This window comes from Ovis aries, chromosome 3 (genome assembly GCF_016772045.2).
Source record: "Ovis aries strain OAR_USU_Benz2616 breed Rambouillet chromosome 3, ARS-UI_Ramb_v3.0, whole genome shotgun sequence".
NCBI classification, from domain to species: domain Eukaryota; kingdom Metazoa; phylum Chordata; class Mammalia; order Artiodactyla; family Bovidae; genus Ovis; species Ovis aries.
The window spans coordinates 399125-672863 of record NC_056056.1 but is presented as its reverse complement, the minus strand read 5'-3'; the positions used below and the strand labels follow the sequence as shown (position 1 = coordinate 672863).

The following is a 273739-nucleotide window of genomic DNA, read 5'->3' as shown; positions in this document are numbered from 1 at the left end:
AACGTGTGTGAAGCGAAGTGTGTGCCGACTGGGCAGCCCAGTGCCCAGGACCCAGTGCCCAGGACCCAGTGCACAGGACCCAGTGCTCCGCCGGCCATGGCTCAGGCTCAGTCATTGGTGGGGAAGCTAAGATCCCACAAAACCATACAGTGTGGCCAAAAATGGAATAAAATAAAGCTTTGATGTAAAGCAAACTCTCGTGTGCTCACCACCCAGGTCAGGAAATAGGACAGAGGCTCCTGGACCTGCTGGCCTCCCCTCTACTCACTGACACGCCCCACACCCTCTCCCACCCTGCTCTGTAACGCCCACCTCTCAGGATGATCACCACCTCATTTCTGCGTGCTTCAGCCCCTAAGTTCACAGCCTCAATCAGTCCGGTTGAGCTTCTATTTTATGCTGTAGTTTTCTTGTCTGTTTATTAAAAAATAAAAAATAAAAACAGTTTGAATGCGGTATCATTTCCATACCACAAAATTTACCCATTTTAAGTGGAAAATTAATTGATTTTTAACAATAAAATGGGCAAGACTAGAGATCTCTTCAAGAAAATTAGAGATACCAAGGAATAGTTCATGCCACGATGGCTACAATAAAGGACAGAAATGGTCTGGACCTAACAGAAGCAGAAGATGCTAAAGAAGAGGGGGCAAGAATACACAGAAAAACTGTACAAAAAAGATCTTCACGACCCTGATAACCACAGTGGTGTGATCACTCCCCTAGAGCCAGACACCCTGGAGTGTGAAGTCAAGTGGGCCTTAGGAAGCATCACTGCAAAGTTAGGGGAGGAGATGGGATTCCAGTTGAGCTGTTTTAAATCATAAAAGACGATACTGTTAAAGTGCTGCACTCAGTATGCCAGCAAATTTGGAAAACTCAGCAGTGGCCACAGGACTGGAAAAGGTCAGTTTTCATTCCAATCCCAAAGAAAGCCAATGCCAAAGAATGCTCAAACTACCGCACAATTGCACTCATCTCACACGCTAGTAAAGTAATGCTCAAAATTCTCCAAGCCAGGCTTCAAAAGTACATGAACTAAGAACTTTCAGGTATTCAAGCTGGATTTAGAAAAGGCAGAGGAACCAGAGATCTAATTGCCAACATCTGCTGGATCATGGAAAAAGCAAGAGACTTCCAGAAACACATCTATTTCTGCTTTATTGACTATGCTGAAACCTTTGACTGTGTGGATCACAATAAACTGGAAAATTCTTAAAGACATGGGAATATCAGACCACCTTCCCTGCCTCCTGAGAAACCTGCATGCAGGTCAAGAAGCAACAGTTAGAACTGGACATGGAACAACAGACTGGTTCCAAATAGGAAAAGGAGTACGTCAAGGCTGTATGTTGTCACCCTGCTCATTTAACTTAGATGCAGAGTACATCATGAGAAACGCTGGGCTGGATGAAGCACAAGCTGGAATCAAGATTGCTGGGAGAAATATCAATAACCTCAGATATGCAGATGACACCACACTTATGGCAGAAAGTGAAGAACTAAAGAGCCTCTTGATGAAGGTGAAACAGGACAGTGAAAAAGCTGGCTTAAACTCAATATTCAGAAAACTAAGATCATGGCATCCAGGCCTGTTTTCACGGCAAATAGATGGGGAAACAGTGGAAACAGTGAGATATTTTATTATCTTGGGCTCCAAAATCACTGCAGATGGTGACTGCAGCCATGAAATGAAAAGACGCTTACTCCTTGGAAGGAAAGTTATGACCAACCTAGACAGCATATTAAAAAGCAGAGACATTCCTTTGCCAACAAAGGTCCATCTAGTCAAAGCTATGGTTTTTCCAGTAGTCATGTATGGATGTGAGAGTTGGACCATAAAGAAAGCTGAGCACCAAGGAATTGATGCTTTCAAACTGTGGTGCTGGAAAAGACTCTTGAGAGTCCCTTGGACTGCAAGGAGATCCAACCAGTCCATCCTAAAGGAAATCAGTCCTGAATATTCATTGGAAGGACTGATGCTGAAGCTGAAGCTGCAATACTCTGGCCACCTGATGCGAAGAACTGACTCATAGAAAAGATCCTGATGCTGGGAGAGATTGAAGGCAGGAGGAGAAGGGGATGACAGAGGATGAGATAATCTTGGTTGGCAGCACCAGCTAGACGGACATGAGTTTGAGCAAGCTCCGGGAGATGGTGGACCCCAAGGAAGCCTGGCGAGCCGCAGTCTTGGCGTCAGAGTCGGACACGACTAGCGCCTGAACAGAAGGAACTGGCTCTTGGTGAGTGTGCAGAATTGTGCAAATATCACTGCGATTCAGGCGTAGAACGTTTCCGTCATCCAGAAAGAGCTGTCCTGCTCATTTCCCACGAGTCCCTGTCTCCACCTGTTTCTCTGAAAACCACTCATCCTCGTCTGTCTCTATAGGCTGCCCTTTTGAAAACGCATTTCATGCAAATGGAATCTTCTGTGGTTTTTTGTCTGATTTCTTTCACTTAGCACGTTTTTGAGGTTCCACCTAGCCCTAGGACATATTGGCAGATGGTGTCTTTCTTTCTGTTGCTAAATAGGATTCCATTAAATGGATCAAAGGCACTTCCTTTACTCACTCACCATTTAATGGACATTGGCACTGTTTCCATTCTTTGGCTTTTATGCATAAATGGTGCAACGAACAGTAGCCAAAAATTCCTTTGTGCGGACATGTGTTTTCATTTATCTTGAACCAATATCAAGGAGTGGAATTGCTGAGTCATATAAATTTTTGTGGGTGTAATTTTTGAAGAAACTTCCTAACTGCTTTCCAGAGTGACTGCCGTTTCCCATTCCACCAGCAGTGTGTGAGGGTGACGGTTTCTCTGAATCCTTGCCAAAGCTTGCTACTGCCAGTCTTTTTTATTACAGTGATACTAGTGTGTGGTTTCAATTTGCATCCCTAATAACCAGCGGTGCTGAGCATCTTTCCATGTCCTTATCAGCCGTTTCTATTATTTGAGTTGTTTGCCTCACTATTGAGTTGCAAGAGGTCTTTATATAGTTTAGCTGTCTCTTTACCAGCTACATAATTTGTAAATATTTTCTCTCAGTTTTTTAAATAATTTAAGTGTTTTGTTTTTTAGGTTTTTATTGAAATATAGTTGATTTACAATGTTGTGTTAGTTCCAGATGGAAAGCAAAGTGATTCAATATATGTATATTCTTTTTTAAAATTCTCTCCCATTAAAGGTTATTACAAGATACTGGGTAGTGCCCTTAAAAATGTCTTTTGGAGTACAGAAGTTTTTAATTTTTATAAAGTGATATTTATTAATTTGTTTCTATGTTGGATCATGCCTTTGTTGTTGTAGCTAAGTCTTTGCTTAATCCAGGATCATAAAGATTTGCCATGTTTTATTCCATGCGGCTTTATGGTTTTAGCTCTTACATTTAGGTCTGTGAATCAATTCTGTACTAATTTTTGTATAAACTGTGAGGTGAGTAATCCAAGTCTATGCCCCGACCTCTAATGGTGAAGAAGGTGAAGTTGAACGGTTATATGAAGACCTACAAGACCTTCTGGAACTAACACTCCAGAAAGATGTCCTTTTCATTAAAGGGGCCTGGAGTGCAAAAGCAGGAAGTCAAGAGATACTGAGAGTAACAGGCAAACTTGACCTTGGAATACAGAATGAAGCAGGGCAAAGGCTAACAGAGTTTTGCCAAGAGAACACACTGGTCACAGCAAACACCCTCTTTGAACAGCACAAGAGATGAGTCTACGCATGGACATCACCAGATGGCCAACACCAAAATCAGACTGATTATGTTCTTTGCAGCCAAAGACGGAGAAGCTCTGTACAGTCAGCAAAAACAAGACCAGGAGCTGACTTTGGCTCAGATCATGAACTCCTTATTGCCAAATTCAGACTTAAACTGAAGAAAGCAGGGAAAACCACTAGACCATTCAGGTATGACCTAAATCAAATCCATTATGATTATACAGTGGAAGTAAGAAATAGATTCAAGGGATTAGATCTGATAGACAGAGTGCCCGATGAACTGTGCAGGAGTTTAGTGATGTACAGGAGGCAGGGATCAAGACCATCCTCACGAAAGAAATGCAGAAGGGCAAAATGGTTGAGGAGGCCTTTACAAACAGCTGAGAAAAGAAGAGAAGTGAAAGCCAAAGGAGAAAAGGAAAGATAAGCGTCTGAACGCAGAGTTCCAAAGAATAGCAAGGAGCGATAAGAAAGCCTTCCTCAGTGATCAATGCAAAGAAATAGAGGAAAACAATAGAATGGGAAAGACTAGAGATCTCTTCAAGAAAATTAGAGATACCAAGGGAACATTTCATGCAAAGATGGGCACAATAAAGGACAGAAATGGTATGGACCTAACAGAAGCAAAAGATATTACGAAGTGGTGGCAAGAATACACAGAAGAACTGTACAAAAAAGATCTTCATGACGCAGATAACCACAATGGTGTGATCACTCACCTAGAGCCAGACATCTTGGAATGTGAAGTCAAGTGGGCCTTAGAAAGCATCACTACGAACAAAGCTAGTGGAGGTGATGGAATTCCAGTTGAGCTGTTTCAAATCCTAAAAGATGATGCTGTGAAAGTGCTGCACTCAATATGCCAGCAAATTTGGAAAACTCAGCAGTGGCCACAGGACTGGAAAGGGTCAGTTTTCATTCCAATCCCAAAGAAAGGCAATGCCAAAGAATGCTCAAACTACCACACAATTGCACTCATCTCACACACTAGCAAAGTCATGCTCAAAATTCTCCAAGCCAGGCTTCAAGAGTACGTGAACCATGAACTTCCAAATGTTCAAGCTGGATTTAGAAAAGGCAGAAGAACCAGAGATCAAATTGCCAACATCCACTGGATCATGGAAAAAGCAAGAGAGTTCCAGAAAAACATCTATTTCTGCTTTATTGACTACACCAAGGCCTTTGACTGTGTGGATCACAACAAACTGTGGAAAATTCTTCAAGAGATGGGAATACCAGACCACCTGACCTGCCTTTTGAGAAATCTGTATGCAGGTCAGGAAGCAACAGTTAGAACTGGACATGGAACAACAGACTGCTTCCAAATAGGGAAAGGAGTACATCAAGGCTGTATATTGTCACCCTGCTTATTTAACTTATATGCAGATTATGTCACGAGAAATGCTAGGCTGGATGAAGCACAAGCTGGAATTAAGATTGCTGGGAGAAATATCAATAACCTCAGATATGCAGATGACACCACCCTCACGGCAGAAAGCAGAGAAGAACTAAAGAGCCTCTTGATGAAAGTGAAAGAAGAGAGTGAAAAAGTTGGCTTAAACCTCAACGTTCAGAAAACTAAGGTCATGGCATCTGGTCCCATCACTTCATGGCAAACAGATGGGGAAACAGTGGAAACAGTGGCTGACTTTATTTTTGGGGGCTCCAAAATCACTGCAGATGGTGATTGCAGCCATGAAATTAAAAGACACTTACTCCTTGGAAGAAAAGCTATGACCAACCTAGATAGTATATTCAAAAGCAGAGACATTACTTTGCCGACTAAGGTCTGTCTAGTCAAACCTATGGTTTTTCCAGTAGTCATGTATAGATGTGAGAGTTGGACTGTGAAGAAAGCCGAGCACTGGAGAATTGATGCTTTTGAACTGTGGTGCTGGAGAAGACTCTTGAGAGTCCCTTGGACTGCAAGGAGATCCAACCAGTCCATTCTAAAGGAAAACAGTCCTGAATATTCATTGGAAGGACTGATGCTGAAGCTGAAACTCCAATACTTTAATCACCTGATGCGAAGAACTGACTCATTTGTAAAGGCCCTGATGCTGGGAAAGATTGAAGGCAGGAGGAGAAGGGGACAACAGAGGATGAAATGGTTGGATGCCATCACTGATTCGATGGACATGAGTTTGAGCAAGCTCCAGGAGTTGGTGATGGACTGGGAGGCCTGGCACACTGCAGTCCATGGGGTTGCAAAGAGTCGGACACGACTGAGCGACTGAACTGAACTGAACTGTGAGGTGAGTCTAAATTAATCTTTTTCCCTGTTGATATCCAATTCTCCCAGCACCATTCTTTGAAAAGAGTATGCTTTCCTCATCGAGTTCTCTTGACACCTGTGTCACTTACGGTTCAACCAGAGAAAGAGAGACAGGGGGGATATGTGTTAAGGAATTAGTTTCTAGGAATCGGCAAGATGGCCATCTAGGCAAGTTAAAAAGACTTAGAGCAGGTGCTGGAAATGGCAGGCTGAACCTCTGGCATGAGTTATCCATGGAGAGAATTTCTTATTCTTCAGGGAAGCCTCAGCTGTTCTCTTAGGGGCTTTTAAAGAACTGAGTTGGACCCATTCCAACCCACTCCAGTATTCTTGCCTGGGAAATCCTACGGACCAAGAAGCCTGGTGGGTACAGTCCATGGAGGTCGCAGGTGAGTCAGACACGACTGGGTGACTAAACAGTAACAGGTCATGTAGGACCCTTTGCTTTACCTGGAATCAACGGATTATGGACTTTATAGCAACACCTATGGTATATTTTGACTGAATAACTGGAGGTTGTAGCCCAAGCAAGCTGACAAAACTGTGCCTCCTGGGACACCTGGTGGTCTAGTGGTTACGGCTGCACACGCCCCTTGCAGGGGGCGTGGGCTGGACCCCTGCTCTGGGAAGAAGGGTCGGCACACCAAACGGTGTGGGGCCCCCACCAGAAAAATAAACAGAAATGGAAACCAGACTGTCAGGATACGTTCGTAAAAAGTTAATTGGCCGTTAACGTACAGATTTGGTTTTGGAATTTCAGTTCTTTTCCATTGATCTGTATGTCTGACCTTATGCCAGAAGACACTTGTTTGATTCTTTAAGTTTGTGGTCAGTTTTCCAGTTGGGAGATGTGAGTCCTCCCACTGTGCTCTTCCTTTTCAAGATTTTTGTTGTTGTTGCTGTTGTTCTGGGTCCTTTGCCTTTCTCTGTAATTTTAAGGTTGTGTGCGCTAAGTCACTTCTGTCGTGTCTGACTCTGCAACTCTATGGAGTATAACCTGCCAGGCTCCTCTGTCCACGGGATTCTCCAGGCAAAAATACTGGAGTGGGTTGCCGTGCTCTCCTCCAGGGGATCTTCCCCACCCAGGGATCAAGCCCAGGCCTCTCATGTCTCTTGCATTGGCAGGCGGGTTCTTTATCACTAGCGCCACCGGAGAAGCCCAGTTTTAAGGTCAGCTTGTCAATTTCTGGGCATCCCTAGTGGCTTAGCTGGTAAAGAATCTGTCTGCAGTGCAGGAGACCTGGGTTCGATCCCTGGGTTGGGAAGATCCCCTGGCCAAGGGAACGGCTATCTGCTCCAGTGTTCTGGCCTGGAGAACTATAGTCCATGGGGTCGCAAAGAATCGGACACGTTGAGTGACTTTCACTTCGCTTGTCAATTTCTGGGGAAATGAAAAAAAGCTTCCAGGTCTTGATGGAAATCACAGTGAGGCTAGAGATCAGGTTGGGGATAACGGCCCTCTCTTGTCTTTTCTTTTCTGGGGCCGCTTTGGGTCTTAGTCGTGGCAGGCGAGACCTGCGTTGTGTTATGTAGGGCCTTCCATCCTGGCTCACGGGTTCTCCAGCTGAAGCACGCGGGCTTAGCTGCCCCAGAGCATGTGGACTCCTCCCCAGCCAGGAACTGAACTTGTGTCCCTGCATCGGCAGGCGGGTTCTTAGCCACTGGACCACGAAGGATGTCCCTCTCGGTATGTTTTGGATAGCAGGGTTTTTCTAATAACAGTTCTTTATCTGTTGATGTCTCTGCTGATATTCTCTGTCTGTGGCTCGTCTTTTTATTATCTGCAGTGTTTTTCCCAGAACAGAAGGTGTTAATTTTAATGAAGTAATGAGTTTATCAATTCTTTCTTTCATGGATTGTGCCTTTGGTTTTGTATATCAAAAGTCATCGCCCAACTAAAGGTCATCTAGATTTCCTCCTGTGTTACCTGGAAGAAGTTTCGTAGTTTCGCGTTTTACCTTGGGGTCTGATCCACCATCAGTTACTTTTCATGAAGGGTGTGTTTTAGGTCTAGATTACCTCTTTTTTCATGGGGATGTCCAGTCGTTCTTGACAGAATCTTGTGGATTTTTCATTTCAATTTGTCTTTTATCTCCAGATTCCCATTTACTTTCTTTTGTCTTTGAATCACTTATTACAAAGAAATATTATTTTCAGTCTTGAAAGTTTTAGAACCAAAGCATCTTCTCTTACTGAAGAAATGTTTGCAAACAGTGAAAAATGATGGAAGTCCACAAAAGCATTTTGAAGATCCAGGGGCGAAGCCTCAGACTTGCTCCGGAAGCGTCAGTGGCTGAGATGAAGGGTCGCACAGGGACGTTTTCTTTAGAATGCCGAGCTGGGAGTCAGTTCTTGCTGCACAAGGATCAATCAAAGCCAAAACGATGGAGCCCGCAGTGGAAGCTGCGGACACACCTGGGTCTTTCCGGTGTGAAGCTCTGCACACAAACCCTGACTGCCGGCGAAGCCGCAGGGAGGGCTTGGGTCCCCTGGAGCCTCGACGGACGAACTGCAGCCATCGGCGCAGCTGCAGTACTCAGAGCCTCCAGAAGGGGTCAGTACAGCTCGGGAGAGCAGCGCCCGCAGCCAGATTCCTCCGCGCTCAAAGCTGCGCCGCTTCAGCTGTACGTGAACACGCGCCCCCCGCGTGCTGCTCTGGGGCTCGTCCGTGACCTTCGGCAGCGTTTCTGCTACACGATGTGCCAGAGGAGCGGGAGGGAGACTAGCCCAGCGCCTGGTGACTGTCCGGGGGTGTGAACTGGTGGTCTCCACCCTCTCGCCTTTGGAGGCTACTGGGTGGCTATAGGGTTCCTCAGTTTTTTTTCTAGAAGTGATGGGATTATGCACCCACAGGAGCATTGTGGGGATACGTTTTCCGGAATGTGCAAAATGCATAGAGTTTTTCTCGAAATGAGCGTCTCCTTTTGCAGGTCTTGAAATAGCCCACAGTCACTGAGGGCAAGTCTGGCGACCCATTTGGAATTCAAGTTGTCCAGTTATGGGGCTGACGTCCAGGTGGGTCTTGAAGTGGTTCCAGGTCTGGGGCTTCGGCCTCACTGGGGTCTGCCCAAGGTGTCAGAAGCGGGAGCGCCGTCTGCTCCGCGTCCCGGCCTCCACTGTGCGCTGCAGCCTTTCAGAAATTACTCATTTTACTTTTGGCTTGCATGGCACGTGGGATCTTAGGTCCCTGACCAGGGGTTAAACCTGCAACCCCTGCGTTGGAATCACAGTGTCTTAACCACTGGGCCACAGGGAAGTCACTTTTGTGCTGTAGCTTTTAACCCCACGTTGACATTCTGAGTCTCAGACAGGCGGCCGGAAGAGACCAGGTGCCCTTTTCAGCTTCTTTGCGCTTGTGAATAATCTGCAGTCCATATTGTTGTTGTTGCTTTAGCTGCTAAGTTGTGTCTGCCTCTGCTGTAACCTGTCAGGCGCCCCTGTCCACGGATTCTGCGGCCAGGAATACTGGAGTGGGTTTCCATTTCCTCCTCCAAGAGATCTTCCTGACCCAGGAGTCAAACCTGAATCTCCCGAGTCTCCTGCACTGCAGGCAGGTTCTTTACTTGCTGAGCCACAGGGAGGCGCCCCCCCCCCCCAACACACACACACTCAGAAATGTAAATATAATTCCTCTTTCATCATTTCTGTTTTTGAAAATACTTAAAATACCTGCTTTGAAGTCCCTTTGTGCTGAGTCCAACATCCACCCTCCCTCAGAAACAGGTTTGGGTTTGTTTTTAAACATAGTTTTCTTTGTTTGGCCGAGTCACATGGCTTGGATCTTAGACCTCTGCCTAGGGATTGAACCTGGGCCGTGACGGTGGGAGCCTGGAACCCTTAACCAGTAGGCCGCAGGGGGCTCCCTCGAAGACAGCTTTTAGTGGCTGTTCCCCCTTGTGTGTGTGTTACGCTTTCCCGTTTCCGTGTCTCCTGGCTTTAGTCTTGCCGCGGCCAACCTGGCTGGTAACAGATCTTCTCGGGTCACTCCCTGGCAGGTCAGCCCCAGCAGTGGGGCAGCTGCGCCTGTGGCCTGTCCAGCTGCCTCTCCCGTGTGAGGACAGTTGGGGGGAGGTGTGGCAGGACGACCCCAGCAAAGTTGCTGTAGGTTCCCATGGGTGCTCTCTGAGCCCCCACCGTATTTCTTGAATAAGCATTCCCGATGCCTTTGATCAGTTCCCAAGGTCCTGAAGTTTCTCCTTGTGTGCTAGGTTCCTCGGGAAAGGCTTTCTGAGCTCCTTAGTCCTCCACTCTGGATGCCTCTCCACCTCTGCTCCGCTCTGCCTGTGGGCAGAACTCCGCACCCATGGGGCCACGCGGTGTGTTTACTGTGTCTGGGCCCGGATCAGCACAGTGCTTGGGAGACGCACCCCTGTTGCGACGTGCAGCCGAGTTTCCATTTCCGTCACTGCAAGCATCTCATTTTAGGCATCTTCTCCATCCGCCACGCTGCCGGTACTTGACGTTTGCAGTATTTTTGCTATTGTAACGCCACCGTAAGTATTTCTGCACACATCTCTGCACACGGGCATGCACAGCAGTTTGGGTACTCTTATGCCTTGAACTGTGTCCCCCCAAAATTAATATGTTGGTATAAATCCCAGCACCTCAGAATATGACCTTATTTGGAGAAAAGGTCTTTCCAGAGGTAATCGAATTAAGTTGAGGACTTTGAGGTGGGCCCTCATCCAGCGTGACTGGCGTCCTTATAAAAATGGGAAGTTTAGACCCAGGCAGACATGCACAGAGGGGAGCGCTCAGAGTGTCCTGCTCTCTGTGACCCCACGGACTGTAGCCCGCCAGGCTCCTCTGTCCATGGGATTCTCCAGGCAAGAACACTGGAGTGGGTGGCCATTTCCTCCTTCAGGGGATCTTCCTGACCCAGGGATTGAACCCGTGTCTCTTGTGTCTCCTGCGCTGGCAAGTGGGCTCTTCACCACCGTGCCACCTGCGAAGCTCGTGTGCAGCAGGGAGGCGGGGGGGAAGCCGGCCATCCGCAGCGGCGTCGGGACGCCGGGCCCCCAGGGCCGAGAGGTAACATGTCTATGCTGTGTAAGTCACGCAGCTTGGGGCGCTGTCAGGGCAGCCCTAGGGAGGAGGACTGTGTGTATACCTGGGAGTGGATTTGGGGTCTCAGTCACTAAGCTGCACTGTCCCAGGAGACGTGGCGTCACCGCAGCACCTGGGAGAGTCCCTCTCAAGCCACAGCCGCACCGACCGTCGACAGTCGGTGTTGTAGAGGCGTCGCCTGGAGGTTTTACTTGCATTTCCTGGATGACTTTTATCAAGTGCCTGTTCAAGTTTCTTAAACATTTTGAAGTCGGTTGTCTTCTTCTTCTTTCTTAAAACGTTTTTCTTGTTAAAGCCTTGTTGATTTGCAAAGCCGTGTCGGCGTCCGGCGGGCAGCAGCCTGTGTGTGGGCACGCGCCCTCTCCCACGGCGGGCTGCCGCCAGGTGCTGAGCGCTGACAGCGCTGTACAGTAGGCTGCCTTTTTTCTCCTGTTTTCTAAATGCCTCACGGGTTCTGGGGGGCCTCCCTGGTGGCCTGGACAGTAAAGAATCTGCCTGCAATGCAGGAGACCCAGGCTCGATCCCTGGGTCAGGAAGATCCCCTGGAGAAGGAAATGGCAACCCACTCCAGTGTTCTTGCCTGGAGAGTCCCACGGACAGAGGAGCTTGGCGGCTACAGTCCACGGGGTCGCAGAGTCAGACACGAATGAACAGTGAACCCTTCCGCTTTTCACACGTTCGTGGGTTCTGGAGACGAGCCTGTTGCTGCTGGTGTGTTCCTCCTCCTTGTCTTTCCTCTCCTGTAGCTGATGAACAGATGTTCCCGGATTTTAATGTTTTCATGTATATTACTTTTTTCATGTATATTACTATTATATTTTCTTTTTTCTGGCTTTTTGTGTCCTTTTTAAGAAATCCTTTTTTACCCCTGAAGGCAGGAAGGCAGGCACCCATATTATGCTCAAGAATGAGAGCTGCTTGGCCTGCGAACCTCCCTGACCAATTGAGTTTTGTGTGTCATGCGACGTGGGGTTGAATTTTGTTGTAATTTCGATGTGTTCTTCAGTGTGCCCTGAGCCAGGCGGCTTCTGGCATCAGCCGGGTCTCGCCGACCCTGGGCCACCTCTCGGGCCCACTGTGTGGGCAGCGCTGAGTCTGGGGTCTCGGGCAGCACCTACTCCCACCAAGTCCCCACCTGTTCTCGGGCCTTTGTATTTTTCACAACAATTTTAGAATCAGCCTGTCAAGCTCTTCCTGAACCCTGAGGATTCTGATTAGGGTTTCATGGAACCTGTGAATAACTGTAATAGCGAATCTTCTCTCCTCTGAGCTCGGCTTAGCGTCTATGAGTCTGCGTCTTTAAAAAACTCCTCTGCAGTGATTTCTTGTTTCATATGTAGAGAGTTCACACATTTTTTAAAAAATATTTATTTCTAAATCATTTATGTGATAGTCTTTTTTGCGTCTTGGTGTGTATTTTCCAGGGTAAAAGCAAACGAAAGTCTGCCCGTATGACACAGTGTGGCTGCTGCTGTTGCTTAAACACCTGATAATCACTGTTTCCTCATATGTTTAATATTTCAAGACTATTATGGACTATAGTAACAGAAAAGTGAACATCAACATCTTAGGAATCAGTGAACTAAGATGGACTGGAGGCAAACGGCCATTATATCTACTGCTGTGGAGAAGGAAACGGCAACCCACTCCAGCGTTCTTGCCTGGAGAATCCCAGGCGCGGGGGAGCCTGGTGGGCTGCTGTCTCTGGGGTCGCACAGAGTCGGACACGACTGAAGCGACTTAGCAGCAGCAGTGGGCAAGAATCCCTTAGAGGAAATGGAGTAGCCATCACAGTCAACAATAGAGTCTGAAATGCAGTACTTGGGTGCAATCTCAAAAACCACAGAATGATCTCTGTTCGTTTCCAAGGCAAACCATTCAATATCACAGTAATCCAAGTCTATGCTCCAACCAGTAATGCTGCAGAAGCTGAAGCTGAACGGTTCTGTGAAGACCTACCAGACCTTCTAGAACTAACACCCAAAAAAGATGTCTTTTTCATCATAGGGGACTGGAATGCAAAAGTAGGAAGTCAAGAGATACCTGGAGTAACAGGCAAGTTTGGCCTCGGAGTACAGAATGAAGCAGGGCAAAGGCTAACAGAGTTTTGCCAAGAGAACGCACTGTGAAAGTGAAGTGAGGTCGCTCAGTCGTGTCCGACTCTGTGACCCCACGGACTGTAGCCTATCGGGCTCCTCCGTCCATGGGATTTTCCAGGCAAGAGTGCTGGAGTGGATTGCCATTTCCTTCTCCAGGGGATCTTCCTGACCCAGGAATCGAACCTGGGTCTCCCGCACTGCAGGCAGACGCTTTACCGTCTGAGCCACCAAACAACACAAGAGAAGACTACACGTAGACATCACCCGATGGTCAACACCAAAATCAGACTGATTGTACTCTTTGCAGCCAAAGATGGAGACGCTCCATACAGTCAGCAAAAGCAGACCAGGCTGTGCAAGATGGCGGAGGAGCAGCTGGATGTGGAGCACGTCTCTCTGCGTGGACACATCAGGGACGCGGCTTCAGACCCAGAAGTGCGAGTGGGACACCAGCCGAGAGCCGACCGAGGGCCTGACCAGCAGGAGAGAGTGCACAGAACCTCGCAAAACTCGGTGGGGTGGAGGAGCTGGCGGGGAGAACAGGAGTGTTGCTAGGACCGGACCTGCCCTCGGCGGGTGGGGGGACTGAAGCGGGGGTCCGATCCCCACATCAGGGCAGTTGTCTGAGTCGGAGGAGAAACACTGAAGGCTGAGAGTGAAGCCGCTGATCTGTGGCAGCCGAAGCGGAATGAGAATCGACAGTCCTTGCTGCAGCCACACACCCTGGACCGCTTTGCAGGCCCCTTGGGAGGTGCGGCGGCTGGGAGCTGGAGCTTAGGGATCGTGGAGCAACCCCAGGGCGAGGGCTGCTGCTGACTGCGGAGAGATGGGTCGAGGGGATGTGAGGGAGGAGATCGTGGTGGGAAACACCTGTGGAGGAGAGCCAGGCAGCCGTGGAGCCAGGCGACGCTGCTGAGTCAGGGGCAGGGGGTGCAGCCAGCACCAGAGCCTCTCCCCACAGCCAGCACCTGCAGCTGAGCAGCAGAGAGGCTGGCCCGCCAAACCCCTGACACGCTGAACTGCGGAGCAGGACCCCACCCGGGGGGCCCTCTATGTGCCTGACATGCCAAACAACAGAGAAGGACCCCAGGTGAGGGAGCCCCCCACGTGCCTGAACAGGCAGAGCTGTGGAGAAAGACTGGCCAAAGAGACCTTCTGATCGCCAGCTACAAGAGGCTCGAAGAAAGATCGGCCCGTAGCTCCTGCAGTGGAGGCAGCCCGTGCCGCTGCTCTCTGGGCACCACCAGGGGCCCTGCGACCCAAGCAGCCGTGCCACCTTCACGCTCAGCCCTCATTGGGGCAGGGTGCCACAGGCAAAAACCGTCTTGTATGTGTTCACACGGGGTCACTTCAGTTGTGTCCAACTCTTTGCTGCCCTGTGGATTGTGGCCTGCCAGGCACCTGTCAGGGAGAAGGGGGTTCTCCAGGCAAGAATACTGGAGCGTGTTGGCCGATACTGGTTGCCACGCCCGTCTAGAGCTCTGTATTTCCTGCTGCCCTTGCTGCCAACTCCCCTGAGTCCCTGGTGCTGCCAGAGCCCCTGAGACCCAGGCAGCCGCGCCACCTCTGCACCCGGGCCTCACAGGGGCAGACCCAAGCCCTCCAGGGCGGCCGCAGGAGCGAAGCCCAGAGGACGACCCACGTGCAGAGGGGGAAATGAAACCGCAGGTGAAACCCGGGGCCAGTGTGGCTAAGGACAAAGATCCCAAACCTTCCCGCCAGCTGCACAAGCTGCAGATTTAATCCACACCATCAACTAGGCAGACTCTGTGTCTACGGAACATATAAAAGGCCACTAGGAGCTCCCACAAAAGAAAACGCACTAGTTCTGATGGCTGCGGACATTGGAGGCAAGAACGCACAGGAGCAGGACCAGATTAGAATCTGAGCTGCCCCCACAGCAGGTCCAGAGACCAGCACAGCGCTGGAGGGCATCCTGGGGAGCTGGGGTGGACTGTGACTGCCAGCGAGGGAAAGGACGCTGACAGCAGTGACTCGAGAGAAACATTTATTATTCTTATGTCTTGACTTGTTCTGTAGTTTCTTTTTGATTTTTTTTCTTTTTCCCTCCTTTTTTCTTTTTTCCCCCCTCTTGTAGTTGTCAGTTTTATTGGCACTATGAAACTTAAGTAAGCTTTAGAGTTTCTTTTTTCTTTTCAATCACACTTTTTATTGTCGTTATAAATCTCTGCCTGTACGTTAGGCTGTTGGAGCTCTGTGGAGTTTTCCTTTTTTTTTTCTTTCCTCTTCCTCTTTAAAAAATTTTTTTCAAACTTATTATTATTTTTTCTACGCTTATTCCCTTGTTTGCCTTTCCTACTGTTCTTTTCTCCTTGAAGCTAATCTTTAATGCCTATAAATCTTATCTACCTCTATGTAACTTTGCATATCTGTTCTTTCTTTCTTTTCTTTCTTTCCTTTCCTCTCAACATATTTTCCTCGCTGTAGGATATTTTCCAGTTTGTGCGTTGGTTGGTTTTGTTCTTAACTGGTAGATATAACTTTTGGTTCCCTTTGTTCACCAGGCCAATCTATTGTACTTTATTTTTGTTGGACTCTTTTGGTTTTGCTTATAGGTGTATATGCATACGTGTATATGTATATGTGTATATGCATATGCATACGTGTATATGCATACGTGTATATGTGTATATGTGTATATGTATATGTGTATATGCATACGTGTATATGTGTGTATGTATACGTGTGTATGTATACGTGTATGTGCATACGTGTATATTCCATCATTATTTGCCTGATTTTGTAGCTGCCATTTGTCTGGAGTTTATCTTTGGTTTCTTGGTTCTGAATATTCGCTTTACTCTCACTTAAAGCCATAACAAACCACTTGTGGAGTCTTTGTTTCTGACCCGAGATCGAGCCCTGAGCCTTTGGAGTGGAAACACTGACTCTAAGCCCCAGACTACTGGAGAGCTAACCCTGGGGGTATCAGCAGTGAGAACTCACACCAAGGAAGCCACCTGAACACAAGACCCAGCACCACCCAACCACCAGCAGCACCCTGCGCAGGACGCCTCATCCAAACAGCAAGCAAAGCAAAAATACAAACCCAGTCATCAGCAGACAGGATCACCCCCTCACTCAGCCCTGCCCATCGGAGGGGAAAAAAAACTCAGCTCAAATCTCACTCCATAAGGAGCCTACACAAACCACTGCACCAATCTTTCTTCAAAAGGAAGAAAGAATCCAGCCTTGAAGCCTGGGAAAAGGAGACCTCAAACACAATAATAGAAAGTGATGAAAAGGCAGAGAAAGACTGCACGGGGGAAGTAACAAACTAGAAACGCAGAAGTCCGGATAAATGAAGAGGAAGTGGGCAAACGATTTGAAAAATAATTCAGAATAATGATAAGAAAGATGATAAAAAAAAAAACCTCCAAAACAGAGTGGGTAAAATGCAAGAATCAATTAACAAAGACCTAGGAAAACTAAAGAATAAACTCACAGAGGCAAACAACGCAATCACTGAAATTAAAAACACTCTGTGCTCTGCTGAGTCGCTGCAGTCGTGTCCGACCCTGTGCGACCCCATAGACGGCAGCCCACCAGGCTCCCCCATCCCCGGGATTCTCCAGGCAGGAACGCTGGAGTGGGCTGCCATTTCCTTCGCCAATGCAGGAAAGTGAAAAGTGAAAGTGAAGTCGCTCAGTCGTGTCCGACTCCTAGCGACCCCATGGACTGCAGCCCACCAGGCTCCTCCGTCCATGGGATTCTCCAGGCAAGAGCACTGGAGTGGGTGCCATTCCAGAAGGAATCAATAGCAGACTATCTGAAGCAGGAGAACGGATGCGTGAGCTGGAATATAAAATGGTGGAAATAACTTCTGCAGATCAAAATAAAGTAAAAAGAGCGAAAAGAGCTGAGGAGTCTCAGAGACCTTCGGGACAATATCAAACGCACCAACATTTGTATTATAGGGGGTCTCAGAATAAGAAGAGGAAATGAAAGGGTATGAGAAAATATTTGAAGAGAGTCGAGTTGAAAACGTCCCCAACATGGAAAAGGAAATAGTCAATCAAGTCCCAAAGGCACAGAGTCCCATCCAGGATAAACCCAAGGAGAAGCACGCCAAGACACACACTGATCAAACTAACGAAGACTCAACACAAAGAATATTAGCAGCAGCAAGAATCAACAAGCCACATTCAAGGGAAACCCCACACACTTAGCAGCCGATCTTTCAGCAGAGACCCCGCAGGCCAGAGGGGAATGGCAGGATATATTTAAAGTACTGAAAGGGAAAATTCGGCAACCATGATTACTCTACCCGGCAAGGATCTCATTCAAAACTGATGGAGAAATCAAAAGCTTTTCAGACAAGCAAAAGTTAAGAGAATTCAGTGCCGCCAAACCAGTTTTACAACAAATGTTAGAGGGACTTAGAGTCAAGAAATACAAGAGAAGAAAAAGAGCTGCACAATCAAACCCCAAACAATTAAGACAATGATAGTAGGAACATGCACCTCAATAATAACTTCAAATGTGAACGGATTCAGTGCTCCAACCCAAAGACAGACTGGCTGAATGGAAACAAAAACAAGACCCACATATCCGCTGACTACAAGAAACCACTTCAGACCGAAAGACACATATAGACTGAAAGCAAGAGGATGGAAAAATATCTTCCATGCAAATGGGAAGCCAAAGAAAGCTGGAGTAGCAATCCTCATATCTGACAAAATAGACCTTAAAATAAAGAAGAGCCCAAGAGATAAGGAAGGTACATGGTGGTCAAGGGATCAGCCCAAGAGGAAAACAGAACAATCACAAATAGCCACGCACCCGACACGGGAGCAGCTCGGTGCATAAGACAAACACTGGCCGACGTCAAAGGGGAAACTGACAGGGACACAGGGACAGCAGGGGACCTTCACGCCCCACTCGCACCGACGGGCGGACCATCAGCAGAAAGTCAGCAAGGGAACACAGGCCTTAAATGACACATTAGGTGAGGTGGATCTCGTCGATATCTTCAGGGCATTCCGTCCAAATGCGGAACACACCTTCTCAAGGGCACGTGAAACATTCTCCAGGCTAGACCACATCTTGGGGCACAAACCAAACCTCAGTAAATTTAAGAAAATTGAAATCGGATCCAGCGTCTTCTCCAACCACAATGCTATGAGACTAGATATCAATACAAGAAACAGCTGTAAAAACACAAACACGTGAATATTAAACAATGCATTTCTAAATAAACAGCAGGCCACTGAAGAAATCAAAAGGGAAATAAATTTCTAGAATGACAGTGAAAACATGACAACTGAAAACTTACGGGTGCAGCAAAAGCAGCTCCAAGAGGGGACTCGACAGCAACGCGGCCCTACGCCGAGAAACGAGAAAGACGCTGAATAGACAGCCTGGCTTCACAGCTAAGACAACTGGAAGGAGAACAACCCCCCCTCCCGCCAGTAGCAGAAGGAAGGAAATCATAAAACCAGAAACGAATGGAAAAGGAAATGAAGGAAATAACAGCAAAGATGAATAAAACTAGAAGCGGGTTCTTTGAGAAGACAACCAAAATTGACAAACCTTTAGCCAGACTCATCAAGAAAAAAGGAGACAAGAATCAAATCAACAAAATCAGAAATGGAAAGGAGAGGCTGCAGCAGGCAGCGCAGAAGTGCCAAGGATTGTGAGAGGCTCTGAGTGGATGAGCTGGGAGAAATGGACAGACCCTTAGAAAAGGTCAGTCTTTCAAGAATGAACCAGGAGGAAATAGAAATTATGAGCAACCCAATTACAAGCACCGAAATTGAAGCTGTGATTAAAAAAGTCTCCCAAGAAACAAAAGGCCAGGACCTCATGGCTTCACAGGAGAATTCTATCAAACGTTTAGACAAGAGCTAATGGCTGTCCCTCTAAAACTCTTCACAAACACTGCAGAGGATGGAGCACCTCCAAACTCATTCTGCGAGGCCACCAGCACCCTGACACCAAAGCCAGGTGAAGACACACAGAGGAGAACTGCAGGCCAACGTCGCCGATGAACAGAGATGCAGAGCCCTCAGGGGAACGGTGGAAAGCAGGGAGCGACAGCCCAGCAGCAGCTCATACACCGTGGCCAGGGAGGGTATCCAGGGCTGCAGGGATTCTTCAGTATATGCAGCTCAATCAATGTGTACACCGTATTAGCAAACTGAAAGGTAAAAACCGTCTGATCATCTCAGCAGATGCAGAAGAAAGCCTTTGACGAAATTCAGCACCCATTTATGCTTAAAACTCTTCAAAAACTGGGCATAGAAGGAACCTACCTCAACATAATAAAAGCCATGTATGATAGGCCCACAGCAAACATTATTCTCAATGATGAAAAACCGAAAGCATTCCCTGTAAGATCAGGAGCAAGACAAGGGTGTCCCCCTTCACCACTATTCTCCAACATAGTTCTGGAAGTCCTAGCTACAGGAATCAGAGAATAAAAAGAAATGGAAGGAATCCATATTGGAAAAGAAGAAGTAAAGCTATCCCTGCTTGCAGATGACATGGTACTGTACATGGAAAATCCTAGATACGATCAGAAAATTACTAGCGCTAATCAGTGAATTCAGCAAAGTCACAGGATACAAAATCAATACACATAAATCACTTTCATTTCTATATACTAACAACAAAAAGTCAGAAGAGAAGGTAAGGAATAAGTCCTATTCATCACTGCAACAAAAAGAACGAAATATCTAGGAGTGAGCTTACCTGAGGGACAAAAGAGCTGCGCGGAAAATCATGAGACACTGATGAGAGAAACCAAAGATGGCAGACAGACGGAGAGATAGTCCACGTTCCTGGGGAAACGACTGTACCACCAGACGCCATCTACATTCAGTGTGATCCCTACCAAATTACCAACGGCATTTTCCGCAGAACTAGAACAAAAATTTCACAATTCATGTGGAAACACAAAAGACCCCAAACAGCCAAAGCAGTCTTGAGAGAGAGAAATGGAGCTGGAAGAATCGACCTTCCTGACTTCAGATTAGACACAAAGACACAGTCACCAAGACAGCACGGCACTGGCGCAAAGACAGAAATACAGACCAACGAGCAAGACAGGAAGCCCAGAAATAAGCCCAGGCCCCTGTGGGTGCCTTATTTTTAGCAAAGGAGGCAAGAAGATACAATGGGGCAAAGACAGCCTCTTCAGTAAATGGTGCTGGGAAAACTGGACAGCTACATGTAAAAGAATGAAATTAGAACACTTCCTAACACCAACACAAAGATAAACTCAAAATGGATTAAAGGCCTAAACGTAAGACCAGAAACCATAAAACTCTTGGAGGAAAACATAGGCAGAACACTCGATGACATAAAGCAAGATCCTCTATGACCCGGCTCCCAGAGTAATGGAAACAAAATAAAAATAAACAAGTGGGACCGGATTAAACTTAAGAGCTTCTGCACAGCAAAGGCAACTCTAAGCAAGGTGAAAAGACAGCCCTCAGAATGGGAGAAAATAGTAGCAAATGAAACAACTGACAAAGCATTAATTTCCAAAATATACAAGCAGCTCATACAACTCAATACCAGAGAAACAAACAACCCAATCAAAAAGCGGGCAAAAGACCTAAACAGACATTTATCCAGGAAGACATTCAGATGGCTAGCAAACACATGAAAAGAGGCTCAACATTGCTCATTATTAGAGAAATGCAAATCAAAACTACAATGAGATGTCACCTCACACCAGTCAGAATGGGCATCATCAAAAAGTCTACAAACAGTGAATGCTGGAGAGGGTGTGGAGAGAAGGGGACGCTCTTGCACTGTTGGTGGGAATGTAAACTGATGCATCTGTGGGAGACGGTATGGAGATTCCTCCAAAAACGAGGAATAAAACCACCGCATGACCCAGCAGTCCCACTCCTAGGCATACACCCCGAGGAAACCAAAGCTGAAAAAGACGCATGTATCCCGCTGTTCACTGCAGCGCGATTTACAACAGCCGGAGAACGGAAGCAACCTAGGCGTCCACCGAGAGACGTACGGATAAAGAGGCTGTGGTGCACAGACACAGTGGGCTATTACGCAGTCATAAAAAGGAAGGCGTCTGAGACAGTTCTGATGAGGTGGATGACCCTAGCGCCTGTTATATAGAATGAAGTGAGTCAGAAAGAGAAAGAGAAATATCATACACTATCGCAAATATAGGAATCTGGAAAAATGGTCCTGAAGAATTTATTTGCAGGGCAGCAATGGAGAAACAGACGTAGAGAATAGACTCATGGACACGGGGAGAGCGGAGGAGAGGGTGAGCTGTGTGGAGAGTAATACGGAAACTTACATGACCTTATGCGAAATGATAGCCGGCGGGAATTTGCTGTACGGCTCAGGAAGCTCAGAGAGGGGCTCTGTATCAGCCTAGAGGGGTGGGACTGGGTGGGGCATGGGAGAAGGTGCAAAAGGGAGGGGATATATGTACACCTGCGGCTGGCTCATGTTGAGGTTTGACAGAAAACAACAAAATTCTATAAAGCAATTATCCTGCATTAAAAATAAATTAATTAAAAAACAACAACAAGACTGGGAGCTGACTGTGGCTCAGATCATGAAATCCTTATTGTCAAATTCAGACTTAAATTGAAGAAAGTAGGGAAAACCACTAGCCCATTCAGGTAGACCTAAGTCAAATCCGTTATGATTATACACTGGAAGTGAGGAATAGATTTAAGGGACTAGATCTGATAGACAGAGTGCCTGAGAACTATGGATGGAGGTTTGTGACATTGCACAGGAGACAGGGATCAAGACCATCCCCAGGAAAAAGAAATGCAAAGAGGCAAAATGGCTGTCTGAGGAGAGCTTACAAATAGCTGAAAAAAGAAGAGAAGCTAAAGGCAAAGGAGAAAAGGAAAGAAATACCCATCCGAATGCAGAGTTCCAAAGAATAGAAGAGATAAGAAAGCCTTCCTCAGCGATCGATGCAAAGAAATCGAGGAAAAGAACAGAATGGGAAAGACTAGAGATCTCTTCAAGAAAATTAGAGATACCAAGGGAACATTTCATGCAAAGATGGGCTCGATAAAGGACAGCAGCAGTATGGATCTAACAGAAGCAGAAGATATTAAGAAGAGGTGGCAAAAATACAGAGAACTGTACAAAAAAGATCCTAATGACCCAGATAACCACGATGGTGTGATCACTCACCTACAGCCAGACATCCTGGAATGCGAAGTCAAGTGGGCTTTAGGAAGCATCACTATGAACAAAGCTAGTGGAGGTGATGGAATTCCAGTTGAGCTATTTCAAATCCTAAAAGATGATGCTGTGAAAGTGCTGCACTCAATATGCCAGCAAACTTGGAAAACTCAGCAGTGGCCAAAGAACCAGAAAATGTCAGTTTTCATTCCAATCCCCAAAAAAGGCAATGCCAAAGAATGTTCGAACTACTGAACAATTGCACTCATCTCACACACTAGCAAAGTAATGCTCAAAATTCTCCAAGCTAGGCTTCAACAGCATGTGAACTGAGAACTTCCAAATGTTCAAGCTGGATTTAGAAAAGACAGAGGAACCAGAGATCAAATTGCCAACATCTGTCGGATCACAGAAAAAGCAAGAGAGTCCCAGAAAAACATCTACTTCTGCTTTATTGACTATGCCAAAGCCTTTGACTGTGTGGATCGCAACAAACTGTGGATAATTCTTAAAAAGATGGAAATACCAGACCACCTTAACTGCCTTCTGAGAAATCTGTACGCAGGTCAAGAAGCAACAGTTAGAATCGGACATGGAACAACAGACTGGTTCCAAATTGGGACAGGAGGATGTCAAGGCTGTATATTGTCACCCTGCTTATTTGACTTATATGCAGAGTACATCATGCGAAATGCTGGGCTGGATGAAGCACAAGCTGGAATCAAGACTGCTGGAAGAAATATCAATAACCTCAGATATGCAGGTGGCGCCACCCTTATGGCAGAAAGTGAAGAGGAACTAAAAGCCTCTTGATGAAAGTGAAAGAGGAGAGCGAAAAAGTTGGCTTAAAGCTCAACATTCAGAAAACGAAGATCATGGCATCCGGTCTCATCACTTCACAGAAAATAGATGAGGAAGCAATGGAAATAGTGACAGACTATTTCTTGGCTCCAAAATCACTGCAGATGGTGACTGCAGCCATGAAATTAAAAGACGCTTGCTCCTTAAAAGAAAAGCTATGACCAACCTAGACAGTATCTTAAAGAACAGAGACATTACTTTGCCAACAAAGGTCCGTCTAGTGAAAGCTATGGTTTTTCCAGTGGTCATGTATGGATGTGAGAGTTGGACCATAAAGAAAGCTGAGCGCTGAGGAACTGATGCTTTCAAACTGTGGTGTCGGAGAAGACTCTTGAGGGTCCCTTGAACTGCATGGAGATCAGACCACTTAATTCTAAAGGAAATCAGTCCTGACATTCATTGGAAGGACTGATGCTGAAGCTGAAGCTCCAATATTTTGGCCACCTGATGGGAAGAGCTGACTCCTTGGTAAAGACCCTGATGCTGGGAAAGATTGAGGGCAGGAGGAAGCGGTGACAGAGGATGAGATGGTTGGATGGCATCACCGACTTGATGGATGTGAGTTTGAGCAGCTCCAGGAGTTGGTGATGGACAGGTAGGCCTGGTGTGCTGCAGTCCATGGGGTCCCAAAGAGTTGGACCCGACTGAGCGGCTGAACTGAACTGGAAGTGACAGGACTTTATTATGTGGGTTCACCACATTCTGGTGTTTTTATTTAAACTGAGGAGTGATCAACAGACAGTGAGATGCCAGTGTGTGCACACCAGTGACAAATCCGGGTATCTATGACCCACATCACTTATAATAGAGAACATTCTTGCCACCTTGGAAGGATCCTGAGCCTTCATCACCCGCCCCACGCCAGGGAAGCTACTTTCCACCAGAGGGTGGTTTTGTCTGTTATAAAACCTCTAGAGCTTAGTAGAAATGGAATTACATGAAGGCATCATCGATGCCCAGCTCCCCACTGCTAAGCTGTGGTCCTTTATAGGAATGTCTGAGCATTTTTAAAATGACAATTTGACAGATGTTTGGGGTGCTAAGGAATAGAGCTTCTACGAAGATTCTTGTATGTATTTTGTGTTCTTATGTTTTATTTCTTTGGAGTCAAAGGGTAGGTGGCTACTTGCCTCTGTGAGAACGGCTAGACGGCTTTCCACGGCGATGACTCCGTCTGACACAGCCTCCTGCGGTGGGTGTGCGCGGTGGGCTCAGCCCTCAGCGTGGCCGGGCGCTCTTGGGCCTTTCTGTTTCAGCCAGTCTAGCCTCAGGCAGCGTCTGGCTGCTGTTTCCATACGCCTCGCCCTGCTGACTGATCATGCGGAGTGCTTTTTCACGTGCTTGTTGAGCATTGGTGTTTGTGCGTGCTCACGAGGGCTTCCCGGGGGCTCAATGGTAAAGGATCGGCCTGCAATGCAGGAGCCACAGGTTCCATCCCTGGGTCGGGAAGATCCCCTGGAGGAGGGCAGGGCAACCCACCGCAGTGCTCTTGCCTGGAGAATCCCATGGACAGAGGAGCCTGGCGGGCTACGGTCCATAGGGTCACACAGAGTCGGACACGACTGAAGTGACTTAGCACGTATGCACGGGTGTGTATGAAGTCTCTGTTCCAGGTTTACCCATTTAAAACCGGGGGGGGGGTTGTCTTTTTTATTTGGTTCTATTTAAAAAAAATTTTACTGGAGTGCAGTCGATTCACAATGTAGTCCCAGGTGTATGGCAAGGTGAGTCAAGTCACACACACATCGATCGCCACTGTGGTGTTTTCTTAGATTCTTTCCCCAAATAGGCCATGACACGGTACTGGGGGGAATTCCCTGTCGTGTGTAGCAGGTTCTTATTAGTTATCCAACTCATGCACAGTGGTTTGTAGGGGTTTGTCTTTTTTAAAAAATAATTACTTTTTATTGAAGTGTGGTTGATCATCTTCTGTTTTCTTAAATTAAGTCATGATTTATTTGGCTGTGTCAGACCTTAGTTGCTGCATGGGAACTCTTATTGGTGGCATGTGGGATTTAGTTCCCTGACTCAGGGATCGAACCCCAGCCTCCGGAATTGGGAGCCCAAAGTCTTGGCCAGTGGACCACCAGGGAAGTCCCGAGTTCATTTCCTATGTCTGTGAGTCTCACTGAGGAACTATACAAAAAAAAATCTTAATGACTCAGATAATCACGATGGTGTGATCACTGCCCTAGAGCCGGACATCCTGGAGTGTGAAGTCAAGTGGGCCTTAGGAAGCATCACTGCAAACAAAGCTGGTGGAGGGGATGGAACTCCAGCTGAGCTGTTTCAAATCCTGAAAGATGATGCTGTGAAAGTGCTGCACTCAATATGCCAGCAATTTTGGAAAACTCAGCAGTGGCCGCAGGACTGGAAAAGGTCAGTTTTCATTCCAGTCCCAAGGGGCAATGCCAAAGAATGTTCAAACTACCTCACAATTGCACTCATCTCACACACTAGTAAAGTAATGCTCAAAATTCTCCAAGGCAGGCTTCAACAGTACCTGAACCGAGAACTTCCAGATGTTCAAGCTGGATTTAGAAAAGGCAGAGGAACCAGAGATCAAATTGCCAACATCTGTTGGATCACAGAAAAAGCAAGGGAGTTCCAGAAAATCATCTACTCCTGCTTTATTGACTATGCCAAAGCCGTTGACTGTGTGGATCACAACAAACTGGACAATTCTTCAAGAGATGGGAATACCAGACCACCTTCCCTGCCTCCTGAGAAACCTGTATGCAGGTCAGGAAGCAACAGTTAGAACTGGACATGGAACAACACACTGCTTCCAGACGGGGAAAGGAGTATGTCAAAGTTGTGTATTGTCACTCTGCTTATTCAACTTCTATGCAGAGTACATCATGAGAAATGCCGGCCTGAATGAAGCCCAAGCTGGAATCAAGATTGCCGGGAGAAATATCAATAACCTGAGATATGCAGATGATACCACCCTTATGGCAGAAAGTGAAGAGGAGCTGAAGAGCCTGTTAATGCTGGTGGAAGAGGAGAGTGAAAAAGCTACCTTAAAACTCAATATTCAAAAAACTAAAATCATCACATCCGGTCCCATCACTTCTGGCAAATAGACGGGGAAACAGTGGAAACAGACTGTATTATTGGGGGCTCCAAAATCACTGCAGATGGTGACTGCAGCCATGAAATTAAAAGACACTTGCTCCTTGGAAGAAAAACTATGACAACCTTAGACAGTGTATTAAAAAGCAGAGACATTACTTTGCTGACAAAAGTCTGTCTAGTCAAAGCTATGATTTTTCCAGTAGTCATGTATGGATGTGAGAGTCGGACCATAAAGAAAGCTGAGCGCCGAGGAATTGATGCTTTTGAACTGTGGTGCTGGAGAAGACTCTTGAGAGTCCCTTGGACTGCATGGAGATCAAACAGTCCATCCTAAAAGAAATCAGTCCTGAATATTCATTGGAAGGACTGATGCTGAAGCTGAAGCTCCAATACTTTGGCCACCTGCTGCAAAGAATTGACTCACTGGAAAAGACCCTGAAGATGGGAAAGGTTGGAGGAAAGGAGAGGGGGACGACAGAGGAGGAGCTTGGATGGCATCACCAACTCAATGGAGATGAGTCTGAGCAAGCTCCGGGAATCGGTGATGGACAGGGAGGCCTGGCATGCTGCAGTCCTCAGGGCTGCAAAGGGTCAGACACGACCTAGCGACTGAACCGAGGCTATTTCTGTTTTGTCAATGAGTTCAGCTGTGCCATATTTCAGATTCCCCATGTAAGTGATATCGTATGATATTTGTCTTTCCCTGTCTGACAGTATGATAATCTCTAGGTCCATTCACATTGCTGCAAATATTCCATCCTTCTTTAGGGCTGAGTAATCCTCCATCGTGTGTGTGTGTGCGTGTGTGTGCGTGCGTGTGTGTGTGTATCGCATCTTCTTTAACCATCCTTCTGTGAACGAGCATCGAGGTTGCTTCCGTGTTTTGGCTAGTGTAAATGATAGTGCTGCTGTGAACACTGGGTGCATGTATCTTTTTGAAGTAGAGTTTTCACCTTTTCTGGATAAATGCCCAGGGTAATGTTTTATTTTCTGAACGTTAACTTGATGAGATGATTGTCTAAAAGCACCCTGGGGTCAGAGTCCCAGTCCTCAGGGCTCAGTGCCCAAGAGACAGGAATGGCGGCTGCTGCTGTGACTTCAGTTGTGGCCGACTCGGTGCGACCCCAGAGACGGCAGCCCCCCGTCCCCGGGATTCTCCAGGCAAGACCACTGGAGTGGGTTGCCATTTCCTTCTCCAACGCATGATAGTGAAAAGTGAAAGTGAAGTCGCTCAGTCGTGTCCAACTCGTAGCGACCCCATGAAGTGCAGCCCACCAGGCTCCTCCGTCCATGGGATTTTCCAGGCAAGAGTGCTGGACAGGAATGGAGTGTTTTCTAAATGTAAGGGGAGGGGGGTCCTGTGCCCACCCTCCCCGGGCCCTCTGAGGGGCCCCTGTGCTGCCTGGACCTTTATTTAGGACAATTCTATTTCCAGAAATACTACCAATGAAAACTATCCTGTTTTGTGTGGTATCAGCCAGATTTTTCTAGTGGGAAAAGAAAAAGACCTACTCCCCTCTCCAAAGTCACTGCCACAAGCCAGTGAGCGTGGCAGAGGGAGTCAGAAACCCAGGGAGTGCCCACGGCAGTCCTGTGGTAGGTGACCCTGTAGCCCTCTGGGAGGGCTAAGGTGACCTGGGGCAGGGGGAGCCGGCGGGAGGAACACGGGGGCTGAGGGGAATGCCCTGTGTTTGGCTGTGTGGATTGTCTGGGTGCACACGTCTGTCCGTGCTCATCACGCTCTAAATGGCTGCGTTTCATTGTATGTAGATTACACCACAGTAAAGCTGATTTTTAGGGATGTGAATGATAAACTTAACGATTTTCTTTCAACCTTGATTAAAATGAAAAGAAGCCCCAAAAGACGTCTTGGGATACTTGAGAAGGAGACCTTTATTGACAAAATAACCTTGAGAACTCCAAGTCCTGGGTTACTCATTACTTTGCCCTGAGATAAGGGAGCAGGAGGCGGGCGAACCGGCAACAGGCAGCAGGGCGCAGAGGCTGGCCCTCGTCTGTGCCCGGGCCTGCCCTGGGCACTCGAGGAGCAGGGCGCGCCGAGCGTGGCCCGGCCTCCCGCCTCCCGACGGCCACGCAGCAGCACTGTTCACCGGACCTGCAGCCTCAGCTCTCCGCTGGAGGAGCGGACGGGCGCCCCCTGCTTCGGGGTTCTCAAGGGGCGGGGCAAGTGCGATCTGTCGGCCGGCGGTGTGGCTCCCAGTGCCCACGAGGCTGGCTTTCGCCCACAACCAGGAGCGCTTCCGCGTTTCATCTGTTAAGTCCATCGTCGGACAGTTTTAATTCTTAGAAAGTTCTTCAGCAGAAACCTCCCGTCGGGCAAGAAGAAGGCAGAGCACGGGACGCAGACGCGCCCGCCCGACGGCCGGGCCCGGACGCCGCTGCCACGGGCAGGGGCAGAGCACCCCACGGCCGCAACTCTTGCTCCTCCGGCCTGCTCTAGCCGGGCGTCACTGAATGAACACTACCTTCCCAGCCTCTCTTGCAGCGAGGCTGGTCATGTGACTGTGTGCTAGCCAATGGGATGTGAGGAGATTTAGCGAAAGAGGCTTCTAGGAAGTGCCCTGGAAGGAGCAGGCCCAGGCCTCTTCCGCTCCCCCTCCCCGCCCTTCCCCCACTGCTCACTGTTGGCTGGAATGCAGTCTTGATGGCTGGATAAGGGCTGCTGTTTTGAGCCATGGGAATGAAAGGCCTGCCCAGCAGAATGGCAGTCTGCACCCTAACGGCACACATACCAGCCCAGCTCCAGCTACTCTGACTTCAGGATGAGAAATACACTCTGTCTGGCTTACACATTATCGTATCCCTTCGGAAAGGTTGTAGGACAGCTTGGGCTTGGCTCCCTGGGGTGGTCTTGTTCACAGGGTACCAGTGAGGGGCCCCTAGACATGGAGAGGCAGAGTTCACCCACCAGGGGTAAACCTGGTCTCTAGGCCCCACCTCTGAGCCAGGCAAGAGTTTGGACAGAGAGAGGTCTTTTCCTCGGTCATGCCCAGCACAGACACTTTCTGTGGAATGGAGGAGGGGCAGGGAGATGGGCAGCAGATTGCAGTCCCAGGGCCAGCCTCCCCTGACCCCTGGAGCCGTGCCCACCACCCGCCCCTCTGCTGGGGCCCCAGGCTCTGCGGATGCTCCTCTGGCCCCCCACAGCTGGACCTGATGGTTCTGACGGATGCAGTCCATGTCTTGAAGTGAGTGGCCCTGTCCACGGGGCTTGGGCTCATCCTCTGTCCTGCTGACTGTCTGCTCTTTGTGGCCCGGGGCCCTGGAATGTCCTTCCTTCCCCTTTTGACCAAATAGGAGAGCAGCACACTATAGCCAGTCACTCCACCAGGGCCGTGATGGGCTCACTTCCCCGGGCCCTGGCCTGGGTCTCCTTCCGGGGCCTGTAGAAGCCATGATGGGTTGTACAAAGACCAGGTCATCAGCCACTGCAGTCACGGACCTACAGTGCACCCTGAAAGGAATTCAGGATGCAAGACAGGTTGAGGCACTTTGTGCTTTGGGAAAGCAGGCCCCTTAGAGAGTTAGGTATATTTCAGGAAAACTTGAGAGATTTTTGTCTTTCCATACATAGAAAAACGAGAAAATCATCAGTGCTCCCAGCTACCTTCTACTGAGATGTGTGCTTGGCTGCAGCACTACCGGTGTTCACCTCCCCCCCCCACCCCCCCACCGCGGCCCCGGGGGCTCCCCCGACCCCACCCCCCCACCCCCCCCCGGCCAGGTTACAAGGATGCTGGATGCTCCCGCACTGTTAGGGAGCAGCCCCTCACTCAGAACTATGGGAAACTGTCTCCGGGACTACAGTGTTCCCTAAGATCCCGAATAAAACTCAGCTCAGGACACTGAAAATTGTGCATTTTTCAATGTCCATCAATAGGGTCAGCACAGCTGCCCCTTCCTTGGACCGTCGACCTGCTCCAGCGCCCTAGCGCCAGGCAGCGGACCTCCGCGGCCGCCCCTCCACAAGGTGCCCCCTGGCCCGGCTGACCGGGGCCTGCAGGGCGCTGTCCCCCGCGGGCACCCGAGCCAGGCCTGCGCCCACCCCGACCGCCTTCGGCTCGAAACCTGACCGTCGAGTCCCGGCCAAGCAGGAGCTGCCCCGGGCCCCTCGGAGAAGACGAGGTCGCGGGTGCGCGGGGGACCCCCGGGCCGGGTCCGCGGCAGGCGGGGTTGCGCGGCCCGGGAGCCCCGGCCCCTGGCGCAGTGTCCGCGGCGGCCGCGAGGCGGCAGCACAGCCCGCGCCGCCGGCCTCCCCGCCCGGGTCCGAGCCGGGCCTTGGGTGCTGCTCGCCGGCCGCGCTCGTGGGCGCCCGGCCGGCGGCGGCTTCGCCCCGGCCCCGAGAGCCGGCTTCAGAGGCCACTCGCTTCCAGCCGTCGTCGCCCCTCGGACGCCGCGCGTCCCCTCCGGCCGTCTCGCCCCGTCCCCTCTCGCCGCGACCCGGGCCCCGGGGCACCGCCTCGGGAGGGCCCGCATCCAACCACCCGGGCCGGGGGGGCAGCGGGGCCGTCGGGCTCCGCGTCCGGCCCAGTCCCCCGCCTGCGAGGGGCGCACCGGTGGGCGCGGGGGCAGCGGGGCCGTCGGCCAGAAGCAGCCGGCCTCCCCAGGCCGCGACCCCAGAGCAAGACGACAGCTGCTCTCTACCGCGCGCACGCCTCGGCCCGCGAGTGGGTGCGCGGGGCGGGCGCCCCCGCGGGTTCTGAACGCAGAGACCGGGCGTCTGGGAGCGCCCGCCGCCGCCCCCCGGCCGCCCCCCGGCCGCCCCCCACTGCCTCGCCGCGCCGGCCCCCCGCGGGTGCCCCCGTCCCGCTCCCCGCCGCCCCGCCCCCTCCTCATTAGCATAGCAGCTGCTCGCCGAGCGGACCCGCGCGCAGGAAAGGGCAGAGGCCTCGCGAATGAATGGGGCCCGCGGCTTTGGAGGGGGCGCGAGAAGAAAGATCGACAGACGGACGCGAGCCGCGACGACCCGACGTACAGCCAAGCAGAAGAATGCGCCGGGCAGAGAGGAGGGGAGCCCGGGCCCGCCGCGGCGGGGCGGGGCGGGAGGGGCCTCCCCAAACCCAGGAGCCCCGGGAGGGGGTGCCCGGGAGTTCTCGGGCGGAGCCCGCGGCGGTTCCCAGACCTCCCGGGGCCGCGCCGGCAGACTCTGGCCCCGGGCTTTGTTTCTCAGTTGCCCCCAGAGCCTGGCAAGCCGGGTGTAGGCCGGCCTCCTCCGTCAGGCTCCATGCGGCCCGAGGAGGCACTTGCCTCCGGCAGGTCAGAGCTGAGCGCCCTGTGCTGACCGCAGGGCCTTTGCGGGGCAGAGCCGGAGGGCCGCCGGCCCCCTCGCCCTGCTCACCCGCTGCTTCGGCTCTCAGCTCTGGCCGGCTCTCTCCTGGCTCCCACGCCCACTGGCTTTGGACATCACTCTTTCTGGCTGACCATTTGCCTGCATTTCCTGGTCTCTCTGGCATCCCCTCCAACAGTAAACACTTCCTGAGTTCCGCCGGGCTTAGGTCAGAGAGCCTGACAGTCGCCAGGAGCTGCCAGCAGTCCTGGCCGGGAGAAGGGCTCCGGCCCTGCCCTTGGTCGCTGGTCTGCCTGCCTCCTCCACGGCAGCCACTCCGGGAGGCCTGGCCTGCTCGCACACACCTCGCACACACCGTGGGATCCTGGAGGCCGGGCGGGGGGGGGGGGGGGGCTCACTGCACCTCTTTGTCACCCGGGCCACCAAGAGGCTTAAAGAGCTGTTCCCGCATCTGAAGCCTGAGGCGGGGTGGTGGGGACCCCAGGTGAAGCGCTGGCCAACGCCCCGCAGTGAGCGCCCGGCCCTTGACCCCTCAGCTGGGGGCCCGCGTCAGGGGCCTGCGCCCTCTCTTCGATTGTTGATAGTTTTGACTCTCTCCTGTGGTGTCAGCGTGGGAAGTGGAGACGTGTTCCAGCCACTTGGGTGGCCAGGTAGTGCCCAGGCCGGACGCCCCAACAGTGTCCAAATTCTTGCAGCACCTTTTCCTTTGGGGCCAGGCACCCCTCCCCCCAGGACAGACCATCTCACTGGGCCTGAGCGGCTAGGTGGACACCACCTCCCCTGGGGGCTCATTTGCGTCAAATATTCCGTCGTCTCTGTGGTGTCTTAGGAGGGAGCCGGCCCATCGGCCCAACACCAGCCGGGGGTCCACGAATGTCTGTTTAACCAACTGAAAATTCCCTTGGGAAATCCTCAGGGCAGAACAGAGCTGGAGGTGCAAAGTAGGAACAGGGGAATGACAATGCGTCTTTGTGTCTTGGGAACAAAATGTGGCTGTAACCCTCCTGAGGGGAAGCTGTAACCCTCCTGAGGGGAAGCCAACGCCCTCAGGCTTCTAGAAGGGATGTCTGAAAGATTTACAAGAACAAGTCTCCTTGTGACTCCCGAGTGGCAGCCAAGTTAAAACTTCGAGGCCTGGCTCTCTCAATCCCCTCTGGGCAGGCTGCTCTTGCAGGGGGAGGAGGGCTGGGGGAGTAGGGGGTGGCTGTCCGTCCCTTGAAGCCCCTCCTATACCAGCCCCAGGGGTGGACCAGAGTTGCCTTCCGGGTCTGTGCCCTGGGGGAGTGGCTGCTTGGGGCATGCTGGCCTTAACTCTCAGGAGGCACTAGGGCCAGAGGGGAAGAAGGGGCCTTACAGTCATCAGAAGCTCCCCCACATTTAAAGGGTACCCTTTCTGTGCAGCAGGTGGTCCAGCAGAAACCCACAGTAGCTGGGGGCGAGGAGACAAGAGGCGCCTTGGCAGGCTGGCTTTGGGGGTGGGTGGGGGGGAGTTTCAAGCAGAACTCCCAAAGGGAGGCTTTGGCTGCTTTGCCAGGAGCAGAGGAAGCGGCTCTGGGCGCCCTGGGGTGCTCCTGCGGCTGGAAGAAGGTGGGCAGGCGGGGTCCTCACAAGCCCTGTGCGTGGCCACTGCGGTGCCTCAGGGCTGAGCCCAGAGCCAGCTTCCCAGGCTCCGTCCGGCGGTGGAGACAAGCCAAGCACCACGCGGTCGTCACTGCGAACAGCACGTCGCAGCCTGACTCTCACTCCGTGCCAAGCCCAAGAACCAACAGACTTCTTTTTAATATAAAAACGTCAATGAAAAATTTATTTATTTATAAATTTTTCATGCTGGGCTACAAGTCTATATCGTACACTCAGGAATGTGCTGCAGACTTCATCCAGTTAGAAGTGATCACACCGGGACCCATACACAGCTTCCACGTAAGCCTAGAAAGTCTTAACATTAATTAACATAATTAAGGTATTTGCATCTAGAAAAAAATATACAGAAAAACTCCTTTTGGAGTAATCTGTGCCTCAATTTCAATGTCTGCTTTTCACTGACATTATCAATATATTCTTCTCACACAAGGTTTTATAAAAAGCCACAGATGACTGCCCAAATCTGACCAGCCACGCACAAAGGGCCTCCACCCACCTGTGTCCTCAAGTGCTCCCCATTTTTGCACGAAGGGTCAGCAGCACTTCTACCCTGGGGAAGCCTCATTTAAATTTGAATAATTCAGCCTCCCTTTTATTTCTCAGGATCAAAACAACAAGGGGTGTGGGGTTGCATAGAAAATTGGAACCTCGGAGACCAGGAAGGGCGCCTTTCGGGACGAAGAGTGACGCAGAGGGACGGCCTCCGGCCTGGGTCCTCGCGCGGCCCCTCCCGCCTGGCAGGGCTTTCGGATTCGAATCGGGTCCTGGAAGCTCTGGGAGACTGAAGAGGGGGTAAAGCGGCCCTTCAGCTCACTCGGCAAGTAGCACAAGAGATTCACAGTCTTATAGGCATTTTATAAAAATATAAATATGGGTACAGTTGCCTTCACAACGCTGGATACAACGCCCTTTAAAATTGGGTCTATAACCAAGATTTAAAAAATACACCTAAAACTTGGCTTAAAATATGTTAATATTTTATATTGTCATAAATGTTATGACATTTAATTGTGGCAAATCCATTTACTTTTTTTAAAAAAGTGTGCAATCGACTGTTAACTATAATAGAACTAACTAGAAAGGCTTGATCCCCACCTCCGTCACCGCCACACCCGAGCACCCAGGCTCCCACGGGAGCTCTGAAAACCGGCGGGCTTGGCGGCTGGCGGCCTCTCACCGGAGAAGGCGGAGGGGGGCCCGGGGCTTCCAAAACTCACGCGGAATCGTGTGTGTGAGAGGGGAAGGCGGGGCGGGCGGAGGAGAGGAGCGGAGGGGGAGAAGCCGGAGGGGACGGAGCAGCGCGGGGGAACCATCAGGCTGGGCGGTATTTTCAGTGCAACCAAGAAATGACAAAACTCAAGTTTTTAGTTTTAAGACTAAAAAAAAAAAAGTACATCTCCCCGCCCACCCCCCCCTTAACCACATTGACCACGCACAATATTTTCCAAACACAAAATTCAGGCGCACAAACATCACCCACAAATATGCACACACGTGATAAATAGTTTGGAGCCCACGGGAACCGCAGAGCGTCTCCTCCGTCGCGCGTCGGCCACGGGTCCTTCCACCTTCAGGAGAAAACATTTCGAGCAGGAGGATCCGGTGTCTCGGGATTCCGAACTTGCTGGTGGCGAGACTCAAATTTCAAAGGGGCTGGGGCCCGCGCTCCTCCCCCACCCGCGCGGCGGCGGGCGGGGCCGTGGGAAGCGCCCCGGCCGGTCCCCGGTGCCCGCGGGGGGAGGCGGCCCTGGCCCCCGGCCGCGGGCGGGCGGGCGGGCGCGGCCCCCGTGGGCACGGACGTGCGCGCCGGACTCGTGGTGGCCGCGGGCGCCGAGGGCCGGGCGCACACCGAGGTAGTTGGCGGGAAGGTACAGCACGGAGGACGCGCGGGGCCCGCGTGCGGGCCGGGGTCTGGGCCGGCATCACCGGCCTCCGCCCGCGTACTTGGCCTTGGTGATGAGATAGAGCGCGATGTCCTGGCGGCCGCCGAACGCGGCGATGTGCAGCGCGCTCCAGCCGTCGCGGTTCGCCAGGCGGACGTCCGCGCCGAACTTGACCAGCAGCTTCACCAGCTCCAGGTTGCCGTCGATGACCGACTGGTGCAGCGCGGTCTGGCCCTCGGGCCCGAACGAGTTCACGTTGAACTCGCAGCTGGTCATGCTTTGCAGCAGCGACTGCAGCTCCTGCGTGTTGCCCTTGCGCACGGCCTCCTGGAAGATGCGCTGCGTCTGCGGCGCCGAGCAGGTGGACAGCTCGGCTTGGCTCATGCTGCCGCCGGGCGCGGGCCGCGGCTCAGCGCGGGCGGCGGCTTCGGCGCGGGCCCCCGGCTGCCTCGGGGCGCGCCTCGGCGCATGGAAGGCGCGGCGCCCCCGGGCCCCGCACGCCACCCCTGGGCGCTCCGGGCGCTGGGGGCCGGGGGCCGGCGCCTCGGGACCCCCGCCACATCCAGCCGCGCCCGGCGGACGGGCGACGGGGGCGGGCGCTGCGCTCGCGGGGCCGGCCGGGCCGGGGCAGCGGCGCCGCGTTCCCGGTCCCTGCGCTCTCGGGCTGCGGCTGCACGCGCCTCGCCAGGCGCCGCTGCACTCGCCCGCCCGCCGCGCCCGGGCGCCGTTCACCTTCCTTATACTCGCCTGACAATGGGCGCCCGTGACGCGCGCGCCCGCCGCCCGCCCATTGGGCAGCGCCCGCGCGGGGCGGGGCCGCGAGGGGCGTGTCCGGCGGGGCGGCCGCGCGGCAGGGGGCGCTGGCCGCCGGTGGCGCGGGGCTGGGAGCCAGGTGGCCGCGGGTGGGCGGGGGTCCGCGTCCCCGCCGCCGCCCCGCCCACGCCCCCTCCAGCCACCCGGGGAATTCCAAGGTCCGCGCGCGAACAGGCCAGGCCCAGCCCGGGGCCGGGCGCGACCCCGAGGGGCGCGAGGGCCGCCTCCTCTGGTTGGGTCTTTGCTGGCATCTCGGACGGGGGCGGGGGAGCGCAGGGCTCGGCTAGAGACCCCCAGTCTCGCTCCCCGCTCCTGGAGTGCTGGCCGCGGACCCTCCGCGCCCCCAGCACCCCAGGCGCTCGCAGGGATGAGACCTGCCCAGCTCGGCCCGTAGGACACATTTCCCCCAGGGAGACAACTCCAGGACACCTCGGGACTGTGACCTCAGCCACGCGGGGCCTTTCCGCTGGAGAACCGCTCCCCTGGGGGCCTCGGTCACCCCGTTAGCTCCCTAACTTGACTGGCAAGAGGAGCCAGGCCCTGAGGTTTTCTCAGCCCTGCCCCAGAAGAAACGGGTCTGTGGCCCCTGGGCTGGGGTCGGCCTGGCAGTCAGCTACACTGCCGTAGAGGGGCCTACCTCCTCTCGCGGGCCACCCCATCCGCAGGAACTGGGCCGGGTGAGGCCTGGCCAGGTGAGCAGTCCCAGGTAAGGTGCCAATGCTGCGCTGAAAGGGAACTCTGAAATGACTCACTTCCAAACAGTAAACCCGCTTTTTATTGACAGGCACTAACACTGCCGCCAAATTCCCTCATTAGAATTTCAGTTTATAGCTCTGCTGTGGTCGTTGGAAATTAAGGAGGGATGAGCCTCAGAGCAGTCGGCCTGGGGCAGTCAGAGGCCACTTGGGATTCCTGGGAGGCAGCTGGGGAGACCACCCTGTTAGGCCCTGTTTGGTGGTGAACTCGGTGGGTGTCTGTCCCATGTCCCCTAGGCCTGGAGACCCACGTGGGTGAGGCGGCTGCCCCTGCCTGGGGTCCTTCTGGTAGCCAGAGCCGCCCAGGCCCCGTGCCCTGCTCTTCCCGAGGCTGGTGGTCCAGCCCCTCTGCTCAGCTGTGCTCCCCACTACACAGGTGGTTATGCCTTGAGCTGAGCACAGACCCAGCCCAGGCCCTGTACTCAGCCTGGCCCTGGCATGACTGGGGTGCTGCTGCTTTGGGGGAGCCCCTCCTTTGCCCACTTATCCTGCAGAGACACGTCCCTGGGCCCACTAAGGGGGCCTGGGGTCAGTGGCTGCTGAGCTGACCACCTTGAGAGTGGGGGTCCCTGTCCACTTCCAGCTGCCCTCCCCGCCAGCCCCAGAGACAAGCTGTGGTTGGGAGGGAGGCGCTGGGCTCTGTGTACTCAGGCCCATATTCGCCTCCGGAGTGGGGAGGGGTAACCCTGCAGCACGGAGGGGCCGCCACTCTGCAGGCAGGACCTCCTGCTGGTTGCGTCTGTGTTTTTTGTGTATCTGCCTGCTCGGCTGTGCCCAGGCCCATCCCCAGAAGGTGGTGGGTTCACAGAGCGAGGCCCCACCCAGGTGGGGGGCTCAGGCCCCCCTGGCCTGGAGAAGAGCGTCTGGAGACCCCGCTGGGCCCGGGAGCAGAGCCTGGGAGAAAAGTCCCATTGACACCCGCAGCGGGCGGCAGACAAAGGGGCCCTGTGAGCTCAGTGTGGGAACGTGAGGCCACCACCTCGGGGCATGAAATTGTCAGCTCGGTGCCCCCGGGCAGGGACGGTGTGGCCAGAGAGGCCACGGGAGCCCAGCCTGGGGTCACTGCCAGACCCCCACCCCCACCCCGCCCCGGCCTCAGCGTGGGTCAGACAGGTGTAGCCCTACGATCACACGACCCCCAGCCCTCTGCTCGTTTGTGGGGCTGGGGTGATGGCCACCCTGTCCGCGGGGAGCCCATGGCCCCTGCTTCTCCGTGGCAGAGGGGAACTGTGCCCGGGGTGGCCGTGGTCCACACACCATGTGCCCAGAGCTGCCCGTCCGAGGACAGGACCTGAGAGGGGCGTGGGGGCGCTGGCCCCCGGAAGCACTTCCTGATGTTTGCTGAAGGACGGGTCCAAAAGGAGGACATTTGTTCCGAATGATGTGCTGGGCGGGGAGGCGGGGGTTGGGGACCCCGCCAGGCCCTGTCCTGGGGCTCAGAGAAGCCCCCAGTGTCCATGACATTCCTTGGAGATGTCGTCGCTTCCACAAATAGGCAAGAGGCTCACCGGCTGGGAAGAAGCCCTCAACCTCGGATCTGGGGCGACAGGCCCAACGCTGACCAGAAGGCTGGACCGACGTCCTCTTGGGAGCTGGCCCGGGGGTGTGACCCCAGGAGTCCAGGGTTGGAGAGGGTGGCCTCCTCCCCCAGGGACCCCTTTCCTTTAGAGGCTCAGAACAGTGGGTGCTGGGAAGCCCCTCGGCTGGGGAGGGCTGGGTGGGGCGGCGGGGAGGACCGTGCGGAAGGGGCGCTGGCCGGGAGGCCGCGGCCACCTTAATGCGCTCGGCAGGGGAGGGAGGCTGAGCGGGCCTCGGGCCGCGGGGCGGGGCCTCCAGCTAATTCATTAAAATGTGTCGGGGAGCGTGGGAAAGAGGAGAGCGTTTCTTCCCAGCAGCCCAGACACCTGGTAGAAGGGCGCGAGGATAGAGATCAAATAACAAACACCAGCCCCGGGCCAGCGGCCGCGGAGGAAGGAGCCCGGGGCAGGAACTGCGGCAGACAGTCCCCGCGGCCTGGCACCCGGGCACAGCCCACCCTGCCGGCCCGGCCTCTGACCCCTAGCCCAAAGTGGGCCCGGCCGGTCACAGGGCGTGGAGGATGCTTCCCGCAGGACGAGGACCGGGGAGGGGGCCGGGGCTTGGACGGGCTAGCAGTGAGCCTATGAGCCCCCAGACGGACGGCAGCCAGCCTGGCAGCGGGAGGCAGGCCTGGCGGGGCCGTGCGGCCTGAGGACCGGGTCGTGCTCAGCTGTCCTGTCCTCTTCGTGGAGTGCTGAGTGGGGCTGGGGCAGATGCGTCTGAGGGCCTGGAGGGACATGGCCCAGCCCTGAGCCTGTGGCCGTGGCCTCTGTCCGGGGCTGCGAGTCAGGGCAGAGTCCCCAGGACGCAGCTGGCTGGGACACCCCCTCCCCCCTGCCCTCCCCCCCCCCCCCCCCCCCCCGGCTTCCTCTTAATCCTGTGGGGGAGGAGTGGTCGAGGCCGCTGTCCCAGGACAGGACATGGGGCCGGAGGTTCTGCTCCTGGAAGCAGGACCCCAGCTGCAGAGGGTCTCTGCCCCCGTGGGGGCCCGTTCACCCTGGCACCCATGTCCAGCCCAGGCCCTGTGACCTCAGGGGAGACGAGAGCCAGGTGGGCAGAACGGCCCCGCACACCGCCCTCGCCCCTGGGTGGCCCGTCCCATCTGTGGAGTGTGCCCTGGCCCAGCGAGGCCCAGCGTTGCTGGGGGGCTGAGTGAGTCTGTGCCCGGCACATGGCGGGGGCTACACCCCAGGGGGCTCAGAGGCCACAGCCATCCCTGGCGTGGTCAGGAACACGGGGCGGGGCAGAGGGTGCAGACGCCCAGCCCTGCAGCCAAATCTGCGCTGGTTTCCGCTCTGGGCAGGAAGGACAGGAAAGGGATGTGGGCCAGGGTGGGTGCGCATTCCTGGGGCTGAGCCAGGGGGAGGCAGGCGAGGGCAGGCGGTGGTCTGGTCCCAGGCCTGCTGCTCGCAGGAGACCCCCCGGGTGCCCACCCCGGGCCCCCAGGGGATTAGCGCAGGGTCTGAGCCTGTGTCTCCCTGGGCGAGAGCGCAGATACTTCCTGCCTTGTGATGACGAGGCTCCGACGCACGCGTGTTCAGGGCCTTCTACATGGCAAAGACCCGAGCGGGGGCTGCCCAGCCCGACGGCTGAGGCCCCGCAGGGTCACGGCCTGGCTGGGCGGGGGCCTTTCTGTCCCCCAGGACCCCCTCCTGTGCTTGCAAGAGTCTGAAGTCCCAGGGGAGCTACGGCCAGCTTCGCTGGGGGAAACCAGGGAAGACCCTGTCCCAGGACCTGGGGGCCTGGCCCTCATCCTGGGGGATGCGTGGTGGAGGGGGCGACAGAAACGGTCACAGCGCAGTGGGGGAACCCCCACCTCCCACCCACTGAGCTCCAGCAGGTTTGGGGGGCCGCCTGGGTCCAGCGCTCAGGCTGCGAGGGGCTGGCGAGCGCGGGGCAGGGGTGAGCGGAGACCAGAGGAAGGAGCCCGCGGCCACCAGCTGTGCAGCGTCTGCCATGTTTACTCCAGGCGTCGGGCCCCGCTCTCAGGAGGGGCCGCTGGCTGGGCGGGGGGCGCCCTCCAGGACCTCTCGGAAGTTGCTGGTGACTCGGGCCAGGTGGGAACCTTCCCAGAAGACTTTGCCGCAGCCGGTGCAGCAGTAGAAATGCCGCAGCCCGGGCCGCCGAAGCACGCCTGCCGGGACGCCCGCCAGCTGCAGCTGGGTGCCATTGGCCAGCGTGGCTGGCACTCGGGTCTGCAGATCTGCGTCCTCCAGCCAGCGGCAAGGGGGGTCATAGGAGCAGCCCCCGGGGGCCTCCTCCGGGGCTGAGCCTGGACATGGAAGCGGCCACCCTGAGCCCTGCCCGCAGGCAGGCGGCCCCCATCCCACTCTGTTCGCCCGCCCCCTGCCTCTCCTACTAGGAACCCTCTGGGTCACGGGGGACTGGCCTCTTCCTTCCTGGCCCTCCCCGTGGGGCACAGGCCCATTCCCTCCCCCCATCCCGGGGCTCCAGATGCCGGGGACCCCTCGTGTCCCTGGTGGGTGGCTCAGGGCTCACCTGCCTCCTGCTCACCATCGCTGTGGGGGCCCTCAGTGCCTGTCAGTCAAGGAAATCAGGGTCAGTCCCAGGGAAGGGCGGGGGGCCCCAGCACCCAGAAGGCACCCCCGAGTGCTCAGCCCCCACCCTGCAGGGAGAGGGCAAAGGGCAGGGGGCCAAGATGCTCTGTGCCAGCCCAGTTCCCTCCCATGGGAACTCACACCTTGGGACATTCTTGGGGCTCAAAGGTCCTTGGGAAACAAGTTCTGGGCACAAGATCGGCTGATTAGGGCACTTGGGGGCCTGAGAGCCGCGGGCCGGGCGGCGCGGGGGCGGCCCATCTGTGGCGATGAGCAGATAAGCCCACTGCCAAGGAGCGCGTTTCGCAACCAACCAGCATGGGGCAGGGCGGGGTGGGCAGAGGCCCAGGGGACCGTGGGGGCTCCGGGTGCAGGAGAGACCCCGTGGGAGGCCCCACCCCCGCAGAGGGCACTGGCCAGCAGGTGGGAGAAGCCGCCCAGGCCCGCTGACCCTGGTAATTTGCTCGGCAAACGTCACCCTGCAGATGGCTCCAGATGAACTGCAGCCGGAGGCTGAATGGAGGTGGTCCCCCGCCCAGTCCTGCTGCCTCCATGGGGCCCAGCGAGGCCACGACCTCAGGCCTCAGCTGACAGCCGAGGGGTACTGCCCAGGGCCAGGGCGAACCTCCAGTTGGGGTGTTGGGGGCCCCTACGGGGGCCACTGCTCATGTCCTGCCCCTCCCCCCGCCTCAAGCAAGTTGCAGCCGCTCTGCAGAGAGCAGAGAGCTGCCCAGGGCTGGACACTGGCCATCACCATCGCTCATCCACTGTGTGGGCGGCCCTGAGACTTCGAGGGATGCGGGCAGGGCAGGAGCGGCCAGCAGAGAAGATGGCACCCAGGGGCACCAACTGTGCAGAGGGGCCCTGGGCTCAGGCTCCCTCCTCAGGCTGTCCCAAGAGGCCCTTCTTCCGTTCCCGCCTGCCCTCCACGCAGGGAAGCTGAGGCTGGGCCCCTGATCTGGACACCCGGGGCTCGCCCGCCTTCCCGGGGGCCCAGGTTCCCCAACGTTCAGCCTGCTGCCCAGCGAGGCCCGTGGTACAAGGGCAGGCAGGTGTGAGCGTGCACGTGGCCAAGCGTGCACAGGCAGGCATGAGTGTGCACAGGCAGGGATGAGCGTGCACGTGGCCGAGCGTGCACAGGCAGGGATGAGCGTGCACAGGCAGGGATGAGCGTGCACAGGCGGGCGTGTGAGCGTGCACGTGGCCGAGCATGCACAGGCAGGGATAAGCGTGCACGTGGCTGAGCGTGCACAGGCAGGCATGTGAGCGTGTGTGCTGCTGAGCGTGTCTCTGCCTGAAAGCGTGTCTTTGCATGTGTGCAGGTACACTCCATGAGTGTGTCGGGGTGACTGAGCAGGGCCCACTGGGGAAAAGGTAGGGGACACGACCCTAGAGGCCCTGGGGGCCTGCACTGCAGGTCCCGTGGGCCAGAAGCCCCAGTCCCCTTCCTGGCGCCCCCCCGCCTGTGGGCACCGCCCTGGTGGCCCAAGTGGGTCAGCCCCAGGAGCACCCAGCGGCAGGGCTGCCGCCCACAGACCCCAGAGCCCCACTCACTGGCACCACCAGGGCCTCCCGGGTGGACGCTGAGCCGCACCAGCTGCTTCATCACGTCCTTGGAGACCTTCAGGTACTGGTCACAGTTGCAGGCCTGGGGGGCAGAGGAGGCGCTGGGGCCGCGGGGCATTCTTGCAGCCCCTCCGCCCCTAGCCCTGTACTCCCTGTGGTTCTGGCCCAGCCCAGGGGGTTTCACAGACACAGGACATCTCCCTTCCTCTCGCCACAGGACGCGGGGCACACCACCTCCGGGGAGCCCTCCCCCACTGCATGGGCTCTGAGCTGGCCCGGAGTGGCCTCTTCCAACTCCTGAGCCCCTGCAGGGCTCTGCCACCAACCAGCGGTCCTCCCCAACCCCAGCGCCAAGCCCGGGCCCCGATGGCTCAATACTGGTGAGGGACGGAGGCCCCGCATTAGAAAGTTAAGGGGGGCGGCCCTATAGTTGCTCTGACTCCTCAGCCCACTTTGGAGCAAGCCAGGGCCATTCCGGCGTCCATGCTTCTGTGACACCTGGCCCTGCCTCCCCCCGGGGGCTGGCACCATCTGGAGCCTGCTGGGCACAGCGTACGTGCAGGGCAGGAGCCCAGCCACGCAGGGTCCTGGTCTAGGACGTGCAGTGAGCTCCCGTGAAGACCTTGGCTCAGCCCCCCCGACCTCACCATCCCAGGGGTGGGATGGGCTTCCCGATGCGGCTAGCCCATCACTTCATTACGGCCACTGCCTGGCAGGGATCTAGACACAGGGTCCCCAGGGGCAGGCAAGGTGGGCCAAGCGGGAGAGCGGGGGGCGGGGGGCAGGGGGCGGGGGACTGACCGGCTCCCGGACGGGCACACAAAGGCGCCCTGTCAGCCAGGGGCTGAGCCGGTCCACGGGAGGGCTCCTGTTTGGTGCTCCTGGCACCCCCCTCACCTGGTGAGCCCTGTCAGTGCCCTGGAGGTGGAGTGCCTGGGGCGGGCAGTGGTGGGGGCCCCTGGAGCCATGGTTGGGGGGCTCCTGCCCCGCCCACACATGCCCTCTTTTCCCCCAAGCCTTTCATCATGGAGCTGGGCCTCGAGCATCACAGCCAGGGGTGGGCAGGTGCCAGATGGGCAGGGTCTATTTCCCAGAGCCCCCCGGAGGGCCTCCCCTCCCCCGGCCAGACTCCGGCGCAGGAAGACACCTGGGTGCTGCTCCCTTTTGGTTGCAGGTACCAGGGGCGACTGGGCAGGAGCGTGGGCGGAGCCCCGGCTGCATGTCAGGCCCGTGGGCACTCCAGGCCCAGCCAGGAAGGAGCTGGAAAGAGGCGGGCCAGCTGGTCTCTGGGCTGGGCTGCTGCCTGGGGCCCCCAGAGGGTTAGCACCAGCAGGTACGGGAGCCCGGTGGGGTGGGGTCCTCTGATGGGGTCTGCGGTCTTCCCAGGACCCGGCAGTGCGCAGCCGGGGCGGGGCGCCAGCTCACGCTGAGTCACGCACAGACAAACGCCCGGTGCCCCGCAAGGCCTGCCCCACCCTCGGGAAGCGCCGGTGCCGGCTTTCCCACGGCCGCTGCCCACGGCCAGGCCTGGCGGTCACCCCTGCCCCCACCACCACGCCCAGCTGGAAGAGCCGGTTCCGAGCCGCCTGCCCGCCCTGTCTTGCGGTCCCCGTCTGCAGGAGGGCCGGTACTCAGGGCCTCCCTGTCCATCTCCTGTCCCCCGAAGAGTCCAGCCACCCTTGCTCGGCACCCAGAGCGGAGCCAGGGGCTGAGCACCCACCCAGTCAGGGGCTGACGGCCCGTCCCCCTGCCCCATGGGGGAGGATGGAGCCTCCAAACCCCTGTTCTTGAAGGAGCTTCCCAGGGGCTGAGAAACCTGCTCACGGTCACCCATCCGCTGGGCAGGCACCCCAACCTGGCAGGGGCCTCAGCCCGCTGTGCAGGCGTAGGCAAGTGGTGTCTGAGCTGGGCCCACTCCCTGCAGGGGCTGTGCAGACCCCAGACTTGGACATCAGCGGATCTGGTCAGACACCAGTGGGGACTGTGGGTGCCCCGGACAGTGTGGTCTCCTGGGTCCCTAGAGGTGTCTGAGACCCCATCCAGGCTGGAGGCCTGAGGGCAGGGCGGACCTCCACCCCTAGAGCCTGGTCAGGCGGGTGAGTGGGGGCAGGAGGGGTGGGCAGGCTCCTGACTCCCCTGTCCCGGGGTCCGCCTGGGCCTGGCTCCCACAGCGCTCAGGCTGTCTGGAGCTCATGCCCACTGAGCCGCCCGACTCCGGGTAGGACTAAGGCCCTCCTAGGCAGGGTCTGGAGCCCACCGTCAGGGAGGCTGCCTCCCCGGGGTGAGGCCGCCAGCAGGGACCGGCCCAGGGGGCTGGTGGTGGCCCAGGACCCAAAGCCAGGCAGGTGCGCTGGGCAGCCCGCCCTCCACAGCCCTAGGAGGGCGGTGAGGGGCTACTCCGGCCACTTCCTTGGGAGGCATCCCTGCCCGCGATGGCCTGGCATGTCTGTGAGCCTCTGAGACAGAGCTGGGGAGGGGCGGCTGGAGAGGTGCTGGGAGCCTGTCCACGAGCAGCCTGCTCTCAGCTCCGAGCCCAGGAGTCCTGGCCGCAGCGGCCGGGGTAGCAACTGCATCCAGCAGCGCCTGCCGAGAGGGAGGCCCCGGGTTTGCCCCGAGTCACGTGTCTCCAGGCATGCCTGCTCCCACCAGCCCAGGGCACACACACGCCAGGGCCCACGGTGTGTGCTGTGCCGCTGGGCGGGGACGGCTGGTGCGCTGGGGTCAGGACCGGGGGAGGGCTGCCACTGAGGGCCTGGCCGAGCCGAAGAGGCCAGCGGGAAGGCCAGGCGTGGGTGCCAGTGGCCTTCCCCTCACCCATGCTCTGCCACGGGCCGCACACAGCCTGGTGCAAACTGCCTGTGAACACCCTTAGGCCTCCACCAGTCCTGGGCCAAGTCGGGGGCTGGAGCGGGCCACACGGGGCCGCCAGGGCACAGGGCGTGAGACGGAACCAGTGCTTCTGAGGGGGCAGGACCACAGGCTGGGAGCCTAGTGGAGGGATCCACTTCTGAGAACCTTGGCAAGGCTCCCTGCCCTGCCAGCGGCAAGCTGGGACTGCGCTCCCGGTGGTCCAGTGCCCTGGCGAACCCCACAGGCCTCGCTGCCCACCCCCAGCGGGAGCCAGGCCCTCCAGGATGGGAGATGAGGTCAGTCTGGTACCCAGGCCCTGGAGGCCCCACAGGCAGGGAAGATGGGGGCCTGGGCTGAGAAGCTACGACATGCTCTAGAACAATACCTGTTCCGTACTCGTTTAGAGCAAATTTACAGCAAAGGGTAAAAAAGCAGAAAAAATAAACATCATCTTCGCACAACCACGCGGCAAGAAAAGCACCCGTGGGGCGGGGGGTTGCAGATGCCTTTCCGCGCACTTGGCAAGTGCCTCTCACTTGTGTCAGAGGCCTGGGGATGCAGCGGGCCTCAGCTGCAGGACACCAGTGTGTTCCCAGGCTCCGGGCCCCATTTGGTCCCTGTCAAGCTTCCCCCACCCCCCATCCTTGCCTGAGGTCCTGAGACCGCTGGGTCCAGAGGGCCCCCTGGGCCGGTTTGTGCACCATGACCCCCCAGAGCCGCCCCAACAAATGGTGCTGGGCGCAGGGACAAAGGGCTGGTATGAAAGACCCCTCGGCGGGGGGGGGGGGGGGGGGGGGGGGGGGGGGGGGGGGGGGTGGGCCCGACACCCTGTGGATGGACTGGCGGTGATGGAGGAAGCGATTAGGCGTTGCCTGGGTCTGCCCTCCACCTCGCTCTCCCACGCTGTCCGGCGGCTCTGGAGGGGCCCTGGGTCATCTGTCAGCTCCGAGTGCCCAGGCAGAGCTGCGCGCCTCCTTCCAGACCAGCCCTGGCCCCGGGCTGGGGGCTGGGAACCCTGCTGCCCCTCCACCACCCTGGCTGAGCCCTCAGGCACTGGGGGGGTGACCCCTTCCCCACCACAACACGTGGGGGCAGCAGGGCCCAGCCCAGGCCTCCCAGGAGGTGTGGGGTTGGGGTGGGGCCTGCTTGGGGAGGTCTGAAACCCCAGCCAGGGCTCTCCTGACCCGTGAAGCAGGCTCCAGTCCCCCGCCGGCGCCTCTGTCCCCGTTGCTGGAGACCCAGGCTGGCAGCCCCGCGGGGCCGCTCCATGCCTGCCCTGTCCCCCGGCCCAGGGAGGTCAGTTCCCACAGGCCCAGCCCCTCCCCCACCCGGCCATGGCCAAGCCCCTTTGGGGGCCGCAGGCAGGGTGGTGGGGGACCGGCCTCCAGCGCTGTCGGCACCCCAGGGGGCAGAGCCGGGTTGGGGCCCCGGAGACCACAATGGGGTCAGCTCTGGGCTGGCGTGGATCCCTCTCTGCATGAGGGTGCCTTGGAAGCACCCGGGTCCTTGGGGTGCAAGAGCACCCGCCTCAGTGTGGCTGTGTGTGTCTGTGTATGCACGTGTGTCCTTGTGTGTCCATATGTGTGTGTCCCTGTGTGCGTCTGTGCACGTGTCCTTGTGTGCACGTGTCTGTGCATGTCCATGTGCACGTGTGTCCCCGTGTGCATGTGTCCTTGTGTGTGTGTGTTCCTGTGTGCACGTGTCCCTGTGTGCATGTGTCTGTGTCCGTGTGCACGTGTCATTGTGTGTGCACGCATGTCTGTGTCCGTGTGCACGTGTGTCCCAGTATGCGTGTGTACGTGTCCTTGTGTGCACGTATGTCTACGTGTGTGCACACGTGTCCTTGTGTGCACGCATGTCTGTGTGTGTCCGTGTGCGCATGTATCCCCGTGTGCACGTGCATCTGCGTGCATGTGTCCTTGTGTGTGCATGTCTGTGCGATTCCATGTGCACGTGTTCCCATGTGCGTGTGCACGTGTCTGTGTGTGCATGTGTCTGTCCCTGTGTGCACGTATGTCCGTGTCCATGTGCACGTGTGTCCCCGCGTGCGTGTGTGTACGTGTCTGTGTCCGTTTGTGTCCTTGTGTGTGCATGTCTCTGTGTCCTTGTGTGTGCATGCATGTCTGAGTCCGTGTGTGCATGTGTGTCTGTGTGCATGTGTCCGTGTGCACGTGTCCTGATGTGTACACGTATGTCTGTGCGTGTCCATGTGCACACGTGTCCCCGTGTGCGTGTGTGCACGTGTCTGTGTCCCTGTGTGTCCTTGTGTGTGCATGTCTGTGTGTCCTTGTGTGTGCACGCATGTCTGTGTCCGTGTGTGCATGTATCCCTGTGTGCGTGTGCACGTGTTGTGTGTGCATGTCTGTGTCCATGTATGCACGTGTGTTCTTGTGTCCAAGTGTGTTCCTGTGTGTGTGCACGTGTCCTTGTGTGCACGCATGTCCGTGTGTGCATGTGTGTCCCCATGTGCGTATGCACGTGTGTCCTTGTGTGTGCACACGTCTCTGTGTGTCCCTGTGCGTGTGTGCACCTGTGTCTGTGTGTGCATATGTCCATGTGTCAGGTGAGGACACGAGTCTGCAGGAGTAGAGATGCCCTCCGGTGCATGCACACACACATTCACACTCGGGGTGCAGAGGTGTGTCCCGGGCCTCCACCGTGGGGTGGGAGGAGCTGTGACGGGAGTGCTGCCTCTGCAGGCGGATGGGGAGGGGACGGGCACTGGGGACAATGAGAGGAAAGCACGTCTGGTGCCGCGGAAGATAAGCACGGGTCCGAGAAGCAGCCTGCATGACAGGGGCCTGACTGAGGGGCAGCCTGGCCAGCGTCGCCCCACCCGCCCCCCGCCTGGGACCAGGGTGGGTCTGAGCCCCGCCCTCAGGCTCTGGGCTGTGGTTGGGGTCCCTCCTCGCCCCCCTGGTGCCTTGATCCTCTCAAGCTGTCCCCTCCTCTCCCAGCCGCAGTCCCAACCCAGGTCCACTGTGTGGGGACAGCGGGCTGACAGCTCAGGCCGCCAGGATAAGACCCCACGTCCATTCACCTGGAGGCAGGCACCCACCCAGGCAGGCAGAGGGCTGTGAGCATGGCCCAGGTGGGTGGTGAAGCCCCCCGGCCCCTCACAGTGGACGGTCGCAGCCCCTGCCCCACTGGGGCCAGCACGCAGGTCTCAGACCGCCGGTGGGAGTGTGCTGGCTGCTCCCGCCCACCGGCTCTGTCCTTGCCTTCGCCAAGTCCAGCGACCGGCCGCCTGGGCCCTTAGGAGGGACAGCGCCAGTGAGGGCTGCCCGGGACCTGCTCCCAAGCCCGGGGCCCCAACGCAGGGAAGGGGCATCGCAGAGCTCACTGTTCCCAGGGGACAGGCAGGCATGGCCAGGACCCCCAGTGTCTCTGAGGCCAGGGCGGGTGGGCAGCCACAGGCCCCAGGTTCACTCAAATACAATCTGGGTCAGAGAATGCGGCGGGACTCAGGTCCTGGGGCAGTTCCCCACCCCTGGGGCCCCCTCAGTCTACCCTGGGCGGCAGGTCCTTGGGACCCCACCCAAGCAACTCCCGAGGCGGCACACAGCCCCTCCCGCGGCTCCCGGTTACTCCACCAGGCACTATGTGCCCCTAGGCCCCCCAGGACCCCACTGGGAGCACAGGAGACCCTTCCCTGAGCAACCCCTCTAGGCGACCCCTCCCAGCGGTCCCCCGGGCGGCCGTGCCCCTTCGCCGTCCCCAGGAGCCCGGGTGGCACCCCTTTCTCGGGGCTCCCCGGCACCCCCGTCGCGGCAGGCGCGGGCAGTTCCCAGACGGGGGAGGGGCGCGGCCGTGAGAACCGCCGGCGGCGGGCGCGTGGGAAAGCGGGCGGAGGGGCGGCGCGGGGGGCGGGGCGCGCCTGGGAACGGCCCCCGCCCCCGCCGGCCTTTGAAAGGGCCACTCAGGGCGCCCGGCCCGGATTCAAAAGCAAACGGCCGCCCGCCCGCCCGCCCGCCCGCCCGCCTTCCCGCGCCGCCGGCGGGGCGAGGTGGGGCGGGGGACCACAGCCGCCCAGGGCCGTGTGGGAGGGGGTGGGCGCCAGCCGGCGGGAGAGGGGTGCGGGCTGGGGAAGTCCGGGAGGGGCCGCCCCCGTGTGCCCCCGCCACAGGCAAGTAGGGCTTGGCCCTCAGACAGTGGGGGGCGGCCTGTCACCCACAGACCAAGGAGGGGGCGCCCCAGAGTCTTCCTCCAAAGGATGGTGGTACTCCAGGAACTGTGCTGGGGACCTGGAAGACTTCCTGGAGGAGGTGGCATCTAAACTGAGGCTTGGCAGGCCTGGTGGACAGAGCACCTGCTCAGGTGCACCCATAGCTGGGGTGACATGTGGGATCCAGTGAGGTCAGCAAAGGCTGGCAGGAGCCAGGTAGCTGGGGGTCCCCGGTCCTTCCCTTCCTGCCCCTCCCAGGGCTACTGAGTCAGGCCAAGCCGGAGAGGACCGCTTTCCACCACCAACTGCTCTGCCCAGCCCAGCTCCTCCACTTCTCGGAGGGACCCCAACAGTGCACCTTCCCATGCCCACTGCCCACCTTCTCCTGAGGCTCCTCGTTCCGGGTTGGCTGTGGGCTCACCAAGACCCCTACCCACCCAGGTCAAGACCCCACCAGCCACCCTGGCTCCCTTGGAGACCTTCGGGGCCACCCTTGCCCCAGATGTGCCTCCAATGACTGGCCCTGCTCAGGGTGGTGGGTGGGCGGAGGGGCTGCCTGGGAGGGGGCAGGAAGGGGTCCCCTCCCCCCAACTACTCTGTGTGGCCAGGGAGGGAAAGGTGGCCAGGTAGGGTGGGGTGACGTGTGCCTTTCCTGGTGCCTGCCCACCCGCGGGTGCCCCCCGCACGGGCCATCTAGCCAAAGGCCACTGCCCTGTTAGCACATGGACGGGCTCGTGACTGCCCGGCAGGCCTCACTCTGTCACCGCGAGGACCCTCCCACACCCAACCAGGGCTGCACACTCCGAGGCCCCGAGCCTGTCCTGCCTGCTCCATCCAGGGCTGAGGGAACAGTGGCCAGGCCCCTGCGTCCATCCAGCCCTCTCTGGCACTAGCCCCAGCAGCAGAGGTGGGGGGGGTCCCCTGCAGGAGCAGCTGTGGGCAGCGAGTGGACACACAGGGTTGCTGGCGACGAGCCACCCCCTGCAGACCCCGAGGCCTGTGCTCACCGGCTCTGGCTCCTGAGCTGTGAAGTCTGGCCTCTGGGGGAGGGTGTCTCCCGCCCTCCCGCCAGCCTGGCCACAGGGGACCCTCACACTGAGACGGGCCCTCTTCCACCCTCCCTGCTGCTCCGGCTGGGCCCGTGTGCCCCTCACCCTGAGGAAGGCAGGCCCTCAGGGCCCTGCCCTCCCTGTTTGTTTCTCTCGAGCTCACTGAGCGGTGGGTTTAGAGCTGGCCTTTGACGTGTGTGGGGTTCCCTGGTGGCTCAGGTGGTAAAGAATCTGCCTGAAATGCAGGAGACCTGGGTTCAGTCCCTGGGTGGGGAGGACCCCCTGGGGAAAGGCATGGCAACCCGCTCCAGTGTTCTTGCCTGGAGATTTCCACGGACAGAGGAGCCTGGTGGGCTGCAGTCTGTGGATCACAGAGTCAGTCACGACTAAGGGCCTGACACTCTGACACACCCGGCCAGGGGCTCCTGCTGGCTCCGTGGCTGGCTCAGGCAGTGACGTGGGCTGGGGGAGGGTGCAGAGGAACAGGAGCCCCCAGACTCTCGGGTACCCTCTTGCTGACCAAGGTGCCTTACTGACCCCGGGCCTGAGGATGGAGCCAAGGGTACCAGGCGGCTCCCAGAGGCCTGCCTGTCCTCTCCCACCCACACCGGCTCCCCTCAGGCCCACGTCACGCTGGCCTGGCGGGGGCCAGTGGTCATGGCTGGGGACCGTGTCCACCTCACGGGTCTGTGTACCAGGACCCGGGCACCCCAGGCACTGGGCCCTTCTGGGCTACACAGCTGTCCTCTGTCGGGTGAGGCCGTGCCCTCGGAGTGCCCACTTTGAGCGGGTCAGCCCTTTTAAACAGTGACCCTCTGGGGCTTTCCTGGTGGTCCAGTGGTTAGGAATCTGCCTTGCAAAGCAAGGGGAGTGAAAGGGTTAGTTGCTCAGTTGTGTCCAATTCTTTGCGACCGGATGGACTGCAGACTGCCAGGTTCCACTGTCCATGGAGTTCTCAAGGCAAGACACTGGAGCGGGCAGCCACTCCCTTTTCTAGGGGATGAACTTCCTGACCCAGGGACTGAACCCAGGTCTCCTGCATTGCAGGCGGACTGTTTACCATCTGGGCCTCCAGGGAAGCCCCAGACGTTCACTTTCAAAAAGGGCCGACCTGCTCAAAGCCGGAACTCCGAGGGCACAGTCATACCAGTCCAGCCCCTGGTCTGGGAAGATGCTGCATGCCTCCGGACCGCGGAGCCCACGCAGCACAGCCACTGGAGCCTGCATCCCAGACACTGTGCTCCCCGAGTCAGACGTCTGAGGACCGTAGCTTAGGAGCAGGCCCTGCGCACGGCAGCGGGGACCCAGCGCGACGACAGCGAGACTCCCGTTTAGAGTGAGCACCTGTCAGCGTCCAGGAGGTGTATCCCGGGGGGACCCCAGACAGGGGGTAGGGGCCCCTCTCAGGAGCACATGGTCAGGACCGAAGTCCAGAGAGGAGCGGCCCCAGGACAAAGGGAGCCAGGAGGTGGGTGCTTGGAGGGCACCTCCAGTGAGCTGGGTCCTCCCGGGCACTGAGCCGGGCCCCCGCCCCGGCCACTCCAGGGGCCTCTTCGCATGTCTTGGACAACACGGGCCCCTGGGAGCCCTGCGGGAGGACGTGAGGTCCACGTGGAGCAGGTACGCTGACAGACAGCCGGCTGGCTGGCACCTGAGGCAGCCCACTTCAGTGCAGGGGTGTGGGCGTTGCTGTCATGCCAGCCATGGGGCCTTCATAAAGAAGTGGGCCACCCCGGGCCATGGGGGTCCAGGTCCTCAGGTCCCCCAAGAGCCAAGTGCTGGGACCCAGGCTGGGCTCCAGTGGACCCGGGGCATTCCCGGAAGGGGAGGAGTGCGTTGAGAAGGTGGCCCTGTAGGCTGTGGGGAGGCCTGGGGCGATCTGCGGGGCCCACCTGAGTGCCCCCTCGGGGGGCTGTGCTGAGCTTGCCAATGACCCTGCACCCTGGCTGGCATCCTGAGTCTGGGGGCACGCTGGGCCCGTCAGCCCCCCCGCCCTGGAGGCCTGTGACAGGCCCCTCCTGCGGCCTCGGGAGCCAGTGGCCCCAGGTCCCTGCCTGCACAGGGTGGGGCCCCTCCTCCTGCAGCCTTTGTGCCTGTGTGACCCCGGGGGCACGGAGTGTGGGAACGGGGCTGGGGGCCGAAGAGCACAAAGGCGGGGGGGGGGGGTGGGGGTGGGGGGTGGGGGTGGGGTCAGGGCTGCCGCCTCTTCCTGTCCGTCCCCACGTCTGTTGCTGCCCCTCAGGACACAGGGAGGGTCTCCATGCCTGGGGACGGCTGGGCACCGGTGACCTGCTGGCCCCTGTGTCCAGACTCCAGGCCCCCGTCACTGTGGGCCTCCCAGGTGTGGTGCGGACGCTGGAGGCCACTCAGGCCCTGAGAGCCCTCGCTCAGCCGGCTCCCCACCAGACATCAGCCCGGGCAGCACCCTCCTCCCTCCCACGGCCTCTGCCCAGCTCCGGGCTCCTGGGCCGTGAACCCACCCCGGAGGCCCCGCCCCGAGGCCCTGACCCTGGCTGCAGGCTCCTCCCCCAGCACCGCCCCCGAGGGGACCCTCTGCTGAGAGCACCCCCCTGAGGTGGGGTAACTGTCCTCCTAGAGGCCACTTCCGGGGCCAGCGTCACTGACCCCCAGGATACCCCTCATAGGGGCATAGCCCATTCCCCACCACAGAAGAGGGGGCTGCAGGGATGGTAAAACAGATGTTATGCCTGACCATGCCTGGGTTCCTGCTCTGGGACTTTTTTTAAGCTTAAATTTCTTTGATAAGATCCTTTCCCAGGGTAGACGGCACTGGGAACGTCCTCCTGGCGGACATTCCCGATGGACGGTCCCAGGCCCCAGTCACCAGCTCCGGGGGTCATGACCCTGCCCTGCTGGAGGGATCCAGCGCCCCTCGCCCTCTGGGACCTGGGGTGGGCGGGCTGCCCCCCCCACGGCCAGGGGCCACCCCCGTGCGGCCAGGCCCACTGACCCCTCCAGCCTCACTCGCTCCCGCCGCATACCCTGATGTGCAGCCCCAAGAGCGGCCAGCGGGCTCTGGGAACGGTTCGTGTGTCCAGTGGGTTTTCCCTCTGGGAACAGCACCAAAATAGCAGAAGGAAGGAAAAGAAAATGGAAACTCAGCCTGGCGGCGGGAGCTCTCCAGGGAGGCGGCCAAGCTCTGGCCTGGGCAGGGGCGGTGGTGGCTCTGAGCCAGCGTCCAGGGAGCTCGGGCCCCGGGGGCACAGGATGGGACCCTGCTGGCCGAGAACCACACGGAGGTGCCCCCTCGGTCAGTCCTATGCGTGCAGCTCTCTGCTGGCCAGTGGCCAGTGCCCTCGGATGTTCACCTGGGCTCAGGGGCCAGGCAGGCCGGGGCTGTGGCCTCAGGCAGGGCAGGGTCCGCAGTCGCATGGAGCCAGTGGTCACTGTGCCTCGGGCCATCAACTCGGGGCGTCCACGCAGCCTGGGCTTCCCTGTCCACTTGGGGGAGGCCCTGAGGCCAGCCGGCTCAGGCACCGGGAGCGAGCTCAGACAGGGAGTGGGGAGGCCACTGAGCTGGGCCGGGAAGGGAAGTCATTCCCAGCCACCGTGCTGGGCTGAGCTCCTGGGTGAGGCTGGGAGTCTCATGGCTAGGGGGCTCTTGGGGCGGGGGGAGGTGGGGTGTGTTACCTGAGGCGCCCTGCCCTGGGGCAGGCATTGCCCTTCAGCAGGGAGCATTCTCCACTCACGGGCACTGGGCGCTGCCGAGGACCGTGGTGGGAGCCGCTGGCGTGACCCCCGACGCCCGCGTGGCCCCCGACGCCTGCGTGCTGACAGGCTGCATGCGGATTCAAGCACCCTAGCTCTCAGGGGCCCTTCTTTGCGTGTGGCCGCGCCTGCCTCCTGGGGTCCCGGCACATGGCTGCGGCACCCCTGGACAGCGGTCTGCCACCGGGTGGGGGTCCTGCCCTGGGGTGCACTCAGCCCACCCTTCCTCAGCAGCTGAGCCCCACTGGAGGCTGCTGGACAGCCCTGGGCCTCAGAGGCTCCACAGGGGACCCCTCCCGACGAAGCCCCACCGGGTGCCGATACCCCGCCTCCCTCCTAGGCTGCAGCCAACAACGGGCACACGGTCTCTGCCTGGTGCCCGCCCCCTGCCAGCAGCCCTGTGGCTGCCCTCCTCTGTCCTCACTGCCCGCTGACCACATGTGGGACGCACACCTACCACACAGGGACGCTGCTGGCAGGACCCCAGCCAGGCAGGAAGCCCCTTTCCCCAGCGCCTACCCGGAGAGCCTGGTGCACCTGGCCCGCCCTCTAGACCAGCCTCCTGAGAGCCCAGACCCAAGAACTGCCCTGCCGACGGCCTGGGCCTCAGCCGCAAACCTGGGATCCGGGCCCCACCCTGCGGCGTGTCCTGGACCCTCTGCACCCACTTTCGCCCCCCCGGCTGCCGCCTCCGCTCACCTGGGCAGATGCTCCACTGACTGCAGGTCCCTCACCTCCCCACTCAGGGTGAGGACGCCCCGACTCTGTCCATCCACGGCAGCCGGGTCAGAGCCCGCGCCTCCCTGGGCCCTGCTGCCCCCAGGACTGTCTCCTGTCCCGGGGGCACTGGCTGCTCCCCCCACCAGGGTGCAGCTCTGCCCCCTTCCTTTGAACTGGCCCCACGCCACCCCTGGGGTGTCCTGCAGCCTGGCCCCTCCACGGGGCCCCCACTGGGGCAGGGAAGCGGTGCCGGGATGTGGCCCGGACTCTTCCTGCGAAGGGTAGCGACCACCCTCACAGATCTGAAGGCTCCACGGCTCCCTGGGGTGCCAGTGGGGTGTCCTCTCAGTGCCCCAACTCCATTTTCTCAAGACGACGCACCAGCACAGGTTGTGAAAAGCTGGTAAAAGTGCCTGCAGGCTCCCCCGACGCCCTGGGGTCTTTACCACACATGCACCTTCCCTCCTCCAGAGGAAGGGGTTGGGAGGAAATGCACAGATCGGGGTACTGCTCCGCCGAGCAGAAAACCAAGGCCCGGCCACACACAGGGTCTCACCAGTCACAGAGCCTGGGCCACACACACTGGCCCCTCGCCCAGCCTGGGGCCCGCGGCACCCACCTGGCAGCGGCTGAAGATGTCTGCGGGGGTGACACGCACGTTGAAATGCCTGAGGATGGCCTTCGCCTGCTGCTGGGCCTTGAGGGAGCAGTCCACTGCCAGGCAGCGCCCAGCCCCGACCTGGGCCCGGAGCTGCGGGCAGAAGCAGCCTTCGCGCGGGGTGGAAGCTAGGCCCCACCCCCCAGCTGAGGTGAGCCTGGAGCATCCAGTCTGCCCTGGGCAGGGGCAGGGGTGGGCAGCCTGGGCCAGCGGGTCCTCACCTTGTGGTATGGCAGCCCCGAGGTCAGGATGACCCTCCCCTCCTGCCTGGCAACCTGTGCAGGAGGAAAAGTCAGCAGGTGAGGCTGCAGGCCCACTCCCAGGGCCAGGCCCCTCTGCCCCAACCTTCGCCACCGTCCCCCCTGCCCCCACCCCCCCCTTCACTGCCTCTCCTGCATCTGAAAGTAACAGAAAGCGGGAGTATCGGTGACACAGTGGTGATCGACCCTTTGTGACCCCATGGGCTGCAGCCCACCGGGCTCCTCTGTCCCTGGAGTTCTGGTCCAGGCAAGAACACTGGAGTGGGCAGCCACTTCCTTCTCCAGGGGATCTTCCCCGCCTGGGGATCGGGTCCAGGCCTCCTGTGCTGCTGGCAGGCTCTTCACCGTCAGAGCCATCGGGCTCCTGCACCGAGCCTGGGCACCGCGCGCCGTGATAGATTTGGCCTTGAGACATGCGAACCGAACCGCCAACGAGGTTAAATTTAAAAAGCCATTTCTATAAACCCCAAAGAGATGAGACACACGAACCACAAATAGAGAAATACTCCAAATGCCACGAAGCCACAGTGAACTGACCCGGCGACTCTGGGGCTACAGACCGAACTGGAAGACACCCTGCAGTGACACCCGTTGGTGATAGGCACACCACCACGGCTGTTCTGAGACGTTTGTGGATTGTGACGTAAGCCAGACGGGTAATGCTGTGTGGTGGTAGGATTTTCCAGCTCAGAGAAAGGAGATCCGGGAGAAAGCTAAGCAGATCACACAAGAAACCCTAGATCTGAATGGAAAACTTCGGATGGGAGTTATATATATTTGATGGATGTTTCATTAGTCGCTCAGTCATGTCCAACTCTTTGCAACCCCATGGATTGCAGCCCGCCAGGGTCCTCTGTCCGGGGATTCTCCAGGCAAGAACACTGGGTGGGCGGCCATTCCCTTCTCCAGGGGATCTTCTCGGCTCCCTTAATAGGTGCTACATACACTTAGAGGCACTTCATCCCCAGCCCGCCGCAAAGGCCTGGAAACGAGAGCCAGCCCTGCAGCTCTGAGCACCCTCATGCAGGCTGACTCCTAGACAGGGCTCGTGCTAAAAGGAACCGGGGAGCTTCGGAGGAGTAGCTGATTCTAGATCTGAGGAGCTGGAGCATCTCTTTAGATGAGACAGCAAAGAAGTTATCAGAGTCTACAAGGATCACGCCAAAGGGGCTCAGGATCCACCCTGCAAGCCACGAGGGGCGCAGTGCGCGTCAACGACGTGACAGCTGTGACGTGTCCAGCTTGCTTCCTTTTCGTGTGTTATCTTTGGAGAGTGTGAGGGGCCAGCTCACTAGCGTGAGAGCTGAACACTGCAGCTCTGGGAAGGAAGCACCAGGGAGAGTCATGACGTTGTATTTGGCAACAATTTCTTGGCTGTGGCACTGAAAGCAAAGACAACACAATTGAAAATAAACTGGACTTTGTGAAAGTTAGAAGCCTTGTGCATCACAGGACACTGCCAAGAAAGCGGAAAGCCACCCACAGAACGGGGAAGATATCTGCAGATATATATCTGCTCAGGGCTTAACATCTAGAATATATAAAGAACTCCCACAACTCAACGGCAGGAAAAGCAGATAAACCAGTTAATATGTGGGCAAGGGACCTTGCCCTTCTTCTTCTCTGGAGAAAATACACTTCTCCAGAGAAGGCACACAAATGACCAGTATGCACACGTAAGGATGCTCAACATGAGTCATCAGGGAAATGTGATACACTGGGGATCACATCCGTTAGGGTGGTTTTTATTTTTAAAAAGGAAAATAAGTGTTGAGAATGTACAGAAGTCTGGAGCCTTACGCGTTGCTGGTGGGGATGTAAAGCGGTGCGGCTGCCACGGGACAGCGCTGCAGTGCCCCAAAAGATCAGACACAGCATCACCGTGCGGCCTAGCGATCTCCCGGCCAGGTACAGACCCACAGGAGCTGAGAGCAGAAGCGTGAACAGATGCTTGCTCATCACAGTGAACAGCAGGAGCATATTCACAATAGCCAGATGGAAGCAACCCAAGTGTCCATCAGCAGATCTCACACACACACACACACACACACACACACACGCACAATGGAACTTATTCAGATTTAAAAAGGAAGTGAGACCTGATACAGGCTACAGCATGGATGGCCTCCGAAGACATTCCGCTCAGTGAAACTAGCCAGACACAAGGGGGTAAATGCTGTATGATTCTCCTTAAGCGAGGTCCCTAGAGGGGCTAGATTCATAGAGGAAGAAGGTAAACAGCAGTTACCAGGGGCTGGGGGAGGGGTGAATGGAGAGCGACTATTTAATGCTGCAGAAGTTCGGTCTGAGCTGAAAGTTCTGGAAATAGATGGTGGCAATGCCACACACACTGCACACACTTAATGTCGCTGAGCTGTACACTTAGATATGGTTACGATGATCAATCTTCCGCTATATATATTTTACCACAATAAGAGAGAAAAAGCAATGAAGCAAGTGGTTACTTTGTAGTGGAAACAAAGACACATCTGTGTGATGAATAAAAACAGGATTGAAAACAAACACACATAACTGAGGTGAATATGAAGAAAGATCCAGACAAGAGGGCCGTCAAGAACAGAACCAAGAGCGACAGGACAGAGGCAGCTGTCCAACAGCAACGGCAAGAGCAGAGGGCTCTTCTCAGAGTCCTGTCAGGCCACAGTCACAGAGCCAGCAACACGCCCTTTCAGGAGAGAGAGTCACAGAGCCAGCAACACGCCCTTTCAGGAGAGAGAGGAAACCGAATTTTCAAGGAAAAGCGGCCCCAGTGAAAGGTCATAGCAAAGGAAATCCCTTCATAAAGAGCTCGCCTTTTCTCGGAGTGCCTGCGCATGTCCATACACCATGAATTCTAAGAGTCACTGAATACATAAAAGAAATGTAACGTCTAATTTGCAAAACTAAGAAAAACCACCATGTGTTAAAAATATTGGAAAATAACAGTAAGATGGAAAGCAGGTGAGAAAGCTAAAATGATCTGAAATCTTTGGATTAATTTTAACTTTACACGTTGTTAACTCAAATATACATGCTGAAATTTCCAGGCTAACCCCTAAAAGAACAGAAATAGGATTTGTGACTTTCAAATTAACAGAGGGAAAAATAGAAACAAGGGCGAAAAAGAGAAAAGAACAGAAGAACCAAAGGAGGAAAAAGAACAGAAACAGCAGGGGGGAGAGAAGAGATCAGTGTGTTCCAGCCAAACACAAACGAGCAGCTACAACGAATGCAAGCGGACGGAACGAACGGGCTGGAAAACAAAGACCGGCAGACCAGACCTTGTAAAACCAGAAACAATGCATCACAGGAGCAAAGGAAGGCTGAGGGCAGAAGGGCGAGACGCGGACGCGCAAGGCCCGCCCTGAGGGTGCTGGAGGGACGGCGTCCGTGGGACGGCGCCCGTGGCGGCTCGGCCAGACCTCAGGCGAGGCTGCTAGTGCAGCCAGAGGCTCATCTCGTAGGACATCTCGCCCAGCAGGGAGACATGAGAACTCTGGAGGCCGTGTGCACGTGCGACTAACAGCGACTTCCCAGCAGGCAACGCGAGTGCGCACGTGACCGCGAGGAGAACCTGAGAAGCCCCGTGTCCCCTGGAGACTTCGGCACAGCTCTCCTGCTCATTGGCAGAAGTGGCAGAAAAGCGACAAAACAAGATACAGAGGATCTGCGGAAATAGTGAGTGAGCTTGACCTACTGAGCCTGCCGAAGCAAGAGAGGGACGTGAACGTGGCTGGAAGAGGCTGTGGCCTCTTAAAGTCCACGTGGAACGTTTATAAAAAGCACCGTCTGCTTGGCTACAAAGCTAGTCCCCACAAACATCTAAATCGGCAGAATACAGACTACGATCCACTTAGGTTAGAAGCCGATTCGTAAAAGATGCCAAAGAGCTCTGAAACCCCCAGCTTTCTGAAACTGAAAAACAGCCTTTCAAATAAGTAATTTGAACGCAGATTCAAAACTCAAAACCTATTAGCACTAAAAAGTAATGAAAATACTACATATCAAAATGGATGGGATGCAGTGAAGATATTACTTCAAGAAAAAGTTACTGTCCTGAATGTTTACATCGTAAGATTTAAGAGGCTGAAAATTAAAGAGCTAAGCACTCCTCTTGGAAATAACCCCAAGTAAGCAAAAGGAAGGAAACTATAAAGATAAAAAGAGAAATTAATGAGATAAACACACACACAAAAATGCAACAGAAAGGATCAACAAAGCCAGATACCAGTTACTTGAAGGGACTCATCCAGGCAACGGGCACTGTGTGCGATCAGGAGACAGGCAAAGCACAAGAGACAGCAGCCAGAGTGAGGCTGATCGAGGCGAGGCCCGGCGAAGCTTCACGGGCAGCGAGACCTGCCTCGCCCCTGGAGCCCCGAGCGAAAGGGGCACACTCCAGAGGAAGGCATGGCTTGCCGACCGACTCAAGAAGATGCAGTCGGCTAAGCAGTCCTAAAACTATTAAATAAAAAGAATCAGAAACTCCTAGATTCCTCCGTCCAAAACACAAGGCTGAGGTGGCCTTGCAGGAACTCAGCCAGTGTCTGAGAGAAAAATCCAAATATCACTCAAAGTAGCAGAAAGCAGAGGAGGGAAAACTCCCCAGCTTGTTTATGAAGCAGAAGAGAAGATGGTGAGCAGGAGAAATCCTGTGTCAGAATGGTCCTGAAGACAGGTCCAGCCACGTGACACGCTGGCAGGCTGGGCGCAACTGGAATGCAAGGCTGGCTCCAAACTGAAAAGGCTCGTCACATGCGCAGATCACAGGGACGATCTCAATGGCTGCAGAGGCAGCATCAGGGAGAACTCAGCTTCTTTCATGACGAGATGCGCAGCAGGCATGAAGCCTGCATCCTGCTGTGGGGGCTGGCAGCCGCCACACGTCACGGAGGAACAGCCCGTTAAGTCAGAACTGAGACAGCCGGCCACAGTTCCATCTGTTAACCCCACCAGGGAGGCCTCGACTGCTGTGAGAGGATATGGGACAGAAATGAGACCTGTAAAGACTGGGGAGGAAGGAATGAAACTATCCCTGTCTACAGATGGTCTGTCGGCAAAGGAGACCCCAAGAACCAACAGCCAACTCAGTAGAACTGAGGAGATTTCTGCGAGGTTTCCAAGGTAAGATCAATTCTCAAGCAACTAAGAGCTAAAGGTCCATGCAGTTCTGCGCATCAGCAGAAAATAGAGCAGCATCACGTGTTGCAGGCCGACTGTGCCAGCCCAGTGGGCCTTCCGAGGCCAGGGTCAGAACTGCGGCTTTCCGCCCGGGGCCCTTCACAGGGGCACAGGCAGCGAGCAAACACAAGAAAGGCTGCCTGGCTTCACCGACACCCGGAGAAAGGTGAGCAAAAGTGCTGTGAGACGTGACTGCCTGCTGACGAGACTGGTGGAAAGGACAGTGAAGCGGCGACCTCGGCCGCTCACGGGACGGAGCCCTGGGCACGGTTCCCGGCCCACCAGCCAGCCCTGCGGGCTCTCCTGCAGGGCCTCCATGGGGAAGCCCACGGCCACGTTCTGAGGAGCAAGGCCACAAAAGGCCAGGGACACTAGTGACCCCTTTACCCGTGGAGACAGGTCCTCAGCGCCCTAAATCCACCAGGTCAGTGGCCCAGGTGCAGGACACTGGAGCCGCTCAGATGAGCCTCGGGGATGTGTGTCTGTCCTGGTGCCCCTGTCCGTCGGGTCCCGGGGCCAGCGGGGCCAGCCAGAGGCACACTGAGGTTTGCTGCAAGGAACTGGCCGCAGACGTTAGGGGAGGGTGGGGCCATCAGGCAGACCCTGAGCGGAGCGGCGGCCGCCCAGGTCGACCTGCTCCCACTCAGGCTCCCACCAGGCAGGTGGCTGCTCAGCAAGACTGCGTGCTCCTCAGCTCCTGCCCGGGGAAGCCATCCATCACTGAACTTTGGCCTCTGCCTGCATCTGCTGGGGCTGCGAACCTCCCCAGTCGTCACGCCCGGTTCCTCTTTGCTGGCCGGATGGCTCTCTGCTCGGCGGACTCTACCGCCTCACTCACACTTGACCCCAAGCAGCAGGAGGGCTGGGAGGCACCTTAGTGCAGCCTGGCCGATCCTTGGCCAGTACCCAGGCTCATCCTTGAAAGGTCTGCTCCCTGCAAGCGCAGACACAGTCCCCGAGCTTCTGCTGCGGGGGCGGGAGCCTCCTCCCTTCCCTCGCCAGCAGTGCTGGCTTTCTTTAAAAGCATGTTGATAAGTGCTAAGGGAGCCGCTGCTCCTTACCCCTCGTCCAAGGTAAGGAGCAGCGGCTGCGCTTTGCTGAAGCCGCCGTGAAGAGATACCCCATGCCCAAGGTAGGAGAAACCCAAGTAAGATGGTAGGTGTTGCAAGAGAGCATCAGAGGGCAGACACACTGAAACCATACTCACAGAAATCTAGTCAATCTAATTACACTAGGACCACAGCCTCGTCTAACTCAATGAAACTAAGCCATGCCAGCAGGGAAACCCAAGACGGGTGGGTCATGGTGGAGAGGTCTGACAGAATGTGGTCCACTGGAGAAGGGAATGGCAAACCACTTCAGTATTCTTGCCTTGAGAACCCCATGCTGCTGCTGCTAAGTCACTTCAGTCGGGTCCGACTCTGTGCAACCCCATAGAGAGCAGCCCACCAGGCTCTCCCGTCCCTGGGACTCTCCAGGCAAGAACTCCGGAGTGGGTTGCCATTTCCTTCTCCAATGCAGGAAAGTGAAAAGTGAAAGTGAAGTCACTCAGTCGTGTCCAACCCTCAGCGACTCCATGGACTGCAGCCTTCCAGGCTCCTCCGTCCATGGGATTTTCCAGGCAAGAGTACTGGAGTGGGGTGCCATTGCCTTCTCTGGAGAACCCCATGTACAGTATGAAAAGGCAAAATGATAGGATACTGAAAGAGGAACTCCCCAGGTCAGTAGGTGCCCAACACGCTACTGGAAATCAGAGGAGAAATAACTCCAGAAAGAGTGAAAGGATGGAGCCAAAGCAAAAACAATACCCAGCTGTGGATGTGACTGGTGATAGAAGCAAGGTCCGATGCTGTAAAGAGCAATATTGCATAGGAACCTGGAATGTCAGGTCATGAATCAAGGCAAATTGGAAGTGGTCAAACAGGAGATGGCAAGAGTGAATGTCGACATTCTAGGAACCAGCAAACTAAAATGGACTGGAATGGGTGGATTTAACTCAGATGACCATTATATCTACTACTACGGGCAGGAATCCCTCAGAAGAAATGGAGTAGCCATCATGGGCAACAGAAGAGTCTGAAATGCAGTACCTGGATGCAATCTCAAAAATGACAGAATGATCTCTGTTCGTTTCCAAGGCAAACCGTTCAATATCATGGTAATCCAAGCCTATGCCCCAACCAGTAATGCTCAAGAAGCTGAAGTTGAACGGTTCTATGAAGACCTACAAGACTTTTTAGAACTAACACCCCCAAAAGATGTCTTTTTCATTATAGGGGACTGGAATGCAAAAGTAGGAAGTCAAGAAACACCTGGAGTAACAGGCAAATTTGGACTTGGAATGCGGAATGAAGCAGGGAAAAGACTAATAGAGTTTTGCCAAGAAAATGCACTGGTCATAGCAAACACCCTCTTCCAACAACACAAGAGAAGACTCTACACATGGACATCACCAGATGGTCAACACCGAAATCAGACTGATTATATTCTTTGCAGCCAAAGATGGAGAAGCTCTATACAGTCAACAAAAACAAGACCAGGAGCTGACTGTGGCTCAGATCATGAACTCCTTATTACCAAATTCAGACTTAAACTGAAGAAAGTAGGGAAAACCACTAGACCATTCAGGTATGACCTAAATCGAATCCCTTATGATTATACAGTGGAAGTGAGAAATAGATTTAAGGGACTAGATCTGATAGAGTGCCTGATGAACTATGGACAGAGGTTCGTGACATTGTACAGGAGACAGGGATCAAGACCATCCCCATGGAAAAGAAATGCAAAATAGCAAAATGGCTGTCTGGGGGAGGCCTTACAAATAGCTGTGAAAAGAAGAGAAGCGAAAAGCAAAGGAGAAAAGGAAAGATATAAGCGTCTGAACGCAGAGTTCCAAAGAATAGCAAGAAGACATAAGAAAGCCTTCCTCAGTGATCAATGCAAAGAAATAGAGGAAAACAATAGAATGGGAAAGACTAGAGATCTCCTCAAGAAAATTAGAGATACCAAGGGAATATTTCATGCAAAGATGGGCTCGATAAAGGACAGAAATGGTATGGACCTAACAGAAGCAGAAGATATTAAGAAGAGGTGACAAGAATACACGGAAGAACTGTACAAAAAAGATCTTCACGACCAAGATAATCAAGATGGTGTGGTCACTCACCTAGAGCCAGACATCCTGGAATGTGAAGTCAAGTGGGCCTTAGAAAGCATCACTACAAACAAAGCTAGTTAGTGGAGGTGATGGAATTCCAGTTGAGCTGTTTCAAATCCTGAAAGATGATGCTGTGAAAGTGCTGCACTCAATATGCCAGCAAATTTGGAAAACTCAGCAGTGGCCACAGGACTGGAAAAGGTCAGTTTTCATTCCAGTCCCAAAGAAAGGCAATGCCAAAGAATGCTCAAACTACCACACAATTGCACTCATCTCACATGCTAGTAATGCTCAAAATTCTCCAAGCCAGGCTTCAGCAATATGTGAACCGTGAACTTCCTGATGTTCAAGCTGGTTTTAGAAAAGGCAGAGGAACCAGATATCAAATTGCCAACATCCGCTGGATCATCAAAAAAGCAAGAGAGTTCCAGAAAAACATCTATTTCTGCTTTATTGCCTATGCCAAAACCTTTGACTGTGTGGATCACAATAAACTATGGAAAATTCTGAAAGAGATGGGAATACCCGACCACCTGACCTGCCTCTTGAGAAATCTGTCTGCAGGTCAGGAAGCAACAATTAGAACTGGACATGGAACAACAGACTGTTTCCAAATAGGAAAAGGAGTACGTCAAGGCTGTATATTGTCACCCTGCTTATTTAACTTCTATGCAGAGTACATCATGAGAAACACTGGGCTAGAAGAAACACAAGCTGGAATCAAGATTGCCGGGAGAAATATCAATAACCTCAGATATGCAGATGACACCACCCTTATGGCAGAAAGTGAAGAGGAACTAAAAAGCCTCTTGATGAAAGTGAAAGAGGAGAGTGAAAAAGTTGGCTTAAAGCTCAACATTCAGAAAACGAAGATCATGGCATCCGGTCCCATCAGTTCATGGGAAATAGATGGGAAACAGTGGAAACAGTGTCAGACTTTATTTTGGGGGCTCCAAAATCACTGCAGATGGTGACTGCAGCCATGAAATTAAAAGACGCTTACTCCTTGGAAGAAAAGTTATGACCAACCTACACAGTATATTCAAAAACAGAGACATTACTTTGCCAACTAAGGTCCGTCTAGTCAAGGCTATGGTTTTGCCTGTGGTCATGTATGGATGTGAGAGTTGGACTGTGAAGAAAGCTGAGTGCCGAAGAATTGAGGCTTTTGAACTATGATGTTGGAGAAGACTCTTGAGAGTCCCTTGGACTGCAAGGAGATCCAACCAGTCCATCCTAAAGGAGATCAGTCCTGGGTGTTCTTTGGAAGGAATGATGCTAAAGCTGAAACTCCAGTACTTTGGCCACCTCATGCGAAAAGTTGACTCATTGGAAAAAGACTCTGATGCTGGGAGGGATTGGGGGCAGGAGGAGAAGGGGACGACCGAGGATGAGATGGCTGGATGGCATCACGGACTCGATGGACATGAGTTTGAGTGAACTCCGGGAGTTGGTGATGGACAGGGAGGCCTGGTGTGCTGCGATTCATGGGGTCGCAGCATTAGACATGACTGAGCGACTGAACTGAACTGAACTGAAGTGTTAACGGAGCTCATCACAGAAAACAAAACCCACAGGGTAACCCTGCTGAACAACACAGCCAGGTCACCTCCTCGGGAGTCTGCACAGGAAGTGCGTGGTTGGGAAAGAGCCACAGAAGAGAGGACATCCAGGGGCGTGGTGGGCCGCTGGCTAGAGACAGTCTCTCCAGGAAATGCCAGAGGGCTCCACCTGCGCGAGAGAGCGCCACAGGTGCGAGAGAGGCGGGCACATTGCCCCGCTGTCCAGAACGCTTCGTGAGTGACACACGCAGGTGACAGCATCACCCCCCACCCACCCACGGCAGGGCAGGCATGAGGACAGGCCCTGGGAACTCCAAGCACAAGGCCGAGGGGACAAGCGGGCAGAGTCAGTCCGTATCCACAGGGGCTGGAGCTACAGCCGTGTTCCCAGGAAGAAGCCCCTCACCTGCCACACCCCTCGGGAGGGCACGCGGCCTGCGGCCTCAAGACTGCGATGTTCCAGGTTCTGAGGTCCAATCCCCTGGCTCTAGTCCAGGTCTGGGACTCTGCCCCTCCCGCGGCCCTGCTGCGTCTGAGGCGCCTGTTACAGGAGCACCGACTCTGGGCTCCCGTATCCACTGGTTCGTCTCTGGGGCTGCAGCCACTTAAGCGTGAACTCAAGCCGAGTTCTGTGGGGATGGGCGTGGCCAGGCTCTGGGGTGCCCTGTGCTCTCTGCCCCGTGACTGCTGACGTCTCGTCTGGGGTCCTCAGGAAGCCAGGCTGGCCTTCTCATCTCAGCCTCTGTAAGCTAGAAACAACCCCCAGCAGGAGGACTGAAGGGTTTCCGACAGGGACAGCGGCCAGAGCCACTCTTAACACGATCACGCCTCCTTCCCTGGGAGCCAGGACCAGGCCTCCGGAAGAGCTGGCTGTGAGGGGCCAGGGCTGAGGAAGGTGGACAGCCTCTCATGGACGTGGGGGCCGGCTCGGGAGGCAGACGGCTCTCTCCTGGCTCAGCCCTACCTCTGCAGCCCCTCTGTTCTTCCGGCCCCAGCTTCCTCGTTAGCAGGGGTGGGAAGGCTGCCGAAACATCCAGCGGGCTGTGCAGTGTTCAGGGAAGGGCCGCCTGCCAAGCTCAGACCCCACTCCCCCCACCATGCCCTCCCCACCCCATGCCCCAGTCACCCGCTTGCTCAGCCTGGGGACCCTTCCCAGAAGAAGGTGTCCAAACACATAAGAGAAACCACACGTAACTACGCAATGTCCACCTGGCCGCCTCGGTACTCTTTCGTGGCTGCGCAAGTCACAACAGCCTGAGTGCCCATCACTGCCCGGCGGATGGATCCACTGCAGTCCATCCGATGGAATGTTATTTGGTTGTAAAAAGGCCTGACGCTCTGACAGATGCTACAACGCAGACGAGCCTGGGAAACACCACGTTCGTGAAAGCAGCCAGGACCAAGAGGCCACGAGCAACAAGTCCCCTGGCACGCAACATCCGGAGCAGCCGGAACTCAGGCTGCAGGGCCGGGGGCGGAGCCTGGCCTGGAGGGGGCGGAGCCTGGTCAGGGGCGGAGCCTGGCCGGGACGGGGCGGAGCCTGGAGGGGGCCGCTTCACTGCGGGCGGGGGAATGAACAGGGCCTAGAACCCACGGTGGAGATAGCTGCGCAAAGCACACAGTGAACTGTGGGGAGAGGGGACTGCATCTCAGCGAACCCCGTAAAGAGCGTTCACCGGTCACGTCCTCACTCCTGCGCGCACCAGCCCACCCCCCCACAGGAGCCTGTAGACCGCAGGCCCGGACAGCAACAAACCAACCCGGCAACCGGGGGAGCCCTGCCCCACCTCAGGGTGGGGGGCACGTAGCTGGGGCGCTGCTTCCGCCACGAACATGCCCGCACCCCCGGGCCCGCTCACCTCGGCGGCCTGCCGGTGGTCCTCACCAGAGTGCAGCACCCGCACGTCGACACCCAGGCAGCGGAGGGTCCGCCCCAGCCCCCCCAGCATGTTGTCACACACCACGCGGAAGGCCCGGGCTGGGACCTCGGGGGCCTCGGCCTCAGGCGAGTGCTCCTGCAATACAGCCTGGCTCAGCAGCCCACCCCCCATGTGGGCAAGGGGCAGGGGGCAGGCGGAGAGGGAGGGCTCCCAGGGCGCTCAGCTCCTGTGAGCCATGTCAGAAAAGCAGGGAAGCCAGGAACACAACCCTAGACCCCCCAGGACCTCAGGGGGCTGGCACATGTCTCCTGGGGGTGGGGTGCACACTGGAGCGTGCCAGGGTCTCGGGGACACACAGGGACATAGCCAGAGGCTGCCCTGGATGTTGGCGGGGGGCATGCCAGGCTGGGGATCCCCCCTCTCGTAGGACCCTAACCCCCTGCTTCCCTTCCTTTGGGGCAGAGGGTCCAGTGTGGATGGACACAAGCCCCCAGATGGCTCTCCCCAACCCCTACTCCGGGTCTCCAGCCCTGTGAGGTCCCAGTCTTAAGGAGAGCGGTTCTTCCCATGAGAATCCTGATAAAGGGCCTAGGGGGCTTCACCTACTTGCCAGGGGGAGGCCAAGGCCTTCTGCGGGGGTGGCTCCCAAGTCCCGCGTCTCTTGCTGCGTCCCAGCCCCAGGCTCCAGGGCAGGGCCCCTGGCAGGTGGAAGCGGGCAGGCTCTCTGCACAGCGCCCAGAACACCTCCAGCAGGCAGTAGGCATCCGCAGCTAGGGTGGGCAAGGTCAGCCTCAGCCTCCAGTGTGGGGCATGTGGGGTCGCGGGGCAGGAGAGGGGGTGCCCACCTGCATAGACCAGCTGCCCCTCTCCCAGTGGCCGCCGGTCCCAGTTGGAGAGCTGCTGTGTCTTGTCCAGGGGCTTGCCCAGCACCTGCTGCACCAAAAGGCTGAGGCCCCGTGGCCCTGCAGCCCCGTCCACAGCCGGGGCTGGCCTGTCTGCCACCCGCAGCTGCAAGACAGCACCCCTAGGGGTAAGGCGCTTGACCTGGGGGGCGGACAGCACCACACACGGCCGGCTGCCCCACGGGGGCCCCTGGACAGGCCCTGTGCCCGCCATGATGGACAGTGCCCTGAGAGGGGGTGCCGGAGGCCCAGGCAGGCTGTCTCGGGGTCTCAGGGCCTGAGGGCCGGGGTCACCCGCCCACCGGTCAGCTCTGGGGCCCACATCTTAACCCCCAGGGGTGTGCTGAGAATCCTGGAGGCAGGGGCATAGCCAGGCTCACCCTGGGGAGTGTGGGGATGTGTGGCAACACTCTCTCCTGGGGGACCCTGTACTCTGGGTCCCTGGTGACCTGGGGCCAGGGATCAGGGCTGGGGCCAGGCAGGAACCAGTCCTCAGTGAGACCGCTGCCGGGCGCCGCTGTGTGGGCAGCTCCGCAGAGCAGGGAGCCCCCAGCACACCCCCAGTGCTGACCTGTCTGTGCACCTGTAGCAGGTCCAGGCCGCCCTGCAGCTGCTGCCCGGCCTGCGCCAGGGCTGGGTAGGACGCACCCAGGCTCCGCAGGTCCCCCGCCATCCCGTAACCTGCAGTTGGGGGATGCCGCTGTGACGGGGGCCAAGGGAGAGGCCAGTCCCCCAGGTCCCGCAGGGCTGGGGCGAGGGCGGGTGCTACTCACCCAGCTTGGTGATGGAGGGATCTGAGAGCAGCCGAGACACCAGCTGGGAGAAGGCGCGGGGTGCCTGCCCTCCCGCAGGATTCGAGAGCTGGGGCAAGTCCAGCAGGAACACACGGCCCTCCACGGCCACCTGCATGAGTGAAACCCGGGGCCGGCCGCCTGCGCCGAAAGACGGTCTCCACTCCAGGTCCACACCGACCACCTGGCCTGGCTGCAGACAGAGGGGCTGGTTGGAGCGGCGAGGCGAGCGCTGCAGTCCAGGGGAGGCGGCCTCGGTGGGGAGGGCTTGCCCAGCTGTGCATGCCAGTGTGGCTGGAGCCCCCGGAGGTCATGGTGAGCAGCCCCTGACGCCAGCCACCCTAGGGGCTGGGCACACACCTGCAGGAGCGTGTCCTCGTGCCTGGCCAGCTCCTCCCAGGAGGCCAGGAAGTGGATGTCCTCCCTGGCAATGGGCAGCCGGTAGCAGTCATCCCGCCTGTCCTCTGAAGATGCCTTGTCGGTCCTGGGGAGGAGCAGAGCTGCAGAGCCCCTGGTGCCCCCCTGGACATCCCCAGCTGGCTGCAGGGCCAGGGGAGCCCTCAAGGCCAGTATGTGCCCGGGGCCTTCGGGGTCTGCTTCCCACGCCTCTGCCCTCGCACCCTGGGAACAGCCAGGTCCCCAGGCCCCTCCGGGTTCTCTCCGGGGGCTATGTGGCCCGGCTGAGGCACCCGGCCGCTGGGTCTTTGCTGGAGCCTGAGGAGGGGCAGGACCTGCCTGTGTCTGCAGGCCGCTCACGTGCCCTGCGCCCCTCCGCGGCCCTCCCTACTTCTCACTGCCAGCCTCCAGTCACTTTCCGAGGGTTGGGGCCCAAGGGCGTGTCCTCCTCCTGGTCCCCCTCCCCCAGAGCCTGGGGGATGCTCACCTCTCCTGGAGCCTAAGTTGGCTCATTTCCGCCACTACTGTGGCTGGGAGTCGCTCCTCAGGCAACGAGAGGTCCAGGGCACACTGGGCGACTGCGGCCACATCTTCCTGAGAGGCCAGCAGCCGCAGCAGCTGCCCCTGCAGGCACTCGTCCTGCCCCACCAGGCCCTGGGGGACGGGGTGCGGGCTGCTCCACGGGGCTGGCCCCGAGGGACGGGCCCATCCTGTCAGCCCCCAGCCCAAGAGCACCCCTCAGACTGGCCCCCACCTCCCCTCACGCCCGGCCCCCACCTCCCATCAGACCCGGCCCCGACCGCCCCTCAGACCCGGCCCCGACCGCCCCTCATGCCCGGCCCCCACCTCCCCTCACGCCTGGTCCCCACCTCCCCTCACGCCTGGTCCCGACCTCCCCTCTCAGGCCCTGAGACCCTTCATAAAGAGGAGGCTTTCCTCTGGAGACCAGCGGTCCCCATGGCTGAGGCTCATGGTGGCCGAGCTGGCTTGGGCCAGCGCCGCCTCCCAGGGCACCCTCTCCTTGGCCCTCGTCTCCGCCCGCATCTCCCCTGCACACCTGCTCACCGCCCCCCCCCCCCAGCCTTGGCACCACTGTGCTGGGGGAGGAGAGACCGCAGGGCCTCCACTTGTCTTCAGGGAGGCAGGGGCCGTGAGGGCTCATGAGGCCACGTGTCCTGTCTGTCTGTCCATCTGTCTGAAGGCCCACACGGCCTATAGAGGTCCTGGTGGGGGTGGGGGCTCCTCGGGGCCACAGGCCACTGTGGACCCCACCCTCCTGAGGAGCCCCTGCTGGCCGGCAGGCGGGGCCACTTCCCCACACGGCTCTGTCCCCAGCAGCCTCGGTGGCCGCTTCCCGCAGGCTGCGGGTTCCCACGTGGACGACAATATGTGGAAACCCCTCCACATTCTTCAGGATGTCCGCTGCCCTTCCGGCCGGCTCGGCCTTGGCACCCAGGGGGGACTGGCCTTCCGGGCCTTGCCCGGGGGTCCGCGTTCCTCTCTGATGACTCACCAGCACCGGCCGGTCACTCGGGTTGGGGGGAGGGCAGGGGCGGGGGTGGCTCAGCACCGCCCTCCACTGGCAGACCCCGCACGGGCGCTCAGCAGGAGGGTCCCTGGTTCCTGACCACTGCGGAGTGCCCCGCACAAGGCCCCCCAGCCCCCCAAGAGCCCACCTTCCTCCCAGGCTACTTCGCCCAGAGCTGGGGACGCTTCTGCACCATGATGGCCCCAGCCTCCAGCTCAGGACTGGGGACACAGGCTGCAGGCCAGTGTCCTGAGGGGATGGCAGTCCCTGGCCTGGGACTGGACCTCCAGTCCGGCCCCTGTATCACCCCAAGGGGCAGCTGCCTCCTCCTCAGGGTCTGTGGGCACCTCAGGCCTCGGATCACAGAGCCATGGCGAGCAGGGCGCCCGAGGACAGTCTAGAATCTTCTCCTGGTGAACCTCTCTCCCTCCAGCACCTGGGAGCTCTGTCCACGGGCGGCAGGGAGGGAGCATCCTGGATTCTTGGCGATTCTGACTGTGCCCCACCCTGCCCCACGAGGGGTCATCCTGTGCCGGGACCTCCGAGCTCACCTGCACCAGCTCAGCCCAGCTCTCCCGGGATATGCTTCTCTGCAAAAGTGGGCGCCAGTGTGAGCTTTTCTATCAGCAGCTCCGGGAGCAGAGAGCAGGCCTCCTCAGAGCTCCCTCTGCCCCGCCCCGGGCCACGCACCTCCACCAGCCGCTTGTAGCACAGGCACCGCAGGGCAGCCAGGCGCTGCTGAGTGGCCACGTTGGGACACAGGGCTGAAAGAGAGGGTGGGCCCCGGCCGGGCTGGGTGGACAAGCGAGTGCGGGCTGGGGCTGGGGGGCTCCCGCTGTCTTCCTGTCCCCCCCCAACCCAGCACATTCCTCGCAAGAGGCCTTCACTCTGGCTGTAAAGGAAGGCGCCCCGCCCCGGGCCAGGCACCAGAGCCCCCGGCCTGCCCTCCCTTGGGGTCTCCTGGATCGGCACCTCTTGGGGCTTTCCTGCATTTTTTCCAGGCAGCTGGAGCTTTTGTTTCTCCCCACGCCCCAACATGAGTTTCTTGAGAAAGGGGCTCATCTTGCTCTGTGTTTACAAACTATGCGGACCTGTCAACTTCACCTTCACATTCTGTTCAGAGTCCAAGGCGGCCTGGGAAGGGTGCCCACGGTCCGCTCACCCCGCCCTCCAACCAGTTGCTGCTTCTCCCTCCCGGGGCCAGCTGTCCTCGAAGCCTGGTGGTCTGGGGGGGTTGCTGACCACAGAGCCTGCCTACCTGCAGGCCTCCACCGGACCCTGACCAGGACCCCCTGTTCTGGAGGGCTGTGGCCACCCCAGCCAGCACCCTGCAACCAGCTCGGGGAGCACCCTCACTGCAGGGGCGCTGTCCAAGAGTGCAGAGGTCAGGGCTGCCTGGGGCCAGGGCCTGCCCACCACCCAGCAGCCTTCTCTCCCCTTTCCAGCCGGGGCAGGAACGCAGGATGCCAAGGGCTTCAGACCCGTGCCCCACAGGCTGGTGGGGACAAGACTGCAGGAGGAAGGGGCGGATGGATGAACTGCTCGCAGCAGGAGGGGATGGTCAGGAGGGGAAAAGGCAGCCAGAACTGTTGCAGAATTAAGTCTCCCTCCAGTGGAGACAGAACCCTGCTTTCCTGAAGTTTCTGCAATGTTACACATCACTTTGCCAATAAGATACTTTGTCAAAAGCCTATGGATACAGTGTCCCCCTCAGGCCCCCTCTGTGCCGCCTGGTTCATCTAGGCCCACACACTCCTCTGGGAAACAGACCTTTTAAAGGAAAAGGTGCAGGTGAGCCAGACTCAGCCACCCACCTCGGGCGGGCCCTGCTGCCTCTGCCGGATGCCTGGGCTCCACCCAGATCCAGGCCCAGGAAGAGAGGGCTGGGTGCACTCAGGGCAGAGGGGCGAGCAGGCCCCACCCCGCACCACGTCTGGCCGTCCCCTCACAGAGGGCACGGGGTCTGTCCACTCAGAGGTCCACACCAGGAGGGCAGCCACACAGCAAAACAGCATGGACTCAACATGAACGCAGAGAAGAGACCAGAGCAAGGAAGGGGCAACAGGCGATATCCAGAGAAATAATGACCGAAAACTCCCAGGACAGACTGAAGACACCAACCCATGGATCCCAAAGTCCCACAACTCCCAGGTAAAAACAATACAGAGAAACCTCCAATGAGCCTCCTCACAGTGAAACTGCAGAACACCAAAGACAAAGAGAAGATACTAAAAGTGTCCAGAGGAGGAGAGACTGCTTCCAAAGGTGAGAAGCTAGATTTCTTCTCAACAACACATTCCAGCCCAGTCAGAGGGCTGACATCACAGCGAGCACGGCCTCCAATCACAGTGAGGTGAAGGGAAAACCAAAATGTCACAGCCTGGAGATGACAATCACACTGCCAGCTCCTCTCTAGGTCAAAGAAAAGAATCATGCTGGAAATTAAATCTCGAGCTGAACAATAATGGAAGGAATACATAACTGAAACCTGGGGTATATACTTGAGAAAGACTCAGTGTAGCGGGTTGAGCAGGGCACACAGCTGACAGGATCAAAGCACCAAGATCAGGGCAACAGAATCAGTAGCAACCAAATGAAAGGAAACCTCTGGGGTGGGAGAAAATATTTGCAAACTATGCATAGATAAGAGGTTAATAGTCAAGCCAGGTAAAGAACTCATAGAATTTAGTAGCAAAAAAAGCCCAAATAATCTGAATTTAAAAAACAAGCAGAGGAACTAAAGAGACATTTTCCCAAGGAAGATACAGAGATGGCCAACAGGCCCAGAAAAGGTGTTCAACATCCCTAACCTCCAGGGGGACGCAAGTCAAAATACAAAGAGGCACCTCCTCACAACTGTCAGAACCGCCACATCAAAACCAACAAATAACAAATGCGGGTGAGGATGTGAGGAAACGGGAGTCCTCGTGCCTTTTTTTGGCTGCTCAGCCTACAGGACCATAGTTCTTCTACCAGGGATCAAAGTTGTGCCTTCTGTGGTGGAAGTGCAGAGTCTTAACCACAGCACCAGGGAAGCCCGTTGTGCACTGTTGATGGGAATGCAAACCAAACACTGCGGCGTTTCCTCAAAAAAGTTAAGGATGGAACTAGCATACGACCCAGCCATTCCACTTCTGGGCGTTTATTCACAGGCTACGGAACCAAAACCTCAAAGAGATATCTGCACCCCTACACTGACTGCAGCTTCATCCACAACAGCAGAGGCATGGAAACCACCTGAGTGTTTATCCACAGGTGGAAGCTACGTTATAAGCGCACAGTGGAATGTTACTTTACTAGGGACACCTTACGGCAGCACACTTGGAACCATAAGTGAAACAAAGTCCTTGAAAAAACCACAGCTGAGTCAAGAGTCCTGTTTCCATCTGGAAAGGCAATCGAGATTCACAGGTCATTTCCACCAAACTTCTCAGGAAGAAAGAATTCCAACTTTTACAAACACCCTCCGTGAAAAGAAAGGACATCCACTGTGTTTTCAGAGGCCAGCGTTACCTTGTACACAAAGCCGGAAACAGACATCTCAGGAAGATGAAGTCTGAGTCCAGCTTCAGCTACGGACACAGATGCAAAGTCCTTTAAGTTAAAGCAAGGTTGGCAAGCCAGACCTGGTAGTGTAGAGGGCAACGCAACCTGGCGGAGACTCGGCCGTGGCAGACACCCGAGGATCACCTAACGTTACGCAGTCAGTCCATGCAACCCGCCACAGTAACAGACCAGAGGGGAAGCACATGGCATCTCCCCAAGACACCATCCCCAGGTCCATTCCTGGCTTCTGGGAGCAAAAAGGGGACCTGACATGATTCCACCTCCGTTTCCGACGAACACTCACAGGCCGGAAGCGAGAAGAGCTTCCATGGTCTCATGACGTGAAGCCAGATACCGCCAGTAAGTCTGTCCCTGAGACGCAGGACGAGGGTGCTGCGCTCGCCGTGGGGGAGGGGTGGAGGTGCTATGCAGGCTCGGTGGTCCTCACCCATGAGGCCCAGACTCCCCGGGGGCAGCCCAGAAGGGCAGAGAGGCTGCTAAGGGCAGCGAAGAGACCAGAAGAGACACCGACCAGACCGAATGCTGGGGGGGGGGTGGGCCCTGGAACCCCAGCAGCGCCCACCCAGCTTCCGCCCCCGAGCAGCGTGTGGGGGGCTCACTCACCGGGGCCCAGGCGGTATTGCTCCAGCAGCCGCAGCACCTGCCGGCCCAGGGCTCTGGGGCTCAGCCTCTCTAGCCGCAGGGTCGCCTGTGGGTACCGCCTGCGGGAGACACACGGCTCTGGTCGGCACTGCTTTCTCTCAGCCGACACATTTCAAGGTCTTAATTTTCATCAGCATCATACATGTGCACAGTTCAGAAGCCAAGTTTTCCTACAAGGCTCAGAGCAAGGCAGCCCATCACAGTCCCCTGCTCCACAATTCTGACATGGCTCAGATCCGCCCCGTGTTTCCAAGAGCCATCTTGCCCTGTGACGTCTGGAGGGTTCAGCTCTAGGCACTCTGCGCGGAGGCCTCACCATGGAAGGCTCCCCTCCCCAGACACGGCATCCTTGGTCCAGTTCGTTGGGCACCAGCTGCTTTCACCGAATTATAGCCACGCAAGTATGACTGGTGGTGGGTTCATGCTTGCCGGTCTGATTGCTGCCTCGGCCACCTGTCCTGAGGACGAGTCACTCCCCTCCCCACCGCAAAGAGGACGGCACCTCCCTGTTTGGGTCGCACTGCACCTCTCCTGCCTCCAGGCTGTGGCAAAGTGACTCCGCGGGCAGCTCCCAGAAGCCAGGAATGGACCTGGGGATAGTGCCCTTCAACTCACACTGGACTGGAGGGCTGATAGTCTGAAGCAACTCCCCTTGCGCTGGGCATCTGCTGCTCCAGGAACCCAGGGCACGACTCCCGCTCTTTCTGAAGGTTCAAGGTCTGGGTCCTTGGTGTGGGTCTCTCCCCATCCTCTCAGGACCGTGTCTGGAGTGAATTCCTCCACACTCCCCTCTTTCTGTCTGGAATCCCCATTATTTGGATGCTGGGTGATCTTGACAGAATCTGTTGGCTTATTTTTTTTTTTAAATAAAAAAACCCTTTCCTCTCTGACTTTCCTGCTTTGGAAAGGCTAGCAAGAATCTTCCAAACGTTTTACTGAGTTTCAGTCCCGTCCTGCCATCGCCCTTCTATGGACAAGTCTGCTCTGAGTCCCGAAGGCACTCTTTGCACAGCTGTGGGGTATACTCTGGACATGGAATCTCTCTGAAGTTCTCAGTTACAGCTTTCATACTCATCATGTGCCCTTCAACTTCCTCTGGGCTCCAGGCAGGCTGCCAGAGGTCCCTGAGTCCTGACTGGGTCCCTCTGCACAGGCAGCCTTTTGGGGTAGAAACTGACAAACTGATTCCGAAATCCATATACGAGTGCAGAGGGTCCAGAATAAGACAAGGACTCTGATGGAGAAGAAAAGCACGGGAGGCCCCCGTCTGACTCAGGGCTGCTGCAAGGCCACGGCGGCCAGACAGGCAACACAGACAGCAGCGGGGCAGGCCAGTGACCCAGTGCACGGGCACACCGGGCGGAGGCACGCGCGCGGGCACAGCTGAGGGAGGCATGCTTGGGCACACCGGGTGGAGGTACGCGGGCTGGTACACTGGGCGGAGGCACGTGCGCAGGCACACCGGGCGGAGGCACGCGCGCGGGCACAGCTGAGGGAGGCACGCACGGGCACATCGGGCGGACCTATGAAGGGTGCACAGCTGACGGGCCCATGCGTATGTGCACACCTGAGACCCCAGCCCCAGCCACAAGCCACCACCCTAATCCCCTAACTGTCTCTGCAGTTTGGCCCCTTTGCTGAAGGTCACGCAGCAGGATCTCCTCTCACTCTGTAATCTTCATCCAAGTTCCCCTGCATCCTTTCACGACTTTAGGGCACGTGTCCTTCTAGCTCTGAACAGTATTCAGCTGTCTTGCTGGGCCACAGCTTACTTATCCCTCCAGCTACTGGGGGTTTCTTAGGTGGCGCTAGTGGTAAAGAACCCGCCTGCCAACGCAGGAGATGTAAGAGACGCGGGTTTGACCCCTGGGTCGGGAAGATCCCCTGGAGGAGGGCAGGGCTACCCACTCCAGCATTCTTGCCTGGAGAACCCCATGGACAGAGGGGCCTGGTGGGCTACAGTCCATGGGGGCACCGAGTCGGACACGACTGAAGGGACTTAGCGCGCCCACATGTCAGCTACTGGAGGACATCTTGGTTCCCTCCAGGCCTTGGCAACTACGAATAGCGTTGCTATGAGCTCTCAGGTGCGGGCTTTTGTGTGGACAGGGGTTTTCAGTGCCTTTGGGTAAATACCAAGGAACATGGTGGCTTGGTGTGACATGAGAACGTGCTTACTTTTGTAAGAAACCACCAGACTGTCTGCAAAGTGGCCGCACCGTTTTGCACCCCCACTTGTGGCGATGAGCTTCTGTTGCTCCACGTCCTCACCAGCACTCGGTGACGTCAGCTTCTCTCCATGCCAGCAGGGGTGCGTGGTGTCAGCTTCTGTCCATGTTAATAGGGGTGCGTGGTGTCAGCTTTTCTCCATGTTAATAGGGGTGCGTGGTGTCAGCTTTTCTCCATGTTAATAGGGGTGCGTGGTGTCAGCTTCTCTCCATGCTAGCAGGGGTGCGTGGTGTCAGCTTCTGTCCATGTTAATAGGGGTGCGTGGTGTCAGCTTTTCTCCATGTTAATAGGGGTGCGTGGTGTCAGCTTCTGTGCATTCTAATGGGGTGTGTGTTCATGATTCGATTTGCATTGCCCTGGCGATCTGTGATGTACAGCATCTTCTCATGGGCTTCTGCATCATCTGCGTATCTTCTCTGGTGAGGCATCTATTTGGGATTTGGTCCATCTTTTAAATTAGGTTGTTTGTTTTCTTACTGCTGAGTTTTAAGAGAACTTTCTGTATTTTTGGATAACAGTCCTTTATCAGATGTGAATTTGCTAATATTATCCGACAGTCTGAGCTTGTATATTCATTTTTCTTGATTAACACTTTAACACGTCAACTAATTTGATTGATACTTTTTTTTTAGTATTTTTTCATCTGTGCTCATGAGACGCACTGGACTGTAACTTTTCTTTCTCCTAATGTCCTTCTTAAGTTTTAGTACCAAGGCTTAACCTAGCTGATAAAACATACTGGGATGTGCTTTCTTTTTATAGTCTCTGAAAATATTTTTTGTAAGATTGATACGCTCTCTTCCTTAAATGTTTGAAGGAATTCACTAGTGAAGCCATCTTAGCCTGAAGTTTTTTTGTGATGAAGTTTTAAACTACCGATTCAATTTATTTAACTGAATGGTGAAGGACAGGGACGCCTGGCGTGCTGCAGTCCATGGTGTTGCAAAGAGCTGGACACGACTGAGTGACGGAAAACTACAAAGGACTGCTCAAATTTTCCATTTTTCGGTTTTGTCAGCGATGCTTTGCAAGAATTTGGTCTAGGACATCTAAGCTGTCAGATACACTTGCATTGTTGCAAACACTTAACATCATTTGCTGTCTGCAGAGTTTGTAGTGATGCCACCCTTTTCATTTCCGATATGGGTGATCTGTATTCGTATCCTCCTGTCTTAGCGTCTCTTTATGATCTGTGCCTAAATCAACTATCTTACTGGGAGTTACAAGATGGCTGTTCCGAACTTGACTGTTCCTTTCTGTGTACTAGCTGGCATAACAGTGTAAAGGAAACTTTTCCTCCGCATCTTTCTGCATAAAACATGGTCGGATGTGCTGGGTTTTTTTTAATAATCTCTGGAAGAATTTCTGTCAGACTGGTATGGTCTCTTCTTAAATATTTGAAGGATTCGCTAGTGAAGCCATCTGAGCCGAGACGCATGCAGCTTTACAAATCCAAGCTGCTGTGCTCTGTCACCGTCTTTTACACTCTTAGTGTTTTCATTCTTAGCCTCTTCCCCACAGAGCCCTTGTTTCTTTCAGTGGAGAATGGTGTCTAGGAGCCAAGATCTCATTGCTGGATGTGCTCATTCCTACAGGGTGTCACTGCTTCTGAACCCTTTCAGGGCACAGAATGAGAACATCTTTTAAAAATCATTCATTTAAGCTGATATCTGCAGTCAAATCTAACCCTGAGGGTCCTCCCACTTTCTGCCTGTGTCTCCCTCCCTCCCCTTCTGCACACGTATTGCTCCAGCTGTTTCTCTCTCCTTTCTGACACACAATGAGAGCAACGGCAGTCACATGCCGTGTGTCTGGCCCGCTGCTTCATCCATCTCGTAGGAGCTGAAGTCACAGCAGCCCCTAGAGAATCAGCCCCATTTTCTGGATGAGAAAACAAACCCAGAAATGGGAGTGCTTGCCCATGGCTCCAGGGGAGGGAGGGCCCGGGGAGACCTGCCACCAGAGCCCAAGGCCTGACTCTCAAGTGAGATGGTCAGGGCTGTGTGGTGCCAGGACAGGGCACCCAGATGGAGAACCAACGCTGCCGCCTGCTGATGGACCAGTGCCCAGGGAGCCTGGGCAGCCTCAGCACTGCTTCCCCTCACCCACTCCCAGGGAGGTGGGAGGAAGTCCTTCTTCCAGGTGCCCACGCATAGGTGACACCCTGTGCCTCTCATACACACAGACACACACACACACACACACACAGGCACAGGCACACGCAGGCACACACACACATGCATGCAGGCACAAACACTCAGATGTGTGTGCACACACACACGCACATGCGCGCACAAACACGTGTGCACACGCACGCACGCGCACACACGTGTGCGCACATTCACACATGCACACATGTGCATGCACACTTGTGTGCACACACGTATACACACTCGTATGTGTGCACACTCACACACACTCATATGTGTGCGCATTCTCACACATGCACACGCACACACGCAAACACTCGTGTGTGCGCACATTCTCACACATACATGCACATGCGCGGGCACGCACACTCATATGTGCGCGCACACAAACACTCGTGTGCGCACACTCACACACATGCACACATGCGCATGCACAATCACTCATGTGTGCGCACACTCACACACACACGCACGCACACACACTCATATGTGTGCGCGCACGCACACACACACACACAGGTTCCCTGCTGGCAGGCAGCCTTTTCTCTGTGGCTGCCAGCACTCCAGACAGATTAATGAGATGAAGGAAGGAATGAAGGAGCCAGGGCCTGGATGAGAGGTGCGACCTCAGGACTGTGTAAGCAAAGGGCCCCCGGGGAGAATGATTTCTGTTTGACTCGGAGCAGTCAAGCCTCTCTGGCCATGGCTGCCGCAGTCAGGCCCTCGGCTCCAGAAGCGGGCCCCTTGCTGACTGGCTGGGACGCAGGTGGGTGAGGGCGGGCTGGGTGTGTGGCGGCGCCCCCACGGACCTGCTGCCCGGCGAGCCTCACCCCTACCCTGGGGCCTGTGGAGCTCACCTGGCGACGACCCTGATGTCAAAGCCGGGCTGGCACCAGGAGTCCATGAGGGCCAGCAGCCTCTGCTGGAGGAGGGGTGAGCTGTCCACGTAGCGCTCTGTGAGGTCCACCTTGTCCTGCAGGAGCAGGGGCGCACACATCTGCGGGGAGACAGCCCCTCAGGCTGCGGCTCCATTGCAGCCAAGACCCAGACTCACCTGCAGCCCAGCACAGGGAGTGGCCAGGGCGTCAGCGCCAAAGGGCCCAGAGGCGGGTCTGCGCAACTCGCCTCCCCTGGGGAGCTCAGGGCCCCAGCCCCGTGTCTGAAGGCCTCGTGAAGGCCCACCCCCTGCTCCGAGCTGTGCCCCATGCCTGGGCCCCTGCACACACATCTATGTGTATTCACACCCCCCCCAGTGCACGCACACATGCACACTCACACACATCTGTGTATTCACACCCCCCCAGTGCACGCACATACACACATCCATCCATGTGTGTACACACCCTCCCCAGTGCACGTGCACACACCCCCATCCATGTGCACACACACACCCATGTGCATACACACCCATGCCCACACACATGTGCACACACAGGCCCTGCTGCTCCTTAGGCCATCCCTTGGGGGCTTGGTGGTCGCCCTCACCTCCACCATGAAGGATCAGAGGCTCAAACGGGCCCGGGGGCTCCTGGGGGGGCCCTGCTGTCCCTGAGCCGGTGGGTGAGCTCTGGGCTGGGGAGGAGCAGGGTGGAGATCAACCACCGGCCATGGCCCTGGTGGCCCAGAAATGCCTGTTGTGTTGAGATGGCACCGGCACGTGGCCTGGTGCACACACACAAGACCCCCTAAGCTGCCCAAGCCCCTAGGAGGCCCCAAGGGAGCACCTGGGCATGGTATTGGGCCTTGGGAGATACTGGCCACTCCCCTTGAAAGAACCAGATCTCAAAAGGTCCCCTCCCAGTGGCCCTGCAGAAGTCTCCTCACATGCCCTCCCCTCCGCCATGTGGTCACATAGGCCAGGCTGTCTGGAGACCAGACGGGACGTGGGCCCATCTGCCAGGCCAGGGCTCCAGGAGCGCGGTCCTCATGGGAGCTCCCATTCCTGAGAACCCTTCAGGCCACCCCAGAGCAGAAGACGGCGTGGTATGCCCCTAGTGACTGGCTGCTTTCTGAGCATGCTATACCAGCGCCTGGGGACAGCTCACAGGCATTCACTGGCCCCTCCCTGCCCCTCCTCACGTAATCAGGTGGTCACCTGTGACTCCTGCCCTCCAGCACCTCAGCTCCACCTGTGCGAACAAAGCCCACAGCTCAGTGGTGGGGACCCTCCCTAAACCACGCTTCTGGGGGTCTGGACACGATCTGATCTATCTGAGAAAGACTCGCACCTTCTCAACGTCGAGGTCCGCCTGCAGCTGCAGCTTCGTGCCCAGCACGATGGCCTGGGAAACAGAAGGCCTGGGTTACACAGGGCCCAGGGGGACAGGCAGTGCCTGTGTGCGGAGGCGTGTGCACAGGAGGCTGCCACCCTTCCCCACTGCCCCCAGTTGCCTCCAGTCACTGCAGGGACAGCCACCGGGCCTATCCAGTTCCAGCCGTGTGGCCTCAGGCCGAGGGGCCTGGAACCAGGAAGCGTCCCAGCCCACAAGCCCCTGTCCCTGGCCAGGCTCCATGTGTGCTGCGGGGTGGCTGGAATGACCCCTGTGCCCCCTCGCGCCCAGCTAGGGCTCAACGTAGATGGGGCCTCGAGGTGCTTGCTGGGCAGGGGCCTGGGCCAGGGGTTGCTGACGAGAGGGTGGAGGGCGGAGGGAGGAGTCGGGTCCCCATCACCCACCCACAGAGCCTGGTGGGGTGTGGACTGCTCTCCCCACTTTTCCTGGGCGCTCCCCCCAACCCCCGGCCCAGGAGCTGCTGGGCACCTCCGGGGAGGGTCGGTGGGGCTCTGTGTGCTCTGGTCGCCTGAGGGACGGCAGCCATGACCTGCGAGGCTCCTCCGGACCTCTGAGCGCTTCCCATAAGCCACAGCGTGCGCCCCAAAGCAACTCAGAGTCTGCTGGATGGAGCGCGCTGACCCTAGGTCCAGGGCGGCAGGCCGGGGGGTCGGTGCCTCGGGGGCATGCAGAGAGCTGCCCTGGGATCCATAGAACAAGCCGCTCTGAAGCCACGGGCTCGCAGGCAGACACTCGGATGGGGCAGGGTGCGCACTGCGCCGTCTGCCCTGTCCTGGGCGAGCGACCCTCCCCGGACTCGGCAAAGACGCGGCAGCCCTGAGTGCCCGCACGTAGCGCAGGCCGCGCTGCTATTAATAATTTCCATACATCGCGCTCCCATTATGAGCAAAAATAACTGGCCAGGCGGCCCGGCCCCGCCCCCCGCAGCTCACAGAAAGGCCCAAAATAGCGGCCTGGGAAAGGCAGCTCCGGCAGAGGCCTGGATCGCGGGGCGGGGGCGCGGGGCTGGGGGCCTCTCCCTGCGCGGCGCTGACCTGGTGCCCCGCGGCCTGGCCGGAGTCCAGGAGCTCAGTCTCGGCCAGGCCGCGGGGGGCCCAGGGCCAGGGGAGAGGGGTGCAGAGCTTGGGGGAGGGGGAAAGGCAAAATGGGGGAGGTGATGGGCCAGGGAAGGGGACGAAGGCCTGGGGGCGGGGCTGGGGTGGGCCCAGGTGGAGGAGCCGGTGCAGGGCCGGGGGCGGGGCCAGGTGTCCGCTGGTGGGCTCCTTTCCCAGGCGTCCCTGCACCCTCACGGGATGCTCTGACCTCTTCTGGGGAGAAGACCCTCAGGAAATTGAGGGGGCTCTGGAACATGCTCAGGAAGGCCAGAGTGCACACGGTGGGCACCCCATATTCAGACCCCAGGCCGTTAGAGCCCGACCAGCAGTGTCCGGCTTCCAGGCTCCCGCAGGGCCAGCATCTGGACCTGGCTCGGTCAGGCCAGGCCGCAGTTGGAGAAGGGCCGTGGGTGGGAGGACTGGGGGCCTGGGAATCTCCCACGCTCCAGGCCAGGCCCCAGGCAGTGGCCTGAGAGAGGACAGCAGAGGCAGCAAGGGGAGCCCCTCACCACTCTCCCAGGGGGCTGGTGTCCATCACCTGAGGGTCTGGCTCCTCAGCAGGCTACCCCCATCCAAGAACTCCTCTGAGCCCCAGAGCTGGCCTCAGACTGGAGGGGCAGCCTCGGGTGATGGCCGGGGTCTTGGTCCAGTGGGGGCAAGGGCAGGCCAGGCACTGCCCCTCAGGGCAGCGGGAGGACAGCCTGCAGAGTCCGCCTGCCCCAGGCCCTTCTCTGTCGGCTGCACCCCCCTTCCCTCCCTCTTTTCTCTCCTTCCAGCCTTCCCCCCTCCCTCCCCTTCCCAGGAGACAGCAAGGCCCAGGTGCCCACTGGGCCGACCTGGCCTGGGTGGCTCACACACTGGCCTGCAGTCAGGGCCCTGGTACATGGTGCCCACCGGCAGGGCAGAGTGTGGGGGCCGAGGAGCAGGGCAGGCAGTGCTCGGAGTCTGGCCCCATCCGCCCAGGTGTGTGGTCAGGCGTGCCCGTGAGGGGTGCATACCCCTGGGCACAGGACGACGCCCCCAGAGGGTCTGGGGGCCCCTCTCCTCTGCCTGCTTCCTCCGCGGCAGCCAGCCCCTGAGCACGCCTGGCGGAGCTCTCTGTGCACCCAGGCTGCCCTCTTTTGGCCAGGCGGCCTGCATGGACACGAGGGTGTGGCCGGAGCACCGGGCCTGGAAGGCCATGGACTTCCCCAGGCACTGGCTGAGAAGGGTCTTCTCTGCCCCTCAGCCCTGGGGGGTCTGTGTCCTGGAGGCTGTGGGGGGCACAGGGTGAAGCGGGGGCCGTGTGGCCTTATGCAGACACGGGCGGGTGCCCTGACGGCACTGCCCAGCCTCCACGGTCACTGGGGGGAGGGCTGGCAGCAGAACCGTCTCCTCCAGGAAGCCCCACCTTGGTTCTGTTGGGCCAAGCTGCTCACGGCTCACTTGTCTGTCACACAGGCCCTGAGGGTAGGGGAATCGCCCGCTGACCCAGGGGCCTGGGACTTGCTCCAGGCGAGGCTGGACAGCCACAGTGGGAGGAGGGTAGGGGACGAGACCAGAGCTGGGCCCCCCAGCATCTTGCCGGCATCACTGACCTCCGCCCAGGAACCCCAGAGCTGGCTGCTGAGAAGAGGGCTGCCCTGGGTGGGGTCAGGGTGGGGCAGTGGGAACCAGCTCAGGCCCCAGAGCTGCAGCTTTGGTGAAAAGTAACTAAGACCGGACGGGCTGGGGCGGCAACAGTGACAGCGGGAAGGGCAGGCACGCCGGACCCTGACGGGCCAGCAGGGGCTGGGGCAGATGCCCAGACCCGGGTCCCAGACCTCAGGACCGACCTGCCTCCCACCTCCACTGCTCGCCACGGGCTTTCTGCCAAGGGACCTTTTCTTTCTTTTTTTTTTAAAGCAAAGCTATCTTTTTACCTTGATAAGCTGTTTAAAAAACGTAAATAAAATAACTCAGCAGACAAAAGCGGGCATTCACGCAGCCGGAGCCCGCCACCGCCCTCGACATGAAATATCGCAGCACATGAAGCCGTGAGTCCCCGCTAATCCGAGCGGACAGGCCTGAAGGCGGCCCCTCGGCGGCGCGGCGCGGGCACTGGAGCGTGCACCGCCTGCCGGGCCGGCCCGCTCGGGACAATGGCCTTTCTTCGCACGAGGGGCCTGCGCCGGACAAGAGCGCTCTTTGTGTGCCAGTCCTGCCTCGGAGAGCGAGGGAGGCGCATTCAGCCGTCCAGACGCTCTTTGAAAGGCCGGAGTGTAACAGGAGACGCAACACACCAGCCTGCCTCTTCCCCCGCGGCCCGGCCGCCAGGCCGGCCCGCACCGCCGCGTTGTGCCCGCGCGTCCTCCGCCCGCCGCGCGCCTCCGTTCCAAGGAGCCTCCCCGTCGGGGAGGGGGGCGCGGGGTGGGCCTGGGACCTCCTGGGCGCCGGCAACACCGTCCCCCGGTGTGTGGGCTCGTCTCTGGGCTCCACGAGGCAGCGGCGGAGGCGAGCCCTGGACCCCTGGACGCTGGACTCATCTCCCAGGGAGAGGGCCCCTCTGAGCCGGCACCCGCACCTCTGGCGCTGCAGCCGCTGGGATCTCAGCCAGGCGCCCGGCACCCCCGCCCCGCGCCGCTCATCCCGCCGCCGCCCCGCCCACCAACCCCGCAGGGAGCCATCGCCAGACACCCGCCGCCCAGGGACACCGAGAGCACGACCTCGGGGCTCCCTCTTCCTCTCGGAACTTTCTGGGCTTAAATGAGAGCCAGCTCTGCTCACAGAGGAATCAGCAAAACCACCGAGCTTCCAAACCCCCGCCCCACCCCCAGCCCGCGCCGAGTCCTCCCAGAGGCCTCCGCTCCGAAGCCCACCGCGCCCCCCGCCCGAGGGAGCCAGCCCTGCCTCCTACCGCGGAGCAAAACACCCGCCCTCGGTGCCCGCAGCCACACGCATCACACGCACTGGGAGCTCCTGACTGGACGGACACGACTGAGAGTCTGGGCCCAGGCCGGCGTGACCTCCCACACCCGATCCTCTGAAAAGGACGCCTGTTGTGCCAGGGCTGGTCCCCGGCGGGGTTGAGGGGCTGGGGCTGGCAGGATGGTGACAGCGGGGACCTGGCAGGGCCCGAGGGAGTCTGTGCCTCACAGGGTCCCCACCACTCCCCGGACCCAGTCCAGAGTGGCCCAGCAAACAGGCACGGGTGGACCCCACCCAGAGTGCCGGCCCCCGGCTCCACGGCAGACACTCTCCAGACACCTGCACACCGAGGCCCAGAAGCAAAGTGGCCGGTCCCCCAGCCCATCCTGGCCGCAACCGCGGCTGCAGGGAGGGCCTGTCCTCAAGCAGAGGGGCCTCGGCTCCTGCCCGCGGGCTCCCTGCCTCCAGGCTGTGCCAACAGGGGCCTGGTGAGCAAGAGTAAGTCTGGGCAGGGGCAGGAGGAGAGAGCAGGCCCAGGATCCGGCCTGGGCCCTGGGGTGGCCTGGGTGGGCAGAGGCTGTGGTGAGCATCTCCCATCCCTGCCCCCCGCCCCTGCCCACACCTGGGAAGGAAGGACCCTGGCAGGTACTGTAGATGAGGCAGGATGTGGGGGGCTGTGCCCAGACCTCTCAGATGGTCAGTGTGAGGGGCGCCCAGGACCCTCACACCAGGCATGAACCTGGGCTGGTCCCGGAGTGGCTGGTCCCCTGCGCCCCAGACCTGCAGCCCCTACACAGCCCCCATGGTGGAGGGGACACTTCCAGAGTGGGCGTCTCACACCCAGCCTGGCTCTCACCTAGCCCGCGGGCCCACGTGGAGGCCCGGCCCGTGGAAGAGAGGCCCAGAGCCACAGGGAAGGGCTTGCTCACCTCTTTGAACTTGCCCTCCTGGTGCAGCCGGTGGATGTGCGCCAGCACGGGGCTTCGGTCTGCGTCCTGCAGCTGGAAGATGCTGACCAGCGGCTCCACAAGGCTGGGGGGGCCCTCGGTGAGGAGCCGGACCGCACGGGCCTGCAGTGGCTTCAGTGCTCGGCCGCCCTGGAAGCCCCAGACCCGACCTCAGCGGAGGCGGCAGCTGTGGCCAGGGGCTTGAAGCCTTGGCGGGCCCAGTGCGGGGCAGCTAGCGCCTGCAGCCTCAGGCTGGTGGGTGGACGTTGCGGGTGGGCAGGGGCACAAACAAGGGAGTCGAGCCTGCCTGGCACGTGCCTGTCAGAGGCCCTGAGAACCACCCACCATCAGTGACCCCCCTGTGGGCTGCCGGAGCCGGGTCAGGTGGGTGTGGGCCCCCATGTGGAGGGCTGGACAGGGTCAGAAGGGGTGCGACTCGGGAACAGGCCGTGGGCAGAGGGTGGGGCTCACCTGGGCGGGCTCTGGGCGTGGCTGTGCCTGTAGCCAGAGCTCCAGCTCGCGGGCCACCCAGGCCTCCAGCGAGGGGCCCCGTCCCCCGTAGCCCCGACTGGCTTCCAGCATGTCCAGGAGAGTGGTAAGCGGGTCGTCCAGGGTGGCGAACCCCTTCCAGGCTTCCTCCCGGAGCTGTGGAGACGCAAGGCCCCACTGGGAGGGACGCCAGCCCTCCCACCAGAATGGAGCTGCCCCAAGGGGCTGGACACAGGGGCTGGCCAGTCAGGTGGTCCCACAAAGGCCAGGCTTGACCCTCGGGCCAGAAGCTGGGTGGCACCCTCTGCACCCTGAGCGCCTGTGTGGCATGCCTGGGACGTGGCAGTGGGCCTAACAAGGAAAAGGAAAGTGAGGTGAGGTGAAGCCGCTCAGTCGTGTCTGCCTCTGCAACCCCACGGGCTGTTGCCTACCAGGCTCCTCCCTCCATGGGATTTTCCAGGCAAGAGTACTGGAGTGGGTTGCCATTTCTTTCTCCAGGGGATCTTCCCAACTCAGGGATGGAACCCAGGTCTCCCGCATTGGAGGCAGATGCTTTACCCACTGAGCCACCAGGGAAGGCCCAGAAAAAGGAAAGAAAAACCCAAACTGGAAAGTGCCTTTTGTTTGCTTTTCTGCTGCTGTTAAGTCACTTCAGTCGTGTCCGACCCTCAGCAACCCCACGGACTGCAGCCCACCAGGCTCCCCCGTCCCTGGGGTTCTCCAGGCGAGAGCACTGGAGTGGGGTGCCGTCGCCTTCTCCGTGTTTGCTTTTCTAGAGACACGTAAGAGCTGAACGACCGAAACAAGCACACGTGTGTCTCCACCACCCACGTCCAGGGGAACAGCGAGCGTCATGGCGTCCTTCACGTGACCAGCAGGGCCCCTGGGCATGGCCAGCCTCTCGCCTCCAGCCCCACAGAGGGTGTGCAGGCAGCCATGGGCCAGGGCAGGGGCTGGAGGAAGAGACCCCCCTGCTCAAGGCCCCAAAGAAGAAAGGCTTTTCCAGGAAGCCCCCGTCCTGGGACCGGGGTGTCAGGGCGCTGAGTGCGGAGTGTCGCCAGGAGGAAGGCTGCCTCGAGGACCCTGTGAGCCCACGGAGCCCCCCCTCGCAGAGACGGGCAGAGCACAGGGCCAGCTCTTCCCTCTGAAGTGTCTGGTCTCCCCCTGGACGGACTCTCCCGTGCCAACCCGCAGAGGCCTGGGAAGGGCACGGGAGGTGGCGCGTCCTCCGGAGGTCAGGCCCTGCTCCCTGGCCAGCCCGGGGCTCTACCCTCAATAGCAGGGGTCAGCTCGCTCCCCCTCCCCCGAAAAGCCCTGCAGAGCAGCAGCTTCCAGGGGCCCCGTCCTGCTGCTGTCAGACACAGGGCCCCCAACCTAAAGCACTCAGAGAAGGGGTCAGGGGAGAGACACTGCTTCACACCCGAAGCAGAAACGGCTGGGCACCTCCCCCAAGACCTGTAAGGAGCGGGCAGTCCCCCTCAAACTTCCCCAAGGCCCCCGAGGAGCGGGCATTCCCGCACCTTCCCCAAGACCCCGGAGGAGCGGGCAGCCCCCCCCCACCTTCCCTGAGACCCCCGAGGAGCAGGCAGTCCCCCCACCTTCCCTGAGACCCCCGAGGAGTAGGCATTCCCTCACCTTCCCCAAGACCCCTGAGGAGTGGGCAGTCCCCCCACACCTTCTCCCAGACCCCCTAGGAGAGGGCAGTCCCTCCCCACCTTCCCTGAGACCCCCAAGGAGTGGGTAGTCCCCCCCACCTTCTCTGAGACCCCCGAGGAGCGGGCAGTCCCCCACCTTCCCTGAGACCCCCGAGGAGCGGGCAGTCCCCCCCACCTTCCCTGAGACCCCTGAGGAGTGGGTAGTCCCCCTCAAACTTCCCCAAGACCCCCGAGGAGCGGGCATTCCCTCACCTTCCCCGAGACCCCCGAGGAGTGGGTAGTCCCCCCCATCTTCTCTGAGACCCCCGAGGAGCGGGCATTCCCTCACCTTCCCCAAGACCCCCGAGGAGCGGGCAGTCCCCCCCTACCTTATCTGAGACCCCTGAGGAGTGGGCAGTCCCCCCTACTCTCCCCGAGACCCAGAGGAGCGGGCATTCCCTCACCTTCCCTGAGACCCCAGAGGAGAGGGCAGTCCCCCCCCATCTTCTCCGAGACCATCGTGGACATGGCCGTCGTGCGGCCGTGTCGAGACAGGAGCTGCGCCCTGGGGGTCTGCAGGACTGGCTCCCGAGGTGCAATCATGGAGGGCCCTGGGACGCCCGGATCTACTCTGGTGTGGTCCAGAGAGTGCAGACCTCCCTGAAGCCCCGTGAGCTCCCCAGGGCCCTCCTGACAAAGCCCGCATCTCAGCTCCCCCACCACATGCCCTCCGACGACGCTCTCACCTGGGCCCTGCGGCCCTCCGACGCTCTCACCTGGGCCCTGCGGCCCTCCGACGCTCTCACCTGGGCCCCGCCGCCCTCCGACGCTCTCACCTGGGCCCTGCGGCCCTCCGACGCTCTCACCTGGGCCCTGCTGCCCTCTGACGCTCTCACCTGGGAAAGCGTTCTTTCGGCCCAAGGCCCCTGGCGTCACCCGCTTCCTGTCTGCGTGAGCCTTTCCCCCACAGACACCTCTGCCGTGCCCAGCCCGGGGCTCAGGGGCCACCGTCGGGTGGCAGGTCTCAGCAGGAGCATGGCCGTGGCCCCTGCCCCGGGCGGGCTCCCCAGGACGCTCCTGGAGCCACATCCACTCACGTCTTTGTGACTAAACCGCTGTTCTCCGGCCACTCAGCAGGGCTCTGGAGAACGAAACGCGGACTCTCTCTGGAGCGTCAGGTGAACGCTCTGTCTGTTAAGACCCCGGGAAGGGACAGGTCTGAGGGGCGCGAGGCGCAGTGAGCACAGGGGAGACCCCAGCCGGGCCTTGGGTGCCGACACACAGGGCAGGGCCCCCAGGGTGCTTGTGCGTGTGCTCGGGAGGTCAGTCCTGGGGACGCCTCTGGGCCTGGCCCCTGGCCACCAGAAAGGACGAGCTGCACTGAGATGAGCTCCCGTGAAAACCTCAGGACTCACGAGGAACACCCACTGTGGGGCGATCAAAGCTCCAAGAGTAAAGGACAACAAGACACCAGCTTGGGAATGAAGACAGAAAACAAACACATCCGAGATTACGAGAGAGAAGAGCAGTCAGCCCTAAGTGAAGGGCAAGACACAGAGGCTCTAAGCTGAGGCCGCGGCCGTGGGGGGATCGCACACGCTGGGCCCGGCGTCCCCAGCCACGCGGCCCCTCGGACCGGGCTCACGTCTGGCCCCTCGCCCCGCTCCTGGGCGTGCTGGGCGCAGCGTCCACGCGACGGCCCTTCAGGCCCGGCTCTGAGGCTCCGGCTGATCCCTCCCTCCCTCTTTCCCGCCTTCTGGCCCCCCTCCCCTTCCTGACCCCCACCCAGCTGGGACCTGGGCAGAGCCCCTCCTTCCTACCCACATTCAGGAGTGAAGGCACTGCAGCAGGCTTGGGCCAGAGCCCAGAGGGCCTGTTAGCACAGCCGGGTTCCTGCCCCGTGGGGCTGGGGTGCGCCCAGGAGTGAGCGTTCCCAGCAGTCTCCAGAGTGCAGGCCTAGGCCCCATGTGGGGGGCACCGCCCTCCCCTGCCTGTCCCCACCCCGGCTCCCCCCGGGGGACTCTCAGGCCTCCCGCCTGGCCCCGTCCTGCCCCCAGGCCTCAGCGCTGCCCCTCCTCTCCCGGCTGATCCCCTCTGAAAGGCCAGACCACAGACCCTGTCGCGTCCTAGTTCTTTCCTCACAGAGCAAAGCTCCCAGTAGTCCTGCAGGGTCAGCCCTGCGACCCTGTCCTGTCCTGAGGCCCCTGCCCTGGGCTGCGCTGGCCTCCAGCGTCCCCTGCTAGTCTGAACCCCCTAGGGCTCAGCCACCACACCTCCCGCTGCCGCCCTGGAGGCTGGGGGGGCAGCGTCCCCCACACCCTCCCAGCCCAGCCCAGGCGTCCACCCCACCCCTCGAGGCCCTGCAGGGACCCCACCCCCGCCTCGCCGCTGGGCCTCAAGCCTCACGTGTGTCTCACAACACTGGACAACGTGTGCTGGCCCTGAGCAGGGGCCCAGGGTGCGCTCTGGAGCGTGGGCGTGCGTGCTCTCCTGGTGGGACACCAGCCCCAAACAGGGGCCTCGGAGCATTTGCACAAATGACCACAGGACAAGCCCGGCCCTATGGGAGCCAGAGCACGGTCAGGGGCCTCCCAGCCAGGAGGCGGCCCCGCGTCTCTCTGGAGATGAGGAGCACGCTGGTCACGGAGTCGCAGTGAGAATCGGGCAGCAGGAAGGACGGCGGAACCTGAGACATCAAACCAAGACCACAGGCTCGGGCGGAGGTGGGGAGGGAGAGGCGGCATCGGCAGCAGGCGCCTGGGCCCACCGCTGGGGTGTCCAGTGGCCGGAGGCGGAGGCCAGTCCTGGAGAGGGGCGGGGCAGGGGCCGTGCCGCCCTCGCCCTAGGGGTCACGGAACCGGAGGGGCCTCGGCCCAAACCTCTGACGCACAGGAAGCGGGCACTCCCCCGGGAAATAGGTCCGGAATGAGTCGCCCCAGGGAGACCTGGGTTTCACCGCACGTTCCCAGTCCCCGGCCCAGCCCAGGCGGAGCCCTGCGGCGCCCGGCCTCAGGGAACAGACGGGTGGCTCCCCCCAGCTGCTTCAGCTCCACCCCACAGGAAACACAGTCGCCCCCCCCCCCCCCCCCCGCAACAGGCAGGCGTGTTTCGATGGGAAGGCCTCACAGCCCCGCGGCCCAGCTTCCTGAGTCGCCCTCAGAGCCACAGGCACGGAATCGGGAACTCAAGAAGCTTCTGGCTTCCGCAGAAGCACCGGGTTTCTCCAGCTATAACAGCCGGAGCCGGCCCTTCACAGGCCTACGCGGGGCGGGGAAGGCGGCAGGCGGATTCCTGCCCGAGGCCACGCAGCTTGGACCCGCAGGGGCTGCCTTGTGCCCTGGGAAGCCCCGTGAACCTCTCCGGCTCACAGACAGGCCTCCCCTGAAGGCCTGTAGCCGCCTTGGAGCTCACCAGCCCTGGGGTCATGGGGTCGGTGGGGGGTGGGGGTAGGGAGGCCAGGCTGGCCCTGAGAGGATGGGCACCCCCCCAGCCACGCATGGCTCCCGCACCCCCCGGGGACCAGGGCAGCCTCACTCCTTGGGGCCTCAAGGGAGCTCAGTGCAGGGAGGAGCGGCTGGGGGGGCAATACCGGTGCCACCCGGGGGGGCAATACCGGTGCCACCCGGGGGCTGAGGCAGAGCTGCCGCCCTGCAGGGCCTCCGTGGGGCCCAGTGTGCAGGGCCCAGAACCACGGAAGGCCCTGGCTGCCTGCCGGCCAGGCCACACACATGGCTGTCCTCTGGGCCTTCGTGCAGAAGCAGCAGAGTGCGAGGCCCGCCAGGTGCCCCCTGGTGCCCGCAGGCTGGCGGTGGGTACTGCCCTCTCCTCCTGCTCCGTGCGTCCAACAGGCCTTGTCTCCCAGCCCCAACCTCATGTGACCCCCAGAACATTCGACGAGGCAGCTCACCTGTCGCAGGTCCCGAGTGGACCACAGCGTCTGCAGGGTCTGCAGGAACAGGCACGGGTCCTGGCCTGGGGGGACAGGGCAGGGCTGTGGAGAGGCTGCGTGTGGCGGGGAGCACAGCCCTGCGGCCCCTCCCCAGGGCTGGCCTGCTCCCCAGGCCTGGGGGCTTCCCGCAGTGCCCGCTGGGGGGCTTCCAGCTCAGCTCAGGGAGCCCGGATTCGCATTCCCGCCCCAGTGGGCCCCTGGTCCGTGTGAGCGGGGAGGCCTGTGATACTGACCTGGCTGAGGGGCACCCCCCCATCCTTGGTCCACTGTCTGGCCTCTGGCCCCTGCTGAGGCCCAACGCAGTCCCGGCCTCTGCCTCCCCGTCTTCCCTCTGCCCTGTCCTGCCCCTGGAGAGTTCCACCCAGAACCGAGCCCCAAAGCTTCCCCGCCCCCTGCTGCAGAGTGGGGCGTGGGGTCCTGGAGTGGGTGCCTGCTCAGCCCAGTGCTGCCCGGGGCGGCGGGGGTCCAGGTGACTCTCAAGCTGGAAGAGCCGGTGCCCTCAGGCCAGGTCCCAGGTTAGGGGCGAGGAGGGCCGGCTGTCTGGAAAAGGTCACCGCTGCCTGCTCTGGGCTTGGGAAAGGAAGCTGCTTCTGAGGCCAGGGCCTGGGGACCAGCTCTGAGCTGCCCGTGGCCACCAGCGCCCCCTGGCTGCCTACCTGCTGGGCCTCTTCCTCACCCTCTGCCCTGCCAGCGGGGTTCCCGCTCCCCACGCCCTCCCCCTCACTGCAGCCCCCCAGCCTCCGAAGCCCCTCCCCCTCAACCCACCCCACCTCCACCCGCTGCCCCAGCCTGAGCCTGCAGGCCCAGCGCATCTTGCGTTGCAAGTTCTGCTGCACAGGTGTGGGCTGTCACCTGGCCAGCCCCCCGAGAAGCTGGGGACAAACCTGGTTCTTTCCCGTCAGGGGCCGTGGCCCAGAGCCCGGGGAGGGTGGGCGTGAGGCCCGCCGACGGGGACGGTGCTCCCGGGGTGCCCCCACCCCAGCCCAGGCAGGAGGACCATCTGGCCCTTAGCCAGGATCTCGGGGTCAGACTCGGGACCATCGGTCGACGCCCAGGGGGACAGGAGCCCAGGTGGCCGCGCCTGCAAGGCCACTGGAGAGTCAAAGGGCAAAGGGCAGCAGTCGCTCCACAGGGAGTCAGACGGATGGACGGAAAGACGGGAGACCTGAGCCACGGGTCCTGAGGACATGGGCTCGCAAAGAAGACGGGGGCCGTGGGGAACCCCAGAGGCCACAAGAGGGTCTGTCCCAGAAAGCAAGGCTGGCTGATCACGGAAGGCGTATCTGCCCTGCTCACACTGCCGCACAGGAGGAAAGCCACCCGACCCTCGCCCTGGACCCAGTGTCTCATGCAACTGCGGTAACTTGTGAGCAGTAACTCTAGTCACAGTTGAAGATGTAAGCCAGCAGACTAGGAAGAGAAGGAACGTCCTCATGCAGCTTAAAGGTGTCTATGAAAACCCTCAGCAAACAGAGGCCTCAGTGATGAAAACGTCCCCCTGAAACGGAGACACCCGGAGGAGCCCCCTGTCCACTTGACACGGCGTGGGGTGATGCCAGTGCAGAGCAGACTGAAGGCACCTGTAAGGCCACAGAGCTCAGAGAAAAGTGGAAACATCGGCGCTCGGACACACACACTCTGCTCCCTCCAGACGATGGGACATCACACAGCGCGGAGAGGCGAGCGACCGAGCTGCGAGAAGACACGGGGGAAACCTGAGTGCAGGCTGCCGACAGAAGCCTCTGTGCACTGAACGACCCTAACTCTGTGAGGTGCTCGACCTGAGGCGGGCCAGTGCGTGACGGGGCTGTGCGTGACGGGGGGATGGGGCGTGACGGGGGGACAGTGCCTGATGGGGGGGCTGTGTGTGACGGGGGGCTGTGTGTGACGGGAGGACAGTGCCTGATAGGGGGACTGTGTATGTTGGGGGGACTGTGTCTGATGGGGGGACCGTGTCTGATGGGGGGACCGTGCCTGATGGGGGGACTGTGCGTGATGGGGGCTGTGCATGACGGGGGGATTGTGCGTGACGGGGGGACTGTGCCTGATGGGGGGACTGTGTCTGTCAGAGGGACTGTGTGTGACGGGGGGACTGTGCGTGACGGGGGGACTGTGTGTGACGGGAGGCTGTGTGTGACAGGGGGACAGTGCCTGATGGGGGGACTGTGTCTGTCGGAGGGACTGTGTGTGATGGGGGGACTGTGTCTGTCGGGGGGATCCTGTCTGATGGGGGGACCCTGTCTGATGGGGGGACTGTGTATGTCGGGGGGACTGTGTCTGATGGGGGGACCGTGTCTGATGGGGGGACTGTGTCTGATGGGGGGACTGTGTCTGATGGGGGGACTGTGTCTGTCGGAGGGACCGTGTATGTCGGGGGGACCGTGTCTGATGGGGGGACCGTGTCTGATGGGGGGACCGTGCCTGATGGGGGGACTGTGCGTGATGGGGGCTGTGCATGACGGGGGGACTGTGCGTGACGGGGGGACTGTGCCTGATGGGGGGACTGTGTCTGTCGGAGGGACTGTGTGTGACGGGGGGACTGTGTGTGATGGGGGGACTGTGCCTGATGGGGGGACTGTGTGTGACGGGGGGACTGTGTCTGTCAGGGGAACTGTGTCTGTCAGGGGGACCGTGTCTGATGGGGGGACTGTGTCTGATGGGGGGACTGTGTCTTATCCCCTTTCCCAGCAGGATGGGCTCTAAGGCCCAAAGACGTCACATAATGGGGGCCTCTGGGGAACAGCCTGGTGTTCCTGCTGAGGACACTCGGGCAGCGGTGGAGCCCACTTGTTAGGGTTAGTGTGAAGGCACCTGCTGGTGCCCCTTGGCGAGTCTGCTGGAGCAGCACATGTGCCTCAGAGGACCCGAGGGAGATGCCCTGGGCCCTGGGTGTGTGGGCACAGAGGCTGGACCAGAGCTCCGTCACATCACCTGCTGAAGGCACCGCCCTTTTGCTCATAGGTTGGAGGCTCCCCTCCCATAGTGTGCCCACTCAGGGACCCAGCCCAGCAGGGAGACGGCCCCTCAGGATGCTCAGGGTGGCAGGAAGGGGACCTCTCTCCAGCTGGACACAGGGTCTTGGCCTGGGAGGAGCCCCTGCTTCTCCAGCCTTCGTCTCCTCTCCCGTGTCGCCACCTGTCTTTCTGGCGGGGGCCTTCGTAGCAGCCTTCATGTGGTCCTGCGCCTGCCCCACCCACAGCAACACACACAGCAGGCGCGCAGAGAGCAGCCCCGCTGAGCCCACAGATGCTGCCCGAGAGGAGCTCGGGGCTTCTGGAGGAGGGCCCAGGGCCGGGGGCCCCGGCTCTCTCGGGGCCACGTGGGGGCCAGCGCGGGCGCTCCTGCTCCTCAGACACCTGTCGGTCCCCCTGCCCCCGCCTTCCTGGCCAGACGGATGAGACGCCTTGTGTCCATATTTGGTGTGGGGCGCAGTGAAGGCTCCGGAGAAATCCACCCGCCCCTGCCCACCCAGCTCCACCCACACGTGGGTTCCATCCTTCTCCCAAGTTTCTGTCCAGTCACGGCTGACCGTCAGTGTTAGCCATCAGGCAAGCGGCCAGCAGGTAGGCCGCCACGGAACCACGGGGTCACGTTTCCCAGGCAACGGGCGGTGTGCCCACGGCCCCCGGGGCAGGAGGCCATGGCGGAAGCCAGCGGCCTGCCCCACCCACACCCGGGCCGGTCTCCGGGCCCCAGGCCCGCGCTGCCCCGATGCCTCCCACCTGGTGTCCCTGCCCCGTGCAGAGACCCCACACACCCACCCCATGGCCCGCCCTGCACTGCCCCGCTGGACCTGGGGCTGTAAGGGGCACACGCTCACCCACAGGACTCACCACCAGCGGGCTCACCGGCGGGGTCAGTGGCAGCAGGCTTTTCCTCGGGGTCTCCAGGGTCCATTCTCAGGGAAGATGCAGGAGCTGCTGGAGACCAGTGGAGACGGGCAGTCAGGCTGCAGGCTCCACACACAAGGGAGAGACCCTGAAGGGCAGCCACGCAGGGCCCACCTCTGTGGTTGGGAGGCAGGGGCTCGGGCGGCCGCAGCTTCCCTACTGGAGCCTGCCCAGGGGCGCAGCCAGCTCTAAGTCATCCAGGCCGACAACAAAGCACTGCCGTTCCCAGGTGGCCAACAGGCTCCCGCCAACATGCATTTTCCCCCCACACTTAGGGAAACTGGCCAGTTTGTCCTCACTTGAGGTGTGGTTTGTATCACGAGACTGTCGCAGCGCCTGTTTAGACCCGGGTCCTGACGCAGCCCTGGGTCAAGGGGACCCCACCCGCCCTCTGTGCCGTGTGCTCCCCAACCCACTCCGCCGCCCTGCAGGCCACCACTCCCGCAAGCTTTGGACGTTTACTGACAAACTTCTCTCTACCAGGCCGATACAGCTGTTTCCTGACTCCAGTCTTACGCTGACTGACCGAGCTCAAGGTGGGAGCCCACCCCCACCCCGTGAGCCTGGAAACAGCTCTCTGAGGATTTCCACCGAGTCTTCACAGGAGCCGAAGCAGAGCCCGGCTGAGCTGGTGCCAACTCCGGGCGCTTCTCTGCCTCGTCTGTTTGCTCCAGACTTGTGCCAGGCCGGAGCACCTCCCGCTGCAAACAGTGTCCACTGGGCGTGTTCCAGGCCAGCTTCTGGACAAGAGGCCACGTACAAGTGTGCTTTCTGCCATCGAGGGATGCCCAGGGTTGGGGAGGGATGGGCCGATTCCCAGCTGGTGGCAGTAGCCCAGCTAAGACCACTGACCTGGAGCCTGGCAAGCAGAACTTCCCGCTGAGTAGAGGAGTCTGCGGCCCAGGCACCAGCTGGAGGGGGCTGCTGGGGCCAGAAGTGCAGGTGAGAATGCAGGACCCCCAGAGCTCCCAGAGGCAGCTGTCCCTGGGCCAAGAGTTCGTCAGAGACATGAGTGATCAAGCGGTGCCGCTCACACAGGGATCCATCCCAGTGACCACAGTGAGTGAGACCCACTGGAGACCCACGCTGCCAACCCAACCATGTAACCAGGCCCCTAAGCCCCAGCAAGTGCATGGGACACTTTGTAGGTTGAACCTCTCCAAGATAAAGATCTACCCTAACAAAGGTCCGTCTAGCCAAAGCTACGGTTTTCCAGTGGTCACGTACAGATGTGAGTTGGACCACAAAGAAAGCTCAGCGCTGAAGAATTGATGCCTTTGAACTGTAGCTTTGGAGAAGACTCTTGAGAGTCCCTTGGACTGCAAGGAGATCCAACCAGTCCATCCTAAAGGAGATCAGTCCTGACTATTCATTGGAAGGACTGATGCTGAAGCTGAAACTCCAATACTCTGGCCACCTGATGCAAAGAACTGACTCATTGGAAAAGACCCTGATGCTGGGAGAGACTGAGCGCAGGAGGAGAAGGGGACGACAGAGGATGAGATGGTTGGATGGCATCACTGACTTGATGGGCAAGAGTCTGAGCAAGCTGCAGGAGGTGGTGATGGACAGGGAGGCCTGGTGTGCTACAGTCCATGGGGTCAGAGTCAGACACGACCGAGTGACTGAACTGAACTGACTGAATGGAATGCCAAGTTATGCCCCCTTCACCAGCTCAAGGTAATCAGAAACTGCCTGCTCACTAGAACAACTCAGCATTCTTCAGATGAAGGTAACAGAATACAGTCCCTACAATGTATCATTCACGATGTTCAGTAGATAATATAAAAATCACAAAGGGAAGTACGACCCATAGGTAAGGGGGAGGAATACAGGAAAGCCCATGACAGAGAGCAACCCGAAGGCGGCTCAGAGGTCAGATTTAGCAGAGACTTTAGCACAACTATTATAACTGTGTTCAAAGGACGAATGAAAATCATGTTCAAAAAGTTACAGACTAATACGATCTTCATGAGACAGAGAGGCAGAAATGGAAATCACGCGTAACTGCGTGAAAGGACGGGAACCCCTGACGGCTCAGCAGTGAAGAGTCCACCTGCCAGTGCGGGAGATGCCAGCTCCGTCCCTGCATCAGGAAGATCCCTAGAAAAGAAAGTGGCAACCTACTCTAGTATGCTTGCCTGGGAAACCCCACGGACAGAGGAGCGCAGTGGGCTGCGGTCCACGGGGTTGCAAAAAAGAGCTGGGCTAAACCACAACAGCATAAAAGAACTAAATGGCAATTCTCCAATAAAAAGCGTGAAAGGATAATAACTGAAATGGAAAATCCACCGATTGGGCTTGACAGTAGATTGGAGATGGCAGATTAAAGAGTGAGGGAATCTGAAGACAGATCAATAGAAATTAGGGCCTCCCCGGTGGCTCAGACGGTAAAGAATCCGCCTGCAATGCAGGAGACCCGGGTTTGATCCCTGGTCAGGAAGATCCCCTCCAGAAGGGAATGGCAACCCCCTCCAGTATTCTTTCCTGGAGATTCCCATGGACAGAGGAGCCTGGTGAGCTACCATTTATGGGGTTGCAAAGAGTCAGACACGACTTAGCGACTGAGCACGCAGTCGAAATTATCCTATCTAAAGAGAGGGGAAGAGTAAAGGAAAAAAAGTGACGCCACTCCTTCCCTGTTGGATTCCTTACAAAGCCATCACGAAAGAGAGTGAGCACCACAGCCCTCTCCAGGATGTTCAGACAAGCTGGAGGAGGGCTGCCTGCTCCCAGCGGCCGCCCCTCCCGAGCCTCTGCCCGCCTGTCTCGGTCTGGACGGCTGCTCTCCAGCCCGGCGGCGCAGGATGAGCCCGGCACCTCCTGCCCCGCATCTCCCCGGTGCGTCCTGCACCCCTGACCTCAAAGCCTTCATCTTCTCAGTCTCCTCCTGACTCTAGAGGAGCCCATCCTCCACGAGCTTCCTGAGAATAACAGCTAGGAGGGTGTTCCGCTGCTCTCGGCTGTCTGCGAGTGTCTTCACAGGCCCCCAGCCCGGCCAGAAGCCTGGCTGTGGGTGAGGAGCCATCCCCAGGGGTGACAGTGACGGTCCTTCCCGTGGTGCTGTGAGCTCTGAACCGCCTGCCCCGACTGCAGCTGGGACTCCGCTCCCCTCCTGGGGGGCCGTCCCTGCCAGCATGCAGGTGCCAGAAGGAGGGGTGGACGGGCGAGGTCCGCTAGGCGCCCTGGGCTCTCTGCTCTTGGGGTCGCTCTGACTTGGATGCTGGGCTTCCTGGAAGACCCTCTAATTTCCTTGTGTCTCCTCTTCTCTGCCTTTGGGGGAGGCTTCTGGAAATTTATTTCGCCACTCTTTCGTTAATTTCTCATCCCTACTATCGGAATTTTTATAACATCCCCGACTTCCGTCTCCCTTCACCCCGAGGACATGGTGGCTCCCGTGCGCTTTGTTGGTCCGTATGGACACCTCCCTCCTGTTCACGGCCCCTCTCCTCTAAGACGCTTTCCTCGGGTCTGAGGGCCGCGGCCTACCCTGCAGGCCCTGAACGGCTGCCTGGGCCGGGGGGAAGGCACTCCTGGGAAGAGCCTCCCTGGGGCCACCGGCGCCTGGAGGGGCAGTCTGTCTGTCGGGAAGGAACCCTCCCTCCCCACCTGGGGTCTTGGGCACCCGCCCCATGCAGATGTCCCCGAGGCCCTGTCTCCAGCCCTGGGCCTCCCGGCTCTGCAGGGGCTGGAGCCAGTCCTCAGCTCATGACAGGCCTCTTCCCACCTCTGTCCTCAGCGTTTGCTTTCCCCCTGACTACAGGCACCTGAATGGACCTGGAGTGAGGCAGGCAATCTGGCCGTCTGCCCAGGCACCACTGGGAAAAACCCAGCTGCCCGCCCCTGCCTACCCCTTGCTGGGACCTAATCCCAGATGCCTTCTGCCCACCTCCCACGCCAAGTCTGGCCCAACCCTGGCAGGACTCGGGGTGGGAGGACTGCCACTCCTGGCAGCTGGGGTCTCTAATACAGAGGCCCCTCCCCACAGCACCCGCCTCTGGGGGGCTGGGGGACCGGTTCTCTCGGCTGCCACAACCTCAGGGCACCCACGGGGGGGCGCAGGCAGGTGTTCGCACCCGGAGGGGAGAGCAGTGCTGCGTGGCCAGGCAAGGCCAGAGCCGGCCTCCGGGCCCCTCAGCAGGCAGCGCCGTCCCGGGGTCCTGCCCACACTGGGGCCCAGCCAAGGCGGAGCGGGACGAGTGTGTCCTGCACGTGGGGAGGTGCTGCTCACACCCCTCACCCTCCTGTCTGGCGTGTCCACTGTCTGTCCCCTGGGGCCCTGGGGCAGCGCCAGGCACAAAGGCTGGTCCAGCTCCACGGCCCGCTATGCCTGTGACCCCACTGTGACCCCACCACCTCTGGGACCTGTCTGGCCTGGGGTGGGGGGTAACCCTGGGGCCAGCCAGAGGGTCCCCAACAGGAGGGGCTGGAGACGGTGCAAGGCCCCTCCCTAGGAGCCCAGCCTGGCTCCTCCTCTGCTCACCCTCATCGGCCAGGCCGCACCCAGGCCCCCGGGCTGAGTGCATGTCTGGCCAGGCAGGCTCCATGTGGTTAACACCATTGCTGGCTGTTTCTGGAAACCTGACCCTGCACAGCACACAGCCACGTCCACCCACGAACCCAGCCAATGAGCCCGGAAGCAACGAGCTCCTGGTGGGGCTGAGACTGGGACCCGTGCACGGCTGAGAGCAGTCGGCTGCTTTAAGGAAACTCCAAACAGGCCTCCTCTCCTGGCCTCCAGTCCGGCTGCAGGCATGGGGGGCCATGGGGCTTCTGAGAGGGCCTCCAGCCCATAGCACCCCCCTTCCCGGCACAGTCCAGCCCCCAGGCCACTCCACCCTTGTGTGACCCCAGGGACATTTCCTCTGTGAACAAATGGAGGTTTTATTTTAGCAGTAAAGACCAGCAGCCTGAAAACTCTGAGAGAGGAGCCTGGCAAGCTACAGTCCAAAGGGTTATAGAACCAGACGCAGCTGGACATGGACACGGAGGGGACGCGCAGAGGCGAGCACCAGCCAGGGACCCGCTGGCCCAGCCCCGCCCTCCAGGGGAGCCGGGCCCAGCAGGGCTCCACGCCTCACGCTCGGCTCTTCCCACGTGAGCCAGTCGGGGTTTGTCCAAGCGCAAGGCCCCGATGGCCTTCTTTCCACTGCAGGCATCGACTTTGCTGGTCAGATATGCAGATGATACCACTGCAACGGCAGGTGAAGAGGAACTACCCTGGTGGAGGTGAAAGAGGAGAGTGAAAAACCTGGCTTGAAAGTCAACACTCAAGAAACTAAAATTATGGCATCCGGTCCCATCACTTCTTGGCGAATAGCTGGGGATAAGATGAAAACAGTGAGAGACTTTACTTTCTTGGGCTCCAAAATCACTGCAGATGGTGGCTGCAGCTATGGAATTAAGAGATGCTTGCTCTTTGGAAGAAAAGCTATGACCAACCTAGACAGTGTATTAAAAAGCAGAGACTTTACTTTGCCGACAAAGGTCCATACAGTCAAAGCTATGGTTTTTCCAGTAGTCACGTACAGACGTGAGTTGGACCTAAAGAGGGCTGAGCAATGAAGACCTGAATGTTTTCAAATTGTGGTGCTGGGACCCTTGAGAGTCCCAGTGGACAGCAAGGAGATCAAAACAGTCAACCCTGAAGGAAGTCAACCCTGGATATTCATCGGAAGCACTGATGCTGAAGCTCCAATACTTCGGGCACCTGATGCGAAGAGGCGCCTCATTAGCCTCTGATGCTGGGAAGGCAGCGACAGGATGGGACGCCTGGACGGCATCATTGACGCAGTGGACATGAGTCTGAGCAAACCCTGGGAGCCAGTGAAGGACAGGGAAGCGTGGCATGCTGCAGTCCACGGGGTCACAGAGGCGGACACGACTGAATGGCTGAGCATCCACAACCAGGAAGGGGGCAGATGACCCAGTGGCCCTGCCACGGGAGGGTGTGTTTTCCAATCTTCTCAACTAGGACTAACCTCTCCGGTTCCAAGGTTTCGCTGTGGGTATATTGCCACCTCCTCCTGCGGGGCCACTCTCCCACCTTCCCTCAGGGCGCGCTGCCAATGCCTGGCCACGTGCGGCAGGCGATGGGCTCTCCTCTCAGGCCAGCCCCAGGCCAGGCGGACAGACCCAGACCTGCCTTGGCCAGCAAAGCTCAGCTCCGGTCTGTCCCCGAGCCCCAGAATCTGAAATCAGTAGCTACGTGCTTCTGAGACTGAAAACAGCGGGCAGCTGCCAAGTTCAAGTTCACCCCACTGCAGCCCTTATAAACTGACCGCATTTTAAAATGAAGCAAGCTGCAATGGTGGTGCTGGGTTCGCAGCGCACACCAGGCAAAGAGGCCGTCCCAGGGACGGAGGCCCTGGCTGAGCACCACCTCCAGGTTTTGTACCTTCTCTAAATCAGAGTCACCGAATACAACTCGTTCAGGTTGCGATTCTGCTGAAAGGGGCTAGGCTGAGCCGCATCCCTGCAGGGAGCCCCGGCGTGTGACCGTCCGCCTCAAAGATGCCGGCTCACACCAAAGGCTCCTGCTTCTCAGCTCCGGCCCACACCTGGGCAGGGAGCCCGTGCCAGACACCAAACCCACAGAGAAGTGGACTCAAACCGGAGGAGGGGACGGGGCTTTCCAGAGAGGAGCCCTGCAGGCCAGACTGCTTCCTCCTGAGAGGCGGCTGCATTGTCCACCTGGGAGCCAGCCTGGGATGCTGCAGACTCCAGGCCATGAGGGCCCCCAGCTGCGCCTCCACCCTCCTGCTTGGCACGCTGACCCGGCTGGCCCCTCAGGCAGACGCGTCCTGAACTCTGCCCTCAGCCAGGCCCGAGCAGACCCAGAGGAGAAAGAGGACTCCAGCAGGCCCACCCTCGGGGCTGCCGCCGCCTCCAGCGGAGCCCCCAGCCCCCCGTGTGAGGCAGGAGGGGGCTCAGAGCAGGTGCTCGTGGCCGTGTCCCTTCCTGCCCCCGTCCCCCCGCCACACCGGCTCTTCAACCCCTCACGTCCACAGGAGGCCAGGCCAGGCTGGGGTGCGTCCTTTGGGCCTTTCATCCCGCTCAAAGCGGCTCTGTGAACGGGTGGAGCCCTAGCTGCAAAGCCTGAGACCCCGCGGGAGCCCAGAGGACGTGGAGGACGTGGCCTGGCTCGGGGGCACCGCGAGGAGAGGAGGGCCCGAGTTCCTGACCCCAAACCTCCTTTCAAGCAGCCAGACAGCAGGGCTTCAGGACCCCGCAGGAGCCACGCTGCCGCCCAGGCCCAGGCCTTCTGTCCACCGCCCATCCACCGCCCGGCCCAGGAGAGCGCAGCACGAGGCCTCTCCACACCGCGGGGAGCGATGGACGTCAGCGCTGCACTCGGCACTCGCCACCTCTCTGTTTCCCACAAACACGGGCGCTGGCTGTGGCACGCGGGCCTGGCGAGGGGGCTGCCGGCCCAGGCTCCGCCTCCCCGGGAGGACCGAGCATGAGCTCGGCGGCGGGGCGGGCTCAGCGCGGATCCAGGCGCCCAGCTCGCCCGTCCCCCTGCGCGCCGCAACCCGGCCAGGCCGCCGCACACGCTTGGGGCGCCAGCAGAGAACGGCTGGCTTCTCCGCTTCGGCTGCGCTCGAGACCAGGAGCGCGGGGGGCGCACTAGGTGTAAATAAAGTGTGCCATTAGAAGGAGCTTGCGTCTTTCTTTTCACAGAATTTAAAGGCACATCTGTGGCTCAGGTAATTCTGCTGGACACACTGCTCTGGAGAAACGCCGCTGACCAGGGAGGAGGGTGGCCCTGGCGGCCCCGGCGGCCTCCCCACCGCGATACCGGGGCCTCGGCAGGACGGGCGGATGCCCGGATCCTCAGCCACTGCTCCGCGTAATGGCTGAGGAGTCACCGTGCTGTCCCAGTGCAGGACGGGGTCACCCCCCCAGGGCTGCCCCGACCCCCGAGACAAGGGGCGGAAGGCTGGGCCCCGCGGATGGGGCGGCTCAGGCCTCTTCAGCGAAGCAGCAGCACTGACGGGGGGGGGGGGGGGGGGGGGGGGGGGGACGGGGGGGGGGGGGGGGGGGGGGGGGGGGGGGGGGCGGCCCTCAAAGGGAATTCAGCGAGTGTGCGTTCATCTCAGTGACGCTTTTAAAGCTTCATGGAGATGTAATCCACAGACCGTGGAACTGACTTCTTAAAGCGTACAACTCAGCATCTCTAACATATTCAGGCGTGGCCAGCCGTCACCTCTAACCCAGAGCCATCGTTCCCGGAAGATCACTGCCCCCGCCCCAGCCCTGGCGGCTCCACCTGGTCAGGACACCTCGTGAAAACAGAGCCATCCTTTCTCCTCCAGCTCCGTCCACTCAGGACAGGGCTTGTCCACACTGCAGGGCATCTGCTGTGGACCCAGCCATGGCCCATGTGGATGCCTGCTGGCCTCTCTCTGTGCCAGGCCAGATGCGGCTGGCATTCGACTCTGGGGAACCTGTGGGCACCTCGAGGGCAGCAGCCGTGGGAAACTCCCCCCTCAGGTGGGTCTTCACGCAGCCTCCTCGCCAGCACTGGGCGACACTGGGCAGTCTGTTTTTCTCACTCCCTCTTTCCCAGGGGCTGGATTTTTAACTTCTTGATTTGACTTCAGGATTGTTCCTCTCTTTAAAAATCAAAGTCGCCAACTCTAAACTCAGACAGTGACTTTCAGGGACACTGTGCCGGTGGCCTCTGGCCCCCCTGGATCACCGCCCCGCCCCCCCACGGCGCAGCTCTTCCCCTGCAGCATGCAGAGGCCAGCCCCGGGAGTCTGGGCCACAAAGCTCTTCAGGACCCTCTCACTGGGTGCCAGGCAGCGGCAGGAGCAGGGGTAGAGACCAGCGGTCAGCAGCCCCACCATCTGGGAGGAGGTTCCTGCTCCCTGCCTGTCCTGATTGAGGCTGGTCACAGCTTTTCTTCCAAGGAGCAAGCAAACCCCAGTCTCCTGCGTTGCAGGCAGATTCTCTGCCACTGAGCTACCTGGGAAGCACCTTAAAAACTGCATTTTACATTGACTATTTAATGTCACAGGGACAAATCCTCCCCATGTGGCACGAAACTGTCACCAAAGCAGCTGCGGCGAACAAAGGGCCTCGGGCCCTGGCCCACTCAGCACCGGGGCCGCCCGCCGGCCCTCTGGGTAGTCTCTTTCACTCTCCGAATCCTCTAGGTGTTACACAATGAACACACGCCGCCTCGTAGTCATGGAAATAATCAAACCACAAAGTTGTTTTTGACAGTTAAACTACGATGGACTCTTGGCTCTAGAGAGGATGTGGGCACCCACCCGGGCGCCCAGGAGTCTGAGCTGCAAGGCAGGCCTCTCCTGTCGCCGGCTCTCCATGCCGCCAGGCACACCTGCCATCTCAAGAGGCGGCTGGTGGTCCTGCCTCGGGGTGACCCAGGCTGCAGCCAGGGCTGGGGGCAGAGACCTTGGGCCCAGACGGCGAGCACTTCTGAGCCCGGCTGGTCTTCGCCCACCGCCTACTCCAAGCCCCCCTCCCCCCAGGCCTGTTCTGACAGGAGGCCCCAATTTGCAAGGAGGTTCCCATGTTTATCAGGTAACATCAGGATTCCGTGTATATGCTGTTTATGTGTGTGGTTCTCACCTTTCGTGAGTGTTCAGAATTTTGTTCACTTTCATTTCTCCTTAATCACTCTTAGCGAAAGGTTAGGTCGTCGGTCTTTCCAAAGAGCTAGTTTTGGGGGACCTCCCTGGTGGTCCAGTGAGGAGGACTCGGTGCTGTCACTGCTGCGGCCTGGGTTCAGCCCCTGGTTGGGAAACTAAGATCTCTAAAGTTCTCCCAGTTCAGTTCACTCAGTTGTGTCTGACATTTGCGACCCCATGGACTGCAGCATGCCAGACTCCCCCGTCCATCACCAACTCCCGGAGTTCACTCAAACTCACGTTCATCGAGTTGGTGATGCCATCCAACCATCTCATCCTCTGTTGTTCCCTTCTTCTCCTGCCTTCAGTTTTTCTAGCATCAGGGTCTTTTTCAATGAGTCAGTTCTTCGCATCAGGTGGCCAAAGTATTGGAGTTTCAGCTTCAGCATCAGTCCTTCCAATGAATATTCAGGACTGATTTCATTTAGGATTGACTGGTTTGATCTCCTTGTAGTCCAACAGACTCTTAAGAGTCTTCTACATTGCAGTTCAAAAGCATCAGTTCTTTGGCGTTCAGCTTTCCTTATGGTCCAACTCTCACATCCATACATGACTACTGGAAAAACCATAGCTTTGACTAGATGGACCTTTGTCAGCAAAGTAGTATCTCTGCTTTTTAATATGCTGTCTACGTTGGTCATAGCTTTTCTTCCAAGGAGCAAGCGTCTTTTAATTTCACGGCTGCAGTCACCATCTACAGTGATTTTGGAGCCCCCCAAAATAGTCTGTCACTATTTCCATTGTTTCCCCATCTATTTGCCGTGAAGTGATGGGCCTGGATGCCATGATCTTCATTTTTTTAATGTTGAGTTTTAAACCAACTTTTTCACTCGCCTCTTTCACTTTCATCAAGAGGCTCTTTAGTTCTTCACTTTCTGCCATAAGGTGGTGTCATCTGCATATCTGAGGTTATTGATATTTCTCCTGGCAATCTTGATTCCAGCTTGTGATTCAGCCAGCCTGGCATTTCACATGATGTACTCTGCATAGAAGTTAAATAAGCAGGGTGACAATATACAGCCTGATATACTCCTTTCCCAATCTGGAACCAGTCTGCTATTCCATATCCAGTTCTAACTGTTGCTTCTTGACCTGGATACAGGTTTCTCAGGAGGCAGGTAAAGTGGTCTGATATTCCCATCTCTTTTAGGAATTTTCCCACAGTTTGTTCTGATCCACACAGTCAAAGGCTTTAGCATAGTCAAGGAAGCAGAAGTAGATGTTTTTCTGGAATTCTCTTGCTTTTTCTATGATCCAGCAGAGGCTGGCAATTTGATCTCTGGTTCCTCTGCCTTTTTTCAGTCCAGCTTGAACATCTGGAAGTTCTCTGTCCATGTACTGTTGAAGCCTGGCTTGGAGAATTTTGAGCATTACTTTGCTGGCATGTGAGATGAGTGCAATTGTGCGGTAGTTTGAACATTCTTTGGCATTGCCTTTCTTTGGGACTCAAGCTGTACGACATGGCCAAAAATTAAAAAAGAACTAGCTTCTGGTTTTACTAATTTTATACTTCCTGATTTAAGTATTTAATTAACTTTTCTCTTTTTTCCTTCAGTTATATATATATTTTCAGATTCTCTTCCAATACAGATTATGAGAAGATACTGAATATAGTTCTCTGCGCTGTACAGAAAATAGACCCGTGTTGTTTATCTGTTTTATGTAGAGTTGTGTGTACCCGTTAATTCAGAACCCTAACTTATACCCCCCTTCCCCCTTAGGTGATCCCAGGTCTGGCACCTACATCTGCGAGGCTGCTCCTGTTTCACTGACAGCTTCATCCCTGCCACACTGCAGATTCCACCTGTAACAGGCGTCACGTGCTGTTGTCTCTGACCTACTCTGCCTGGTATGATGACGTCTCGGTCCATCCACGTCGCTGCAAACGGCATCATTTCATTCTCAGTCTTTCTCTATATTAATTCCGCCTGCTTCCTTCTGTTTCTTCTGTTTATTTCTGACTTTGGGTGGGGGGGCCTGGTTTGCCCTCCACCAGAGATGAATGCTTTCTGGTTAAATGCAGGCTTCTTGGATTTGCCTTTTGTGGTAACAGCCCTGACGGTCCTCTTCCCGCTGGGTGGCCCTCCTCCTCCCTGGAGGCCCCCAGGCTGGCCCCTCCTTCTGGACCCCAGAAGCCACACCTGCCCGTCTGGGGCAGCACTCGCTTGCTGCTCTGTTCGTTCCACGTGACACACGCTTCTTTTCAGGCTGTTTCTGGCTCCAGGTTCATCGCTGCCGGTTCACGTCATGTTTCCTTCCCCTTCCTCGCATTCTGGCTTCTCTGGAGATGGGGCACAGCCTGGGGATGCGCCCTGGCCGCAGAGCTGTCGTGGGCAGGGTGCCACACAGCTGTGCAGGGGGCCTGCCAGTGGGAACTGGCCGGGGAGCAGCAGCGGCGTGGCCTCTGCTCTGAAACTGCACAAGGGGCTCCGTCTGTGAGAGCAGAGACAGGTGAGGAGCCACCTGCAGGTCCAGGGCATCCGACGCCCGGCTCCCTGGAGACGCAGCCCAAGCTCCCCGGGTTATAGTCTCCTTTCAGCTCCGAACCTCCAGGAGACGAATCCTGAGCCGCTTGAGCACGGCTGCCTGGTGTGCAGACTGCGCGGCCGGGAAGCCCTGCTCCGTCTGGGCACGCCCCTCCCGGCATGCTGCCTTCCCTTCCACAAGGCTTCCTGCGGGGGCGGGCCGGGCCCTCAGTACCCGGGGTCACGGTCGGTGCCCCGTGAGCGGCGGAAGTGGCGGGTGTGCTGAGCCCCCAGGAAACGTGGCCGCCCAGCACTGGGTCACGGGCTCGTGTGGCGGGCACACCCGGGGACCAGGCTCCGCACGGTGACCTTGGGCACCAAGTGCCTCTGTCACGCGTGAGCCTCCATTTATTTTCCGAGAGAAGAATCTTATGTGGCATTTGGCTTTTTCCTTGGATGTGCCCATTGTTTAAAAAGGGGACAACAACAACAACAACAACAACCCCAACCTCTTGTCTTGGGCTAAAATCAATTCCCAAATATCCAAAACTCCTGCCCATCTGACTGACCCATGAGCTCCAGAATCAACCAGCTATTAAGTTTCTTGGGAAGCAAGTTCCAGCGCTAAGCTGGCCTCTGAGCTGAGTCCTTACCTCAGCAAGCGGTTCCCTCTCCTGGGCTCCCTCTAGCGTGTGTTCCCTCACACACTCACGCGTGAGCTGTGTGCTCCAAACGGTCTCAGCAGCGCTGCTGATGTGAGCGGCCGGGAGCTCTCACAGCCAGAGCTGGAACAGTGTCCTGATGGAAGCCGCTCCCAACGCCTCCACTGCTACTGGGGAGTAGATTTCAGCTCAGACACAACGAAGTGTTTCCGAACCACCTTCTTCAGAGCTGGAAGAACCTTAGAGGTCACTGAATCACTCCAACTTTCAGGGTATCTGTAAAACAGAAAAACTTGTAATTGAGCTCTTCTTAAGGATTTTTTAATTAAACATTTCATTTCGAGATAACTTGTAAGAAATAATAAAGAGACGTCGCATCTATGTTTCACCCCAGATCCCAAGCAGGGCGCCGTGTGGGTTGGAGGAGAGCCCTCGCTGGCCCCTGCAGTCGCCCCGAGGCCCTGACTGCGAGCGGCCCCGGCAGTGCTGGGCGCATCTCTGCTCACGTCGCCTGTCACTTCAGGCAAGTTGCACGGATGGAACCACACAGTCTGGCCTCTGTGCGTCTGCGCTCACTTGGCACACTCCCCTGAGACACACACGCGTCGCTGTGAGTGCCCAGTGCCCGACCCTTTCGCAGAGTGGGCTCCTGTGGTGGACGCAGGCGCTGCTTGGCCAGCACCCCCGAGGGGCACCTAGGCTGCTTCCAGCTCTGGGCCACCAGGGGGCAGAGCTACAGTACCACAGGGGCAGGCACAGCAATGGTACCTCTTTCATCTTTATTTTTGGGGGCCGTGCCTCAGGGTATGTGGGATTTTAGTTCCCCGAACAGGGACTGAACCTGTGCTCGCTGCATTGGACATGTGGAGTCTTAACCGCTGGACTGCCAGGGAAGTCCCTTTTCTCATTCTTTTATTGTGAAAATAGAAAAACACAAGATTAGTGGGCACAGAGGACAGCCAGAGGGTAATTCATGGGACCTGGGGGAGCAGGTGCCCAGAGGAGGTGGAAGGGGCAGGGAATACAGGAGACCCAAAGGATATGTGTCCCAGAGGCCAGGCGCCGAGGGGGGAGGGGTCACGAGGAGGCCGCCAGACACCCCGGCAGGAGTTTGGGTGGCACCCCGGCAGGATCAAGAATAAGAAGCATTATGGAAAGATGGTCAAAGAGCTGCGCCGAGGGAGCGCCTGACCCAGCAACGCCTCTCCTGGGCGTGCACCCAAGAGCACAAGGCTGCAGAAACACCCGCACACAAGCGCGACTCACAGGTGCCAGGCGCCCCCGCGGGGGTCCGTTTGATCAACAAAATGGGTCCATCCACACAGCGGAAGTGACTCAGCCTGAAAAGGAACGAAGCCCTGACCCTCCTGCGACGTGTGCAGACCTCAAGCACGATGCTGAGGGGAAGATGCCAGATAGAAACCTACACGCTTTGTGACTCTGTTCATACGAATGGTCCAGAAGAGGTGAACCCAGACACTGGACGGCGGGTCGCCGGGGGCAGGGATGATGGGGGCGGGGCGGGGGGCTGCAGCGGGGCATGCGTGGGGCGACGGTGGCCCAGCTCTGTGAATCTGACAAAAGCATGGAATTGCACATTCAACAGCGAGCTTTCTGATTTGTGAAGCGCATCTCAGTACCTAAAAGCGCCCGGCAAGGGAGATGGAGACGCTGGGTCCTGCCGACTCTCAAAAGGAGTCTGGCTGTAAAGGAGCAAGGAGACGCGGGGGCTGAGGGCGGGGGCCTTCTGTTCAGGTGGGAAGAAACACAGGACGTCTGCATAGAGGGGAAATGACACCTGGGGGGGCACCCCAGGGAGACATCCTGGGGACAGGGCAGTGCTCCGAGGGAGGAGGCAGATCTGGGGCGCAGGCGCCGGGGACCCCTTCCAGCTGGGAGGCAGGATGGGTGGAGGTGAGGCCAAGGAGGGAAGGGAAGGCACTGGGCCCAGGGAGGGGCCAGGGAGGGCGAGCCATCAGGGCAGGAGCCACGTGACCCACTTGAGGCTCGCGGCCACTGTGGACAGAGACAGGCCAGCGGGGCCAGGCTTCTCCTGCCCAGACAGAGGGACCAGGGGCTGGACAAGAGTTTGGGGGGCACTCCTTGGAAGAAAAGTTATGACCAACCTAGACAGCATATTACTTTGGCAACAGAGACATTACTTTGCCAACAAAGGTCCGTCTAGTCAAAGCTATGGTTCTTCCAGTGGTCACGTATGGATGTGAGAGTTGGACTATAAAGGTGAGCACTGAAGAATTGATGCTTTTGAATTGTGGTGTTGGAGAAGACTCTTGAGAGTCCCTTGGCCGGCAAGGAGAGCAAACCAGTTAATCCTAAAGGAAATCAGTCCTGAATATTCATTGAAAGGACTGATGCTGAAGCTGAAACTCCAATACTTTGGCCACCTGACGTGAAGAACTGACTCATTGGAAAAGACCCTGGTTCTGGGAAAGATTGAGGGCAGGAGGAGAAGGGGATGACAGAGGAAAAGATGGTCGGATGGCATCACCGACTTGATGGACATGAGTTTGAGCAAGCTCCGGGAGTTGGTGATGGACAGGGAGGCCTGGCGTGCTGCAGTCCATGGGGTTGCAGAGAGTCAGACACGACTGAGCAACTGAAGTGAACTGAACTGGTGGGTGGGGGTTTGTGGGTAGAGGGCACGAGCTGTAAGGATGGGTGTGGGTAGGGGGCTGCAGGAAAAACGAGGCCCAAGTGGGCAGGTGGGAGGGCGCAGCTGAGCTCAGAAATCCTCAGGGCTGCGAGGTTCCTGAGGACCCGTAGCAGGGCTGTGGGAGGCCGGGGGCCAGGAGGTCTGGTCTGAGGAAGGGAGCGTCCACACGGGAATTCGGGGAGGAGAGGAGTACGTGAGAGGTGGGGGCTCTGCCCACCTCCAGGCCAGCAGTTTGGGAACCTCAGCGCCCCACTGGTGAGAGAGCAGCCTCCTCGGGGTTGCACGGCCCAGGAGGCCTTCCCAGTTGACAAGAATCGTCTCACAGCCAGGCTGGCTTGTCCTCAGCAACTGTTGTCCTCAGGGAAGGAAGCAGAGTCACAGCCCCAACTGAGCAGGGAGGGTGCCCAGATCGGAGGCAGGTGGCTCTCTGCCAGCCGCCCAGGACACACACCTCCCCAGACCCTGGAGGATGCTCGGGCATAAGGGCAGAGCCTGTGTCCGGGAGAGTTTCCAGGCTTCCTGCATTGACGGTAACATTTCTGCGTCAGCTTCGAAAGGCCGCGGTGCCCAGGTGTTTGGTCAGAGTCACATGTTGCAGTGAAAGCATCTTTCAGATGAGATCAACATTTAAAACAGTGGACAAAGCGATAGAAAGCAGACCCCCCGTGGCATGGGTGGACCTCATCCCGTCAGCTGAAGGCCGAAAGAGCCAAGACAGGTCCCCCGAGGAGGAGGGCCGCTGCGGCTCCCCCAGCCCGCGGGCGCCTCAGGCAGATGCAGCCCCCGCAGCTGCAGGGGCGCGTCCTCCTCGCCGGCCGCCCTCTGCGAAGGCCCTGGGGCACCGCGGGGCTGAGAGTGGGCCGCGCGGGACGCAGAGGGCGCCGCCGGGACAGAGCCCCAGCGCCGCAGGGCGGCCCGCGTCAGCCCAGGGCGGGCGCACGGCCCTGGAGGCTCCCGCTCTCGCGGCGGGGAGGAAGGGGCTTCCGGGGTTCACGGCGCGGCACCGACGCGGGCCGGGCTCGAGCGTCTCGGGCCGCGCCCGGCGGGCTGAGGGCCTGACAGACGCCCCCCCAGGGTCGTCGGCCCGGGGCCGCGGCCAACGTCCGCGCCGCGCCCCCAGCCGCCCCTCCGGCGCCGACCCGGGGCCCACGGGAGACCCGCCGCCGGGCCCTCCCAGCGGCGCCCGCCTCCAGCGCCGGCCCGCGAGGCCCCCGGCACCGCTTCACGGCCCGGCCGCGGGGCCCCTTACCTGACACGGCAGGGGCCGCCCGGAACCTTGGCGCGGCCGCGGCAGCGGCGCCAGAGGCGGGCCCGGATGGTTTTCCCCAGCGCACCGAAGCCGACTCCGAGCCGGCAGCGGCGGCGGGAGAGCGCCGGCGCGGGAGCTCGGGGCGGAAGTCCAGAGGGGCGGGGCCGACTCGGGGCGGGGCGGGGCCTCCGGTGGGGGCGTGGTCAGGCGGGGCGGGGCTTGCGGGGCGGGGCTTGCGGGCCTTCCCGGCGCACCTGAGGCACCTGGCGCTCCGCGCTCCGCCCCGCCCGCACCTGGTACCTGGCGCCGGAGGTGCCCTCGCCCCTTCTGTCCGCCTCGAAGGGCTCCCTCGGCCCGCGCTGGTCTCCGGATTCCGGGGCCCCGGCCCCGCGGTCCTCTCCCCCAGCACCCCTGCGGCAAGACCGTCACGGCCGCCCCCTGCGCCTCCCGCGATCCGGCCGGGAAGCGCCGACTTCCGCGTGGGCCAGACGAGGTCCATTCCGCCATGGCCTCGCTCGGGGACCTGCTGCGCGACTGGCACCAGGGCGCGCAGGCTGTGGCGCGCGGGGACTGGGACTGCGCCCTGCGCCTCTTCTCGAGCGTCTCGGAGCCGCCCGCCAGGGTGAGCTTCAACGTGGGCTGCGTGCACCTGCTGGCCGGAGACCCGGAGGCCGCGCTGCGGGTGAGCCAGGGGGACCCCAGGCTTTGTCGCAGAGGCCTCACCTCAGGGGATGCAGCTCTCTGCTCCTGGTGGCGGGGGCTGGAGGGGTGGGGTGGCAATGCGTGGTGCGATAGCTGCAGGGGCGAGCCCAAGGCCCCCACCCTTCTTCCCTGATGGCCACCCGGAGACTCCCCCCACCCCAGCGTTCTGCTGCAGCGAACACCTAAGCAGGTGGGACCTGTGTGTGTCCGGGGGGACCCTGTGGAGCTGCGTCAGGGCCAGGATGGGGTCGCAAGGCTCCAGCACAGCCTCCACTTGTGGGGGCCGTTTGCCCTGCTCTGCGGTCCTGTGGAAAGGCCAAGTGAGCCCTGGCTCAGGTGCTCTTGATGGAGGTGCTAAGGTGCCTACAGAGGCTCGAGGCTGGATGGGGCCGGAGGGTTGCCACGGGTGCCCGTGGCGATGGCCAGGAGACAGACTCTGGTTGGGGGCCTAAACCCCAGATCCGTGTGCTCACCTGTCCCCCACCCACTCCCCAAAGCAGAACCAAGAGCCAGATGTATGCACGGGCACACACACACACCTGCCTCTGCTGAGGGCCTGGCAGGGCCATCCCTGCCCTTCAAGCCTCCAGGTTCATCACAGTGGTGCACATCCCATGGGTGATGACAAAAAGCAGTAGCACCCTGCTCACTGCTTGGGTCCCCAAGGGCCCCCAGAAAGAGCCAGGTTCCCGCGTTGTCCAGGCCAACGGCGACGTCAACCGAAAACACGTCCAAGGGGCATGCCCTGTTGTTCCTCACATATGTGTTCGAATCTACAGTTATCTCAGCAGCAATGTCAGTGTTAAAATGTTATCCAGCAATGGGGATGTCACCCCTGGACACCACGGGGTCAGTGGAATGATGCCAGTCCAGTCACTACCTCCCCTAAACCTCGATTTAATCAGAAAGAGGGGACAGAGGTTCCAGGCCAAGGGTGTGCACGTTAAATTCTCCTCCACCCTAATCGGAGATGGAGTAGCAGAGGCATGTTTGTTGGAAAAATTTAAAAAGCAAATGGAACGGCTACAATCAATAAAGCTGACTTGGACAGGGTGAGGGGAGCTGGGGCTCCGTCTCTGGCAGGAGCCCCCCAAAAGCTCCTATCTGGCCACTCTATGTGGCAGGATAAAAGGGTTTCCCTTGTGCTGAGCGGCCACATCAGTGCCCGAGTGCTGACCCTCAGCCTCGGTCAGACTCAGCTCGACAAGCCCGCGCTCGGCCAGGTTTGTTAGAGCGGGGCCGTGACACCCTCCAGTTGCCTGTGTTTAACTTGGTGGCTGCTGGGTGCACTCCTTTTGCTTGCGTCTGCCTGATGGCTGCTGTCCTTAGGAACAGACGGCATCATTTCTGAGTTCAGTTTCAGGAAGAGCTGGGCTTCACACGCACATTAAGGCTTTCGTGCTGTTCTTCCTTCTGACTCTAATAGATGAAACGTGTGTCTTTTTGTGTGAACCACCAAAGCTAGGGCTTGAAGGAGACAACAGTCTTAACATAACTCCCTCCGTGGAGGTAACTATTATCAACGTGCTGGAGCGTTTCCTCCTCCTCGTGGTTAACAAGCTGGTCTGTGCCGCCATCTAACTACCCCCGAGCAGCCATCAGAAAACACCTGGGGAGCCCAGGCAGGTTTGCGTTGAAGCCGTGACGCCTGCGCCCCTTGGACCCAGAGGCCCCTGGGCAGGCGAGGGAGGCTTTCTCTTACAGGTGACGGTCATGTGGCCGACGGGCTTCCTTGACCCACTGCTGGGCATCCCCATCTGTGACACGGTGGTGACGGGGCTACAGGCCTGAGCAGTTCACAGACATTTCTGTCCGCAGGCATTTGACCGGGCGGTGACTAAGGACGCCTGCTTGGCTGTTGGCTTCCTCCAGCGCGGAGTGGCCAACTTCCAGCTGGAGAGGTGAACACAGACGTGCCCTCTTCCTTCTCTGACGGCCCTTCGTCTCTGCAGAGTCCTGCCTGTGCTCCTCTCTGCCCACGGTCACCTCCTCTGGCCAGCTCTCCCCGGGCTCACGTGGGGGCGTGTCTCTCTGTCCCCACGCCGGGCTGCACAGTGACCCTGGGCTCTGTTTGGAAGAGGGTCACAGACCGCTTCTGCTGGCTCCCCTCCTCCGTTCCTACCCCCTGGACTGCAGGGACGGCATGATTCTGCCCATTCTGCCTTCGGGAAACCCAGGGCAAGGCTGGAGGAATGGTGCATCCCAGGACTGGGCGGGGTTGGCGGGGGGTCCTCTGCCCACGCGGCTCTCTGTGCCAGGCCCTTCCCAGAGAAGGAATCAGAGCTGCAGGGCAGGCCCGGCGCCCACAGAAGGCGCTACACAGGGTGGGCGGGCTCTGGGGTCACCTCCTTCTCATCAGCCCGGAAGCCTGCCCCGGGGCAATGAGGATCCTGGTTGGGGTTGGGGCATCCAGCCGGGGTCGGGGTGGGGAGGCCTGTGGGACGGAGACCCCGGAAGCAGGCAGGGCACTCTGCACCCCGAGGTTCAGGAGAGGGCCTGCGGTGCAGGTGGAGGAGCCCACATGCTGCACAGCCCGTCTGTGTGGACCCCGTGTGCTGAGGCCTGCCGACCGCCGCTGCCCCCGTGCTGCAGGAGGGGCTGGGGCGGGGGCCGGGTCCGGGCCAAGGTGGAGCCCTTGCCCTGGGGCCGCCCAGGGCCCCCACACCAGGCTCCCCTACTGCCCACAGGTTCCAGGAGGCCCTGTCCGACTTCCAGCGCACCCTGGCCCAGCTGAGGGATAACACCGCTATTGACTACACCCAGCTGGGCCTGCGGTTCAAGCTGCAAGCCTGGGAGGTGAGTGTGCGGGGAGCGGGCCACCAGGAGGCCGTGTGGCTGGGCCCTGGGGGCTGTCTGTGGGCGGGCAGCCCGGGGGGTCCTTCCAGGGCTGGCCCCACCCTCTGGGCCCTGTCATCTTGTCACTGTGCAGGTGGGCCCGAGTTAAGTGAGGTGCTCCCTCTGGCCAGAGGGCCCCCAAAATCCCAGCAGGAGAGGGCAGTGTTGGAGGTCAGCGAGAGGTGGCGGGGTGGGCAGGGCGGGAGCTGGCCTGGCAGTGGGCCCTGGCGTCCCTGCCCTGGGCTTGGTGCTTGGCTCAATTCCTGGCCTCCTGGGAAGTAGCCGGCACTGAGAGAAAGGCTTGGGAGGTTCCCCCACCGCTCCCAGAAACAGGCCGCCTTGTAGCCTCTGGGAGCTGCAGTGTCTGGTCGGTCAGCCATGGGGGGAGTCCCACCAGGGTGGGCCAGGCCCCAGCCCTGGCCTGTAGGGCGGGGCGTGGGCTTGGCATCCGTGGCCCGGGCAGACCCGTGGCAGCGGGCCGAGGAGCGCACAGTCCCTGCAGAGCGTGGGGACGGGGCTGTCCCGGGCGGCGCTCCGTCCTCCCGGCAGCACTGGACGACTTGACTGCTATCCCCCAGCTCGGGCGGGAAGGGGCGGACAAGAGGCGCCCCTCAGATAGTGCCCCAGACTCTTGGGGGTTCAGGGAACAGGGCAGCACGGGCAGGAGGGGGTCAGGCCAAACTCAGGACAGGCGTGAAGGCTGAGCGGATGTTTCCGAAGACGGGAGACGGCCTGACGTTCAGAGCAGAGGAGAAGCAGTGAGGGCTGGTTGGCTCTGGCTGGGGGGTCCAGAGAGAAACCAGCCAGGCAGAGCCCACCCTGGGGCGGGAGCCAGGGGGCACCTGGAAGAGCCCCGGGCCACTGTGTCTGGGCAGCTCAGGGGCTGGACCAGTGCAGGGCCAGGTGCGGGGCCAGATGGTGGCCCTGCGGGGGAGGGGAACGCTGGACCTGCCATCACCTCGCCCCCCACCCGCACCCCCTGCCCTCAGGTGCTGTTCAATGTGGCTGCAGTGCAGAGCCAGCTGGGGCTCTGGACAGAGGCCGCCTGCAGCCTGGGGGACGCCATCTCCAAGGGGCCGGAAGGGGTCCGCAACGACCTGGACATCGCCCTGGGCCAAGTGCAGGTAAGGGACAGGCGAGGGGGGCAGGCGAGGGGAGCCAGGCTCCTGAGCTGACTCGGGGGGTCTTGCCAGGCCCACAGCCTGCAGTTTTGGGGCTCACATCCATCCAGCCCCCCAAGACTAACTATATGAGATAAAGAAAAGTCTGGAGGTGGGGGGCCTGTGTGCCCTGCGGGGGATGGGACTCCCACAGGCCGTGAGAGTTGGGGAGTGGGCCGTCCTGCTCTGAGGCTCCGGGCGGCTACCAGCGCTCAGGGCTCCCCTATCCGGCCCCCTCCAGAAACAGGTCCCCCTGCAGCCTCGGCAGGTCCCCAGGGGTGAGGTCTTCCGGCCCCATAGGCGGCACGTGGAGCACCTGGAGCCTGTGGATTTCCTGGGCAAGGCCAAGGTAAAAGGAGGCGGCTTCTCTCTGCTTGGGCCCAGGCCTTGGGGCCAGCGGCTCCAGCAGGCCGCAGGGCGGGCGGCCAGGCCCTGTTGAGCTCACATTGTCCGGAGCACTGGGGCCATCGAGGCCTTGGGGTGAGAGGGGGCACAAGGCTCCCGGGGCAGCAGTGCTCACGGGTAAGTCCTGGGACCTGGAGGCGGAGCTACTGAAAGCCGTTGCGCACCCCAGCCGGCCCAGCCCTGCCTGCCTCAGCCGCAGCCTCGCTCTCCTGGCTTCAACCTCGCCCTGCACTTCGGCCTCAGGGGGCAGGAACCTGGAGGAACAGGGAGGTCTGGCCTGGCCACCTCTGCCCAGCCCGGGGTCCGGGCAAGTGGCACCAGCAAAATCGCCGGCTGATGGGATGCAGCTTGCCCCAGGCTGGGCTGGTGTGTGGGGAAAGAGGGCTCCCTGTGCACAAAGGGAGGCTCACTCTGGTCTCTAGCTGTGGCCCGGGCCCTTGACGCCCCAGTCACCCAGGGCCAGGCACTGGGTGTCTTAGCTGGAGGGCTGCCTGGAGGAGGTGCTTCTGAGCTGCATTAATCCACCCACTCGGAGCCCTTGCCGCAGGATGTGGCTGTTGCTACGAAATAAGAACCTTCTAAAAGCAGTACTGAAAATAAGTCACACAGATAAGCCAGGCTCCGGCAGGCCCACCAGGCAGGCGGGGACTCGGGGGTGCAGGTGGGCAGCAGGCCGGGCACCGCTGAGGCGCCGCCCCTGCTGCTGCTCACAGGTGCTGGCCTCCGCCCTCCCCGCCGGCTCACACGGGGTCGCCCCGCCACAGCCACAGGTAGGCGAGCCGCCTCCCGCCCCCCGTGTCTCCTCTGGCGTTGGCAGGTCCAGGCCTCCTGGATTCTTTACCCTTAGGGGTGCCTGAACTCTCCCCGGGGCTCCCCATGTCCCTCCGATCTAAACTTAGGGGGTAGCCCATCCTGGTGAGAGCCGGTGAAAATCCTGCAGCCTTGCCCCCTGGCCCCTGGGGCTCCTGGGGGTCTGCGTCCTGAGCAGGAGCTGTCTGTGCCCACAGGTTCTGGACGTGCGTGGTGAAGCCAGGCCCAGGGCTGCTGCACGGTAGGAAGGGGTTGGCCTCCACTTCTCCTATCAGCAGGGGCCCTGCGAGGCCTGCCTCCTGGCCTGATGCTGGAGCTCCTGGGCAGACCCGCTGCGGCCACTCAGGGCCAGGGACCAGGGGCCAGTGTGGCCTGTCCCCTTTCCAGACTGTCCAGGGTCCCAGTGTGGTGGGGGGCATCCCACCTCAGTCAGCCCTCCCATCTGTCCTGAGCGCATCCTGCCCCCAGGGGGAGAGCCCACCCCCGCTCAGGCCGGGGGGGCACCAGAGGCACCGGTGGGGTGCAGCTGGCCACAGGCTGCAGGAAAAGCCATTAGACGCAGCCTTGCAGGCGGCCCTCTGAGTGGGGTGCTCCTCTCCAGCTCGGGGCTCTGCAGGCCCACCCCCCACGAGGCCTTGCCCGTGGGGGAGGCCTGGGAACGAGGGCCCCTCCCCTCCAGGGCCCGTGACACTGCCCCCGGCAGAGCTGACACCCCCTGCAGCCCCAGGACACCCGCTGACGTGGAGCTGGAGGTCAGCTCCGGCCAGGCTGGGCAGCACGACCACGGCACGCTGGTTACCCACAAGGTGGGTGAGCCCCGGCGGGGCAGGCAGAGGCCACAGCATTTGCAAGACCCCCGCCCCAGGCTGGGCTTGGGGATCAGCCCGAGCGGGGCATCTCAGGCCGGGCAGCTTGCCTCATCACCTGCTGGGGACAGGGCTCCGGCTTCCTTAGGCAGGCCAGGGGCCGGGTGGGAGCCAGCCGCAGCGACCAGATGCCAGGAGTCAGGGACACACGGACGTTCATAGGTGCCCCGCGGGGAGCTGGGGGTGCTCCCCACCCTGGACCCGGGAGGGGCTGCAGTGTGTGCCTCAGAGCCGTGAGGCTTCCGCCCCTCAGCTGGGGCGCCCGGCCTTCCTTGCTGGACGCGGGACTCTCCGAGATGCCCCAGGGGCTGCGTGCAGCTGAGGAGGGGTTGGCTCAGGCTTCTCAGGGCAGGTGTGCTGGGCAGGTGTGCCTTGAGGGGTGGCATGCCAGGGGCCGTGAGGCCGCTGTGAGGAAGTTAGAGTTAACCACAGAGAAAGCAGCCTCGCACATTCACGTTATCAAGGGGCTCGGGTGAGAACGAGATGGTCCTTCCCCCTCCTCATCCACTGAGGCCCGGCTCACTCGCTGGGCTGATCAGTGCTCTTGAAAGCCGTCGGTTCATCACTGCTGTGCTGAGCGCTAGGCCTTCCAGACGGAACGGCAGCAGCTCCCTGACTGCTTCCAGCAGCCGGTAAATCCTAATGCTTCATGTGCAAACAGCCCACTTAACCCATCCTGAAGTCGGGGTCTCCATCCGTGGGTCAGGCGGCCTGGGCTGGGGGCTCTGTGTCGTCCCGCCCGCAGCATGCCCAAGGCTTGCGGCCCTGACGCAGAGTGATGTCCAGCGGGTCCCTGGCTTCAGCCCCAGCCTCCCGGGCTGGTCTCAGCTGCAGCTGCCACCTCCTGGTGGGCCAGGGGAAGACAGCTCCGCGCCCACAGGCACGGCGGCCGGTCTGTCATCTCCGGTCACAGGGATCTGGTTCATGCTCCAGATTTACCCGTGGCAGGGCTGGGCTGGTGGCCTCCTGCCCAGCCGGGCCATCTTGCAGGCTGTGCCCCTCACCCCCCGGTCTGCTGGGCCCAGCAGATCCCCCGCCCCCACCCTCTGCCCGGACCTGAGGCCCAGCAGAGCCCCAGCTTGTGGCTTTCCTTGCAGAGTGCCCACGGGGAGGACGCTGGCCAGCAGGCTCCTCCAGGTGAGGCCCCGTGCGGGGCGGGCTGTGAGGGCCCCCTGGGGGGCGGGGTGTTCTCAGGGCCCAGGCAGGCGTCTGTGGGGAGTGCTGGGAGCTGCTGGGTCCTCCACAGCGGAAGCTGGTGACCTTGTGGTTCCCGGGAGCAGGGTGCCAGCAGCCCCTATTCTGACTGGCTCCCCTCAGAGGACAGCAGTCACCTGGCTCCCTGGCTCCCCCCTCCTTTCTCCCTGCAGGGCTGCTGGCAGCTGGGGAGCCCAGCCCTGGCTCCTCCGAGGAGCCCACCGGCGCAGGGGTAAGAGCCAGCAGCTGTCACGTCACCCCCACTCCCCAGGGACGTGAGGGCCCCGAGGCCAGGCCCCGCTCCGATCCAGCTGAGGAAGCCTCCCAAGTCCGTGGCCCCCGCCCCCCACTCCGCCCCTGCCCTTCCCCCTGGGCCTGAAGCCCACCCCGGCCGGACCTGGGGCCTTGGGGCCCAGCCACTGTTCTCCTGCACCCAGGGAGCAGCTCCGGGGGACCCTGAGTCCTTGGCGACCGTCACCGTGCAGTGCGTTCTCACCCTGAGCCTGACGGCCCCGAGGGGAGCTGACCTGTCCAGGCTGCGGGCCCTGATGAGCGAGGCCCTGCCCCCCCACGCCCAGCGTGCCCAGCTCAGGTGGGCTGGGACGGCGTGGCGGGGCGGGAAGGGGCCTCCGGGATGGCCACCTCTCGGCCTTGCCCTGCAGGAGGGCTGGGCCCATCAGAGGCTAGTACCCCCGAAGCCCCTCGCCCACGCGGCCCCCTCTGAGGTGTCTCTTTGCAGCTACCAAGACCCCAGCGAGGACGGGCGCTGGGTGCCCCTTTCTGGGGAGGAGGCGCTGCGGAGGGCCTGGCGGGACGCGGCCGGCCCTGGGGGTCTGCACCTGCAGTGCCGGGTGAGCGGGGTGGGCTCAGGGGGCGGCCGGCCCTTCTCCCGGGGCTGAGCTCACCCTCCAGCCCTCGCCCTGCCGCAGGGAGTGGGCGGCCGGCCGGTCCTCTACCAGGTGGTGGCCCAGCACGTCTACTCTGCCCAGAGGCCCGAGGATCTGGCCTTGCAGCCAGGAGACACTGTGGACGTCCTGTGCGAAGGTAGCGCCCGCGCTGCCCGGGCTGGGGGGTGCCCGGCCGGGGTCTGCGCGCAGACGCAGTAACGACCCGACGCCCGCAGTGGACCAGGCCTGGCTGGAGGGCCACTGTGATGGCCGCACCGGCATCTTCCCCAAGAGCTTCACTGTCCCGGCCGCGCGGCGCGCCTGAGCAGCTCGGCGGAGGAGGCTGTGGCGAGGAGGGTTTAATAAAGGCATCTGCCTCCCACGTGCGACCTGTCTCAGCCTGACCGGGCTTCCAGGGGTGCGGGTGGACCGCTCGGGAGAACCCCACGGAGCTGGACACCGGCTCTGCCGGAGACCCCATGGCCCACAGCCAAGCCCCCACGAAGCGCGGGCTCCTCTGGCTCCGGCAGGCACCCCCGCCCCAGGCCCGAGCTGGCCCTATGCCCGTCTCCCACCAGCAGTCCAGGTGCCGCACGGGTCCCGACGCCCGGCTTCTGTGCAGAGGGTCCCGGGAAACAGGCTGGGGTGCCGGGAGCGCGGGGCTGTGGTCGGGGCCCCCACAGCCCCCACAGCCAGGGCGACCCCGGAGGGAGAAGGGGGCCATCTCATGGCCGGCCAGAGCCCCCGGGCCGAGGGCCGAGGCTCCTGACGGGGACGGGCCAGCCCAGGTGGCCAGGCTGGGCTCTGGGCCTCGGCAGCCGGCGTCGGGGGCCGCTGGCCTAGTCCTGGATCCAGAAGAGCTGCACCCCCACGGCCCCCAGTGTGGCCGCGAGTGTCAGCACCAGGAAGACGACCCCGGCCGTCCAGACGCCGAAGCTCTGCGCCCGCCGCTGGGCGGGCACCTCAGCTGGGATCAGGTTGGTCAGGTTCAGCATGTAGCCCAGCGTCCAGCCGATGTCAGTGCCGCCGGCCTGCGGGCCACACCCCGGCCCGGGCTTGGGTCAGGGCCACGGGGCTTCGGCCCTGGAGCCCCGCCCCTCCCTGGCCCCCCAGACCCCCCAGCTGGCACCTGCTGGCGGAACTCGATGCCTCCCCAGGTCTCCTCACTGAACCCGTAGCCCTCGACCAGGAGTGTGAGGAAGTACAGGCCCGAAGCACAGTAGTCCCGCAGCCAGGGGTCCTGGTCCGCGGGCGCGCTCTCCTCCACCTGGGGGCCAGGAGCCCAGTGAGCCCCTCTCCTGACCCCCCCCGCCCACCCCCGCCCCGGGAAGGTCCCGCTTGAGGCGCCCCCGCCCCCCTTGGTGCGTCTGCAGCCCAGGGCCCCCACCAGCTTCCAGGGCCGCCGGCAGAACTGCCAGACGGTGGCGTTGGCCTCGCTCAGCGACGGCTTGGAGGTGAGGTTCAGGAAGTGGAAGGTGTAGTAGAAGCTGGAGAAAGCCTGTGGGTGGGGCCACGTGCCCTTGTGGGCGGGGCCCAGGGTGAGCCGGGCTCAGCCCTAACCCTCCCCACCCGGGGTCCCAGGCTCCCCAAGGGCGCCGGGGGTTGGGACCCTTAGCCTCCAGGAGGAAGCTGGGCCCCGAGGGCAGGCTCAGGGGGCTCACGTAGAACTGGCCCTGCACGGGGGGCTGGTAGACCCCGGCGAAGGCACAGTCTTCTCGGCCGTCACAGCTGGAAAAGTTGAAGAGCTTCCGGAGGGCCTCGACACAGGCCCCGGGGTTCCCCGTGCCCTCCACGGTGAGGTTCTGGCTGAGGCCCGGGGGCGCCGCCGGGACACAGGGCGACTCGTACAGGGGCGCCAGGGCCAGCGTGCCCCGGTAGCCGCTGTGGTAGCAGGGGTGACGGACCAGGAGGCCCGGGCTGGCCTGCAGGAGGACAGATCCGCTCGGAGCCCCAGCCTGGCTGGGCCCCCGCCCTCCCCCCAGGACGCAAGCCCACCTGCAGCAGCTCTGCCAGCAGCCTGCTCAGCGCCTGGTCGCGCCCGAAGCAGAGGTAGCTGTGGGTGTAGACGGTGTGGTCGGCACCGTAGAGGCGGAAGGTGGCCTGGGTGGTCTTGTCCAGGATGGGGCCTCCGGGTACAAAGGTAATCTGGGTGGAGGCCCCACCCATGTCCAGGGCGCCCACCAGCGTCTCCTCCAGGGGCCGGATCCATTCTCCAGAGAAGGAGTACTGGGCACAGACGGGGGGCACTGAGTCCCGGCCCGGCCGCACGGGCCACGGCCCCTCCCCCCACGCCCTCCCGCCCTGGGGCCGCCCTGTGGCACCTTCACCAGCAGGCCCAGGACGTAGTTGATGGTGATCCAACCAAAGGCGCCTTCATCCTGCCCCGTCAGGAGCTCTGCGCCCCGGAAGTCCACCGGTGACTGGCCCAGGGCCTGTCTGACCGCAGCAAAGACGTCCTCCGCTTGCGAGCGATTCTTGCGGCTGCACAGGGAGGGTGGGGCAGAGTTGGCAGGAGCTGCCCCTGTTCACCGACCTGGGTGGCGCCTCAGCCCCAGGGGCACGTGGACCCCACGCCAGCCCTTCACCTCAGCAGCCGCATGCCGGCAGTGGCCCCCAGGAACATGGGTGTCTCGTGATGCTTGGCCTTTGGGATCAGTGCTAGCGCCTCCTCCAGACAGCCCTGCAGGCTCTCGCCAACCCGTGCAGGGTTGGAGGCATAGGAAGAGATTCCAGACCCTGGAACACAGCACCCAGGGTGAGGCCCTAGGCCCCGAGGCTGGCAGAGCTGAGCGGGCCTGAGGGAGGTGGAAAGGTCGCCCTGCAAAGACGAGTCCCTGTCCTCACTCTCGGAGCCTGCAAAGGGGACTGTGTTTGCGACAAGGTCCCTGCAGGTGCAATCAAGCTATGGGCCTGAAGACGAGATGGCCTGGCTTCCCTGGGTGGGCCCTAAACCCGAGGACCAGCGTCCTTACAGGAGATGGAGGAGGGGGTCGGAGGCACACGGGGAGAGGCTCAGGTAGGCCCGCGCCGGAGCCTTGGCCCAGCACCCACTGACCAGCTGGGCCCCTCGGATGACCCACGGAGCTCTCTGAGCCCTTTTCCTTCAGGTCGATTCCCTGCTGCATGGCTCCAGCCTGCACCACCGCTTCCCAAAGCCCCGACCAGCTGAGAGCCCAGGCGGGCAGCGGCCAGCAGTTCCCAGCCCCGCCCACCACTGGCAGACTGTCCACTGACCTTCCGCCTGGCAGGCCAGGGCCTGGCTGACCATGCCCGTGTCGTTCTCCTTGTTGGCCGGCCACTGATACACAAAGAGGGACGTGTGGGAGGACCCAGCGTCGAACACGATCCCAAACTGGGGGTGACACCAGGGTCAGGAGGGCATGGGGGCAGGCGCGGCCCGGCCCAGCCTCTCCGGGAGCGCCCGGGGCACACCTTGGTGTCTGGAGGCAGGAGGACGTTGATGGTCCCCACCAGGATGAGAAGCAGCGCGGTGAGGCCTGAGACCGCTGCGGTGCCCAGCAGAGCCGTGAAGACCCGCTGCTTCCAGGTCAGCCCCATGGTGGGGGCAGCACTGGCACCCGTGGGGCCGCGGGGGGCACCCCGACTCTGCTGGCTGGAGCGCCTCTCGTCCTCCCCGGGGCTCAGGCGGCCCACTCCTACTGGTCAATGGGCAGGGCCAAGGACCACACTGTAGAGCCAGGGTGCCCGCCCCGTGCATGGCATCAGACGGGCTGCAGGGGCCAGGCGCCAGGATGCCCGGTCCGGCAAGCTAGCCAGCCACATACAGCGCGGAGGGGGCGCTGGGGTCACACCAGGGGCCAGAGAGCCCCCCCGGTGTTGTTTGGGAGCCCCTCTCCCCGCCCCTAGGACCCCGCTCCCCTCCCATCCCCCACCGGGCAGGACTCCCAGCTCCACACTGACCTCAGGGATCCAGGACCCCAACTCTCCCACCTACCAGGCTCCTCCCTGCAGCCCCCACCCCAGGCCTCTCCCAGGGCGTTTTCTAAGAGCCCTGAGGTCAGGCCTGAACCAGGTTGGGACAGGAAACTGCCTGGCCATCCCACTGTTGCCAAGCTGCCCGAGTGGAGCCTGGTGACCGAGGTCAGGAGGGTCCTGGGAAGTGCGTTGTCTCTGCCAAAGGGCTGAGGAGGCACCTGGTTTCTGTTTAAAAGCCCGACCTTGCGCCTCTCTGATCTGATTCTGACATTTTTCCCACCCCCACGACTGACCCTCGGCAGTGGGCCCATGCTGACCCAGCAGTGAGGTTCGCCCGGGGCTGAGCACCGGCTCAGCGTCCAAGGCCTCGCCAGCCCCACCCCACGTCCCTGAGTGGGGCCCAGGCACAGGCGTCACCGGGAGCCTCGGGCCGGCGGCTGCGCTGCCAGAGGAAGTGGTCAGGTCACCAGGACCCTGAGGTCGTGGACTTTGTGCTGCGTCCGTGTCTGCAGGAACACAGATGCTCCCGGAGGTATCCTCCTCCTGGCCGATCGCTGGGCCCTGGGCCCCCAGCCAGCGTGGGAGTGGGGCCTCCGAGCGAGGTCATGTTCCCGTTTTAAGGGGGGAAGACCAAGGCTCAGAGAGGGTGGGTGACCTGCCTGAGTCGCCGTCCCCACGGGACCCAGCCTCTGTCCCTGAGCCGCAGGCCACGTCAGAGACGGGCAGGAACCAGGGACACCAGGACCCCACCCCACACCCACCTCCAGGGCCCACAGTGCCCTGAGCTCCCGGGGGTGGGCAGGAGCTGGGTGCACACCCCCACTGCCTGAGCGCCCCTCACCTGGGCTGTCGATGAGCAGTGGGAGGCCGCGAGGAGGCAGCTGGACCGGCCACTGGCTCTCCGGCACCTGCCCAGCGCTGTCCGCCTGCTGCCACCCCACCCCCGTCACCGCCCCCCCAGCCTGGTCACCGCTGGGCAGGTGGCGGCCCCTGCCGCCTGCCCCCACCCAGGGTCACCACCTGGCCCCCGCCCAGCGGGGTCCCTCCTGGGAGCTGCTCGGACTTTGCCCGCTGACCCCACCCTTCCCCAGCAGAGGACGGCGCCAGGACTGCGCGAAGGGCAGGTCGGAGTCAGGTGACTGCAAAGGCCTGAGGCCCAGGACTCAACCCGAGCAAAGGCCAAAGGCCGGAAGGCAGGCGGGGGAGGGTCAGGCTGCTGCCCCGCGTACAGTGAGGCTGCCGCTTCTCTGTGCACACGAACGAGTCCAGGGCCCCCAGCACTCCCTACAGCCCGGCCCAGCCCCCCGCTCTCGGCTCCCCTCGCTGCTGTTTTGTCCTTGTGAGGGAGTCTTCCCTCAGCTCGAGGGGAGACCTGGCAGCTCCCGAGGCCTGCGAGGAGCCGGGCTGCCCCAGGGAGCTGAGCCCCCAGCGCTGGAGGCCGCGGGATCCCGCTCCCCGGCCGCGAGGCGCGGCCGTGGGCCAGCACACGCAGGCTTCACGGCACCTGTGCTTCCCTGCCCACCTGGAGACTGACCGCTGGGGTCACCTCAGAACTTCCCACGGACCCCAGGGACGTGGGTTTGATCCCTGGTCAGGGAACTAAGGTTCCACACGCCACTGGGCAGCTAAGGCAGCGAGTAGTCTGTGCGCCGAAAGTGAAGATCCCGCGCGCGGCAACAGAGGCCCAGCGCAGCCAAGCAAACGAAGAGAAACAGATCCAAGGCCCTGGCCGGATACCTCCAGCTGAGAGCGTGTTCCTCCGCGGTTCCTCTGCAGCGGTCTAGCGCTCGCGTCACAGCTTTTCCTTTCGCCGATCCGATGTGTAGTCAGGCCTCCTGCGGCCTCCGTTCACACAGGGGGCTGGGGGCCGAGTGCCTCCCCACATCTGGCGAAGTGTCTCGCCTTTTGATCGATTACTTCCTGTTGCGTTTAGAGAGCTCTCTATATATTCTAGGTGCAGCGCCTTCTCCTGTGTGAGGTTTGCAAAATGCCTTCTCTCAGTCTGTACCTTGTCTTAGCTGTGCATTTCACAGAGCAAGTTTTAACTTCTTGATGCAGTCAAATTTATCAGCGTGTTCTTTTGTGGATGGTCTTTTTGTGTTGTTACCAAGAACGCTTTGCCTAACCGCCGTCATGAGACTTCTTTCTCCCTAAGTCTCCTGTCGAACGATGCCATTCTGAATCGTTCTCTGTAAGAGGTGTGACTTTGCCACATCCGCCTCTTCTGTGTGTGGATGGCAGAGGCACTGGCACCATCTTTTCCAAAGAAGCTGTGGTGCCTGCACATACCTATGTATCCGGTAGAGTAGCACCCAGCATCCAAAAGAAGGAAATGATGCCGTTCGCAGCAAATGGACGGACCTAGCGATCACCATACTAGGGGAAGCAAGTCAGAAAGGCAAAGACAAGTATCATATGCTCCCACTCACGTGTGGGGTCTAAAACACGGTGCGAATCAACCTGTGAAGCAGAAATGAACCATGGTTGCCAAGCGGGGAGGGAGAGGGGGAAGGGAAGGGCTGGGCGTTTGGGGTTGGAGGAGGCAAACTCTTATCTACAGGACAGAGGAACAACAAGGTCCCGCTGTGCACCCCAGGGAGCTATATTCAGTATCCTGTGATAAGCCAGAATGGAAAAGGGGATCTTCTGCAGGGGATCTTCCTGACCCAGGAATCGAACCAGGGTCTCCTGCATTGCAGATGGATTCTTTACCAACTGAGCTATCAGGGTGAACATAACACAGCGTAGTACTCAGCATCCAAACCAGTGAAACATCATAAACAACAATACTTCAATAGAATTTAAGGAAACCACCCTTTCTCTGTGAACCACTCTGCACCTCCGTGTAGACGGCCCTGCGCTGAGGGCCCGTTCCTCCTCTGTGTCTCTCGTCCCTCATGCTGCCTCGATTATGCAGCCACAGTCAATACTGTGCGGTCTGGGTCCTCCAAATTCAACCTTCTTTTTCAAAATGGTTTAAGCTATTCCAGTTCCTGCATGCCTACTCCTCAGCCGTGTATGACTCTTTGAAACCCTAGGGACTGTAGCCCACCAAGATCCTCTGTCCGCGGGATTTATCAGGCAGGAATACTGAGCAGGTTGCCATTTCCTCCTCCAAGGGATCTTCCCAACCCAGGGATCGCACCCCGGGCTTCCTGCATTCCCAGGGGGATTCTTTACCGCTGAGCCGTCAGGGAAGCCCCTCTTTTGGAGGTAGTAGGATGGAAATAAACATTCTACATGCTTGAAAGAAGAAACATGTAGTTCCTACGCCCTTCCATGTAAACTTTATAGTCAGCCCCTCATTAAGTACAAAACAATCTGGAACTTTCATTGGTGTTATGCGAAACATCTATGATCACTTTGTGGAAAATTGGTATCTTTACAATTTTGAGCCTTTCAATCCTCGAGCACAGTTTATCTTCTCTCTATTTAGGGTCTCATCAGCATTTTCCTAGTGTTCAGAATACCGATCCAGCACGTTTTGTTAGGTCTACACCAAAGCATTCCATCTTTGTGGGGAGCCTGTGTTTTACGTAAACGGTACCTTTTAAAATTCAGTTTTTAATCATTTACCGGCGGTGGGTAGATGCAGTTGGTTTTGCGGTGCACCTCGCATCCAGCGCCTCTCCAAGCCCACCTGCTGGTCACAGGGGTCTGTGGCTCCCTGAGGCGTGGCAGGCATGGACGCGGGCAGCGGGCAGCGGGCAGCGGCGCCTCCGCCCTCGAGCGCCCCTCTTCCTGCCCTTGCTCGCCGACCGCGCTGCGTGGAGGCGGGAGCCGCTTCCCAGCCGGAAGCGCCCTGAGGCACGGCGTTAGTTGCAGGGGTCTCCTTTGCCAGTTTTCATCCCGAAGGGGCTCTGTGCTTCATCACGGGCTTGTCTTCATCCATTCGTACGTTCCTGTGACTTTTCTTCTTTGAGCATGGTGTGGTGGATTGCGTTGATTTTCTTGGCTACTGAGCTGGGATGAACGTCACTTGGCTGTGGTGCAGTATTTTCTTTTTATATTACTGGATTTTGTTTACTAACACAGTCGGGTCTCATTATTTGAGGATTTTGTACTTGCAATTTTGCCTACAACCTCAAACTGCTTTTGTAATCGCCTCAGTGGGCATTTGTGGGCACGGGCGGAGCAGTGGACACGTGAGTGAGTCGACCCGCGCGTCCTCAGCCGGGGTTCAACAAGGCGACGCTACCTTCTGTTTCAGCTCCCGCTGCAAACAAGTGTCCTTTTCACGGTCAGTTTCGAGCCATCTGTTTGTACTTTTGTGCTTTCGGGAATCTGAGCCTGTCTTTCCCCCGGGAGCAGTGGTTCAGTGTTGGCTGACTTGGGGCTTGCAGCGACTCCACAGAGCAGAACAGTGAGTGTACCTGGAGGATTTCTGCAGCTATGTTCACAGAGCTGGGCTGAAGGTTCCTTCCCCCTTCATCTCCTGGAAGGGATTTCTAGTCTTCCGTCTTTAAATGTTTTGTGTGATTTCCAGTGAAACCATCTGAGACTTGCCTTTTCAGAAGATACTTAATTGCAGACTCAGTTTCTTTAGTGGTGATAAGGCTATTCAAGCTATCCAGTTCGTGATGCGTGGGTTTAGGTAGTTTGTGGCTTTTGAGGACTTGGTCCACGTCACTCCAGTTATTGACTTTGTGTCAAAAGAATCACCCAGAGCCTTCCTTTCCTATCTGCTTGCCCTGTTTGTAGTGACAGGCCTCTTTCACTCCTGATACTGTCTTTGGGCCTGCCATTGCTTTTGCCGTTGCTGTTGCTAGAGGTCTATCAATTTTATTTTGTTTCACAATTTTTTCTTTCTTTCTTCTTTTTTTTTTTTTTGGTTTCCACATTCTTTTGATTTCTGCTCTTACACATGCTAATAAGATTATGCTCAAAATCCTTCAAGCTAGGCTGCAGCAGTATGTGAAATGAGAACTTCCAGATGGACAAGCTGGGTTTAGAAAAGGCAGAAGAACCAGAGATCAAATTACCAACATTCTTTGGATCACGGAGAAAGCAAGGGCGTTCCAAAACACCATCTACTTCTGCTCCACTAACTACACTAAAGCCTTTGACCGTGTGCATCACAGGGAACTGTGGAAAAGTCTTTAAAGCTGGAATAGCAGACCGTCTTACTCGTCTCCTGAGAAGCCTGTGTGCAGGTCAGAAAGGAGCAGAGCTAGACACGGAACGACAGACGGGCTCACAATCGGGGGAGGAGTGCCTCGAGGCTGTGTTACTGTCCGCCTGCCCGTCCGATTTGTGTGGAGAGCACCTCATGCAAAATGCTGGACTGGATGAATCACAGGCTGGAATCAAGGTTGCCAAGGGAAATGGCAACAACCTCAGATATGCAGATGACACCACTGTAATGGCCGAAAGTGCAGAGGACCTAAAAAGCCTCCTGATAAGGGTGAGAAAGGAGAGTGAAAAGCTGGCTTGAGATTCAACATTCAAAAAGCCAAGGTCACGGCATCTGGTCCCATCATTCATGGCAAATAGATGGGGGAAAAGTAGGACCTGGGAGATTCTATTCTGGGGGGGCTCCAAGACCACTGTGTGCAGTGGCAGCAGCCTTAGAAGGGAAGCTGTGACGGATTAGGCAGTGTGTGAGAAACGGAGACGTCGCGTTGCCCGCAAAGGCCCGCAGAGTCAAAGGATGGTTTTCCAGCAGTCATGCACAGATGTGAGAGCTGGACCATGAAGAAGGCTCAGTGCCGAAGCAGGGATGCTTTTCGAATTGTGATGCTGGAGAAGACCCTTAAGAGTCCTTTGGACTACAAGGAGATCAAACCAGTCAGTCCTAAAAGAAATTAGCCCTGAATAGTCACTGGTTGTTGACAGAAGCTGAAGCTCCAATACTCTGGCCACCCGGAGAAAGGGCCTTGATGCTGGAAGATTGAGAGCAGGAGGAGGGGGGGGCGACAGAAAGTGAAATAGCTAGAAGCATCGCCGACGCTCAGTGGACACGAACTTCGCAAACCCTGGGAGACACTGGCAGACAGAGCAGCCTGGCGTGCTGCAGCCCACGGCTCTGCGAAGAGCAGGACGTTTATTCCCTCTTTCCTGCGTGATTTGGGTTCACATTGCTTTTTCTTTTCTAATTCAAGGTGGAAGCTTAGATTACTGATTTGAGACTTCTTTTCCAATGTAAGCATTTGTTCCAGAAATTTCCCCCTAAGCACCGTTTCAGCTGCGTCTCTTAATTTTCTCACATGCTGCATTTTAACTGCCTTCAGTTAAAAATATTTTAAGTTCCCCTTTCGATTTCCTCTTTGATCCATGGGTTATTTAGGATTTCGGTGTTTAATTCCCAACTGATTAAAGAGTTTTCTGACATCTTTCTCTTACTGAGTTCTATTCTAATTCTATTATAGTCAGAGGACATGCTTTTATGTTTTTGATTGTCTTAAATTTGCTCAGTTTTTTTTTTTTTTTAATCAGGACATGCTTTATTTGGCTGTTCCTTGTGCACTTGGGAAGGATACACTCTGCTGCTGCTGTGTGGCTTGTGCTGTGAATGACACTGTGTCCAGCTGGTCATAGTATTATTCACTTATTTTATATCCTTGCTGATCTGTCTATAAGCTTTATCTCTTACTGAGAGAGAAGCTCTGCTGTGTGTACAGGACCCCCCTGGACGGTAGCCTGCCAGGCTCCTCTGCCCATGGGATTCTCCAGGCGAGAATACTGGAGTGGGTTGCTAAGCCTTCCTCCAGGGGATCTTCCCGACCCAGGGATTGAACCCACGTGTCCTGAGTCTCCTGCAATGCAGGCAGACTCTTTACCGCTGAGTCACTGAGGAAGCCCAAAGTTCTGCTGACTCCAGCTATGACTGACTGAGAGTTCGTCTGCTTCCTCTTCTTCCTCACTTCTTGGCCACGCCGCACAGCATGTGGGATCGTATTTCCCTGAACGGGCATCAGACCCACGCCTCTTGCAGTGGGAGCTGGGTCTCCACAGCTGGGCCGTGAGGGAAGTCTCAGAGCTGCCTATTTCTTCTTTCTGTTTTAACGCTTGCTCCTCCCGCTGCACTGGGTCTTAGCTGCGGCGCGCGGGGCCTCTGATCTTCCTTGTGGTGCATGGGGTCTTTAGTGTGGCACACAAGCTCTTGATTGCAGCCTGTGGGATCCAGTTCCCATACCAGGAATCAGCCTCAGGCCCTCTGCACTGGGAGCTCAGAGCCTTAGCCAGGGACACCAGGGAGTCCCTATTTCTACTTTTAGTTCTGCCCATTTTTGCTTCAAAAAGTTTTTTCTATTAAAGCTCTCTTTTTAGGTGCATACTTTTAGAATCGTTATGGCTGCTTGAAGAATTGTCAGTTTCAACAATTTATAATCCTCTTTATCCTCGGTAATTCTCTTTGTCCCAAAGCTTCTGTTGTGCGGCATTAACAAGCCCGCTCGCTTCTATCTTCTTCTGATTCGTATTTGCACGTTGTCACCTTTCATCCTTGTATCATTACATTTGAAGGAAGATTTAGAAATTGTAATTTATCATGAGAAATGAATGCTTGGTCTCCATCTGTTTCTGGTTCTCAGTTCCTAAACCCTGCGTTTTCCTAGGCTATGAGAGAAATCCATTCACACCTGCTGTAATTACGGATAACTTTAGTTTGGTAAGTCAATTGAAAGTGAAAGAAAGTGAAAGTCATTCAGTCATGTCCGACTCTTTGTGACCCCATGGGAACACTGGAGTGGGTAGCTTTCCCTTCTCCAGGGGATCTTCCCAACCCAGGGATCATCAAACCCAGGTTTCCCACATTGCAGGTGGATTCTTTACCAGCTGAGCTATCAGGCAAGCCACTTGACATTTGGAATTCAATTCAAGACAGTAACTTGAACTTACTCTAGCATTTCACTATTTTGGTGGGCTCTCTCCGCCCCCCGGCCCCCGCTTTCTTGCCTGCGTCTGGCTCGTTAGGAGCGCTTCTAAGTGTGCCCGTCACATCTTCCTGTTGTGGCTTCGGCTGTGTCTGCTTCGCGTGGTGTTTCCGCCGCCTTCCCTGCCGCCTTTCGGGCTACAGTTGTCTTGCACATCACACTAACTGACCCTGAGATTCCCCCGGAACAATGCCCCAACTTTTGCTCTTATCTTCCAACGTGTTTGAAAGAACCTGAGAGGAGGAAACATCACTCCTGTTGCTCTTGTGAATCCCGGTGTTCCAAGTTTCCTTCTTGGAACACTGGTTTTTCCGGTAGTCATGAATGGATGTGAGAGTTGGACCATAAAGAGAGCTGAGTGACAAAGAATTGATGCTTCTGAACTGTGGTGTTGGAGAAGGCTCTTGAGAGTCCTTGGCCTGCAAGGAAATCAAACCAGTCAATCGTAAAGGAAATCAGTCCTGAATATTCATCGGAAGGACTGATGCTGAAGCTGAAACTCCAATACTTTGGCCACCTGACGCAAAGAGCTGACTCATTGGAAAAGACCTGATGCTGGGAAAGATTGAAGGCAGGAGAAGGGGACGACAGAGGACGAGATGGTTGGATGGCATCACCGACTCCATGGACATGAGTTTGAACAAGCTCTGGGAGATGGTGAAGGACAGGGAGGCCTGGCGTGCTGCAGTCCATGGGGTCACAAAGAGTCGGTCGCGACTGAGCGACTGAACTGACTGATTCATGTCTGAAGAATCTCCCTTCATTCTCTTCAGTCCAGCTCTGCTGCCTTCAAATCCTCTCAGTTTTCCTTCATCTGAGGCTGTCTGTACTTCACCGTCTCCTCAGTTTCAACCCCAGCTTCCTGCAGTGGAGTCTTTTGCTTTAAACAGCCCCTCACAAGTTCCCTTCTCTGTAAAAGGTAGCCCCTCTCCTTGTTCTCTGGGATGACCTGTGGTCACCATAGGATGTACAGCCTGAATTGTAACTCTTTGCTATTCCCAAACAAACCATTTTTGCTGGTAAAATTACTGGCTGTTTAACTGTTTTAGGTCAACATTACTTGGTGTCAGAAGTGGGATCCAGAAAGGACCCCGGGAAACTCCAGTGCAGTGTGAGCTCTCAGAGCCCGGGGCTCACTGCTTTTGCGCTGACCCTGGAGTTTAAGGTCAGTTTGCTCCTGGACTCAAGTTCCGCTCTTTCTCTGTTTTGAGGCTCTCCAGGAGTTATTTGAGATATACCATTTTTGAAGCCTTCATCCTGTATTTAAAAGGTTCATCTTTTCTTAGAGCACTTGTCTGGTGCTCTGGCCTCTATCTCTTGAAACCAGGCTGTTCCTGCGGAAACTGTGCCACTAAGTCTTCCATCCAGTTCCTTTGGGACTGAGCTAACCCTACTGGAGCTGAGCTAACCCTCCTGGGACTGAGCTAACCCTACTGGAGCTGAGCTAACCCTCCTGGGACTGAGCTATTCCTATTGGGACTGAGCTAACCCTACTGGAGCTGAGCTAACCCTCCTGGGACTGAGTTATCCCTATTGGAACTGTGCTATTCAGAAATGTTTTTCCTTTGCTGTAGAGAAAAATCTCTAAGATAAGGGATTCTCGCCATTTACATGTTTTGATGGTGCCCCCTCCGACCCCTTCAGACAGCTTTATGTTTAAAAATTGTGGTTCCTCCGCAGGCACACTTCTAATTAAATGGACTAACTTTACCAAAAGTAACTTAGAACACTAACAGTCAGTAGGGGGAACTCTTAAATTTCCCAAGCTTACTTTTCTTAAAGATAAATTGGACAGCCATGCTCTAAAAATTTTCAGAACTATATGGAATTCCTATTATTATTGGTACTTTGAGGTTTCTAAGTGTTATCAAGATTATAAAATTGCCTCTTAGCAAAATACAATTTTTAAATTAACTGAGGCAAACAGATAATTGAGGAATGCAAAATGGCTCCTGAGGCCTCTCCCCTCCCGCCTGCTCTGCCTCTGGACGAAGCCGCCCCGTGTGCTCAGCTGCCCCGTGTGCTCAGCCGCCCCGTGTGCTCAGCCCCGTGTGCTCAGCCGCCCCGTGTGCTCAGCCCCGTGTGCTCAGCGCCCCCCCCCCCCCCGCCCGTGTGCTCAGTAGCCTTCCACCCCACCTTCTTCGGTCCCTTCTGTTCCGCTTGCACCTCCTCCTTGCCCTCCGCTGCCTCTTTCTAATTCTGTCCCTGAGCTTCCTTTTTACATAAACCTCTCCCCACTTCCTCCTCCTCTGAACCTATCAGAATCTGCCCCTTTATTTAGCTTTTGTCTTACATTGAAACACGGTTGATTGCCGGCGCTGTGTGAGCTTCAGGGCACAGCCAGGCAATTCAGGGATAAGTGCGCCGGTGTCCTTCTTTTTCGACTTCCTCTCCCAGGCAGCTATCGCGACTGCCGAGCAGCATTCCCCGAGCTGCAGGCAGGCCCTCGGTCGTCTGCTGGTCGTCTGCTGGCCATCTGCTTTGAATACGGCAGTGTGCGCGGGCCAACTCTACACGCCCAGTTCACCCTTCCGCTCCTTCCCCGCTTGTAGCCATGAATTCAGAACACGCTCGTTTCAAGTTAAGTTTCCTGAGGATCCAAACGAATCCCAAACTGATGTTCCCTGGTCTAAGGCCAGACTGAGCCCTACAGAGGCCCCTAAAGTCGCGGCGGAGCCCCACAGGTTTGCTCAAGAATTTAACATTATTACCCAAACCTGTCAGCCTGGTTTCCAGATCCATGTGCTTGTGGAAAGAAAGAAAGTGAAGTCGCTCAGTGGTGTCCGACTCTTTGCGACCCCATGGACTGTAGCCCGACCAGGCTCCTCTGTCCATGGGGATTTTCCAGGCAAGAACACTCTAGGGGCAAATGCCTGTGGGCAGGCACAAGCCAGACACTGGATGAAATTGCCTGATGGGAACGTCCTGAAAGGGTTTAGAGAAGCAATCCCCAACTTTTGGCAAGAGGCTAGAGCGCTCACTAGAGGACTCCACCGAGTAATTGCAGCAGCCTGCCCCGAGCCAGCTGGTGGGCGCAACAGTCAGGCTTGTGGCGCTATCCATTCATTAGGCTGAGATGTCTTAGAAAATATCACGCTGGAGTTTCTTTCTCCCGAAAGGGAAATGATTCTAGGATGTCATAGTAACGATCAAAACAGTCAGCCAGGTGAACTAAATGACCCTCCATCGCCTTTGCTTTGCTTCTCACAGTCCTGGAGCTGTTTCTGGAGACACTGACCCTTTGTCCCTATTGAATCAGCTACCACCCTCCTTACGGGCAACAACTCTGAAAGATATTGGCCAAACCCACAGCTCTTTCAGTCAACACTAAAATTAAACTCCCTCAGATCCTCTCCCCAGAACGAACCAACACCCTTAAGCAGAGAAGCCCCTCCAGGTTTAAGGCCCGTGACCGGTTTCCAGGGCTCAGGGCCTCCCCACCCCGCGCACACTACTGAGCAGAACCTGTGAGAAAGCCCAGGGGCTGAGGCTGGAGGTCTGTCCAGGACCCGCAGGCCATAATCAACGCTGCTGCCCCTCAGCATCCCGTGGTTCTTAACCCCCACCCTCTGCAAGCACCTACTCCTACTGAAAGCAAAATTTCACCATAACCGGCCTACGCAGTGCTCACAACAGCATTCCAGTTGGTACAGCCAGCCAGCGCCTTCCCGCCTCCACCCGGGAGGGATGATACCGCACCTGGACAGTGATGCCCCAGGTGTCACCAAAAAACCCTCTTTTTTCCCATAAATCTTAAAAGATGTCCTGGTGGCATAGTGCTTTTTGAAGGCTTGACTTTGCTATGATACACAGTTGCCCTCTGAACAACATGGGCTTGGACCGTGTGGGTCCTCGTATATGTATTTTTTCCCAAAAACCACTCCTGGGCTGCTGTGCCACACGCCCTGCAGCCGGCTGACTCTCCTGCTGTGAGCGCAGAGGCAGAGGGCTGACCGGAAGGTTGTGCTCCGTTCCCCCACGTGTCCGACTCTGTGCGGCCCCATGGACTGTAGCCCGCCAGGCTCCTCTGTCCACGGGGTTTCCCAGGTAAGCATACTGGAGCAGGTTGCCGTTTCCTTCTCCAGGGGACCTTCCTGACCCAGGGATCAAACCTGGGTCTCTTGCATCCAGATTTTCAACTGCACAGGGGGTGGGTGCCCCAAACCCCATCTTTCAGGGGCCAGTTACACAGGAAATCTGCTTCTCTGCTCTCCTCAAATGTCTTCACAGGAAGCCATCATCCCCCTGTTAAAACTTTTGGTCTTAAAGGGACATAAAGTCTTCAAGGAAAAACTGAGGTTCCTCAAACTCAGGATAGATATTTAGGGAACCTGATCTTGAAACAAGGGTAGCACTTGGATCCAGGTACACTTTGTGGCATCCTGAACTTTCCCAAGCCAAAAACTAAGCCCCAGTCATGAGGTTTTACTTGGGTTACCTGGATACTCCTGAAATCGAATTCCAAACTTCTCCCTCTCTCTCTTTCTTTTTTTTTTTTTAGAATTTAAAACTCATTGTTCAAAAAAGTACTTATGTTTATGTTGAGGTTATAATTGAGCTTTTTTTATATATAAGTTTATTCCAGCCTTCACCTTTTGGCCTCTCACCCATCGACAACATTTGCTAACCATAATTTTCTTTTCTTTTTTTCACTTTGTTCTGTATTTATTTTCAATTTTTATTTTTACTTTATTTTGCTGTACAATACTGTATTGGTTTTGCCATACATTGACATGAATCCGCCACGGGTGTACATGACTTCGCAATCCTGAACCCCCCCCCCCCTCCCACCCCATATCATCTCTCTGGATCATCCCCATGCACCAGCCCCAAGCATCCTGTATCCTGTATCGAACATAGACTGGCGATTCGTTTCTTACATGATAGTATACATGTTTCAGTGCCATTCTCCCAAATCATCCCACCCTCGCCCTCTCCCTCAGAGTCCAGAAGTCTGTTCTACACGTCTGCGTCCCTTTTGCTGTCTCGCATACGGGGTCATCATTGCCATCTTCCTAAGTTCCGTATCTATGTGTTAGTACACTGTCTTGGTGTTCTTCTTTCTGGCTCGCTTCACTCTGCATAATCCGCTCCAGTTTCACCCACCAAACTCCTCTCTCATGGCCGGCCTCCGTGTGCTCTATGGCGAGTGCAAAGCTGACTGTTACTTGGGAAGATCAAGGTGCCCTTCCTTCGAGAGTTCCAAGAGAAGTTTAACAGACTACTGGCCCGCGACGGCCTGGTGGTCAGCTTCCCTTCCCGTCTCTGCCTGTGAGGAGAGAGCGTCCTCGGGGACTTGGGGACAGTCAGCGCCCCGTCGAGTGTCACGGCCGGGCCCTGCGGCTCGGGGACGGCCCCTCGTCTCAGAGCCGCTCCTCCCGCTGTCCTTCCGGTCACGGCCACCAGAGAAATAGTCCCGGGACCCCTTTAACCGTCCCTGCACCCCAGGCAGTAGGAGGCCCCGAACTGTCGGGCACGCCACGCGTGTTGGCTGGCCGCCCCGGCTCCGCGCGCAGCTCCTCCACGATGTCACAGCCCCCGGCCCTGCACGCCGCCCCCTCCTTCTCTGACCGAACACCGTAGGCCTGTGCGCCCGCCAGTCACTGCCGCCTCCGGGGGCCCGCAGGGGCTCCTCCACCCGGGCGGCCTGGCCCGGCTCGCGCGGCTCCTGCTTGAGCCGACACCGCAGAGGCCGTGCTGGGCGCGCTGCTGCGCCCCTTCCCCGCCGAGGCGGCGCCGTCCCTTTCGGCTGCTTGGGCCCCACGGGCTGAGCTGCAGGCTCTAGTCAGGCTTGCGCTGTGGCCGCGGGCAAGCCCACCGCATCCGCACCCACGGTCCACGCGGCTCGGGGCGGCCCGGGGCCCTGGGTGCTCAGGGAAGCAGCGAGGCTCCTTTCCGCTGCCGGGCGAGACTCAGAACGGCTCTTCTGCCTGAAGCTAACGGATGGCACGCTCTCACCAGCCGCCTGGCCGTCACCAAGACCCTGGGCGTGACTCACCCCGGACGCGGCTCCCCAGAGGCTGAGAACCCATCTCACTGATCTTTCCTGCAACTACACTCATCTCAGGGGAACCACTGGCCAGGCTTCTGTTACCGTCTCTGCAGAGATGCTCCTCGAAACGACAGTCTGAGGAGACCGGCTAGAAACGCGCAACAACCGGCCTCAGAAAGAGACGAACAGCACTGGGCCCCAGTGACCGCTGGTTCCATGGAAAGAACGCTGCTGCTGCTGCTGCTGCTGAGTCGCGTCAGTCGTGTCCGACTCTGTGCGACCCCAGAGACGGCAGCCCGCCAGGCTCCCCCGGCCCTGGGATGCTCCAGGCGAGAACACTGGAGCGGGTCGCCATTTCCTGCTGCGATGCGTGAAAGTGAAAAGTGAAAGTGGAGTCGCTCAGTCGTGCCCGACTCTTTGCAACCCCATGGACTGCAGCCCCCTAGACTTCTCCGTTCATGGGATTCTCCGGGCGAGAACACTGGAGTGGGCTGCCATTGCCTTCTCCAAAAAGAACTCTAGCTTGGGCCAAACACCAGTCCAGCTTCAGGAGGAATCCTAAGGCTGCATTCCTTGGTGCGTGCACCAGACCACAGGTCCGCTGACAGGGTGAGGGCCGCCACGAGCCAGCACTGGTGGGTGCTAACAAGGCCTCAGAAAGTGCCTGCCTGGCTTGCCCACCTGTCCAAATACAATCCAGGGAAACTCGCTCCCAGAGACTGAACTGCCTCACGGAGCGTCTGGAGGTCTGGCAAATGTATTTCATATTGTCTCCCTCTCCTCACTGATTCAAACACGTTTGTCGCGATCTGTCTGTTTCCTCACTGGACCAAAGGTTTGCCGTGAAGACAGGCCACAGCTTCTTCCCAGGCTAACATTTTGTTAGGAAAGACGATGCTTCCCTGGGGAACCCCTCTCAAACCAGAGTGGCCGGGCACCCATGTCGCCAGTCTGGGAGTGACTACTCTGCGCCATTTGGCCGGCTTTCGCTCTGACTGTCGTTCACTCTCCAGTTCACAGGGTGACTCGAGGGCACGAACGGCACTTAAAACCCAACGGGCAACACTTCCAGAGCCTCTCCAACCACTGTTCTAAAAGCACCGCCATGTACCCCTCTCAGACCCACTCCTGCTGGAACTCATGAATCCTCACCCTCTGAGACAGTCACTAGACCTCAGGTGTGCCTGAGACCTGCCCCTTTTGACCCAGGGCGGACACAGGGAAATGTACTTCAATGCTTCAAAGACCTGACTGCCTCTGTTGGAAACAACTGTGCTCTGGAAGGGCCATCTTTTCACAGCTGCTCCTGAGAGATGAAGAGCTCGAGCATCACGCCTGCAACCCAGGAGGACCCCTTCAGCCTCCCTGGAAAGGCCCCAGTCAGGCCCTGCTCACCAGCCTGCGCTGCCGGGCTCCAGGGAAGAGACTCTGGATCCAAGTGACACACCCAGAGAGTATCCACCCTGGAATGAGGCTGCACACCAACTGGTGACCTGAAAGTGAAGATTTCCCAGAACGGAAGCAGACCACATCTGAGCAGATGCCAGAGCCAGGCTTGTTAGCTGGTTTGAAATTCACACACATCTCTCTCTTTCATCTGGACTATTAACGAACTCTGCGGTCTTATCAAGCTTCACGGACTGGATCTGTAACCTGCAGCCTGTATGACTGACGAAGTCCTTTTCGAATGAAAAAGTCCCTGATAACCCAATATTGTAAACAACTGTACTTCAATTTAAATAAATAAGAAGTCCTTGAAGTTTCCCTGTTTGGGGGAAAAGTTCATCAGCTATTGCTTCATGCTCACTCCTGTTCCGTGCCTTCTCAAAGTGCTTATTTCTCTCCGTGCCGAGCGTGCCCCTGCTGGATCCACTGTTCTAAGACAGACTTCAGAAGGGAAATCCCTGAGAGCTCTGGCCTCCCCCTGTTACTTGAATGTGCCCTCCAGAGTTTTCCAACCTCTCTTCCAAGAGGGACATGATATCCAGGAAAGGTCCTCCCTGGCCCTGACTGACAAAAAGTCGCTGCATCCATTTAAAAAAATGTGTTGATGACGCTTTTAGAGAGAAATCTTCATCACGGAGGGGAAGTGTGAAAATTAGCCAGCAGAAGCCTTGTTTACCGCGAGGCCAGAAGGGGGCGCTCTCAGCCCTGCCGAGGGTCGGCCTCAGTCACGCCAGACCCTTGGCGACCCCCGGACCGGCGTCCGCTCCTCGGTCCATGGACTCTCCAGGCGGGAGAACTGTGGGGGGTGGGGGTGGGGGGGACCTTGACCTTCCCGCCCAGGGAGCAAACCCAGGTCTCCTACACCGGAAGGTGGACTCTCTACCACCAGCGCCCGGGGAAGCCCCGAGGGCCTGCGGCGCAGCCTCGATCGCAGACCCCACTGGAGGGGGCAGACCTGCGCCCCAGGCGGGAGGGAGGTTTTCTCCCCGCCCGGCAACAGCTCAGCCAATGAGAGGCTGTCGCAGTGCGACCAATGGGAAGCCGCCACACTTCCGGCTCCCGGCTTCCTCCAATGGGCTCTCTGTTTAGAACAGCCCTTCCAACCCCCTTTCTCCTCTAGGAGAGAGCCGTCTCCCTTCTGTTCTCGGGTCTTGCTCCCCTTAGTTGGTCGTCTTGCATTCCAGTTATTTCCTGTTCCCAAATAAACCCACGTTGCTGATAACAACTTGCCGGGGTCCTGCCCTGGTGGATCCAGGGAAATCGAAGCGGGGACGGAGTCGGCGAAGAGAGATTGATTGGAAATTTAAAGAGAGATTAGGAAAGAATAATGTAGTGAAAAAACAGAGGAGAAAAGAGGCTGATATTCCTTGGTTTACACGGAAAGCTAATAAAGTCTCCAGACCAGGAACTTGCACCGTCTTCGTAGGCCACTGGCGCCCGCTCGAATAGCGGAGGGTGCACTGCCTTGGGCTCCCTCTCCCGCGGGCCTTAGAAGCCCGGGGAAATAAGTAGACACGGTGAGCCTCTGTGTTCCAAGGGAACAGCCTGAAAAAGAGAGGGAGGGAGAGGGAGAAACAGAGAGAGAGAGTCGACATGGGGGAGGCCAAGCTTGTGCAAAAAACCGCATAACGTCATTTTCAAAAGGTGCTCACATGCCCTAAGTGTCACACAATGGAAGATGCAGGGTCCTGCAGGGGCAGCAGCCCTGACCCTTATCATAGCGATGCCAGGCTTTCCTTCTGCATGTCTTCCCGTACACAAAAGCTCTCCGGTGACTTACATTCTCTTCCGGCCAGGAGGCCTGGTAACACTTTATGGCTCTCTTCCTTAATGACTGTTACTCGCATTTCCCCTGAAGTGTTTTTCTTTAATCTGCATCCCCTTCGAAGCACTAAATAAAGTTACATCCCTGTAGAACAAAGGTGCAGTTGGTGATAACAAAGAAGGTACTTAACTCAAAGATCTATGGTGCTACTTGTTTTTCCTATATATCAACTATATCAACAAATAAGAGATATGAAAACTTGGCAGCAAGTATTGGCTCAACAATGAAGCCCTTAATCAGCCCTATTCTAATGGTTTTGACTCCTCGGAAGCCCCTACACTCCTAGCATGTTTTAAGCTTCCTGTGCCTCCCACGTGCACCGCTGTCGGAGTCCGGCCAAGCCTGTCAGGCAGGCTAGAAAGCCGTCAGAGGGGTCTGAGCTGAGACACTCCTCTCATATGCAGGAGACTGTCAACGGGAGCTCTAAGCCGTCAGAGGGGTCTGAGCTGAGACACCCCTTTCATTTGCAGGAGACTGTCAACTGGAGCTCTACGTTAACTTTTTCCAGAGAAGGGTGGTTGGGGACAGGCCCCCTGTAATGTCAGAAGAATAGGTGGAAAACAATGCAGTGAGGCAGGCAGATTCTGGTTTTGGGGGCAGATGCTCGAGAAAGTCCAGGGGGACCTCTGAGGCCTGATCCTGCATTGCGTTTTGTCAGGCCCCTTTCCTCACGACCTTTGCCATGGGCGGGATTCCCCATGCTGGCTCCCGGCAACAACAGGCTGTTTTATTATTTGAGCATCTGTACAGCAGCTCTTCCAAGTCTTCTGCAGATAAAGCCAACACCGCGGCTTCTCTTCACACCTGCCGGCAGCCTGTGTCTGCTGCTCAGGATCTTCATGGCTCTTCCCGTCTGTAATGTTTCGAGCACCCTCTATGAGACTGAGGTCTTGTCTCTGGCCTGTGGAGAGTGCTGGGGATTCAGCCACACTCTCGGGGTGGGTCTGGGAGTGGGCTGGGCCGCTGCTGCAGGTGCTGGTTGGATCCAGCCCACGCAGCCCCGGGAGCAAGGCCAGAGACTCATAAATACCTTTGCAGGTGGTTTCCCTGTGCTCTACAGATCCCTGGTTCCCACCCCCATCGACAGTTCCCTTCCCAGCCCTTGAGCCCTGTCTGATATACACAGCATGTCTAGTCCACGTGACAGTCTTCCTGGTTCTCTGTCAGACCTGGCCCAGTCTAGTGACCACTGCAAGGGCTGGGACCAACGGAGGGTGCCTCCCACCGTGGCTTTGATGATTGCCTTCCTAATCCTGATCTCTGTCTCCTCCCTGGGAATTCGTGTGAGACTCTGGACACAAACCTACTGAAGGACCTGTTGGCACAGCGTGTCCTTTCTGGGAGCAGGGCAGATGGTGGGTCTGAGTCTCATCCTGATGGTGATGGAAGGTTCTAAACAAGGCAAATGTGCTGCGGCTCCGTGCCCTGGGGCACACATCCAGAGCAGGGCATCGGGCGGGTGGGGGGCACCGTGTGGGGTTGTGGGGGTGAGTGTAGCCATGTGGGCTGGGGTGTGCACCCTGCAAGGCTTGGAGAGGGCAGGAAGGCAGAGAGGGCAGGCCAGGGCCACCTCCGCCCATGCTGTCCCAGGAGGTGACGGCTGGACAGCAGGCCTGCCCGGGTAATTAAAAAGGCCCACGTGTCCCAGGAGGTGAGAGGAACACACCCCATCTGTGTGAGCTTGACCTCTTCAGTTTAAACGGAGAACATTCAGGCCTCTTGCAAGCCCAACCATCCTTCTCCCTCAAAACACCACTTGGGAATGGCGTGCTTCTAGGGCAGCCGTCCCCGAGACCTGGCCGGCCCCGTCGACGGCATGAGCTGCGGCACATGGACACCCATGCAGGAGGCCCCAGCGGGGGGTGCTGGCTCCATGTTCACCAGTGACGCTTTAAGAGCTACCGTCAGATTGCTTTCCAAGAAGTCTACAGCAATTAACATGATCTCCTCCCCACACAGTCACCAGCCCAGGGTGACTCAGACCCTTTAAAATGTTTGCAAAACCAGCAGGCAGGACACGTCTCTTTCCCTTCACTGGCTTTTTATAGGCCATTTGGTTTCTTTCTCTGTTAGCTGTCAGTGCAGCCCTCCACCCCCTTCCCCTATTGGCTTGTGTCTCTTTCTCTGTTAATATATAAACCCCTTCGCATGGGAAGGACCTTAATCTCCTGTGCACGCAGACTCAGCTGCCCACTTATGTTCAGCTCTTTGCAGTCCACATACGCTAGCCTGTCAGGCTCCTCTGTCCATGGAATTTTCCAGTCACGAAGGCTGGAGTGGGTTGCCATTTCCTACTCCGGGGGATCTTCCCAACCCAGGGATCGAACCCACATCTCCTGGCAGGCGGACTCCCACCGAGCCCCCAGGGGAGCCCTTACCTCTCCCCAGCGCCCCCTGGCGGCGGCTGCTCCCAGCTGAGGTGGGTGTGCAGAGGCTGCAGACCTGAGGTTGCTCCGGCACCCCTCACCCAGCCTGCCTCCAAGCCTGCCACCCACTGCCTGCTCTTTCCCCACAATGCTTTCCGTGTTTACCCCGCTTTGCTCCTGGGTGCCTTCTAGATTCGATGCCTCCTCCCCATCACGCTTCTGGTGGTTCTGTGCGTGAGGGAGGGAAGCTCGTGGACCAAATGCAAGACCTCAAGTCTTCCGAGGGCAGACCCTGCCCAGCCCTGATCCACCAGGTGACCCTGAAGACTGTGGGCCAAGCCTACTTGCTGAAGCAGCCCAGATCGACTCCAGCATCCCCGTGGGAGGTCAGGAGAGGGGCGGGGCATGTGACAAAGCTTCTGGCAGCCCCGGGTCAGGTCTGCAGGCGACACAGCCATCGTGCCTCCTAAGCCTAGGGTGAGGTGGGCAGGTCGCACTGGAGGGCTATCCGCCTGGTCCCTTGCCCAGATTTTCATCTGGACGTGAGTTCTCCTGGCGACATCACCCGCTTCCGGCCCCCCAGCCTCCAGGTCCCTGGGGCTCCAGGCCTCCCAGCCCTCATTTGGGCTGCATGGGCAGCCTCCCACCCTCCCCAGCCCTTGGTAGCCCGGATGAACCCACCTGGCGCCCGCTGATCTGCCCACAGGCAACTGGACCAGGAGCCTCCAGGGAAGCCAGGCCTGGCTGGACCCAACAACATCCTGGTCACTGGGTACAGGGGGCACAGGGCACGCATGAGGGTGGCCAGCCGGCCCTGTGGTCACTTCCTGGGCTCCCCTTGTGGCCGCACTGCTGACCACGTGGCCCTCAGCTCTGTGTGCAGGGGTGGGGCAGAGGCTGTGGGGTGCAGTGTCCCTGTCCTCATCTGCAGACCACCCGTCCGCCGGCAGCCTCTCAAGGACCTCCTCTTTCCCAGTCTTTCTCAGAGCCCTGGGAGCCTCCTCCCTAGACCTCTTACGGAGCATGCCCTTGGTGGGGCAGGCCTAGCAGCCCCCGGCCCGGACTGAGGGGCAGGCGGCCACCGCAGCAACAAGCTCAGACCAGCAGGCCCAGAATCTTCTGGGTCCAGGGAGGCAGTGGATGGTGCTGACAGAGACCCACGCAGTGGCCGCAGCGGAGGGTCAGATTTAATGTCACTCTACGGGGTGTCGTACATTGTTCAGAGCCCGGCACGAGCCCCCACTCCCGACGGGGGGCACAGCCGGGTGTCTCAGACCAGACTCTGCACAGGGGGGCCAGCCCCCGAGCGCCAGCTATGTACAAGGGCCCGCCCACTGGGCCACGGCAGGCTGTGTGTGCACAGCCCAGCTGCTGCCCCACCCTCGCTCAGGCCAAGCTGGGTCCAGGCCCCCATGCAGCAGGTGGCAAGGGTTTCCCCAGCCAGGACCCAGCCCTGGCAGGCCCCGCCAAGACCCCGGGCCCCTGCACCGGGAGAGGCCTTCAGAGCTCGGCCGCCAAAAGCTGAGCCGGACAGCAGCAGGGAGCCGGGTGGGTGCAGGGGGGCCGGGGAGCAGGCAGGGCCTGGCTCGACCCAGGGCACCCTCCGAGTGAAAGGAAGGCGTGTCCCCGCTGCCCCCGGTACCGCCGAGGGCCGGCGCCGCGGTCAGGGAAGCAGGGGCGAGGGCAGCGCAAGCAGAGACCGTCAGGCACTCGGCCGGGCCGGAGCCAGGCCGGGCAGACGGCCGCCCTGGTGCTGGTGATCGGATACGGCAGGGCTGGGGAGCTGAGGCAGAGGGTCCTGGACACGCGTTGAGCCGGGTGATCTATGCCGTGACTAGTAACGTAGCACTTAACTAGTTAACTAGTAGCGCTGCTTCCCTTTGAATTGTCCCGGGGTTGTAGAAAATTGCACTTATTTCTATGAACCTGCAGAGGCGCCGCCCCAGTGCTGAGCCTCCAGGCGAGGCCCGGGCAGCATCCGCCAGCCGCGGGGGCTCCTCCGGCGCGCGGGGACGGTGGCCGCTGAGACCCGCGGTGCCGTGAGGACCGGAGCCCTGGGAGGGAACCTGAGCGACGTCTGAGATGCCCTGAAGTGGCCGTGAAGACCGGGGCCCACGCGGCACTGGGCAGCTCGCAGCGGCCCAGCCTGGCGCCGGCCTGAGGGGGCGGCCGGGCGGCGGCCCCGCCCCTCACAGAACGTCCTCAAAGTCCAGCAGCTTCGAGTGCTGGCGGCTCTTCCACAGGCGGTACAGCCGGAAGTCGAAGTAGGTCTCGATCATCTGCTTCCCTGAGGCGGGAGGGGCGAGGGCGCGCTCAGCCCCGCCTCCGGGACCCCGCCCCGCCCCGCGCCCGCGGGGACACCACCCCCGAGGGCATGCCACCCCCCGCCCCGAGGGCATGCCACCCTGCGGCGGGCAGCCCAGCGCTCACCTTGAGCCGACAGCTCCAGGGGCGACTCGAAGATGACCCTGTACGGAGTCATGAGGGTCCTGAGGTTGTGGAAGAGCTGAAAGGAGGGAGCGGGCTCTCAGGGCAGGCAGAGCAGGAGGGGGTGGCGGGGGCGGGAAGTGGGGCTGGGGAGCAAGGAGCCCCAGATAGTGAGGCCAGGCACGGGGATCTCTCTGGGAGAGCTGAGACGGAAAGGGAGTCTGCAGAGAAGTGGGGTGCTGTACCTTCTCCCCATTGGGGTTCCCCAGGACATAGCAGCCCATGACGTGGATGACGTTCGGCTCAGGGTTCACTTTGCTCATCAAGCGGCTCAACCGCTTCCAGAAGCTGGTGGGGAAGGGGTGGTCACAGGTAGCCTCCAGCCCAACCCCCAAGTGAGAAGGGGGCACGGCACCCCAGCAGACCCCGCCCCCTGCCCCCAGCCCCGCTCTGCTCACTGGATCATGTCCTCTTCCTTCTCCACTTTGGCGAAGGTGGCCACCTTGTTCTTGAGCAGATACAAGTGTCCTGGGCCCCCCTGTGAGTGTCTGCGGTTAGCGAGATGGGACTGCACGCTGGGGGGTGTCCAACCACTGTTCCACCAACACGTGCAGACGCAAACGTGCGCGTCCCTGCAGGCGGCACCCTCCGCCCCTGCCCCGCCCTCGGGAGGGAGGGCTGAGCCCACCTGGCAGAAAATCAGCATCTTCCAGATTTTGGCTCCCTTGTGGTAGATATTCAGCTTCTTCTCTATCTCCTCTGCGGAGGGAGGGGTGTGAGTGCTGCCCCCAACGTCTGACTGCGGGCCCCCCCCCCCCCCCCCCCCCCCCCCCCCCGCCGCTGGGAGATCAGAAGGCAGAGGGGTCAGAGGGCACATACCCAGGATGTCCTCGAAGGTTGCATGCTCGTGGTCCTGGGGGAGACAAGACTCCAGATCAGAGCTCCTCTTGCACAGTGCCCGCCACTCGACCCGAGACGGGGCTGGGAGCACTCACGTAGAGGATGGGGATAGCGCCCCCACCTGACCCCAAGGTAGAGCTGGGAGCAGTCACACAGAGGAGGGGATAGCGTCCCCACCCGACCCCGAGACGGGGCTGGGAGCACTCACATAGAGGATGGGGATAGCGCCCCCACCCGACCCCGAGACGGGGCTGGGAGCACTCACATAGAGGATGGGGATAGCGCCCCCACCCGACCCCGAGACGGGGCTGGGAGCACTCACATAGAGGATGGGGATAGCGCCCCACCCGACCCCCGAGACGGGGCTGGGAGCACTCACATAGAGGATGGGGATAGCGCCCCCACCCGACCCCGAGACGGGGCTGGGAGCACTCACATAGAGGATGGGGATAGCGCCCCCACCCGACCCCGAGACGGGGCTGGGAGCACTCACATAGAGGATGGGGATAGCGCCCCCACCCGACCCCGAGACGGGGCTGGGAGCACTCATGTAGAGGATGGGGATAGTGCCGCCACCTGACCCCGAGGTGGAGCTGGGAGCACTCACACAGAGGAGATAGTGCCCCCACCTGACCCCGAGACAGGGCTGGGAGCACTCACATAGAGGATGGGGACAGTGCCCCCCACTCAACCCAGCGATGGACCTGGGAGCACTCACACAGAGGATGGGGATAGTGCCCCCACCCGACCCCGAGATGGGCCTGGGAGAATCACATAGAGGGTGGGGATAGAGCCCACCCGACCCTGAAATGGGCCGGGAGCACTCACATAGAGGATGGGGACAGTGCCCCTCCACCCAACCCTGAGACAGGAGCACTCACGTAGAGGATGGGGATAGTGCCCCCACCCGACCCCGAGGTGGAGCTGGGAGCACTCACATAGAGGATGGGGATGATGGCGGGGTCGTCCCTGCGGATGATGGTGGGGATGTACTCAGCTTTGGGCACTTTGGAGGAGATGAGCTGCGGACAGGGGAGGCACTCAGGGCCCTGGCCGTCCTGGAGCCCCCACCCCAACCCCACCGCTGAGCAGTAGCTGCACCGGGCCTCACCATGACCTTGGGTGGCACGAAGCCCTCAGTGTCACAAGCTACGGCCTCCAGGCCCTTCTCAGTCTCCCAGTCCAGGTCCTCAAAAGCCTCGCCCAAGGTGCAATGGGAGCTCTGCAGGTCACTACCTGGAGGGCAGGACGTGCCACCAGGCTGAGGACCATCTGCAGTACCCGCCGTACTGCAGTACTCTGGCTGCAACCCCAGAGATGGGCAGGGGACAGAGCCAGCAAGCCGGGTCCCAGAGGGTCCTCCAGGCCAGCGAGAGGCCCAGGGTGGGCAAGAGAGCCAAGCTGAGGGCAAGCGGGCTGCTGCCACCAGCTGGACGCTGCCTGGCAGGGAAGGCTGTGGGCCCTAGGGCAAGGCCAGTGGGAGCCGGGGGGCAAGTGTCAGCTCCAGCCCCGTGTGCCTGGCGTCTGGGCCAGGGAGAGATCAGGTACTGCAGGTCTCCGGCGTGAGGGGCACCAGGCTGGGTAGCCAGCGAGCCCTGGCCCTTAGCTACCCCTACCCAGAAGACTGGAGATGTCAGAGCGCCCCCCTCAGCCCGATAAACTGAGTCCAGCGTAAGCGCAGAAGCCTAGCCGTCCGGGTGCTGGAAGCGCGGGGCTGGGGGCCTAGGGGAGCCTCTGGGGAAGGTGGGCCGGCCTGCGGCGCCAGGCACCTACTGTCTCGGGAGTCGTGAGAGGTGTCGGCTTTCATGGGGGTGGGGTCGCTCCAGGACCGGCTGAAGCTCCGCTCGCGCCGCTCGGCGAACGCTGCAGTGAGAGCAGAGCCCGTTAGGGACACGGCCTGCAGCCACGCGAGGTAGCTGGGGCCGGGGGCTGGGCAGGACGCAGGCCAGTGGGGTCTGGAGCGTGCAGGATGCCGCTGCAACGCGGCGGGGAGGAGCGGGGCGGAGTCTGCGTGAAGGGGCGGGGCCCTGCCCTTTGGGCGGACTCTGGGGGTGGGAAGGTGCCCGCGGGGGACACCCGCCTTGGGGGCGCAGAGAGCCGCACGCCAAGCCCCAGTCGGCCAAGAGCAGCGCCCCCCCACCCGTCCGCCTTACTCTGGGCCTTCACCCGCCGGCTGCCGACCATGCGCAGGTGTTTGCGGAAGTTCCTAGGGGTGGAAGCACGGGGGTGCTGGTGAGGGCCGCCAGGAGGGGTGGGCGTGCTCCCCCCGGCTCCCCTCCCCGACTTCGTCCCTTTCTGTGAGGGGTGCCCTCCCGGCGCCCCCAGCTCTCTCACAGGCCAATCCCACCGGGTCCCTCTCCTCCCCGAACCTCCCGGCCTGTTGGCTGCCGGCACACAGGCAAGGTCATCTCGCTTCCTGCCGCCCCCACCCTCCTCCCAGGACAGCCCCCTTGGTGGCCCCGTGCACTTGTCCGCCCACCCCTGCTGCCCACCCTTCCCTCCCCTCCGGGCACCCAGGCACACCCCGACCACCCCCAGCCCCCTTCCCAACAAGTCAAGAGTTCCTGCTTCCTGTGCACGACTGCCAAGGCAGCAGGGCAGGCCCCATCGGGAGGGGAGGCTTGAGGCCAGCAGATGCCCCCACCCCTGATGCTGTGTCCTTAGGCCGCCTCAGAGGAAGGTCTCTTGAACCCCAAACTCTGCGTCCTGCCAAGGCCCCACTTGCAAGACAGACAGTCAAGCTTCCTGGACACACGTGAGCAGGGGTTAGGAGGGAAAGCCTGCCTGCTGATCCCACAGCTCTGGGCTTGAAGGGCCCGAGAAAGGCACGAGCGGGCCTGCTAGCTGCAGTTCAGCTCAGTGCGTCCCCAACATACAGGCCTGGGAGCTCAGGCCACGTGACCCCTCCTGCCTGCCGCGTCCCCAGAGCAGGGCCAGGCCAGTGGTCGCCACCGCCCTTCCCCATCAGGTCCGCTGGACTGGGGGGCCCAGGCTCGACCAGAACAGACAAGAGACAGACCCTGGTGGCGAGTGGCTGGCAGGCCCTACCTCTGGATTACAGACGCGGAATCATTCTCCCGTTTCCGGCGCTTCCTCTCCGCGTAGCCCCTGAACACCCTGGGAAACCGCCACGAGTCAGCACTGCCCTTGGCCGCAGGCGGGAGGGACAGAGACGTGGGGACGGAGGTTCGAGTGTGGGGCCCGCAGGCACCCAGGGCCCTGGGCCAGACAGAGGGTCCCAGCCTGCCTCGCCCTGTCCTCAGCCCAGCTCCCAGCAGGCCCTGGTGCAGCTCGGTGCTCGCCAGGACCCAGCATGCCCTCCTGGTCAAGGCCCAGGTCCCTGGCCTGCCCCAACCTACTTGGGGGTGGGAGAGTTCCCCAGGGACCACCACCATGCCCTCAGGCTCAAGGTCCTCCCGGTACTTACGAGATGCTGGAGTTGCAGCGGGAAATGGCAGCGTGAGGGAGAAGACACAGTGAGCAGAGACCCTCAGACCTCTGACCCCACGGGGCTAGTTTCCTTTTTGTCACTGACTCGAAGGGTCCCGCACAGGCACCCCAGGGTGCCTGCTATGCCACGGGCCAATCCTTGAAAGGGCAGCAGATGCTGAGGTCACAGTGGCCCAGGCCACCAGATGCTGCTCAGAGGCCTGACTGTGTGCCTTGTCTCTGCTGGGACCCGAAGCAGAGTGGCCCCCGTTCAGCCTGAGGGCGGCAGTGCACGCCCCAAGGCAGCTTGCAGGGAGCATCTTCAGAGCTGGGGACCCTGCAGCAGAGTGCCGCCCCAGAGGGAACTCCTCAACAGAACACCCAGCTGGGTGAAGGTCAAGAGCACGCCCCCCAGGGGACTAAGCTGTGATCGCTTGCGGTGCGTGGAAATGCAAGGAGGCTGCTGTTTGGAGCGTGTGCAAGGGCAGAGCTGGGCAGCAGGCCGGGAGAAACACCCCTGCTGGTGACTGCATCAGCCGCAGCCCCCCACCCGCTCCCCAGGAGACGGCACCGCGCAAGCGACAGGGCAGTGGAGACAGGACGGGGTGGGGGTGGGGTACGAGCAGCCGGGCCGCCTTCCTGCAGGCTGACACTCAGGCAGAGCGGGCGGAACGGGGGCGCTCGGGAGCGGCCGCCCAGGTGGCTCCAGGCAGGAGCTCCTGAACAGCAGGAAGAGGCCCCGGCTTGGGCCCCGCGCACGGCAGAAACAACTCACGCTTGCATAGTTGTGGTTGCTGTCTGGAAACTGAAGAGGTTTTCCTTGGGGAACCAGGTATGGATAGGGACGTCATCTGGAAGAGGCCAAGGGGGCAGTGACTAGGGTGGCTTAGGAGTTCCTGAGTCCTTCCCCACCTGCCTGGAGGGGGCCGGCGGGGCGGTGTTCCTGAGCACAGGATTCCCTAGACCTATCCCGGGGCAGTGGGGCTGGCGCCGGGCCAGCAGGCTCCAAGGCCCGCTCAGCTGTTCAAGCCGCAACAGCTCAGCGGCTTCCTGACGCTCGTCTTCACTTGGCTCTCCCCCTGCTGCCCACAGCGGACACGTGTTCCCCGGAAAGCACAGCCGGCCTCCACGGTGCCCAGGAAGAGCACTGACTCGTAGCCTTCCCACCAGAGGGGCGGGGCAGGGACCACGGCTGCAGGCTCTCCTGGGGCTCCAGGGCCTTCTCTGCCACCCAGACACTCTGGGGTCCATGTGGCCGGCCCTTCCCTCTCCCAGACCTTCCTGGTGGAGGCCCTCATCAGGCGGGGAGATTGACCCTTCCCAGGGGGCCCATACCCCCCAGACAGGGTTGGCGAAGGCCACTCTATTCTCTTCCCTGACCCTGTCCCAGAACCTGGCCTGTGTTCCTCAGAGGAGCACGAGGGCCTGGCGATGCCTGCACCCCTGGCCTGTGCTCTGATGCCCCACTGAGCTGCTGATTTGGAGGCTCCAGAGGTGCCCGGAGAGCACATGGCGGGTCTGCCAGGTAGAATTCTGCTCTTCTGGAAATGACGGGCTTGGAGCCCAGAAGCATGGGGCCACCTGAATGTCCCAGGCGGCTTCTTCCTGACAGCAGGCCTCCAGGGCTGCTCAGCCATGCGCACTGCTCGACAATCCTGGTGGGGAGCCCCACTAGCTGGCCAGGCCCCCTTGGTGAGCGGGAGTCTCACTGTGTGGGTGCCAGGGCAGGGACTGTCCCCCAGGACTCCCGGAAGGCAGCCCCACCTTTCCATTCAGCCAGGCTTGCTGCCTGTTCCACCCTTAAGACTCTCCCGGCCCCCTTGCTGGGGAGGAAGCACGCTTGGCATGACTTGGTGCCAGCAAGCCTGAAGCCAGCCGTGAAGCCCAGCTGGGCACGGGGTATGGTGGCAGGACGCCACCTGCGGGCGGTGCCTGGGGGGCCCTGCACTGTCTGGGCCTCCTGGCGCTTGCTGCTGCAGAGGAGGCTGCCCGGACCCCCAATCAGCCCCTCACCAGACACTCGGTCAACGCTGTACATCCTCTCCAGTTTCTTGCGGCGGCCGGGAGCCTCAGGCAGAGGCGGCTGGTCCACCCCAAAGGCCTGAGGAGCGGGGCTGGGGGCGAGCTGGGCGCATCCGGGACACTCCTTGGAGTCATGGCGGCTGCCCGTCCAGCTCTGGCAGGGCCTGCTGACGTCCTCGTGACTGCCTCCCGGGCTGGCGCGCAGGGTCTGGCTGTGGTGGTGGGGGCGCTGCTCCCGCTGCTGCCGCCCCTTCACCACAGCCAGCTCAATGGCCTCGGCCTCCGGGCCGGGCAGCAGGGCCGGCTCCCCTGAGATGGTGTACACGCGGGGCTGGGGGCCCTCGCCGGCCGGCTTCCCGCTGGCAGCCTCCTCCGGAAGGCTGCCCTCATAGCGGCCGTTGGAGATGAGGGAGAGGCGGCGCTTGTTCTGAGGGGCCGGCTGCATCTCGGGGGACCCGTCGTGGCCAGAGTAGGCGTCAGCCAGCAGGTGGTCTGGGGGAGAGGCGCCAGGTGAGCTTGCAGCCTGCTGGTCCTGCCTCCCGTCTCCTGGTGCTCTGGAGGCAGGGAATGAACACCCAGCGGGTGCCTGGCCCGCTGACCAAACCCTGGGCCCTAACAACTTCACAAAAGGGCTTTCTGAGCTGTGCCATACCCCAGAGGTTCATACTTCACTTCCATCGGGGCCCCAAGCCCCTCTCCTGTGCGTGGCGGTGATGGGGGGGGCAGGAACAGGCAGGCCACCTCCCAGCCTGCCACCGCACCCGTGTGCCCAGTGCCAACTTCTCCCCTCCCCCCCACCAGCTGGCCCCCAGAGACACTGGTGCCAGCCCTGGGGGGTGCCAGGAGGCCTGTTGCCATGCCAACGGCCCAGGCTGGGTGGGTGCCATGGTGATGAGTGACTCGCAGCTCCTCCTGGGGCTCTGGGCCAGGGAGGGCAGGGGGCGTGAGGAAGCCAGCCCAGCAGGGCGGTAGCTGCCCGCTCACAGCACACAGTGAGCAAGGGCTGTGTCTGCGGGGCAGAAGGCAGCACACCCTCCCCCAGACTGGCAGCTGTGGGTGGGCCGGGTCGCGTGCCCCTACCTGCGCCATTCCGGTTTTCGGGGTGACTCTGGGACAGGTACTCGCCAAACGCTCGGGCTGCTCTGAGGGGGTGGACAGCGGAGTGCGCCGTCAGGGCACACCGCCCACTCTGGCGCCCCCACCCCCCCACCCACGCCCTCTGCACCCGCAAGGGAGGGCTCAGGGGTCATCCCCAGCAAGCACTCCCATCCCACCTCAGACCGCCCAGGGCTGGCAGGTCGCAGCTCCGGGGACCCTTGGCGTCCCGGGCGTCTTGGCTGGACCTGCAGGCGGGGCCTGGGTCTGCTTTCCCTCCAGCCCCGGCCGCCCAGTGCGTGTGGGGGTCGTGAGGTCGGGCACCTCGCCCACCGCAACCTCAGAGAGGGGAGCCGAACGGAGGTCGGGGCGGGCGCCGGCTACGCGCATGCTGCAGGGACGGGGACGGGGCGGGGGCGGCGCTGGCCCCGGAGAGCGGCCCGCCGCACTCACCGCACTTTGGCCGCCACCGAAGACATGGCCTCGCTTCTTAGCGCCCTCCTCCGGGAGGCGACGGCGCCCATGGTCGAGGCGGCGGCGCATCCCCAGGCCTCAGAGCGCGCCCCGCGCCCGCCGCCTCCGTCGAGGGTGCCGCGCCGCGCCGAGGACTGGGATCAGGATCGGGCTCGGGCTCGGGCTCGGGCTCTGGCTCGGGACCCGCATGGCAGCTCCGGGGCCCTCCACGCGCCCCGCCGCACCGGACTGAACGGCCAGGCCCGGGGGTGGCGCTCCGCCCACCGCGACGTCAGGGAGGTGGAAACCCCGCCCACCTGGCGTCAGAGCGGGGCGGGGCCCAGTGAAGCCCCACCCGCCCCGCCGGCAGTGGGCGGGGCTGGGACCAACCGCGGCTCTGCCCTCTCGGCTCTGCCTCCGGAGCCGGGAAACCGAGGCCTAAGGACCCCTGGGCACAGGGTCCCAGGCCCTCTGGTCAAGGGGCTCCCTGGTCTCGCAGACCCACGTGCCCCGCTCGGAGACCTGCAGGGACCGTGGACCCCAAAGTCAAAGGCTTGACAGATCTATTTTTTTGTACAAAAGGAGTCCCTGGCGCTATTTAATGATCTGAAAAGCCAAGTGCCCAGGTCATCTTAGGGAAAAATCTTGTGTGTACGAAGTAGGAACGCGACGCCTGAGAGCTCCGGGGGCTTCATGCCTCGTTAGGCGGATACCAGCACCATCCCGACCCTGGGTGCCCTGCCTGCCTGGCTTCGGGTCCCAGGGTCCCACGCAGTGACCTCACAGGCAGGCAGGCAACACTGTACCCTCCAGGGTCAGGACTGTGAGCTGCCCATCTTGGCGAGGCCCCCAGCCCCAGGGACCTCAGCACAGGGACCACATGTCCCGCATAATCAGATCTGCCTTTATTGATAGGCAAAGCAGAAACACGAGGGCTCCAGCACGAGAGGCCACAGGGGCTGACACAGCCCTGACGACTGCTGCGTGTGCAGGCGATGCCAGGGCCAGTGACCCTCCAGGAGAGGCCAGGGCAGAGTGGCCCCAGAGTGGCACTCCACACTGGGCCCCAGCGGGTCTCCCTGGCAGGCTGGAAGAGCTGTAGGAGCTAGGCACTCTGAGACGGAGCCGCGGGAGGTGCTGGCTTCAGGGTGGAAACTTCTCCCCATTTTAGTCAGAGAGCTGGGGTGCTGAGGAGTCCTCGGGTATTTGTGGGGAAGCCAGACCTCAGTGTTGATGCCGAAGTGAGGGCTCATCCTCCTGTTAGTAAACAGCACATGGTCAAGGTCAAGGTGGGGGCAACCCTGGAGGGCAGCAGGGAGGGAGCAGCTGGCCTGCTCTGGAGCCCTCAGTGCGCGTGGCTCAGCCAAGGGGCACAGGGTGTCCAGGCAGCTCACCAAGTCGGAGCCCTGGTCGGCTGGGGCGCCTTGGAAGTCAGCATACGGGTCCTTGGAGCCTCCCAGCAGCACCTCCTCATACTCAGTCTGGTAGTCAGACTCATCTGGGAAGAGAGCAGGGCCATGTGTGCCACCTCCTGAGAGCAGGGGCGGGGGCCATACACGGGCAGGGGTCCTGCTGTGCAGCCAACCAGGTCTAGGGGCTGCCAGAGGCAGCCTGGTGCCCAGGGCAGCTTACTGAGAGTGAGGGTCAGGAGGGGACGTTGCCACCACCACCCTCAGCTGTTGGGCATGTATGTCTCGGGAGCCAACTCACCGTCCCCAGCAGCCACCTTGGCAGGCTCGATACGCGATACAATCTCAGCAAGGTCCGTGAAGGAGGCGTTGGGGCAGGTGAGGACCTGGGGGCGGAGGTGAAGAGGCCATCTGACCTGCTCCTGACTGCACCCGCCCTCTCTGCGACCCTGCGTGGGTGATGGTGGAGTCCTGAGCAGTCCCACTCCAGCAGCCTTCTCCCAGCAGAGCACTTCCCGGGGGAGAGTCAGAAGAGGCCTCTGCCAGGGACAGGGGGCACCTGCCCTCCTGATTGGCCGAGCAGGGGTGCCAGGTGCCGCAGGGGGAGGACTGGCACCAGGGGGTGGGCCTCGGCGGGGGCGCGGCCGCCTGCTCGGGCACTCACGTCGCTCGCCTTCGTCTTGCTCGTCCCCTGCCGGTCCTGCAGCATCTTCTCCAGCACGCCGCTGCGACCCCAGATGTCAAACACTGTCCGGCCGTGCTGGTACCCCACCTCCTGCACAGACAGGGGAACCCCATGATGGGAGTGGGCGCGCCAGGAGGCCCGGGGGCGCAGCCGGCCTGGACACTCACGCAGATCTCATCAAACTTGCTGAACTCCAGGGTGCCATAGCTGTCAATCGGGGGGCGCAGGTACTCGCAGTACTCGCTGCTCTTCACCATCTCCAGCTGCCGGACGCAGCACACATAGGCCAGGCGTGTCTGGATCTCAGCCATGTTCAGCACCTGCCGGGCCGCAACACTGAGTGTGGCTGTCCTGTCCCCTCAGGGCTCCTGGCCTCCGTCTGGGCACAGCCACTGTGTCCTCCCTGGCCCCTCCATTCCCGCCCTCCCCATGGGGAGACTGCTTCTGCTGGACCTCGGGGAGGGGTCTGGGCCTCCACCATGGGGTCTGGAGCCTTTACGCATGTCCCCCTCCCCAGAGCTGGTCCCAGGCAGGCAGGGACCATCCCTCGCTGGGCCCAGAGCCTGGAAGACACTACTCTCTCCCTGCTCGTCTCAGGGTCTCAGGGACGTGGGTACCAGGGCGTGGGGAGGAGGGGCCAGAGCAGGCAAGGCTGGGCCCACCTTGACCTTCGTGGCCAAGGGATTCCAGCGCTTCCACAGGAGCCACCAGCCCGAGAGCGCGTCCCCGTAGTTGGTGAGGTCTGTCTCATCCCGGCTGCCCACGTCAATGGCAATCACCACCTTTGCCCCCATCGACCTGGCCACATCCGCTGGGGAGGAGGTGGCCCGGTGACCAGTGGGGACAGGTGCGCAGAGCCCTTGGTGGGAGCACAGCTGAGGGGAGGCTGGGGTAGAGCTAGGGGTAGGGGCAGAGCCTGCCTGAGAGGCGCTGGGGCAGCACGCGGGCCTGGGGGCGGGTCTCCTCTCCACTGTCACACCGGGGCCTGTGCAGGGGCTGGTGAGTGCAGAGCTGTCCAACAGGTGGCCGGCGTGCCCCAGAAGGGGCTGTGCCCACAGCAGCCGCGACACCTGCAGGCTGTTAGTTCTCGCTGTGGGCACAGATGGGCCCTAATTGCACCGACCGCCACTTGGCCTTGCTCTGAGCTCTGAGCGCCGCAGAGCCAGCGACGGAGCCATCTGCCGGCAGCGGGCCTGCGTGCCTCCTGCACTGCCCCGCCGACGGGCACACGGAGCCATGGGGTCAAGGCAGGTGGGCGCCCCTCCCACCCGCCCAGTACCTGGGAGGTTGTTGACGTAGCCCCCATCCATCAGCAGGTGCCCGTCTTTGGGGTCGCAGAGTGGAGGCATGTAACCCGACAGGGACATGCTGGCACGCACGTACCTCCACAGCGATCCTGCAAGGGTGCGCGGGGGGGGGGGCGGGGAGAGGGGAGCAGACCTCCGCTGCTAGCAGCTCAGAGCCTCGCCCAGACAGGCCCTGAGCCCCCGCATGCCTGGCCTGGCAGAGGGCGCCAGGCCGGGCAGAGGACACCCTTCCTGGGCACCCTTGGAGGAGGAGGAGCTGGCGGGGCTGGCCTTGCTCCGGGGCTCCCCACGCCTCCTCTGGCTACGACCTGCTGCCGGCTCTGCCACCCCCCTCACTGCCAACCAGACTCATTTCAAGGGCTCCCCGACACTCTGGCCTGGAAAAGGGCCCTCAGCTGCCCACCATGGGCCGGCCTTCCCAGGGACCCCCCTCGAGCAGTGCCAGACCCTGAGTGCAATCCATACACTGCCGTGACCCTCATGCCCCACTCTGCCCCCGCCTCCACTGACCCTGTAGCCTTCGGGCCCGCAGCAGAGTCATCTTGTTCAGACCTCCCCGAGTCCCTTGCCTCGTCTGGGGGGCACGCCTTCCCTGGAGCCACTCCGCCCCGGCTGGGAACGTGCGTCCAGGGAGGAGGCACTCACCGTCCGTGTGGACCCGCATGGCCGAGGCGGAGATGTCTGTGGTGACGGCGAAGTACGGGATCCACAGGTCCTGTGAGGAGACAGGACTCAGACGGACCAACCCAGGCTGCCAGCCCTTGATTCTCAGGGCCCAGGGCATCTAGACCCAGGCAGCCGGAGACCATGGACTCTGCTAGGGCTCCCAGGCAGTCCTCGCCAGGGCCGCACCTCAATCTGCCTGTCCTTGAAGACGCTGGAGATGCTGCTGTTGAAGCCAGCCCCCGAGAACATGGAAGTGATGGGGTAGGTCAGGTCCAGCATGGTCTTCACCATCGACATCATGTCCTGGGGGGGCACACAGGGGACAAGTGAGGCCCCCGCAAAGGAGAACTGATGCACAGCCCTGCCTGTAGGCACAGGCAGCAGCCAACCCCGCGGGACCACCAAGAACCTGCGTCAGGAGAAGGGAGTGGGCACACGGGCACCCCTGCTTCCTACAAGCAGAACAGGGGCCTCCTGGAAGCACCCAGGGTCTGGGGGGAGCACACACCGCAGCCTGAGTGGCAGGGCCTGGAGGTCCCAAGGGAGCAGCCACTGACCCCTGGCAGGCTTGACCCACTGGGCCCTTGCTGCCTGCTCAGAAGGGCCGGCTCTGGGCATGCTGGGATGAGGCCATCCAGGCCCAGGGCTGGCTGCATGCCCACCGCTGCCCAAGCCTGGGTGCCAGGGCAGGCGCTCCATCCCCCCGACAGAAGCAGGGCCCTGCCAAGGGCCTCACTGCCAAAGCCCCAGGACACCGGGGAACAGAGGCCTGCCCTCCTCAGTGAGGCTGGACAGCTCGGCCTGTGAGCACAGGATCAGGAGCGCCTGACCCCTCAGGGCTCGGGGTGAGGAGGAAGGGGCCTCCTCCCTCCCCAGACAGACCCGGGAGGGGACAGCTCAGGCAGGGGCTGCAGGTGGAGGGGGCAGGTGCCCAGGCACTCACGTGGGGACCAGGATGAGCAGGAGCGCATGTGCTCTTGGAGGACAGGGACCCAGGCGGCCCGGCATCATCCCCGGGCTCTCCCTCCTGAGGAAGCCCCTGCTCAGCACCGCCCCGCCACGCCCCTCCACGGGCCCACAGGCAGGGCCGCAGGGCGGCCCGCGGGTTCCAGCCCCACACCCGCGCAAGGGCTGCCCAGCAGGCTCAGCACACACTCAGGATGGCAAGCCATCAGGCCCGAAGCTCCATGTCTGTTCCCACAGCCCCAGACCAGCAGGGCCAAGAAGGGAGAGGCCTGCCCGGCTGTCTCTGGTCCCTCACTGAGGATGGAGCCTCACTGTCCCCTGGGGCCACTGCCCTTGCAGGCTGTCCTCAGTGACAGGAGCCTCGGGGACATGTGCTGGGCAGACGGCCCGCTCTGAGAGCTTCTGCACAGAGCGCGACCGGCTCCTTTTCTTTCAAAAATGAGAATGCGCTTCTGAGCCTTTTCACGGCCTCAGCCTGGGCTCCGTCCTGCTCCCCCTCTCCAGACAGAGCTCTTAGGAGGTGGGTGACACGCCCCTCTGTTCCGCCCCGGCCCTGGATTCCGGGCTGTCCTCTGGTGCCCGTTCACTACGGGCCCACTGTATCCACAACGTGTACTTCTTACTCTCTGACATCTGGGGTCTCACACACCCAGGGAGGGAGACAGCCCAGGGCCCACCCAGCCCTTCCGGAGTCCACCCCCAACCCCCTCTATCTACCGCACACGCCAAGCCCGAACACCTCAGGGCCAGCTGCCAGGCAACAGAGGGCAGCCCCGAAGCCCCAGGTCTGCAGGAATTACTGGAGCGGGCAGGTCTCAAGCTGTGCGGCCTGCCCTGCCCTGCCCTTGCCGCACAGATCCCCAGGCCAGGCCTCCCCCACCTGCCTACCAGCACTGGTGCCCCGGTGGGCGTGGAAGCACGGTGTACCGTGGGTGCACGTCCTCAGTCACCTTTGCAAGACCAGGCGCCAGAGCCCCCGGCCCCAGCACCGAAGCCCTTGCTGGCCAGCCACGCTGCAGAGCCGCTGCAGGGCCTCACCTCCGCCCACTGCTTGGCCCGGATGCGGATCTGGCTGTAGCTGCGTTCCTCCGAGTACAGGGCGCCCATGAAGGCCCCGATGGACGTCCCTCCGACCATGTCCACCGGGATGCCACACTCCGTCAGGGCCCGGATGACGCCCACCTGCGCGCAGCCCCTACACCGACAGGAGCAGGAAGTCAGCGCCCACTCTGCCCGCCAGGACCCAGGACGGCCGTCCTGTCCTGCCCACCCCTCAGCGCCCACGTCCTGCACACATCGTGGGAAGTGGGGCAACGGTGGCAACTCGGACAGGAGCAGCGGTGCTCCTGAGCAGCAGCTGGCGCTCAGCCTCCTCGTGGGGGCGTTGGGGCTGGCTCTGGGTCAGGCGAAGGCTCATGTCTCCACGTCTGTGGGGTGCCCACCACACAGCCAGAAACAGCACCTGGCAGGAGCAGAGGCCCCAGGACTGCAGCGGGCGTGGGGACAGACGGCAGGAGCGGACAGAGTGACACTGAGAGACAGGGAGGGCGGGAAGGCCCAGAACCGACGACCGACGCCGAGCCTTGGGTTCCAGAAGCACTCTGAACGCAGAGCACAAATGCAGAAAGCAACACCATTCCCTCACCTCAAGGTGAGGAAAACTTTAGACCAGACTGAGAACAAAAAGGCATGCTACCCCCAAGGGGCAGCACCCGGAGCTGCGGCCCGCCCGAGCTGGCTGGGAGGCTGCGGCCTTGCCACCCGGCCCTTCTCAGACAGCGTCTGCGGGCCCATAAGTCAGGAAAGAAAGAACAGCTTAAATCGAAGAGGGCAACATTAAGGAAATAATAAAGACCAGAAATGAACGAACCAGAAAACAACATAATCGACAGGACCGAGAACTACAAGCAGGTGCTTTGAAAAGATGAATTCAGTTGATAGCTCCTGGTAAGACTGATCCAGAAAAGTAAAAGCAGGGGGAGAGAGACGTGGGGGTGGGGCAGGGAAGGAGGGAGACAGGCGGTTGTCGTAACCTCAACACTGAAGAAGGGAACGTCGTACAGACGCTCCAGTTAAGAAGTTAATAGTAACCTTGTGCCTTAAGTAGGGAAAATCAGATAAAATGGACACGTTCATAACACAAGCTATGAATGACACAGCTTCCCAGACCCGACCCTAAAAGCAGAGAACCCGGATCGCCCTATAACCATCACAGCAGTGAATTTTTAATTCTTGAATCCTCACAAAATTTCATGTCCAGACGGTTTTACTAGTGAATTGTACTCAACATAAGGACGAATAGCAGGAGCCACATAAGACCTTCCAGACAACAGAGGAGGCGGCAAACAAGCCTGGCTGCACTTCAGCTGAGGACAAGCACAGCCCGCCTCCCACGGACCCGGGCGCCTGGCCGGCAAGGTAGGGCCACAGGCCGCGGAGTCTGTCCCAAGGAGGCAGCGCTACAATCACTCAGTGTGATCCATCGTATCAACAGAATAAAGAAGTAAATCACAGAATCCCACAGACCCAGAAAAACACGCCCCCGTGATAAAAGCTCGGTCGGCTAAGAACAGAAGGCACGCCCTCAGTCTGGTACAGGGCGTCTCAGAGACCAGGAGCTGCGCGGCACTCAGCCATTAAAGGGGGTGTGGTCCTGACACTGCAGGCAAGGCAACAGCTCGCTCAACACCTGCTCAGACCTGCGGAAAGCTCTAACCGGGGCAACAAACGAGAAGAGAAGCAAAGGCATGTACGTACTTTGCAAAGAAAGAGGAAATACTTTCTTTATTCTTGGAAGACGTAACTGTATGTATAAAAAATGCAAAAGAACTACAGAAAAGGAAACAGAAGAAGTGAATTCACCGAGGTTGTAAGACGGCGTATTTACAAACATCGCTTGTGTTTCTGCATACCGTCGACAGACAGTGCAAAGTGAAATTTAACGCAGACCACTTACAACAGCACACACCCATGCAATGCCCGGAGGGTTCTAAGCTCCACGCGGAGGTGCGGAGGAGTGAGGACGACCAAGACCATTCAGGGAGAGGGAGGGCGAAGGGTCACACTGCCTGATGGTCTCCTACAGAGGCGCCCGCAAAGCCAGGGCGAGGGCGAGGGCGAGGGCGCACGGTGCGGTCAGGACAGCAGGCCCCAGAGCAGCCCACACGTGGGCAGGTGCCGGCAGCTGAGCCGGGTGCCGTGGCAGCTGAGCCGGGAGGGGGCGATATGAGGGAGAAGACCCTCACCCACCGAGAGCTCTGCCACTCAGAGGCGGCAGCTGTGGGCGGATTGCAGGCCCAGAACCACAAACTTCGAGAAGATGAGGCCCCGGCAAGAGCCCCCCGAGCCCCAGAAGTTAAACTGTAAGAACCCGGGAAATCCCACTTTACCAGGTTAAAATGAGCTCATCAAAAAGAGCCACTAGGAAAGCTGCAGTACGTATACACAAGGGAGTATTACTCAGCCATTAAAAAGAATACATTTGAATCAGTTCTAATGAGGTGGATGAAACTGGAGCCTATTATACAGAGTGAGGTAAGCCAGAAGGAGAAACACCAATACAGTGTACTGACGCATGCATGTGGGATTCAGAAAGATGGTGACGATGACCCTGCATGCGAGACAGCAAAAGAGACACAGATGTATAGAGCAGTCTTTTGGACTCTGTGGGAGAGGGCGAGGGTGGGACGATTTGGGAGAATGGCACTGAAACATGTATAATATCATATATGGAGCAAATCGCCAGTCCAGGTTCGATGCAGGATACAGGATGCTTGGGGCTGGTGCACTGGGACGACCCAGAGGGATGGTAAAGGGAGGAGGGAGCGGGGTTCAGGATGGGGAACACGTGTATACCCGCGGTGGATTCATGTTGATGTATGGCAAAACCAATATAATATTGTAAAGTAATTAACATCCAATTAAAATAAATAAATTCATATTAAAAAATAAATTTCAAAAAAAGCCACTAGGAAACAAAAGTCACAGACTGGAGACGGTCTCAGCAATAAACACATCTGGCAGAAGACTTGCATCCACACCACACACAGCCCCTCCAGCAGCACGGCAGAGGACACGCCGCCGGGCAAGGAGGCCCCGGAGCCCGAGTTCAGGGATGCAGACCAGGCCCCAGCGGCACCGGGAGTGTGGCCACGCTCGCCCCGACAAGGCCAAGGGTGACAGACGCGTGGGCAGCCGGGCCCTCACAGCCTCTGGGGTGTTGGATACATTCAACTACTCCAGGCAGAGGCGGTCTGCTCCTAGGTGTTATCCCACAAGGAAGATTCGCGTGCAAATGCTGACAGCCATCCTGTGCATAGCAACCAAACCCAGCACACAACCCAGACGCCGCGGACAGGAGCCCAGAGTCCAGGCAGCGATGCAGCCGGTGCAGCCGGGGCACACAGATAGCACGAGGCACACAGCTCACGGGCCGGGCAGACACAGGCCAGCAGAGAGGAAAACTCAGCAGGCGAGCACCGATATGCTCAGAGAGGCTCAAACTGCGAGACCCAGGCACTTCAAGTTCTTTCAGAAACACAAGAATGAAGAGACTTGCCTGCAAGACCCAGAGGGAACAGGCCTTGGGAACAAAATGACATGGGACTTCACAGCAATCCTAGAAGCTACACGGACAATAGAAAGAACTCCCGGGGAGACCACTTCCACCCAGAGTCCCACAACCAGACTGTCCTGCAAGTGTGCACAGAGCCAGCATGCTCTCTGCAAGCACGCTCCCGGCATCGGCTCTCAAGAAAATTTCTAGAGGAATAACAGGCAAATTTGGCCTTGGAATGCAGAATGAAGCAGGGCAAAGACTAATAGAGTTCTGCCAAGAAAATGCACTGGTCATAGCAAACACCCTCTTCCAACAACACAAGAGAAGACTCTACATGTGGACATCACCAGATGGTCAACACCGAAATCAGATTGATTATATTCTTTGCAGCCAAAGATGGGGAAGCTCTATACAGTCAGCAAAAACAAGACCAGGAGCTGACTGTGGCTCAGATCATGAACTCTTTATTGCCAAATTCAGAGTGAAATTGAAGAAAGTAGGGAAAACCACTAGACCATTCAGGTATGACCTAAATCAAATCCCTTATGATTATACAGTGGAAGTGAGAAATAGATTTAAGGGCCTAGATCTGATAGACAGAGTGCCTGATGAACTATGGACGGAGGTTCGTGACATTGTACAGGAGACAGGGATCAAGACAATCCCCATGGAAAAGAAATGCAAAAAGCAAAATGGCTGTCTGGGGAGGCCTTACAAGTAGCTGTGAAAAGAAGAGAGGCGAAAAGCAAAGGAGAAAAGGAAAGAGAAAAGCATCTGAATGCAGAGTTCCAAAGAACAGCAAGAAGAGGTAAGAAACACTACAGCGCCTTACTAGACGTCACTTTGAGTAAATTTCACTAAAAATACTGCAGCAGACCAGCTGCTCCAGGCGCCTCGCTGCCCCAGCCCACAGAAAGCACCCGAGTGCCCCCTCACCTGGCAATTCTAAGCAAATTGCCTGGTTTCCAGGCCCACTAACTCAGCTTTCACGAAAAAACATGGCACTGATGCCGCCTCTGAATCACCCAAGAGGAACAGACACAGAGCTCACTAGCCCCACCCCAGTCCAGGCCGCACTCAGGGCACCAGCGTCACCATATGGGGTCCCTCCCGGCAGCCTGAGGTCCTGATCCCAGCCCAGCCCTTAGAGCGAGGCGGCAACAGGCAGCAACACGTGCTGTGAAGGAAGATGAAACCAGGAAGGAAGCTGGAGTTGGGGGCAGGGTCCCCCAGAAGAGCAGCAGACCACTTCGCCCCACTTTCCCTTCCTTAAGGGTCCGTCCCTTCCCTAAAGGCCCGTCCATTCCCTGAGGGTCCATCCATTCCCTGAGGGTCCATCTGTTCCCTAAGGGTCCATCCCTTCCCTAAGGGTCCATCCGTTCCCTGAGGGTCCATCCCTTCCCTAAGGGTCTCGGGCCAGAGCTTCGAGCCCCAGCATCTCCAGTCCTAGGGAAGCGAGGAGTGTTGAGTCCAGTTAGACAAGCAGTTCTGAGGCTCATCTGCATTCTCTTAGACCTCATCCAGCTATGATTAGCCGAGGAGTGGAGGAGCTGAGCAGGGCGTCCGCCCTCTGGGCCCCTCTCTCCTCCAGCTCACTCTGGAAGGGGTGTCCTCTGGCCAAGGGAGGTAGTGAGCCAGGCCCCTCCAGTGGGCCTCAGGGACAGGCGGCCAGCCCAGGGAGTGCCCTGATGTCCATCGCGGCCAGGGGCGTGAGCTCCAGCCTGCAGGGCACCCTGGCCCTGGGACCCGCCCTCGGGGGGCAGGGGTCCAGTACAGATGCTGCCCTACCCCTCCGCACACCGCTGCTTCAGCCGGCGGCCTGGACCTGTTGCACCCTCACCACACACCTGCCGCTCCATTTCTGCCCCGGGTGTAAATTTCTCTTTAACACATGTCAGGAGAAGGGCAGCAAGTGTCAGGACAACCTGGGGTTCAAGCTGTTTGGGCTCAACATCCTTAAAGGAACCCACCCACCAGCCCAAGGAGCTAAAGGCTGCTTCAGAGGGTCGTGAACAGAGCAGATCCCTGTTTCGTAAAGCAAAGAGAGGCTCACCTGCAGGCCAGAGGAAAGAGGGGGCCATCAGGAAGAGACATGCTCTCCTGCGGCCTTCATGGAGGGTCACAGCTGTGCGTGGGAAGCACACAGGGACCCATGCCCACACCCACGCACACACACACCCATCCCATGCACCTACACACACACACAGCCACGCACACACACCCATGCCCTTGCACACCTACACACACAGCCACGCACACACAGCCACGCCCATGCACACACACACAGCCACTCACACACAGCCATGCACACACACCCATGCACACACACAGCCACGCACACACAGCCACGCCCATGCACACACACACAGCCACTCACACACAGCCATGCACACACCCACGCCCATGCACACACACCCACACCCATGCACACACACACAGCCACGCACACATACCCACGGCCATGCACACACACACACGCACACACCCATGCACACACACACACCCATGCACACACCCACTCACACACACAGCCACGCAAACACACCCATGCCCTTGCACCTACACACACACAGCCACACAGACACACCCATGCCCATGCACACATACAGCCACGCACACACACCCACGCCCTTGCACCTACACACAGAGCCACACACACACCCATGCCCTTGCACCTACACACACACACAGCCACGCACACACACCCATGCCCTTGCACACACACACACAGCCATGCACACACCCATGCCCATGCACACACACACACACAGCCATGCACACACACCCACGCCCTTACACCTACACACACACATAGCCACGCACACACACCCATGCCCTTGCACCTACACACACAGCCACACCCACACCCATGCACACATACAGCCACGCACACACACCCACGCCCTTGCACCTATACACACACAGCCATGCACACACAGCCACACCCATGCGCACACACACACATGCCCACACACACAGCCACATACACACACTCTTGCCCATGCTGCTACACACACCCACACATCCACACACCCACATCCAGGGAAGGGCATGGGAAGCAGAGGGACTCACCTTGCTCCCCCTCCCCCAAGGACCAAGGCGATGGCGTTGCCGGTCAGCACTCTCGCCAGGCGGGAGAAGTCTGAGTGCCGGTCCGGGGGCCTCTGGCAGACCCGCTCGTACAGCTCCACCTATAAGAGAGGCCAGCAGAGAGAGCCAACCTAACCCGCTGCTCTCCCCAACTCCTGACCCAAAGCTGTCTCCAGGACCCGCCGGTGGTTCCGAGCTGAGCCGTCAGCACCTCAGTGCCTGGGCTCGCCTGGGAGGGCCCCATGGCCCTGGGCCTCACCGCCACCACCACCCCACGCAGAGGGTGTGCGGGGCCTGAATGTCTGGGCGGCGACACCACAGTCAGCTTGTGTCCACCGTGCTGCGGGGCCCCGCTCCCACTGTGGCCCGTGCCCAGTCTCCAGGGTGAGGACCCCAAGGAAGAGATGCCTCAGGATTCGCGGCTTTTTCTGTCCAAAGGAGGAGGCAGGGCCAACCTGAGGCCCCTGGGCTCAGCTCTGGCACCAAGTGGGGGCTCCTCCATCAGCGGTGCCGCCACACAACAGTCAGGCTCGAGCAGAACTGAGAGCCCCATCAGTGCTGCAGGCTGGGGTCAGAGGTGGAGGGAGGGCGGGAGGCAGGCCCCGGGGCCCCAGCTCACCAGCTTGGGCAGGCTCCTCCTGGAGAAGACTCGGCGAGGGCAGCAGAGGTGCAGGTGGCCGGAGCACCAGCCCCGCATGTTGAGCCACTCCGCGGTGCGGGCTGGCGCGGGCCCGTCCTGCCGGTGCAGCAGTGCCAGCTGCTTCTGGGCGCGCACGGCCGAAGTCTCCAGCATCCGCTCCAGCTGAGGGAGAGCGGAGCGTGAGTCAGCCAGCCCAGCAGAGCCCCGGCCGACGGCGGCCCCAGGCTGGACACCCCCTCGCCCATCAGCCCACACAGGTTGCGGCACCGGCCTGGCTGTAGTGTGCTGGGCCCTTCCTCTGTGAAGCCGGGCCCAGGGGGTTGCAGCTGCGTGCCCGCCGAGCTCTGGGGGCCTGCAGGCAGGGAGGGCACCGCCCTCTGCTTCTCTACCATGGCCTCGTGAACACACGCTGCAACCTTCTTCGGCAAAGGGGCGCCGCTCCTGGCAGAACTGGAACCCGCAGCAGAGACGACAAGTTTGTAGCTGACCCAGGACGGGGCGGAACGTGAGGTGAGCACAGAGGACGGACACAAAGCAAAGAGGTGATGACTCCACCTGACGCCCGGGAAGCTGGAGACGGTGGGACTTCAGGTGCAGGGCGATGAGCACGGGGCCCCAGGCCTTGCCTGGCAGCACCGCTGACTGCAGTGGGGTCTGGCAGCTCTGTGAACCTGAAGACACAGCCTCTGGCTCAGCAGCTTTTCTAGGTGGCGCCCTGAAGACACCCTTGCACACGTGTGCAGTGAAGAATTTTTGCAGTCCACTGACGGAACAGACAGATGGTGGGGCGTTCACAAACAGAGACTAAACAGCCATGAGACGAGGAAAACAACACGGAGAAAACCCAGGAGCGTGAGCACTGAGAGGAAGGGGGAGTCGAGACGGCACAGGCTGCAGCAGTGTGCGGGCTGAGAACCTCCAGATGTACAAGCTGGACTTAGAAAAGGCAGAGGGACTAGAGATCAAACTGCCAACACCCGTTGGATCATAGAAAAAGCAAGGAAATTCTAGAGAACCGTCTATTTCTGCTTCATTGACTACACTAAAGCCTTTAATGGTGTGGATCACAACAACTGCGGAAACTTCTTAAAGATATGGGAATACCAGACCACCTTACTTGCACCCTGAGAAACCAGTATGCAGGTCAAAAAACAACAGTTAGAACCTTACGTGGAACAACTGACTGGCTCCAAGTTGGGAAAGGACTACAGCGAGGCTGTGTACTGTCACCCTGCTTATTCAGCTTACACGCAGCGTGTATGCGTGCTTACCAAGCCCCTTTAGTCGTGTAGACTCTTTGTGATCCCAAGGACTGCAGCCCACCAGGCTCCTCTGTCCATGGGATTCTCCAGGCAGGAACAGTGGAGTGGGCTGCAGTGCCCTTCTCCAGGGGATCTTCCTGACCTAGGGATCAAACCCGTAGCTCCTGCACTGAGGCGAATTCTTTACCTCTGAGCCAGCCAGGAAGCCCATATGCAGAGTTCATCATGCAAAATGCTGCACTGGAGCCAAGATTTCCAGGAGTGACATCGACAGCCCCAGATGTGCAGATGATACCTCTCTAATGGCAGAAAGTGAAGAGGAACCAAAGGGCCTCTTGATGAGGGTGAAAGAGGGCAGTGAAAAAGCTGGCTCGAAACTCAATATTCAACAAACCTAAGATCATGGCACCAGTCCCATCATTGCATGGCAAACAGAAAGGGAAAAACGAGAAGCAGTGACAGATTTCATTTTCTTAGGCTCCAAAATCACTGCAGACAGTGACTGCAGCCATGAAACTAAAGCACACTTGCTCCTTGGAAAGAAAGCTATGACAAGCCTAGGCAATGCATTAGAAAGCAGAGATCACTTTGCCAACAAAGGTCCATCTAGTCAAAGTTAGGGTTTTTCCAGTGGTCACATACAGATGTGAGAGCTAAGCCATAAAGAAGGCTGAGTGCCAAATAACTGATGCTTTCAAACTGTGGTGCTGGAGAAGACTCTCGACAGTCCTTTGAACTGCATGGAGATCCAACTAATCAATCATAGAGGAAATCAACCCTAAATATTCACTGGAAGGACTGTTGCTGAAGTCGAAGCTCCAATACTTTGGCCACCTGACGGGAAGAGCCGACTCACGGGAAAAGACTCTGATGCTGGGAAAGATTGACGGCAAAAGGAGGAGGTGGCAGATGGTGAGATGGTTGGATAGCATCATCAACTCAACGGACATGAATTTGAGCAAACTCCAGGAGACACTGAAGGACAGGGAAGCCTGGCATGCTGCAGTCCACGGGATTGCAAAGGGTCTGATTCAATTTAGTGATTGAACAAAAAACTTAGTGACTGAACAAGCAGCCCACAAAGATGGCATAAAGTAGAACACTATTCACATAAAAACAGTGCCGTATACACACAGAGTGAGACGAGGCGCTGGCTTCACAGGAGGCCACCGGGGCTGCTGCTGGCTGCCTCACGGCCTCTGTCTCAGTCCAGCTCAGGCACTCAGTCGGTCTGACTCCTTGTGACCCCGTGAACTGCAGCACGCCAGGCCTCCCTGTCCATCAGCTCAGTCGTGTCCAACTCTGTGTGACCCCACGGACTGCAGCATGCCAGGCCTCCCTGTCCATCAGCAATTCCCGGAGCTCACTCAGACTCATGTCCATCGGTCGGTGATCCCATCCAGCCATCTCATCCTCTGTCCTTCCCTTCTCCTCCCACCTTCAATCTTTCCCAGCATCAGGGTCTTTTCCAATGAGTCAGTTCTTCACATCAGGTGGCCAAAGGATTGGAGTTTCCGCTTCAGCATCAGTCCCGCCAATGAATAGTCAGGACTGATTTCCTTTAGGACTGACTGGTTGAATCTCCTTGCAGTCCACTCTCAAGAGTCTTCTCCAACACCACAGTTCAAAGGCAACAGTTCTTTGGCGTTCAGCTGTCTTTACAGTCCAGTTCTCACATCCATACATGATACTGGAAAAATCACAGCTACCTGCCTGCTCCTGCTAAAACACCACCAGGGGTAAACACAGCAAAATGTTTTCAAAATGTGCAGAGCAAATGTCTGGGTGTTTGCTCTTACTATTCATCCCTTCCTGAGTTCTTGAAATACTTCATTCAAAGAAAAAAATTCAACCCGGGTCTGAGGAAAGAGAGGGCCACGCCAGCCAGGACCTGCCCAGCCTGCTGCCGAGAGACCACGCCCACTCCCCAGCCCCACCGCCGAAGCCCCGCCCACTGCCGCGCTCCCGACCCCAGCTCACCTCGCCGACCCTGGGCTCCTGCTCGCCCAGGCCCACGACGAGGATGCAGTCCGCCTGCCGGATGCAGCACTGGGTCCAGGGCGTGAGCGTGCTGTCGGCCTGGTAGAGCACGATCCGGTGGATGTCCTCCTGCTGGCCCAGCCAGCTGGACAGCCGGTACTCGTGGATACTGGAAGGCACAGACACCTGGTGTGTTTCATGGCTGGGCAGGGCCCCCTGAGAGCAGGAGGCCGGGCTCGGCCAGGCTGTTCCCGCGCGGAGGCCTCGTACCTGTCCAGAGCACCGGAGCCAAGGCGCTGTTTTATGCTGTCACTGGTCAGCAGCAGGGCAGGGCCTAAAAACCACCACCAGATGCAGAAAACTGCGGGCCGCCCACCTTGGAGGACAGGCGAGGCCCTTCCTCCTCCGGGAATCTGCCTTTCGGGAAAGCAGTAAACCTCTCACAGCTCTCGAGGAAGTGCCTGTGGCCCTGAGGAGACCCTCCGGGCAGGTGACCCTCCTGCAGTGTGCCAAGGGCAGGGCTACGCCAGGTGCAGGGACAGGCAGCCTCTCTGAGCCTGTCTCCTCCTCTGTACACATTGGGCTTGAATTTCTGCAGCTCTGAAACTGTGTGTGTGTTGGGGGCAGGGGAAGCACAAGCTTGTAAAATGCGAAATCAGACAACTTCCCCAACCCAAGTCAGCAGCTGGCTGGATTCCAGCAGATGCGGTTTACCAGGATGGAGACGCATGCTTTCACACGCTGTCTCTGGGGTCAGCTTGTTCTTCCATCTACAGGGTGGCTCAGATGGTAAATAATCCACCTGCAGTGTGGGAGACCTGGGTTCGATCCCTGGGACGGGAAGATCTCCTGGAGACGGGAAAGGCTACGCACGCAGTATTCTGGCCTGGAGAATTCCACAGACTGTATAGTCCATGGAGTTGCCAAGGGCTGGACACAACTGAGTGACTTTCACCGTCCCTTTGGGATTCTCTGATAGCTCAGCTGGTAGAGAACACGCATGTAGTGAAGGAGACCCTGGTTCGATTCCTGGGTCAGGAAGATCTGTTGGAGAAGGGAGCTGCTGTCCGCACAGACACATCTGCTCCACCAGGAGGGCTGCCAGGGGTGGGGACAAAAGCTGAGAGACGGTGGCCCTCAGGGTCAGGAAGGCTGCTGGACCGCCCTGAGAGTGAAGAAGCCCTGCTGCAGCAGGAGCAGCCCCGGCTCCCCCTGCAGCGGCATCTGGCCTCCCTGAGGGCTTACACTTAGAAGGGGAGAGACAGGAAGTCACTGCCTGTGTTTAGCTGGAAGTGTCTGCTTTCGTGACAGCGTACAAAATAAGGGCGTGTTCTACAGGGTGGAACACTCGGAGCGGGAATTCAAGTGGGCCTTAGGAAGCATCACTACGAACAAAGCTAGTAGAGGTGATAGAATTCCAGCTGAGCTATTTCCAGTCCTAAAAGGTGATGCTGTGAAAGTGTTGCACTCAATATGCCAGTAAATTTGGAAAACTCAGTAGTGGCCCCAGGACTGGAAAGGGTCAGTTTTCATTGCAATCCCAAAGAAATGCAATGCCAAAGACTGCTCAAACTACCACACAATTGCACTCATCTCACACACTAGCAAAACAATGCTCAAAATTCTCCAAGCTGGTACATGAACTGAGAACTTCCAGATGTTCAAGCTGGATTTAGAAAAGGCAGAGGAACCAGAGATCAAATTGCCATCGTCCGTTGGAATGTAGAAAAAGCAAGAGAATTCCAGAAAAACATCTACTTCTGCTTTATTGACTATGCCAAAGCCTTTGACTATGCGGATCACTACAAAATGTGGAACATTCTTAAAGAGACAGGAATACCAGACCACCTGACCTGCCTCCTGAGAAATCTGCATGCAGGTCAAGAAGCAACAGTTAGAACCGGACATGGAACAATGGACTGGTTCCAAATCGGGGAAGGAGTACATCAAGGCTGTATACTGTCACCCTGCTTATTTAACTCACATGCAAAGTACATCATGAGAAACACTGGGCTGGATGAAGCACAAGCTGGACTCAAGATTGTTGGGAGAAATATCAGTAACCTCAGATGTGCAGATGACACCACCTCATGGCAGAAAGCAAGGAAGAACTAAAGAGCCTCTTGATGAAAGTGAAAGAGGAGAGTGAAGAAGCTGGCTTAAAAGTCAATATTCAAAAACTAAGATCACGGCGTCCGGTTCCATCACTCCATGGCAAACAGATGGTGAAACAAGGGAATCAGTGACAGATTTTATTTTCTTGAGCTCCAAAATCACTGGAGATGGTAACCGCTGCCATGAAATTGAAAGACACTTGCTCCCTTGGAAGAAAACTTATGACCATAAAAAGCAGATACATCACTTTTCTGACAAAGATTTGTCTAGTCAAAGCTATGGTTTTTCCAGTAGTCACGTATGGATGTGAGAGTTGGACCATAAGGAAAGCTGAGTGTCAAAGAATTGATGTTTTTTAACTGTGGTGCTAGAGAAGACTCTTGAGTCCCCTGGACAGCAAGGAGATGCAACCAGTCAATCCTAAAGGAAATCAGTCCTGACCATTCATTGGCGGGACTGATGCTGAAGCTGAAACTTCAGTACTTTGGCCACCTGATGTGAAGAACTGACTCACTGGAAAAGACCCTGATGCTGGGAAAGACCACGGGAGAAGGGAAGGACAGAGGATGAGATGGCTGGATGACATCACCAACTCAATGGACATGAGTTTGAGCAAGCTCTGGGAATTGGTGATGAACAAGGAGGCCTGGCGTGCTGCAGTCCATGGGGTCGCAAAGAGTCAGACACGACTGAGTGACTGGATTGAACCACAGGGTGGCGGCTGTGAGGTGGACACTGGTCTAACCTGCAGGGCAGCAGCTCTGACTCCAAGGCAGAAGCCTGTGGAAGTGGGGGAGCAACTCCTCTGGGGGTCGGGACTCCTGCCTCGGGGGTCAGGCACCCACAAGGGCCTGACAGAGAGGGAGCCCTCTCGGGGCTGGAGGGGCTCTCAGCTGGCGAGGGCAGGCACTCCTGGGTTCACCTCTTAGAAGTCTAGGACGAGACGGGACAGGCAAGCCGTGTCTGCTGCGGGAACACCGAGGAGCCCTGCCTGAGGCCCCAGGGATGGGGCTACTCTCTCTGACCCTCGGTGTACATCTGCTCTAGGCCTCTGCCTGGACTCGAGGGTTCTGAGGAGGCCCCTGGGAAAGTGTGGAGCCCCTAGGAGTGCTCTGGGCTCGCCAGGCGCTGGCTACAGCCCTGGCCAGTTGGGAATGTGGTGACCAGCCTGTCCCTGGGAGGGGTCTGCCTAAGGCCCAGGCCATGGACAGGGCCAGGGTAGTGCATGGATACAGGGCGACTCCCAGGTCCTCCGAGTCGGCTCTGCGGGGGCTGCTCAGGCCTGGAGAGTCACTGTCAGCCTGGCTGTGACACAGCCTCTCCTCCAAACTGCGGAAGCCAGAGGAAGTGGCTGACACCCTGAAGCTGGAAGACAAGGCCATCGGCCGAGATCCTCTCTCTACAAACACCCTTCACAGATGTGATCACCTTTCAGCAAAGGAACCCTCAGGGCAGGGTCCAGAGGTTCTGAGTGAGGGCTCTGGGTCAGCTGAGGAGCCTACAGAAAAATGCATCCTGACTCTACTCATTCCATAATCAAAACCATCCCCAGTGGATCGTAAACTTGACAGGTAATACCATAATGTTTTTAAAAGAACCTCTTCATGACTTGGGGGTAGGATGAAATTTCTTCAATAAAATGCAAAATTCAGTAACAATATAGGAAAAAAATGATGAATAAATTGGTCCATATTAGAATTAACAACTTGCATTTGTCAAAGTCAGTGAACTATATGCGTGCTGTCATGCCCAACTCTTGGCAACCCCGTGGACTGCAGCCCGCCAGTCCACGGGCGTCTCTGGGCCAGGACCCTGGAGCGGGCTGCCGTCTCCTCCTCCAGGGCGTCTTCCAGACCCAGGGCTGGAATCTGTGTCTCCTGCACTGCAGGTGGATTCCTTCCCACGGGTGCCACCTAGGAAGCATTCGTCAGAAGACACCAGTAAAAGAGTAAAAAAGCAAGCCACAGAAGGAGACATATCTGCATTTTCATCCGAAAAAAGCAACTGTATCCAGACTGCCCACTGACAAGGAAAAGATGACAGCCCCACAAAACAGTGGGCAACTTGACAGGCACTCAGAAGAAGGGATCCCAGTGGCCGCAAGACAGACTTTTCAGCTGCTGGGAAATGCAGATTCAAGCTACATGGGACACTGCCTCACAGTTGCAAATGCCCAGCAGCACAACACACCATGCACGCTCCCTTTCCTCCAGAAGAGGCTGTTTGCTGGGCCACAGGCCTTCTGTTGTTGTTGTCCAGTCACTAAGTTGGGTCCAGTTCTTTGCAACTCCACAGACTGCAGCATGTCAGGCAAGCTGCCCCATCTTCCACCATCTCCTGGAGTTTGCTCAAACTCATGCCCATTGAGTCAGTGATGCCATCCAACCATCTCATTCTCTGTCGCCCCCTTCTCTTCCTGCCTTCAATCTTTCCCAGCATCAGGGTCTTTTCCAGGGAGTTGGTTCTTCCCATCAGGTGGCCAAATTATTAGGGCTTCAACATCAGTCCTTCCAATGAATATTCAGGGTTCAGTTCCTTTAGGTTTGACTGGTTTGATCTCCTTGCAGTCCACGGGACTCTCAGGGGTCTTCTCCAGCATCACAATTTGAAAGCATCAATTCTTGGGCGTTCAGCCTTCTTTATGGTCCAACTCTCACATCCATACATGACCACTGGAAAAACCATAGCTCTGACTAGACGAATCTTTGTCAGAAAAGTGACGTCATAACTTCTCTTCCAGGGAGCAAGTGTCTTTCGATTTCATGGCTGCAGTCGCCATCTGCAGTGATTTTGGAGCCCAAGAAATTACAGCCTGTCACTGTTTTCAGATTTTCCCCTTCTGTTTGCCATGAAGCGATGGGACCGGACTCCGTGATGCTAGTTTTCTGAATGGCGACTTTTAAGCCAGCTGTTTCACTCTCCTCTTTCACTCTCATCAAGAAGCTCTTTAGCTCCTCTTCACTTTCTGCTATAAGGGTGGTGTCATCTGCATATCTGAGTTTGTTGACATTTCTCCTGGCAATCTTGATTTCAGCTTGTGGTTCATCCAGCCCGGCATTTAGCAGGATGTACTCTGCATGCAAGGCAAATAAGCAGGGTGAGAATACACAGCCTTGATGCACTCCTTCCCAATTCTGAACCAGTCAGTTGTTCCACATCCAGTTCTTCTAGCTGTTGCTTCTTGACCTGCATGCAAGTTCCTCAGGAGGCCGGTAAGGATGGGATCTACATGAAGTATCTTTTCTGATCACAATGGTATAAAAATGGAAAATTCACAAATATATGGAAATTAAATGCTTAAACAACCAATGAGTCAAAGAAATCACCAAGGAATGAGGAAATATCTTGAAACAAATGAAAACAAAAGCACAGCATTCCAGAATGTGCAGGACACGGCGAAAGCCCTGCTAGGAGGGGAGTTTATAGCTGCAGATGCCGCCTCTGAGGAAGAAGGAAGATCCCTGATCAACAGCTGGCTCTGTACCTTAAGTAACCAGAAGAATCTCAAACTAAACACATGCCCAGAGCCACGCGGGGGCTGCGCTCCTGGGCACAGGCCTTGTCCAGCTGCGGCGAGCAGGGCCCACTCTCTGGCTGTGGGGCACAGGCTTCCCTTGCTGAGCAGCCTGGGCTCTGCGGGACGCAGCCTGGAGCTGCAGCACTGAGGCCTGAGCTTGGGCTCCGTAGTCGTGGCGCATGGACTGAGCCGCCTTGTAGCACATGCAGTCTTCCCGGACCAGGCAGGAACCTGTCACCCCTGCATTGGCAGGCCGATTCTTAACCACTGGACCACCAGGGAAAATCCTCTACCAAACATTAAAAGAAAAATTAATTACAGCCCTCCTCAAAGTCTTCCAAAATACTGATTCTGAGGGAACACTTCCTGACTCATTCCATGGGGCTAGCACCAGTACTCCCTTACCAAAGTCACGGTGGGACCAAGACACCCCAAGAAACTACAGACGAGCTACCCCGACAGTGCAAAACCCTCCATGAGAGCCGAGCTGACCAAACTCAGCGGGTAGAAAAGGGTTACACACCAGACCAAGTGGGATTCACTCCTGGAGTGCAAGGACGACTCAATTCGTGAGTATCAGCCAGTGTAACAGACCACACTAACAGAACACAGGGGGAAACACGATCATCTCAGCTGACTCAGGAAAAGCACTGACGAAATCTAACATCTTTCATGATTCGAACTCTCGGCAAAATATGAACAGGAAGAGGCCTTCCTGACATATCAAGAGGCCATCCGTGAGAGACTGACAGCGAACACCCTACTCAAAGACGAAAGACTGAAAGCTTTTCCCCAAGACCAGGAGCGAGGCAGGAGGCTGCTTCCTCCTCACATCACTGGGACGTCACTGGCACCCAACGCCACCAACAGTTCAGTGCAGACCGTTATGACCCCAGTTTCGCGCAGAAACAGGAATTCACAGGGACACACATGCAGTCGCGTGAGTGCACTGCACGGACACCAGTTTCCTGGCCTGGAGGCTGTGCTGTGGTTACATAACCGGGGTGGGGGCTGGCATATGGCTCCCTCTTTGCTCTTTTTATAACTTGCTATGAGTCTATAATTATTTCAAAATAAAAGTTTTTTTTCAAAGGGAACAAGCTATTATTATGAATCAGCACATCTGTCCCGCACAACTGCAGGTCTTTTGATGCGCCCTGGACAGTCTGACCGACCTCACTGAAAACAAACGGAGGTTTCCAGATCCAGAACATTTGTTATGAAACAGAGACCAAGACTAATGGACATTAGCGCTTTCTGTGATTTAAATTTTCACTTGGAGAATTACTTTGAAACACTGAATGTGTATAATAGTCAATTTTGTAAATCATTTTTGTTTGGCATTGATTCAACGCCTTCTATTACCCTTGAAGCCATTAAAATAGCCCTGTCTCAGAAGATCGTCCTGTTGTCTGTCACTAAGATCACTCACAGTTACATAAAACACGAGCAAAGTGTTAAGAATATGGAATGCTTTATGATTTGGAGAATTCCTAAGAATTCTCCAGGGTTTCAGTTTCTTGTTCTTGAGCCCCAAACTCCCCAGCTGTCAGGAGCTTGGAAGCAAGACGAAAGCTGCCGGACCCTAACTGAGGGTGCCCCGCCTTGTCAGCCACCCCCAGCCACTGCAGTGTGCTCTCCAAGCGGCGGGGCAGCGGTAGGCACCCACCCCAAGGCGGGCTTCTGTGGGGCTCAGGGGCCCCTGCGGGGTCAGCTGGGAGGAGTGCAGTGCGACTCGTACCAGCTCCTGCGGCGTCAGGCCTCCCCATCACGACTGTCCGGAGGCTCTGTCTCACTGTGACAGTCCCCTCCCCAGCGCCGCACCCCCAGCCCCACCCAGGGTTATCAGCCTTGCGGGCAACGCTGAGCGCTCTTTCGGGAGAACCTGGAAGGATTGAGAGGCAGGAGGAGGAGGGGGCCCAAGGGACCTCAGGTGGCCTCGGGCAGGGCTTACCGATAGCGCTGAGGGCATGCTTGAGCTCCAGGGTGAAGGCAGTGAGGGGCACGTCCTCCGACACTGGCATGACGGCCACTGTGGAAAGGTTGCTGGCAGGGTTCCCCGAGTCCCACTTGCTGCCCACAGTGTGGAACCCAAACTGGTGACCTGCAGAGCACAGGGGTGTGCGCTAGCCTGAGGAGCCGGCTGCCGCCGGGACAGCCTCAGTGCCCCTGAGTGTTTCCAGGTGATGGTGTGGCCCCAGCAGCCTGGCTGGGCACTCGGGCACCCAGGTCTGCCCTGGTCTCCACAACTAGAGCCCTGGCCTTCCTGCCGAAAGCGAACCGCACCGCGGTGCCCTTGCGTCTCATACACATCAGGACTGGCCCCCTGAAGGAGACACAGGAACAGACTCAGAGAAGACTGCGGGGCCCAGAGAAAATGCAAAGGGGTGGAGGGTGGGCCAGGGGAGGACCCGTCCTCTGGCTGCACCCTCTCCTGGAGTTCTCCCACCACCTCTTCCAGAGACAGTGACGGCCTGAGTTTCAGATGACGACCCTTTCCTACTGCCTCATCTGCACAGGCTTCCAGACCCAGGGGTGAGGCACAGAACCGCCCGCCGGAGGTCAGGGCTGGGTCCTTAGGACCACAGGCTCCCCATTCTCTAGTCGTGAGGCCAGGAGGCCCCACAGCAGCAGCGATGGACCTGCAGGCACGTATGTCCACGAGGTCACTACCCTCCACCAGCGCATCCCTGGCTGAAGCTTATTTCCAATCACCAAGTAGCCCCTTCTTGGTTGGCGGCACCTCCTGCTTTCCTGGAGGTGGCTGGGGGGGCAGCCTCCCCCTTCCTGCCGGCCACACCCCAGCCAGGCTCCAGCCTTCTGGGGCCTGGGCACGCTGAGGGCTCTCCTCCTGGCTCCCCTGCCCGGCCACTGCCATAGCCCAGCTCCCACACAGACCTCACCAGGCAGGGCATGGCCATGCAGGAAGGCCCAGTTCTGCCCATTTCTGACTGCTGGTCTTGGCCCTAGGGAGGAGGGTGGGTCCCCCACAAGGCATGACCCAGAAGCCAGCGTGGAGGCTCAGGAGGCAGAGACAGGGCTCCCAAGAGCTAATGTGGGACAGGGAAAGAGGAGGGAGGGCTGTGAGCCCACTGCTGGCTGCACACAAGGCAGCAGAGGGCCCGTCCCTGGCTTTCCTGAAGCTTCTCTGTGGGGAGTCCCTTCCTCTCTCTCTTTCCCAGTGACCTGTGACATCAGAACCTTCCACCTGCAACAGGCCCAGAGGGGGAATTTATTGCCAGCTCCTGATAGCTTTTAAGAAGCTGCGAGATGCTCTGGTTCTGGCCAAGGGGATGGAGCCAGCACATCCCACCTACCCGCGGCCACCAGCTACGAGAAGCCCCTGGACGCAGCTCTTAGGCGGCCCAGAGGAGCGTTGAGAGGAGGGCAGACTGGCCAGGGGCCTCAGCTCGTGGGAGGCCCACCCCACTGGGGTAGAGTGGCAGTGTCAGGCCCTGACCCAGCCACGCCACACGAGGCCTTCCCGCCCCCAGAGGGGCTGCCTCCCAGGAGACCTTCCAGGGCTCTCTGCCCTGAGCAAACCCTGCCTGGGCTCTAGACACAGAGGGTGGAGCCCCAACTCTCCAAGACCAGCACTAGCAAGCAGAAGCAGCAGCCTGCCCAGAGAGGGGGACATGGAGAACGGAGCCCTCTAAGCCCTGGGCGAGGTCCTGGGCTCACCCCCAAGGAGCCCACCTGGGAGACTGGCCAGACGCGCACGGCAGAGGCTCTGAGAGCGCAAGGCAGCGGTGCACCCGCCAGCCTTCACGCTGGCTCGGGGGGGCATACAAGCGCAGCAGGCCAGTGCAGCGAGGCAGAGGCCTGGGGAACTCGGTCAGCACTCAGACACAGCCGGGAGGAGGGCCAGGACGTGCCCTGAATACAAGCACACTGAGAGTCTGCAAGAGTAAGAGATTTAAATGGGAACCAGATCACCATAATACCCGAAATACGGGATGCAATCCAAAATGACCAGGCATACCAAAAGCCAGGAAGACAGCGACTTAAACAGGAGAAGACAAAGATGACAACAGGGCACAGACTCTGGAGGCCTTGACAAGGCACTGAAACGGGCTCACAGCTAGCCAGAAGCAGCCATCAGGGTGGTCTTGAAGCAAATGTAGAAATACAACAACTGAAGCGGAAGCCGCTCTGCGTGGGGTCGGGAGCAGAGTCAAGAAGACAGGAGAGAGCCGAAGGCCTGAAGGCAGATCGAAAGAAGCCGCCTGGTCTGAGCATCAGACGAGAAAAACTGGTAAAACACAAGCGACGCCCCAGAGACTTTGGGGATGATAACAGGGTGTCTAACATCTGCATCTCGGAGTTTCCAGAAAAGAAAGAATACAGGGCTGAGAGAGCATTTGAAGAAATAAAGGCTGAGACCTCCCCAAACGTGGCAGTAACACACATACATACATATGTATATAAAATACAGCTGCAGATTCAAGAACGTGAGCAAACCCCCAAGCAAGATAAACTCAAAGGAATTTATGCCCAAACGTTCCAGAGTCAAATTTCTAAACACTGAAGATGAGGGGAAATCTTGAACACAGTCAGACAGAAACAACGCACGCCTACTTAAGAGCAAGCTGAAGTCTGGGTTTCTCTTTAGACATAACGGAGGCCAGAGGGAAGTGGCGAATGTTCCAAGTGCTGAAATAAAAGGGCTGTTAAGACAGAATAGCACATCCAGCAACCTGTATTCTTCAGAACGAAGGCAATTTAAAGACATTCTTTGATGTAGGAAAATTCAGAGAATTTAAGAACCATTATTAAAGGAACTCTTTACACAGAAAGGAGAGGACACCAGGAGGAAGCCTGGAACACCAGGATGAGGGAATAGTTTCAAACATCCTGTCTGACAGCTGAAAACAAAAGTTCTAACTAACACTGCGTGAGGGGGAGTTTCAAGGTAGGCAGGGGCTCCAGGCGGGGAGGGCGGGGCTCCCAGGTGCCAGGCCTGGGCACGCACCTGCCGCAGCTCCCTGCTGGAGGCTGCCCAAGATCTTCTCACCCAAGAGGCGAATCAGTCGAGTCACAACCTGGGGGCAGAGAAAGAACAGAGGCTTCAACCACACACTGTAAACCACAAAGCCAAGCACTTTAGACCCACGGTTTCAAAACTGCCTCGGCTGTAAACTGCTCCAGGCAGCAGATGGTGACACAGCCGCTGTCTGGTCACAGGCGGGTGGGCAGGCATGTGGCCTGCAACCTTGCCCGGGCTGGCTGCCCCTGTCTTCCTCAGGGAGGAAACAGGACAAATGGGGAAGCCACAATCCCCAAAGGCAGACCACAAGGGGCCTCCCCAGAGCCAAGACGCATTGTGTGGTGCTGAGTGCCGGCTCTGGCCAGACGTGGGCTGGTATCACCTGATATCCACGAAGAATTACCTTTTAAATATAATAATGCTATTTTGGTTATATTAATTCTCATTTTTTTGAGTTGCAGACTCAAGTAAATAAAGTTGAAATGTCAAAGTATGTATAATTCACTTCTAAGCGCTTCTGCGTGAGGATAAAGTCAGTTGAAGGTTTTAACTGCTGCAGTTGGCAAGGTGGCAGAGGAGGTACCGTGCAGGAGACCTGCCTTCGTGGCTCCTGCGCGCCATGCAGAGTCAGTTTTGGAAAGAGCCTGTTGTCAGCTTACCCCATCACCATTTATCGCATTAATAGTTGACATGCTATAACTATGGTACTAAAAGAAATCATCCGTTTTCTGTGTTATTTTTATCATGTTTTGATATTAAAGTCACAGTAGCTTCATAAATCACCCGGGGGCTGCTTCATTTGCTCACACATGGGCTCACGGGGATGGATCAGGCCTGAGCCTTCAGAGAGGCCACTCCTGTGACCCTCCAGCAGCAGTCCTGCCTCCCCCTCCAAAGCGCTAAGAAGGCACAGGCTCTCCACTCCCTGTCTGCACTCTCATGACTCAGAAGCAGGGAAGTGACATCAGGAACCAGAAGCAGGGCAGGCTGCCCTCGTTCTGCCTCCCGGCTGACTGCCAGGCACTGCGGTCCTGCCCTGAAGCCGGCGGGGACGGTTGTCTGGGGAAGCGGGGGCAGGCCCCCCTCCGGCAGCCTGCCTGATGGGAGCAGTCTTGGTCTTGACCAGGTTTTGGCATTCTGATTTCACAGCTGCACAGCCCTCACCTGCGGGTACTGGCGCTTGATGGAGTTCAGGGCCCCTTCAGGAAGCTTGGCCAGCTCTGAGTCCCGAATAGCATGCACTGTGGTTGCCCTGGCCTGGCGGGTGAGCGTCTCCACCTGGGGACAGGAGCTGGTGCTATGGCCACAGGCTGACCCCAGGGCCCGGAGGCAGGCCTGAGAGCAGGGTCCCAGGGCCCCTCCAGAGCAGGAGGAAACGGGGCTCACCCAGCACCCTGCGCTGGAGAAGGAAGCATCAGCGAGAGCTGTGGGCCTGCCACCAGCAGCCCAGATAGGCCAGGGCCTCATCCTCCCCGTGAGGGCCTCAGGGTCTCAGAGGGACCACCGTCTGAAAGGTGGCTGCCAAACCCACCCTAGGCCTGCTCTCCTGGATGGCGGCCTGTGGGAAGCAACTCCTGTGTATTCTGCTGCCTGTGCCTCTGCCCAGATGGGCGCCCCAGGCGGGCAAAGAAAGGGTGCGAGGGATGGGCGCGGGGCGCAGGGGGAGGAGCAAGGAAGGGAGGAGCGGGGGCGTGGTGGGGCGGGAAGGGGCAGGAAGGGAGGAGGGGCGGGAAGGGGCCATATGTGGGCGAGGAGGGGGCGGTGTGTGGGAGGGGGAGGGGTGGGGAGGGGGAGGAGCGTGAGCAGGAAAGGAAAGGGGGAGGGAAAAGAAGAGGAGGGGAGGGGTAGGGACGGGAGGGGAGAGGAGGGCGGGGAGGGGAGGGGAGGGGAGGGGAGGGGAGGGGAGAGGAGGGCGGGGCGGCCCTACCACGCCCACGAGGTCTCCACGGCCGTACTCGCCCGCCAGGCGCTTCTTGCCGTCGTCCTTCTGGATCACAGCGCGCAGGCGGCCGCTGAGCACGATGTAGGTGCAGTCGGACTTGTCCCCCTGCCTGCGGGACAGAGGCTGTGGGGGCGGGCGGGGCACCTGGCTGGAAGCCCTTGGCCACCAGAGGCAGCGAAACAGAAGCGTGAAGTGAGGTCGCTCAGGCGTGTCCGACTCTCTGGGACCCGATGGACTGTAGCCTATCAGGCTCCTCCGTCCATGGGGTTTTCCAGGCAAGAGTGCTGGAGTGGATTGCCATTCCCTTCTCCAGGGGATCTTCCCGACCCAGGAACAGAACCTGGGTCTCCCGCACTGCGGGCAGACGCTGCTTTCACCGTCTGAGCCACCAAGGAAACTTAGCAAAACAGAAAAAGGAATCTATTCTTCTCACTACATTTTTTTGTTTTGGAAAATCGTTATTTTCCATTTAAAAATATGTATACTAACATGTAAAGGGTTTATTGTGATTTTTAAATAAACGACTTTAAATAATGATCTTAGTTTACCATCAAGACTGGTAGCTCTAAGCCTGGTCTGAGCTGACTCATTGGGAAAGACCCTGATGCTGGGAGGGACTGGGGGCAGGAGAAGGGAACGACAGAGGATGAGATGGCCGGATGGCATCACCGACTCGATGGACGTGAGTCTGAGTGAACTCCGGGAGTTGGTGATGGACAGGGATGCCTGGCGTGCTGTGATTCATAGGGTCGCAAAAAGACACGACTGAGCGACTGAACTGAATTGAAGCCAGGTCTGACCCAGCAAGCGTGGACGCCTGAATTCAGCCATTAGGACACGGGCCTGAGGCTGCCCATCTGAGCCCACACCTGGCACACAAACATCTCCACGGATGCTGTCTCCACGCAGCTCCGCTGGGCCCTGCAGAAGACTGTGCCAGTGAAGAGGGTGCGCGCGCCTGAGGGCAGTGTGGGCATGGAAGTCAGGAAGCAGCCGCGAGGCCTCTGCCTCTGTCACCCCCGAGGCAGAGCAGAGCGGCCCTTCTCTGCGCCCGCTGCTGGGAAGGCGGGCCTCGCCTGTACCCGGTGTGGCCAGGAGGCGGGCCTCGCCTGTACACGGTGTGGCCAGGAGGCGGGCCTCACCTGTATATGGCGCGGCCGGCCTCCACCTCCATCCAGTCCAGGGCGAAGTCAATCTGCCGCACGAAGGAGGACACCCGCCTCACCACGGTGTGCGCCACGCTCAGGACCACGGCCGGCTGCCTCCGCATGATGCTGCGGGCACCCTGGAGTCATCCCCTGCCCCAGCTCCCCGGCTGGTCCTGCCGGCCTCCACCCCGTCACTCCAGGCCGCGGGTGCCCCCAGTCCCCACTTATCACAATGCCCACTGAGCCAAGGGTGAAGCCAGAGCGCAGACCCTGGTCAGCTACCTGCTCCCCAGCCCCCCGGGCACGCCCAGTGGGCAGCGACCCTGGGAGGGCTGTCAGAACCGCTCCACAGTAGTCGTCACCGCCCACAGTGTCCTGGGGCACATGCCACGCGTAAGGGCCCAGTGCTCGCAGTGGGTCAAAACCCCAGCCCCCCAGGATGTGCCAGAACACTTGAGCAGTGAGGGTGCACGGGGAGGGTGTGGCTGAGGGGTCAGTGGCAGAGACTGTGGAGGCTTGGAGCCCAGAAAGCCACTGGGTCCAGCAGAAACGTCAGCCACTGTCTCCTGATGCCACTGTGAACCAGGCTGGGGGTGTGGAGCCACGCAGGTACCCGCTATGGTGTGGTGGCCTCTGGAGGGCAGGGCCAGGGGCGTGCTCAGCTCCTGGCTGCACTGGACCACAGAGCATGCTGGCCTGGGGGGGCTTGAGACTCCACCAAGCAATGGGCAGATGAGGTCACCAGTCTCTGAGACAGGTCAGGGAAACGTAAAGTTCTGCTTCGGGTGGCATGTGGGAGCTCCCGAGGACCCCAGGGGATGTCAGGACAGCAGCTGACACCAGCCTCACATTCAGAGGGAAGGGGCTGGTGCGCAGGGTCCCTTGCAACATCAGCCAAGGCACCACTGTGAGTGCACACACGTGGACGCTCACACGGACACACACAGACACGGAAGGACACACAGGCACACGGCACAGACAGCGTCACAAGCCCTGGGCCCACGCGGAGGCGTGCACGCACACTGCAGACACGCTCGAGGGGACACGCTCGAGGGCCACACGCTCGAGGGGACACGCTCGAGGGCCACACGCTCGAGGGGACACGCTCGAGGGCCACGAGGGCCCACGCGGAGGCGCGGCCAGCGGGGCACTCACTCGTAGAAGTGCGCCTTGGAGATGGACAGGAAGCTGCAGTCCCGGTTGGCCTTGATGGTGAAGATGAGGGGCTCGCCCGTGAGCACCGCCAGCTGGCCCACCATCTCACCAGGCCGTGCCATGAACAGGAACGTGTCCTCCTCGCTGTCAATCTTCCGCTGGTACACGTGCAGCAGCCCCGAGACCACGAAGAGGATGCTCGTGTCCTGACAAAACACAGACGCTGGCGGAGCTGGCGGAGCTGGCAGAGCGCCCGAGCCTGGGCCAGCAGTGGGCAGGCTACCACGCTGCCCTCGCCTGCACGGCTCCGGCAACCGGCCCCGGCCCAGACTCGCTGGGAGTGTCCTGTCACTCGTCACCAGCCACAGGGCACGAGCCCCCTCTGCGCCTCTGGCCCACGGCAGCCGCCCAGCCCCGGAGGCATCTACACTTCGAGCTGTTTCGCACAAACACACCAGCAGCTCGGCACCGCGCAAGGCAGAGACGCGCGCTCGGCCCTTGTACAGCCTCCCCCACCCCCCCACTCCCCGCCCCGGCACACAGCACAGATTCTCAGGGCCCAGCATCCGCAGATGGGCCTGCAGAACCAGCCTGATGTAACCCGTCAGGACCCTGCCTCATCTGCTCACCGCACCCCGTGGGACCCCCTCCCTGGTCTGAGCAGAAAAGGGTCAGTGTGTCAGAAATGGAAAAAGTGAAAAGCAGGCTGTGCCAGGCCCCGCAGGGCTCTAGGAGCTGGGGGCAGGCGGAGGCGGCCCCTGCTCCAGCGTAGCCTCTCAAGGGTACTGGGTGCTGTGGCAGGCCCAGGACAGGCTTTCCCACAGGGCCCGATGGCCGGGGGCCAACCAGCAGCCCGCCTCCCTCAGGAAAAGGACAGGCCTTTCCCCTGTCTTGTCCCCAGAGAATTAGAGAAAGGACAGAGGGGAGGGGAAGAGGCCTGGGAGGGTCCCCACCAGGCTGGCTCTCCTTGCCCACGACCCAGCCCTCCAGGGCTGCGAGGTGGTCTACCTCCTCCGCGCTGGCCTGGGGGGCCGTGCTCCAGGGAAAGCCCGCCCAGGAAGGGGACCCAGGCCAGCGGCTCTCACAGCAGGGAAGGCCTTCCTCACCACTGCTGCGCGACCAGCAGACGAAGGGCTCCTGCTCCCAGCCGGCACAGGGCCTCACCACAGGAGGCCGGAGAGACGGCGTCTGCCACCCAGCAGAGCAGGGCTCTAGAGATCAGAAACTACACGCATCTGTGGTCGCTCAGCCGTGTCCGACGCTTCGCAGCCCCATGGACTGTAGCCCGCCAAGCTCCTCTGTCCATAGGGTTTTCCAGGCAAGAATACTGGAATGGTTGCCACTTCCTGCTCTAGGGGATCTTCTCGACCCAGGGACTGAACCCAGCTCTCTTGCATCTGCTGCACTGGCCCGGCCACTAGCCTCACCTGGGAAGCCCCACGTTCATTTATGAGAAACAAAGTTAGTTTCCATCTATATCAGGTTTGAGGACTGGGCACACACAGTGCTTCCTCCTATACCTGACTTCCTGAGTGAGACTGGTAACAGCAACATGGGTGTGCAGATGGACACACCCATACTGGGCTGGACAAAGCCACCCCAGGAAGAGGGCGGGCTCACTGACCCTCAATAGGCCTGCAGACGGCTGCACAGGCCTGAGGGCAAGAGCCCCTCCGCGCTCCGCGACAGCTGGACACACGCCGTGTGTCCACTGGGTCCAGAGGGCCACACGGAGGCTGCCTGCTCTGAGTCTGCCCAGCGCCAGCACCAGTGCTGGGTCTGGGTCCTGGGTCCTGGGTGGTCTGGATGGTCTGGGGTCTGGGTGGTCTGGGTCCTGGGTGGTCTGGATGGTCTGGGGTCTGGGTGGTCTGGGTCCTGGGTGGTCTGGATGGTCTGGGGTCTGGGTGGTCTGGGTCCTGGGTGGTCTGGGTGGTCTGGGGTCTGGGTGGTCTGGGTCCTGGGTGGGCCGCTCTTGCAGACTCCGCCTTCCCTCACCTGGTCTCCCTGCTTCAGCACCACCGTGCCCCCTGGGACATGGAGAAGCGCCACCCGGCCATCCAACAGCGAAGGGTCCTAAAAACGGAAACACAGGGTCAGGACAGGGAGCGCAGAGAGACAAGCTTATGAGGAGGCTGCACATGGCCCCCCAGGCAGGCGCACAGCCTCAGGGTATCACCTCGGAGGACCACCTGTGGAGACAGGCCTAGAGGGTGGCGACAAGCTGGAACCGTTGGCACAGGACAGACGGAATCAGTGCGAGAGCAGAACGCAGCCGCGCGCGCCACGTTGCGAAGCCGCGCGAGGGGGCGGCTGGCTGGCTGCGGGGCGCAGGCCTGGCGGGCAAGCGTCCCGGGCGGGCGCCCTTTCCCTGCTAGCTGCGCTAGGGGCTCTTCACAGCACACCCAGGAGCACACCCAGGGTCTTGTGAGGAGAAAAACCCGCAAAGTGAGTTCCAAGGGCATGGAAACACCAGCTGTGTTTACAGTTCACAGCCACAATGGAACAGAAACGTCAAGAAAACTCACTAGTCACCTCTGAAGAGGCGTGCGTGCGTGCGAAGTCCCTTCAGTTGTGTCCGATTCTCTGCAACCCTATGGACCATAGCCCGCCAGGCTCCTCTGTCCGTGGGGGTCTCCAGGCAAGAATACTGGAGTGGGGTGCCACGCCCTCCTCCAGGGGACCTTCCCGACCTGGGGACTGAAGCTGCGTCTCTTATGTCTCCTGAATGGGCAGGCGCGTTCTTTACCACTAGCACCGCCTGGGAAGAGGACAGGTACGGTACCTACATCACTAGTTCCAGCCCTGCAAAGCCAAGGTGGCGGGAGTCTAAGCCCGGGCTTTGGGGCTGCCAGCCGACACCCACAGAGAAAGATGGATGCCATGTGCCTCCTGACCAAGAGCGAGACCGGTGCCCCGGTTCCCCCACCATGGGGGGCGGGGGCCAGCCCAGCTGTCAGACACGAGGACGACGAAGTCTCTGGATAAAGGACGACAGGGGCTTTAGGGAAGAGGCCTGAGAGCCCACCAGCCCTCACCACTCGGCACCTTCAGGAGCAACCTGGACAGGAAAAGACTGAAGAATTGTTGTTGCATCTGGGGGCGGGGACAGGACACTGCCTTGTGTTTAAAAGCAGCCTGTGTCTTTTCGGGAGGAAATATCGAACGAAGCCTTGCTAAACGGGACGCTGGGCGTGGCTGTGCAGGGGGCACAGAGGGGGCAGACAACTGCGGCTGAGTGAGTTCCCCGGCTCTGTGGGAGGCGGCCCGCCCTGCTCTCCTCTGCTCTGTCCTGTGCGGTGTCATAATAAAAGTTGGTTGCGTTTTTTTGTTTTTCCAGAGAGACTGAAGAGAAAGCGCCGCCAGCAGCACGTGGACTCACGCAGACCCTGACCCGCAGCCAGAAACAGGAGGCTGGAGACGACGCGGAGACACGCTGCTTCCGCTGCTTCCGGTCTAGCTAGGAGGGAGCTGGGAAGACTCCACTCCTCCTAACAACTGCTGCTGCTGCTGCTGCTAAGTCGCTTCAGTCGTGTCCAACTCTGTGCGACCCCAGAGACGGCAGCCCACCAGGCTCCCTCGTCCCCGGGATTCTCCAGGCAAGAACACTGGAGTGGGTTGCCATTTCCTTCTCCAGTGCATGAAAGTGAAAGTGAAAGTGAAGTCGCTCAGTCGTGTCCGACTCTTAGCGACCCCATGGACTCCAGCCCACCAGGCTCCTCCAGCCATGGGATTTTCCAGGCAAGAGCACTGGAGTGGGGTGCCACTGCCTTCTCCTGTCAACGGCTCTCAGACCCACGAGAGACGTGCTCGCCTCTCCCCGTGGAGAGGTGGGGGTGCAGTAACGAACCCACAGAGGGAAACCTCCATGGGCCCCAAGTGTGGAGGCTGAAGGAACAAGTCTGAGAGATGAAAACTCCACGGATAGGTCACAGGCCCTCAGCCTTGTGAGGTTCTCCTCCAGGCGCTCGACCAGGTTCCCCAGAAAACAGCCGAGAAAAATTGCCTTGGGCCTCCAGTAGGGGAGGGGAAAGGAACCACTGTGAGCTGGCCAACAAGACCTGCCCTCAGGGGGAACTAGGCAACCAGAGCCCCGCGTGCTGGCGCCCACCTGAGCCTCACCGCCGGTGAGGGGAGAACGCCAGTGCCAGCCTACGCCCACCACCCCGTCTCCCTGAGAGCTCAGGGGTGAAGCCAAGACGCACCAGGGACGGTCACAGTCCAGAAGCACAGACACACGAAGACCGAGACCTCACCCAGGCCCACACGCCTCAGCACTTCGTCACCAAAGGCCTGGCCCCCAGGCCCACACGCCTCAGCACCTCGTCACCAAAGGCCCGGCCCCCAGGTCCACACGCCTCAGTACCTCGTCACCAAAGGCCCGGCCCCCAGGCCCACAAGCCTCAGCACCTCGTCACCGAAGGCCCGGCCCCCAGGCCCACACACCTCAGCACCTCGTCACCAAAGGCCCGGCCCCCAGGTCCACACGCCTCAGTACCTCATCACCAAAGGCCCGGCCCCCAGGCCCACACGCCTCAGCACCTCGTCACCAAAGGCCTGGCCCCCAGGCCCACACGCCTCAGCCCCTCGTCACCAAAGGCCTGGCCCCCAGGCCCACACACCTCAGCACCTCGTCACCAAAGGCCCGGCCCCCAGGCCCACAAGCCTCAGCACCTCGTCACCGAAGGCCCGGCCCCCAGGCCCACACGCCTCAGCACCTCGTCACCAAAGGCCTGGCACAACATGCCTTCTATCAAGGGACAATCACATGGCATGCTAACAGGAAAAAAATAATGTGAAGAGACAGAATAAGCACCAGGGCCAGTCATGGCGAGGACGTTGGAATTATCCGACTGGAATTTAAAATAACTATGGGTACTATGCTAAGACTCTTGAGAGTCCCTTGGACTGCAAGGAGGTCCAACCAGTCCATCCTAAAGGAGATCAGTCCTGGGTGTTCATGGGAAGGACTGATGCTAAAGCTGAAACTCCAATACTTTTGGCCACATCATGTGAAGAATTGACTCACTGGAAAAGACCCTGATGCTGGGAGAGATTGGGGGCAGGAGGAGAAGGGGACGACAGAGGATGAGATGGCTGGATGGCATCACCAACTCGATGGACATGACTCTGGGTGAACTCCGGGAGTTGGTGATGGTCAGGGAGGCCTGGGGTGCTGCGATTCATGGGGTCGCAAAGAGTCGGACACGACTGAGCGCCTGGACTGAGCTGAACTGAACATGCTAAGGCTCTAACGGAAAAGGAGACAGCATGTAAAAACAGATGGGCACTGTCAACAGAGAGATGGAAACTGTGAGGAAGAACAGAGGGAAACGCCAGAGGCCAAAACCACTGTAACAGAAACCAAGGGTGCTTCTCCTGGGCTTATCAGCAGCCTTGACACAGCTGAGGGAAGAGTCTGAGCTCGAAGATATACCAACAGCAAACTCCAAACAGAAGAGGAACAGGAAACGGCTGATGAAAACAGGACAGAACATGCAAGGGCCAGGGAGCAGCCGTGAAAGGGACGGCGGGCGTGACGGGGATGCCAGAAGGGAGAGAAAGGGGCAGGAGAAGCGTCTGGAGCAACAGTGCATGAAGCTAGTGTCAGGCCAGACCACAAACCCAGGGAGCTCAGAGGACACCGACCAGGACAGCAAAGGACGACACTGGGCATCCCAGATGCAAACTACAGCAAACCAAAGGAGACAACCCTGGAGGAAGCCAGAGGCAGCACTGGATCCGCAGAGGAATGAAGGTGAGACCGACCTCAGCCTTCTCCGAAACCACGCCGGCAGGAAGACGGTAGAGTGTTGAGAGAAAAACCCATCAACGTAGGAGTCTATGCCCTGTGAAGCTGTTCTTCAAAAGGGAGGAAAAGCAGATGTTCTCAGGAAACAAAAACTGAGGGAACACGTCACCTGCAGACCTAGACATGCTGGAAGAAGCTCCTTAGAGAGAAGTTAGACGATGGAGGTCAGAAACTCAGGTCTGCGTAACACAGGAGGGAGAGCTCTGGGAGAGGAAAAGTCAAGGCAAGACGAAGCCCGAGTCGCTCCTCGTCTCACAGGGAAGCTTGTTTACAGTGACGTTAGCAACAGTGCTTTAGATGACGTGGCTCATGCAAGCGTGGAATGCACGCCGCCAGGGACACGCACAGGGGTGCGAGGGAGAGCGGGACTGTTTTGTTACAGGCACTCACACTACCCACGAAGCAGTGCAGTGTCTAAAGGGAAACCCTCTTTCTGGCTGCACACTGAGCACCTCTGACACCAAACCCTCCTCCAACTCCTCAGACACCAAGTGTCCCGCCTCAACTCGGACACCAACCCCCTGCATTTGTCACCAGACCCACAGGGCGAGCGCTCAGTCCCACCAGACTGCCCCCTCTCCAGACACCAACCACAAGCAGAGGGTCCTCAGGCTGCCCACGGTTCCGCCAAGCTGGCAACAAACCAGGAGTTCCCACAACTGTAATTTGCCAGAGTGGCTCACGTAACTCAGGAAAACACTAATGTTTACTAGTTTATTACACAGCTAACCCTTGAACAACATGGCTTTGAAGCACAGGTCCATGTGTACGTGGATTTTTCTCAATAAATACATATAATACTGCATGATCTGCGGTTGGGTGGATACGGCGGACACAGACGGTGAACGCCGCTTTTCCTTCTGGCTCCCCCTTACCCGTGCTGCACCTGTGGCGGTCGCCCCGCGGCCCTGACATGCTCTCACGTGCAACGCTACTGCATGTTCTTAGCTACGACCCCACATGCCTCACAGTCAAAAGAGCAAAACATAGAGCAAGAAACATGGTAACATATTCAATAAAGACTGTAAAAAACGGTCCACATCCCAAAAAAATCTTTAAGAAAAAGTAAATATTTCAAATCCTAAAAGATGATGCTGTGAAAGTGCTGCACTCAATATGCCAGCAAATTTGGGGAACTCAGCAGTGGCCACAGGACTGGAAAAGGTCAGTTTTCATTCCAATCCCAAAGAAAGGCAATGCCAAAGAATGCTCAAACTACCGCACAATTGCACTCATCTCACATGCTAGTAAAGTAATGCTCAAAATTCTCCAAGCCAGGCTTCAGCAATACGTGAACCGTGAACTTCCAGATGTTCAAGCTGGTTTTAGAAAAGGCAGAGGAGCCAGAGATCAAATTGCCAGCATCCGCTGGATCATTGAAAAAACAAACAGAGTTCCAGAAAAACATCTATTTCTGCTTTATTGACTATGCCAAAGCCTTTGTGTGGATCACAACAAACTGTGGAACATTCTTAAAGAGATGGAAATACCAGAACACCTGACCTGCCTCTTGAGAAATCTGTACGCAGGTCAGGAAGCAACAGTTAGAACTGGACATGGAACAACAGACTGGTTCCAAATAGGAAAAGGAGTACATCAAGGCTATATATTGTCACCCTGCTTATTTAACTTCTATGCAGAGTACATCATGAGAAATGCTGGACTGGAAGAAGTACAAGCTGGAATCAAGATTGCCGGGAAAAATATCAATAACCTCAGATATGCAGATGACACCACCCTTATGGCAGAAAGTGAAGAGGAACTAAAAAGCCTCTTGATGAAAGTGAAAGAGGAGAGTGAAAAAGTTGGCTTAAAACTCAACATTCAGAAAACTAAGATCATGGCATCTGGTCCCATCACTTCACAGGAAATAGATGGGGAAACAGTAGCAGACTTTATTTTTTTGGGCTCCAAAATCACTGCAGATGGTGACTGCTGCCATGAAATTAAAAGACACTTGCTCCTTGGAAGAAAAGCTATGACCAACCTAGACAGCATATTACAAAGTAGAGACATTACTTTGTCAACAAAGATCCATCTAGTCAAAGCTATGGTTTTTCCAGTAGTCATGTATGGATGTGAGAGTTGGACTATAAAGAAAGGTGAGTGCCAAAGAACTGATGTCTTTGAACTGTGGTGTTGGAGAAGACTCCTGAGAGCCCCTTAGCCTGCAAGGAGATCCAACCAGTCCGTCCTAATGGAAATCTGTCCTGAGTGTTCATTGGAAAGACTGATGTTGAAGCTGAGACTCCAACACTTTGGCCACCTGATGCAAAGAGCTGACTCATTGGAAAAGGCCCTGATGCTGGGAAAGACTGAAGGCAGGAGAAGGGGTTGACAGAAGATGAGATGGTTGGATGGCATCACTGACTCAACGGACACAAGCTTGAGTGAACTCCAGGTGTTGGTGATGGACAGGGAGGCCTGTCGTGCTGCAGTCCACGGGGTCACAAAGAGGCGGACACGACTGAGCGGCTGCACTGGACTGAAGTGGGTCGGGGACACTTGTTTGGTGGGCCAGTGGCTAAGACTGTGCTCCCAATGCAGGGGGTCCGTTCTGTACCCTGGTAAGGGAACAGATCCCACAGGCCGCACCGAACAGTTCACGCGCCACCACCAAAGGCACCAAGCGCTGCAGCTAAGGCCTGACACAGCCAGACACAAAAGTGAGCCCAAAGCAGGAGACGCGGGTGGGCAGGGAAAGACGCCACACCAGCACTCGTCTAAAGAGAGCAGGAGGAGCTACAGGAGCTGCAGACAGGAGCAGTCAGGCTTCGGAAAAGGAGTGCTGTGGGGGTGAAGAAGGGTGTTATATTAACACGATGATAAAGGAGTCAATTCTCCAAGAAGACACGACGGTCCAATGCTGCTGTTCAGGCCTCAGTCGCGTCCAGCTCCTTCTGACCCCGTGGATGGCAGCACGCCAGGCCTCCCTGTCTTTCACTCTCTCCCAGATTTCGCTCAAACTCGTGTCCATTGAGTCAGTGATGCTGTCCAACCATCCCATCCTCTGTCGTCCCCTTACTCCTCCTGTCTTCAATCCTTCCCAGCATCAGGGCCTTTTCTAATGAGTCAGCTCTTTACATCAGGTTGCCCAAGTATTGGAGCTTCAGCTTCAGCATCAGTGCTTCCAATGAGGATTCAGGACTGATCTCCTCTAGGATGGACTGGCTGGATCTCCTTGCAGTCCAGGGACTGCCAAGCCTTCTCCAGCCCCACAGTTCAGAAGCATCAATCCTTCAGCACTCAGCCTTCTTCATGGTCCAGCTCTCACATCCAGGCACGACCACTGGAAAAACCACAGCTTTGACTACATGGCCCCTGTTGACAAAGTGATGTCTCTGCCTTGTAACGTGCTGTCTAGGTTTGTCACAGCTTTTCTTCCACGGAGCAAGCGTCTTTTAATTTCATGGCAGCAGTCACCATCTGCAGCGATTCTGGAGCCCCAAAACACAAAGTCTGCCACTGTCTCCATTGTGTAACAGTCCGATACATAATGCATAAATGCTTAACAACAGACCATCAAAGCACATGAGACAAAAACTGATCCAGCTATAAGGAAAGCAGATGAATCCACTATGCAGCAGGAGTCTTCCACAGCTTCTACCAGCAACAGACCCAGCAGACAGGAAATCTGCAAAAATGCAGCCGAGCTTAACAACACCACGGATCGTCAGACTCGTTCGTGCGAAAACGGCAGGCTGTACCGTCTTCTCAAGCTCACATGGAACACTCACCAGCGGAAGCTGTGTTCTGGGCCACAAGCGCCTCCTCCCAGACTTAGAAGAGCAGAAGTCATGCAGTACCTGCTCCTGGGCTACGACAGAAGTGAGCTAGAGGCCAGGCGCAGAGGGGTAGCTGGGAAGCCCCAATCACTTGGAGGTTAGACACCCCAGGTCCAAGTAACGCATGGGTCACGCAATACCTCTCAAGGGAAATTTAAGATATACCGAGCTAAACGAAAATGAAAACGCAACTTAGTGTGTGCAATGCAGCGAAAGCAATACTTAGAGGGAAATTTACAGCTCTGACCACAAGCCAGAAAAGAAGAGCGGATGTCAGTAATCTAAGCTTCCGGCTAGGGAACCAAAGAAAGAAAAGCAAATTAAATCCAAAGTAAGTAGGAAAAAGGAAATGGTAAAACTGAGAGCAGAAATCAATGAAACTGCAAACAGGAAATCAATAGAGAAAAATCAACAAAATTGAAACCTAGTTCTTTGAAAAGATCAATAAAATTGATAAGCCTCAAACTTCCCTGGGAGTTTGAAGCCTCAAACTTCTGGTGACTAAGCCTCTGCACCTGCGATGTGGGCGGCGCGAGTTTGATCCCTGGCTGGGGAATGAAGACCCCACGTGCCAAGTGGTGCGACCGAAAAAAGCGACCACCTCTATCTCAGCTAGCCAAGGAAAAAGAGAGACTGGTGACAAATTGTTAACCTCAGGCACGAAACAGCGGCATCACTGCAGATGCCGTGGAGATCAAAGGACCGTAAAGGACCCCACAGCAGCTCTGCGCCCACAACGCGGACCGCCTGGATCAAATCAGCCGATTCTCTGAAAGACACAATCTGCCAAAATTCACACAAGGAGAGAGAGACAACCTGAGCAGGCCTATATTTATTAGGAAATTAAGTCAATAATTAATAACCCTCAAAACCAGAAAGCACTAGGCCCGGAAGGGCTCTCTGGCAGCGTCTACCAAACGTTCGAGGACGGAAAACAGCAGCAGGCGGGGCACCACCTAGCTTATTCCACGAGGCCAGCACTTCCTCACACAGAAGCCAGACAAAGACGTCCCAAGAAGAGGGAGCCACAGGCCAAGCTCCCTCATGAGCAGGTTCAAAGGTCCTCAGCAGAGCGCTCGGCACAGCGAACCCAACAACACGCAGAAGGGGCTACACACAACAACCAAGCGGGGTTATCCCAGGTGCGCAAGGCCGGTCCAACCGTCAAAAATCAGTGACGCCATCACGTCAACAGGCTAAAGGAGGAAAATCACAAGAGCCTTCCAGTGAGTGCAGGGAAAGCATCTGACGAACGGCGGCCCTGGTGGGGAAGAGCGCCCCTGCCAGTGCGGGAGCCACTGGCGCCGCGGGCTCAGCCCCTGGGTGGGGAGATCCCCTGGAGCAGGGCACGGCAGCCCACGCCAGCATTCCTGCCTGCAGAAGCCCCTGGACGGAGGGGCCTGGTGGGTTCCAGTCCATGGGGTCGCACACAGTCAGACATGGCAGCGCGACTGAGCAAGCACACACGCAGTACTCGCTCATGGTAAGAACGCCCAGTGAATCCGACGGAGGAGAACCTCCTCAACTCGATAAAGACCATCTACCAAAACAATTACAGCTAACAGCATGCTCACTGGTGGGAAAATCAAAGCCTTCCCACTAAGATCAGGAGTAAGGCAACAGTATACAACTCATTCCTTGCCAACAGTATACAACATTTCTTGTAACACAGAAAAGGAAATACAAGGCATAAGGACTGGTAAGGAAGACGTAAAAACTGTTTTTGCTCATGGATAATGTGATTGTCTACAGGAAAAAATTTAAAAAAGAATCAACAACAAAAAATTCTTATAACTAAGAATTTTGTGCATGAGGTTAATAAGCAATTTCAGCAAGGTTACAGGATGCAAAGTTAACACACAAACGCCAATTGTTTCCGTATATACTAGCAATGGATAAGTGGAATTTGAGATTAAAAACACAATAACATTTACATTAGCATGCCTCAAAATGAAACAGCTAAGCATAAATCTAACAAAACACGTGCAGGATCTCTATGAAGAAAACTAAAACTCAACGAAAGAACTCAAAGAACAATGAAATCACTGGAAAAATATTTCATGTTTATGGAAAAGAAGACTCAATATTGTCATGATGTCAGCTCTTCCAGCTTGCTCTGTAGGTCAGTGCCATCTCAACTGAAATCACTGAAAGTTATTCTATCGTTGCTGTTCAGTTGCTGAGTCACGTCCGACTCCGGGACCCCATGGACTGCACCACACCAGGCTTCCCTGTTCTTCACCGTCTCCCAGAGTCTGCTCAAACTCATGTCCATTGAGTCAGTGATGTCATCCAACCATCTCATCCTCTGTCACCCTCTTTTCCTCCTGCCCAAGGACAGCAAGGAGATCAAACCAGTCAATCCCAAAGGAAATCAGCTGTGACTATTCACTGGAAGGACTGACGCTGAAGCTGAAGCTGCAATACTCAGACCACTCGATGCAAAGAGCCGACTCGCTGGAAAAGTTATACTGTGGACATAACAAACTGATCGCAAGGCGCATGTGAGGCAAAAGGCCCGGAACAGCGGACACAACACTGAAGGAGAGCAAAGCTGGAGGACTGACACCAGCTAACTGCAAGACTTGCTGCAGAGCCAGTTACCGAGACCGGGGGTACTGGAGAGACACTGACAAAGAGCTCAGTGGAACAGAACACAGAGCCCCGAACAGACCCCCAGTGAGTGCAGCCAAGTGGTCTTCGACACGGAACAACGGCAATGGTTAAATGGAGAAGAGAAAGCCTTGTTAACAAATGGTGCTGGAGCACCTGGACATCCACATGCAAAAATCAATCCAGACACAGACCAGAACTTGACTCTTTAAAGAACTAACTCAAAATGGATCATGAAAGTGAAAGTGAAAAGTGAAGACAGATCATAGACCGAAATATAAAGTGGAACGCTACAGAAACCCTAGGAAGATGGCCACAGGCGCAAATCTGAATGGCCTGGGATTGTGTGAGGGGCAACACACGTGTGACACCATAGCCACGGTCCACGACAGAAAGAATTCATGAGACGGACTTCACTGAAATTAGAACCTTCTGCTCGGTGAAAGACACTGTCAAGAGAATGAAAAGACAAACCACTGATGGGCGGAAAACATTTGCAAAAGACACATCTGATAAAGGACTTTTATGTAAAAATATAAAGAATACACAGAACTCAACAATAAGGAAACAATAAGTTTTAAAAAGGGGCCGAAGACCCTAACAGACCTCTCACCAAAGAAGAATCTCAAATGGCAAATGAGCACGTGGAAAGATTCTCCCCATCATATGTCATCAGGGAGATGCGAATTAAAACGGCGAGCTGTCGCTACCCGGTCATAGAGGCGGCCAAGACCTGCAGCACTGACGACGGCGAGAGCTGGTGGGGAAGGGCCAGCGGGGCCACTCGCTCACTGCTGGCAGGAACGGGAACCCGGCAGAGCCAGTGCGGGAGGCGGTGCAGCAGCTCCTCACGAAACCAAGCATCTAATACACTCTTACCACACAGTCCTGCCTCCACACCCCGAGGGTTTACCCAGATGAGCTTAAAACTTCAGGTCTACACAGGCACATACCGCAGCTTCACTCGTAGCTGCCTAAAGTTGGAAGGAAGCAAGATGTTCTCCAGCTGATGAATGGACAAATGCCCTCTGACCCGTCCAGACAACGGAACACTGTTAACCTCGGAAAAGCCGCGAACCGTCGAAGCATGAAAAGACACGGCAGCAGCTCGGACGCAAGCTCCTAAGGAGGGGACCCCATCTGGAAAGGCGCCCTACGCTGCGTGCTCTGTGCCTGGCAGGATTCCAGCTCCGCGGCCTTCTGGGAAAGGCTGAACCACGGCACCAGAAAAAGGGCAGGGGTCGCTGGAGGCTGGGGAGGAGGATCAGCAGGAGAGCACGGGGGCCTCGGGGCAGCGAAACCGCTCCGCGTGAAGCCGCAACAGTGGGCACGTGTCAGCCCACGGGATCCGAGCCCACAGAAGGCACGGCCGCAGTGAGCCCACGGGAGACCCTGGGCTCGGTGCCGACATCGCCAGGCAGGGTCCCGAACTGTGACGGGTGTCCCGGCCGGTGATTACAGAGGAGGTGGTGCGCACTCTCGGGGGCAGCAGGGACACGGGAGGCCCCTGCACCTGCTTCATTTTGTCGTGAACCTAAAACTGCTCTTCTCTAAAAGATAAAATCCGCTGTAAACAACTGTTAATAGTGGGAAAAACCATTTCCTGACGACCGCTGAGGAAACATGAACACTGGTGGAGTGGACTATGTTCTGAGGCCTTTCAGCACTTGAACTGTGAGGGTGATACGGCTCTGTTTTGAAACAGGGTCCTTAACCTTCAGAGAGGGACGATGTGGCACAATACAGTGTCTGAAATCTTCCAGGCAGAAGATAACTGGAGGAGGGGTTCGGAACAGAGTAGTAAAGAGACCAGCTGCGAGCAGAGGATTATTGGTTGGGTGACAGGTACATGGGGTGCGTAAGGTTATTTCCACTACCTTTTTACATGTCTAAAGCTTTCTATAATGAATAGGAACATAAAAAATAAATCCTGGATGTACCAATTATTGAATATGAAAAATAAAATAATACAAAGAAGTTTGTTTAAAATTATTAAAATGAGACTAAGAAAATATCGACTAAAATAATATGAACGTTTTATTGATGGATTAGACGGAATAAACAGACTTTTAAGCATAACTGAGGAACTCTGAAGTCCAGCTTTGGGGCATCTGGTTGGCCCAGACTTCTGGCAAAAGGAAAGAGAACGCCTTTCTGAAGGAAATGAAGCCACCTTTGGTCTCCTGTAATTCCCACAAATAAACACTACATATAGCACACAGCTGCCAAGGAAAACCAGGTCCAGTCAGAGGTGAGACACCACAAGCCAGGGCCAGAGGGGACAGACGAGGCCAAGCGACCCCAAGGGCGGGACCCCACAGCAACAGGCATGCAAGCGGGCGAGGCGCGTGACAGCTGGGCTCGGGGCAGCAGAGCCAAGAAGCGGGCCTGCCGGCACGGTGATGGGAGAGCCAGCCTCGGACTCAGTCCCAGGCGCAACGGCAGGCCTGCTTCCGATAGAACTCAAATAAGAACATCGACATTTACGCTTCTTTCAAAGACTTTTATGACGAAAACGCAGAAGAAAGCAGAAGAGGCGATGCGCCCCACTCCAGTCCTCTAGCCTGGAAAATCCCTCGGACAGAGGAGCCTGGCGGGCTGCAGTCCACTGGCTCGCTGAGGGCCGGACACGACTGAGCGACTTCACTTCCACGCACTGGAGAAGGAAACGGAACCCACTCCAATATTCTTGTCTGGAGAGCCCCAGGGATGGGGGAGCCTGGTGGGCTGCCGAGAGTCGGACACGCCTGAAGCGACTTGGCAGCAGCAGCAGCAGCAGAAGAAAGGGCAAGATTCATAACGGGTAAACGAGAACATACGTTCGTTCGAGTCTTGAGGGCTAAGAGAGGAAATGGACAGAGGCAATACTTGGAGAGATAATGCTGATAATTTGCCTACAGTGATTGAGAGGGACAGACCAAAGAAGCCCACAGAGTCTCGTGCAAGACGAGTAACAAGAAACCCGTGCTCAGTTCTGTCAACGACACCGCGTGATCCGAGAGAGCCTATCCTGACAGCACCAAGGAGACAGCTCTCCTCAAAGGAGGGAAGACGAACACGCCCTCCTCCGCAGACGCTCAGGCCGGAGGCAGAGCACTGCTGCTGCCTTGCCCCGGGACTCAGCCCAGGAGCCGCGAGCTGCCCCTCAGGAGGCTGAGCCCCGCAGGAGGTGGGGAGTCACGCGCCAGCCGCGGCCTCCCTCTGCCCGCCCGGGACCTGGCACGCGGCAGCATCTGGACCAGTCTGGCGGAGGCGCCGTGTGCCCCAATGCTGGCCCGAAAGCTGCCCCACTCAGGGGCTGTGCTGTGCACGGGTGCCGATGGCAAAACCTTCATGAAAGTTCCCAGTTCCCGCCCAGGGAGGCCCCATGAGCTGAGGGGTGTGGGAGGCCCCCATCCATCCCTGTTTTCTGGGGCTCAAGGAGGACATTGCCCTGCGTGGCGCCAGAAGCGAGACAGAAACCGCAGAGGAGTCAGGCCAGATCCCAACAGAGACACTGGAGACAGCATGACTCTGAGCCAGCCAGGTAGTCGTGAGCAAAAGCACATCAATCCAGTCCTTCCCTGCATTCCGCACAAAAATTAATCCCATCCGCTTTAAAACCTGAGAAAGGCGTGACAGCAGAGCTTTTTGAAGACAATATATAAAAATATTTATGAACCCAAAGTAAGGAAATGTTTCTTAGGCACAGAAAGCACTAACCATAAGAGAAAAAAGCGGTGCTGACTGCACTGTAGTTACAAACTTCTGTCCACCAGAGACCATTCAGAAGGCAGAAAGGCAAATCCCAGAGATGGCCACGTGCAAGACCTACGCAGCACAGGACTCTCGTTCAGAAACTGGAAAGAAACCCCAGACGCCTAACAGTGAAAGACAGACGGGCAGCAGGCTCCACATGCTCCCCCACCAGACGCAGAGACAGTGAGATGTGAGAGACGCAGTCCCACCAGCACCAAGGAGATCGCATTAACGCTGAAACCCAAGCCCACACCCCCGCTTTTATCTAAAATGGAAAAGCCCCCAAATTCTGACTGCTGGCACAGAGCCCTCACCCACCAGCTTGGAGGGGACACAGACCCGCGTGTGACTGAGCTCAGCACTGGCATGGACGGAGCCTCTGGCTCAGGCAGCAGCGTGGGCGCAGACTTGGAAGACACACAGGACGCGTCCCTTTTACCCAGCGCACATGTGGGCGCTGGGGAGCCGTCCCCCGGAAGGAAGAGGGGTCGTGGCTGGGAGCACTAACAGTCTAGTCTGGGACGAGGTGGCTTCATACATTTCTGTTCAGAAGGCACGCACAACTCTTTATGTGGAGGGAAAAGACAAATAAAACCATGAAAGTGATGAACACACATTTCTAACCCTTTGTTAGCATCCTGAGTGGCGCCCTGTTCCCTGTGGACACCCAGAGGGCAAGGACCCCAGACTGCCCTGGGAGGGGGTCTGTGGAACACCAAATCAGGACCATCAGGATGCCGTCCTGAGCCCTGCCCGGGGGAAGGGGCAGCCACTGCCACCCCTACTCTGGAACAGCTGCCTGAAGAAGCGGGACTTCTGAGGACAGGGTCTCCAAGACAGGCAGAAGCCTCCCCGATCCCACCCCAGCCAGAGGCGGCAGCGGGGTTACCTGAAGAAGCGGGACTTCTGAGGACAGGGTCTCCAGGACAGGCAGAAGCCCCCCCGATCCCACCCCAGCCAGAGGCGGCAGCGGGGTCACCTGAAGAAGCAGGACTTCCGAGGACAGGGTCTCCAGGACAGGCAGAAGCCCCCCCGATCCCACCCCAGCCAGAGGAGGCAGCGGGGTCACGCACATCCAGCTTCATCAGGGTGAGCAGGTCCTGTGTGGCAGCTCTGAGGATGGAGTCTGTCTTCTTGCTGGCAACAGATTCATCCAAGGTACCGTCCGAGTTGGGGAGGACAGCCGATGGGGTCTCTGCAACAACCACATTCTTCTTGGACTGGAGAAGAACACAGGCAGCGTGATCAGAAGGGTGCAGGTAGCCAGCCAGCCCGGGACCTGACCCAAGACGGGCCAGCAGGAAGCTCCAGCGCAGGGGTGGGGCGGGGAGCTCCCTACCTTGCTGGCCACCGCGCCACCGGGGCGCTCTTCTGTGGGCGGCGGGACCCGGGCTCGGTCACACACCATCCTCAGGTCTGAGGCGGCACCTGCAAATGGAGGGGAGACTCAGGATGCCGCGCTGGTGCCCTGTGCACACCAGGTCCTGAGCACCCACCCAGGGCAGGGCTGGCTGAGTGCACGGCCGTAGGTGACCCTAGACACAGAGCAGCCTCAGGCACTCGCAGAAAGCTGCGGCCACAGCCGCACGCCATGCAGAGGACGGCCAAGCCCAGTCCCAGGCACAGCTGGAGGAGCACGGCGGGCCACTCCCAAGGGGCCAGTGAACCTGGGAGGCGGGAAGGAGCAGCTGTGGGTCTGCCTACAGTTTGAGAGCAACTTGGTGGCTCAGAGGTTAAAGCATCTGCCTCCAATACGGGAGACCCAGGTTCAATCCCTGGGTCGGGAAGATCCCCTGGAGAAGGAAATGGTAACCCACTCCAGTATTCTTGCCTGGAGAATCCCATGGACGGAGAAGCCTGGTGGGCTACAGTCCACGGGGTCGCAAAGAGTTGGACACGACTGAGCAACTTCACCTCCACTTTGCCTCAATACCTGGGGCAAATGAACGCAGTTTGTACTCGTATGAAAAGGTAGAAAATGGATTACTAACAGGAACCAGCCATTCCCTTCTCCAGGGAATCTTCCTGACCCAGGGATCGAACTCGAGTCTCCTGCATTGCAGGCAGATTCTTTACCATCTGAGCCACCAGGGAAGCCCCCTACAAAGACCAATCTCCACTAATTTTTTCAACATTATGTTTCATAGGAAAATATTTAAATCTGTATTGAGATTTTCTTATATTAATAAGGTTTTGAAATGTTTAAAATAAACACAGCAGTTAATAACCACTTTTGTCCATCCTAAGAAATATGCACTCATAATATCTTATTATTATATATACCAATATGCTATACTATTATATTATTATTATCAATGTCAAAGCATCACGATACCAGTACCTATTTGAAGAACCACGCTCCCCGTGATAAACACGCACATGTGGAAAGTCATGCTCCTCCTCACTGGCCCGCTGTCACACTCACACAACCCATGAGACCTTACAGCGCTGTGCACAGGGCCTTCCCTGGCGGTCTAGCGGCCGAGACTCTGAGCTCCAGTGCAGGCGGCCCAGGTTTGATCCCTGGTCAGGGAGCTGGATCCCACATGCTCCAACTAAGACCCAGGGCAGCCAAATAAAAAAATAAAAATAAAAAAATAAAGATAAAATGTTGAGTACAGCTTGCCAGTTTATGGAATTCGATCTGCAGTTGGTTGAATCTGTGGGTGTGGAACCTGAGGGCCCATCTGAGGGGCCATCTGACCGCACTGCACCCTTTCCCACGAGGGCCCTGGGTCTGGTACCCACTGCAGGTTCTTTCAGCAATCTCTCATGACAGCCGAGGGATGACTGAGCATATCTCAGACTTCTGCCAGAATCACGTCCTCTAAGAGAGCATTATCTGCACAGACCGGAGGAAAGGCAAGTCTGTCCCTATGTGGGCGTCAGCTAGATATATTCGTGTAACTGGATACGCCGCATGCAGATTTTGTTATATATGGATTGCTATTATTTTTAGTTATCTGTTATTTATTTTATTTGAAAAAAATCACTAAACATGTTTTTAATATGGTGGAGCAAATGGATAACACATAGAAGAAATATATCCCAACCCCACCCACTTCAGACAGAAGACTCAGTTCTAGGTGAGTATGAAAGATACAGGCTTCCCTCGTGGCTCAGCTGGTAAAGAAGCCGCCTGCAATGCAGGAGACCCCGGTTTGATTCCTGGGTGGGGAAGACTGGCTGGAGAAGGGATAGGCTGCCCACTGCAGTGTTCTTAGGCTTCCCTTGTGGCTCAGCTGGTAAAGAATCCACCTGCAACGCGGGAGACCTGGGTTTGATCCCAGGGTTGGGCAGATCCCCTGGAGAAGGGAAAGGCCACCCAGTCCAGTATTCTGGCCTGGAGAATCCCGTGGGGTAGCAAAGAGTCGGACACGAGCAACTTTCACTTCCACATGAAAGAGAAAATGTCAAATCTTACAGGCAGATTTCCTAGACAGGACACAAAATATATTAACCACAAAAGGAAAAATCTGATCAATGGGATTCTTAAAAGATTTCTATTCATCAAAGGATACTATTAAGAGAGAGAAAAGTGATCAGAAAATATTTTTAATACATACATGCACCAAAGAGCTCATACAGAGAATATCTAAAGAACTCGTACAAATCCATAAGAAAATGAAAGGAAAATCAAGCGAAAAGGGCCAAAAGGGAATAAAAACCCCACCCCCAAGGAGATGGAGGATCCTCAGGCTCACAAGTCACCAGAAAGACAGGGCAAGGCCTGGGTGCAGGGCACACGGGGGCTGAATGAGAGGAAGGCTTCCTGGGGGCGCCGGGGCTGCCGAGCCGCATGGCTCCCAGCGGGCAATAAAAACCCCACCCCCAAGGAGATGGAGGATCCTCAGGCTCACAAGTCACCAGAAAGACGGGGCGACAGCCACAGCAAGGCCTGGGTGCAGGGCACACGGGGGCCGAACGAGAAAGGAAGGCTTCCTGGGAGCGCCGGGACCACCGAGCCGCACGGCTCCCAGCGGCGCGCCTGTGTGCTGACCCTCCTACAAACGAGGCCAGTGAGCACCTGAGTGGGGCTGAGAATCAGACTGCTGGAATTTAAACACAAACAACCACACGTGGCAGGTGGCCGTGTCCTGGACTGTGTGGACTGGAGCAACCAGTCTTGTGACTCTGGTGAGGGTATAACCAGGTGAGCACTAGGAACCCCTGGCAGCACCTCCCAAGCTGAACACAGCACACCTGCCCCCGTCACTCGGCAGCTCCACAGGTAACATGCGTCCCACAGACACACGGGTGCCGTGTGTGTTCACAGCGAGACAGCGCTTCACACCGAGAATGGTGTGTTGCCGTATGGCACGTGGAGGCCACAAACAAGGCTGAGCAGAAGCCAGACTCAAAGCCAGTCTCAGGGTTCAGAGGTCAGGGGGACGCGAGGGCACAGGATGATAACCGCACCACTGCTGATAGGAACTGCGGGGCGCCCAACCGGGGCCCCTTCTGGGTGCTGGCCTCACGGGGGGCTCGGTTCATGCAGATTCATCCAGAGTCCCCGAGGGCCTGCACGCTCTGTATGCACACTACCTGACCATGAACAGCCTGTGAAGATGAAGAATCGCCGCCGATTGCTAATCGTGAAGAAGCAGATGGATACACAGACAGGACATGAAGACCCCTCAGCAGCAGCTCCAAGTAATGGAACACCGAGGACAGGCACATCCGCCGACAAAAGCAGTGGTGGCAAGCGGCTGGGGAGTGACGGCTGATGGGCCGGGGGTCTCTCTACCAGGTGACGAAAATGTGCTGGAATTAGGTAGTGGAGGCTGATGTGCAACTCCGTGAAACTACTGAAAACCAACAAAGCTGTGAACTTTAAAAGGGTTCAGTCTGGGACGTTCCTGGCGTTCCAGTGTTCAGGACTCCACACTCCACTGTGGAGGATGCAGACTCAGACCCTCTGGCTCGGGACTAAGACCTTGCAAGCCACGTGGCACGGCCAAACTAAATAACTAAAAGGGTGGATTTTATGGTGAGTTAATTTTACCTCAAGAAAGTTGACTAAAAAAAAAAGCTATGTAGACACAGAAAGGAAAGGTGATGCCGAATGAAGACAGCCCTAGAAAATGCACCAGAAAACTGAAAGATTGTTTTGTGAGTGGTGCTGGGTAAATTACCACTAGACAGAGAAAGAAAAAGCTGAATTTCCTACCCTGAATATAACGTAAGAGGGAGCCATGAGGAAAGAAAGACTTCCACATGGAAAGTGAAGCTGAAAAGCCACCAGACAAGAATCCAGAAGAGTGTGTTTACATCCAATAAGAAGGAGAAGCAAGTGAGACCCAGAACATAGCCACAGGGCAACAGCTGGTTTCCAGATACAGACACCAAGGGTCTCTGTCCCAAAAGCAGAGGCCGGGAGAAGGGACGTGGACATTAAAACTGATGGGAGATCTCTATCTGGAGCATAAGAAAAATTTATGCAAACCAACAAAACAAATTCAGGAAACCCTGCAGAAAATGGGCAAAGAATATAAACAGGTAACTCTTAAAGAGGGAACCCACACAGCTCTCGGGCACACCAGACGATTCAACCTGCCAGCAACCCAGGAAACACAGGTGAAGACAAGACAGAGCCGTCCTCGGGGGGCACCACCAGCGTCCCACAGCTGGGACACACCGAGGGCAAGCACGCACTGCAGGTCTCATCAGCCAGCTGAGGTCACAGCAAAGGTCCCCATCAGGGAGGTGCCCGGGAGAGGGAAGAGAGCTGGCTGCTGACCAGAGGTCACAAGGAGCCCTCTCTGCAGCCGAGACCCGACAGGAAGACCAAGCAGACAGCAGAGAGGGCCGGTGCAGGCACCTCACGGGGAGGAAAGCTGGGCGATGGCTGGGGTGCCAGGGAGACAGCAGAGGCAGCAGCCTGCTAGCACCGCCCGGCTCAGGGGCAAAGGGAGGGCAGCAGGCAGCGATTACAGCAGGGCTGTGCAGGGCCCAGCTGGGGAAACACCCTGGACACGGAGGCTGGGGGAGGGATGCAGGGCCACTGAGGCTTCCACGGAGGCCAGGACGCAGGTGCAGGGGCCCCTAGACCCAGAGCGTGCTGGCCATCTGGGTGGGTCAGAGGGCCCTTTACCTGCAGGAGCCGAAGAGGCCTGGATGCCAGCCTGGGCCTGGCTGAGCTTGGCCGCCACCTCTTCGTGGACAGAAGGCAGCAGGACGGGGTGGCTCCTCTTGGGCAGAGGCCCACAGACTGCGGCGCGGCTGCCCCCATGATCTGCTGGGAGGAGCCAGAATGAGGCAAGGTCTCTGCTCCCAGAGGGCACAGGCCGCACGACTGGGGGCCTGAGACAGCTCCCGGCGGACCCTGCCCCCTGCCCCCGCAGGCCAGCTGCTCGTCACCCGCACCTGTCTGGCCCATCACCCGTGCCCGCCTGCTCAGGCAAGTGGCAAGTGAGCGGCAGCCCCGGCTGCCCTCCCAGGTCTGCCGCCCAGCTCTGAGCACCCTCAAAGAGCCTGGCCAGCCTGCCCCCCGGCCCCCGCTCCTCATTCTTAAATGGATAGGGAGAGCCCAGGGCAGTCAGTGTGCCTGTGTGTCACCGTCATCCCAGAGGGGGGTCCCAGGAGACAAGCCCAGTCAACAGCTTCCTTCCCCAAACCCACGCTCCCCGAGTGCTCAGAGCAGTGCACGCAGAAGGCAAAGCTGGGGGCCCGCCCTTGGCTGGTTTTCTCCTAGGAGGAGTAGGGGCAGGATGTGTGTGGCGGGACAGCTGGTGACTGAGGGCAGGAGGCTGGCCCCGGGGCGGGCAGAACCTGGGCCACAGGGCTCCTGGGACCGAGGTGGCCTCTCCAGCCTCTCCTCCAGACTGCAGCACGTCGGCTTCTTGGCCTTCCCGGCAGTCACGCTGGCCACAGACACGAGCGGGATGGCCTGGCTCTCCTGAGACGGGGAGAAGCAGGGCTGCCTCAGGAGCGCTCCTGGCGCAGCACCCTGAGCGGGGAGGCACCAGGCTTTGGCGACTGGAAGGGAGGCAGTGACCTACTAGGGCACCGGGGACGCAGAAAGAGGAGGGCTTAAAGCAAGAAAGGCCCAGCTTGCTGTCGTCTTGCAAACTCCACCAGGTTTAAATAGCGGTCAAAACCGTCAGACCCTCAATACACTTCATTAAGATGAGGCAACGTAGGAAACACAGGACATGCCCCAAAGTATCAGCAAAGGGAGACGGGAGAACCGGGAGCGCACCAAGCGTGGTGTGGAGGCCGAGTGAACACTCGCTCAGCCTGCAGGCCCTCGGGCCCGCTGGAGTGTGGCTCATGAGGCTCCGGGCCCTCCTGGCCCCCACATCATGCTTACCTGTCGGGAGCCAGCGTGAGGAACTCCGCCCATGGCAAAGGTCATGAGGAAGGAGGCTTGGCATACGCAAAGGCGTGATCAAGCCTCAGGAAACCCCCTGTTCCCGAGCATCTAACCCCAAAACCAGTCTGTTTTATGCTCTCACCTACACCTCTGACTTTACGGGGGGCTCTCCCCCATAACCGTTTCTCTCAGAGAAGGAGTAAACGTGCAGCTCCAAGGCAATAAAAACTCCTGGGCGTGACAAGAGTGTTTCAGCTTAGGACTCCTCTGAAGGTTATCTAGCCATCGTGTATAGGTTCGTCTGGCCACATGTGATTGTTTACAGCCTCCCAATCTGAGAGGCATGAGATGTTTTATTCTTACTAAAGGCAAATTATTTTGAGGAGTTGGAAATTATTAGTATAGTGGGTTGGTTAGGAATTATATTGGTGAAGGGTTCTTCATTTGTTGTGCCAATAATTGCTGCTAATTCCCTGCCCTGGGTGTGACAAGGGTCTTAGGTCAAACCCCTCTGCTGACAGACTAGCTTGTGTGACAGGATTATCCATACTCCTGCCACTACGCACATGATTGTTTACTACCTCTCAACCATAAACAGCACAGAGAGTTTTGGAGTATTTTTAAAGTCTTAATTAGCATAGGGCTTTTCTCATTGTTGAGTCAATGATTGCCACCAGGCCACCATTTCCTTAGGCACTGGGAATATATTAATCAATGTATCTGGAATATAGCAAAGGAAATATAGTAGTTTTTAAGGTTAGCAATACTAGACTTTTTGAGTGAATGAATTTTCTCTTTTGGAATAGATCACTGTACTTTGTTATAAATCACTGTGTCCTTGCTATGTAAAAATGTAACTTTATCACTATGTTAAGACTAAATAGATCTTAAGGGGAACATTGGTGAAAGGATTTTCATTTGTTGGGTTGATGTTTGCTGCTAAATCTCCATGCTCCCTGCCCTTATAATGAATATAACTAGCATATAGGAGAAATAAGCATTAACCTTTAAGCATATAGGAGAAATAAGTATTAACCTTTAAGATTAATCATGTTAACTTTGGGTTAAATAAATTCCTTTCTTGACTGTAACTCACTACACCCTCACCCTATAGGAATGTAACTTTATTTGGAGGATGGTGCCTGGTTTAAGAAAAAAAACACCCTTGGAAGAAACAAGTTTTTTGGTTATCAGAAAGAAAGGGTCGTAAAATGTCAGCAGGCCTCATGGCTAGAAGATGATGTAAAATCCCTAAGACCTTCTTGTGTGAAGCACCTGATTTTGATAAAGGTCAGGACTGCTGACCACTCCCCCCTACCCCCCGTGAGTCTGTACTCATCCCTATGTGTAACGAAACGTATCTAAGCAAACCCAAAAATAAAGAAATGGGATCAGTTTCCGGAAAGACTGATTCCCCCACGTCATTCTTTTCTGCTCCCTGTTTTTCTGGCTGAATTCCCATCTGGAGTGTGGGTGCTCGCCACGTCTACTTACTTGCCCCGGTTTTCAAGCCCACGCGAGAAGGAGCCTAAGGAGGGGCACCTTCCGATATTCAAGTGGCACCGGTGGCCCAATGTAGATGGTGCAAATTCTGTGTCTTGGAATTTTATTGGCATCCCACGTAAACCAAGTTATTCAGCCCCTTTTTCTCTCCTACTATTTTCTGGCCGAATTCTCATCTGGTGCATGGGTGCCCACCAAGCCTATTAATTTTGCCTGGGCTTCTAAGATCGGACCGGGGCGGGGGGGGGGGCGGTGGGCGGCCCTCAGTGCCTCCTCTCCTTCGGGAGAACGGGAAGACGCCTGCGGCCTGCGTAGGTGGTGATTGGTATCCTATGTGAACCAAGTTATTCAGCCTCTTTTTCTCTGCTCATCTTCTAATCCCTCTCTATCTGTAATTAAATAAGTTATCTCTATGGATGCCGACACCGTCCCCACCTTCGAATTTCCTGGATCCACCAGGGCTGGACCCCGGCACTTACCGCTCACCAGAATTGAGGGGGTGAAGCAGCTTCTCCCACCCCACAGCCATTAGCTCAATCCACTGGCCTTGATTGAGGCAGGGTCGAGGGCAGGGCACGCTGCCCCAGGTGCCCTCAGAGGGGCCCAGGGCAAGGGGCAGGCCAGGGACACAGCTCCGCTGCTGGATGTCGGCTCAGCACAGGTCAGGTAGAAGCTGGGAGGGCAACCACGCACACAGAACAGGGGGACCAGAGAAGCGGAGTTTGGCCAAACCACAGGCCCTCCCAGAGGGGAGCCGTGTGGACACGGGGCCGCAGACAGGCAGCGTGTCCCCGGGACAAGCTCAGCACTGGGCCAGGAGACCCCACCCCGGCCTGTCTGCTGGCCCGCCCCTTGAGGCAGAAGCAGCTGTCCCGAGGACCCATGGTGGGAGGCCGGCACACTCACGGGGTTGAAGAGCTCCGTGGTCAGGCCCAGGTAGTTGTGCAGAGCCAGAAAGGTGACCCTCTGCAGCCGCACCATGATGATCTGCAGAGAGACGAGCCAGCTGAGCGGGACGGGCCTCCCCAGGGGCTGAGCCTGCCAACCTCGCGGGCCGGAGAGCCCCTGGTGGAGACAACCCAGCCTGCATGCAAGGTGTGGGCACGGGGCAGAAGGGACCTGCACTGCCTCTGCAAGTTTCTAAAATTACTTCAAATCAAGACATTTAATAACAACAAGAGTTCTTTTGGGACATGGTAGGCAATCTGAAGACTGCATTGAAGCTATCAATATTAATTTTTACAGCAAAATATGTATTACAAGGTTTTAGAAAAACATCTTAGTTCTTCCGACACCCACCATGAGCCCCACGTCGCTAGCACTCAGTCCTGCCAGTGAAGGCACTTCCACTACTGTGGACATGCCTCGTGGCCCCGGGACACAGTACACCGATGAGATACTCAGGGCCTCGGCCCTGAGCCCCCCCCGAGACGGCCAGGGCGCCAGACAGACGGCCTGGAGAAGTGGCTCACCTGTACCACCCTCACCAGAGTTTCAGGATATCTCTCAAAAACTCCTTGAAACGCCGTAGCCGGGAGCCGGAGGATGGTGGAGGGGACAGCAGCGCGGGCGGACACCGTTCTGTACGGTGCCGCATGGCCCTGCAACGACAGCCCCAGTCAGCCCGTGCCGGCCGCCCCGAGGCCTGGAGCCTGGCTCCCTCAGCCCGCGTGCGGCCTCAAGCATCACAGCTCTCAGCTCCCCGCTCTCCTGGCCTCTGGCGAGGCCTAGGAGCCAGGATCACCCACCCAACGAGCCCGCTGAGCCCTGCCTGGCCACCAGCGCAGCTCCCGGTGGCCGAGGACCGGCTGGGCGCCACTTGGGAACCGGCGGGTGTGTGACAGCAAAGCTGCCTCTTTCAGCCTGTCATCATTCCCAGGCAGTGGCCTGGCCCCTTCTGGCTCGCAGTTCTGAGCCATGCCACCACCTCTCCTCTGAGAGCCGCTCCAGGCAACCACCAGCTTTTCTCTGAATTGGTGTTTTCCTTTGTCAAAGTACCACATAAGCAGAATCACACTGGGCCAGGCTGCTCCCACTGAGACAGCACACTCGAGGGGCACCGTGCTGCTGGGATGCCAGGAGTCTGTGCTGTTTGTTGGCGGGAACCAGCCTGCTTTGCGGACGCATCACAGTTTCCTCGCGCACCTGGCGTACGCGTGCTTGCGTGCTCAGCTGCCTCCGCCATGGCTGACTCCGCAACCTCATGGACTGTAGCCCGCCGGATTCTCTGTCCACAGGGCTCTGAGGCAAGAATGCTGGGGCGGATCGCCTTGTCCTCCCACAGGGGGTCTTCCGGAACTGGAGTTCAGGCTCCCACCTGCCTGCGCTTCGTACTTCACAGGCAGACTGTCTACCCACTGAGCTACCTGGGAAGCCCTATGCATCCAGTGGGTGAAGGACATTTGGGCTGTTCCCAGTATTGGCAATTACAGATAAAACTAAATATTTCCATACCGGATTTTGTGTGAACAAAGTTTTCATCTTCCTTGCTAAATATTGTGGAATTATTTACCAAAACCGCAGCTAGAGTTGGAGTGGGGGCTGACCTGTAAGGGGGAGCGCTCACACATACCACCATGTCAGTTACCACCCTTGTCAGTTACCTGAAAGAGGAAGAAGCCTCTGCCTGCATTTTGGATGGGAATTTGCCTCTACCTATCCTCCGGCCATAAAGGCTGAGCATGGAAGAACTGATGCTTTCCAACTGTGGTGCTGGAAAACACTCTTGAGAGTCCCCTGGACTGCAAGGAGATCAAACCAGTCAATCCTAAAGGAAATCAACCCTGAATATTCATTGGAAGGACTGATGCTGAAGCTCCAATACTTTGCCAGGCATGGGCTGCAGCCTGCCTGGTCCCTGTCCTTCACTATCTCCTGCAGTTTGCTCAAACTCAAGTCCATTGAGCCAGTCAAGTCCATTGAAGCCATCCAACCATCTCATCCTCTGTTGCCCACTTCTCTTCCTACACTCAATCCTTCCCAGCATCAGGGTCTTTTCCAATGAGTCAGCTCTTTGCATCAGGTGGCCAAAGTACTGGAGCTTCAGTTTCAGCAACAGTCCTTCCAATGAGTATTCAAGGTTGATTCCCTTCAGGATTGACTAGTTTGAGCTCCTTGCTGTCCAAGACTCTTGCTCTCAAAAGTCTTCTCCGGTGCCACAGTTCAAGCACGTTGGTTCTCTGGCATTCAGCCTTCTTTATGGACCAACGCCCACTTCGGTACCTGACAGCGAAAGCCGCTCAGTCGTGCCCCAGGGACGACGCAGCCCATGGAACTCTCCGTGTCAGAATACCGGCGTGGGTAGCGGCTCCCTTCTCCAGGGAATCTTTCTGACCCAGGAATTGAACCGGGGTCTCCTACATTGCAGGCACATTTTTTACCAGCTGAGCTACCAGGGAAGCCCAGATTGGTACACGACCACGGGAAAGCCATCGTTTTGATCACACGGACCTTTGCTGGCAAAGGGATGCCTCTGCTTTTCAATACAGCCTAGACCTGCCATGGCTTTTCTTCCAGGGAGCGAGTGGCTCTTAATTTCATGGCTGCAGTCACCATCCACAGTGATTTTGGAGCCAAGAAAAGAAAATATGTCACTGCTTCTACTTTTCCCTTCTATTTGCCATGAAGTCGTGAGACTGGATGCCGTGATCCTGGTTTTTTCAATGTTGAGCTTTAAGCCAGCTTTTTCACTCTCTTTCACTTTCATCAAGGGGCTCTTTAGTCCCTCCTCACTTTCCGCCATTTGAATGTGTCATCTGCATGTCTGAGACTGTTAGTGTTTCCCCCAGCAGTTTTGATTCCAGCTTGTGATTCATCCAGCCCAGCGTTTCACAGGATGTACTCTGCATGTAAGTTAAATAAGCAGGGTGACAACATACAGCCTTGATGTACTCCTTTCCCAATTTGGAACCAGTCTATTGTTCCATGTCTGGTTCTAACTGTTGCTTTTTGACCTGCACACAAGTTTTTCAGAAGGCAGGTAAGGTAGTCTGGTATTCCTATCTAAGAATTTTTCCACAGTTTTTTGTGATTCACACAGTCAAAGCTTTAGCATAGTCAATGAAGCAGAAGTAGATGTTTTTCTGGAATTCCCTTTTTCTATGATCCAACAGATGTTGGCAATTTAATCTTCTGGTTCCTCTGCCTTTTCTAAATAAAGCTTGTACATCGGGAAGTTCTTGATTCATGTACTGTTGAAGCCTAGCTCGAAGGATTTTGAGCATTACCTTCCTGCTGCTGCTGCTAAGTCACTTCAGTCGTGTCCGACTCTGTGCGACCCCACAGACGGCAGCCCACCAGGCTCCCCCGTCCCTGGAATTCTCCAGGCAAGAACACTGGAGTGGGTTGCCATTTCCTTCTCCAATGCATGAAAGTGAAAAGTGAAAGTGAAGTCGCTCAGTCGTATCCAACTCTTAGCGACCCCATGGACTGCAGCCCACCAGGCTCCTCCGTCCATAGGATTTTCCAGGCAGAAAACTGGAGTGGAGTGCCATTGCCTTCTCCGATTACCTTCCTAGTGTGTGAAATAAGCACAACTGTGCGGTAATTTGGACATTCTTTGGCATTGCCTTTCTTTGGGATTGGAATGAAAACTGACCTTTTCCAGTGCTTTGGTCACTACTGTTTTCCAAATTTGCTGACATTTACTACCATTTGCTTTAAGACCCAGAATATATTAACAGTATGTATTGTGAGTGCCCCATGTCCACATGAAAGGAATGTACTTGCTATTGCTGGGATGAGTGTTCGATAAATGTTCACTTAATTAATTAAGCGAGGAGGCCGATGGTGCTGTTTAGATTCGCTACATCTCTGCAGACTTTCTGTTTACCTATCCTACTGATCACTGAAAGAGTGAAGTCATCAGCTATAACTAGGGATCCATTTCTCCTTTCACATCTATAAGTTTCTGCTCCACTTTTGAAATTCCATTCTTAGGAGAATACACATGTGGGGTTGCTCTATCTTCTTGATGAGTGGTATTCCTCACCCCAGAAACTTTCTGTGGTCTGAAGTCTACTTTGTCTAACATTAATGCAGCCTTTTGGTTTTGAGTTTTCATGATATAGTCTATCATATTCTTTTCTTTTTAATCTACCTAAGTCTTTATGGCTATAGTAGTTTTATGAAGCCAGCATGTAGCTGGATATTGGTATTTCTATCTAAACTGATCACCATTTAATTGATGCATTCAACATTATTACTGATGTATCTAGGGTTAGGCTCCAATTTTCTGGGGAATGTTGAAATTTTTAGCAAGTTATCAAGCTGCCTGGGTTCAGACCATGAGTTCTGTCTTACTCCCTGGCCCATCCCACTGCTGTGTGGGGCTGGAGGCCTGCATCTCTGATTTTTGGGTGATGCCTCAAGTGCTTGGCTCTGCTGGCACCAATGCCCCTCGGTCTGAGACCTGGGCTGAGGCTGCATCTCAGCCGGGTTCTCACGGCCGTGCCTGGCCTGTGCCATGCTGCTGTCTGTCCGCCCTGAGACTCTCAAGAGCCACCCCCACTCTCTCCCACACCGAGAGCCCGGGATCGGGCTGCCCTGAGACAGAGCACTGAGACGGAAGGGGAAGCGACCGTCCCTGGGCTGCTCTTCCTGTTTGCAGCTCCCAACCGCGACCTGCCCACTTTTATTTTCAGATTCCTGGGTAACTGCTTTGCATTCTACCCAAAGTTTCTGTTGTAACCAGCAGGAGAGAGAGGCTATGGTAGCATCACTCTGCCACGGCAGAGCAGGAATTCTATTTCATTCTTATTAAAAATAAAATCTCTATGTCTCTCTTCTTTGAAAGCCAGAATGAAGAAGCTTAATAAATTGCCACAGAGAGCAGCACGCCTGTGTGGTGAGGCTCACTGTTGCTGCTGTTGGACAGCCCTGCTTTACTTGTATGCAATGCCCTGCAAAAAAGAACTCACACAGATAAAACCTAGTGGATGTCCAGTCTCCTGACCTGACTGTCCATGAGTGAACATGGAAAATGCCCCTTTCTCCAAACAGCCCTGCTTGTTGGGAACACTGGGCTCCAGATCAAGGGGTCCTCGGTGTGTTTTGGGCTTAGTTATATTGCTTCTGCCTTGAAGTCCTTTCTGCCTGCTTCAGATCCTTTATACTGAGAAGGCTGTCCCTGTATGAATCCAAAGAAGCCAAAGCTCAAACAGATACATGCACCCCAATGTTCACAGCATTACTATTCACAAGAGTCAGGCCATAGAAGCAACCTAAGTGTCCATCAACAAACGGACGGATAAGGAAGGTGTGGCCTATATACACACAGTGGAGGACATGTACACAATGGAGTGTATGCACACAGTGGAGTATATATATATATACACACAGTGGAGTATATAAACACAATGTGGAGTATGTATACACAGTGGAGCATGTATGCACAATGCGATACTGTGGCTGTTTAGTTGCTGGGTCATGTCCAACTCTTTGAAACCCTATGGAGTGTAGTCTGCCAGGTTCCTCTGTCCATGGGATTTCCCCGGCAAGAATACGAGAGTGAGTTGCCATTTCCTTGACAAGAGGACTTTCCCAGACCAGGGAGTGAAGCTGTGTCTCCTGCTTGGCAGGCTGATTCCTCACCACTGAGCCACCTGGGAAGCATTTACGGAACGCCACTCAACCATAAAGAGGAGGGAAGCAATGCCGCTTGCAGCAATATGGATGGACCTAGGGATTACTAAGTAAAGGAAGTCCAAGACAGAGATCACGGAATTAACCAGGTGAATGAATTCCGCGTATATGTGGAATTTTTATTTGAATTATACGAATGAACTTGTTTACAAAACAGAAACAGAGTCACAGAAAACAGACATAGAAAACAAACTTACGACCACAGAAAGGGAAACGGAGGGAGGGATAAAGCAGGAGTTCGGGATGGACACGGACACACCCCTGTGTATGAAGCAGACGAAACAACGTCTGACTCTACGGCGCGGGGAGCAGCACTCAAGCGGCCGCAATAACCTGTGAAGAAAAGGGACCTAGGGAAAGCGGCGCGCATCCGAGTATGGCTCGGCCACTCTGTCGCACAGGGGAGCTAACGTGACACTGTAAGCCAACTAGCTATAAGGCAGCGCTCAAAACCCATGACAACCAAAAAGGTTGAGTTCAAAACAGTAAGAGAGAGCGGAGGCTGGTCCACAGAAGATCCACGACCACACCACAAGCAGCAGGAGCCCCAAGCAACACAGAGCAGCCACCTGCCAGGCGCCCAACACAGGGCCTGGGGGCCAGCTCCAGAGGCCCTGGGAGGAAGAGGCAGAGGCCAAGCCAGGTCACGGCTCGGCCCTCGATGCGCACGCACCCCCGGCTGCTCTGTGGGGCGCGGGCGAACTCCTCGTGGGCTGACAGGGGTAAGGGTCGCTCTCAGACACGACCCCACTCCGCTTCCAGGCCAGCTCTACAAGACCTGTGCTGGCGGTATGTCTCACGCTCACCAGGGAGCCACGCGGCCAGGAGACCCCGGGAGAAACAGGGGTGGACACCCCCACAACCCCACCCCAGAAGCCCTGACAGACAGCGACTCTCATCAGTTCCAGAATCGGGGAAAAAAGCGTGTGTGTCTGTATCTGTGAGCATGTCTGTGTGTTTAAGGGCAGGGCGGGAAGAGAAAATGACAGCTCAACAGCTGACACTGAAAACAGCTCAAACGCACTTGTTTACTTAGGAAAACAATGCCCTCAACCTCACCGAGAAACTCTGAAAGCGCAGGGGCGACAGCTGCAGGGGTGTGCACAGGCCTGGCACACACCTACACGCCTACAAATGCTCTCTCTGGCCCTGGCCACCAGAGCAAACAATCACAAAAGCTTGTCAGCCAACAACGAGGAGACCAAAGGGCAGCGAGCGGACAACAGAACTGCAACAACACGCCTCCACGGAGGGATGCATGCCGGTGCCCCCCACACAGCAGGGCGCTGCAGAACCGCGCAGGGTGCGACACCGCGGACGAGCCGGCCACAGCAGGCGCGCCACACGTTGCAGAATATCAGAGGAAAGGCAGAAGAGCAGCTGCCTCCTCGGAAAGGGGGGAGGGCAGCGGGGTGGCACCAGGAGCCCACGGCCAGCCTGAGTGACAGGGCCATTGCTGCCTCACCCGGCTCACAGCTGACACGGCTGCTTCCTGCCTGCTTTCCTGTCTATCTGAAATATTTCATAACAAATTTGTAAAAATTACAACAATGGGGCAGGCAGGATTGCAGGGAAGTGTTCAAAAGGGACAAAACTCCAGACACACGGTACACGAGCAGCACACGCCCCACAGCTCACGTGCACCGGCTGCGCGGCCAGGTCAGGCGTGGACTTCCCTCTCACATAGCCGGACTGCTGCTAACACGGCAGGCCCAGCCCCGAGAGATGGAAACAAATGAGCAGAGACGAGACACTCAGAGGAGCCAGAGGTGACACAGGGCGCAAAGGAGATCTCGTCTTACTTCATCCATAAAAAATACTGAGAGGAAAGAAAGCTCTCGAAATAAAGAATGTGACTGGAGAAGAGGGAGCCCTCCCACACTGCTGGTGGGAGTGTAAATGTGCAGCTACTATGGAGAACCGCACGGAGGTTCCTTAGAAAACTAAGAATAGAGCTGCCACGTGACCCAGCAATCCCACTCTTGGCCAAAGATCCGGAGATAACTCTGGTTAGCAAAGATATACACAGCCCAGTGCTCACAGCGGCACTGTGCGCGACAGTCGAGACACGGGGAGCCTGTCCGTCCATCAGCAGATGAACGGCTACAGGAGACGCGGTGTGTGGCGTGTCCGCACACACACACACAGAATGCCACTCAGTCACAAGAAAACACAAAACACTGCCATTAGCAGCAACACAGCTGAACCAGAGACGACCATACTAGGTTCAGTGAGTCAGCGGGAGAGGCAAGCACCGCACGGCATCACCTACACGTGAAGCCAAACAATGCCACAGGCGGGCTCAGTCACAAACAGAACAGACTCAGACACAGAGAACAGCTTACAGCTACCAAAGGGAAGAGGCGGAGGGCTAGGGCCAGGGGTTAACATATACATACTACTATATTTAAAATACCACAGAATGATTGCTTGTTTCCAAAGCAAACCATTCAACATCCCAGTAATCCACGTCTATACCCCAACCACTGATGCCAAAGAAGACCTTCTAGAACACACACCAAAAAAAAAAAAAGATTTCCTTTTCGTCATAGAGGACTGGAATGCAAAAGTAGGAAGTCAAGATATACCTGGAATAACAGGCAAGTTTGGCCTTGGAGTACAAAAATGAAGCAGGGCAAAGGTTAATAAGTTTGATCAGGAGAACACACTGGTCATAACAAATCCTTTCCCAACAACCTAAGAGATGACCCTACACACGGACATCACCAGATGGTCAAGACTGAAATCAGACTGATTACATTCTCTGCAGCTGAAGATGGAGAAGTTGTATACAGTCAGTCAGCAAAAACAAGACTGGGAGATGACTGTGGCTCAGATCATGAGCTCCTTATTACAAAATCCAGGCTTAAACTGAAAAGAGTAGGGAAAATCATTAGCATTCAGGTATGATCTAAATCAAATCCCTATGACTATACAGTGGAGGTGACGAATAGATTCAAGGAGTTGGATCTGGCAGACTGAGTGCCTGAAGGACTATGGGGAGGTTCGTGAGATTGTCCATCCTAAAGGAGATCAGTCCTGGGTGTTCACTGGAAGGACTGATGTTGAAGCCGAAACTCCACTACTTTGGCCACCTGATGCAAAGAGCTGACTCATTTAAAAAGACCCTGATGCTGGGAAAAATTGAGGGCAGGAGGAGAAGGGGACGACAGAGGGTGAGATGGTTGGATGGCATCACCAACTCAATGGACATGAGTTTGAGCAAGCTCTGGGAGTTGGTGCTAAGACAGGGAGGCCTGGTATGCTGCAGTCCATGGGGTCGCAAAGAGTAGGACGTGACTGAGCGACCGAACTGAACTGAACAGGAGGCAGTGACCAAAACCATTCCAAATAAAAAGAAATGCAAGAAGGCAAAGTGGCTGTCTGAGGAGAGTATACAAACAGCTAAGAAAAGAAAAGAATCGAAAGGCAAGGGAGAAAGGGAAAGATGTACCCAACTGGAGGCAGAGTTCCAAAGAATAGTAAGGAGAGATAAGAAAGCCTTCCTCAGTGATCAATGCAAAGAAATAGAGAAAAACAATAGAATGGGAAACACTAGAGATCTCTTCATGAAAATTAGAGATACCAGGAGAACATTTCACGCAAAGATGGGCACAATAAACGAGAGAGACAGTAGGGACCCAAAAGAAGCAGGAAAGATTACGAAAAGGTGGCACGAATACACAGAAGAACTATAAAAAAAAAAAGAGCCTCAATGACCCAGGTGAACAGTGGCGTGGTCTCACCTAGAGCTGGACACCATGGAGTGTGAGGTCAAGTGGGCCTGAGGCAGCACCTCTATGAACAAAGCTGCTGGAGGTGATGGAACTCCAGCTGAGCTATTTCAAGTTCTAAAGGATGGTGCTGTGAAAGTGCTGCACTCAATACGCCAGCAAGTTTGGAAAACTCAACAGTGGCCACAGGACTGGAAAAGGTCAGTTTTCATTTCAATCCCAGAGAAGGGCAATGCCAAAGAATGCTCAAACCACCTTGCAGTTGAGCTCATTTCACATGCTAACAAAATCATGCTCAAAGCTCTTCACGCCAGGCCTCAGCAGTATATGCTTCACGCCAGGCCTCAGCAGTATATGCTTCAAGCCAGGCCTCAGCAGTATATGCTTCACGCCAGGCCTCAGCAGTATATGAACTGAGGACTTCTAGACGTTCAAGCTGGGTTTCGAAGGCAGAGGAACCAGAGATTAAGTTGCCAACATTTGCGGGATAATGGAGAAAGCAAGAAAGTTCCAGAAGAACATCTACTTCTTCTTCATTGACTATGCTAAGGCCTTTGACTGTGTGGATCACAACAAACTGTGGAAAATTCTTAGAGAGACAGTAATACCAGACCACCGTACCTGCCTCCTGAGAAACCTGTATGCAGGTCAAAAAGCAACAGTTAGAACCAAATATGGAACAATGGACTGGTTCCTAATTAGGACAGAAGTATCTCAAGGCTATACACTGTCACCCTGCTTATTTAACTTATATGTAGAGTACATCATTCAAAATGCTAGACTGCAAGAACCAAAAGCTGGATTCAGGATTTCTGGGAGAATTATCAATAACCTCAGATATGCAGATGATAGCACTCTTAACGACAGAAAGTAAAGAGATACTAAAGAGCCTCTTGATGAGAGTGAAAGAGGAGAGTGAAAAAGCTGGCTTAAAACCCAACACTCAGATCACTAGGATCATGGCGTTTGGTCCCATCACTTCGCGGTAAACAGATGGGCGAAAAGCGGAAGCAGTGGCAGATCTTATCTTCTTGGGCTTTTCCCAGATCACTGCGGACAGTGACTGCAGCCGTGAGATTAAAAGACGCTTGCTCCTTGGAAGAAAGGCAGAGAGACAGCACTTTGCCAACAAAAGCCCGTCTAGTCAAAGCTATGGTTCTCCAGCAGTCACGTATGAGTGTGACAGTTGAACCGTACAGATGGCTGAGCACCAAAACATTGATGCTTTTGAACTATGGTGCTGGAGAAGACTCTTGAGAGTCCCTTGGACTCCAGGGAGATCAAACCAGTCAATCCTAAAGAAAATCAACCCTGAATATTCACTGGAAGGACTGATGCTGAAGCTGAAGCTCCAATACTTTGGCCACGTGATGCAAAGAGCCAACTCACTGGAAAAGACCCTGATGCTGGGAATGATTGAGGGCAAGAGGAGAAGGGGGAGGCAGAGGATGAAATGGTTGGATGGCATCACCGACTCAATGGACATGAATTTGAGCAAATTTCGGGAGATAGCAGAGGGTAGAGGATCCTGGCGTGCTGCAGCTCATGGGATCACAAACAATTGGACATGACTTAGCAACTGAACGACATATTTAAAATAGGTAACCAACAAGGACCTACTCTATAGCACAGAGAAGTACATTCAATACCCTGTAATAAACCATTATGGAAAAGAATCTGAAAAAAAAAATATGTATCGCTGAATCAGTTTGCTGTATATGTGAAATTAAATCAACACTATAAGTCAATTAGACTTCTATAATAGAAAATGATGACAGAAATTAAAATCTCAATGGAAGATCTGGAAAGTAAGGTTAACAAAATCTCCTTAAAAGTACAATAGAAAGATAAAGGGAGTGCAGAATAAAGACAATTCTAGGTCTGTGAGGTTTCAAAACCCACCCTCCCTGCACACTTCTCAGGAAGCAACAGAGGGTCTGTTCCACCTGAACAGGCAGCTCAGGAGAGGAGGCGGGAGCCCTGCCCAGGAAGGAAGGAGCCCTTCCCCGGGGCGGGGGCTGGGCCGAGTGCCCCAGAAGTTCACAGGGGACAGAGCCTGCGGACCCGGAGGTCGCTCCCCGACTCACGGACTCCTGGACAGGGGCAGCAGCGCACGCCACGCACAGAAAACTAAGCGACCGCAGTGAGGCAACTGTCAACTCCAGGGGAACGAAACAGAACTTCACCTCCAGGCTCTGCAGGCTCAGCTGCCAACCACGCCCACAGGTGCGACAGAGGAGCAGGGCGGTGAGGCAGGCAGGACATTTCCTGCAGCGGGAAGTCAGAGCAAAATCGAGACCGAAGAGTCGTACAGCAGCAAGAGCCGCAGCTGCGCCCAGGGGACTCAAAGAGCTGGAGGCGGCCTTTCTTGGGAGAGGGTGGCGGAGTGGATAGCTGCACTTCACAAAACATCAGCAACATTGTTAAATTTGTTCAGGTTATTTTGATAAGAACAAATAAAAAGAATTTTAAGTCACAAATGCACATTTGGTGAGGGGAAAATGATGTCCAATTTAACTCAGTACAGACGTGTTTTTTCCAAACACCCCCTCTCCCCGCTCTCTGCCCCGGGGGCACTGTGTGGACAGGACAGCAGCCCGCGGGGGCCCCGGGCCGAGGGGACCCAGCGCCTGGGAGACAGCAGGAGCCTGGCCCTGCTCTCAGCACACAGCCTGCGGAGCTGCCACAGAGGGTGCTCAGCCCAGAAGTCACAATGGGATCGGGATCAAGACCGAGAGGTAAGACATGAGCCTCCAGCGCTCCTCTCTCATTCTTATCTAGGAGCCCCCCCACATGACAGCCAGCCTGTCTAGACCTTCCAGGCCCACAGCACACCTCACAGACTCAGACACTCAAGCCCGAACCCCACAGAACCACCGTCCTATGGCCCAACTGGCACACCCGGGTGCCCTCTCCCAGCACAAGGTTCCAGGCAGGGGCTGCCCCCAGGCAGGAAGCAGGCAGGTTTGCTCAGAGTGGGTGGGGTCCCTCTCAGCCCTGGCCAAGCATGTGCTAAAGGCAGGTCAGGTCCTGGGAGCAGACGGAGACCCGGGTCCCACGCACGTCTCCCCCCCGGCCCCAAACAGCTCAACGCATGTGTACTGGTCCGACGGGCAGGCTGAGCACAGCGGACACCCCTGGAGCCTCCATCTGGAGCCTGTCACCCTCACCATGCACAGCTTAGGGCTGGGCCAGCATCACACAAGCCCCGAGACTCCCAGGCCGGCACAGAAGCAGCCCTGCCATGGTTCTGCTGAACTGCCCCAGAGACCCCTCTGTGCAGTGTCTGGGGAAACTGAAGTACAGGTTGCCTCAGTACACAGCTAAAAAGAAGAGCAAAAGATGTAACTTCCAAGGATAAGATTAAAATCAAACACACCTTTCCAGTGGCACAGGGGCACGCACCTATCAGAGCAGCCGCATACGCTGCAGGCTTGCTTCCTGTAAGTAGGCTTTGACCAGAAGAAAGGATTAAACACGCAACTCCAGTTAGCTGGGAGGAAACGGGGCACACTGAGCTGAGCCTTTGCAGCCAGTGACAGAGATAAACTAATTTTTCTATTCTATTTTTGAGCATGTTTGAAATATTCCATCATGCAAAGTTTAAAAATGATAAGCTAACATGAGATGCTATTTTTTTAACCTGTTGGAGTAGTGTACGGAAAGAGCAAATCCGCCAGGATGGCGGTGGTCCGGCCTCCCAGCCCAGGGCCTCTCGCCCTCACGCCACGCTCTGTGACGTGGTCATGTAGCAGCTAAGACCACTGACAGCACCACGCGTGTGTGTCATGATGCACCCACTTGGCCACCGGCCGCTTCTGTCCTGTAAACAGATATAAGCTCCACCTGGAAAGCCCCTGTGGCTGCAATAATGCTACATTATGTCTCATCTCACACGCTAGTAATGCTCAAAACTCTCCAAGCCAGGCTTCAGCAATATGTGAACCGTGAACTTCCAGACGTTCAAGCTGGATTTAGAAAAGGCAGAGGAACCAGAGATCAAATTACCAATATCTGCTGGATCATCGAAAATGCAAGAGAGTTCCAGAAAAACACCTATTTCTGCTTTATTGACTATGCCAAAGCCTTTGACTGTGTGGATCACAATAAACTGGAAAATTCAGAAAGAGATGGGAATACCTGACCACCTGACCTGCCTCTTAAGAAATCTGTATGCAGGTCAGGAAGCAACAGTTAGAACTGGACATAGAACAACAGACTGGTTTCAAATAGGAAAGGGAATACGTCAAGGCTGTATATTGTCACCCTGCTTATTTAACTTATATGCAGAGTACATCATGAGAAACGCTGGGCTGGAAGAAGCACAAGCTGGAATCAAGATTGCCGGGAGAAATATCAATAACCTCAGACATGCAGATACCACCATCCTTATGGCAGAAAGTGAAGAACTAAACAGCCTCTTGATGAAAGTGAAAGAGGAGAGTGACAAAGTTGGCTTAAAGCTCAACATTTAGAAAATGAAGATCATGGCATCTGGTCCCGTCACTTCACAGCAAATAGATGGGGAAACAGTGGAAACAGCGGCTGACTTTATTTTTCTGGGCTCCAAAATCACTGCAGATGGTGACTGCAGCCATGAAATTAAAAGACGCTTACTCCTTGGAAGAAAAGTTATGACCAACCTAGACAGCATATTAAAAAGCAGAAGACATTACTTTGTCAACAAAGGTCCGTCTAGTCAAGGCTATGGTTTTTCCAATGGTCAAGTATGGATGCAAGAGTTGGACTACAAAAAAAGCTGAGCGCTGAAGAATTGATGCTTTTGAACTGTGGTGTCGGAGAAGACTCTTGAGAGTCCCTTGGACTGCGAGGAGATCCAACCAGTCCATTCTGGATGTTCATTGTAAGGACTGATGTTGAAGGTGAAACTCCAGTATTTTGGCCCCCTGATGCAAAGAGCTGACTCATGTGAAAAGACCCTGATGCTGGGAAAGATTGAGAGCAGAAGGGGTTGACAGAGGATGAGATGGTTAGATGGCATCACCGACTCAATGGACATGAGTTTGGGTAAACTCCAGGAGTTGGTGATGGGCAGGGAGGCCTGGTGTGCTGCAGTCCATGGGGTTGCAAAGAGCTGGACACGACTGAGCGACTGAACTGAACTGAGCGTGGCCCTGCCCACCAGAGTAAGACCCAGTTTTACCCACAACCAATCCCTCCCACCAGGAAGCTTTCACAAGCCTCTTAACCTCATCCATCAGAGATAAGACAGAATGAAAGCCACAATCACAGAAGAGGTGGTGACGATGAGCAATATGAGACCACGGGCCCCTGCGTGTCAGCAAGGCCCGGTGCGCTGCAGACAGTGAGGCATGAGCAGCCTGTGGCCTGGCAGGGGCGTCGCCAGGGGCCCCCAGTGTGACTGAGTTCACAATGCATCAACCATACGCTCAGGCCGAGGTGCTGGACTTGGGGAAGCAGCTTTAGCAGAAGCAGGGGAGCCCCGGCAGCGGCTCTTGCGACTCTGGGACACAGGGGTGGATGCTATCATTTGTTCTGGGGATGAAATAGAACAGTTGGCATCTATAACCCCTCGCCCCTCATTGAGACAAAGGGTGTAGAACTTTTGAGACTCAGGTCCCTGCTTGTTAGCAAGGCCACCCGTGCAACTGAGAGTGGACAGCAGTCGAAGCGCCCACAGCAAGAGACATGGGTGGCTCAGAAGATTATATGGCACCCGAGGGTGTTCCTTCAGATGCCCTTTTCTGCTTTGAACAGGGCTCAAATCATCGTGCCCACCCAAAGAGCCCAAGCAGGGACTGGAGGCCCCATGCAGAGCTTGCAATCCACTGGCCACCAGCTAGTGTACAGAGAGCACTGGTCCTGGCCGACACTGGCGCCGAGCGCAGCCTTACTCACGGCAAGCTGGAGCAGTCTCTTGGTCCCAGTGCACACACTGATGGCTTGGTGGCCAAATGATGTATATTTAGGGCAGCAGACTGTAAAGGCTGTGTCCTGCGCTGTAGATTCAGAACAATGTGCTGTAAAGGCTGTGTCCTCAGATTTACAAAAGTGTAATCATGAGGGTGGACTGTGAGCGCCACAGAAACCTCCTTCTTGAAGGGGATGGCCTGGTGCCTGTGGGGGTTTTACAAGTAATGTGAGGTCCAGGTTATATCCTGGGTGACGAGCGCTGTTTCCTGTTGCAGCCCCTACTACTGTTGCAAGATATAAACCCAAGAGTCAGTGTCATTCACCACAGGAACGCTGCAGAAGACGACTGTGCACAGACTATGAGGCGAGAGACCCTGAAGAGGTGGAATGTGAAGAAAGACCCGATTCGCCAAGACGGCGGGGCTCAGGCTCTCTCATGCCCAGGGCCTCTCACTCCCGCCCCACGGTTTGTCCGGGCACGGCTGTGCTGCGGCTGAGATCGCTTACAGCACTGCGCAGGCACGTCACGAGGCACCCACCTGGCCACAGGCCACTTCTGTCCTGTAAACATACATAAGCTCCCCCTGAAAAGCCCTTGAGGCAGCATTAAGGCCACATCATGTCCATGTTGCGGTGTGTTGCAGCTGGGCCCCCGGGGCAACCGTGAGAAGAGGGAGCACAGTGTGTCTGCTGCCACGCCTTCTACGCCGGTCAAGAGGGAACGCACAGGCCAGCAGCTCCTCCTCACACCTTCTTCCAGCTTCCCCGCTTGCACCTTGCCCACCCCGGGTCCAGTAAACCGTGGGACACAGCGAGGCAACCAGCAAGCACCAGCTGTGAGATGCTCACTGGGGGGGAGGCGCCCTCTCGGGCCTGGCTCTCCGGTGTCTGTGGCTGGAGGCAGCGCCCTCGGATCCAGTGAGTCTCCTAAGGATCTGCCCTACAGACTGGCCTTCAAACTCGGGAAACAGTGTCCACACAAGGCCGTTCATGGCTCTGATGAAGAGCACAAGAGCTGAAGAAATCACGACGGACACGTGTTAGCACAGAAGATCCAGAAAGGGCCTCTCCTGGGAAGGGGCCTTAGGGCCTGAAGACAGGAGACGTCGCCTTCATCCTGTGGCGCTTTATGCCTGTGACGCCTGGAGCCCGAGCACATGCTGCTCAGGCCAAAAACTGACCACGTAAGAGACACCAAAGCCCACAAGCCCACACCGAGCCCCCTCAGACCCTTAGTCAGAGCCGCTCCCAGGCCGCTCCAGGCACGGCCCCGCCCACTGGGGGGCCCTCCCGTCACTGGAGAGCTGGCCTGGGCGCCGACGGACCCGCCATCTAGCGAGTGCGGGCAGACCCGGGGAGCAGAGACACTCACGGTGATGACGTCCAGGATGCTGAGGAGGCTGTGGACGCTGTCTCCAGCCAGAACCTCTTTGACTGTCACCTCAGTGCCGTCCTGCGCCTGGAAAGCAGAGGAGAGCCACCCATGGCGGGGCCAGGCCGGCCAGGCAAGCCGCCACCCACCACTGGTTGTGTGGGGCAGAGGCTGCACCCTGTCGAAGTGCGGAACGAGAGCAGGAAGACGAGGGTGACTAAGAGGAACAGGGAGGCCCAACCTGGCCTTCAGCCTTGTGTCTTGTCAGCACCAGGACGATCTGCCTGAGAGAGCTGGTGGGCCTAACTAAAAGGCTGTGGGAAAAAACGCAGTTATTCTCAGTATACATGATGGCATTTTGACATATTTTTTTCCCACTGGATTAAAGGAGAAAGGAAACCAGGCAATGCTGGTGATTTAGGATAGGAACTTGATCTCAGGGTGACCCAGAAAAATACCTTTGAACTTGTTCAAACCTGGCACAGGTCACAGTCCAGGAGCCCTTCCATCTGGGCCAAAGGCTCTGGCCCTCTTGGGAAGGCCTGCCAGGCAGATGACATGGAGGCCCCCCCGCCACCAGAGGAGACTGGATGAAAGCATGTCCTTTCTGATTATCTCCCCAGGTCACTCACAGACAAAGCTACACGAGACCTGTACCCCGACAACACTGTGATCTAAAAGCTGGAAGGACATGCAGGAGCCGTCCTGGGTCAGGTCCACCCAGGGCCCAACAGGTGGGAAGTTCACGTGGCCAGGGATGGGGACAACCCCATGCAGTCCAGGGTTTACTGTCTATGGTGGGAAGCCTGGGTCACCTACCACCAGGCAAATAAACCAAGTACCCAGGAGTCTTGGTCTAAAGATCCCCCCTCACCCGGCAACTCTGATTTAAGCACATAATTCAACAGAAGCAGGCAGCGAGGAGTTAGCTTCCAGCTGAATTAATACCTTAATTATTTTCTTACAGTTAAAATTATTTATAGCCTGAAACCTGAAAATAAGACAAGCACGCAGCTGATCTTACAGATCAGTGCCCACCCACTGAGGGGCCCTCAGGCACTGGGAATGATGTGAGCCACCATGCAGCCCCTGCGTCCGGGAGGCTGACATGCCGCGTCAAGGGCAGCTGCGGTCCAACGTGTCTTTTCCTCCGAACAACTCAAGCTTGAGATTTTGCACTCCGAAGGCCCTCAGCTTGGCCCTCCGCATTTCTCTCTGAGGTGCTCTGGCCGCCTCACCACCCATGAGGAAGGCGTGAAGGAATGTGCAGAAGACAGCTGCGCAGACTGGAGCTGGAAGGCCTTCAGCTGCCCCGGCCCTCCTGAGAGTAACCCGGGTGCTCCACTGGATTTTGCACCAGAGAAAACTAGAAAGGACAGAAGCAGCCGTAGAAAACTACCCGGAAGGGCAAAGAGCAACAGCTCCGCTTCCAGCCTGAAGACAGAAGGGGGTGCTGCCCAGCCCCACTGTGGACAGGCGCAGAGGCTCACAGCGCCGCCACGGGGAGCACGTGGAGCAGCAGCTGCTCACACAACATAGAACCGAAAGCCAGCTGCAAAGTGCCATGTTCACGGCCGCACTACTCCACCTTCACACTTCAAAACTCCGCCAGCATCCTGGAGCTCACTCGGGAATGCTCAGCAGAAAGGCAGGGGGACGGCTTCATGACAAACTTTTCACTCCTAGTTGGAGTGTTTAGGGACCTGTTTGAATGGACCAATGGTTCAACTCAACGACAACCACTACAGGCCCTGCCACCTCAGAATATGGAAGAAGTTTTCGATGAACTCAGGACTGGCAAAATCCCAAAAGGTGGGCCAAGGAGTGGACACTTCTCATGTGAGCCAGCTGAAGGCCTTACCTCTTTGAACCACCCAAAGGACCTGGTTTTGCTGTGCAGGCTGGCCTTTAACTGTATTCAACCGCATATATTTTGCTGGAGAAATAACATATGACTCTCCTGTCTACATACAACACTAACTTTTCGCACTAACTTTTCAGTGGAAGACTTGAGAAATGTTCAAGAGGGCAGACCACTGAGCGCCCACACAGCAGCGCCCCCGCCCCGCCAAGGGCGCTCACCGAGTCCTGGACGCGGACCTCCAGCCGCCCGTCCTGCACCACATAGATGCTGTTGTCCAGCTCCCCCGGCCGGAAGATGTACTCGCCTTCCAGAAGCTGCACAAAGACCATGTGTTTGCAAAGTTCCAGGAATAGCGGCTTCTCGAAGTGACCCAGGACCCTACAGAAAACAGAACACGTGGGACACCTTCAGGAAGTGGGGGGAGGGACAGAGGCCACTTTCCCTGCTGGCCAGACCACAGGGAGAGCTCCCAAGGGCCACAGAGCCTGCGGCACTAGCGCCTGGTTGCCAGCAGGGCAGGAGCCCGTGGTCTAGGAATCGCCATCAGCTGCTGTCCCAGGAGCTCAGAGAACTCTCAGGCAGGTCTGTAACCAAGCGCAGTGAGTGAAGAGCTGCAAAGAGGAGCTGGGGCTTCCAGGGAGAGACGGGGAGCCAGACTGTCAATCTTCCATCCAGCCACTCACTTCCCACACTCGCTCTGTATCGTCCTGAAGGAAGAGCCTCTGAGAGGCAGACGCACATGGGAAAGGACCGGCGAGGAGGCTCTGCTCGCCACCAGGGGGCAGTGACAGCGGAGGACAGACGCTTTGCCGAGCGACGAAAGGGGCCATCACGTGCGAGGCCGCTCCGGCTGCTCCACGCGTGGACGCCCGCTTTATGCTCTCTAGACAGAACGTCCTGTTTGTGGCTGATCACACACACACTGTGCATCCGCTTTAACTGCTGAAGGGCACACTGCTGACGCTGACGCTGGGACGCCCAACACTTCGGCCCCCTGATGCGAGGAGCTGACTCCCTGGAAAAGACCCTGATGCTGGGAAAGATTGAGGGCAAGAGAAGGGGACGACAGAGGATGAGATGGTTGGATGGCATCACTGACTCAATGGACCTGAGTTTGAGCAAGCTCCGGGAGTTGGTGACGGACAGGCGTGCTGCAGTCCATGGGGACGTGACTGAGCGACTGATCTGAACTGAACACTTGGCAGAAGTAAGGAACGCCCAGGCTAAAAGTCAGGGCTCAGTGCCCCCCACCCTGGGCCGTCAATCCTGGTGCTCCTTTCACGACGAGACTCCCTTCCCAGGTGCCGATGCCACACTGACTCGCCGTGTGCGTGCGGACCTGGTTTTGATTTCTTTCTGATACCCTGAAGGAATGCATCCCTACTAGTTTAACATTCTTCATTCAGACGAGATATAAAACAGTGCTGAAAACCATGCTTCTCTGGAGAAGCTCCTCAGAGCTGTCTGAGAGGCTGTCTTCCAGGTTACAGTCCTCAGTTTGGCTCAAATAAAACTCTTGACTGTTCCTGTTACAGGCTGTTTACTGACTTTTTTTTGTCGACACAACCACCGGTGGCCGCAGGGACAGGACACCTCGGAGGCCAGGCAAGCACACAGAAAGCCTCCAGGCCCACCTCTCTCTTACCGGACGTTTTTCAGCATGTACAGAACTTCTGACGGCAGGTGAGAATTCTTCACATCAAACTCTGTGAGGTCAGCCTCCAGCAGGGAGGGCGGGGGCTCCTTTGGTTGCAAGGTAGGAGATTCCTTCTTGAACCGCAGGATCCTACAGAGCAAAGAGGCACACGCCTGGAGCAGAGGCCCAGAGGGGCTCAAAAGCAGACAGCAAGGACCTCCCCTGGTGGCCCAATGGTTAGGAATCTACCTTGCAATGCAGGGGACGCGGGTTTGACCCCAGGCTGGGGAACTAAGATCCTACATGGCACAGAGCAACAAAGCCTGAGTGCCACGACCAAGACCTGATGCAGCCAGATTAAGCTACTGCATATTTTTAAAATTAAAAAATAGAGCAGAGAGCATTTAGGCTGTGAGCCCCATAGCAGGGAAGCCACAGACAGCCCACTGGGGAGGGCAGCTGGGGCCTGACGGGTCTGAAGGGCATTCCCAGTACCTCTTGGCCAAAGACAGCACCTTGGTCCTCTTCCTCACCCGCTGCCGGGGGGCAGCTGTGTTCCCCACAAGTGTGTGGGGAAGCGTGGTCACCTGCAGAATGAAAGGGGGCGGCTAAGTCTGGACTCGGAGACCTGTGGGATCCAGTTCCCAGTCTCAGGGTCGGTTCCAGCCCTCAGGACGTGGCCCCTGCAGGCCTGACACTAGCATTCCGGCCTGACCCCATCTGCTCGCCTGCCCAGGACACAGGGAACCTCCTTGGCGCTGCTGACAGGGAGGACACAGGGCCACGCGCCCAGACAGCCGGTGCCCCGAGAGCTCCGACATCCTCGGCCCTGCGTCCCTCTCCTGGAAGGCCGGCGCCCTCCTCACACCCGTCACGCTGGTACATGCAGCCCCAGCGCCTGCACGCCCTCCCAGCCTGGACAGCTCTTTGTCCCCCTCACAGTCCAGGCCCACCAGACCGCCGCAAACAGCGCTGCCAAGGAGTACAAAGGGCCTGGCTCCTACCCAGGCGTCAGCCGACCCCCTTGGGCAGCTCCCAAGCCGTGTCTGCCCCGAGGTGCTGGCTGCGGTTGTCAGTGTCATCACCGTGACTCCTCCTTGCCCCCAAGGGGTTCCAGCCCCACCAGACCACGTTCCTGTCTTCCTTAGACCAAATCCAGCTTGCCACCACAGAGTCCCCAGTGGGGTCATCCGTGGACAGCCCCAGGTCTAGCCACGCACGAGTGCCTTGAGACCTGCTCGCAGGTCATTCCGTGTAGCCCCACGCGAGACTGCAGCAGCCTGCACACCACGTCCCAGGGCCGTCCCCGGCAGACACGGCAGCCTGAACCAACCTCCCTCTCACAGCACTTGACCCTGAAGAGCAGGAGCCACCCAGGGACACCCATGACTCCTCGTCTGACAGTTCAAGTTCTTCTACAAAGAACACACACTAACTGTGCATCTAGAGAAAATTAACAAACAAAAGATTTTTACATGTCAGCCAATGTTTCAAGCGTGCTTTTGTGGCACAGTAAACCTCTGGGAGCCTGCTGAGCCCTTTGTCCTCAGTGGGTGGGAGGGGATGGGGCCCACCAGCAAAGGCTGCTCATCCCCAAGACGGCTGTGGCACTGGCAAGTGAGGCCTGGGAGTTTCCGCCTTGCAGGGCCCGGCCCCAAGTCATGGGAGGCCCACCAATCTACATCGGAGCCAGGACCTTCTGTTCGACCCACTCGGGGATGCTCCTGGGAGGGGCTTCTGCCCTCCTTCCTGGCTTATTTCCTCTCTGGGTGCTGTGCCCGCCCCAGACCTTCCCCAAGCCCCGGGGCCCTGCATGGCCCTAGGCACAGTCTGAAGCCAACCCCTCTGAGGGAGGAGGGGCCCGCAGCGTGAGTTACCTTCCTCATGATTTTCCTGCCGTAGAACATCACCTTGTCTCTCTTCCGGAACCTGTACTGAGGACTGGGCTGCACCTGTCCTGCAAGGGGCACCAAGGGGCTGCCTGAGCACAGGTGGGCCAGCACAGGTGCACACTGAGCTCGTCCTGCCCACCCTGTGCCACACAGCATCTTGTTCTGGGCTGTGACACACCCAGGCAGAGGAAGCGGGACTTCATCTCTTCTTGCAAATGAGTCGAGAGAGGTCAGGACAGTTAAATTCCATGGGTCTCAAATGAGAGCCGAGAGAGCTCAGGACAGTTAAATTCCATGGGTCTGACGAGCTGTTGACAGGCCGGCAGTTTTCAACAAAAGCCACTATGCCTTGAGAGCTATTTGTGGGAGCTTAAAACATGGGGAAAGTCACCTGAACCTACCACCCTCTCGAGCCCTCTTCTCCCTCCCCCACTGGAGCCACAGCCTCATGCAAGATACTCACGGAATTGGCTAACCCTTCTGTACACAAAAAAGATGGTGGTGCCGATGAGGGCCAGGGCCAGGAAGACTCCAATCACAATCCCCAGCAGCTGGGTGAGGTCATAGAGAGCGCACCCATCAGCAAGGCACCAAGACCCCCCAACCCCAAACACAGGCTGGACACAAAGGGGCCCGGGCGGCCAAGGGCGAAGGGGGCCACAGATGCTGGGGCCCGCCCATCACCCGGGAGCAGTGAGGTGGTTACCATGGTGGACTGGGAATGCTGCCCCATCAGCTCCAGACCCCAGGACCATAGGGTGGCCAGATAGAAGCCCACCTGCGGGAGAAGCCTGCAGTCAGGAAGGGCCAGGATGGGCACAGCCCTGGCTTCTCAGGGAGCAAGAACAGAGCTGTGGGTCAGGGAAAACTCTGGCAGCCCTGGAGACCTCCACAACGAAGCGGACCTTCAGGAGGCAGGGGCCCGGGTCCCGCTCTGCTCTGGAGAAGGGCTACCCGCCCCCAGGACAGCTGGGCAGGGCCAGCAGCTGCGCTGCACTGACCGCAAATGCGCCGGGCATCTGAGCCCTCCATTCTCAGCCTCCCCGCTCCTCGGGATGCAAGTCCAGAGGAGCAAACCTGGCTGGCGGGGGCGTGCAAAGGCCTCCTCTCCAGTGCCCGCGCATCACAAGGAGGACCTCATGCTGCTAGCCCAAGGGCGGACGCGCGCCCACACAGCAGCAGTGCTGAGAAACCCTAACGAGCCAGCTGGATCTTGAGAACATTAAATCCAGCACAGAACAGCAAAGGGCTCCCAGGGAGGGAGTTAACAAGGAGATTCAGAAGCCAGACCCCAGGAGAAAGACAGGGATGCAAGAGAGAACAGTGAGTGTGGAACGGTGAGTGGGCAGATGGCCTGGATCTCCTATACAGGGATGCTGGCAGGTTCCCTGCAAAGACAAGAAACCAGTCAAACAAGCAACTACGCTCCACTCCTCCCGGTACTCACATCCTTCCAAGCAGTCAGGAACAGGATGGATTGAGGGAGGGGGGCGGTGTGTGTGTGAATTCTGTCAAGCTTTTACACAAGTGCCAAGGACTAAAGCAGCTTGCCTGATCCTTCAGAGCCAGGATCACAGACAGTGCTGATGCCAGAAAACCCGAGGAGATCAATGCACTCAGAAAACTGTTTCAAAAGCAGAATGTTACATCAAGACAGAACAAGGAAGTGATCCAAAGACTCAACCCCCTGAACTTGGCTCAGAAAGCAGAGGAAGCAGTGGGAGCTTCTGCCTCAGAGTGAGGTGCCCAGGCCCTCCTGGCCCAGGCTGTGTGCTTGGCTAGAGACCACCTCCACTGGGTGGCAGACAGGCACCCTCCTCGTAAGTGTGTCCGCTGAGCTCAGCCACCCCCGGAGGCGGGGGGAGGGGAGGAGCCGGGGGGACAGTCGAGAGAGCGACCCACACCTATTCATACAGCCTCTAGTGGCTGACGTCCCCGACTTGTCAGCTTTTCACTGCTGTTTTAATGCATCTAATTTTCTGGTTTAGGAATAAAAGTCCTTGTGATGCGGCTACAGATGTTCCCCAGGAAAAAGGCCCTACCTCAAAGCAAGCAGGCTTCCTAAAAGGAAGCAGGAACTGACAAGTGTGACCTTGAGGAACAGAGGGAGGGGTTCAGTCCTGACAGGGGAAGAGAGGCCCACACGCCACTCCCGCAGGCAGCCGACTTCAAGGAGCTGCTGCAGGGCAGCTTTCTCCTTGTCCAGAAGCGGCCACACTGGGAATTTTCAGGCTGACTCTTCACTGGACTCCTCAGGTTCTGTACCTCTGGGCCAGTGTCCTCCTCTTGCTCCATGGCTAAAAAGTGAAACAAAAGAAGACAGACTGGTTCCAAGGAAGGCACAGGTTGTCCCACCTCAGGCTCACGTGCAATGCGGTACCTCCCAGCCCTTCCCTGAATTCCTGTCCACGTTAAGTTACATGTCTATTGACAGGAAAACTCTGATGAAGCACTGTGCTCTCCATGGAGAAAACAAAGGGAGCAAGCAAAGGGAGCCACCTGCCTCTCTGTAAACAGCCCTGGTGTGGCTGCCCAAGGAACCAGGAACTGCTGCCAAGCCCCGGGCTCCTCTCCCAGTCAAAGACAAGTGTGGGCATCTGGGCAAAGGCCTAGTGCAGCCGGGAGTTCCAGGACCATGGCGAGGAGGCTTAGGCTGGGTAGGGGTAGGGGTGTGTGGCCACCGCAGGCTGTGCGCCAGACCCTCCCTAGTGGGCTGGGCACAGGGTTTTCCACCCAGTGTGGTGGGCCCTGGAGGTGGGTGTGCTGGTCCCGGCTGCGGTGAACGTGAGGAGCAGCCCTGCACACCTGACCTCTCTGCCAGGAGAAGGAGCCATGTCTAGGGCCTTCACCCTGTGGCTCCCAGCTCTCTTAGAAGGGCCACAGCAAGGGAGGGTTTATCTCTTCCAAAATCCCACCCAGACAAGTCAGGGAGCAGAAGGCAGGTGCAGAGTCACCTGCATTTGCTTACTGGTCTGTGCCCTGTGGGAAACTTTTTTTTCAGACGTCTTTTCAAGGACCAGCAGCTCCTAGACCCCAGCTCTACCGCCCAGCCCTGCCCAGTCCCATCTCCCGGTGCCCACCAGGCTCAAGGGGGACAAAAGCTCAAGCCCCCAGCACCTGCCACACGACGGAAGCGCCTTCAGCTGCTCCGCTTGCTCCACAGCGTGGGGCCAGAGGGAAGGTGGTCAAGTCCAGGAGAACTGGGGAGCCGGGGGCAGCGGGGCTGAAGGCATGGAGCGGAGCGAGGGCGTGGTTAAGGGAGGGCGCAGGGTTGGAGGGTAGGGGGTAAGGGGCCGTCCGGTTGAAGGCTCTCAGGTTGGGGGGGCGTCTGGTGGAGGGGGCACTCGGTTTAGGGGCGTCGGGTTGAGGAGCACCCGGCTTGGGGGCATCGGGTTTAGGGGCGTCCAGCTGAGGGGCGTCGGGGTTGGGAGGCGTCGAGTTAAGCGGGGGTCGAGATGACGGACGTCGGGCTGGGGGCGCCGGCGGCCCTGGGGGCAGTGTCGTCGCGGCGCGGGCTGGGGGAGACGATGGCTACCTCTCCTCACAGACTCAGACCCCTAGGCCGGCCACTTCGCGGCGCTAGGCGGCGACTCACCGGCACCGCGCGCTCCCGTCCCGCCTCCCCGAAGCCCCGCCCCCAACGTCCGCGCTCCCGATATCCACCTCCCGTCGTCCGGCGCCGCCTCGAAGCCCCGCCCCCGACGGCCGCGCTCCTGGCGCCCCACCCCGGCGAGGGATCTCCCCGCGCATTGGCCGGGCCGCCGCCGGTCCCGCCCCCTCCCAGGGCCGAGGCTGCAGATTCGACACGGCGCAGCCAATCGGAGCCGCTCTTCCTGCGGCGCGGGGGCCGGAGGGGCCGGAAGCTGCGGAAGGCGCCGGAAGCGCAGCGCGGCGGGGCCGGAATCCGAGGCGGCTGGAACCGGCAGCGGCGTGGTGGCTGTGCGCAGGCCTCGCCATGGGCCTCCTGAGCGGGGCGGCTCGCGCCCTGGTGCGGGGCGCCGACCGTATGAGCAAGTGGACCAGCAAGCGGGGCCCGCGCACCTTCTACAAGAGCCGCGGTGCCAAGGGCGTCGGCTTCCACGGTCGCGGCGGCAGGTTCGTGCTGGTCAAGGAAATGGTCCCGGAGCTGGTGGTGCCCGAGCTGGCCGGCTTCAAGCTCAAGCCCTACGTGAACTACCGCGCCCCGGAGGGCACGGACGTTCCCCTGACGGCCAAGCAGCTCTTTCTGGAGACGGCGGCGCCGGCTATCGAGAAGGACTTTAGGGCCGGGACTTTCGACCCCGAGCGCCTAGAACGGTACGGCTTTGAGCCCACGCAGGAAGGCAAGCTCTTCCAGCTGTATCCCAAGAACTTCCCGCGCTAGGAGTGGTCGGCGGCCGCGCCGGATGTGCCTGCGACCGAGGACTCGGACCCTCTTCGCCCAGCCTAGCTCCGGGGTGGCGGGTGGAGAGGCGGTTCCCTCGTTTTCGCTTGTATTAAAGACCTTGCCTACCGTATCGTGTTGGTTTGGGCATCTGGCCACTGTGTAAAGGAAGCACGCCACGTGTGAGGTTAAGGCGTAGAGACCTAGGCGACGTTCTCAGGTTCCAGCCCACCCAGAACCCCCACCGCGAGGGGAGTAGGCCAGCACCTGCGGCTCAGCTTGCAGGAGGGAGAGTTCACGAGGCAGATCAGCCACATGACAGCACTAGGTCATTCACCCCGAGCTCACCCCAGGGAACAACCAATGAGCACATTTATGGGCCCCAAAGCAGTTTATTTTGGTCAACCTCCCCGCCTTGGGGCAAACCTAAAGATAAGGCCACACGGGAAGTTGCTGCCAAACTGCTATTTCCCTAATAATCTGTAGCCTCTCTCTCCTCTGTGTTCTGTTCCAGCGCATAATTCCTCAGACCCTAATTCTGTTTAACTAATCCTTAAGTGAAATATCCTAAAACAAACTGGAGGAGGGTTCGACAGTAATACGTTCTAACCTGTGCTGACAGTTCTATCAGGAAATAACAGAAGCTTCTGTTTTCTGACTCAGAACACCTACCTATCCTATCAGTGGGTGCTGCGGAGTTGACAGATTCCACAGTGGCCTGGAGTTCCACATCTGCTCCTCCGGAGAGAGGAGGAATGGCCTGTGGGAGGCAGATCAGTCCCAAGCCCAGGACTTCTGGAGTTAAGCTGTGTCCAGGTTTAACGCCACTGTGAGGAAGCGTGACTAATCCACCACAGGACTTAACATTTCCAGTTTATGCTATGCTAAAGCAATACACCCTTCTTTTTGGTTATTTGCACAGGAGGCTATGCAAGCACTTCTGGTGCCATGATCTTTTTTTAATGTTCATATAAAACTACTAATATAACACAAAAACAAACTACTTTGGTATTATAAAGTAGCTTTAAAATTTTTAGTTAATGTAAATAGTTGCTTATATAAGTCCTAAGAACTGAAAGTCAAAACACAGGAAACTGACAAGTTTGAGAGCTAGGAACCAAGCCCCTCCACCCCACCCCCTGCTGCCACAGAGACACCATTTTGAAGGGCCCAGCAGATAAGGTTTATCTGAGAGGTTAATAGGTTTTCTATTTACTGAGAAAATTCCACAGATGCAGTGAGCCCCATACAGTGAGATAGTCTGGGGTCACTTCATTCTCAGGAAAGATAAAGATGTACTCTAGGTTTTATTTGTGGAAATTGTCTTTACCATCTCAAACCAAGCAAGGTCTTCCCCAGCTCAGATGTTCTCCCACTTCCAGAGGTGAAGAACATGATTATAGAAAGAGCAAGTGGCCAGAAGGTTGATGTCAAAGTCTGCTGCCTCCAGATCCTGGTCGCAGTCACAGATCTTGACCCCTGGAGTGGGCAGCTGGCCATCCTCGTCCTCTGTCTGCAGAGGAGCCTCTAGCTTGCTCCCATTCTGGTGTGTGGTGCCACCCACTCCATCACTGTCAGCTAGACACTCCGAAGAGGGTGCTGGTGACGGGTCTGCAGCCTTCAGGATAGGGTCCTGGTTTGCTGTTCTGGCTTCTCGGTCGCTGCCAGGGAAGGACGGCTGGGTCTGTGGCAGACGGCAGAAGTGGAGCCAGGACCAGTCGATTCCATACACCAGCGAGTTGGGCAAGGGGTAGGACAGAGAGACTGCGTCCTGCTCTTCCTCTGGAGTGAGATGGGAGGACACAGGAAACTTAGCCAGTTACTCTCATCACCCACGCCCAACAGACCCTGCCCACCCTCAAAGAGAAACTTCCAAGAACCACCACCGTGTGTCACGCAGAGGACTGCCGAGACACGGGCAGGCAGAGAAGGGCAGGCCATCCTGCAGTGAATGCACTCTGTGCCTGCGAGAGGAGGCAGCCTGCGCCACGGAGGTTCCATCCAGGGTGCCTGAGGACTCAGCGTGAGCCAGACAGAGGGAAGGGGGCGCGTCAGAAGTGGAGGGAACAGGACCCCGTGACGCACACCGCAGGGAAGCCTGGTGTGTGTGAGAATCCGCAAGCGTGGGTGGGGCTGAGCTGTCGTCTGGAACTGGCAACATGTCAGAAGTGTCCCGGCACACAGAGCTCCCTTAGAGAGTCTGGATTTGAACTGGGAAAGGAGTCATTCACTGCCTGAGCAGCTGTCCTTGTGGTGAGTTGCTATGGCAACTCTGAAGATGAAGGGCAAGACTGGAAAATGTCAGGCCTCGTTCTGGACAGAACGTCGCCGAGAAAGGGTGAAAAGGGACCCGTGACCAGGGAGAGAGATGACGAGGGGCCCCCTGGTGGTCTGTGGCGAAGAACCTGCCTGCCAGTGTGGGATAAACTGTTCAGTCCCTGATCTGGAGGACCCCACGTGCCGTGGAGCAGCTAAGCCCGAGCGTTGCAACCACTGAGCCCGCGTGCCCTAGAGCCGGTGCACCGCAAAAAGAGAAGCCGCCACAGTGAGAAGGCCCTGCTCTCCGCAACCAGAGAGAGGCCTGCACTGTGGTGAGGGCCTAGCACAGCCAAAAATGGATAAACAGAAATTCTAAAAATAAACAGGCGGCGTCAGCAAACCTGAGCTGGTCAAGGGTCCAGGCCGAGGCTGAGGCTGGTAAAAGCAGCTGCAGAAGACTGGCCAGTGAGCCGGGGCTGGAAAAACTGTCACCAGCTGGACGGCCCAGGGGCCGGCCACTCGGTCTTCAGTCGCCTGGACACCACAGCGGCGGCCCCGGTGCATGGATCAAAGCGACAGCACTGAGTCGTGATCAGCCTCTGAACCGTGACCAGAGTGAGCGGTGAAGAGGAGAGCCCAAAGCCGGCGTCAGGAAAGAGACCAAGGACACAACCAATGCACCAGAGACCCTCCTCCCCAAGCCAGGGCTCTGCCTGAGCAGAAGGGGCTCCGGAGAGAAGCCCGGTGCTGGGCTCTCCCGGAGCACAGAGAGGCACCTGGCACCACCACAGAAGGAAGCTCCAAGGAGACCGCCTGCCCCTTGCTGTGAACATCTGGGGGCCTGGGAGGCAGGGTCGCTGGCACAGTAAAGGCCTACGATACTTTCACATCCAACAACCACAGGCAGTGTCCACTCGTGGTCCAGGCGGACACAAAGCCTCCTGCCACAGGCAGCTCCACCCGGTAACGCAGCACGCCTGCTGCTCAGGGCACTGCGGCAAGTGCTAAGCAAGCACGCGGGGCAGCAGGCGGCCGGAAGCTTCCGTGAAGGAGAGAGTATGCGCCGTGCTGATCAGAACACACCGAAACAAAGTCAACAATGTGGTCAGAACACACAAGAAGCGTCTCCAGCTGGAAGCTTAAAACCACCTACTAACCACACTCGGACAGACGGGGAAGAACAAGCTGGAGTCACAGAGTTCTTCATAAAGACGAAAGCACAATCGCCGTGTATCAGAACCTGAAACTACGCTTAAATCAGAGGATAATTCAGGCATAAAAGTGCTTAATACAAAGCAAAGCAACAAACGTAAGTGGACTGTAGTCCCAACTCAAAAAAGATCTAAGGAGGCAGGAGAGAAGAAGCAAAGCTAACGGAGCTGGCGAGGCGGGGAACAGCGACGACACGGCGGAAACGGAACGCAAAGTGGCTTCTTAAAAGAGACAGTGCACACGCTGCTGACTAGGGCGGACGCCTGTGTGTGTGGCTATACAAAGTGAGACTCGATGCAGCGAATACCTGCTAGGGAGTTTTGACCCCAGTAGAGACATAACGCATAAACAAAGCAACTTTCACAGAAAAAACACAGAGAAAGTTAACAGAATCATCATTCAAAAATAAATCAGGCCCAGATAGTCATAGGAGAATTTTCACCGCATCTTGAATATAACGATAACCCAAATGACGTATAAATTATTCAAGAGACGATGAAAGATTTTTTTTCACATTTTTGTTTTGATTTTCACATGAACGAAACACAGTGCTGATAAATAGCATAAAAGAAAATTTGTGTCATCTTTGAACATTACTGAAAGCCCCAAACAAGGTATGCACCAGAATGCAATACTACACTGGAAAAGATAACCTGTCTTCCAAAGAGGACACACAGATGGTCCAAAGGCACCTGAAAAGATGCTCGACATTGTTAATCATCAGAGAAATGCAAAGAAAAGTCACAATGAGACATAACTTGACACCTGTCGAAATGGCCATCGTCCAAAAGACCACAAATACCAAATGTTAGGGAGACTGGAGAAGAGCGCTCTCCTACACTGTCAGCAGAAACGTACACCGGCACAGACACCGGAAAGTGGTGCGGAGGTTCCTCAAAAACTGCACACAGACCTACCCACCATATGATCTAGCAATTCTATTCCTAAGAAACTGAAAAACAATCAAGATACAGGCACCCCAGTGTCCATGTGTGTGGATGCCCGACTCAGACCCCATGGACTGCAGCCCAGCAGGCTGCTCTGCCCATGGAGTTTTCCAGGCAAGCATGCTGGAGTGGGTGGCCATTTCCTCCTCCAGGGGACCTTCCCGACCCAGGTATGGAACCCACGCCTCCTGTGTCCCCTGCACTGGCAGGTAGCTTCTGCCACCTGGGAAGCCCGCGGATGCTCAGACAGAAGGCAGACACTCGCTCAGCCGTGTCCGACTGTTTGCAGCCCCGCACACTGCAGCCCGCCAGGCTCCCCTGTCCATGGGATTTTCCAGGCAAGAATACTGGAGTGGGTTGCCATTCCTTTCTTCAGGAGAATCTTCCCGACCCAGGGACTGAACCTGGATGTCCCGCATTCCAGGCAGATTCTTCACCATCTGAGCCACTGAGGAAGCACTCTAATGTTCACAGCAGCATTATTTACAGCTGCAAAGAGTCAGACAAGACTAAGCTGCTAAGCACAGCACAGAGAACGGTGGTTACCAGTGAGGAGAGGGAAGGCGGGAGGGGCAACACAGAGAGAGAGGGTTACAAGATACAAGCAATGTGCATCCATTGTGTCCAACTTCCCGTGACCCCCTGGACTGAGCCCACCAGGCTCCTCTGTGCAGGCGAATTTTGCAGGCAAGCATACCAGACTGGGCTGCCATTTCCTGCTCCAGGGAACCTTCCCAACCCCGGGACTGAACCCACACACGCCTCTTCCGTCTTCTGCACTGGCAGATTCTTTCCCACCGTGCAATCTGGTAAGCCGAGTCACAGCTAAACTATCACATATAAAACAAATACGCTACCAGGATATACTGTACAGGGGCTTCCCTTGTGGCTCAGAGGATAAAGCATCTGCCTGCAGTGCAGGAGACCCGGGTTCGATCCCTCTTTCCCGCTGTGCAATCTGGTAAACCAAGTCACAACCTAAACTATCACATATAAAACAAATACGCTACCAGGATATACTGTACAGGGGCTCCCCTGGCCCAGCGCTTAGGGCTGCGCTTCCACCGCAGGGCGTGCAGGCTCGAACCCTCATAGGGGAACTAAGCTCCCGCATGACGTGTAACAAAAGCCGCCCCAGAAAAGGATCTCTTCAAAAAACATACATGTGAAATACAGGGCTGGATAAAGTACAAGCTGGAATCTAGATTGCCAAGAGACAGATCAATAACCTCAGACACGCAGATGACACCACCCTTATGGCAGAAAGCAAAGAGGCAGTAAAGAGCCTCTTGATGAAAGTGAAAGCGGAGAGTGAAAAAGCTGACTTAAAACTCAGCACTCAAAACACTAAGATCATGGCATCTGGTCCCATCACTTAATGGCAAATAGATGGGGAAACAATGACAGACTTTATTTTTTGGGCTCCAAAATCACTGCAGTTGGCAAATGCAGCCATGAAATTACAAGATGCTTGCTCCCTGGAAGAAAAGTTATGACAAACCTAGACAGCATATTAAAAGCCAGAGACATTATTTTGCTGACAAAAGTCCATAGAGTCAAAGCTATGGTTTTTCCAGTGGTCATGTATGGATGTGAGAGTTGGACCATAAAGAAAGCTAAGAGCCAAGAATTGATGCTTTTGAACTGTGATGCTGGAGAAGACTCTTGAGAGTCCCTTGGACTGCAAGGAGATCCAACCAGTCCATCCTAAAAGCAATTAGTCCTGCATATTCATTGGAATGACTGATGCTGAAGCTGAAACTCCAGTACTTTGGCCACCTGATGCGAAGAGCTGACTCACTGGAAAAGACCCTAAAGGCGGGGGAGAAGGAGACGACAGAGGATGAGATGGTTGGACAGCATCACTGACTCGATGGACGTGAGCCTGAGTGAACTCCGGGAGTTGGTGATGGATGGAGAGGCCTGGAGGGCTGCCGTCCACGGGGTCGCAGAGTCGGACACGACTGAGCGGCTGCGCTGAACTGTGCAGCCCAGAGAATAAAGCCAAAGTTTCAGAGCAACTGTGAACGGGACCCAACTCTTAGAGCTGTGGGTCACTGCATTCTCTGCTGCTGCCACTGCCAAGTCGCTCCCGTCGTGTCCGCCTCTGTGCGACCCCGTAGACGGCAGCCCACCAGGCTCCCCCGTCCCTGGGATTCTCCAGGCAAGAACACTGGAGTGGGCTGCCATTTCCTCCTCCAATGCATGAAAGTGAAAGGTGAAACGAAAGTCACTCAGTCGTGTCTGACTCTTAGCGACCCCATGGACTGCAGCCCACCAGGCTCCTCCGTCCACGGGATTTTCCAGGCAAGAGGACTGGAGTGTGGCTATATTATACATCTGAAACATAATATTGTAAGTTAACTATACCTCAATAAAATAAAATTTTTTTAATTTAAAAAAAAAAAACTACTTTGACAACTAAAAACGAAACCAAGCATGATTTATTCCAGGAATATATATTCCATATTAGAAAACCCATAAACAAAATTTACTATATAAATGTATCCAAGGAGAAAAATAATACAGTTCAATAGATAGTATAAAAGCATTTGACAAAAAAAAATCAACAATTCCTGATTTTAAAAAATACTCAAGAAAACAGAAATTGATGAATACTAAGGGCAGGTGGCTCAGACGTGAAGAGTCCGCATGCGATTAAGAGACCCGGGTCCGATCCCTGGGTGGGGAAGATCCCCTGGAGATGGGAATGGTTACCCTCTCCAGTATTCTTGCCTGGAGAATCCCATGGACAGAGGAGCCTGGTGGGCTACAGACCATGGGGCCACCAAGAGTCAGACATGACTGAATGACTAACGCTTTCACCTTCTTTCCAAGGACACACTTTAGTCCTTATATATCATCAAACTACATGGGAACTAGCAGGGCCCCTCTTCAAGGTCAGGAATAAGGCAAGATGTCCTCCACTCTTTTTAAAAATTGTACTGGAGACACCAGTAAATGAAGTTAAATGAGAAAATAACTAAAGGCATTCAGTTGGGAAAATAAAGAACAAAACTCTAATCTTTTGCAGATGACACCATGTTTACTTGCAAAACCCAAGGAATCAATAGCAAGACTAACGGAAGCGTGTTTATAATTGTCAGAATGTGAACCTACCGACAAAACCCAACAACTTTCAGATAGACAGCAATTTAGTTAGAAGATACACTGAAGAGAATGCCCGCCTACAAGAGCAACAAAAACGTTAGGTTACTGAGGAATACAGTTAGCAAGAAATGTACGATGTATGCACACAGAAGAAAAGTTAGTTCTCGTGGACGGGTTCAAAACTGGGAAAGGAACACATCAAGGCTGTACACTGTCACCCTGCTTATCTAACTTATATGCAGAGTACATCATGCGAAATGGGGGGCCGCATGAATCCCAGCTGGAATGAAGATTGCTGGGAGAAATATCAACGATCCCAGGTGTGCACATGACACCCCCGTAAAGGCAGCAAGTGAAGACACACTGCAGAGCCTCTGGATGGAGGTGAAAGGGCTGCGTGAAGAAGCTGGCTTAAAACTCGACATTCGAAAGCTAAGACCATGGCATCTGGCGCCGCCGCTGCAAGCAGACGGGGAAGCGGTGGAAGCGGTGAGAGACTTTGCTTTCTTGGACTCCAAAATCAGTGCTGATGGTGACTGTAGCCATGAAATTAAAGGACACTTGCTCCTCGGAAGAAAAGCTACGACAAACCTAAACAGTGTATTAAAAGGAGGAGACATCACTTTGCCAACAAAGGCCCATATAGTCACGGCTGTGGTTTCTCCAGTAGTCAAGCTGGATCATGAAGAAGGCTGAGCATCAAAAGACTGATGCTTTTGAATTGTGGTGCTGGAAGAGACTCTTGAGAGTCCTTTGGACTGCAAGGAGATCAAACCAGTCAATCCTAAAGGAAATCAACCCTAAATGTTCACTGGAAGGACTGAAGCTAAAGCTCCCATACTTTGGCCTCCTGATGCCAAGAGCTGACTCACTGGAAAAGACCCTGATGCTGGGAAGATTGAGGGCGGGAGGGGAAGGGGACGACAGAGGATGAGATGGTTGGATGGCATCACCAACTCAACGAACAAGTTTGAGCAAGCTCCGGGAGATGGTGAAGGACAGAGGAGCCTGGCGTGCTGCAGGCCACGGGGTCACAGAATCAGACACGGCCCAGAGAATGAACAGCTACAAAGATACAAGAGCAGATCTGAACAAACAGGAAGGTGTCCCTTTTCTTGAATAAGATCCCAGATGACAAATAAGTCAGCTGGAAAGTTAATTTGTATTTAACGCAATCCCTATAAAAAACCAATAAACAATTTTTTCTGGGACAAGCTAAGTCAACACTCAAGTTCAAACTTAAGAATAGTCAGGAGGCCCTTGAGAAAGACCTAGAGGGGGCAGGCAGCCCACTCTAACAAACGCCCTGAATGCTTCCGTGGTTGAAGAACAGGTGTGAACACTGAGACAGCCGGGGGGCAGGAGAGAAGGCGCGAAACGCAGCGTCTGTCCGGGAGGTGCCTGCACACAAGAGCTGGCGTCTCGAGTCACCGGGGCGGGGGCGGGGGGAGGACGGGCTTTCCAGGAACAGCGTCGGGACAGTTCCACACGTCACACAGTAGGCCTCGGGTCAAAGTCCTAATTGTAGAAAGATGACGTCTGACAAATACGAGAAAACAGTGATGAATTCCTTTAGAACCTGGCTGTCTTTTTAACTGAGATTCAAAAACCTAGACTCAATGAAAAAACTATAAATCTGATTGCACTTTTGAAAAAACCCCAACTTTCGTATGGCAGGAAAAAACACTATACGCAAAATCAAGGTAAGAAACAGAAAAATTATTTCCGACATAAAACAGATTAAGGGCTGATGACACTAATACCTGGGCTAATACAGGAACTCTTTAAACCAAGGGAGAAAAAGACCAGGAGTCAGAGAGAAAACAAGCCAAAGAGAGCTCAGAAAAACAGGACTATGAAACCAGCCCTTCAGGCAAGCGAAAATGTATTCAGTTTCACTCCTAATTAGGGACATGCAAATCTCAGCTACTGTGCAAAGTCATTCCACACCCATCAGATGCAAAATTCCAAAGCTGGGACACATTCTGCTGGCAAGGCTGTGGGGAAGCGGGGTTCTCATCCGTGGCTGGTGAGATGATGAAGTCAGACAGATATCAGTCTGTGGGCCCTGCAATCCCACACCTAGGCACTGACCCTAAGACACACCTCCAGCAAGCAGAAACACAGACGCAAAGCAACATATATGAAGCACTCTTTGTAATTATAAGATATTAGAAGTAACCCAAATAACCGACAGAAAACTGGAAGAAACTGGAGTATACCCACTCAGTGGAGTGCTATGTAACTCAAAAAACCCCCAAACTCTGTGAGCCCATAAGGAGCGATTTCCAGGGTGTGCTTTGAAAGCGAAACAAGCAAACACGAGTCCACGCGGAACGTCTTTTCTTGCCAGAGGAGAAGCATGGATATGTGAACAGACGTGCTGACTTCTGCGAAGAGACACAGAACTGTAACCCCGACCTAACGGACAGGTTGCCTGCAAGAGGCGAGTGGGAGCCGCGTGAGAAGAAGCCGGGCCTCTGCTGCTGCTGCTGTTCAGGCGCCCAGTCGCGCCCGACTCTGACCCCCGGACTGCAGCGCCCCGGGCGTCCCTGCCTGTCGCCGCCTCCCGGAGGCTGAGCGCGCCATGGCGTGCGGGGCCTCTGCTCCCCAAGCAGGGACCGATCCTACGCCTCCCGCAGTGGAAGCATGGAGTCTGGACCACCAGGAAGTCCCTAACGGAATTTTCATTTCTAGAACACTTAATGTTTTCACGCATCCAAAAGGAAAACCAAGTCAATGAGGATGAATGAAAACATCCTTCAAAAAAAGAAACAAACTGAACTGTGTTCACACACTGACTGCCACACAGAAAGAGAAACAGCTCTAGTCCAAGTGAATCCTGAACACAGCACAGCGGCTGCACCAAGCTAAGGAACAAACAGGACGGCGAGGGCGTCCGGAGCCCTGAGGTGCGTCGGGCTGCTTGTGGCGCCGACAGCTCCGCAGGCTCGGGCACAAGAGCGAGGACCTGCTGAGAGCCAGGGTCGCGCAGAACAGGGGCAGCAGGGAGAGCTGCGCTGCCGGAATGAGCTGGAGGTCTCAGCGTGAACTCAGGCTCCGACACACACGTGTGTGTGCAGGGAAACCCGCACACACAGACACACAGGCGTGAGCGTACGTGTGCACACACACGTGGACACGCACGTGTGCGTGCCGGTATGCAGACACGCAGACACATACGTGTGCGTGCACTCACTGCTGAGAAGATCCAGGACTTCCTGGAGGAGCAGCCTGTCCAGGGCGTGGGAGAGGGGGAGCCCAGAGTGGGCCCGCGTGACCGGAAAGGGAGGCGCCACCTCAGCCACGTGCCCAAAAGCAACACCGGCAACAAAGGGACAAAGCGGCATCTCCCGGCCGCCGAGCCCCCCACTCGGAGGGCAGAGCGCCACTTCCGGGAGGCCCGACAGCAGCGCGCAAGCTACGGTGCGTTCGCTACGGACTCGCAGCCACGGGCAGGCTGACAGCACACAGCACCCAGGGGGAGGCGTGCGCGCCTCTCCTGGGGTCAGACGACCGAGGCTTTAAAACAAGCGCTATTGGAGACGAACAGCGACGTCCTGTGATGAGAAGAGTCAACACAGCAGGACCACACGCAAGCACGACCGGACACACACAGCTAGCGAGCCCCCACGCCTCTGAAACAAAAGCTGACAGAAGTGAGGGAGGACACAGACACAAACCAGCAAGACCGCTGAAGCAACTGCGGTCCAATTAAAACATGAACAGCACCGCAGACACTGGCTGCCCACTTTCAGACACGAACAAGCAGACAGCCACCAAGAACAGGCGGTGCCCGCCCCCGACGGGGAGAGCACACGGTCCTCCCCGGACGGACCGCAGACGGGCCACGGTGAGTCCCAGTGACCCCAAAACTCGACTCAGTACCAGAAACTCAGGATGCTCTGAAAAATGTGCAAACTAAACAGCACTCTCCACGGTGACCAGTGGGTCAGAGAGGAAATCACAGAGAAGCTGGAAAACACTGTTTGAGATGAACGAAAATACAACACACCAAACTCATGGGACACAGTGAGCAGTGTTTAGAAGGCAATCTATCACTGTGAGGCCGGCACTAAGAGAGAGAAGAGAGGGCAGAGAACCGCCAGAGCGCCCACAGGACAAAGGGCAGCGACACGGCAGGAGCAGAGCCCAGGGCTCAGACAGGGAAGCCTGGAGGCCACCGCCGGCAGAGACGGTCGGGAGTGCGTGAGGGTGAGGCGGCCACCTGCTCCTACGGAGGAGGGGACACGACCCCGGGCGGGGGGATGGGGGCAAAGGCAGGGTGGGGCTTCAAGAGAAGAAAACGTGAGGGACCCCTGGTGAGAGGAAGGCCAGTCCGCCTGCTGGTTCTGCCTGGAGCAGGAGAAAGAACCGGGGCAGCGGCTGAAGCGTGTCTGGAGTGCAGGCCGCTGAGCCCGAACTGTCCGCAGCAGTGACCAGGCCCCGATGGGGCTGGGTGTCACTGGTGCAGAGGCACCCAGATAACAGAGCCGGTCAGGCGAGGACCGCGGTTAGAGAGCAGGAGCTGAAGGTGAGACTCTGGAGTCACCCTCACGGCAAGGCCGGGTAACCCGGGAACATGTCAGGACAGAGGAGCCTGGTGGGCAGGCCACTCACCTGCTGCCATCTGGTAGTTGATGATCGTAAAGCCGCCATGCATGCAGGCCGCCAGGAGCAGGTCACGCTGGAACGGGTGCCACTTGAGCCTCCACACCCCGCCCTGCACGGGCACGTCCGCCAGCGGCCGCCGCAGGCTCCGCATGTCCCAGAGGAGAACATGCTCGTCGTAGCTGAAACCCGCAGATCTCAGCCAGCGTGCGGGAAACGGGGGCTCCGCAGGCAGGGCACCCCTCACAGGAGACCCAGACCTGCCCCTCCAGGACAAAGTCCCTCCCTGAGCCCCCAACGCCCACATTCTGGTTCAAAGAGCGGGCTGGTCAGACACCACAGCTGGGACTCACCTTCCTGTGGCCAAGATGTGCTCACGGTGGGGGCTGCTCTGGACGCTGCACACGCCCATGGAGTGTCTGCGGGGGGCGGGGGGCTGAGCAGGCACCCCGCAGCTCCCCAACAGAAGCCCGGGGTGGGGCGGGGGGCTGAGCAGGTGCCCCGCAGCTCCCCAACAGAAGCCCGGGGCAGGGGGCTGAGCAGGTGCCCTGAAGCTCCCCAACAGAAGCCCGGGGTGGGATTGGGGGCTGAGCAGGCGTCCTGCAGCTCCCCAACAGAAGCCCGGGGTGGGGCGGGGGGCTGAGCAGGTGCCCTGAAGCTCCCCAACAGAAGCCCGGGGTGGGGCGGGGGGCTGAGCAGGCGCCCCGCAGCTCCCCAACAGAAGCCCAGGGCAGGACGGGGATGGGATGGGGCGGGGCTGGCCCCACGAGGACTCACCTGCGGCTGCTGAAGGTGGCAGCGTCGGGCATCCTGGTGTCCCAGCCCTTCAGGAGGCCATCGTCCCCACCTGCACGGAAATGGAAACTGCCCCCGCTGGCCAGGAGGCACGCTGAGGACGGGCACCAGCTGCTTCTCAGGGCGCAGTCACGTCTGTGAGGGTGTTTCCACACAGGCACGCGAGCCCCAGAGGCAGCCAGCTGTGCCGCCACCGTGCCTTCACCCGAAGGGCAGACAGAGGCACTGGCGCAGAGCGACCAGCCACACAGACTCAGCCCTTCCGGCTCGCGCAGCCAGGAGCCAGCATGGCCGCGTCCGAGCGCTCGGAACAGACGCGTCTGCAGGAGGCTCCGCAGACGCCTGCACCTGGCAACACATTTCCGTGTGTTTTAAAGAGAAAGGTCCCTGGTAACCTCGCAGGAGAAGGGCTTCTTTTGAGGAAACTGAAGCAACAGAAACGAGAGGGGAGTCGGTGCCCTGGTGCACAGCCAGTCTTTGAAGAGAAGCAGCACCGTTGACGGACACAGTGTCCCAAAGGAAGACGGGCAGAGAGGACAAAAAGGAGCAGACCAACCACAGAGCCAACCGCGCTGAATGCGCCACTCGCCCGCCGCCCGCCGCCCGCCGCCCACCACCCACCCACCAGCACTTCCCGGGCGCACCACAGACGGGGATGGCGGTGAACGCGACCTGTGTCCTTGGACCAGCAGAAGCCACCATCCCGGTACTGAGCTGCAGGTGAGCCTCAAATACAAGCTGCCGTTCCGTGGCAGGGCCGTAAAGAGAGCTGGCTGTGGTTTCTTTACATGCCGGGCTCCCTTCTCTCACACTCCACATGCTCCACCAGGAGCTCCTACTGATCGGCCTGCACGCAGCAGTTTCCCACCCTTCCTCCTCTCCACTGCCCCCACCTCACCCCTCACTGCCCCCTAGCCTACAACCTCAGCCCTTGCAGCCTACACTCAACACAGTAGCTAAGGCTGTTGCTCACTCACCAAGTCGTGTCCGACTCTGTGACCCCATGGACTGCAGCATGCCAGCCTCCTCTGTCCTCCACTATCCCCTGGAGTTTGCTCAGACTTATGCCCAGAATCAGTGATGCTGTGTAACCACCTCATCCTCTGCCGCCCCTTCCTCCTTTTGCTTTCAGTTTTTCCCAGCATCAAGGTCTTTTCCAGTGAGTCAGCTCTTCACATCAGGTACCCAAAGTATTGGAGTTTCAACTTCAGCATCAGTCCTTCCAATGAATATTCACGACTGATTTCCTTTAGAATGGACTGGTTGGCTCTCCTTGCAGTCCAAGGGACTCTCAAGAGTCTTCTCCAACACCACAGTTCAAAAGCACCAAATTTTTGGCGCTCAGCCTTCTTCATGGTCCAACTCTCACATCCGTACATGACCACTGGGAAAACCACAGCTTTGACTACACGGACCTTTGTTGGCAAAGTGACAGCTCTGCTTTTCAATACGCTGTCTAGGTTTGTCCCAGTTCTCCTTCCAAGGGGCAGGTGTCTTAATTCTGCAGCTGCAGCGACTGTCTGCAGCAACTCTGAAGCCCTAGAAAATGAAGTCTGTCACTGCTTCCCCTTTTTTCCCCATCTATTTGCCAGGAAGTGATGGGCCAAGAGGCCATGATCTTTGCTTTTTGAATGCTGAGTTTTATGCCAGCTTTTTTACTCTTCTCTTTCATCTTCATCAACAGCCTCTGTAGTTCCTCTTCATTTTCTTTCATTAGAATGATAAGGATCCTCTTAAATTTTAAAATGTTAAGCCAGAAAACATTCCTCTGTCCAACACCCCGCAACGGCTCCCTTCCACTCTGAGCAAATGCCGGCGCGCTCCCGGGGCCTCAGCCCAGCGCCCTGTCTCTGTGACCCCTCGCCTCCTGCTCCACACTAACTGCTCGAGACACACAAGGCTCCACAGGACAGTCTGTGCCACCCACGGCACCCGATACCCTTGCCTGTCCAACCTCCCTCCTTCCGAAGTGTATTCACCACCAAGCGTGTTACACTTGGCATTCCTTGTCTGTCTCCGCCAAGCGCTGGAAGCTCACTGAAAGCAGGGACTTTATCTTCCTCACAGGAATCTCCCAAGCCCCTGGGACAGTGCTCGGCACGTGGTTGGTGCTCAACAGACACTTGTTGGATGAATGAATTGATCTCGAATTGTTAAAACATTGTCTCACTCCACTGTGGCTTGAATTAGCTAAGCCTCAAAGCAGAAGAATCAATCCATGAGCGAGAGCTCAGAAAATCAAGTCCTTACTGTTCTCCCTGAGTCTGTTCAAGGGTGCAACAGCGAAAACTCCAGAAGAGATCCCCTTTCAGGGGAAAATAAGCATTAAACACAAAACCAAAAGTGGTTTCAGGACATCCCTGCCCGTCCAGTGGTTAGGAATCCGCCTTGCAATGCAGGGGATGCAGGTTCGATACCTGGTCGGGGAATTAAGAGCCCATGTGCCCTGCGATGCAGCAAAAAATTAGTGAACAGGAAGAGGACAGGGCGCCATGAGGCCAACAGCGAGGGACTGAACACACAGTGTTTCTAAAGACAAGACTTTCAGCTGGGCCCTGCCAGAAAAGTGGGATTAACCCGTGAAAGGCTAAACTAAGATTAGAGGAAACACAGAAGAGCTGAGGAAAAGAAGACAGAGCAAGGAAAAATCACTCAAAACAGGGCCAGCCAGGTAGGCACAGACCCAGTCACCACTCAAACCCAGAAATCACTCGAAACAGGGCCAGCCAGGAAGGCGCAGACCGACGCAGGCTACTGCTCGGCGCTCTGCCGTGACCACAGCGTGGGACCGTGGTCGTGACAAGTAGAAAGAGAGTAAGAGAGATACAGCCAATTCCAAGAAATGCTCAGAAGACAAAACCAAGACACAGACTCTCAGGAGGGGCGAGCAGACAGAGACACCTGATTTGGGTGCCCAGACCCTGTCCCGGAGTGCAGGGCACGGCAGGGCCACACGGGAACCCAGGCATGGCCGGAGCCCGCGGAGGGAAGCGCTGGCGAGCACCCCAGCGTGAGCGCAGGGAGCTGGCAAGACAACGCAGCCAGAGCTCAGAAGCAAGGTCTGCTCCCACCAGCGAAGCGCAGTGTCTGTGGAGACGCAGTAACAGAGTCAGGAGGGCGATGATGCGGAGCGAGGAGAGGACACGGGCGGGACCAGGAGCGCGCTGGCGCGGGACGAGCCCGCGGGGCGAAGGGCACGCTGGTGCAGGATGAGCCCGCTGGGCAGAGGGCGGGCTGGCGCGGGGACGAGCCTGCGGGGCGGAGGGTGCGTGGCCGCAGGGAGAAGCGGCGCTCGGATCGCACAGCCTTGACGCCCGGGAGGGACGCAGGGTACGACCAGACAGGCCCACGGACCTGCCCCCTGGGCTGGGCAGCGCGCTGTTCCTCCGCATGAGGCTCCAGGCCACACCGCTCGCGGTGAGCAAGGCATGCCACCAGCACCCAGACAGGACACGAGGCCTCGGCTGCTCTCCAGCCTCTGCGGGTTCTGCAGCCCTCAGCTGTCTTCTCTCAGAGCCCCATGCCCTCCGCGGCCACTAGGGTGGAAGGGGCTTCCGGTGCCCACGTCACCAGCCCATCCAGACGCACCACGTACACCACCAGGAAGCCGGCCTTCCCTGCCGCCGGCCTGCCCTGGGAGGGAAGCCATTCCGAAAGGGGACATGCAAGCCTAAGACCCAACACGACCGCTCAGCACTGACCCAGATGATCAGGCAGCAAGCAAGGGTCTCCGACTGGACTTCTGAAGGAGGGCGAGGACCCCTCCCGGGGAACGAGCGTCGGGGGGCTCCCAAGGGGGAGCAGCGCCCCCCAAGAGCCCGCGGTGCCCGGGCAAACCGCGCTTCGCTCTACAAGGACAGCTCTGTGAGCACCAGCTCAGCTTCCGCCCCCAAGTGTGCTCTCCACGAACGGCCGGAGGAATCGCCCGGTGACCCGTGTCTCCTCTGCTCCCTCCCGCCCCTCACCCTCAGCCAGTCTTCAAGGGGGCACTCAGCGGAGGGTACCAACCTGAGTATACGACTTCCGTCTGCCAGTAATTGAAAGCAGCAACCCAGGCCTCAAACTGATGGGCCTGCCACGCGACCACAGCCTGCAGTCCGGGCCCTGCCTCGCTGATCTTCAGGAGGTGAAGCTGCCCTTTGGAGTCGCTGCTAATGATTTTCAAGGGCTGGTCACTGGCCCTGGACACAAGGAACCAATGGAGAATTTGGCTGAAATCGATTCACTGCCCTAAACTCCTCACCTCTTGTGGTTCCCAAGCAGGGACACGTTATGCCCCCAAAACACAGCAGAGAGAGGCTCTCCAGGCCCTGGTATGTGAACAAGCCTCCTAAGAGGCGTGCTTGGGCAGAAACCGAAGCTGCCATGAGCTTGTCAAAATAGACTAGGGTCGGCTTCGCCTGGTGAAAACATGCCCCCTTTCTCTTTCAGGATAAGGGCTGGCCGTGACACTCCCAGGCATGAGAGCCACAACACGGCCGGCAAGGTGGCTTTCCTTCTGCCTCTCACACGAAATAGCCAAGACTCAGGCCCACCTCCGCTGGCCCTCACCTCCCAGCTTTCCCAGTGGACCAGTCCAAGGACAAGGCGAGACACTGCTTTTCCAGGGCCAAGCGGGAGCAGGGCTGTAGCGTCCAAGTGTCCTGCTAGAGAGAAGGAAGACGTCAGAGGGGAGCGAGCGGCCCCGGTGCCCCACTCCGGTGAACGAGTCCTCAGGCACCCTGCCGAGCAGAGCCTGGGAACACTGCCAAGCCCGCTCCAGGAGCCCTCACTGCTGAAGGAGGGCCTGCCCACACACGAGAGCTCAGGGGAAGCGGGCCTCTCTGCTGCCCAGGCCCTCCTGGAGACGAGCATGGCGCCCGCGCAGCCTCTTGGAAGCGCTGCCGCTGCGGCTTCCCATCACCCAGGGCCTCCAGGGACAGGACAAAGGGGACTTTGCCCGGACACAGGCAGCCATGGACACGCCGCTTCTCTGGGCTGGACTCTCTCTGCAGGGCAGCTGTGCTGCCTCCCAGGTCTTCCTGCTCCTGCCTGCAACCCTGGTTCTGAGCGCAGCTCTCCTCAGGAACCCCTGCCGTCTTTCCTGACAGGGCTGCCGCTCTCGGCATGTCTGGAGCGAGGCCGTCCTCACCAGCGCTCAGCGCCGTGGGCCCGAGGCCAGCTGGGCCCGCCCCAAGGCCCACTCGCAGCGCCTGCATCAGCGCCGCCCCCTCCACTCCCCTCGCCCGTGAGCCAAGACGTGGTCAGGCTCCTTCTTTCACCTGCCCCCGCCCCCAGCACGCAGGCGTTCTACAGACGCGTGACATGGGACTGCTGTCAGACGCCCGGGGGACAACACATCACTAAGCTGCTCAGCTGTGTCTGCCGCTTTGTGGCCCCAGAGTACAGTCTGCCAGGTTCCTATCCATGGGATTGTCCAGGCAAGAAAACTGAAGTGGGTTGCCATGCCCTCCTCCAGGAGATCTTCCTGACCCAGGGATCAAACCCACGTCTCCTGAATTGCAGGCGGATTTCTTACCCACCGTGCCATGTTTGGGGAAGCCCAGAGGAACCCTATGCTCTCTTAATTACTGATGATAAACACCACTCCGCCCCAGGAAACACTGCTCTTCCTGCCCAGCACTGCCAGCCCAAGAATGCTGCCCAGGCTTTTTCCTAACAGGGCGTTCGGGCCCCCTGTCAGGTTAAAGGGCCTGCCTGCCGCTTCAGCTCCTCTGCTGGCGACACACAAGGTGTCTTCCTCTTGGGAGTTAGACGTAGAACCCGTGAACTTAAAACCTGTGAACTGTGTGCTACCTTAGAACATTTCACGATAAAGTTCACCACCGAACAGATCATCCTAGAAAAAGATCGCCTCAGCACAGCCTCCCTCCGTGCTCCTTGGACCCCTCACTAAGCCTGGCCCAGTCACTGACCTCAGATGGCACCAAGCGGAGGAGCTCTATGGACCCAGAAGCATCCGCCACACCCAAGACGGGATGGCCAGCCACTGGAACGTGACACCTAGGAGAGAATGCACGTGCCAGTCAGAACACAGGATGTGCCCGGAGTACAGGGAAACGACAGGCACCCCCGTGACTCACTGTTACAGATTTCAGTTCCCAAACCAGTTTGGAGCCTACAGTTCTGTTCCTACAAGATCCTCCAGTTTATGAAGCAGAAAATCAGCACTGCTTCCCAAACAGACCAACAGTACCTGTACGGCTTGGAAACTGAAAAAAGAAATAAACCCCAAGTTTACAGCAGCCTCCACAGGCAGGAAAAGACAGGACAGGAAATGAACCCCAACTTCACGCAGATGCCTCCCTGTCTTGTCTGATGCCACCAGGCATCAGGCTCCTCTGACTAAACAATCAGGTTTTCATGACAAATTCCAACCAAGGGGGACTGTTACCAAATGCGTACCATTTCATGTCCAGGATCGCAGAAGTGTCTCTTCTTTGGACCTCAACCAGGGGGCAGGGAGACCTGTCCTCATTGCAACTGTACAGGTAGAGACGGCCCAAACGAACTGGAGGCTCGGCCACACCCAGTTCACTCTACAAAAAAATGCACGTGTTCTTTGAATACCTTAACAGACACTGAGGAACCCAGAGGATGGCAAAAGGGACAGGGAAAGAAGAGGTTTGCCAACACTCGGGAACTGATTTTCTGAGCTGGAGAAATGTCTTTTCTCTTGTATGTGATAAACGAGTAGGTGGATTAGGATACAATGCTTCTTCTAAAGGGGCCGACAGAAAGGAGCTGTGGTTAGGATTCCCTTGGGACACAGTTTGCCTGCCTAGGACGGTCCCAGTGCCAGCTTTCACTCTTAAAAATGCTTAGGTTTGGATCCGCGTAAGTGGATGCCTTCAAGGCATTAGGTAGAGCTCCTGTGACATCCCCTTTTCTCTTTGCTCTAGACTTCACCCACAACCTGGGCCACGCCGGCAAACAGACGACATCCCGCTTTCAGGACGCCGTGTCTGACATTCCGGCCACAGGCCAAGGTCGCGTCCACCCCGTGTGGCTCCACACGAGATGTCTCCACTCCAGCCTCACCGCTGCAGAGCAGAGAGGTCTCGACGCTTGCGGTCGGCTCTGCCTCTCAGGAGCCTCTCCTCGCCCTTCTCGAGAGGAGCTCGAGTCGGGGACTCGAGCCGCTTGGGAACGGCCACCTGGGGCCGCAGACCGCCCGAGGCCCGAAGCAAGGAGGCCCGCGCACCTGGCACGCCCCGTCGGCGGGCCGGCCCTCCGGCTTCCACAGCTGGTAGGTGCCGCACGCCAGCAAGTGCCTGCAGCCGGCCAGCGGGCACCACTCCACCGAGTCCACGGTGAGCTCCGTGTCCACCGCCTGCAACAGCTGGACTCGGCCGTCGGCTCCCGCGCCCCCGGAGGACGCGGCGGCGGCCGTGGTGGCGGGCAGCGCGCGGCAGCGGCTGAGTAAGGAAGCCACGTTGACAGCGCCGAGCGCGGGCGCTCTGCGACGCGGGCCGCCCAGCCGGGTGGCCGGCGCGGCTCCCACTTCCGCCGCCGACGCCGGGCCTCTTCCGGGGAGGGACTTCCTGCCCCACGGACTCGCCCGCGAGGCCGCGCTCCCGCGCCCCCTGCTGGCCGGCAGACTCAACCCGCCCCGCGTGCCCCGCGCGGCGGCGAGGCCGGCCCGGGATCGCGCACCCGAGCGTGCGGCACGGAGTCACCTGAGGGCCGGACTGTGAAAGCGGAGCAGAGTCCATCCAGGGTCTGACCCAAAGAGCCTGGGCACAGGCTGCCCTCCCTCTCCCCGGTCATGTCCACCGCAGGGAGCTACCTGCCTGTGGGCGGTAAGTGCAGCGCATCAGCGGACACAGAATCCTGCCAGGACCGCAGAGAACGGAGACAGGGTGGGCCCAGGGCCCAGCCGCGAGCAGGAAGGTGAGCAGAGGGCGTGGAGCAGAGAGTGAGCCCCAGGGGCAGGTGGGGTCCGTGCCCATTAGACACACGGTGCAGGGGAGGGCACCCAGCACACTCACTCTCTGACTTGGAAAACTGCGTTATGTGCTGGCACCATTCAACGAAACCTGACTCTACAGCACAAGTCTGGGGAAGGCAAGTGTCACTGTTATGAATGAATGCTGTTACTGTCCAGCGGCTAAGCTGTGTCTCTGCGACCCCACAGACTGCAGCCCGCCAGGTTTCCCTGTCCTTCACTCTCCCCCAGACTGAATTGTGTCCTCCCCCAAGACATGCTGAAGTCTTATCTGCAACGTCCCAGAACGTGACCTTCAGAAACAGGGTCTTCACAGAGGCCATCCAGTTAAGGCCATTAGTGTACCCCTAATCCAGTTTCACTAGCAGCCTTACGAGGAGATGTGGTCTGTTACAGACACCCACAGGAGAAGCCTGGCAGGCATGAAGCCTCTGCAAGGAAAGGGCTGCCTGAGGCCACTGGGAGCTGGAGGAGCCTGGACTCTTCAGAGGGAGCACCACCCTGCCCACACACGGGTGTGCAGGACCCAGACCTTACATTGTTTCAAAGCACCCAGCTTGTGTTCCCGTTACAGCAGCTGCAGGGAATGGGACAAGACTGAAGTCCACATGGAGGCCTGGGTGGCCAGCCTGTGGTGTCTGAGGCGGTTTCTACGGCTGTGAAAGGTCAGCTGTTCGGATGGCAGCTGAAGCAGAGAAGGGCAGGACACAGGAGGGCACCCTGAAGTGGCTGACCCACACACCTTGATCTAATCTGGTGCAGAAGGCAGGCCAGGCAGCCCCCTGCCTCACTCCTAACAGGCAAGAGCCGTCAATGTTGGACCCTCAGTCGCTCTCAGATGTGTGGCTGCAAGTCAAGAGGTCGGGGCCGTCAGAACAGAGCCAGGGGCCAGATATCCAATAAACGACAGGGGAAGCAAGGGGATACAGCCAGCCTGTGGGTGCCAGGGCACCTTCCTGGGGCGGCTGCTCCAGGGGCCGTGGCAGTGACAGCAAGCCCTCTGCCACCCTCTCAGCTCCACCCAGGGCCCTGCACCAGCCCAGGCTCAGAGTCTGCCAAGCAACACAAGACACAGCACCACCAGGAGGGGACAGCCACCAGCTATGCCGCCGCACCCCCGACAACCCCCACCCCCACAGCTGCCAGCGAGCCCCAGAGCACGGCAGTTCCAGGTGAGCCAGGAGTCACAGCAACGAGCACCCGAGGTCAACACCCAGCATGACGTCCTCCAGGTCAGCAGACTCCAGCACTTCCATTCCAGTGGAGTTTTCTGAGGACTAGCTAACCACAAGGCGGCGATGGCACCTCACTCCAGTACTCTTGCCTGGAAAACCCCATGGACGGAGGAGCCTGGAAGACTGCAGTCCATGGGGTTGCTGAGGGTTGGACATGACTGAGCGACTTCACTTTCACTTTTCACTTTCATACATTGGAGAAAGAAATGGCAACCCACTCCAGTGTTCTTGCCCGGAGACTCCCAGGGACAGGGGAGCCTGGTGGGCTGCCGTGTATGTGGTCGCAGAGTCGGACACAACTGAAGCGACTTAGCAGCAGCAGCAGCTAACCACAGGGGAGTCAGTGCTGGTCGGGAAAGAGAGACCGGCTGGAGGGCCAAGCTGGCCACTCCCCCAAGCACACAGGTGGGACACACAGCCTGCAGGCCAGCGCTCATCCCAGGAGCCTGGTTCTGAAGGCGAATCGAGCACACGCGGCCCCAGGATGACCCCAGGATGACCCCAGGATGCTGGCCGCACAGCACTCCCGGACCTCAGGCCAGCTGTGGTCTGCAGGACTGCCTCTCAGAATCACAGATATCCTCTTCCCCAACAGTTTGCTAAGCCCCCTGGCGGTCTGGGGCACCTGGAGCAGACCCCCTTGCAGCAAAGACTTGAACTTGGAAGAGGCACCACGGCCAACCTCCACGGCAGCCAGGTCTTCTCAGCAAAAACCCGTGGGCACTTGGGCCCCTTCCCTTGAAGAAAAGCCCTCCCTTGGTGTTGGGACTGAGGTGCCCGCCTGCTCCCCATCTCCTCAGTCCTGTTCTCCAGACACACTGTCCAAGAAGCCTCCAAGCTCTGCAAAGGCAGCCATGGAAAGTTCAGCTCACAGACCAAAGGCCACCCAGGAGCTGGCCCTGGTCAGGCAGGCACACGCACAGCGTCCCGGCAGACAGCGGGGAGCCTGGGGGGCCGTGTGGGGCTGGGGGTGAGCCGGGGCGGTCCAGGGTTGCCGCCACAGCCGCGTGCGGCCCCTGGGGGTGCTCAGCAAGGTGTACAGGACGCTGGGCACCCAGGCAAGCTTCAAGTCACGGGGGCCCCCCCGCCCTGAGTGCCCGGGGTGTGGGTGACAACGGCGGCCCCTGCTGGCCGCCGGGTACGCGTCTCCCGAGCCTGGGGGCAGCCTCGCCATCTGTGCCCACGGACGCCGCCTGAGGCAGAGAGCAGAGCACGGCCAGGGTGCGGGCGGCCCCACTTTACTGTGCCTGCTGTCCCCCGCCCGCCTTGGCCCGGCCGCCCAGTGAGCGTTACAGCAAACGACCCGATTTGTACTTCTGAACCCTCCCGCCTTCCCCCCCCAAAAAAACTGTACATGAGTTTACAAACATATTAACATATAAATAATGAGAAGCGTCCGGCAGGCCCTCCCAGCTGTCTCTGCTCCGGGGGAGCCTCTGGCTGCGGACGGGGGCAGGGGCAGTGCAGGGGGAACCCCGGGCCCGCCGGCGGCCGCCGCGTCATCGCTCGGGCTCCAGCTCGTGCGGGGAGGGGCGCCGCTTCTCCCGGCAGTGCTTCTTGTGGGCTGGCCAGTCCTTCTGCTGGCACTGCGAGCCGCAGTAGCGCGCCACCTGGCAGCGCCCGCAGATGTTGAACTCCCGGAGCTGAAAGGACACAGAGGAGCCCGGGGCGGTCACGCACGGTCCCGGGGGGCCCGGCCGCCCGCGCCGAGGCAGGAGGGCCCGGCTCCGGCCGGGCGGCCCGCGGGGAGCAGCGCCGCCCCGGGCGCGGCCGGCACGCACCTGCCTCTCCATCACCGTGCAGGGGGGGTAGTGGCACTCGTAGTAGGCACAGGACGTCTCCTCCTCCTCCACCACGTCCCCGTTGGCGTTGTAGTACCGCGTCACGCTCAGCACCGGGAACTGCTCCTCTATGGGGTCTGTGGGCAGCTGCTGAATCGCCAGCCAGTATAGGCTTTGCTCCCTTAACAAAAGAAACGGGGTCTCAGGCCCCTTTGGCCAGGAAGGGGCAAGGCACGCAAGTTACAGGAGGTGACCCCAGGGTGGACCGGCTGCCTCCCCTTCGCAGGACACCCCCCCCCCAACTGTGACCAACAGTCTGACTGTCCTTTGGCCCACCGGCTCACCTCCCCATAACACCCAGGATTCAGCCTGTTCCTCTCTCACTAAAAGGCACAGGAAGGGCTGTGTGTGTCTTGCCCCTCAGTCTTCCCAACACCGTGAGAGCCGCGCACACGACAGGCTTGGAGACCACGTGGTTTCAGCTGCAGGCTCAGCCCGCCCTGGGCAACACCAGGCCACCTCTCTTCCTGCTCGCAGCCCCAGAGGTGCTCAAATCTGCCCCTGGAGAGACCTGGGGATCTGGGTGACCCACCCTCTAGGTGCTGCAGCTACTCTCCACCCCCCGACGGCTTCTCTGCCTGGACGGGGCCAGAAGCTCAGAGCTGCCCACACCTGCCCCACCACCGCAGGTACCAGCGGACGGGTCAAACCCAAAGCAAGGAGCAGCCTACCCCTGGGGCCGGCCTTCAAAGGAGGCACCTGCTGCCCCGCGAAAGCAATGGGGTGGGTGCTCCAGCCCCTCCAACGCGCCTGCTGTCTCTGGAGGCCAGGCCGAGAGGGACTTGGATAAAAACGGAAGGGTCTGGCACAGCACTGGGAATCTGCTATGCCCGCGCGCTCAGTCGTGTCTGACTCTGCGACCCCATGAACCCCCATGAACTCCCATGAACTCTGCGACCCCGCCAGGCTCCTCTGTCCATGGGACTCTCCAGGCAAGAATGCCGGAGTGGGTTGCCAGGCCCTCCTCCAGGGGGTCTTCCTGACCCAGGCAGGGACTGAACCTGTGTGTCGTGCACTGGCAGGTGGGTTCTCTGCCACTAAACCACCTCAGTAAACCTGTACTTCAGCTTAAAAAAGTTAAAAAAAAAAAAAAAGGCCTAAATGTAAGACCCCAAACAGCAAAACTCTCGGAGAAAACCCGGGACAAGGCCTCGCAGCATCAGACACGCAACGACCTGGGGCGCGGCAACAAGGGCACGGTGACGGAAGGAAGAGAAAAGGCTCGTGAGACAAGGTGTGGAAATCAAGTATTTCGTGCATCAAAAAATCCAGTATTTTGTGAAACAAGGTGTGGAGACTCAAGTCTTTCGTGCATCGAAAATCCAGTAGAATACGGCCATCTATAGAAGGGGAGAGAACATTTGCAAACCCTGCACCACCCTGAATAGAGAGCTCTGCAGCTCAACTGAAAAACCAAGTTTTGAAGAGAGATTTCTCCACAGGAGACACACACAGGCCCAAAAAGCACAGGAAACGACGCTCAGCATCACTGACCGTCAGGAAGACAACTCAGAACGGCAGCGGGGCCACCTCGCACTCCTGGGACGGCGTCTATCAGCGACAGAGAGCACCACGTGCTGCCACGGGCCTCCGCGCTGTGGGGGGGGGGGGGGGGGGCAGAGCGCAGACGCCGCGGACAGCAGCCCCGCGGCTCCTCCGAGGGAACGGCACCGCCGCCCGGTCCTGCGATCCCACTTCTGGGCGCCCTCTCAGGAACCGAAAGCAGAGGCCAGAAGGGCTCTTTGTACCAGTGGGTCCACAGCAGATGAGGGAGGAGGCAGCCCAAGAGCCCGACGAGGGGGAGTGGATAAACCAGGTGTGTGCGCGCATACACAGGCGCACACACGCACACGCGCGCACGCGCCTATGCGCACGCGCGCACACGCCTATGCGCACACACGCACACGCACGCACACACGCGCACACACGCCTATGTGCGCACACGCCTATGCGCACGCACGCACACGCCTATGCGCACACACGCACACACGCCTATGCGCACGCACGCACACGCGCGCGCACGCCTATGTGCACACGCGCGCGCACGCCTATGTGCACACGCGCGCGCACACGCACACGCGCGCACACACACAGTGGAGTGCTACCTAACTAACCTTAAGAAGGGAGCTCTGACACAGGCCGTGATGCGGACGAGTCTTGCGGACGTGCGTGAGGAGGCGTGAGGGAGCCAGACCGGAGGACGAGTGCCGCCAGCCCGCTCCGCCGGGATCAAGGCCCGCGGCTGGTGGAGCGGCGGGGCTCGGGGGTCTGGGGGCGGGGGTGCAGCGCTCTGTCAGGGCACAGCTGCCTTTGGGAAGAGGAGACGGCTCCGGAGGCCGTGGTGGCGGCGGCTGCACCGCACTGCAAGTGTGCTCAACGCCACAGAAACACACTCGAAAGGGGTTAAGCGGCGTCAGCCGTGTTCTACCACAATACAAAGGTTTCTTTAAAGAAGCAAGGGGTGAGAGTAAGGGTGGGGGAGAACGCTGGTGCTTCCCGAGCTCCTTAGTGAGGCCCTGGAAGGCCGACGGGAGGGGAGGCTCAGCCCCAGCCGGCGTCTGAAGACGGGAAGGGAGGACACTGCTCCTCTGCCTAGCGCACATTCCACCTGGCTGGGCCACCCTGTGCCCACCGGGGTGACGCCAGGGCAGCAACCAGGGGTCCGGGGACCCCCGAGTTGAAGGGGCCGATTCCCACCACGAGCTACCGGGCAGAGGCCACGGATGAGGCGGGAGGGCACATGGCACCGGGCGGCGGGGAGCTCAGGCCGCCCTCAGGACAGCTGGGCCCCAGCACGTGCGGGACTGCGGACAGGCTGATCGCTGCTGGCAAGCCACAGCGACCCTGACCAGCTGGTTCCTGGGATGACCGACAGGGAGGGCCCTCGGGGCAGGGCCCCAGAGCGCTGTGAGGCAGCATGGGGCCATCCCCCGGCGGCTGCAGCGGTCCGCGGCAGAGCTGGCCCAGGCCCGCCGTGCTCTCGTGCGAGTGCTGAGCCACCTGCCTGCCGACCGCTCAGCCGCCCCTACACTCGTCCTGATGACACAGCCTTTTGTTTGGGTTATTTTATTTTTTTGCTGTGCCATGCAACCTGTGGATAGGAATAGGCGAATGGAATTCCGATGACCATTGTATCTACTACTGTGCGCAAGAATCCCTTAGAAGAAATGGAGTAGCCCTCACAGTCAACGAAAGAGTCCGAAACGCAGTACTTGGGTACAATCTCAGAAACAACAGAATGATCTGTTCGTTTCCAAGGCAAACCACTTAGCATCACAGTAATCCGAGTCTATGCCCCAACCAGTAATGATGAAGAAACCTGAATTTGAACAGTTCTAGGAAGACCTACAAGACCTTCTAGAACTAACAGCAAAGAAAAGCTCCTTTTTATCATAGTGGATCAGAGTACTAGAGTGGAAAGTCAAGAGATTCCTGGAGTAACAGGCAAGCTTGGCCTTGGAGTACAGAATGAAGCCCGGCAAAGGGCAACAGAGTTTTGCCAAGAGGACGCACTGGTCACAGCAAACACCCTCTTCCAACAGCACAAGAGGCTGACCCACACATGGACGCCACCAGACGGTCAGCACTGAAAGCAGACTGACTGTAGTCTTTGCAGCCAAAGATGGAGAAGCTCTATGCAGACAGCAAAACCAAGATGGGGAGCTGACTGTGGCTCAGATCATGAGCTCCTTATTGCCAAGTTCATACTTAAATTGTAGAAAGTGGGGAAAACCACTAGACCATTCGGGTATGGCCTAAATCAAATCCCTTATGATAGTACAGTGGAAGTGAGGAACAGAGTCAAGGAGTTAGATCTGATAGACCGAGAGCCTGCAGACCCATGGACGGAGGTCTGCCACGCTGCGCAGGAGGCAGTCACCAAAACCATCCCCAAGAAAGAGAAATGCAGCAAGGCGACGTGGTCGTCTGAGGAGGGCTTACGGAGAGCTGAGGAAGGAAGAGGAGTGAGAGGCAGAGGAGGAAAGGTACACCCAGCTGAATGCAGGGCTCCCGAGAAAAGGAGAGACAAGAAAGCCTTCTTAGGGGAACAATGCAAAGACACAGGAAACCAACACGACGGCAGGGGCTGCAGAGCTGGGCAAGGGAACTGGAGACGCCGCGGGAACAGCCGTGTGAGGGGGCTCGATAAGGGGCGGGAACGCCAAGGGCCCAACAGAAGCATAAGAGGCCAAGAAGAGGCGGCAAGAATACGCAGAAGAACTATACGAAAAAGGTCTTCACAACCCAGATAATCACAATGGTGTGATCACTCACCTAGAGCCAAACATCCTGGAGTGTGAAGTTACTGGGCCTTAGGAAGCATCACCACAAACAAAGTTAGTGGAAGTGATAGAATTCCAGCTGGACTATTCCAAGTCCTAAGAGATGATGCTGTGAAAGTGCTGCACTCAATATGCCAGCAGAGTTTGAAAATTCAACAGCGGCCACAGGACTGGAGAAGGTCAGTTTTCATTCCAATCCCAAAGAAAGGCAATGCCAAAGAATGCTCAAACTACCATACAATTGCACTCATCTCACATGCTGGCAAGGTAATGCTCAAAACCCTTCAAGTGAGGCGACAGTGCATGAACCAAGAATTTCCAGATGTTCAAGGTAGACTTAGAAAAGGCAGAGGAACCAGAGATTAAATTGCCAACATCTGCTGGATCATACAAAAAGCAAAGGAATTCCAAACCAACACCTTCTTCTGCTTCATTGACTAAAGCTAAAGCCTTTGACTGTGTGGATCGCAACAAACGTGAAAATTCTGAGAGAGATGGGAATACCAGACCACCTTCCCTGCCTCCTGAGAAATCTGTATGCAGGTCACGAAGCAACAGTTAGAACTGGACATGGAACAGACTGGTTCCAACTAGGAAAAGGAGTACGTCAAGACTGTATATTGTCACCCTGCTTATTTAACTTACATGCAGAGTACATCATGAGAAACGCTGGGCTGGAAGAAGCACAAGCTGGAATCAAGATTGCCAGGAGAAATAGCAATAACCTCAGATATGCAGATGACACCACCCTTACGGCAGAAAGTGAAGAACTAAAGAGCCTCTTGATGAAAGTGAAAGAGGAGAGTGAAAATTTTGGCCTAAAGCTCAACATTCAGAAGACGAAGATCATGGCATCCGGTTCCATCACTTCATGGCAAATAGAAGGGGAAGCAGTGGAAGCAGTGACAGGTTTTATTTTCTTGGGTTCTAAAACCACTGCCAACAGTGGCCGCAGCCACAAAAGTAAAAGACGCTGACTCCCTGGAAGAAAAGTTACGACCACCCTAGACAGCATATTCAAAAGCAGAGACGTTACTTTGCCAACAAAGGTCTGTAGTGAAAGTTACGGTTTTTCCAATAGTCATGTATGGATGTGAGAGCTGGACCATAAGGAAGGCTGAGCAATGAAGAATTGATGCTTTCGAACTGCGGTGCAGAAGAAGACTCTTGAGAGTCCCCTGGACTGCAAGGAGATCAACCAGTCCATTCTAAAGGAGATCAGTCCTGAATATTCCTTGAAAGGACTGATGCTGAAGCTGAAACTCCAGTGCTTTGGCCACCTGATGCAAAGAGCCAACTCATTGGAAAATACTCCAATGCTGGGAAAGATTGAAGGCAGGAGAAGGGGGCGACAGAGGATGAGATGGTTGGATGGCATCACCGACTCAATGGACGTGGGTTTGAACAAGCTCCGGGAGACAGTGGAGGACCGCGGAGCCTGGCGTGTGGGGTCCGTGGGCCGCAGAGTCGCACGGGACTCAGCGAGTAAACGACAGGAATGCAACCTGTGGGCTCTGAGCTCCCCAGCCCGGGTTCACACCCGGGTTCACAGCCGGGCCCGCCGCAGCGGAAGCGCCAAGTCCTAACCGCTGGGCCACCAGAGCATCCCCAACCTTCCTTTCTGCTGATGAAACCACCGTCCTATCCCCAGCAGAGCAGAAAAGTGCTCCGAAGCAAGCAACTCCTCAGTGCCGCGGGCCGCTGCCGAGCAGTCAGTGTGCAGCCCTGGTGGCCGCTCCTGAGACCTCCAGGCGGTTCTGTGGCTTGCCACATCTCAGCAGGGGAGCCAGCAAGGGTCCTATTTTTGCTTCAGCCAAACTGGGCTCAGTTTCTGTCACTTGCAACCGCAAGTGTAGACTACCACAATCCCCAGGAGGATGAGAACCCTAACTAACTGTCAGGAGGCTCTGCCTCCTTCAAGAGCCACGTGAGGACCCCTTAGTCAGGATCAGGCTCTAACACTGGAGTCTGGACCAAGGAGGGGCGCAGGCTGCCCAGCTGACCTCGGAGGCACTGTCCTGCCTGCACACCTGGAGGGAGATGACCAGCACTCCCAGACCCACAGAAGCCGCAGAGCCAGAGCCGAGCCAGCCTCCCTTGGCAGCGAGCCTGGCGGGGCCGCACTGCCAGGCCCCAGGACGACCTACCTCTGCTTGCTGGAGGCCTCCTCGGCTCTGGGCCGCCAGCCCCACGGCACCAACTGCAGGTTGTCCAGGCGATTGTCCACAGTGACGGCGTTGAGATGCACCACCTGAAACCCAGGGGCGATGCCTCCCCTGTGCCGCTCCCTAGGAAACAGACAGTGCTCCAGACAGGCTCCCCGACCCCTCGTCTCAGCCACGCGCACTGAATGGCCCTTGGCCCATCGGGAGCACGGCTGCTGAGGGGAACCCAAGTCTGCCGGTCTGTGGCCCAAAGGGGACAGGCCAGCCCCTGGACTTGAGCGCTAGGCTCCAGGGAGCCAAGGTGGAGCCCCAAGCCACCTCGCACACAGCCTGGGGGACACCGCTGAGTGGGCCCAAGCACTCCGGAACCTCAGCGTTCACACAGAAGGGAGGACGGCTCTTCCCCGTGCCCCACCGCCAAGCTCAAAGGGACCTAGAAGGGGCCAGACTCCACCCGCCTCCAGAGGCGCTGTGGCCCGAGTGCTGGGAGCAGGAAGGGCACATGGCCTACAGACTCTCAGGCCACCCTGCCAGCGCCAGGGGACGCAGAGCAGCCATCCTTCCAGGCAGGGGCAATGACAAAGACGTGACTGGGAGGCCTGGGCAAGGTATCATCTGTCGACGAGGCAGAAGGGCCTCTGGCTGCCCAAGCCCCTCGCACCGCAAGGCTGGTGCTAACCCAGAAAGGGAAGCAGCAGCTTGGAAACACCTACCACAGCAGCTCATGAAGGAGCCGTCCCGACCCCCTCCCTCGGTTTTTGTCAAAGGCATATGCAAATATCTTAGCACCATTTCCATCTGCGTCTACTTCCATCCGGGCCTGAGAAGAAACAAGAAAAAGCTCTGTTAAAAAGCCTGCAATTCTCCACAACATTCCAAATTCCTCTTAGAAAAACGAAGGAAACAAGCCAGAGGGACAAAGGCCAGGCCTGTTCCTGGGACCTTGGTGGTCTCTGGAGGCTTCCAGACACGTGGCACGGAGAAGTACCCGCCTACATGAAGGCAAGACACACTTAAGAACCACTCTTTGCAAAATACTGTGGACGTGGACACAGGGAAATAAATCTCCCTACCCTTAAAAAAAAAAGTCCCTAATCCAGTAAAAAAAAGGTAAGCCCTGGAACAAGCAAGCATAAAAGGGTGAAGGGTGAGACAGGAGTGGGCTGGGTCTACAGGGTGGAGGGAGGAGCAGGCAGGTGAGGACTGGAGCCCAAACAGCCAGGTAAGAACAAAGGCACCGGGCCCTGCAGGAGGCCGAGGCTGGAGAGGAGGTGGGGCAGTCCTGGACAGTCTCCCTGGGCACAGCAGTTTATCCGACTGAACTCAATCACAGACATGGCACCATTTGTCTCTTTTTTGGGAAGAGCCTGCAAGCAACGTGGAAGTGAGAAAGACAGCAAGCATCACGGAGGCGGTGGGGGGGGGGGGTCCACACTGACAGACAGGTTCCCTGGAGACCAGGGTTCTGGACAGGGCTTCACCCGCCTGCTTGAGCAGCTCACATGCAAGGGCCTGCCTCACGTCACAGGGGTGAAGACCTACCCCTCATGACCCCCCTTGGCACGACCGTAGGCAGGCCAGCAAAGGAGCAGAATCCTTACCTCGAACGAGTAGCCCTCCACCAGCGGGATGTCCTGCTCATCTATCAGCGTATACTTGGTCTGGAAATTAACGTTTGAAGACGTCACATTTGGAATCAGCACAGGGCACTAACAGTAGGCAGGAGCAGCCCTCACGGGCTCAGAGCGGCCAATCCACCCTGAAGGCAGGCAGATGTGCCAAAGGCCGCTCTCTCCCCACTTAGCACAGCGCACAGCTGTGGCGCCAGGCCCCACCTGCCGTCTGCTCACGACTAGCCATGAGAAGTGCCTGAGAACTAACTGCTCATCCACTAAGCTGTGCGTGTCAATGTGTCCATAAGCCCAGTCCGAGACCACGGTGTCACAAGAATAGAGGCAGGGCCCCGGGATTGAAGCAGAATATCTGGAAGGTTCCAACCATCAGGCAGGCGGCACACAGGTGCTCATGGAACTGTCCCTCCTATCTCTTCGTCTAACACGTTCCAAGTAAAAGTTTTAAAGGATGGCATTACTGCAGACAACCGCTGAGTTGCAGAGATCGCAAGGCTAATAAGGAGCCCACCCTTCCGTAGTTAGAAAGTGACTGCCCTTTGCGGGAGGGCAGGAAACGGTCCCCGAAATGGACCAGTCTCACTTTCGCTTGGAGAGCTTTTTACTAGTTATCTGAACCGGCTTTACCTTCATCTGACTGCCTCTGCTCCTCTCTCCCACCAGAAGCTTCCGCCGCTGGTGATGGGAACAGGGTTCCCATCCAGGGTAAGGTCCGTGGCTGGTTCAGCTGCACGGCCGGCCGGCTCCTGGAAACAGCCAAGCCTCAATGCCCACAGGTGCCAGGAAGCCCCAGCCTCGAACACGCGGAGGGCGGGGCCCGGTAAGGGAGAGAAGCAGAGGGAGGCCCCGCTCGGCCGAGGCCAACTGAGGCTCAGCCCGACGGGGCCGCCGCGAGCAGCCCGAGCCCTGCGCGAAGCTCACTACGGACCCGCAGGGGCCGCCGGAGACCGAGCGCGCTGCCCCGGAAGGGCCTGCGCTCCCCGCGGCCGCAGGCACAGCCGCAGCCCTCGACCCACGGCGCACGGCCGGAGCCGGCACTGGACCAAAGCTGCCCCAGGAACCAGGCCGCCGGCGAACCTAGGGCCTGTGCCCGTGCGTCCCGCCGCGCTGGCCGGGCCCTGCGCCCCCAGCCTCGCACCCCCGACGCCGACTCCGACTCCCAGCCCGCGCCCGCGCCCCCCAGCGCCGCTCAGCCCCTAGCCTCACCCCAGCCCCGGCCCTCGGCCCCGGCCCGGCGCCCCACGCCTCCCGCCCGACGCCGGCCCCAGGCCGCGCCGCGCACCTTTCCGGCCACCCGGCCGAGCCGCACGATGCCCAATTTGAAGTCGGTCATGGCCGGGCCTGCGCTCGGCCGGCGGCGCCGCTCCCTCGGGAGGTGCCGGGGCGGGGCCGCGGCGCGCCGGGCGGGCGAGTGGGGGCCGGGAACGGGGCCAGGCGGGCGGGCGGGCGGGACGAGGCTGGGCCGGGGTCGGGCCGCCGCCGCCGGGCGCCCGCCGGACCTGCCACGCGCCGCCGCCGCCGCCGCCGCCACCACCGCCGCGCGCACCTCCGCGAGCGGAGCCAGGGGCGGGGCGCGCGGCGGACACACCCCCGCCCGCCGCCGCCTGGCCAATCGCGCGGCGCGCAGGGCGCCGGCCGGCGCGCGCCGCCACGCCGCAGCCAGTGGCGGGAGGGCGAGTGCGCAGGCGCGTTGGGGCGCGGCGAGCGCGCCGGGGAGGGGCGCGGCCGGGGGCGGAGCCTGCGCGGCCGCCCGGCGCTACGTCAGTTTCGCGGGAAGCTTTGTGCGGGAGGGTGCGCCACCCGCTCGCAGCGCAGACCCCCGAGCC

The 273739-nt window shown here is 57.9% G+C and overlaps 9 protein-coding genes across 59 annotated transcripts; 2 read left to right on the top strand and 7 right to left on the bottom strand.

Annotated features, from left to right (window-relative positions):
- Nucleotides 1-33332: 33332 nt before the first annotated feature.
- On the bottom strand, nt 33333-35795 carry NRARP (NOTCH regulated ankyrin repeat protein). The gene has a single exon (XM_042245358.2). It carries the CDS (start codon nt 35467-35469, stop codon nt 35125-35127), a length of 345 nt encoding a protein of 114 aa, XP_042101292.1. The 5' UTR covers nt 35470-35795; the 3' UTR covers nt 33333-35124.
- An 860-nt stretch (nt 35796-36655) lies between these two features.
- Nucleotides 36656-113692, bottom strand: EXD3 (exonuclease 3'-5' domain containing 3). Of its 32 annotated transcripts, none has more exons than XM_042245318.1 (24): nt 113664-113692; nt 109732-110016; nt 96895-96981; nt 94642-94753; nt 93020-93084; nt 87461-87634; nt 86972-87139; nt 82000-82053; nt 80629-80768; nt 75354-75451; nt 71874-71947; nt 71735-71773; nt 70143-70309; nt 69620-69743; nt 69242-69452; nt 69040-69149; nt 68412-68574; nt 68173-68336; nt 67546-67701; nt 55748-55801; nt 55488-55619; nt 42344-42437; nt 40731-40769; nt 36656-40503 (listed from the first exon to the last, which is right to left on the bottom strand). In XM_042245318.1, the coding sequence occupies exons 4-24, from the start codon at nt 94676-94678 to the stop codon at nt 40217-40219; spliced, it is 2550 nt and encodes an 849-aa protein (XP_042101252.1). In that variant the 5' UTR covers nt 94679-94753; nt 96895-96981; nt 109732-110016; nt 113664-113692; the 3' UTR covers nt 36656-40216. The 32 variants fall into 32 exon arrangements, 29 of the variants coding, with proteins under 29 accessions (XP_042101252.1, XP_042101253.1, XP_042101255.1 ...); XM_042245319.1 differs by having other exon boundaries at nt 96895-96978; XM_042245321.1 differs by having other exon boundaries at nt 96895-96978; nt 109791-110016.
- A 194-nt stretch (nt 113693-113886) lies between these two features.
- On the top strand, nt 113887-128533 carry NOXA1 (NADPH oxidase activator 1). Of its 7 annotated transcripts, none has more exons than XR_009600065.1 (14): nt 113887-114345; nt 116184-116266; nt 117053-117161; nt 118190-118324; nt 118602-118709; nt 119479-119535; nt 119773-119816; nt 120255-120381; nt 121539-121578; nt 121809-121963; nt 122073-122227; nt 122565-122679; nt 122759-125277; nt 125404-128533. XR_009600065.1 is itself a non-coding variant. In XM_027966045.3 (14 exons), exons 1-14 carry the CDS (start codon nt 114169-114171, stop codon nt 122845-122847), a joined length of 1410 nt encoding a protein of 469 aa, XP_027821846.1. In that variant the 5' UTR covers nt 113887-114168; the 3' UTR covers nt 122848-122908. The 7 variants fall into 7 exon arrangements, 5 of the variants coding, with proteins under 5 accessions (XP_027821846.1, XP_060269676.1, XP_060269677.1 ...); XR_009600064.1 differs by having other exon boundaries at nt 122759-125538; nt 125630-128533; XM_027966045.3 differs by lacking the exon at nt 125404-128533 and adding an exon at nt 122375-122486 and having other exon boundaries at nt 121809-121867; nt 122759-122908.
- ENTPD8 (ectonucleoside triphosphate diphosphohydrolase 8) lies at nt 122867-128365 on the bottom strand. Of its 5 annotated transcripts, none has more exons than XM_042245353.2 (10): nt 128196-128365; nt 125955-126178; nt 125757-125874; nt 125108-125258; nt 124844-125003; nt 124518-124748; nt 124184-124444; nt 123910-124020; nt 123652-123789; nt 122867-123553 (listed from the first exon to the last, which is right to left on the bottom strand). In XM_042245353.2, the coding sequence occupies exons 2-10, from the start codon at nt 126078-126080 to the stop codon at nt 123362-123364; spliced, it is 1488 nt and encodes a 495-aa protein (XP_042101287.1). In that variant the 5' UTR covers nt 126081-126178; nt 128196-128365; the 3' UTR covers nt 122867-123361. The 5 variants fall into 5 exon arrangements, with proteins under 5 accessions (XP_042101287.1, XP_042101282.1, XP_042101283.1 ...); XM_042245348.2 differs by lacking the exon at nt 128196-128365 and adding an exon at nt 127300-127368 and having other exon boundaries at nt 125955-126210; XM_042245349.2 differs by lacking the exon at nt 128196-128365 and adding an exon at nt 127300-127368 and having other exon boundaries at nt 125955-126181.
- Nucleotides 128534-147130: 18597 nt separating the features above from the next.
- NSMF (NMDA receptor synaptonuclear signaling and neuronal migration factor) lies at nt 147131-156552 on the bottom strand. Of its 2 annotated transcripts, none has more exons than XM_060413696.1 (15): nt 156288-156552; nt 155820-155881; nt 154731-155231; nt 153493-153568; nt 152337-152405; nt 151442-151494; nt 151062-151151; nt 150400-150524; nt 150227-150310; nt 149268-149301; nt 149077-149147; nt 148847-148926; nt 148634-148736; nt 148392-148467; nt 147131-148248 (listed from the first exon to the last, which is right to left on the bottom strand). In XM_060413696.1, exons 1-15 carry the CDS (start codon nt 156356-156358, stop codon nt 148151-148153), a joined length of 1593 nt encoding a protein of 530 aa, XP_060269679.1. In that variant the 5' UTR covers nt 156359-156552; the 3' UTR covers nt 147131-148150. The 2 variants fall into 2 exon arrangements, with proteins under 2 accessions (XP_060269679.1, XP_060269680.1); XM_060413697.1 differs by having other exon boundaries at nt 156014-156313.
- A 618-nt stretch (nt 156553-157170) lies between these two features.
- Nucleotides 157171-240174, bottom strand: PNPLA7 (patatin like phospholipase domain containing 7). Of its 6 annotated transcripts, XM_042245313.1 has the most exons (38): nt 240143-240174; nt 240005-240033; nt 237778-237809; nt 236219-236290; nt 235976-236063; nt 235498-235577; nt 234116-234207; nt 233630-233770; nt 232203-232362; nt 230121-230207; nt 213950-214078; nt 213384-213464; nt 210431-210557; nt 209754-209897; nt 204999-205087; nt 204733-204879; nt 189710-189787; nt 187715-187920; nt 186554-186685; nt 185397-185520; nt 185001-185027; nt 184634-184747; nt 183455-183524; nt 180437-180586; nt 173121-173184; nt 172851-173019; nt 169588-169770; nt 168951-169069; nt 162359-162515; nt 160541-160657; nt 160334-160403; nt 159661-159777; nt 159044-159192; nt 158549-158701; nt 158361-158471; nt 157998-158082; nt 157682-157785; nt 157171-157544 (listed from the first exon to the last, which is right to left on the bottom strand). In XM_042245313.1, exons 2-38 carry the CDS (start codon nt 240024-240026, stop codon nt 157512-157514), a joined length of 4023 nt encoding a protein of 1340 aa, XP_042101247.1. In that variant the 5' UTR covers nt 240027-240033; nt 240143-240174; the 3' UTR covers nt 157171-157511. The 6 variants fall into 6 exon arrangements, with proteins under 6 accessions (XP_042101247.1, XP_042101245.1, XP_042101248.1 ...); XM_042245311.1 differs by lacking the exon at nt 185001-185027 and having other exon boundaries at nt 157998-158145; XM_042245314.1 differs by lacking the exon at nt 185001-185027.
- MRPL41 (mitochondrial ribosomal protein L41) lies at nt 239390-240008 on the top strand. Its single transcript, XM_004005559.6, has one exon. The coding sequence runs from the start codon at nt 239468-239470 to the stop codon at nt 239873-239875; it is 408 nt and encodes a 135-aa protein (XP_004005608.3). The 5' UTR covers nt 239390-239467; the 3' UTR covers nt 239876-240008.
- A 989-nt stretch (nt 240175-241163) lies between the features above and the next one.
- DPH7 (diphthamide biosynthesis 7) lies at nt 241164-260312 on the bottom strand. Of its 3 annotated transcripts, none has more exons than XM_027966027.2 (9): nt 260015-260312; nt 259216-259349; nt 258726-258813; nt 257362-257456; nt 256819-256991; nt 252793-252862; nt 252369-252434; nt 252025-252197; nt 241164-241657 (listed from the first exon to the last, which is right to left on the bottom strand). In XM_027966027.2, the coding sequence occupies exons 2-9, from the start codon at nt 259221-259223 to the stop codon at nt 241236-241238; spliced, it is 1095 nt and encodes a 364-aa protein (XP_027821828.1). In that variant the 5' UTR covers nt 259224-259349; nt 260015-260312; the 3' UTR covers nt 241164-241235. The 3 variants fall into 3 exon arrangements, with proteins under 3 accessions (XP_027821828.1, XP_042101290.1, XP_042101291.1); XM_042245356.1 differs by lacking the exon at nt 241164-241657 and adding an exon at nt 241664-243374; XM_042245357.2 differs by lacking the exon at nt 241164-241657 and adding an exon at nt 243862-248943.
- Nucleotides 260313-263215: 2903 nt separating this feature from the next.
- Nucleotides 263216-273388, bottom strand: ZMYND19 (zinc finger MYND-type containing 19). 2 transcript variants are annotated; one of them, XM_042245310.2, is made up of 7 exons: nt 273196-273279; nt 272541-272659; nt 271884-271943; nt 270996-271102; nt 270265-270405; nt 263775-263955; nt 263216-263636 (listed from the first exon to the last, which is right to left on the bottom strand). In XM_042245310.2, exons 2-7 carry the CDS (start codon nt 272544-272546, stop codon nt 263493-263495), a joined length of 639 nt encoding a protein of 212 aa, XP_042101244.1. In that variant the 5' UTR covers nt 272547-272659; nt 273196-273279; the 3' UTR covers nt 263216-263492. The 2 variants fall into 2 exon arrangements, with proteins under 2 accessions (XP_042101244.1, XP_027821825.1); XM_027966024.3 differs by lacking the exon at nt 272541-272659 and having other exon boundaries at nt 273196-273388.
- Nucleotides 273389-273739: the final 351 nt, after the last annotated feature.

Coding starts and splice junctions, on each gene's coding strand:
- NRARP (XM_042245358.2), bottom strand. CDS start 35,469: ATGAGCCAAGCCGAGCTGTCCACCTGCTCGGCGCCGCAGACGCAGCGC.
- EXD3 (XM_027966046.2), bottom strand. CDS start 96,958: ATGGACCCTGGAGACCCCGAGGAAAAGCCTGCTGCCACTGACCCCGCC. Junction 87,635..93,019: donor CCACTCGGGACCTGCGACAG/GTGAGCTGCCTC, acceptor GCGTCTCCACAG/CTCCGGGAGGAAGCCTGGAA. Junction 42,438..55,487: donor ACATCTTCAGCCGCTGCCAG/GTGGGTGCCGCG, acceptor TCTGCCCCCCAG/GCCTGCAACTGTGACCAGTA.
- NOXA1 (XM_060413692.1), top strand. CDS start 114,169: ATGGCCTCGCTCGGGGACCTGCTGCGCGACTGGCACCAGGGCGCGCAG. Junction 120,382..121,538: donor GCACGCTGGTTACCCACAAG/GTGGGTGAGCCC, acceptor CTTTCCTTGCAG/AGTGCCCACGGGGAGGACGC. Junction 121,579..121,808: donor TGGCCAGCAGGCTCCTCCAG/GTGAGGCCCCGT, acceptor TTCTCCCTGCAG/GGCTGCTGGCAGCTGGGGAG.
- ENTPD8 (XM_042245353.2), bottom strand. CDS start 126,080: ATGGGGCTGACCTGGAAGCAGCGGGTCTTCACGGCTCTGCTGGGCACC. Junction 125,259..125,756: donor CCTGGCCTGCCAGGCGGAAG/GTCAGTGGACAG, acceptor GCTGTGTTCCAG/GGTCTGGAATCTCTTCCTAT. Junction 124,021..124,183: donor CCGTGCAGGGCCAGTTCTAC/GTGAGCCCCCTG, acceptor CCCCACCCACAG/GCTTTCTCCAGCTTCTACTA.
- NSMF (XM_060413696.1), bottom strand. CDS start 156,358: ATGGGCGCCGTCGCCTCCCGGAGGAGGGCGCTAAGAAGCGAGGCCATG. Junction 151,495..152,336: donor TCCGCGTCTGTAATCCAGAG/GTAGGGCCTGCC, acceptor TTCCACCCCTAG/GAACTTCCGCAAACACCTGC. Junction 148,249..148,391: donor CCTGGAGCTGTCGGCTCAAG/GTGAGCGCTGGG, acceptor CTCCCGCCTCAG/GGAAGCAGATGATCGAGACC.
- MRPL41 (XM_004005559.6), top strand. CDS start 239,468: ATGGGCCTCCTGAGCGGGGCGGCTCGCGCCCTGGTGCGGGGCGCCGAC.
- PNPLA7 (XM_042245311.1), bottom strand. CDS start 240,026: ATGCCCAAACCAACACGATACG. Junction 233,771..234,115: donor GTGCTGTCTTTGGCCAAGAG/GTACTGGGAATG, acceptor TTTGCTCTGTAG/GATCCTGCGGTTCAAGAAGG. Junction 184,748..185,396: donor GTGGAGACCTCGTGGGCGTG/GTAGGGCCGCCC, acceptor TCCTGTCCCCAG/GTGGAGACGCTCACCCGCCA.
- DPH7 (XM_027966027.2), bottom strand. Junction 256,992..257,361: donor TCCACTGGGAAAGCTGGGAG/GTGAGGGCCAGC, acceptor CCTTGTGTCCAG/GGCCAGTGACCAGCCCTTGA. Junction 252,435..252,792: donor GCCACCTTCAGCAGCCGCAG/GTGAGTCCTCGT, acceptor CGCCCCCCGCAG/ACACTCCATGGGCGTGTGCA.
- ZMYND19 (XM_027966024.3), bottom strand. CDS start 273,246: ATGACCGACTTCAAATTGGGCATCGTGCGGCTCGGCCGGGTGGCCGGA. Junction 271,103..271,883: donor TGGAGGGCTACTCGTTCGAG/GTAAGGATTCTG, acceptor GTTTCTTCTCAG/GCCCGGATGGAAGTAGACGC. Junction 263,637..263,774: donor GCACGGTGATGGAGAGGCAG/GTGCGTGCCGGC, acceptor GTGTCCTTTCAG/CTCCGGGAGTTCAACATCTG.